At 47.1% G+C, this 281,226-nt stretch overlaps 2 protein-coding genes across 9 annotated transcripts; both read right to left on the reverse strand.

Annotated features, from left to right (window-relative positions):
• Positions 1 to 94,282: 94,282 nt before the first annotated feature.
• Rgs3 (regulator of G protein signaling 3) lies at positions 94,283 to 215,199 on the reverse strand. Of its 8 annotated transcripts, none has more exons than XM_038333010.2 (18): positions 215,097 to 215,199; positions 194,701 to 194,751; positions 192,036 to 192,094; positions 191,003 to 191,097; positions 190,015 to 190,083; positions 182,909 to 182,969; positions 181,435 to 181,525; positions 180,895 to 180,950; positions 173,461 to 173,542; positions 172,277 to 172,382; positions 171,380 to 171,731; positions 171,016 to 171,055; positions 165,992 to 166,188; positions 163,059 to 163,142; positions 154,874 to 154,985; positions 149,744 to 149,787; positions 143,933 to 144,055; positions 139,107 to 139,729 (listed from the first exon to the last, which is right to left on the reverse strand). In XM_038333010.2, the coding sequence occupies exons 1-18, from the start codon at positions 215,197 to 215,199 to the stop codon at positions 139,622 to 139,624; spliced, it is 1,833 nt and encodes a 610-aa protein (XP_038188938.1). In that variant the 3' UTR covers positions 139,107 to 139,621. The 8 variants fall into 8 exon arrangements, with proteins under 8 accessions (XP_038188935.1, XP_038188936.1, XP_038188937.1 ...); XM_038333011.2 differs by lacking the exon at positions 215,097 to 215,199 and adding an exon at positions 213,345 to 213,423; XM_038333007.1 differs by lacking the exons at positions 139,107 to 139,729; positions 180,895 to 180,950; positions 181,435 to 181,525; ... (4 more) ...; positions 194,701 to 194,751; positions 215,097 to 215,199 and adding exons at positions 94,283 to 95,230; positions 96,069 to 96,235; positions 96,856 to 96,917; ... (2 more) ...; positions 107,252 to 108,169; positions 177,863 to 178,020.
• A 34,729-nt stretch (positions 215,200 to 249,928) lies between these two features.
• C6H9orf43 (chromosome 6 C9orf43 homolog) lies at positions 249,929 to 275,238 on the reverse strand. Its single transcript, XM_042055311.1, has 17 exons — positions 275,049 to 275,238; positions 274,787 to 274,937; positions 271,009 to 271,067; positions 266,114 to 266,137; positions 262,857 to 262,932; positions 260,998 to 261,061; positions 256,401 to 256,576; positions 255,632 to 255,779; positions 255,191 to 255,263; positions 254,893 to 254,951; positions 254,611 to 254,653; positions 252,769 to 252,807; positions 252,416 to 252,511; positions 251,633 to 251,702; positions 251,331 to 251,481; positions 250,908 to 250,977; positions 249,929 to 250,696 (listed from the first exon to the last, which is right to left on the reverse strand). The coding sequence occupies exons 1-17, from the start codon at positions 275,197 to 275,199 to the stop codon at positions 250,299 to 250,301; spliced, it is 1,848 nt and encodes a 615-aa protein (XP_041911245.1). The 5' UTR covers positions 275,200 to 275,238; the 3' UTR covers positions 249,929 to 250,298.
• Between the last annotated feature and the right edge of the window lie 5,988 nt (positions 275,239 to 281,226).

Genomic DNA, 281,226 nt, shown 5'->3' on the forward strand with positions numbered 1-281,226 from the left:
TCTTAGCTAAGGTTATCCTTGTGAATTCATAGGGATTTCTCTAGTGCCATGTTTCTTGCTAGCACTATAATGGCTCCCTCAATCAAAATATCTCTATCCTTGCTCACATCTCTGTCCTTCCTTCATCTAAACTATCGTTCTCTCAAGTTCTCCTCTCCTCCTCCCCTTTTCCCTCCATCCTCATACTTTCAATTTTGTCAGGTGATCTTATCTAGTTCCCCTTTCCAGGTGGATCTATGTATGTCTTTCTTAGGGTTCTCCTTGTCACTTAGCTTCTCTAGGATCCTGAACTATAGGCTCAATATCCTTTGCTTTATGGCTAGTATCCACTTATGAGTGAATACATACTATGTTCATCTTTCTGGGTCTGAGTTACTTCACTTAGGATGTTTATTTTCTCTAGTTTCATCCATTTGCATGCAAATTTGAGATGTCATTTTTTTTACAGCTGAGTAGTATTCCATTGTGTAAATGTACCACATTTTTTTTATTCATTCTTCAATTGAGGGGCATCTAGGTTGTTTTCAGGTTCTGGCTATTACAAATAATGCTTCTATGAACATAGTTGAACAAATGTCCTTGTACTATGATTGAGCATCTTTTGGGTAAGAGTGGTATTGCTGATCCAAACTAGTCAAAAGGTAGAGATAGAGCATTCAAATTAACAAAATCAGAAATGAAAGGGGGAACATAACAACAGTCACTAAGGAAATCCAGAGAATCATTAGTTCATACTACCAAACCTGTACTCCACAAAATTGCAAAATGTAAAAGAAAAGGACAATTTTGTGAAGAGGTACCACACACCAAAATTAAATCAAGTTAAATTGAATTAAACCAGGTGAACAATTTAAATAGACCTATGACCTGCAGGGAAATAGAAGTAGTCATCAAAAGCATCCCAACCAAAAGGAGCCCAGGGCCAGATAGTTTCAGTGCAGAATTCTACCCAAACTTCAAAGAAGAGCTAATATCTATACTCCTCAAAGTGTTCCACATAATAGAAACAGAAGAAACATTGCCAAACTCCTTTTATGAGGCTACAGTTACCCTGATACGGAAACCACACAAAGACTCAACCAAGAAAGAGAATTACAGACCAATCTCACTCATGAAAATAGATGCAAAAATACTCAATAAAATACTAGCAAACTGAATCCAAGAACACATCAAAAAAAATTATCCACCATGATCAAGTTGGCTTCATCCCAGAGATGCAGGGCGGGTTCAACATACGAAAATCTATCAGTGTAATCCATCATTAAATAAACTGAAAGAAAACATCATATGATCATCTCATTAGATGCTGAAAAAGCATTCAACAAAATCCAACACCCCTTCATGATAAAGGTCTTAGAGAGATCAAGGATACAAGGAACACATCTAAACATAATAAAAAATAATAACAACAAGCCGACAGCCAACATCTAAATGGAGAGAAACTCAAAGCAATTCCACTAAAATCAGAAACATGACAAGGCTGTCCACTCTCTCCTTACCTATTCAACATAGTTCCTGAAGTTCTGACTAGAGCAATAAGACAACAAAAGGAAATCAAAGGGATTCAAATTGGAAAGGAAGACGTCAAACTTTCACTATTTGCAGATGTTATGTTAGTGTACATAAGTGACCCCAAAAACTCTACTAAGGAACTCTTTTAGCTGATAAATACCTTCAGTGATGTGGCAGGATACAAGATCAGCTCAAAAAAAAATCAGTAGCCCTCCTATATACAAATGATAAAGAAGCTGAGAAAGAAATCAGAGAAACATCACCCTTCACAATAGCCACAAATAACATAAAATATCTTGGGGTAACACTAACCAAAGAAGTGACAGACCTTTTTGGCATGATGTCTTTTAAAGTGACAGGTAGCCATCATTTTGAGATGTGATATTACCAAACAGCTACTTCAGCATTTCCCAAAGCATTAAATGAAGACATAGTCTTGTAAATGGTCCTTCCTCTAAATATAACACTGTGAAAAGGAAGAAAAGTACAAGCAAGATAGTTTGAGAATATGGGTTGTTCTTCCAAGACCTGAGTTCAATTCCCAGATCCCACATCAGGGCACTCACAACTGCCTGGAACCCTGGCTCCATGGGATATAACACCTCTGGCCTCCTCAGGCATCCACCCACACAGATACACATGCTTCAAATAAATATTTAAAAAGAAAGATTTACAAGCTAGCAGTGGCCCTCTACATTCAGTCAGCAAGAGAAGGGGATAGGGTTACAGTTCTCTTGGCCCACAAGATACTGGTTTAGAAGGAATAGCAGGTTTTCTGCAAAGCACTTGGATCAATTGGAGTTTGCTCTGGGACAACGATCTTGCACCCTGTAAAGATTTATCAGTTGTATTTTAATAAAACACTGATTGACCAATAGCCAAGCAGGAAGTATAGTATACATAGGCGGAACAATCAGACAGGAAGTAGAGGCAGGGTAATGAGAACAGGAGAATTCTGGGAAGAGGAAAGCTCAGTCTGTAGTCATCACCCAGACACAGAGGACACAAGATGAGAATGCCTTGCTGATAAAAGGTACCAAGCCACATGGCTAACATAGACAAGAATTTGGGCTAATTTAAGATGTAAGAATTAGTTAATAAAAAGCCTGAGCTAATAGGCCAGCCAGTTTATGATTAATGTAGACCTCTGTGTTTTTCTTTGGGACTGAACAACTGCAGGACTGGGGGTGGCGGGGAAGGGACAGAAACCTTTGTAAACAGGAGTTCAGTTCTGAGTAGGTGATCCAGGCCAGGCAGCCATGAGCAACCGACTGGCTTAGCTTCAGTTCTTAATCCTGAAACCCCAGGTACTTCGCCCAGCCCATCTCTCCATATCTGGCTTCCCTTTCAGTCAAAGTCCACATGCAGTTAGCACCAGGGCATGGGGTATGTTCTACCATAGTTAACTCAGCCATTCATGCCGCAGCAACTATTTGGGCCACACCCTGGCTCCTGTGGACTCAGAAAAAAGCAGGTTACTGTCCTTGACCTAGCTCATGAGCTGCACTAGTCGTGGTTAGACAGCTAACTCCACACGCTTTGATGGGAAAGGACCCTCTGGGCTTACCATGACTCCACCACTCCGTATAGCCTCCGTGTCCTCAGCTGTGAAATGGGGGTGGGGGTAATGGGACTGTCTTCACCAAAAGGAGATGAGGGATGTGTGTGTGACACAGGGCAGCAACTTGTCTCTCCAGCCATGTTAGATTCTCTTCAGATCTTGGCTGATCGCGACCATGACTCTGTAAGGGTCTGGCTGCCTGCTGGGCCTTCAAGAAGATCACATTTTACAAGCAGTTCATGGTGGAAGGGCTTTAGAAACCATCCACCCAAACACCTTATTTTAAAGGAGGAAAAGGAAAGGACTGACCCACGGTCACCACCGGGTTTAAAGGGGCTCCAGACAGACCTCCTGCACTTGAACCAAGGTTTCAGCACTGAAATGAACTCAACAATTCATGGCTCTGGATCTTTGTTTGTGAAATGGGCACAGTTACACTTCCTTCCTGCCATGACTCCCAGTCCAGTGCACAATCTAGTTTAGATGAGATTTACGTATCTCAGACTCGTTAGAAAGACAATCCATTAGGAAGCTGTGTTGTACCTGTCTCCCGGGTTCATCCCTGGGTGTACAGATACCTCAGTAAAAACTTTGGAAGCAGGCTCCTACTCTAGGTGGCAAAAGAGTAAATATTGTTCTTTCTTTCTTTGTTAAAAAAAAAAGAAAACAAAAGAAGATGCTAAAAGCAGGCTTAGCCTTCTCTCCCCAGGTGATCCTTGGCCTTCATTAGTTAGATGAGCAGAGTGGCCATGTTTTAAAGAAACAGGTAATTTCCCCTTCCTCAAATGTAGTTCACTGATTCTCTGATTATCCAAGACAAATGGTACTAGTCTAAGGTCAAACACAAAATGCCAACAATTGCATCAAAACATCAGATTAAATAAAAATAAAAATAAGCAGTCAGAGTAAGTTAGCTGCAACTGGGGGAGGCCACGGTCCACATTTCCTCTTTTCTTTCAAAAATAGCTGGATGCTTGGAGCCTTTCTGGGGTCACCAAATAGAAAGAAGTCCCTGAGGAGCCATTACAAAGTCCTAGCTTCTCTGTTTCTCTTTTGATATCACATGGAAAATCACCGAGGAGAATAATGATTTTCTGTGCATGTGTGTAAGCAAAACAACACACAATTTGCCCTTCCTCCCCAGGAGAGCATTTTTACTTCTTCTATTTTTCCAGTTTAGGGAAATACTAAGATCACTTAGGGCGCTGCGGAAATGTCATGAAACCAAAGACACGATACTGAGAAAATATAAAGAAATCTCTAGAAGACAGAGGCCAGTGTGTGGGCACACGGTGAGCTAGTCAGATTTCAGTTAGAAGGTTTCAGTCTTAGGAAGCAAATTCAAATAGGAAGGGGAAGTGGAAAATTCCAGAAAGGGAAGTATACCAGACCCTTGCAGAGGCCAGAAGTGCCCATTTTGGGCTGGTAACATGAACCATATTCTGTGGTGATTGATTACTAGACTGTCTTAAAGTATAGTATTTGCTCATAGCTTGATAATGGAACTGAGGGACACCCATGGGAACAGATGTAATAAAGACTGCCTGAAGATCTGAGAGTGAAACAGACCCACTGGTCAGCCTTACAGACCAGGTTATGGTAACACACACCTTTAATCTCAGTAGTCATAATGGCAGACACCTTTAATCCCAACAGTCCCACTGGTCAGCCTTACAGACCAGGTTATGGTAACACACACCTTTAATCTCAGTATGACACATATCTTTAATCCCAACAGTCCCACTGGTCAGCCTTACAGACCAGGTTATGGTAACACACACCTTTAATCTCAGTAGCCATAATGACACATACCTACACATACACATACAGTAGCCACACTAGTTGCCATAGAAACTGGATGGTGGATGCCTTTAATGATGGTGGTGCAAATCTTTAATCCTAGCTCTAGAGATGGAGAAGACAGCTCCCAGATGCAGGCTCATTCTGAGATTTCTGGAGCAAGATCACCATTTCAGACTGAGGTCGAGGTAAGATCCAGTGCCTGGTTGTTTTGCTTTTTGGATCTTCAGGTTGAACCCCAATTTCTGACCCTGTTTTCATTAATCGTACATCATTTGTCACCCAACTACTGGGGCACAAATTTACGAAAAAACATTTGTCTGAGGCTTTCTAGCCCCAGCCCAGGTCAGAGTTAGAATGGGAACTCCAGCTCTAGGAATTGGAACCCAAACCTAACTACCTAGGTTTGGGAGAAAAACTAGCGCTCCCAGCTCCCATCTGCCCCTGTTTAGCTTTCATGTGAAGATGAAAATACACAGAGAATCTGGATACTGTATATTATTGTGTTGTCAAATTGTTTGAGTGTTGAGGAATGAACTGATAAAAGACATTTGATTGTTAATACTGCTGGATTAAAATTAATTAAATTAATTTTTAAAATGCCTTGACTTCAAAATTTAAATCAAAACATATGTTACTTTGGAAAAGAGGTTTTGCTTTTCTTTCCACCAGAAGTAAGAGGCTGTGGATTAATTCTGGATTAAGAAAAATAAAGTTTGATCAAAGAAAAATCTCCAGTGGGAACAGATGACCCAGATGATCCAATGTTTCAGAGAACATTTGTTGCAGTTTTCTCTGAGTTCTACGACCAGAACAGACTCAAGACTACTAGCTGAGGTGATCCAGCCTCACAGAATACTCCAGTAAGGACTTGACCATAATCCTAAACTTTTCTTTGAGTTCCCATAAGATTATCAGCACCCCCAATAAGCAGGTAGTAGCCTAGAAAACTACACCCACATTTCCAAAAAATGGATTATGGATGTTTGCTTTTGTTTAATGTGTTGGTTACAAGTTGTTATGGATAATGGTAAGAAAACAATGCTAAACAAAGGAAATTAGATTCAAAGATCTTGTTTTGGAAAAAAAAAAGACCAGGCAGTGGTGGCACATGCCTTTGATCCCAGCACTTCAGAGGCAGAAGCAGGTAGATCTTTGTGAGTTCAAGGTCAGCCTGGTCTACAGAATGAGTTTCAGGATAGACTTCATAGCTACTGAGAAATTCTGTCTCAAAAAACTGAAAAAGAAATAAGGGAAGGAAGGAACAGAGAGAGATGGTGAAAGGAAGGAAAAGGGGGATATAAATATGATAAGATAGAAATGCAGATTATTGAATCTACTCTGAAAAGGAAAAGGGAGGATATAGACATGATAAGATAAAAAGGTAGATTATTGAATCTACTTTTTAAAAGCACCTATTAGTTTAAAATGTTTTACATTGGTTTTACTTTTGTATACTGTATGCAAATTTTATATATTGATACAAATTTGAGATTAATTTTGTTAAAACATACTGTACAAGCATTTCTAATCTTGTTCAATGTATTGTACTTATACAGCTCATTTAACAATGTAATGCAAATTTCTTGTCCTTGAAAATTATTATTACCAACTGTTTAGGATAATAAAGAAATATAGGTTAGCAGCTAATCACCTAATATAATCGAACTTATAGTTACATTAGGTATGTTTTCAAAGTCAAACTAAGATATAATTTAGATAGACAGGTCATCTTCAAACACTTCAGCGATTTACCGAATATGGAATTTAAGATGTTTTAGCAACCTAAGTGTATTAGGAGGCTGTTTGTTTGTTTCCCGACCGCCCAGACTCCCGAAATAATCACATAGAAACCATACTATTTGCCATATTGTTTGGCCAATAGCTTAAGCTGTTGGACCCTAGAGTCCAAACACCAAGGAGGAGTCACCCCCAGAGACCACCTCTCACACCACAGCTGATGCAAAAGCATGAGGATTTTATTAATTCTGTCATGACAGGGTCCCTCAGCATTTGGGAAGCCAAGAGACCCCAAATAGCTGGTACAGGCTACTTTTAAAGGAAAAAGTGATAGAAGCAGGGGGGGTGTCTGGGAGTTGTTCTTTGACTATTATGATTGGCTTATTCAAAAGGGCTATTACCAATAATTGGCTGGAGAGTGGTTGCCAGATCAGATGAGGTAAGAGGTCACTTTTACCCCATTTCCCAGGGACTGAGTCAAAACCTACGTTTGTGGGTAGTTGTTCAGGAACGGAGTCAACATCTTAAAGGTTATCTTGTTCCAATTTCTGGAGAACATACATGCATGTGTAGCTGTTAGGTCCTTGGTTCCCAGGGGGAAAGAGAGGAGCATTACTGCTGAGACTGAGAGGGCTCAGAATTGTCAGAAATGGCTTCAGAATCATCTTAAAGTTCTACAAAGCCTATTTCTGGATAACTCATATACTAAACTAGCTCATCTTATTAATCTTTGTATTGCCATGTGGCTATGACTTACTGGGTAAAGTTTCATTTGTTGTCTGTCTCCAGTGGGGGCTACAGGGCTTCTCCCAATTCTGCCCTCTTTCTCCCAGCATTCAGTTTAGTTTTCCCCACCTAACTCTACTCTACCCTATCACAGGTCCAAAACAGCTTCTTTATTAGCCAGTGGTATCCACAGAATACAGAAGGGAACCCCACATCATCTAGGTTCTCCTTTTTTATGACAATGAGACATGTCTGCTCCTGGCAGCACCAGTCTACTTCGAAGAAGATAATGGGCATCAAGGAAACTCCAAATGGAGTTTACTTTCTTTGTGGCAAAAGTAAGCCACTGGGAAAGACTGCTGACATTATGCTGTCCTAATTAGACAAGCAGGACACCAAATATCCTGCTTCACAGAAAAGTCTGTCAAATATGCTAGGCCTGTAGGCCAAAAAGAGATTCCCCAATGGTGCAGAGGGACTTTGGATGACTGTCCAGGCAGCCAACTGTTTCTGTTATTACTCATATTTTTTGAAAATCACTTGCTTGCCCTTCCTGCTTACTCAGTTAATATTATTTCCTTCTTGGCCGGGCGGTGGTGGCGCACGCCTTTAATCCCAGCCCTCGGGAGGCAGAGGCAGGCGGATCTCTGAGATCGAAGCCAGCCTGGTCTACAAGAGCTAGCTCCAGGACAGGCTCTAGAAACTACAGGGAAACCCTGTCTCGAAAAACCAAAAAAAAAAAAAAGAATATTATTTCCTTCTTGGGTCTCTGAGGGAGTTGAAGATTAGATAGCTATAGTTATAGTTTATCAGACACAGAAAGCAAGTTATGATAGAAAGTAAATTAGGTATAAGACCTTGGACTTAACCACAATAGGATAGATATAAAATATTTTCTCTGAATTTGTCAAATGTAAATGGACTAGACATTGTTGATGTATTTATTGCCTGTATATATTGTAGATAGTCATTGTGCTTACTGTATAGTTTTCTTATATTAGTTATAGCCTTCTTTTTAAGTTTTTTTTAGACAAAAAGGGGAAATGTAGTGACATTTCAACTGTATTTTAATAAAGACTGTCTGATGATATGAGAGTAAAATAGTCCCACTGGTTAGCCTTATAGACCAGGCTATGGTAACACGCACCTTTAGTCTCAGTAGCCATAACAACACAAACCTTTAATCCCAGTAGCCACACTAGTTGTCATAGAAACTTGGAGGTGCATGCCTTTAATGATGGCGGTGCGTGCCTTTAATCCCAGCCCTAGAGAGGAATATAAGATGGGGGAAGACAGCTCTCAGACGCAGTCTCCTTCTGAGATTCCCGGAGGCAGGATCGCCATTTCAGACTAAGGTCGAGGTAAGATCCAGTGCCTGGTTGTTTTGCTTTTTGGATCTTCAGGTTGAACCCCAGTTTCTGACCCTGAGTTTTTATTAATTGTGTTTCAGACAGAGGTAAGAACTTAGCTCTCAGCTCAATGCAGACACATTCAGCTTCAACATGACTTCCAGTGAGCTCTGTTGCCTCCCTGAGCCTGGTTCTCTTTTTCAGAAAGATGTGATGTTCCTTGTGGAGTTGATGGTGGAAGCCTGGAACCCCTCACCTGAACCTGTCTGTGAAAGTCAGGGTTTCTGTTGTTGTGTTCAAACAGCACGACCAAAAGCAACTTGGACAGGACAGAATTTCTTTTGTTTACAAGTTCAAGTAACAGTCCATCACTGAGAGAAGTTATACACAAACAAGATGAGGCATATGGATGACAGTGAAATCCATATTCCAGGCCCACCCCCCACCAACTGATGTCACCAGCTAATGGACCCAGGCCAATGCTGCTCTGTCTCTCTGCTTCAGTCTCCATTTTGCATGCCAGAGCCTCACCCCTGCACACTGGAGCTCTTCTCACAGCCACCCTGCTGGGAGAAGGCAAGATCTTCAGAGTGCCCATGGAGGCCCAGGGGAGAGCGGACCCCACAGAGTGGCTAACCAAGTTAATGGGCGGCTTTCCCTAAACCAGGATGCGAGATGCACACCCATAAATGACCATTCCCCTTGAAATTTCACATCTCTTCCCACATTCCAGTTTGTGTTTCCCCCCCAAGGGACAGGTACTACTCCTAGCAATGGGGAGGAAGGGTCATGGAACATAAGCCAAGTGGCCAAGGGTGTGAGTCTCAGCAGCCAGCAGAGATCATGGGAGTTTGCAGTTGTTTACCAAATGCATCTGGGTTCATGACAGCCTAAGAGAGAATGGGGACAGCGTCTGTGCTGTGTGGTGACTGGTGGCTTTAAAAATGGCCTCAAAGCCGGGCGGTGGTGGCGCATGCCTTTAATCCCAGCACTCGGGAGGCAGAGGCAGGCGGATCTCTGTGAGTTTGAGGCCAGCCTGGTCTACAAGAGCTAGTTCCAGGACAGGCTCTAAAAAAGCTTCAGAGAAACCCTGTCTCGAAAAACCAAAAAAAAAAAAAAAAAAAATGGCCTCAAGTGCCTCAGTAAACTAGTCCATGTCAAAGCCTATTTCCTACAGGTGTTCCTCACAGCAAGAAGTCCTGGGATCTGGTAAGTGTCAGCAACACGCTCAGCCTTGCTAGTCTTCGCTGATGCCCAGTGCTATGTAAGTGCTTGAGAAGTCCTTCAGAAGAGAGAACACTTCAACCTTCCTACACCGAGGTCAAAGCTGGGAATACTGTCCTACATTCACTCCTGTGCTCACAGCAGAGCTCAGGACCCAGTTCACCCAAGAGGGACCTGGCCACCTCCTCCTGACCTGGTAGCTGCTTCGGGTACAGCATTTCCACAGTTACACCAATCATTAACACAGCAATAGTCAGTCAAGGGTATAGGACTCCTCATGAGGGATGAAGAAGGTTGTCATCCACAAGCTGGCAGGGCTGAGAGGTCACAGAGGGTCTGTCCTGGCAGTTACCCTCCTACTGAGCCACTGCAGAATCCGTCTAAAGCCTCACTATGAGGAGGGTGCTGCCACTTTAGGGTGCTCTGGAGATCCTGGGCCTGGTCTAAGAGAATAGATACATATTTGTGCGCGCGCATACACACACACACTCCTAACCCTGATACTGGGGCTTCACAGAAAAAAGCAACATTATTTATTACATGATGTAGGATTCTCCTCTGTATGCTGTGAATATGTTTTATTGCCATTGGTTAATAAAGAAACAGCTTTGGCCTATGACATGGCAGAATAAATCTAGGCAGGGAAAACTAAACAATGCAGGAGAAAAGTAGGCAGAATCAGGCAGATGCCATGTAGCTGCCGAAGGAGAAAGATGCCAGAACCTTACCAATAGGCCACAGCCTTGTAGTGATACATAGATTAATAGAAATGGATTAATTTAAGATGAAAGAGCTAGCTAAGAATATGCTTAAGTCATTGGCCAAACAGAGCTGAAATTAATAAAGTTTTTGTGTGACTATTTGGGTCTGGGTGTCTGGGAAACCAAAGTGCAATCTCCAATTATAATTATATACACTGTGATTTGAACCCACATGAAAGGGCCTCTACTGCTGTGATCAAACACCATGACCAAAAACAACCTGGGGAGAAAGGGGTTTATTTTATTCACACTTCCAGATAAAGTTCATTACTGAAGGAAGTCAGGGCAGAAGCTGAAGCAGAGGTCATGGAACAGTGTTGCATACTGATTTGTTCCCTGTGACTTTCTCAGCATGCTTTATTAGACCAGTCAGGACCATCTACCCAAGAGTGGTACCACACACAATTCACTGGGCCCTCCTACATCCATCATTAAATCAAGAAAGCACCCTCAGAGACTTGCCTATAGACCAATCTGATGGAGACGTTTGCTTAATTAAAATTCCCTCTTCCTAGATGTGTCTAGGTTTGTGTCAGGTTGGCAAAAACCACCTAGCACAGGGCCTCTCTGGGCATTATGGGAAAGAGACAGAGGCTCCCATCATGGGAGCGCTCATCTGTCCTGCTGTCTAACAAATCAAGAGTCACATTTAGCTACCCTGAACTTTCTCAGAGGAAACAATATTGCCATAGCAATGGACTGGCAAGGCCAGAAGTATCTCCCCAGCCTTCATCCTGGGACATATGAAGGAAGAAACAAAACTCCAGTGCCGTGGTGAGCCGTGAACCTTGGCTTCAAATTCACTTTGTCATTACCAAGTCACCAGGGGACCCAAGACACCCAAAGTAGGACATAATGTCTATTCCTTGAAAAGGCATAGTGCCTTCCCAGAGACCCAATGTCACCCCAGAGTGACACAGGATGTGTGACCCCCTCCAAGGGTGCAGTTTCGCTCAGTCACTTGCTCATCTCCCATTCTTCAACAATCACTACCAACTGGGCAGGGTCAGAGGATCCAGAGAGAAGGGAGGCATGTGTGATCCTTCCCTCTGGGTACTACGGGGACCATGGAAAGACATGAGTTGAAGTTGCAACTGAGATGAATGTCTTGAAGGTTAAACATGTCTACCCAGGCTGGACAGGGTGCTCAGAGTGACCGGACCCCTTCATGGAAGTCTGGGTCCAAAGATGGGAAGGCCAGGATGGAAGCACATTCTGGGTTGAGCAAATGACCTGGGTAAAGCCCTGGATGTTGAGGAGAGCTGCTTTCTCAGCTGAATCCTGAGCTAGAACAGACTTCATGGAGATGCCCAGCATTTGACTGGCTTCTTTTGGATTCTGAGCTGCTGTTCCAAGTGCCCCTTAGACACTTTCTGTTGCCTGAAACTAGAACTTCACAACCACTCATCACAGGGGCTGGAGTTCAGGATGACTGAGAGTCTGGAGGAACAAGAAGAACCTTTGAAGAGAAATGAAGCCTATCTCCCCCAATAAGAAGGTCCCAGTGGGAAGCTGAGGCCTGGAAAGGAAAAATCATTGGCCTAGACCACATAGCTACTTGACCAAAAGAGGCCATTCTTCCAACACTTGCTTTCTTGGGTCTCGTTATTGTTCCCTTTCTGGCAGTTGCTGATGGGGTCACACTACTGTCATTAACCAGTTACTATGCTTAGAGCCTGGACCATGACAACCCATTCTGAATAGACTGATGACCCCCACATCCATCTTCAGGGTTCCAATATGAGATTCAAGTTGAAACAGAGGGTAAGAGATATGCATTAGTAAGCGGACATGGTCAAGTATGACCCCACCATCCTTGAGCCACCATTGTCCTAGCTCCAGTCTCTCTTGTAAGGTGGTCTAACAATATGTCCGAACTATGTAAAATACATTTCCAGAAGTCACACTTCTCTGGCCGGTATGAGCTTTTCGCCTTTCCTTTCTCCCAGTATGAGATGCTTAAGGACGTCCCAATTCCTTGGGGATCAATGTTTCCAAAGTGACGGTCAAAGGAAGAGGGCCAGGCATCTCACAGATGTCTTCCCTTCCACTTGCTCAGTTACACATGTGGAGAAAAATAGAAAATCGGTTATTAAGTGTGAGAAAAGCAGGTGGCAGCACATGATGTCTGTACAGCTGCCCCCACCCCATTTTCCAGGCAGAGAGAGAGGCATTGCCAAAGCTCTGAGGAGTAGGCAGTGAACTGAGCCTCTGTACCTTACCTTTGCGTCACAGGACTATAAAAACCTGGCAGAAACACCGGAAGGAGCACAGATTGATTGGCCATGCTTTCAGGCCTTCATGACATGGAGGGTGTGGCAGAGTAGTCCAGGCTGCAGGAGGCAGTGGTAGATGCTCTTCACATCATGGTGGACCCAGAAGCAGAGAGGCAGAGACCAGAGGTTGGGTATAAACATAAAGGCCCACCCTAAAGGATCTCCTGCAGCAGTCAGGCCCCACTTCCCAAAATGCCATCATCAAGTGGGGGCCTAGTGTTTAAAAGGTGACCCTAGGATGGGGGGCACATTTCAGATTTGAACCAGAGTGGCCTCCAAGGTTGGATAAGATTTTTCTTTATCTTGGCTTTGTTGTTTTTTCTGTCAGACTGAGGCAAAGCAGGGTTCTCATCTCCTCACAGTCTCCTGCCCTCACACTGCGCAAAAACCGCTCCACAGGTGTACTTCCCTCTTTCCTAATGTTTTCTTCTTTACACCTTGCCCTCACCGTATTCCCCTGACCACAATCATCCCCAGGACAGCAGTGGTATGTCACAGCCTCTCTATTATATTGACAGGACAGCAGTGGTACGTCACAGCTGCCTCTATTATATTGACAGGACAGGAGTGGTATGTCACACCTGCCTCTATTATATTGACAGGACAGGAGTGGTATGTCACACCTGCCTCTATTATATTGACAGGACAGTAGTGGTACGTCACACCTGCCTCTATTATATTGACAGGACAGGAGTGGTACGTCACAGCTGCCTCCACCTGTATGAAGTTCACCAGTGTAGCACCCTTGCTCATCTGTTTCCCCAGTGAAGGACTTCTAAGTGGCCTCCAAAATCGCTCTGGCAGTGTCTTTGTCATCGTGTGAGGTGGCTTTGGGATGGGTGCCCAGGAGGGGCCTCGTTGGGTCACTGTTAATCTTCACGGTCCTTGGCACACTAGAGGAGATCTCAGTTGAAGAACTGCTTCCACTCTGCTGGTCTGCAGGGCGTTGTTTGACTGCTAATTGAGGCCTACTGTGGGCAGCCTCGTTCTTAAGCAAATGAGTCTCGGCTTTGCAAGAAAGGTAGCTAAACTTGAGCACAGGAGCAAGCCAGAGAGCAGCATTCTTCCATGATTTCTGCTTGAGTTCCTGCCCCAACTTCCTTCAAGGATGGACTGTAAACTGCGAGGCAAACCCTTTCCTCCCCAAGCTGTTTTTGGTCATGATGTATATTACAGCAGTAGAATTAGAACAGTTGTGAGGAAATGCTAAATTCCTTTCTCAAACTTTTGAAAGGCCAGGACCCTACAGTCAGTCAAGATTGCTCCCTCTAGGTGGATGCTGTCCTACCAACTCCAGCTTGTACCATAGGTGATAGGTATTTGGCAAGAGTTTGAAGAGAGACCCTTCCTTTGACTTGCCTGGGCCTATGCCAAAGCCATAGCTTGAGGCTGTGGTGCCCACACTCAACATTCTAGAGGGAGGCTCCGGATTACAGGGCATGGCCAGAACTGCCTTGTCTCTGCTTCCTTGGGTTCCTTTGTCTTTCTAGTTGCTGCCATCCAGGCTGGGAAGGAGTAGCAGGGTTTCTTTTGTATGCCTTGGTTTGCCAGCGTATGTGACTCGTGTGTGTGTGTGTGTGTGTGTGTGTGTGTGTGTATTACATGTGGGGTGCATCTACACACACATGGAGAAGCCAGAGTTTGAGGTCAGACGTCTTCCTCTATGGCTTTCCATCTTATTTTTCAGACAATCTCACCATTTAGGATAGACCGACTGGTCAGCAATGTCTGAGCACACCACCCCCCAGTCTCTGCCCCACTGCACAGGTTACAGACACACACCAGCACACCCTGCTTTCACATGGGTGTCAGGGATCCGAATTCAGGGCTTCACACTTTGTCCAGTGAGCCTCCCCTGGCCCCACGACTGCTTTTTAACACGCCTGCACATCTCCTCATGTGCTTCTCGGTTCTTGGACTTCTTCCTCCACTGATTTGCATAGAGCTGTAACAATGAGAGGCCAGGCCTGCTTGTTTGGGTTTCTGTCCCACCCGGTACCCCACAGCCGGCAAGCCCCAAAGAAATAACACAGAGATCTCTATAAGTTACAAAGTTGATTGGCCCATTAGCTCTAACCTCTCATTGGCTCTTACTTCTTAATTAACCCATTTTTTTGATCTATGTTAGCCATATGTGGCTCAGTACCTTTTTCAGTGGTTGCAGATCACATCCTGCTGCTTCGGTGGTCTGGGCAGGAGTGGGAGGAATCAACTTCCTCCTTCCCAGAGTCCTCCTGTTCTCATTACATCATTTCTACTTCCTGTCTGGTTTTCCCACCTTTACCTCCTGCCTGGCCAATTATTTAAAACATGATTAACAGATTACAGACAATTCTCCCTCACCACTTCCCCCTCTTTAAAAAAAAAAAAGGAAAATATCCATAGTCCATTTTTTTGGGAATGTGGGCATAGTATTCCAGGCTACTTCCAGCTGATTGGGGGCGCTGATAATCTTATGGGGACCTGTTCTGGATGAAGAACTCAGACATCTGGGCCATCTATTCCTGTTGGAGATTTCTCAGGTGGTCATCCTTGATCAAATTGGATTTTTCTTCAAATTGGATTTTTCTTAACTCTGAATAAATCCATAGCCTCTCATTTTCTGTGGAAACAAAAGCAAAATCTCTTCTCCAAAGTAACATACCTTTTTTTTTTATTTTTTTGGTTTTTCGAGACAGGGTTTCCCTGTAGTTTCTAGAGCCTGTCCTGGAACTAGCTCTTGTAGACCAGGCTGGCCTCGAACTCAGAGATCCGCCTGCCTCTGCCTCCCGAGTGCTGGGATTAAAGGCGTGCGCCACCACTGTCCGGCTAGTAACATACCTTTTGACTTCAATTTTGAAGCCAAGGTATTTTCAAAATACCTATCTTGGATTAATTCTGCAGCATTTATAAGCAAATATCTTTTAGCAGCTGTTGCTCCTTCCTCAGCATTCAAACAATTTAAAGAGAACATAATAACATACAGTATCAAGATTCTCTGTGTATTTTCCATCTTTACGTGGCTTTATTTTAACCTCTATTTTTTCAACTTTTGGCTTTTTGAGACAGGTTCTCTGTATATCTTTGTCCTGGAATTTCCTCTGTAAACCAGGCTATCTTTGAACTCACAGAGATCCATCTGTCTCTGCCTCCCAGGCTTCTCTCTCTCTCTCTCTCTCTCTCTCTCTCTCTCTCTCTCTAACTATAATCTTTAGCCTGTATGTATTTTAACCATTTAGAGGTTTTATTATTTTTTGAATCTCTCTTTATTGTATATCTCTCTTTTTTGTGAAAAAATGGGTCTTTAATTTGATAAGGAATATGGAGAAGTTTTCTTGCCAGGAAGCAAGCTGCAACAATGTATCCATAGCTCCATAGTCCGGAGGCATGCTTGAAAGAGTCAGAGTTTTCCCTGGCAGGAAGGCCCAGAAAGCCAGCATTTTAAAACAGCCCAGATTTTTTTGGTATGGCTGAAAACCCAAATGTTTTACTCTAGTCTTTTTTTTTAAGCTTTGTCAGGCTTTATGTGGATGTAGTTATCCACGTGGGCGCCATTCTGTAACATGAGGGAGGCCAGGCCTGCTTGTTTGAGTTTTCTGTCCTGCCAGGTACCCCACAGCCGGCAAGCCCCAAAGAAATAACACAGAGATCTTTTTAAGTTATAAAGCTGATTGGCCCATTAGCTCTAGCCTCTTACTGGCTAACTCTCACATTTTGATTAACCCATTTTTCTGATCTATGTTAGCCATGTGGCTCAGTACGTTTTTTCAGTGGGTCAGATCACATCCTGCTGCTTCAGTGATCTGGGCAGGAGTCGGGGGGAGGGGGAATCAACTTCCTCCTTCCCAGAGTTCTCCTGTTCTCATTACATCATTTCTACTTCCTGTCTGGTTTTCCCACCTTTACCTCCTGCCTGGCCAAATCAGCGTTTTATTTAAAACATGATTGACAGATTACAGACAATTCTCCCACATAGAGCATTTGTGGGAGTTCTGTGCAGAGTGTGCACACTAACCCTTTGCTGCCCTCTTCTTCGCTTTACCCCTGCTCTCCTGCTTTCTGTTTCCTCTGCTGAAGAGCAGGTGATCCCCCCACTCTCCCCCACCCCTGCTTCCCTTGGTTCTCTGTAGAGTTCTGGTGGAGAGTTCTGAGGAGCAAGTGATTCCCCCAACCCCTGCTTCCCTTGGTTGTCTGTGGAGCTCTGGTGCTGTGTGCTGAAGAACAGGTGATCCCTCTACTCTCCCCCCACCCCACTTCCCTTGGTTCTCTGTATAGCTCTGGTATGGAGTTCTGAGTTGATCTGGCTGGTAAGAGGGATGCAGAACTGAGATTCCATCCCTCCCCTAGTCCTCCTTGGCTGGGGTCCCTGACCCCCACTCTTCCCTGTGGTTCGCTCACTCAACTCCAGAGACTCCATGGACTTGCTTCTGAGGTTCCCCTCCAGTTCCCTTCTGTGTATCCACCATATGTTTAGTGTGTGGGCTCTGGGGGGAGGTATCTTTTTTATTATTGATTTTTATTGAGCTCTACATTTTTTCTGTTTCCCTCCCTGCCTCTCCCCTCCCCTTTAACCTTCTCCCCAAATCCCCATGTTCCAAATTTACTTAGGAGATCTTGTCTTTTTCTACTTCCCATGTAGATTAGACCCATGTATGTCTCTCTTAGGGTCCTCATTGTTGTCTAAGTTGTCTGAAATTGTGATTTGTCGGCTGGTTTTCTTTGCTTTATGTTTAAAAGCCACTTATGAGTGAGTACATATGATAATTGTCTTTCTGGGTCTGGGTTACCTCACTCAAAATGATGTTTTCTAGCTCCATCCATTTGCCTTCAAATTTCAAGATGCTGTTATTTTTTTCTGCTGCGTAGTACTCCATTGTGTAAATGTACCACATTTTCCTTTTTCATTCTTTGGTCAAGGGGAATTTAGGTTGCTTTCAGGTTCTGGCTATGACAAACAATGTTGTTATGAACATAATTGAGCACATGCCCTTGTGGCACGATTGAGCATGCTTTGGATATATACCAAAAAGTAGTATTGCTGGATCTTAAGGAAGGTTGTTTCCTAATTTCTGAGAAATCACCACACTGACCCAAAGAGACTGTACCAGCTTGAGCTCCCACCAGCAATGCAGGAGTGTTCCCTTTACCCCCGTCAACTCCAAAATAAGTTGTCATCAGTGTGTTTGATCTTGGCCATTCTTGCAGGTATAAGATGAAATCTCAGAGTCGTTTTGACTTGCATTTCTCTGATAACTAAGGATGTTGAGCATTTCCTTAAGTGTCTTTCAGCTATTTTAGATTCCTCTGTTGAGAGTTCTCTGTTTAAGTCTGTATTCCATTTTTATTGGATTATTTGTTCTTTTGATGACCAATTTCTTGAGTTCTTTGCATATTTTGGAGATCAGACCTCTGTCTGATGTGGGGTTAGTGAAGATCTTTTCCCATTCTGTAGGCTGTGTTTTTGTCTTGTTGACCATGTCCTTTGCTTCACAGAAGGTTTTCAGTTTCAGGAGGTCCCATTTATTAATTGTTTCTCTCAGTGTCTGTGCTACTAAGGTTATATTTAGGAAGTGGTTCCCTGTGCCAATGTGTTCAAGTGTACTTACCACTTTCTCTTCGATGAGGTTCAGTGTTGCCGGCTTTATGTTGAGGTCTTTGATCCATTTGGACTTGAGTATTGTGCATTGTAATAGATATGGATCTATTTTCATTCTTCTACATGTTGCTATCTTTATGCCAGCACCATTTGTTAAATATGCTTTCTTTTTTCCATTTGATATCTTTTGCTTCTTTGTCAAAAATCAGGTGTTCAAAAGTGTGTGGGCTAATATTCAGGTCTTTAATTTGGTTCCATTGGTCCTCCTGTCTGTTTTTATGCCAATACCAGGCTGTCATCTATAGTAGAGTTTGAAGTCGGGGATTGTGATGCCTCCAGAAACTCTTTTATTGTACAGAATTGTTTTGGCTATCCTGGGTTTTTTGCTTTTCCATATGAAATTGAGTACCATTCTTTCGAGGTCTGTGAAGAATTTTACTGGAATTTTGATGGGTATTGTGTTGAATCTGTAGATTGCTTTTGGTAAGATTACCATTTTTACTATGTTAATTCCACCTCCCAAGAGCATGAGAGATCTTTCCACTTTCTGGTGTCTTCTTCAATTTCTTTCTTCAAAGATCTAAAGTTCTTGTCATACAAGTCTTCCACTTGTTTGGTTAGAGTTACTTCGAGATATTTTATGCTATTTGTGGCTATTGTGAAGGGTGTTTTTTCTCTGATTTCTTTCTCAGCCCATTTTTCTTCTGTGTACAGGAGGGCTACTGATTTTTTTAATTAATCTTTTATCCTGCTACATCACTGAAAGTGTTTATTAGCTGTAGAAGTTCCTTTGTAGAATTTTTGGGGTTGCTTATGTAAACTCATAGCATCAGCAAATAGTGAGAGTTTGAGTTTTTCTTTTCTGATTTGTATCCCCTTGATCTCTTTTTGGTGTCTTATTGCTCTAGCTAGGACCTCAATAGATATGGAGAGAGTGGACAGCCTTGTCTTGCTCCTGATTTCAGTGGGATAGCTGGGAATTTCTCTCCATTTAGTTTGATGTTGGCTGTTGGCTTGCTGTATATTGCCTTTATAATGTTTAGGTATGTTCCTTGTATCTCTGCTCTCTCCAAGACTTTTATCATGAAGTGATGTATTTTGTCGGAAGCTTTTTTGGCATTTAATGAGATTGATCATATAGTTTTTATTTCAGTTTGTTTTTATAGTGGATTACTTTGACAGATTTTCATATGTTGAACCATCCCTGCATCTCTAGGATGAAGCCAACTTGATCATGGTGGATGATGGTTCTGATGTGTTCTTGGATTCGATTTGCTAGTATTTTATTTAGTATTTTTGCATCAGTGTTCATGAGTGAGATTGGTCTGTAATTCTCTTTCTTAGTAATGTCTTTATGTGGTTTGGCTTTCAGGGTAATTGTAGCCTCATAAAAAGAGTTTGGCAATATTCCTTCTGTTTCTGTTGTGGAGTCTCTATTTGAGAAGTATTAGTATTAGTTATTTTTTGAAAATCTTGTAGAATTCTGAGTTGAAACCATCTGGTTCTGGGGTTTTTTTTGTTTGGGTGTAACATGAGGGAGCCAGGCCTGTTTGTTTGTTGGGGTTTCTGTCCTACCCGGTACCCCACAGCCGGGAAGCTCCAAAGAAATAACACAGAGAACTCTATAAGTTATAAAGCTGATTGGCCCATTAGCTCTAGCCTCTCACTGGCTAACTCTCACATCTTGATTAACCCATTTTTCTGATCTATGTTAGCCATGTGGCTCAGTACCTTTTTCTGTGGTTGCAGATCACATCCTGCTGCTTCGGTGATCTGGGCAGGAGTGGGAGGAATCAACTTCCTCCTTCCCTGAATTCTCCTGTTCTCATTGTATCATTTCTATTTCCTGTCTGGTTTTCCCACCTTTACTTCCTGCCTGGCCAATCAGCATTTTATTTAAAACATGATTGACAAATTACAGACAATTCTCCCACACCAGTTGGGAGACTTTTGATGACTGTTTCTATTTCTTCAGCAGTTACAGGTCTGTCTAATTTGCTTTTCTGGTCTTGATTTAATTTTGGTAAGTGGTTTTTATCCAGAAAGTTGTCCATTTCCTTTAAGTTTTCCAATTTTGTGTAGTACAAGTTTTTGAAATATGACCTGATGATTCTCTGGATTTCTTCCATGTCTGTTGTTATGTCCCCCTTTTCATTTCTGATTTTGTTAATTTGAATATTCTCTCTCTGCCTTTTGGTTAGTTTGGATAAAGGTTTGTCTATTTTGTTGATTTTCTTGAGGAACCAACTCTTTGTCTCATTGATTCTTTGTACTATTTTTTTTATTTCTATTTTGTTGATACCAGATCTCAACTTGATTATTTCCTGCCATCTAGTTCTCTTGGATGAGTTTGCTTCTTTTTGTTCTAAAGTTTTCAAATGTTCTGTTAACTCACTAGTGTGGGATTTTTCCAGCTTCTTTATGTAGGTATTTAGTGCTATGTACTTTCCTCTTAACACTGCTTTCATCTTGTTCCATAAATTTGGGTATGCTGTGTGGTCATTTTCATTGAATTTTATGAAGTCTTTAATTTATCCCTTTATTTCTTCCTTGACCCATTGATGATTTAGGTGAGCATTGTTTAATTTCCATGTGTTTGTGGGCTTTCTGGAATTAATATTGCTGTTGAATTCTAGTTTTAAGCCATGGTGATCTGATAAGATACATGGGGTAATTCCAATTATTTTCTATCTGTTGAGGTTTGCTTTGTTCCCTAGTATGTGGTCAGTTTGAGAAGAAGGTATATTCTATTATTGTTTGAATGGGATATTTTATAGATGTCTGTTAAGTCCATTTGAGTCATAACATCTCTTAATTCCTTTATTTCTCTTTTAATTGTTTGTCTGGCTGACCTGTCCAGTAGTGAGAGTGAAGTGTTGAAGTCTCCCATTATTAGTGTGTGGGGTTTAATGTATGATTTAAGCTTTAGAAGTGTTTCTTTTACATATGAAGGTGTCCTTGTATTTGGGGCATGGAAGTTCATTATTGAGATTTCCTCTTGATGGATTTTCCCTGTGACTAATATGAAATATCCTTCTTTGTCTCTTTTGACTGATTTTAGTTTGAAGTCTATTTTGTTAGATATTAGGATAGCTATACCAGCTTGTTTTTTAGATCCATTTGATTGGAAATTTTTCCCAACCCTTCACTCTGAGACGATGTCTGTATTTAAGGTTGAGGTGTGTTTCTTGTATGCAGCAGAACAATGGATTCTGTTTTCATATCCAATCTGTTAGCCTATGTCTTTTTACAGGTGAGTTGAGTCCATTTATATTAAGGGATATTAATGACCAGTGATTGTTATCTCCTATTAATTTAGTTTTCATGGTTGGTGATGTTAATTTGTGTGTATTTCCCTTCTATGAGATTTGCTGCTGTGAGATCATCAATTGTCTGTACTTTTGTTGATGCAGCCAACTTCTTTCGGTTGGAGTTTTCTTTGTAGTACTTTGTGTAGGGCTGGGTTTATGGTTAGGTATTGGTTAAATCTGGTTTTGTCATGGAATATCTTGTTTTGTCCTTCTATGGTGATGGAAAGTTTTGCTGGGTATAGTAGTCTGGGCTGACAGTCATGGTCTCTTAATGTCTGCATAACACTTGACCAAGAGCTTTCATTGTCTCCAATGAGAAGTCAGGCATAATTTTGATAGGTCTGCCTTTATATGTTAGTTGGCCTTTTTCCTTTGCAGCTCTTAATATTCTTTCTTTATTCTGTATGTTTAATGTTTTGATTATTATGTGGCAAGGGAATTGGTTTTTTGATCCAGTGTATTTGGTGTTCTGTAAGCTTCTTGTATCTCCATAGGCATATCTTTCTTTAGGTTGGAAAAGTTTTCTTCTATGATTTTGTTAAATATATTCTCTGTGCTTTTGAGCTGAACTTCTTCTCCTTCTATACCTATTATTCTTAGGTTTGGTCTTTTCATGGTGTCCCATATTTCCTGAATATTTTAGGTTAAGCTTTTGTTAGATTTAATGTTTTCTTTGACTGATGAGTCTATTTCCTCTATTGTATCTTAGCATTTGTGATTCTCTCTTCTATCTCCTGTATTCTGCTGTTTATGTTTGCATTTGTGGTTCCTAATCATTTTCTCATGATTTCTGTTTCTATAATTCCCTCAGCTTGTGCTCTCTTTATTGTCTCTATTTCAGTTTTCAAGTCTTAAATAGTTTCTTTCATATGTTTGATTGCTTTTTTTTGTTTTCTTTAAGGAATTTGCTGATGTCTTCCAATTTTTTGTTTGTTTTTTCCTCCATTTCTTTGAGGGAATTTCTCATTTCCTCTTTAAGAGTCTCAAACATTCTCCTGAAGTTATATTTTAGGTCATTTTCTTCTGTTTCATCTATATTTGGTTGTTCAAGTCTTGCTGTTGTAGGGTCTCTAGATTTAACTGGTGTCGTGTTGCTCTTTGTGGTGTTGCATGTGTTCTTACCTTGTATACTCATCTTTTCCTCTAATTGATGTGGCTGGAGCTGTCTGGGACTCTGGCGATTAATCTTCTAGGTGCCAGTGGATCCAAGGCTCAGGTGGTTGTTCCTCGTAGTACAGTCAGTGCCACGGTTCTAGTTACCCTATTGGTCATTCCGTGTTCTTGGAGGTCACTCAGCACTCCCAGGGTTTGCTCTGCTCCCGTGGAGTTTGCTGTCTCGGGTCTGCTCTGGTCTGGTTGCCAGCCCAGATATGTTTCTGTAAATGTCCCTGTTCTGGATCTGCTCCTGCAGAGGTCCCTGGCTTGGGGTTGGTCCTGCAGAGCTCTCTGGCTCTGATCTTCTCCCTTGGAGGTCCCAGACTCAGGTGTGCCCAGACCAGCAGAGGTCCTGGCTCAGGCCTACTCCCTCAGAGGTCCCAGACTCTACTCCTGCAGAGGTCCTGGTTCAGGTCTACTCCCTTGAAGGTCTCTGGGAGTATCTTAACTTCTGGTCCTTCCTTTAGAAAGTCAAAGCAGGGCTTAAAGAGGCAGCTTCATTGGTAACATGCTTGCAGTCTCAGAATTCATGTTTCAGAAAAGAAAAAAAGATAGATAGCGTCCTTCCGCAGACTCCTAGTTCTGCATCCCTGAAGCTCACTGACTGACCAGCCTGGGCTAATCAGGTCCCACTGAGAGGTCCTGCCTCCAAAACCAAAGTGAATAGACCCCAGGAACAACACTACAGCTGGCTTCCGGCCTCCACATTCACGCACACACATACATGTGCAAAGGCTGTCCCAACAGAATATATAGCACTGAGCCAGATTCTGAAAACTTCTGCAACCAACTTGTCACCTAACCCGCTCCTGTGAATCTTTCCATCTGGCCCAAAGCTGCCTGACCTATTCCCAAGGACAGCGCTGCAGGCTGGTCATGAGTGGCACAGACGGTTTGTGGCACTGACTATGCTTGCTTCCCTGCTGTCTGCCTCATGCTAGTCAGCAGCTCTTTCCAGGACAGAAACTTGGTCTGTCTTAGGTAACATCCACACAGCACCCAGCACAGCTAAGGGTAGCATCTGCTGAGTGGTCAGACACCATGTTGAGCATGTCAAAGGTGTTGTAGTCACCCTCTGTATGAAACCTACCAGATAGGGTATGATTATTGCCAGTCAGAAAACTGGGGCACAGAAAGGTTAAAGAACTTGCTTAATGCCACACAGACAGAAGGAAGGTAAACTTGATTTGAATCTAAGTAATTATTGAAGCACTTAGAGCCCATGTTTCTGTGTGTTGCTCACCATTCATCTCTCCAGGCTATGAGATGAGTGAGCGAATGGATGGATGGATGGGTGGATGGACGGACGGACGGACAGACGGATGGATGGATGGATGGATAGATGGATGGATGGATGGATGGGTGGATGGGTAGATGGACGGATGGGTGGAAGGGTGGATGGATGGATGGATGGACAGACGGATGGACAGACGGACAGATGGATGAATGAATGCAAGGGAAATTAGGAAAGTGAGCAGATAATTTAAAACAGCTTAAATGACACTTGGCCATAGCTCTTTTTTTCTGAGCAATTATGCTCCTAATACCAGCTCTTTTTCCTGCAAGATACTAGTATTCATAAATTATGGAAAATTCTTTGGCTATTGCTTGTTATGTTATGGCCTGGGGTGGAGCACAGAGGTGATGGATGACTTTTTAAATTCCTTCCCACCGGCTTAGAGAATTCTCTAGGCCACAGTTGCGTGCAGAATCTATAATTAATTATTATTCACACTTAATACAGTTAGATACTGTGAACACATACTTTCCATTAATTTATGTGGCTGGCTCCTCATCATTTTCCCACAGGTATAGTCACTGATTTCTCAAGTTATTAAAAATTAAAATGTATATTAGAGCGCATGAGAAGCTTGGTGTCCTTGTACCTATTTTTAGTCTAAAGTCACAAACTGAGTGGAGAACTCAATTGCTTTTGGGGGGGTCAGTTCTGACTGAGAGTGGGACATTCATTCTCACTTGTTTATTCTTAACTAGGGACAGTTGAACCATGAGGGTTAAGTGTGACAAACCTGGGGGGAACATGAAGAAGACAGGTCTCATTCACTGGGGGTGAGGATATCCTCTTCCTGCAGGAGGCAGCTGTGGGGTGTGGTCAGGAAGGTACAGAATGGAGGAAGCCCCAGCTGGGCTGAGTGGGTGAACATAGAATTGACGCTTGAGAAAAGATAAGAGGTCAGAGAACGAGAGGGGTCAGAGCAGGAGGAGGGATGGGTAGGCATTCCAACTTGTGGGAATAGCAGATACACATCACAGAAGGCAGGAAAGGGCATGGCAGGTTCTAGACGGCCAGAAACCTCCCTGGGGAGCCAACATGGAGTGCCAGTGGTGTGACCGTGGGAGAAGCGTGGGGACACAGGCCACTGAAAGAGCCAGTCCAGTGCAGGGGCGCGCAGACGCAGTCCCAGCCACTGGGACAGCAGCCAGGCTGCCTGCACTAATGTATGAGCTTGAAGACTGCCTTAGCAACACAGTGAGCTCAAGAAAACAAGCAAAACCACAAAACAAGCAGTGGAGAAACAAGAGAGCAGTATTTTCCAGAAGTCTCCATACAAGAATCTGAACACTGTGATTACTACAGGAACTTAAAACCCGTGAGACCAGCTCACCTACTTTTCGTGTGAGAGTAGGAAAACTAAGGTTCATTTTCCTGAGAATCAAAACCAAGATACCCAAACAAATAGATCTGTGCATGTCCAGGCATCGGAAGAGGTCAGGCTTCTGCATTTCCCAGGAGCCTTTGTGTTCCGGCTCTGTCTGGAGCTCAGTTCTCACAAGCGACAGGATAGGAAAGCAACACCTCACCCTTCCCCACACTGCCCAGGCCACCCGGAAGCTTTACCCCTCAGATCAGACTCACTGTGGCCCCACTGGTGACAGCCAACCAGAGCCTCCGCTGATTTACATATTCTGCATAACTTTGCATAAAGCACTGACAAGTCTCAGAGCCTGTACAAAAAAACTGATTAGAGGAATGCCTGTCCTAGGAGGGAGGGCATTGCATTCTCAGCTGCTGGCTCACACGTCTGTGGGGGCTGGGCCAGCAGTGGGGTCTGACTGGACTCTGTTTGGTTTTTGAGACAGGGTCTCAAGTAGCCCCAGCTGGCCTTGGACTTGAGCTTCTGGTCCTCCTACCGCTACCATCCAAGCGCTGGGACCACTGATGTGTGCTATCACCAGCTAGGTGTGTGTGGTGCTGGGGATCAAACCCCGAGCCTCCTGCTACTAATATCCTGAGGCCCAGGGTGAAGGCTCATCCAAGTCTGCTGCTATATGTATAACTTTGGTCCAAGGTGCCTTCTGAGCCTCACCAACAAGGACAATTAAGGAATGATTGACAGCTTCTCAGTGGTGCGTACTAAAATTTCAGCACAGGGGAGACAGAGGCAGAATGGGCACAAATTCAAACTCAACCTGGCAGCATAGTGAGACCCTTTCTCTCAAAAATAAATAAAGGAAGGAAGCGGGGAGGACAAGCCAAGTCATATGGGCCCATCTGCCCAACTGCTGGGTACAACAGCCAATGCACAACTTAGTAAATGTGTAGGCATTGAGTGGGGGTCTGATCCATCGATAGCAAAATTTTCCTTCTTTTTTTTTCCATTCTGTTTATTGGTTTTGCATACGTGTGTAAGTATGTCTGTGGTATGGGGTCTCCCATGCCATAGTGAGGTCAGAGGACGCTGTTTCGGGAATTGGTCCTCCCCTTCCACCGTGATGGTCAAGGGAATCCATCTCTGGTTATTAACCTTGGCAGTAAGCACCTGTGCCCACTGCGCCATCCCACCAGCTGCCTGACATTAATGCCAGAAGTTTTCTCTCACCCCTCATCTGATTCTTCCACGGGAAATGACCTCTATCCCTGTATCACAAGGGAACCCCTGAGTCCCAAAACATCATCCTCCACTGAGGGGCTCAGGAGTCAGAATTTACATGCAAACTGAAGACAGAGCCCAGGGAGACACTGAGGCAGATGGGGAACAGGATCCTGTGGAGGGAGTATTCCCTAGTTCCTCCTAGACTTCTTAACTGCCTCTCCACACTTGCACTTGTGACATTTCCCTGGTTCTGTTGTTGCTCTGAGCCAGGCCTGCGTGGAGGAAGGGGGCCTGAGGTTCTGAAGATCGAGTCTGCTCCAGTGCTCTCCCCCTGCGGCAAACTCCCGACATATCTTTTCCACAGTAATAATTAGCGACAGAAATATCTGACCTACTTAAGACTCCACAAATACACACATTTGGTGGCTTCCACATCAACTCAGGGGCCGCCAGAGGAGGCGGCTGAGAACAGTTTTGTGTTTTGCTTTGTTTGTCACCTGACGCTGCTCATTCCTGCCCACCATTGCTCCTGCCCACCATTGCTCCTGCCCACCATTGCTCCTGCGCACCTCCATCCCTCATGGGCCCTGACCAGGTAACTTTCGGCACTAGAGTCGGTGGTTATTTTTATGTCCAGTTTCTCTGAGCAGAGGGGTCTGGGTTCTCCAGAGATAGCTGCGAATTTCTAAAGCGTCATCCAACGGAAAACGACAGCCCATGAAATGACCAGTTGTGTCCTGTGAGCTCATCATTTCACATTGTCACAGGTATCCCAGGCTGACCTCAAACTCACTATGTGGTCTAGGATGAGCTGGAACTCCTATCTCCTGCCTGCACCTCCCATCCACTCCCCCAAGTGCTGGGATTACAGGCAAGTGCACCATCACGCAGGTTCTATGGCTCACTGGGAAGCTAGGCAAGTACTCTACCAACTGAGATGCAGCCTGCCCCTGCATTTCTAAGCCCATCCTCCCAAGGTCAGATCACCCACATACATCACCCCTGTCACCAGAAGTATCCTGAGGCTTAATGACAATGAAAATTGTCCCCAAGCATAGATTGTGCGCCTACTGCTGAGTGATGAAGTCACCCCACCAAACCTGTCCCTCACAAAGGACTATCAGGAAGGCAATCGGACCTTAAAGGAAGTAACAAATGAGTGGGAAGATGAACACGGCAGGAGCGGGCAGTGGAGGGGGGCAGGTGACTTCCATCCAGCTAGGGGACATCAGAGAAGGTTCACAGAAGCTGTGTGCCGGAGCCCTGCATCATTAGTCTCCCCAGAGGAAGGAAAAGCCACTGTCACCAGGGAGCAGCTGTAGCAAAGGCCTAGAGGTCAGTGTCAATTACTAGATGCTTAGGAAACTACACAAAGTTCCAGGGCAGGGCAGTGGCTCAAGCTGGAGACGAGGGCATGATGTGATGGGGAGGGCATTGAGGGCAGAGGGGAGTTGGCATATTGCTCCAGGATTTGACTTGGACTTTATTGGTTCCTTTTACAGAGTCTATCTGGAAGACACTCCCACTGTCTGTGCCCCACCAGGGCCTCTGCCAACCAGAATATGCGGGCTCCTGTCCATCTGACCAAGTCACACAAAGTCACAGTCCACTCTGCTCAGAAGCCTGCATGTCTGACCAGAGAAGACTCACAGCACCGACACTAGTGTGGACAGCTTGGTGACCAGTGGCCTTCAACCAGCATCCATACACTTTTACTGCATCTCCAGCTCTGAGCCTAGAGGAGTAAGGAGCAACCAGCCCTGTGTAGATTCGTGATAGGCCTTGGCCAAGGATGAGCCAGGGGGTGAGGCTTCGGTGCCAAGAGTTCAGCAATGGTACCACCTAGGAAAGGGACTGCATAGGAAAAGTGAGCAAAGATCTCAAGGCTACCTGCCCCAGGCCCTCACAGGCATCTTCAGCAGAGCACAGGAGCCAGGGAGCCACCAGAAAGTGACCCATTAGGGCTATAAAGAAAGACTATAAAGGGAGCGGGCCAGGCAGGGGTGCTATCTGCTGGGTCAGCCTAGACGTTTTCTGGCCCGTGATTTTAATGTCACATCCAAGCTGAGGGCCACCCTGTGTTAGTTACTTTCCTCATCTCTGTGACCAAACACTAACAGCAACTAATTAAGGGAGGGATTATTCGTTTGGGCTCATGGTCTCAGGGGTTCAGTACCTCACAGTAAGGAAGGTGTAAAACAGGGTAACTCACATCATGGCTACCAGGACGCCGAGAGTGTGGGGGATCCCAGAAGGGACCAGCTAGAGCAGCCCCAAGGATGCCACCCATGGTGGGAGCCTCCTAAGCCTCATCTCCTACTTTCCACCCTCCCCAATAACACACTCTATAACAACACTGCAGGTGGGTTGAGCCACTGATCTGGTCTAAGCATCTCTGGAAACGCCTGCGATACCCCAGGTTTGTATTTCATTATGTTCTCTGGGCATCTCTAAGTAATAATGGTGGCACTCACGATTAGCAGCACAACTGTGCATGGGGTCTTGAGGCTTCAGGCAGCTGGCATTACGGAAAAGGAGCCTTTGCCCAGCTTTGAGTGAAGCCTGCACGGTGCCTAGCCTTTCTCTCCCCCTCAGGCCAGGCAAGTCCATCCAGTTGGCAGCATCCTCAGCTGTTGCCACACACACAAGACCTTAGTTGCCATCTCCTCCAGCCCATATTATAGGATCCCTATAATATGTTCTTGGTGTCACTGAATCCTTTGGTGTCCCTTCCCCAGTATACAAGATTCTCAGGCCCAAAGGGCTTCCTAAGACAAGAAAACCCATTCTCTCTGTCCCTCACCTGTCCCATCTCCACATTCTCAGGGCACCCATCTACGCCAAAGGCCAGGGACGGTCCAGACACCCAGAAGAGCCCAGTCTCTGCCACGTGTTGCTCTGGGCAGCAGAGTACAGCAGCGACCTGGTGGTGGATCCATACGAGGGAAAGGTGAGAGGGTGTAGGGTATGGACCTTGCTCCAGGCCCAGGGAACACCCATGGCGTCATCTGTCCCAGGACGGAGCAGGTTCGCAGAACCCTATAGCCTTCCCGAGAGCTCCTTTAAAGATACTGAGAGCAAATGGAATCTACTCTGAGGCAGACTAATGCCATCTGCAGCATCGCCACTAGGTGTCAGCAGAGGCTCAAAGGTATTCCCTATGCAGCTCTACCTCCAGAGGCATTCTGGAAAGACAGCGCTGTCCACAGCCACAGACTAGCCAATCCCTTGAGCAGGCCCTGAGCATCTGGGTCGTCAGCCCAGCAACAGAGGGGTTGGGAGTTATGTGTCAAAAGTACATTATACACACACACACACACACACACACACACACACACATCACTCTACAAACTGAGCTACAGTCCCGGCCTGCATATCAGGCCGGGACTGTAGCTCAGTTTGTAGAGTGATTGCCCAGCAAGCATGAGGCCCTGGGTTTCATCCCCAGAACTGTATAAACCAAGTGTGGTGGTACATGTCTTAATTCCAGCACACAGGAGGTGAAATCAGGAGAACCAGAAGTTCATGACCATCCTCAACTACATAGCAACCCTGATGTCAGCTTAGGTTATAATGAAGCATGACTCAAAAATACATGTGTGTGTGTGTGTGTGTATGTGTGTGTGTGTGTGTGTGTGTGTGCGTGCATGTATGTGTTAGTATGCTTGCAAATGTGTAGGCGGAAGCTGCTTGTTTGTTTCCCAGCTTCCCAGACCTGAAATAATCACACATAAACTGCATTAATTAAAACACTGCTTGGCCTATTAGCTTATGCATATATCTAGCTAGCTCTTACATCTTAAATAAGCCCATTTCTATGAATCTATGTATCACCACATGGTTGTAGCTTACCAGTAAGGTTCCATCCAGTGTCCAGAATCTGTCCCCTGCAGCAGCTACATGGCTTCTCTCTGACTTCACCTACTCACTCTCTACATCTATCTGCTTGGAATTCCTGCCTTGCTCTATGCTAAGAAGCCAGTGGCTGAAACAGCTTTATTCATTAACCAATAAAAACAACACATGCAAAAGGACTTCCCACACCACACACGAGTATATGTATGCACTCTCTCTGTGTGTACATGTGTATATGGGGGTCATGGACGTATATAAATGTACATCATTTGCTCAGGTGCACTTCACGCATGTCTATCAGTGTGTATGTATGCACATATGTGTTGTGCTTATGAGTCTGTATGCTCATGCATTCATCCGTGTGTTTACAGGTGTGTGTGCACATAATGTGTATACAGGTATGTGTGCACACTGCTGTCTCCTCCCAGCCACTCTGCCTTCTTGAGATTCGTCTCAGGAGCTGTCACTCAAAAGTGGGTGGACTATGGTCTAGCAGCTGTTCACTCTGTCCCTGTCCTGCTCATAGGACCTCAGTCTTGAGCGCTGAGTCCTGAGCCATACACAAGGAGGCACACAGAGGGCTGGGTTTGCTGCCTATTTCATGCTGCAATCAGGGACTATCCAGACCTTCTGGGGACCTCTGAGCAGGAGCAAGAGGAAGATGAGGGACTGGAGAGCCACCAGGCTGCACCTGTGCGTTCTGCTCAGCCTCCTACGCCCACTTCAGGCTCCCCTCATCTGAACACTTTCCTCCTCACAGAACCCACTGCCTCATCACAGCCAGCCCATCGGGCTCTCTGAGGGCAGGGCCCTGCACAGCACCTTCTCCCTTGTTCTCCCTAATCCAAGTCTCTTGGAGAGTTTAGAAAGAGGAGACTGACCAAAATGGCATGGTGGTTAGAGTTAGCGATCATGCTGGGAGAGGGCCTCTGAGTGCTGCTGAGGTGGGAAGGCGCCATTCCCTGACTGGGATCAAAGGGAGCCAGGCAGGGTGCACCGCCTCTGTTCCTGGCTGTGGATAGGGTGTGAGCAGCTGCTTTGAGCCCCTTCTGCCTTGACCTCCCCTGGCACGATGGACTCTAACCTGGAGCTCTGAGCCAGAGTTAGCCCTCCCTCCTTTAAGTTGTTTTAATCAGAGCGTTTCCTCACAGGAACAGGAAAAGAAACCAGCATGAATAGCTCTTCCAAGCCTTCCTGTTGGGACAGGAGGAGACAGGGACACTGGGTTTGTGGCCACCATGCCTGCTGCTGTGGGGGTCCAAACTTAGCATCTCCAGAAGTCAGTCCATGTTGCTGAGTGATCTTAAAAGAGTGTCCTGGCCTCTCTGAGTTTGCTTTCTGTCTGAGAACTCTAAGAACGGTGAGGCTGTAGTGAGGATGAAAATGGTGTCTGTCTGAAGTAGGTCACCAGTGGGCCCAAGTCAGGCCACATATCTATGGCCACAGAGATGCAATTAATAACTGTAAACCAAAGAACCAGCTGGTGTCACCCTGGCATCGTGTGACTGTGGTGTGCACTCACAAGCGGTCTATTCGTGTGCTTGCCTTCTTACCCCCCTCCCGCCCCCCCCCCCCAGGGCAGCCTGAATGTTAGTTCCATGAGTACTGTTTACTAAGAAAGTCCCAGATCCTTTCAGAGTGTTTCAAAATTATGGCACTTGCTAATGATTCACCAAGATAAGTTAACAAATTTAACTTTATTTGTCAAGTCTATGAGCATCCTCTTAGGAACGTGACACTATCACACATTATTTCAGAAATGGACACCAGGGGGCAGCACAGGGCCAAGTCAGGGCTGCTTAACCCTACTGAGGAGCCTAACCCCTCAGAAGAAAGAGAGGGGCCCTCTGCACCTCCAGGAGGGAGTGGACTGGACATAGCCGCTCTCCCTCGGAGACAGGGAGCTGGACTCTCTACAAGCTGATTGCACAGGTTCCCTACCCATTCCCTCACCAAGCCAGCCAAATTCCCTCACAGCACTCTGAACCCCACAGTATGTAAATAAGGAAGGCGTTGGTTCCAAGGGAGGCACACAGTGCATTGAACATGATGATTCTATGTTTAGACTGAGGTGTCATGGCTGTGGAAGAGGCACCCTCAGGCAGGGGAATGCAAATCTGTTAGCTCTTCAGCCCAGGAGCACCTGAGAAGCAACACTGGGGCTGCGGACTCAGCTTTCTGGCTCTGGCCTGGACTCCGTCCTTCAGTCCTAGCTTCTTTTCCAACAAACTGCCTTACAGATGTCCCAGCAGCTGGGGCTGGAGGCAGAGGAATGTTGGCTGGATAAAGTCAGACCCAACTTCCCCAGTATAGGGATCCAATAAGATAGTTTCATTTGAATGTCATTGCTAAGACAATGAGCAAGCATCCTGGAGCAGATGAGGCTGACAAGACCTCTGTTTGGAGAAATGAGACAGCATTTCAGTAGCCTTTGGAGTTCCTGAAGAGTAGAGGGTATCCATTGGCTGGAGGCCAGAGACACTTAGAAGGTACTCATCCTCATGCAAACATTCCGGGGGGGGGGGCATTTTCTGGGACGGGACAGCCCTGTCTTACCTATGTGAACACTGGAAACACGCCAGCTCCTGTGTCACAAGGTTGTCCATGGCAGAGGTCAAACTTGGGTATAGATAGAGCCTGCATGCTACCCTACAGACCAGGGTTGGCAGAGCCTGAGGCACTGAGCCCCTGCAGCTACACACTGAGCCTGGCAGCCTCAGCCAGGTGTGTGGCCATGCCACACCCAAGTTCTATTCATGCACCAGAGATGGAGAGTTGGGAGAAGGAAGTAACAGTGGTGGCTGTCCACCTCCATGGCGTGGCCTTTCAGAGATGCCTCAGAAGCTACAGTCGGGCTGGCTCTTGTACAGCTGAGTGTCCCAAAGTGACTAACAAGACAGGCGGTCAGCCTTATTAAACACTTAATCTCTGCCCAGACTGTCTACAGTTCATTCCATCCTCAAGACAGTACTGGTAAGTGTGGTCCTCATCCCATGAGAATCACATCTCAGAAAGAACAACATTGGTGCCGAAGAAACCCGACGGCTGCGTCCTCCGGATTTCGGGACTGGGGCTCCGGGCTAGGCGCCAGCCTGGTTCCCCCAGACTGTGCCAGGACCGGCTGAGAACCTAGAGATCTAAGACCTGAGGACCAGAGACCCTACAGACTAAGGCCACATGCTCAACATCTCAACATCTGCCTGTACGTGGCTCTGCGACCAACATTGGCTTCAATCGTGAGTTTATCCCCTTCCAGCTAGCCAAGCGACCTTGGCCTACCCACTAGTCGTCGCTGAGTGCTCGGCGGCCTGTTGGTTGTTTCTAGGGTGGGGGGGGACTTCTCTGGTCCCCTTTGCCAGTGTTCAATCTGGCTTGCGTTCCAAGCTTTGCCCGTACCTGAGATGGCAAAAGCCTCTCACTTCACCCGTGCCCGAGGGCCCAGGGTCCCCGGCTTTTTTTCTCTCTTTTCCTCCTTCCCTGCTTCTGACTCTCCACGTGATCACTACAGTGTGATCTCCTGTCCAGGACGGAAGCTTGGCCTTGCTTCACCCCTCCTGTCTGAGGAACGGTCCTCGTAGTAGGCTTGAGGGTTCAGCCAGCCAAGCATAACATTCCGCGCATGGCGCTGGTTCCATCTTCATGCATTTCGCCTAACAGGTACGGTCCTTGTAAGGTTTGAAGTGCCACGGGTTTTTTTGCGGGCGTGTTCACGGTCTAGCTATGAGAACCAAGCCGTCCAAACGGATTCCTTCCTCATCCCCACTGGGGCAGCTTTTAGAAACACTCAAGCCCCATGCTCTAATGCCAAGCGTTTGCCAAACAAAGCTAATACGTCTATGCTCAAAGAAATGGCCCACGTATTCCTTAGAGGGAAATTACAAATGGCCGCCTAACGGCACCTGTGACCCCGATATTTTACAGGAGTTAGCCAACCACTGCTACCGTACAGGCAAATGTAAGGAGCTAATATACGTCTGTGCTTTCTTTTACCTAGCTCTCAAGACAGATCCTTCTGCTCTTTCTCATTGTTCGTCTGTCCACATGTTTCTAGCTATGCCACCTGCTGCTAATTCAAAACCAGCTACTCCTGCAATGGATCCGGCCGATGAACCTCCCCCTCCCAGGCCCAGGAGAACAGCCTCCCTTCGTTCCGCCCAAGCGGACGACACTCCACCTAAACTTCCTCCTAAGGTCTCTTTCAGGTCTAGGGAATGACCGCCCGAGGCTAAAAAAAACTTCACCTAACCTTCCTTTCTCCAGGTCCAAAACCCCACCTAAACATTCTTCTCCCCGCCTCTCTCCTCCCAGCAGGTCCTCATCCGGCTTTGCCAGCTCCGCCTCCTCCTCCCCCTCCCCTCCCCCTTTTCGCAGAAGGTCCCAGTCTTGGTCTCGGCCAAGGTCTCCCGGGACTTCAGATGCATCATCCTCCCCATCATCCCCGCCATTGCCCGCCCGCCCAACTCTGCCTCCTGGGTCTTCTAGGGCCCTGCGGTGCTCTCCCCATTCCCGCTCTCTAGCACCTTCCTTCACCCCTCCCCTCACACGCTCGCGGGCGGTCACGGGGCCAGATCTTGATCCGGATCAAATTAAGCCTGTGGCCATCCTGCCGCTGCTAGAGGTGGCTGGTGTAAACGGTTTGGTAAAAGTACACGTCTCGTTTTCATTGTCTGAGCTTTCTCACGTGGCTAATTTACTCGGTTCCTATACATCTAACCCTACCACTTTTATTAAGGAGTTCCAGTATATTACGCAGTCATATAACCTGACATTCCACGACGTCTACACAATATTAGCCAATAATCTACTGCCCGAGGAACGCAGGCGAGTTTGGGAGCAGGCAAGACAATATGCAGACGAGGTTCACCAAACGCTGGCATCCCATCCCCTTGGAGCAGAGGCAGTTCCAGAACAGGACCCCCACTGGGATTATAACAGCCCAGGGGGTATCCTGGCCAGAAACCAATTTGTGACATGTCTCCTGGCAGGCCTACGTAAGGCTGCCCTAAAACCAGTAAATTATTCTAAACTCTCAGAGGTCATTCAGGATACGAAGGAAAATCCTTCTACATTTCTGGACCGTCTCACAAAGGCCCTGTTACAGTTCACAAACCTAGACCCAGAAAGTACTGAAGGCAGAAACATACTAATGACTCATTTTTTTAAATCAGTGCTATCTGGATATCAAAGCCAAACTCAAGCATTTGGAGAATGGCCCTTTAACCCCGCAGGCAAAAGTTCTGGAGGTAGCCTTTAAGGTATATCACTTGAGAAATGACAAGGCCCACAATCACTGCCACATGGTAACCGCAGCTGCTCAACCGACCGACATGATGGGCTATTCATCCCGCCCCAACTGGGCACCACCCCCGCCTCCCGGAAGGTATGATCCACCGGGTCCGTGCTTCAAATGTGGTAAGACAGGCCACTGGGCCCGAACATGCCCCAATCCCCAACGCAGTCCCAAGGGACCTTGCCCAAGGTGTCACAGGGAAGGTCACTGGTCTGTAGATTGTCCTCGTGTGCTCAGTGATGCAGACATGGAGAACGCCCAAGTGGACCTCTTGGGTTTGGCCTTGGATGACTGAAGGTGCCCGAGCTCTGCCCCAACTGCCACGGTCATCTGCAGCCAGGAGCCACGGGTACTTCTCACTGTATCAGGAAGGCTCATCTCATTCCTCTTGGATACTGGAGCTACGTATTCGGTTCTGAGGGAATTCTGGGGGCCAACCTCTCCTTCAAATTCCCCTATTGTCGGGGTAGGGGGACAGCCCTATTTGCCCCAGCGGACTCTGCCACTCAATTGCGTGTTTAGAGGTATTTTTCTCACTCATTCATTTTTAGTCATGCCAACCTGCCCTGTGCCCTTAATGGGAAGAGATCTTTTAGCTAAACTGGGAGCCTCCATTTCTTTCACTCCCTCCACCCGCTTTGTTCCAGATTCGTCGACGACACAGTTACTGCTCCTCCTGGCCCCCCAGCCTTCTGACACTAACACCTCTCTTCCTCTTCCAGCCTCCCTGGTGGATCCTCTGGTATGGGACACTCAAAATCCTGCTGTTGCTAAACACCATTCCCCTGTGGTCATTCAGTTACAGGGCCCCACCAGATACATTACTCAAGCTCAGTACCCTCTCTCTTCCCAGAGCCATAGAGGACTTAAACCTATTATCTCTGACCTTTTGAGGAAAAGACTGCTCCGTACCACCTCCTCCCCTTTCAACACCCCTATACTGGCTGTTAAAAAGCCTAATGGGACTTATCGCTTCTTCCAGGATCTCCGGCTTATTAACTCAGCTGTTGTTCCTCTTCACCCAGTGGTTGCTAATCCCTTTACACTTTTATCCAATATTCCTCCAGGAACCTCCCACTTTTCAGTTCTAGACCTTAAGGATGCCTTTTTCTCCATTCCCCTTAGCCCTCAATCTCAAAACATCTTTGCCTTCACCTGGACTGACCCGGACACTAATTTCTCCACCCAGCTCACCTGGACCATCCTTCCCCAGGGATTCTGGAACAGCCCACACCTCTTTGGCCAGGCTTTGGCCTCTGATCTGCTTTCACTGTCCCTCCATAAATCAAAAATAATCCAATATGTAGATGACATTCTCCTATGCAGCCCATCTTTGGAGATCAGCAAGACGGACACCGCCACCCTATTAAATTTCCTATCCAAAAGGGGCTATAGAGTCTCATCCTCTAAGGCCCAGCTGTCCACTACTGAGGTAATGTATCTGGGTTTAACCATAACCCCAACCCAAAAAGGCTATTACTCTAGACAGAAAAAAACTAATTCAATCTCTTACAGTTCCTTCGACCAAAAAGGAAGTCTTATCATTCCTGGGAGTGGCCAGTTTTCTGCGTTCCTGGATCTCTTCCTTTTCCCTTTTAGCTCGTCCCCTATACAAAGCAGCTCTGGGCTCCCTGCATGAGCCCTTACTACATTCAATCATAAAGCCCTTCCAGAGACTCCAACGGGCTCTCATTCAAGCCCCAGCACTTCATCTTCCAGATTTAACTCATCCCTTTTCTCTTTATGTAGCAGAGAAGGAGGGATACACCCTCGGGGTCTTAGGACATCAATTAGGACCTTCTTTTGTGCCTGTAGCATACCTATCAAAGAAGATGGACCTCACCACTCGGGGCTGGGCACCCTGCATATGTGCGCTGGTGGCCGCTGAACTTCTGATTCGTGAGTCAAAAAAATTGACCTTTGGAGCGCCCACCACAGTCTTCTCTCACCATAACTTGTCCAATCTCCTAACTTACAAAGGCTTACAAACCCTACCCCCTTCTCGAGTTCTTTCCCTACAGGTGGCGCTGGTGGAAGATGCCAGTCTCACGTTTCAATGCTGCCCGCCTCTTAATATCTCAAACCTTCTACCTCGACCTAAGGTTGATGACTCCCCATCCCACTCCTGCATTGAAATCCCAGAGGACCTACTACCTCACCCCTCACATATACAGGAGGGCAAACTGTCCCAGGCCACTTACACCTGGTACACAGATGGCAGCTCCTTTTTATGTGATGGGACTCGAAAAGCAGGTTATGCTATAGTATCAGATACAGAGATAATTGAGGCAAAGGCACTCCCTGCTCATACTACCAACTAACAGGCTGAACTAATAGCTCTCACCTGTGCCTTTCAGCTAGCGGAAGGACGAGTTTTAAATGTTTACACAGACTCTAAATATGCATTTCATATCCTCTTATCCCATGCAGCTATCTGGAAGGAGCACGGGCTTCTTACGACAAAAGGTGGATCCATAACTAATTCAGATCATATCATAGACTTATTAAAAGCCTCTCATCTCCCTAAAGCTATTGGAATTATTCACTGCCGGTCTCATCAGTCCAACAGTTCTACTGTTTCCAAGGGAAACAATCGGGCTGACAGGGCAGCTAAGACAGCAGCACTCCAGAGCCCAGATCTACCTCAGTCTCCCCAGAGAGTCCTTACAGTACAGCCCACACTCCCACAGACATCCGACACCCAACAGATCCTGTCCTACCTACACCGGCTCTTTCACCCTAATAATAAAGCCCTACTCCATTTTGTTAAGGCTCATCTCCAACCTACTCCTGAGGATATAAGGTTTCTAAAGGCCATTACTACCTCCTGTCAGATCTGTCAAAAGTCAGATCCTAAGACTAAATACCGTAGCTTCCCTTTTCCTACCCATCAGGCTAGGGGCTCTCTTCCAGGAACTGACTAGCAGCTGGACTTTACTCATATGCCTACAGTCAAAAGAGTTAAATATCTTCTGGTTTTGGTGGATACAATGTCCAGGTGGGTTGAAGCCTTCCCCACTACTAACAAGAGAGCCCAGACAGTCTCCGATATTCTTCTCCGAGAAATCATTCCCCGGTTTGGGATTCCAACCTCTCTCCAATCAGACAACAGTCCTGAATTCACCTCCCAGATTTCTCAAAACCTGTCCAAGGCTCTCGACATTCCTTGGCATTTTCATATCCCGTACCATCCTCAGTCTTCAGGTAAGGTAGAGGGCGCCAACCGCTCTTTAAAGGACACCCTTCTTAAGTTGTCACAGGAAGTGACATCTTAAGTTAAGTTGTCATCTCGACTGGGTAAAGCTCTTATCTTTGGCCCTTCTTAGACTCAGGGCCCTACCAAAGAGCCCGCTGTTTATTTCACCCTTTGAACTCATGTATGGACGGCCGGTTCTAACCCCTGGCCTTCCACCTAAAACCTCCCCCCTACCTGATCACCTGCTCACGCCATTACTAACCCACTTACGCTCGCTACTGTGGGATTTCACTGATCACTCATTACCTCGACCATGTGCTAATCCATGTCCACCACCAATTAAGATTGGAGAACAGGTACTATTTTCTCCCCCAGGTCAATGCCCCTCACCCCTTTCCCCTAAATGGCAGGGTCCCCTCAGAGTAATTTTTCTAACTCCCACAGCTGCCAAGCTCGAAGGACTTCCTCACTGGATTCACCTGTCACACCTTAAACCGTTTACTCTTCCAGCTCAAGAAGATTCCTCGTTCACAGTAACTCAGACAGGACCTTGCTCTCTCAAGTTCCAGAGGACACCAACTTCAGTCCAAGGAAAATAACGGTCCAATCTACACTTAACTCTTTCTTACACTAACACACCCTCTCCCTTCCCCTTTTCCTATATATGACCTCTAAATTCTAAATAACTACTTAGTTGTCGTTACAGGAATCATCATCGCCCACGGAGACAAGGGATTCAGGTGGTAAATGCAGTCAAAAAACTTATTTCTCTTTTAAGGCATTTTCTTTAAGTTCTAGGAAGCCAGCTTGACACACCTGAACGGACTGGACACGAACAAAATAAGTATTCAAACGGAATAAGTATCATTTAATTTTTTATCACTCTTGGCCTCAAAAATCCCTAAAGCCCCCCACTACCTCATACCCTTAAGCCCCCACCTCATATTTCCCCCCCTTAATTTTTCCTTTCCTAATGCGATTCTTGTTTTCCAGCACCTAACGACAACCCAGTTCCTCAAGACACCAATGGATGAGGTTTCAATCAGCCATTCCCGGGACACAGACCACCAGGACGTCAGTAAACAGGACATCATTACCAGGACACACCGGAGCCATCCCAGGATGCCAGCAAATGGGACCAGGACACCAGGACATCAAACACCCCCCTAAAAAATCCCTCGACGCCCACAAAGTCAGCAGGAAGCAGCTATGAGACCGGGCTACGCCCCCATTCCCTACCCACTAAGACTCCCCCCCCCAAAATTTTTTTTAATAAACCAAAAAGGATGGAGATGTGATTCTCATGGGATGAGGACCACACCTCCCAGAAGGATCAGTTTCACCCCCGCAGGACCGGAAGACTACATTTCCCAGGAACACCGCAACAGACAACCACGCCTGCGTGAACCCCCTTTCACGTTATCAGTGTTAATCCACCCCCTTTCCCTTTTTCCTTCCTCCCTCCGCCCACCCCTCCCGCACTGTGGAACACTCCCTTCCCTTAATAAACAACTCTCCCAAGCACGTGGTCGCGGGTCCCGGGCCTCCTTCCTCCGACTCCGCTGTACACACACCAGCCAGAAAGAACAACAGTAGTGCATACTGATGCTTTCCTACTGTACAGTTCAGGAAACTGAGGCATAGAAAGGTTTAAGCAACTCTGACATGCTACCTAAATGCTAATGATATGTCACGCTGGGACCTAACCTGCAAACCTGTCTCCACTAGCAAAGTGTGATGAAGGAGATTAGCCACTGTCCAATACAGAGAAGCCCGCATAGAGGCAGTAAGCCAGGCATGGGCGGGGTGTGAGAGCTGCGATTCTGGGCCAGGCATGGGGTGGGGTCAGGGTATCACAATTACCAAGACTTGGAGATGAAGGTGGGGAGGAGGTTGCTGAAAACACTCATTCTTGCCACAAAGTTAATGTCAATTGTCAGTTTGACAGAATCTGGACTTACCCAAGAGCCGAGGCACGCCCCTAAGGAATTACCTCAATTTGTTTAGCCTCCGAACAGGACGGTGTCAGATCATCTCAAATAGGCTAAGTGAGATGGGAAGACATCCTCAAGGTGGGCAGCACCGTTCCGTGTGCCTGGGTGCCTGGCTGGAGGAAAGGAAGCAAGCAAGCTGAGCACCAGTACCTGCCACTCTGACCAGCTGCTCAGGCTCCTGCCGCGTTGCCTTCTACACCGCGGTGAATCAAATCCTCAGCCCAGACGCTCAAGCTCATGTATCCCTGGAGTGGGGACGCTCTCCTGTCCAACCCACAGTACTGTGCTGCAAACCACAGAAGATCCACGTTCATATCCCCACCTGATGCTGCAAGCACTGTACCTGTCCACCGTTTTCCCACAGCCTGCATGTTGTATCTCTCCTGCTGTGCTCTTGGGGGAATCAAATCCCTTGAAGAATGCAGGCAGGCAGCCTACAGAATATCCCTTGGGTCAGCTTTTAGCCGTCCTTTCCAGCAAGGGCAGCATAGGTTGTCAGCCTGTCCTTCCAACAACAAGACCCAGTCTGAGGCACGGGAAAATGCTAGCTGCCCAGGCTCCCCAGACTATGTGGCCCTTGCAGGGAGAAATCCTTGTGGTTATTTCCAAATCAGCAAATACCCTGTTCACCAACACTGGCCTCCCTGCAGTCCTTGCAGACATGATCCTTCCTGAATATAGCAAGCTACAAAGACGAATGTTAGAATTCACCAGGCAGAGCAGGAAGAAGCCTGCTTTTGTTAACTGTGTCCCTAAAGAATAGTCTCGGGTTGCCTGCTGCCTTCCAAGCCATGGTGGTCACAGGGGGAAGCAGGTGGTACCAGTCATGCTTCACTATCTGTGGGATGCAAGTGTGACCTCAGAGTCTACCTGCTGAGAACTCAAGCAACTAAGCAACTAGTCCCCTCCCCCTTGGGGTCCAGGTGCCTGGGGCTACCTGCTCAGGGCTTTCTTGAGAGCTTCCCAACCCTACGGAGTGTGAGCTTTGCTGCCTGAGTGTGAGTCAAACAGGCTCCATCTGCGTTCTTCACAGGAGTAGATTCTGATACTTGCCTGTGTGAGATGTGAGGGCCATGGTAATGACACCAACAGTGGCCATGTCTGGGGCAGCAGAGTAAACTTTCTCAATAGGGAGTTAGAGATCAATGGGAAGGGTGCCGTGTGATACAAAAGGCCTGGGCTTCACTGGAAGTTTGTTTGGTTGGCTTGGTTTGTCCACCACAGGGCCACACAATTGTTTCCCTCATTTCCTGAACAGCAGAGGGAGAACTCAGCTAACAGGGGGTGGTCCTGAAGCTAGAGAGAATAAGAACGGACTGGGGACAAAGCTGGAGGAGAATGGAGCCTGCCATTTTATCCTTGACAATTTACCCTTTTGTCTTAGAGTTCATTTTTTGGGTGGCTATATGTCTTTGTTGTGATGAAATACCCTAACAAAAGCAGCTTGAGGGAAAAGGATTTGTCTCAGCATACAGTTCCAAGGTACAGTTCATCCCTGTGGGAAAATCAGCAAGGACTCAAGGAAGTCAGCGACATCACCTTCCAAGGACAAGCAGGGAACAAAAGCATTTATGCCTGTGCTCACTCTCTACACGTAGACAGCCCGAGATGCTCTGCCTAGGGAATGGTCCCACCCACAGTGGGCTGGCTCTTCCAACTTCAGTCAGCAATGAAAACAATCCCCCATAGACATGTCCACAGGCCAACATGATCCAGAAAAATCCCTGCAGACTCCCTTCTCAGAGACTGTAGGTTGTGCTGAGTTGACAGGGAGACTTGCCATCACAGTGTTGCAAACCTCATCCCTCCCTGGAAAAGACTCAGGACCCTGTGGACTATGATATCTGTGACACAGGCACTTTGAGATTTCTGTCACATCTGCCCAAAGTCTTCTAGAGCTGAGAGAGACCTGGCCACTGCTGCCAGCAACTTTAAAAGTGAAGAGGAGTCCTGTGTGCAGGATTCTGGGAAGACTCGGTTCTCCCAAGGGCCTCTCCTGGTTGAGAGACTGTTGCTAAGCTATCCTTACCCATGTCCCCTGCACTCACCCACATGGAGTTCACTTCCAGAGCTGCCCATTGAATTTTTATACCAGCCCACAGATGGTACTGAGCAGAGATATTCACCCATTCTGAAGATGACAAAACTGAGCCCAGAGACACAAAGGACTCTTCTTTCTTAAGGTTTCTGCTGCTGTGAAGAGACACCATGACCACAGCAGTTCTTATGGAGGAAAACATTGTTTGGGAGGCTTACCATTTCAGAAGTTTAGTCCATTGTCATCATGGTAGGATATGGAGGTATGCAGGCAGACATGGTGCTGGAGCTGAGATGCCTACCACTTGACCTGTAGACAGACCTGTAGAAGTGGTCTGTCTTACTGGGCATGGCTTGAGCATATACGAGACCTCAAAGCCCACCTCCAAAGTGAAACACTTCCTCCAACAAAATGACAGCTACTCCAGCATGGCCATATCTCCTAATCATGCCACTCCCTTTGGGATTTTTTTCCAAAACACCACATCATCTGAGATACATTCCCAGGGACAGAGAGGAAGGGCTGCCTGCTGCAAGTACATCACAGCCTCTGGTGACAACACTCTTGTTCCGCCCCTCCAGCTGAGGAGTAGCTTGGGCACAGCCTGGGATGTGGAGGGGCCTTGACCAGGAGTCAGAGCCCCACCTGAATAGGAGCGTGCTCTCAGGGTGAACGCTGAATGGGGTGGGCCGTGCTGAAGATGCAATGAGCTTCTCACCAGGGAAGCATCCAGACAGAGGCCAGCAGACTGCGATCTCCGGATCACCAATGAGGTCTGTGATGTCAAGCCTCAACAGCCGCTCCTTGTTGATGGAGACCTCTTGTTTGTTTTCCCGGCTGTCCAGACCCAAAAAAACCATGCAGAAACTGTATTAATTGCAATACTGTTTGGCCAATAGCTTAAGCATATTTCTAGCTAGCTCTTACATCTTGAATTAGCCCATTTCTATGAATCTGTGCATCGCCATGTGGTTGTGGCCTACCAGCAAGGTTCCATCCATCTCCTGCAATGGCTACATGGCTCCCCTTACTCTGCCTACTCTCTCTCTCTCATATATATATATATATATATATATATATATATATATATATATATATTCAGCCTGGCTATCTTCTGTTAAGTCACTGGCCAATAGCAGCTTCTTTATTAACCAATCGTATTCATAGCATACAGAGGGGAATCCCACATCACCTTCTAACAGAAAGCCAAGGCAAACTGCAAAGCTTTGGCCCTTGCCTCTCCTTCTAGTTCTCCCAAGAGGCATGGGAGAGGACCAGGGATTGGAGGCCATGCCCACAATCCCCATGTGACTTGGCAGGCGCAGTGTGTGTCCCAAGGAGGAGATGGCCACTGAACTAAGGACTAGGAAACTGCAGTGTCACTATATGGCTTCATAGATTCCGTGCTTCCTTAAGCAAGTCACTTCACATCTCTCAGCTTTTTGTTCCCTTCAGCCGAAGAGAGAATATCATCCTTCCTACTTAGAGGGCTGGCTTTACACACTGTTTACAGGAAATGGATGGCGGGAGGAGACGTGCAGAAGAGAGAACTCAGGAAAGTACGTGCACAGATGCAAGCTCAAGAACCTGAGTTCCACACTCAACAGGCACTGAAGTGCACACTTTGAATCCTAGTGTGGGGGAGGAGAAGAAGGGAAGATCCCTGGGGCTTGTTGGCCAGCCAGTCTAGCCAATCAGTGAACTTCAGATCCAGTGAGAGACTTTCTCAAAGAATAATGTGGGGAGGTATTGAAAAAGAAACTTGCTGGAGGGTGTTGGCACATGCCTTTAATCCCAGCACTCGAGAGGCAGAGGCAGGCGGATCTCTGTGAGTTTGAGGCTAGCCTGATCTACAAGAGCTAGTTCCAGGACAGGCACCAAAGCTACACAGAAATCCTGTCTCAAAAAAACAAAAGAAGAAGAAGAAGAAGAAGAAGAAGAAGAAGAAGAAGAAGAAGAAGAAGAAGAAGAAGAAGAAGAGGAGGAGGAGGAGGAGGAGGAGGAGGAGGAGGAGGAGGAGGAGGAGGAGGAGGAGGAGGAGGAGGAGGAGGAGGAGGAGGAAGACACTTGTTGAGCTCTCGCCTCTATATGCAAACATATACATGCATGCACACATGTGCACACATACACAGAGGGAAAGGGAGAGGGAGAGAGGAGAGAGAGAGAGAGAGAGAGAGAGAGAGAGAGAGAGAGAGAGAGAGAGAGAGAGAGAGAGCATGCACAAGAAAGATGGACCCGAGTACATGATGTCCAGCCTGTCCAGCACATAGAACAGAAGGGTGTCTTAGGCAATAGTAAGACTGAAGGACCCTCAGGACACCCTAGTGGGACAAAGCTTCCATTTGAAGCTGAACAAAAATGAACAGCAGTCAAATGAGATGTCTCTCAACCCTCTCTAGAACTAAAGCCATGAACCTGTCAGCCTCAGCTGAGAAAAGTCCAGGCATCCAGCTCACTCCCCTGACACCTGGGGTTCCAGATGTGGTTCAGGGTCACCTGACGATGGAAAGTGGTGACTAGAACCAAGATGGCCATAGTCTTGCAAAGCATGTCCTCATCCTTGCTCCTACCTAGGCCTCAGTTTCCCCATATGAAAATGTAGAAGAGGCCGGATGTTGCTCTCCAACTACTCCTGGCTTAGAACCAGTTTCAGGGTGCACGGGAGAGAAATGAAGCTGTTTCTTTCTGAGGCCAAGCACACTAACACATCGTGATCTGAGTGAGGGAGCACCAGCTGAGCATCCCCCACTCCAAGCCCCAGGACGCCAGATGTGGAGTGACTCTGGGCCCACAGCCAGACATGCCCACACATCTGCCTCCACTCAGCATCCTCTGTTGGCCATCTGCTGAGGACTTGGCCCACAGCCTTGAAAGCTTTCAGGGGCCTGGATGGGGCTGCAGGGTGCCACTTACCAAGAGACAGAGCCCTCTCGGCGGGGGGGGGGGGAAGCACTTGGTCCTTGCATGTGGTTTTTGCCTAGCACCCCAGAAGCGAGGTTTCCTCTCAGCCCAGATCGTGACAGGCCACCAGCTACTCTGACCCTGTGAACCCATGGGGGTGAGAAGGTATGAACAAAAGCCCAGTAATAGATGATAGGAACCCAGAGGTGTGGCAGACCCTGGGCTGCCAGTGGTGTCTAGAGGCAGGAAAGACGTTCAAATGTTACTTTACTGCCTCCTAGTGGCATAACTGAGACACAGTCCTTCTGTATCCTGGATCCTCACTTGCAGCGAGTATTTGGCAAGTCTCAAATGTCAGGAGAATTAGGAGGCAGTGTAAGCCAAATTCCTTATGCACTGTTACATTCCAGCACACAGTAGGTGCTGTTATTACTCCTCTTGTGACCATTGGGGTTGGAGAGAGTAAAAGCAGTCCCTGCTACTCTCACTCAAAGGTCTTCCCGTGTCCCAGCAGCCACAACACAGAGTGAACTGGAAGCCCCACGGGAACTGAGCAGGTAGAGACAAACCTGGAGACAGGTGGCGGATGGTAGCCCGCTCTGCCAGCTCTACCTATGAACCTTAGTTCCTTGATTGCAAGGGCTCAGGACCCCCACAAGCTGGGGCGTGTGTTCTGAGACGCTAGCAGCCATTTCTCTAGGGGGCCATCTGGATGTCTATTTAAGTAGAAAAGGACAGTGGAGGGAGGTCAGGGTGGCCCAGCCTCTCTAGCAGGGCGACATGACTACCCAGCTGTGGCCACTAGCTTATCAGTCCTCAGCCAGCCTTGTGAACCGCATTCTAACAGTGAGGGTGGCTGAGGGTGATAGGCTATGCTAGCTAATCTGGAGTTTTTTTCTTTGTGTCGTTTGTTTTTTGTCAACTTGACACAAATAGTATTATCTGGCGAAAAGAAACCTAAAGTATTGCCTCCATCATCAGATTGGCTTGTGGGCAAGTCTGTGGTGGCATTTTCTTCATTGATAATGGATGTGGGAAGGCCCAGATCACTGTGGATGATGCCACCCCTGGGAAGGTGATACAAGAAAACAAACTGAGTGAGCCAGCGGGAAGCTTTCCTCTGAAGTTCCTGCCTCTGTTCTTGCTTGAGTCCCTGCCCTGGCTTCCTTTGATGATCGACTGTGGATTGAGACCTACAAGCAAATGAGCACACTCCTCCCCCGGTTGCTGTTGGTCATGGTCTCTATCACTGTAACAGAAAGCAAGCCAGGATGCAGTTTAGTGTAGGAACTATTCTTTACAACGCAGCAACCCAAAGAGAGAATACTGGTCATAGATCTCGACCCAGCCCATCCTTCTCCACAGCTATGACATAACCATCTGTCACACAGCATCTGCCCACTGCATGCAGTTCTTGAGCTGGACATGGGGCTCCACATGCATTCAGATCTGCTCCCAGGAAGCAAACAAGGACTGTGACAGAGAACACCCAATGGTAACCAGGTGTCCCAGGGTTCAAGGAAACTGTTCTCTGTTGGATGACCAAGGATGCCCAAAGAGAGGGAGAAGGGAAATGGCCCCTTCTTTCTCCTCATCCTGTAACCTTTGGCCCAGTGACCTTGCAGAGTCTTCTTCAACTTGAATTTTCCCTTGGGGTATGACTCCCTGGAGAAGAGGGAAAGGCACGCAGAGGAAGCAGAGCAGAGGAAATGGCTGAGATTCAGGCCCCAGTCTGCAGACTATGGGATAAAGGGCAGCTAGTCTACCCTCTCTGAACCTCCACTCGATGCTTACTGACATCAGTGGCGTAAGAGGACCCACCTCAACCAACTGGTGACAACCGATGGGCTTGCCGAGCCAGGCCCTGGCATGGAAGCCTCAGTGAGTAGTTCCTGTCCCCATGGGCTGTGTCCCTGTGCAGAGGAGAAAGTGGTGAGAATTCTCCACCCCATGGGTCAGCAGTCTCCTGTTCTGTGCCCAGGATCCTCATCATTCCCCTGAGGAATTGCTGGGCCCTTTTAGTATCATGTCTGCTACTGTAGTTTTGAACACCATAGGGACAGTGAAGGACAGGAATTCCTCCCTAGAAGACAGGAAGCCCAGACTTCCCAGGTTCATGAGTCATGCAGTTAGTAATTTATGGGGTCACATGCGGTGGCCTACATCTAGTGAGGATGTGACTGTTCACCCATCCTGTCTCAAGGCTCCAAGAGCACCTGCACAGGTGCCTTTCCATTGGGGAGGAGGGTGTCATTTTACTCCACTGGCCGCCTGGTTCTTGGTGCTTAGAACCTCCTTTGCCCTCTGCAGTGGAGGCAGGTGCCCTGGCTGACAATGAATCCTTGGGACAGTCTCCTCTGCAGGCTGGACAGCATGGAAGAGACTTCTGCTTACAGCCTTAGGCTCTGAGAGCTCTGAGAGTGGCTTCTGATGAGCAGCCTGATAACACAGGCCAAGGTGTCTGCTACCTACTGACACCATGCCCTTCAGAACAGTGGCTCTCACGTCTCTTGATTTAAAGAATGAGAAAAGGAGGAGAAAGAGGATGAAGAGGATGGTGACAAAGACAAAGAGGAGGAGAAGGTCTGCAATGGAAGCCCTCAGGAGGATGAGGCATGACGATCAGACTACACAGATAGAACAAAAGGGTCAGGGAAGGGAGGCACTGTACTGTAGAATTCCAGTCCCCAGGAGGCAGAGGAAGAAGGAGCCATAGTCCTCATTGGCCAGACAATCTCAGCAACCAGGCAGCTCTAGGTGCAGTGAGAGACCTTGCCTGAAAACAGGGGGTGGGAAGCAATTGAGGAAGACGCCTATTGTAGGCGGAGGCTGCTTGTTCGTTCCCTGCCACCTAGACCCGAAATAGCCATGCAGAAACTGTATTATTGCAACACTGCTTTGCCTATTAGCTCATGCTTCTCATTGGCTAGCTCTTCAATTATTTTATATTTTTATATTTTACCAAGAGGCTCATGGTTTACAGGCAACAATCTGCAGCTGCTACATGGCTTCTTTCTTTAACTCCACCTAACTTCTTTATATATCTTTTCCAGCCTGGCTATATTCTGTTAAGCCATTGGTCAAAAGCAGCTTCTTTATTAACCAATCGTATTCACCGTATTCACAGCATACAGAATGGGATTACCACATCACCTTCCCTTTTCTATAAAAATAAAAAGGAAGATTTTAACTTTAACATAGTAAAATTATATATAACAAAACAGTTATCTAGCAAGAATAACAGTTATAATATCTATACCTACTTTAACTTTCATCATAACTAAGGAAAACTATAATTATAACTATCTATTCTTCAACTCCATCAAAGATTCCAAAAGGATATAATATTACCTAAGTAAACAGGAAATACGTTGTAAGCAACTTCCAAAACTCTAGAATTGACAGAGACATCTCGCTGCCTGGACAGTCACTCAGAAGTTCTTCTGTACTGTTGGGGCACCCATATTCAGCCTACAGGCCCATAGTTTATGGCAGACTTTCCCATGAAGCAGGAAATCTGAAGATCTCTTATGCCTTGTACGGGCAAAGTTCATTAGTTACTTTTTTCTGTGTCCTGCAGAATGTCTGGCAGACTCTTTTATGAAGCAAGAACCCCGAAGGACTGTCTCACCTTTAAGCAAGTTCAGCAGGCATTTTTCTGTGGATCCTGCATGTCCAGTTCATATAGCATGACATAAAGCAGTTCAGCCAAGAGCAGTTTCTGCCCAAATGGCTTTGAAAGGTTTGAAGAATAGCTATCCATCTGAAAGACATCTCTGTACATCTAGAAAACCTAACTAACATGACTACAAGCTTGGCTATTATATATGACTATCTATTAACCCATGTTTCTTAATTATACATTACATTTTTAAATAAGCTACACGAACACAAGACCTTAATCAAGAACAGAAATATACATATAACAAAATTGACCTTAAATTTGCGTCAATAGAGCGAGATCCATACCAATGCAAAGTATTCATCTCTATAGCATATCCCCCTTTAAATGTAAACAAACATTTATAAACAATATTTGGGAATTTGGGTGAATTTCTCTCCAAACTGCTTCCTGCTTTTTGTTAAGTGAAGTAATTTTTGGGGGGTGTTCATGGCAACCTTTCAACCTTGGCCCATCAAACCACATTAGTTTAGAAGGCATCCACAGGTTCTCATCCTCTGTGGAAACAAAAGTAGAACCTCTTTTCCAAAGCAACATATCCTCAGACCCAAATTTTGAAGTCAAGATACCTTTAAAATATATATGTTGAGCCAGGCAGTGGTGGTAAATGCCTTTAATCACAGAACTCGGGAGACAGAGGCAGGTGGATCTCTGTGAGTTCGAGGCCAACCTGGTCTACAAGAGCTAGTTCCAGGATAGGCTCCAAAGCTACAGAGATACCCTCTCTCAAAAAACAAAAACAAAACAAATAAAATATATATGTTGGTTTAGCTTAGCAGCCCATACAATGAAATGTCTATCTGTACTTAGCTCATTCACAGTCAAAAAATTAAAAAAAAGCACAATCCTATACATAATTCAGACTCTCTGTGTATATTCCATGGTTTATTTTTCTTTACTCCTTTAATCTATGACCATCTGTACTCTGTTTCTTTAAAGACTTTGTTTTACTTTTTAAAATTATTTACTTATTTTTTATAACTCTCTGTACTCTTTTCCCCTCTCTCTTAAGCCTATATACATTTATCCAACACTATGACCAAGTTTTTTTCCATCTGAATTTGTCTTTATTGCATGCATATCTGTAATTACTTTTTGACCAGGAGTGCCTTTTTTTTTAAATGCTAAGCAGGCGTGACTAGGACCAACTTGACCCTGCTGCTTGCTTTACCCAGTCCAACATGGTGGAGGTCAGGTCACTGCCTCTGAGACTGCCAGGTGGGAACTGTCCTCGCCACATCAACTCTGGGAAGCACTGTCCAGCATAAAAACCCCTTTCTATCTGAGTAAAAGCTAAATCTGCCATGCAGCACACTGGGCGGCCTGGAAATGTCTCTGTATAAGGTGGTGGGAGTTGGCCATGCTCTCTTGCCTGTGCATTCCAAGCAGATCTGATCCAGCCACTTGCCCAGGCCGGGGTGCTGAGCGGCAGGCACGCTCTCAGCTACTTTCCTCCTAACCCCAAGCAGGCATACAAGCACCTGGACCCTTTTTAAGCAAAGAGAATCTACTAAGATGTAAGTAAAATCCCTTATTCTGATCCCAGGGATGTAAAATGGGCCCAGTACCCAAAAGTTAATATCATTTACAATATTGAAAGAATAATGGAGAAAAGTGACTATTGTAACTAACTGAGAAAAGAATTGATCAAATTTATCATTTAGGCATGTTTAAATCTCTCGACAAACAAACAAAAAATCAATAGAAATTTTTTTAAATCTTAAAAAGCCCTACATGGTGGCATATACCTTTAATCTCAGCACTCAGGAGGCAGAGTCAGGAGGATCTCAGTGAGCTGGAGGCCAGCTTGATCTACATAGAGTGTTCCAGAACAGCCAGAGCTACATAGTGAGACCCTGTCTCAAAAAAGAAAAAAAAAAAAGAAAGAAAAAAGCAATAGAAAATAGAAATTCATGAGTTTGATTTTAAAAGATCTGTGATACCCTTCATATTTAATGGTAAATATTGACCGCCTTCTCACTGGGCCTGGAACAAATTGCTTGCCATCCCTTCTGTGATGCAGGACTGTATGGGAGGCACAGGCTGCAGCAATAAGGCAGGAAAGGGAAATAAATAGTTGGATGATGTGGGAGAGTCTTCTGTTTGTGTTGATTTCATTCGTTAATAAAGAAACTGCCTTGGCCCATTTAATAAGCCAGCCCTTAGGTGGGTGGAGTAGTCAGAACAGGAAGAAGGCTCAGGCAATCGTCATGCCTCTCCGCTCTGGGCAGTCGCCATGATGCTCCGACCTGAGACAGTTGCCATGAAGCCAGCAACCAGGTCAGACATGCTGAATCTTTCCCGGTAAGCAACCACCTTGTGGTGCTACACAGATTATTAGATATGGGCTAGTCAAGATGTGAGAGCCAGTAAGAGGCTAGAGCTAATAGGCCAGGCAGTGTTTAAAGAATACAGTTTCCATGTAATTATTTCAGGGCATAAACTAGCCAGGAGGCCAGCAACGGGGTGGCGGGAATGCGGCCCGCTGCTCCACACTACAGTTGGACAACAAAAAGTAAAATGATCTTGATTTGTTAAAAATTCTCACAAAATAATAATCACAAACATAGAAAGCACAATGTATCAATAAGGAGCTTTTAAGACTAAGGTGGGTTCATCAGGATTGTATGATCCAAGATAAATATTTTTAAATGAATTGTGTTTCTGTGTATTGGCAACAAACATTTGGGGATGGAATTGATGCAAAAGCACACAGCATCAGAACACTGGGGAATATATTTAACACACACATGTGATACTGATGTGAGAAAAAGCTGGAAAACATGACTAAGACACATCAAAGACATCCCAAAGAAATGGAGAGGCTTAACGTGTTCTGTGATCAAACGTCTCAGTATCACTAGAATTTCTCTGCCTACCCAATGTTGTTCTGGCCAAAACAAAAACAGGATTTAAAAAAAAAAATAGGCCAGGTGATTATAAAAACACATTTGGATAGAAAAGATCGTGCTAATTAAAGTTACCTCAATAATGATAACAAATTTTCAGGATTTCAACTACCTGATTTCTAGGCAACACTAAAGCTATAATTCAGATGTGTTTCTGGCAAATGGATAAGGAGGAGGATGAAAAGAACAAGCTAGAATTCTGAGATCTACCCAGGCAGATGATCTCAACTGATGTTGGGCCGTACATGCTCCTGTCTGAAAGTACCAAGAGAATCCAGTGAGGGACGGACAGACTTCCGGCAATGGCGCCAGAACACTTGATGTCTGTGTGATATGAAGAGCCTGCCACTCACTCTGTTCATATGCAAAAATTAAAGCTAGGAGATCATAGACTTAGATGCAAAATTGAACCTACAGAAGGCACATGCTTGTCATTCTCGCAATCAGGAAGTAGAGGCAGAAAGACCAGGATTCAAAGTCAGCCTGGGCTACACAGTGAGTTTGAGGCCAGCCTGGGCTACACAGTGAGTTTGCAGTCAACCTGGGCTAAATGAGACTCTGTTTCAAAGAAAGAAAAAAAATGCTAAAATTATAAATCTTTTAGAAGAAAACACAGGAAAGAAAAAAATCTTTTTTAGTTTTGATTAAGCAATACCTGTTATAGACCAGCTTTGAAAAAACACCACTTACCAAGGTAGGGGCATGGGGATTAAAGAGTTAGTACAAGGACGAGAGTGAAAATAATAAAACAGAAACATAGGAGGGAGTTTCTGAGAAAACTGAAATTGCCTGCGTTTAATTTTCCTATACTTTTATACCCCAATACAACATGGGGGAGAAGGCCAAAGACTGCTTTAACATGATACAAGGACAACTAGAACAGGTACTTGCTTCAATACTTTGAGACATCAAGACTTTAATCCATGAGAAAAGCATTCTGTTGTTTAGGCAGTGAACCTACCCTAGACCAAATATCCTGAAGCAGCCCCTCCCTAGTTCAGACCTCTTAATTCAAAAGAAGGAGCAAGTGTTCTTGAATTATCTGACCTTGGTCTAGGTGGAGTAGAGCTACCTATATGCACCATCTTAATGTCAAAAAGACCAAGTAACCACACCCTAGATCAGTGTATGTAGCCAGACTTGTTATCAACAACTTTGAACAAGCTAAAACTCTCTGACCTTCAGACAAGATAGAAATAGGCTCACATTTTTGGGCCTCCACAAACAACACCTATCCCCACCCACTGTGTGTGTGTGTGTGTGTATATGTGTGTGTGTGTGTGTGTGTGTGTGCATGATGTGGGATTCTCCTCTGTGTGATGTGAATGTTTTACTATCATTGGTTAATGAATAAAACTGTTTCAACCAATGGCTTAACAGAGCAAAGCCAGACAGGAAATCTGAAAAGAGATATAAAGAGAAAGTAGGTGGAGTCAAAGAGATGCCATGTAGCTGCTGAAAGACACCAACCTACAGCCAGAACCTTACTGGTAGGCCACAGCCTCATGGTGATACACAGATTAACAGAAATGGGTTAATTTAAGATGTAGGAGTTAGCTTGAAATATGCCTAAACTATTGGCCAAACAGTGTTGTAATTAATATAGTTTCTGTGTGATTATTTGGGTCTGGGCAGGCGGGAAACAAATGAGCAGTCTCCTCCAACAAAATGGCCTCCAAACATTTGGGGCTGATGCCCACCACCCACCTCAGATCCAGGTACTTGTGTACCCACTCAGGGTTGGAAAGAAAGTAGTCGAGACCATGCCCATGGCTCAGTGCCCTCCAGCTGGGCAGGCAGCAGGATTGGGTCAGTGCACAGGCAGGAGAGCATGGAGACATTTCCAGGCCACACAACATGCTGCATGGCAGATTTAGCCTTTCCTCAGACAGGAAGACGGTGGAGCCTTGAGTATGACAATAACACGGACACCTAGAACTGCCTAGGACAGGAGCAACTGAAGAACTGCCATGAATAGGCGTAAGCACTACCGGTAGTTCCCAAAATGCATAAAACAAAGAACTCAGATCCAGAACCCACCCAAAGAACTCATAAGGAGAAAGGAGACAAATGTTTCCCCACAATAGGAAAATCAGATGGCTACTGTAAGCTGAAAAGGTGCTTGCGGGTAGCAGCCACAGGAACTCAGAGCAAAATCGCAATGAAAGAAACAATAGCTCTGCAAGACCAACAGAGACAGGACTCTGGGCGCCGGTGCAAGCTGTGGGCGCCACCTGGAAGTCTCTGCTTTGTTTTATTTTACTCTGTGGTGCAGGACAAAGAGCAAGTTTGTTACCCTTGTCATCAGGATATTGAGAGTCACTCTTAGAAAGCACTGTCCTGTTCCCTGGAATGGCATTTGTCCCCAAGCCCCAATGTCCTCTGTTCAGTGTTGACTATGGAGCAGTGAGAACTCTCCCTGGAGGGGAGAGGGTAAAAACCAGTACAAACACTTCACAGAATGAGTTGGCCTTAGTTACTCAGAGTGATGAAATACGTATCCCATGACCAAGGACATTCAGTAGGCCTAGAGATTGAAAGGCCCCAGGAGAACAGAGGGTACCGCGTGTGGGCAGTAGGTTAGATGACAGAAGACATTGTTTGCCAGGGTGACATGGGAGGAGGGTGGATGGCAGAGCTGAGTGAAGGCATCAAGCTGCCCCTCAAGACATCAAATGCATGGAAGCTGTGAGGTCTAACAGCCTGCAGAGCACGCAATCCTGCATTTTCAGAGGCCACTTGGCGGGCAGTGCTACTTGGTAAACAAGATGAGCAGAAATCAAGGTCCTGCCTCCTTACAGAGAGGAGAAGGCAGGCTGGGGTTCCAGCTGCTGGTATCACTCACTCTAGTAATTAAGGACCACTGAATTTACATCTGTTAAACAATGAGCATATTGGACTATTTTCTCTCCACATAAACATTTTAAAAATCAATGTTACAGGCATTGCAAAAGAAGACAGAGGCTGCTGGGAGGCGTACAGGTGAGAAAGAGCAAATAAGCCACGGGAAACTGAGGCAGAGTGCAGAAGAGGCGCGCTTGCTTAACAGAGGTCGGCTAGTCCAGATAGGCACGCTAGTTTTCTGGGCCCACCAGACTCCCAAGGTTCCCACAGAATTTACATTCCAGGAGGGAAGACCAGCAGGCATCAAATAAACACCAATTAAAGTCTGCAGTCCCGGCCCTGGGGTGCTCTGCCTGTGGGAAGAGCCCACCTGAATCTGGTTCTCAAAGGTGTAAGATGCCTGGAACAGAGACAGCACAACTGAAGCCCCACCTCCATGTCCACCCCCACCATACCCCTTCATCCCCTACTGCTGAGAGAACATTTGGCTCTGTGTGAGAAAGCTTGAGGTCGTGGCCTGAGACAAGCCACAAAGAGGGGAGAAAGGGTATTGGAGCTAAGTTTTAGAGGGTTGCTAAGAGCTCACCAGGCAAAAATTATAAACTCGTTAAGGATTTAGAATCCCACGTCTTGCTCATCTGTGCTGAAAACGCAATTGTGCCCAATAAATGCAGACTGATTTGCTCCAGAAAGTAAAAACAAAAAGTAGAAGAATGTAGACATTATAAAGTGGAGGTAGCTGGCCTTGACAGTAGAGAGTTGAGATGCACACGAGTAGGGGTGTCCTTAGCGTCCCGGGTCCATGCCACGAGTTCAATGACATCACCACCAGAGGAGCAAGACAGCTGGGCAGGGCAACTCCAGAAGGCGAGGCTTTTGCCTGGGAAACAGCTGCCAAGGTTAGCTCCACCTTCCCACACACACCCTAGCCCAGGCCTCCTGGTCCCAGGAGGGTGGCAGCAGCAGTCCAGGGACACTGGAGCCAGGCACAATCACAGTGGGCAGCCGCGGCTGCGTGGCTTCGGAATCTGGTAGTTAGTGGGCGACCTAAGGAGCCGCGCTGTCTCTCCTTTGTTTATCTGGCTCCATGGAATAGCTGGGAACTTTTTCTCCGTGGGGACCTGGCCTGGGTCACCATAACCAAGGAAGTCCTGATCCCCTAGAGTTATCTGGGGGAACCAAGACCAGGAGCACATAGAAAAGGTGTGTTCAGGACCCACAGCTCCCTCTAAGAATATGTCTGCTGCTCTGACCATGGGGCCAAAGGCTTCACATGTGAAGAAAAGTGGTATCACCCTTCTTGAACGGTTGGGGAAACTGAGGCTCAGAGATGGCAAGTAATTTGCTCAAAGTCACAGAGAGCCAGAGCATCTGACTGGTTGCAAAACCAGTGTCCCCATCTCGTTGTCCTGAGTCTGAGGGCCCTCCAGCCCCTGTGAACCGCCCTGTGACTGGAGCTGAGGCAGATGACTTCTTTAGTCCAGCCATCTTCCCATAGAGAGTTGCAGCTGACATTCCCATCAGTCTTGCCTCCAGCCTCTGCAGCACCATGGGACAGTCAAGGTCCTGTCCCTGGACCGTCAAGGTCCTGTCCCTGGACCGGGTTTCTCGGCATTGAGCTCCTAGACGGGTCTCCTTCAGAACAGCCATAGGGAAACTGTGAAAACAGGATCTCCCCTCTTGTCCCAGGCCCACCACCCAGGCTCAGCACCTGGCACAGAGGAAGAATGAGAATCACCTCCAACTTGGGCAACCTGCCTCAGCCTCCAGACCACAAGAATGATCGCTGTGTGGTTCTGGGCAAGTGACGTAACCTCTCTGATCTCACAGCCCATGCCACACAACCATATACTGGGTCATTTTTCCTTCAGTGTCTCCCATGATCACACACACATACACACACGTTCAGTAGTAATTGATGGATTTGAACTTTGGCTTTTTTTTTTTTTACTTCGACTGTAGTGTTCAGATTCTTTCTTCCACTACGTACCATAAAACAGAAAACAGAAACCTCTCACCCACTGCCAAGGCACAAGAACAGTACCAGGAACTCAGGAGGCTCAGGATGCCAGTGTTGATCTGAAACTTTACCCTTCCCTCACTCAGAGGTTTCTGGAAGCTTCCTCAAACCTGTTTACAACAACAGATTAAATCCTCCCGAGTGAGCCAGGCGCAATGGATTCCTAACCCTGCCACGCCAGCTGTTTTCCCACGATGGAGCTCCTTGGGACTGGCTGCTCATTCTCCTCTGAGCCACCTCACAGCCAAGAATGTCGTTGGTACCTTCCACCAGGAAGCGCTGGCCAGATTGCTTCCGTCCTTCCTCTTTGATGTAATCTGGACTCTGAGCCCAGCTGTCCCTGCCAGGCCTTTTAGGGGAATGATCAAGGCCTTCCTGGCCTGGGGAATTCCAAGGAACCTGGTGGTCAGCGTCTCCTGACCTCCAACCTTTCTGTAGAGACGTAAGGGCAGGTGGAGAGAGGGAAGGTCATGGAGACCTAGTCAGGACACTCCTGTGGCCCCCGCCCTGGGAACTCTCACATCTCCTTAGGCAGGTTCCTACCCCGCACCCACCCTCCCCCAGCCAGCCCTACAGGACAGAAGGACCAGGCCCTCCCCACCCAGCAGCTTTCTCCTGGAATTTTGTGCCTCTGTTCTGTGTCATAGTCTATGACCTCCAGGGCACAGTGCCCCTTGTGGGTAGCCTCACCAGGAGAGCCTTGAGGGAATGAAAGCTTTGTGAGCTAGGGCACATACACATGTGCCTCTCTCCACAACCGATAAACACAGTGCAAGGCCACACAGATCTGCTGGCTTCCTTAGCAAGACTTGACCCAGGCCTGAAAGCAAAGCAGCAATTCGCTCAGGTATCCCCACAAGGCCCACACTGAGTTCCAGAGCTGAGCTAGAGCAGGGACCTGTCTGTTCTTCCTTAGGGCAGTTCTTTTATTTGCCTGGTGATGGGACCTCACTACATATCCCTCATCTCCAGTGCTGTCAGAGGAACCAGAAGATATGACAGGACACAGAAAGATGGTCAGAGCCCACTGATCTCTGGGATCTGTGTGTCTCTGTCTGCAGTATGACTGGGTGCAAAGTCTGACTTAGTAGTAGAGAAGGGACTGTGACACCCCAGTGTCACCTGCTGAGCCCAGGCTCAGTGGGACATGGCCCAGCAAAACCACCATGAGGCAGTGCTTGGCCAGGGACCTCCTCCATCACTGCTCTTCCCTGGTTGATTACTGTAGCCAAAGATCACCCAGGCACCCCTGCAGCACCATCTTGAATCCTTGATGCATCTTCCTAAGTCGCCAAGACTGTCCCCTGGAAGGTATCGGGTTCCTCAGACTTCAGGTTGAACATGGAGAAGGGGTATCTATTGCCTGATAAGGTGTCTATCTGGGTCCCACTATTATGGCCACCCTTCAGTCCTTACCTCTGTCGCATGAATCTCTTACACCATGAATACCACCCCACATAGATCTAGACCCTCCCAGAAGATTCTCTTGGTGTGTATTGGCAGGACTGCAGGATCGCACTAGGAAACACACTGTGGGCTGAGGAAGATGGTCCTCCCAGAACTCAGCCAGCATCCCCTGTCCTCCCTTCTCCAGAACACTTGAGCTGACCCAGCTTCAACCCCAGAGAACAGGCTGCATCTCCTCCAGGGAAAGGGGACCCCAGTTCCCTAAGCCTCTCTTTGAGGGGTTTCCCAGCAACCTTCTACCTCCCAACAGTTTCCTGGTTACAGGCCCAAGACATTCTCTGCCATTTCCTCTGCAAAGCCTGGGCCCCTTAGCTAGCCTTCCACTGGGGACTGAGACCCATTGTCCACAGCCCCCATTGTCTAGACAGGCAGCTGATTACCTTAGTCTGCCTCCTGTCCACTGTGGCTACAGAGACCCGATGGGACTGAACCTTGGGCCTCATTGAAAGGAAAGCAAAAACACAGGTAGCAAGAGATGGGGGTTTAAATGTTATTTTTTAATTAAAAATGCTTACTGCGCTATATTATGAACATGTTTTTTCTCTTCCCCCAACTCCGCCCAGATCCTCCTTGCCTCCCTCTGCACACCACTTCATCTTCCCTTTTTCTTTTTGTGTCTGTCTGTCTGTCTGTCTCTTTCTGCCTCCTCTTCCATTTAGATTCCTGAGCCCTTGGGATTTAATGAAGTCATCCACTAAGGACTCATTGTCCAGTGTGGCCTTTGTGTTTATCATCATCTTTTGCAGTAGGAAGCTTCTCTGACAAGTACTGAGCCAGGCACTAATCTATAACTACAGCAGTATGCCATTAAGAGTCATTTTATTGCTGTTCCTTTAGCAGAATAGAAATAGGTTTAAAAGCTATCTTTATTTCTTCAATTTATTCAGAAGACTAGGGGATTAACCAAGGGCTTTAAGCATGCTAAGCACACACTTTGCCACTGAGATAGATCCCCAACCCCTATATCCAATTTTGATCTATTTATTACTGATAGATTGATTGATGTTTTTGAGGCAGAATCTAGCTATGTTGCCCTACTTAGATTAGTTCTCACTATGTAGCCCAGGCTGGCCTCAAACTCATAGCAATCTTCCTGTCTCAGCTTTCAGAATGCTGGGATTACGGGTATATTTCTATCCTCACCTTCTGTAGTGGTTTGGAGAATGGCCCTCATAGGTTCACATATATTTGAGTGCTTGGAACTGTTGGGAAGGATTAGGAGGTGTGGCCTTGTTAGAGGAGGTGTGGCCTTATTGGAGGAGATGTGTCTCTGGGAGTGGGCTTTGGGGTTTCAAAAACCCATGCAGGACCAGTCTCTGTCTCTCTCTGTGTCTCTGTCTCTGTCTCTCTCTCTCTCTTTCTCTCTCTCTTTCTCTCTGTCTCTCTCTGCCTTCTGCCTGTGCATCAGGGTGCAAAGCTCTCAGCTACTACTCCAGCCTGTCTGCTTCCTGCTATGATGAAAACAAGTGATTAGCAAGCCCCCTATTGAATGCTTTCTTTTGTAAGAGTTGCCTTTGTCATGGATTCTGTTCACAGCAATAGAAAGTAGCTTAGGATAGTTTCTGAATCATCTTTTTATGAATAAAGGAGTAGGCATTCATTGTAAAAAAAAAAAAATCTCAAAACAGCATGAAGGTAAAATAAAGGAAATAACATATAATCCCACCCAGAGACAAATCTGTAAGTGTTTACCATCTTGATTTCTGTTTCAAGCACATGGTAGAATGAATTATAAAGATTGCCTCGCCCCTTCCCCAAAGCAGGACAGAGATGTGACCCCCAAGACATGAAAGTCGCCCTCTGAAAGTGCACTGTCCAGGAGCCTTCAGTGTACTCATTGTGGGAGACTGCAGCTGCTTCCTGGTCCCAGCCCACTGCCGTTCTCCAAGGAAGCATTGCTGAATACCAACCATCCCGGTCCTGGAGTCCCCCCCTCCCCCTCCCCCGTGTCCTAGCAAACCAAAACCTGGTTGTGTATTTGCCTTTCTGGGTAAGCCACGTAAATGGACTCATCCCCAGCAGCCTGTGGCTTTCACAGAGTGTAGTGTGTCAGGGTTCATCATATTCCTGATGGCTGAGTAATGTTCCATGACACAGGTGTTCACTCATCGCTTGACTGACACCCGAGCCAACTGCACACTTCACAAATGGCAGGTGATCCTCTCAGTCATGTGGAAGGTTTGTGTGGTGGTTTCTTTTCTTTAATACATAGCTAGCAGTGGAATCGCTGGATTGTGGTCATTTTGTTTGGCTTTCGGAGAGGCGGCCAGTTTCTTTGCCACAGTGGCTGCACAGCTTGGCATCCCACCAGCCTTGTTAGGACCCCGACTTCACCACATCCTCACCAACACTACTCATTTTCTTTTCTTCCTGGAAAAAAAAAAAAAAACACATCGCCATCCCAGGGAGTGTGAAGGGTTCCTCTCTGTGGTCTTTACTTCTGCTTCCCAGCTGACTGACTCAGTTGTTGGACTCCTGCGGGCTTTCAGATTGACTTAAGGGCCAGGAAACTTCATTCTAGATTACAACTATGTATTTTTAATTGGTCATTGCTAAATATTCAAATTATTGCTGTATTTATAATCTTCCCTCCTTTACCTTTCTTGCCTCTTTTGTCTTCTTCTCTTTCTCTGTCTATCTCTGTCTCCTTCTCTCTCACTAAGGTCTTTTATGTTGCCCAGGCTGGCCCAAACTCCTAGCTCAGGCACTCCTCCAGCCTCAGTCACATGATACCTAGGCTACAGATATGAGCCACCACACCTGGCTTAACTCTCTGCCCTTGTGCGGCATGACCACCCGTGATCCCAGAGCACCACATCACCACACTGGGTAACTGTCAGTCTGGTCAGGCCTGCACAGAGCTAAGCAAAGGAAGTGGACAGGAGCCCACCCCAGGAGTGTGTGGCCTGCCCCTGAGTCAGATAACTGCAGGTTAAGGTTAAGTGTGTCCTCAGAAAGACAGGTGTAAGAACACAGGCTGTAGACAAGGGGCCTGTGGGAACCATAGGCTCCAGTCACTCTCTGGGGTGTATAGGGGACCCTGCCTTGTGCTGGATGCAGAGGGCACAGCCCCATGGAACTCAGCCACCAACCCGTGGGGTCTGAGCTAACTCCAGGGGACAGCATCAGCCCTAAGTAGGACTGTGGGGTCTCAGACTGGTGTTGCAAAATTAGGGTTCATTAGGATGACAGCACATTTAACTCAGACTCTGTTTTGGTGAGAGCTCCCAGCCATCCAAATCCTGCTTTTAAGGGACATGGAGTGTGTTAACCAGCTATGACAGAGAGGCTGACATTCTGGAAGGGAAGCAGAGAGATGGGTTGCAGAAGCTATGAGCTCACAGGAAACACAGGCTAGGCCATGGGAAGCTGGAGACAGAGGAGGTAGGGACAGCAGCCAAGGACTGGGAGCACCCACAGGGAGCACAGAAGAGGGGCTATGGAGAACATCACCCTCTGGATGGCAGCCCTCGCAAGGCAAGAGGAGGCTTCAGACCCTTATTTACCCCCTGGCTGGAAGGGACTTGGCAGCACTCCAGCCCCTCAACCATGTAGCAGCTTGGGGCATGTGGCCAGCCTGACTCGAGAACCCGCTTCCCCACTGCGAAGGGCCAGGGCCTGGACATGAGCTGGGAGGAGGCTGTAGGAATGCACTCAGGTGCAGGGGCGAGAAGCCTAGATCCAACTCTGCTCCATCTCGCTCTAAGTCAAGGAAAACCCTCCCTGTGCCTCAGTTTCCCCACCTGCGAAAGTAGGCAATTTCCGTGTCCTGCGCTCAAGTGAATCTGTCATATAAGAAATGAAAATCAAGCTTTAAAAAGTTGAGGACCAACAAGTTGGTTCACTGGGCTTTAAAAACAAAACAAACAAACTACAACAAAAACACCACTCCCTGCCAAAGCTGACAACATGCGCCCATCTCCAGGATTCCCTCAAGTTGTTCTCTGACCTTCTCTGACCTCCACATACACAGCATGGAATGAACACAAATAATAGTTTTATATGTATATATAATATATAAATTTAAGTTTGAGAAAGAAGTTCCATAGGCCAATAAATATTGTCACCTGAGAGTGACAATATTTGACTTGACACTAAGCAATAGGACTTTATTTATTTATTAAATCAAAAATAAAAACTTCTTAAAATCCTGCAGTCATGTGTTCTGACAAATGCCCACCTGGGGGACACACATCACTCTCAGACTAAGGAGTCCCAAGCTTAAATCCCCCAATACTCTAAAATGTCAAAGGAGTCTAAGACCCTGTGAGTTTCCTAGGCTGGAAGACACCGGGGGTTCCTAAATTTCCAGGACATCTAGGTTTCCAGAGCTCTGATATTCCCGGATTCTCCCACCACCACAGGCTTCAGCCTCCCAGATCCTAACAGTCCCCTGCGAGCCTTGGGGGCAGTCATTCCCAACTTCAGTAGTCTCTGAGGGAGTCAGCTGTATCTCACCCTTTTCTCTGGGCCCTCAACCCCCACTGCTCTTTATACCCCCGGAACCCCCAAATCTTTTTCTATCTCAATTCCTGACCCCTCCTGTTTATCTGTTCTCATTCCTCAGAACTCTGTCCTCAGACAGCCTAAGGTCTAATGGGCAAACCTTCCAGGATAGGAACCCTGGGACAGACCATAGCTACCAATGCCTAATTGTGTTGAACCTCCTTTGAGATGGTGGCCTTCCCCGGTGTCTGCTGTCACATCTCAAGTCGTTAGCCCCACCACCACCACCACCACCACTAGAGGAATAACCCAAAAGTTTGTGACTCGCAGTGATTGGAAGAGTTTCCCCAAGATTATTCCCACCCCAGGCCTGGTCCATCACCTAGTGACCCTTGGATGTCCCCAGTTGGGTTTCAGCTCTGCATCTGTTGCTCTGGGAGCTTGGCCTACACTTCCCATCTCTGAAGTGGTCACAGCTTATTCCCAAGGAGAGAGGAAAGATGTCTGAGGCTCATCATCCCACCAACCCGAAGCCCCCTCTGATGGGATGGACTTGATGGAAAAACTAAAGCCTCAAGTTCCCTTCTCTCCCCTGGCTGAGAACTCTGCAAACAGGTGTGTTTCTACCATTGAGGGGGATTTAATCCATTCGTATTCATCCTCATCGCCCTCCTCTCTCTCCATAAGAGGAAACTCCTTACCTCTACTTCTTCTGAGCCTCCTCCAGCTTCCAACCCAGGGCAGCTGAGCAGAATGGCCCAGGTGGACCGAGCACCCTATGGGGAGCAGAGAATGAGTTTATGCTTGAGGCTAAGTGTGGGATCAGGACATTCTCCCTGGCTCCATTCATGAAGTGGGTATTTTTAGCGCAGGGCCTGGCTGCCTGCGGTCAGTGGGAGAGGCCAGGCAGTGTATCGTGTCTCAGAGCTCATGGACTCCCTCTGCCCAGGAACACGAGCCCACAGGGGCCAGCTGCTAAATCCCAGAGAGGAAGACAGTCAGCTGGACAGGAGGCTCTGGCCACTCACCAGCCCTGGGGAGCCGCAGGGTGCGGGGTCGGTGGGTGGCAGTTCTTAACTCATCAATGCACAGGGCACTGGTGCCTGCTGACTTTACAGGATTCGTTAATATTTACATGGAGAAGCATCTAAAACTGCCCCCCCCCCCCTGCTTCACAGATGTGGAAACCAAAGATGTTGTGTAGTTTATATGGCTTGAGCCAAGCTGGGGGCTCTGAACTAGTGAATAACACTGCCCAGGCCTCTGAACTCGGAGCCCTCTCAGCCCAAGAGTGCTTAGGGTCACAGAAGGCACCAGGTCACATTAGGAGGTAAGAGAGGTGCGACCCAGACAGGACTTGACATGACAGAGCCTTCAGCTCTGACCCTCAAGGCCTTCTCATTGTGTGGTTCCCTGTAACACACATATCTTGCTGCCTATCCTTCTCCTCCCCGTTGATCTCATTTTAAAGACGCCGTCCCAGACTCTGGTCAATTGCTGTCTCACCTATCCTCCTCTGAGCCCATTTTCTCCTCTCTGAAAGAGACGTGGTTAAGCTGCACCACAAGCGGTGTGGTGGTTAAAAATCGCCAAGAGAGTTCATAAATATGGTTTCTTTGTCTTCCATAAATATGGTTCTTGCACTCATTAGTTACCCCTGCTGAGAACACAGTGTGTGCCCCACCCCCCAGAGTTGCCAATAAAGAAGAGCCCTGAGGAGGAACAGCAGAGGAAGGAGACAGGCTTGCCATCTTCATCCTTGTTACAGCTGCCAAAGAAACAGAACAGGCGTGCAGAGTTGAGGCTAATTTAGCCCTGTCCCTAGTGTGACCTTGGGTCAGTCTCAGCCACATCCCATGGTGGGCCTCAGTCTCTGTGTCTGGACTGCAGTGTCGCACCAATGCGGACTCTGTGCACTAGGCCTCAGAGGTCACGTGGCCCAGGACGACAGCTCCTGTGAGGCCTCAGCCCCAGACTCACCTGGCCTGCAGCTCAGCTCCCCACAGGTGGTTCTCCCCTGTTCTAAATCCCTGTTACAAGTCTCCTGACCAGAACACCTGACTGGCTCAGGCGGCCTAAGGAAGCCAGTGGTAGGTCACATATCACATGCCATGGTCTGGGATCGGAGCAGTTTCTCCAAACCAGAATATGGATGAAGAGGACATAAAGGCCTCACTACATCAGAAACAAAACAGTCCTCCAAGAGCATCATTAATTACAAGGGGAAAATGTGTCTACATTAGTTCTTCATTTGCTCAGGGAACTTCCAGGAGGTTTCTGGAGTGGGAGGAAATTTCACAAGAAGAATCACTGTTTTCTCTTAGCACAGCGGCTGTTTCTGAATCGACTGCTATTTCAGCAGCAGCTGCAACGCCACAGTCTCTGGCAGCGGCCTGACCACTCAGGTTACAGCCTGGCAGGAACCCTGTTACTGCTAAAGGTAGCTTTATCTAAGCCTCAATCATTCTATTTATAAATAGGACTCAAGGACTGGGGTGAAAACCTGCCAGCTCAGAGAGGTTGCACAGCAGCTAGCTTTCTCTCCTTGCTGGCATCTCCCTAAAGCCTGTCCTTCCACTCTGTCAAAACAAAACAAAAAAGCCATGCCACTCAAAATCCCTCCAGGGCATCTCTCTATCTTTTCCAGATGCCCTCCAATATTCTATGATTACTTTCTGTCAACTAGGTGCTAACTCAGCCTCCTGACCCAGGGATAATTTTATTTAATTAACATAAACTAACATGGCTCACAGTGTGGTTAAATACCCCCAACATTTCCCCCTTTTTGTCTAAATAAAAAAGGGAAAGTTTTAACTCTAACACAGTAAAATTATATACAATAAGGATAATTATTAAGTAAGGATTACATTCACAATGTTCAATCCTTTCTATTTGGCAAATTCAGAGAAACTACTCTATTATATATCCTAACTTGGTAAGTCCAGAGTTTGTTACCTAATTCACTTTCTATTTTAACTTGATATACCAACCCCAAACTCTCTTTTTAGACCTTCAAAACATTTTCTTAGATAAACAATTTAAGCTTTTATGTCTTTCAACCTTATATACCTTATACCTCTTTTGTGAGTTTCTTTTCTGAGTTTGATAAGAAGATAAAGAAAACTATAGCTATAATATCTTATATTTAATCTATTAGAGATCCAAGAAGGATATAATGTTAACTGAGTAAAGAGGAAGTTCAGAGCAAACATCATTAGCTAGATGCCTGGACAGCTACCCAAGGTTCCTCTGCAATGTTGGGACATCCATCTTTGGCCTACAGGCCTAGAGTATCTGATAGACTTTTCTGTGAAGCAGGAATTTTGAAAGACTGTCCTACCTTGTCTTGGCAAAGTTGGGCAGTTGCCTTATTTTATATCCTGCTTGCCCAATTTGGACAGCATTCTGCCACCATCGAAACAAGGGTAGTTTCTTGCCCAAATGGCTAGCTTTGACACATTTTAAAAAAAGCTCCATATGGGAGTTTTTCAATGCCCATCATCTATTTTTGAAGTAAATTGGTGTTACCAGGGGCAAATATGTCTCACTGTCATGAAAAGTCTATGTTATTAAAACATCTTAAATGGCATATTCTGTAGATCTCTGAAGTGTTTGAAGACCATTCATCTATCTAAAATATATCTCTGTTGAGGTATATGTTGAACATATACCTAACATGACTACAAGTTTGATTATTATAGATGACTACTAACCTTCTAGCGCTTAGCCATATACCACATTTTTTTTCGAGATAGGGTTTCTCTGTGGCTTTGGAGCCTGTCCTGGAACTAGCTCTTGTAGACCAGGCTGGCCTCAAACTCACAGAGATCCGTCTGCCTCTGCCTCTGCCTCCCGAGTGCTGGGATTAAAGGCGTGCGCCACCACGGCCCAGCCATATACCATATTTTTAAATGAGTTGCATAGGTTCAATACCTTAAACAAGAGTATAAAAATATATAAGTTATAACAAAAATAACCTTAAATTTGTATATCGATGTACAAGAGTAGAACCATATAAAGCATATTCTAACAAAAATAATCTTAAATTTGTATCAATATACAAAAATACCTAAAACAAGAGTAGGAACATGGAGTATGTTCTAATGAAAACATCCTTAAATTTGTATCAATATATAAAATCTCATGCAAACATAAAATATTTGAGATTAATAGTTTTAAAAAAAGATTCAATAATCTACCCTTTTATCCTATCATTTCTATATCCCCTTTTTTCTTTTCAGAAAGAGATCCTTGAATACAACCTTCCTTGCTTAGTTTCCTCCCTTTCCATTACCAGCAACAATTTACAGTCAATCCTCCTAAATAATGACAAACATTCATAACCCACCAAATGGCCAAAAACAACCCACCCCACCTCTTGGGAATGTAGGAGTTGTATTCTTTTTATTTCATTTTTTTATTAAAAAATTTTACTTTTTTGCTGAGCAGTGGTGGTTCATGCCTTTAACCTCAGCACTTGGGAGGCAGAAGCAGGCAGGTCTCTGTGATTTCAAGTCCAGCCTGGTCTACAGAGAAAGTTAAAGTTCCAGGACAGGCTCCAAAGCTACACAGAGAAATCCCGTCTCAAAAAAACGAAAAAAATTATTTTTCATACCAACCCCAGTTTCCCCTCTTCTCTCCCTTTTCCCATCCCCCTCCCTCATCTTCCCATCCCCCATACACTCCTCAGAGGGGGTTTGCAGTCGACAATATCTGGCATACCAACTTGAGGTAGGACCAACCCTCCCCCTGCTCTTATCAAGGCTGAACAAAGTATCCCACCATAGGAAATGGGCTCCAAAAAGCCAGTTCATGCAACTGGGATAGGTCCTGGTGCCACTTAGTTCCCTGCAACAGATCAAGCCCCATAACTGTCACCCACATTCAGAGGGTCTAGTTCAGCCCCATGCAGGTTCTCCAGCTGTTAGTCCATAGTCTGTGATCTCCCACTAGCTTAGGTCAGATCTCTCTGTGGTTTTCCCCATCATGCTCTTGATCCCCCTTGTTCATATGATCCCTCCTCCCTCTCTTCAACTGAACCCCAAGAGCCTAGCCCAGTGCTTGGCTATGGGTCACTGTGTCTGGTTCCATCAGTTAGTGGATGTAGGTTCTATGATGACAATTAGGGTAGTCACTAATCTGATTAAAAGGGAAGACCCTTTCAGGCACCCTCTCTACTATTGTTTGGAGTCTTAGCTGGGGTCATCCTTGTGGATTCCTGGGAATTTCTCCAACACTAGGTTTCTCTCTAACTCCATAATGGTTCCCTCTTTCAAAATATGTCTTTCATTGCTCTCTCCCTCCATCTCTCCCCCAACTCAGTCTTCTTGATCCCTCATGTTCCCATCCCCTCCCTTCTACCACTCTCCCAGCTTACACAGGTGATCTTAGCTGTTTTCCTTCCTGGAGCTGCCATGTGTGTTCCTCTTAGGGTTCTCCTTTTTACCTAACTTCTCTGGAGCTGTGGAGCTTAGTTACCCTTTGCTTTACATTTAACATCCACTTATGAGTGCGTACAGACTGTGTTTGTCTTTCTGGATATGAGTTATCTCACTTAGGGTGTTTTTTTCAGTTCTATCCACTTGTCTGCAAATTTCAAGATGTCATTGATTTTTACAGCTAGAAATACTCCATTGTGTAAATGTATCATGTTTTCATTATCCATTCTTTGGTTCATGGGCATTTAGGTTGTTTCCAGGTTCTGGATATTACAAATAATGCTGTTATGAACATAGTTGAGCAAATGTCCTTTGTGATATGATTGTGCATCTTTTGGGTATATGTCCAAGAGTGATATTGCTGGGTCTTGGGGTAGATTGTTCCCATTTTTCTGAGAAATTGGCATCGTATTCTTAAAAATTACTTCATGTTGTCTGAGGGTGATGACATCTTTGGAGATCCTGAGATAACTGAGATAATGATCAAGTCCTGGTTGGACCATCTTGGCAAACCATCTTGAAATTGTTCTGAGCATGTTGTAGTACAACACTGATATTCAGGTGGTGTTTGTCAGTTTAATAATGTTACCAAAATCCAGGTAGAATCAATATTGTGAGGCCCTATTTTCCTTTGGGAGTCTTCAAAGGTTAGGAAACTTGTTGCCAAGTGGTAGAAGAGTCTTTCCACAAACCTTTGCTGTTAGCATTGTGTTTCTTATGAAATTCTGAGACTTCTATCACATCTCCTACCAATAGATGATCAATTTCATCATTACCTTGTGCTAGAGTGTAGTGGGAGGCTGCTTGTTGGTTCCCAGCCACCTAGCTAGCTCAGACCAGAAATAATCATACAGAACCTGTATTAATTAAATCACTACTTGGCCCATTAGCTCTAGCTTCTTATTGGCTAACTCTTGCATTAATTTAACCAATTCCTAGTAATCTGTGTATTGCCATGTGGCTGTGGCTTACCGGCTAAAGTTCCCAGTGTCTGTCTTCAGCAGGCTACATGGCTTCTCTCTGACTCTGACTTCTTCCTCCCAGAATTCCATTTAGTTTTCCCCACCTAGCTCTGTTCCCTGTGCAGGCCCAAGACAGTTTCCTTATTAACCAATGGTAATCACAGCACACAGAGGGAAATCCCACATCACTAGAGGGCCTGGTAGACCCATAAAGAATCTGATATGTGTCATATACAAGGGATGATTTCTATTTCTGATTATTTCTTGTAACTGAATAAGAAACAAAGTTAATTCTGAATCATCTGGAGTAAGTTCAGTGGTTTCAATATCTAAAACAACCCTTTCTGCATATTGAGAGTCCATAACTATATTAAGATGTTCTGGAAAATCCAGTAACTTTGAGAATAGCATATTATGACTTCTGAACTGAATCACAAGGGCTTTAAGCCACTTTACTTAAATTTCCTGACTTTATTTATAACCAGCCTCTTATAATTAATTATACCTGCTTTTTCTGATTTATTTGCATCAGTATTGAATGTAGGGGCTTCAGAAATTGGTGTCCCATTTTTATATAAGGGAGATCCAATTAGTTCTTTTTATAAACTGAAGTCTCTTGCTTTTAGGATATTTGTTGCTAATCTCTCCCAAGAAATTATTGCAAGCTCTTTGCCAATGTTCATTTTCTGCCCATAATGAGGCAATTCCAGCATTAGTAAAAGGTACCACAGTTTCTGCTAAGTCTATTTGTACTAATTGGTTTCAATTTTCCTTTCAGAATCAATTCAGAAACCTTTTCTACATAGAACTTTAATTTTTTACTCTGTTTGTGTGGTAAAAAAGAAACATTCTAAGATGCTACCTTTTCTCGGAACAAGAATCTCTATAGGAGGATGTATAGAAGGTAAAATAACCAGAATACAATCAGGCTCTGAATCTAAGCAATCCATATGTGCATCCTGCAATTTCTTTTCTGCAAGAGGCTCTTGAGTAGTTAATCTAATTGTTGGCTGTAGCTGGTTAATATCTCCTAGCAAATTTTGAAAATCATTGTTTGTAATTGGTATCTCCTGATTTATACTTTCTGTGATTGAATTTTCTTTAAACCTATCTTATATCCTTCATAATTAATAAAAATCTCCTATTTGTGTTTTTTCAAGAGCAATTTGTAATCCCCAACAAGTTAAAATTCTCTTTACTTTATCAAAAATTTTTTCTAAAATATCTGTGTCTGAATCAACCAATAAGATATCACCAATATAATGATAAATTATACATTGTGGAAGCTGTTTACAATTTAGTTCTAATGACTGTTGTACAGAATATTGATATGAGGTAGAGCTGTTTAGCATTCCTATGGAAGAACTTTCCAGTGGCACCTTTTAGCAGGCTTGGAATTATAATAAATAAACACTGTGAAGGCAAAATTTTCCCTATCCTGTTCTTTTTTAATATTTATTTATTTATTTATTATGTATACAATATTCTGTATGTATGTCTGCAGGCCAGAAGAGGGCACCAGACCTCTTTATAGATGGTTGTGAGCCACCATGTGGTTGCTGGGAATTGAACTCAGGACCTCTGGAAGAGCAGGCAATGCTCTTAACCACTGAGCCATCTCTCCAGCCCCTCCCTATCCTGTTCTTATAAAGTTATTTTTTTTAAAAAATGCAGCCTTTTAAATCAATCACTATAATAGACTATGCCTTAGGTATAAGAAGGAAAGGGAATTTCAAGCTGTAAAGAGCCCATTAACTGAATCACCTTATTTCTGGTTCTTAAATCTGTTAAAATTTTTCATTTTCCAGATCTTTTTAATAACAAATATAGGAGAATTCCAAGGACTGGTCAAATCTTTAATATGTTGAGCATTTAATTGCTCCCATACCAGCTGTTCTAATGCCTGTAATCTTTTTATGTCAAAGGCCATTGCTCCACCTACATATTTTAAAGGTAGGGCTATTGGTATCTTTGAAAGGTCAGCAACTGTTATGCCTTGCTTGTGCACAACCTGAACAGTTTTTTGGTTTTTTGTTTGTTTGTTTGTTTTGTTGTTGTTGTTGTTGTTGTTGTTTTGAGACAGGGTTTCTATGTCTAACAGCCATAGTTGTCCTGGAACTAGCTCTTGTAGACCAGGCTGGCCTCAACTCACAGAGATCTGCCTGGCTCTGCCTCCTAAGTGCTGGGATTAAAGGTATGTGCCACCACTGCCCATCTTGGTGACTGTTCTTGATAATACCTTTTAATATTTGTCTCAGAAACATACATTAGTTTATGGTTTATTCCTGAGATTGGAAGAATGTTAACCTTACTTTTCCATTGCTGTAATAAATCACATCCTCCATAAATTCATTGATATGTTAGCTTTGTGTCGCTCTATTTTCTCTCTCTGTCCTTCTGTCCCTATACACTTGACCCATCTTGTACTTAGTTTTACCTGAGATAAAAGTCCAATTCCTAAAAACTGAACATTTACCGCCTGAAGAGGCCAATTTGGATGACAAGATTTTGATGAAATTATTGTTAACATCTGCACCCGTGTCTACCAAAACCTCAACTTCAATGTCATTTATTTGATTTTTTATCTTTTGTCTTTGATCATTTATAGAAGTTTACCAAACTACTTGTTTTAAGGTCTTTCCTGAAAGTTTTGTTTCATCTATGGATGCTGTTCTGTCATCCAGAGCAGTGTGGTTTTTAACAACAGGCATTAAGTTCGTGACCGTGATGGCAGCCTCCTCCTCAACTGTGGCTGAGGTTTGATTAGCCCTGTCCTTCTTCACAAATGGCGTGGTGATTCTGTTCTCAAAGTCCCAGAAGAAAAAGGTCACTCTGCTCTGTAGGCAGACATTTCTTTCCTGCCTACCAGTTCCAAAATAACTAACACAGAGGCTTAATATTAATTATGAATGTTCAGCCAATAGCTCAGGCTTATTACTAGATAACTCCTACATTTTAAATTAACTTATTTTTATTAGCTATGCTTTGCCACATGGTTTGGTACCTTTTCTCAGTATGGCATACCTATCTTGCTTCTCTCTGCATCTTCTTGCAACTCCTGACTTTGCCATTCTTCCAGAATTCTCAGTTTGGCTCTCCAGCCTAACCTTATCCTGTTTAGCTATTGATCAGCCAACTTCTTTGTTAAACCAATCAGAGTAATACATATTCACAATGTCCAGAAGGATTATTCCATAGCACTGCTGCCCTTTCTGTCCCAAGGACTATAACTGCCTCTTCCTATTTTCTGCTTGCAGGGTTTCTCTGAGCTACAGCAGAAAGGTGCCCCTCCTCCAGACCTCAGAGAACACTAGAACCCAAGTGCCAGTCCTTCCAGGCTCCCTCTGTTCATTGGTTCTGATATTAAATTTTTTGCATTTACTTTTTAGTACATGTGCACAACACAGGTATGCAGACATGCACACATATGTACACATCAGAGGACCTCTTGCAGGATTCAGTCCTTTCCTTCCTTTATGTGGTCCCTGGAGATCAAACTTAGCTCATCAGACATGGTGGCAAGTGTCTTTTCCCACTGGACCATCTCAGCAGCCTGAGCTGCTTTACATGGGTTGGTAAGTTGAGATGTGGGCATCATCATAGGCTCCCCCCCCCTCTCTCTCTCACACACACACACACACACACACACACACTTCAGCAGGTACTGTGATGCTTATATGCCATCACTGCACAGGGTAGGATACTCTCCCCAACTCTAGACCAAGAAGGTTCTGGGCTGGTGGGTGAGCCACATGACAAACCTCCAGGGGCAGTCATGGTGTCCAGTGTCCTCTGTGTCAGTCAGAGTGATCCCTTTCCTCTTTCCTCAGTTCCCACCTGTGGCTGTCAGGGCCTGGGGAACCTCCCATGGTGGACCTGGAGCCCAAAGGCCTCTGAAATTCCACATACAGAGCCACAAGGCTCAGGCATGCCTCTTATGGAGTAGGGAGGACCCACGCTCAGAGAAGATGTGAACTTCCCAAGGCCTGGGGTCTTTCTGAGAGTGGTGAGGTTCTGGAGCCTTGTTAGCAGCTGGGAGCTTTTCCTTCAGTGACTTCCCTGGGGTGAAGCTTGGCCCTCCCCCTGCAGTTTTCCAGAGTGAGGTCATTGGCAGACACCGGGTTTTTCCACTCCTGGTAGAGCAGGAGTTAGGGTACTGTGCTTGGGGGAGGAACCCAGAGGAGCTGACTATTCAGTCTCTCTCCTGTGACAGCCACTTTAAGGCATAGGCTTGTCTGAGGCCTCCTGGACTTGCCTCCTCCTGTTTCCTCTTAGTACAGATGGTGGGAGAGGCTGGGAATGGAGGCTTGTGCTGAAGCTCACACTGCATTTTAGAGACAAAATCCTGATTCACATGTGGACTTCTAACATCCTGGACAATGTGCCACAGTTCAACACTCAGGACGTTTGGGGAGAGAGGTTTGGTGCTGTGCATTGTAGGTAGATGCAGAAGTTAAAAGAGAGAGGGGTGATGACAGCCAGCCCTGGAGGGGATTTTGAGGGGCATGGGGGTGTACATCTAGGGTCTCTGAGCACTTTACTCAGAACAAATCTGCTGACTTAAGTCTTGGGAAATAAAAGTAAATGCTGGTTTTGGTAATCTGGTCCCATCCTGGTCTGGAAAAAGTAGGCTCATGGAGTTTGGCTGCCAGCGAGCGAGCGAGGGTTGTGTGGTGAGCAGGGCCTGCTGACACTTCCTTTCCCGTAGCAGGGGGCCTTGGAATGCCCAAGGGCAGCAGGCAGAATGCAAGGGGAAGGAGGCCAGTGAGCTAGAGGCCAGTTCAACTTCTGGCTTGCCTGGTGACTTTGAGTCATTTCTCTGCTCCTCTTCAGGCCTTGGTTTCCCCACCTGTGGAGTGGGGGTGGGGATGGAGAGGGGGTGGACAGGCATCTGTAGGCTCCAAGTACATCCTAGAGCCATGTACTTAGGTGCTCTTCCGGACCTCTTGATGTTTCACGAGTGATTTAGTTGGGTCTGACTTTGGGGACATGAGTTGTCAGGACTTCAATGCATTGCCCACAGTGTCAGACCAGAGCACTCTGCAGCCCTGCAGTACCCCCTTTCCCTTCAGAGCCTCCCATGAGAAAGTCTCTGCCAAGGCAAGAGAGCAAGATGTGGTTGGATTTGGGACTGAGCACTGCACTAAGAATTATCTGCTTTCAAGCCCTTGGCTGGGTCCCCAGGTTCCTTGCTCCAGCTGAATCTGCTAAAGCACTTCATTCCTCCACTGATGACATTCTAGCTGCATGGTGCAGGTTGCCTCATGGCTGGAGCCCTGGGCTGGCAGCCCCTAAGTCAGAGCCCCTTCTTAGCCCAACCGGCACTTGTAAGCGGGCAATGTATCTTATTGTTGACAAGACAACCGGGTGAGCTTTGTCAGAGATTCAGGGTGCTCAACTCAGGTACAGTTAGGTTCTTGAAAAGAATTTCAGAACAAGACAGAGGGAAGCAAACTCATGAGTTTATTGATAAAACAGAAAGGTCAGCCACATTTGAAGAGAACCCGGGAGGTGTCAAGAGTAGAGCAACATAGACGCGCATACATACATAATTGTGGGCTTTAATCTGCAGGTAAGTCTAGGGATCGGGAAGAATGGATTGGTGGACTTTTCTTATCAACAGAATTCTGTCCGTGAGGAGACTTTGTAGAGGTTAGCCGTGCCAGATAGCCACCCGGAGAGGATGCTGGGAGAAGGGAGACATTCCTCAGTGGATTCTGACTTGGTCACAGGACAGTGGAGCAGAAGGCATCTCTAATAGTCTTATTTTTTGAGGCAGAGTCTCTTGTGAAACCTGGAACTTCCCACCTTGGGTAGGTCCTCCTGGTGCTGCCACCACCTCTCTGTGCAGCCAGTCTGTTCATCTGTAACAAATGCTTGAGAGTATCTGCCACTGAGGGACGGAAGGCAGGACCTTCTCCTTCTCACACCCCTTTATTTTCTGCCATACAGTCACCATCCTGCAGAGTCAAGCTTCACTCTCCATTTCCTGCTGGCATGGGGTCAGGGAGAAGGCTTGGTGGACATAGCGCTCATTGCACCAGCTGGAGGCCCGAGTCTGAGTACCCAGCACACATGTGAAGAGCCGAGGGTAGGGGCATGCATCTGCTGAACTAATGCTAGGAAGCAGAGGTGGGAGGATTTAGGCCAAACTGGCAACCTTCAAATTCAGTGAGAGACCTTGTCTCAAAATAACAAGGCAGAGAGTGATTGAGGAAGATACCCAGTATCAACACTTGACTTGCAGGCAGTTCAGCACACACACACACATACACACAGCAAGTGACACAGCTCTCTGTTGAGTGTTCTGCAGTTGTCCCTCTCTGCCCCCACATTCACCCCTACCCTCTGCCCAGCTGATCTCACCCAGCAGGAGACCAGAGGGTCCAATGTCCTAGAGTCTTGCCTTGTTCCTTCAGGTCTGATGGGGACACAGCTTGCTGCTGTTGGAAGTCTGTGCTTCACCCTATAAAAGTCTTGAGCCACAAGGCTGCACCTAGATAAAAAATCCCTTCACTTCTCCCAAGAAATAGCATGCACAAGGAAAGATACTAAACAATGCCAATCATTAGAGAGATGCAAATCAAAATCATAGAGGTAGCTCTTCACTCTTATTGGGAGGGCTACAGCCCCCCAAAACAGAAAGCTCAGACTGTTGACGAAGAACTAGGGCAGCTGTACTGCTGACGAGCTGTGGTGGGCCTGGGCAATGCCACCCACCCTTAGGAAAAGCAGTAGCCACTTCTTCAGAAAGCCAAGAGGATCATTTCCAATGCTCCAGCCATCTACTTCCAGACCCCTGAAAGAGAGGCACAGGGTCTGGTGTGCTTCTGAGCAAAAGGTAACCCAGGTGGAATCAGGCAATGTCTACAGTGACACAGGAAAGGGCAGAGAGAGTGTGATCACCCACACAAAAGTTTATTCAGCCTTCAAGGGGAACGAAATCCTGGGACAAACATGATGGCGCATGCCGAACCCATTTTACCTGAAGAAGTACACAGCATATTCAGTCATGGAAAAGAACACTTAGGAGGCAGAGGCAGGCAGATCTCTGGGAGTTTGAGGCTACCCTGGTCTACATAAGGAGTTCCAGGACAGTGAGACCCTATTCAAAAGGGAGAGAGAGAGAGAGAGAGAGAGAGAGAGAGAGAGAGAGAGAGAGAGAGAGAGAATGCAAGAAAAGAAGAAAAAGTGCAGGCTCTGTCAATATCAGCTTGTCATCTCAGCTGCTCAAGGGGCTGAGGTAGAGAGCAGACTCAATTGCAGACTCAAGGCCAGCTTGGACAACAGTGGACTTTTAGTTAAGGGACCTCTCCAACACTGTGAGATCCTGTCCCAAAAACGAAATGTAGGATTGGGATCTAGCTCAGTGGACTTAATCTCTAGTACTGCAAACTCGGAAACCATCATGGGAAGAAGAGGAGAGCTTGGGCATTACTGAGGGACTAGAGGCTCAGTGTTGCAAGATGAGAAAGTTCTAGAAACTAGTTGCACAACACTGTAGCTATACTTAGAGCTACTGAAACTCAATATTAAAATGGTTAAGGTGACTTTTTACAAATTTATCAAATTTTATCTTTTGAGTATGTGCAATTTATGGTGTGTCAATTCAAGCTCAATAAAATCTTTTGTTTGGGTTTTGGAAGTCCTTTAAAAAATTCTTCAGCAAACCGGTGGTTCCCAAACTTGAATTTTCTGGGAATCTTATTTTTAAAAATTCCCCAAACCCAAACCACACCCATTAAACCACTAAGTGGAGGCAGGACACAGGCCAGGGGAGGTGATCCAGGGCACATGTGTGAATCCGGTCCCCATGCAATGAAAGCCTCATCTGGTTCTGCCATTTCTTGTCGAGTCAGTGTAGCCAGGCGATGGTGGCGCACGCCTTTAATCCCAGCACTCGGGAGGCAGAGGCAGGCGGATCTCTGTGAGTTCGAGACCAGCCTGGTCTACAAGAGCTAGTTCCAGGACAGGCTCCAAAGCCACAGAGAAACCCTGTCTCGAAAAACCAAAAAAAAAAAAAAAAAAAAAAAAAAAGAGTCAGTGTAGATGGTACTCAATGAAAACGTGCTGAGGGTGTTAATATAACAGCATTATTGCTGTCAATATTATTGCTTGGAGACCCCAGGCTGTCCTGGGACCTAGAGAGGAAGCAGAGGGTGGTAGGAGGAGGCATTTAGGCCAAAGGCAGATGAGACAGGGGAGGGCCAGGGCTGAAGCAGGGCAAGATCTTGACCTGGGGACTGCGAGTTGACCAAGGGACGATAGCAGGCCACTACGATGACCAGGGGCTGCCATGGGGCAGCTGGCATACTCAGAGCTTCTAGCAAGCCTTGGAGTGACCCTTAGTCCTGTGAAGGAACTGTGAAGCCACATGGAAGTGGGCAAGTATGTGAATTTCATGTGAAGACTCCGGGCTGGCTTGCTACGGGGCTGGGTCATTTAAGTTTTCCAGAGTTCTTCAGTCATCCCTGAAAGCCCCAACAGCATCACCTCCTCTGGGCTCCCTGGACTGAGGTCACTGTTACCTGCATTTACCTCCAACCTCCAAGTCTCACCCTGATGCTCTTTCCTTATGAAGGAAGTCAGGTTAATAAGAAGACCCTATTGAGAGCACACCAAAGCCTTTGGAGACGGCCTGGCCCCTTTAAGGGGCTCATCATTCAAGCCTGGGCCCCTGATGAAGCAAGCGTCTTTCTCCAAGGGATTGATTTCTACACAAATTACTCTACTTCTCAAGTGCTGTCCATGGCTTCCCATCACCCACCTAGCGAACATCTCACCCAGTATGCAGGGTCTCGCTCTATCTCCTCAGATGAGCTCTATGTTCCCTGACTTGCAGTACTTTCCGTCCCCATTTCCGGGCCTCATCCAAAAGTCACCTACTCCAGGAAGCCCTCCAGCTGCCCACATCAGACACAACCTCTCCCTTCTCCTGGCCACCAGAGGACGCTGCTCTCAGGCTGGCTCTAGGTACAGCTGGGAAGCAGAGTTCACGTCACACCTACTTCATCCTCAATAAGAGTTAAGAGAGGAAGGAATGAGTAGCTTCTGTGCCCAGTGTCCATACTAGGACAAGCAAACAAGGACAATTTGGTGTCCCTGGGGAGCCACTCCAGGCCAGAGGCACCTCGGTTGAGCCAGCACTGGGACACGCGCCGATCTGCCTTCGGAGCGTGTTTTTGTTTTCAGTCTCCCCAGGCGAAGGCTGCGGGGGTGTTTGGAGCCACAGCTGTTTTTTATTGCTTCGAGTCTCAAAAAAGCCCTGAGCATATTTTTAGAGAGAAGGGGAAAAAGGAATATTTTCTTTCCTGACCCAAGAGAAGGACTTGCTCCAATTTACCATCTGCGTGCCCTGCTAGGCGGAGCTGGCAGGGAAGTCTCTAAAGGGGACTCCTCCAGGAGATGACCAAGTGGATGAGCTCATGGGCAGGCTGAGCAGGAATTTGGACACCACGCCTGCCTCCCTCCATACACACATGCACGGTGGAGGCAAGGGGTCCCACGTGCTGGATTAAAGGTGGAGGAGCTAGATGGATTTGGGGCCACTGGGGTCCCAAGTGCCACCAGAAAGTGCCTGAATAGGGGTGTTCTGGCTTCTTCCCTGTTGTGTGGTAAAACACTCTGACAAAAGCAACTTAAGGGACAAATGTTTGTTTACTTGTTTGTTTGTCTTAGCTCACAGCCCATGGCAGGGAAGTCAAGGCAGGGCAACATGAATGAGCTGACCGCATTCTTCAGAGAGCAGAGAAAGCTGAGCACACACTCACACTCAGCTCACTTTCTGCGTGTTACATGGTCCAGGATCCCTGGCCTCCACCCTCCATCCACATTGAGGTGGATCTTTCCTTTTTAAGACTTCTTTTTATTATTTTAAAGAATATGTAGGGTCTTGTGTGCATGTGAGCAGAAGAGCCTGTAGAAGCCAGAAGGTGTCAGATCTCCTGGACCTGGAGTCACAGACAGTTATGAACCACCAGACATGGGTGAGTGCTGTGAGCCCAGCTTGGGTTCTCTGCAAGAACAGTGTGCCCTCTAAACCACTGAGTCATTCCTCCAGCCCCCAAATAGATCTTCACATATCATTTAACACAAACAAGATAATCCTCCCACAATAGACCCAGAGTTCTAAGTGACGGTTAACTTCAGCCATCACAGGAGCCCCCACTCCAGATCCTATGTCATGCTCCTACTGGGTGCCTGGATTCATCAGATCTACACAAGGTGGGGTGGAAATAAAAGATGAATGCACAGCTGGCTCACCATCATCCCAAGAGTGCACAGCTGGCTCACCATCATCCCAAGAGTGCACAGCTGGTTCTCCGTTATCCAAAGATGCTGCTGGGGTGAATTACATCCCAGCTCCTTACAAGCTTCACTGAACTCTGTAGAGTTTTTGTTGAAATGTAATTGCTCAATTGAAAGGAGCTAATTGCATTGATGGTCTGCAAGTATGTGCATGTGTGCATGCATGTGCAGTGGCTTCTTTCTGTTACAGATAGATGATGTTTGTGCAATGCCATGTCTGCAGTGTGATCATGTGGATCTGATGCCCATGTTCCACATGGATGATGCAACCAGGGTCCATTCTGGGAACCAACCAGAGCTCAGTTGGAACTGAAGCCATAATCCTCACCTCTCCCCAGCCCATTTTCTCCATGTCTTTCTTAGCTGAGCAGCATGACAGGTAGAAGCTGTTGAAAGGTGAGTGGCATTTCAAAAATCTGCTCCCACCTGCCCTGTCAAAGTCAGAAGGCTCTTGGCCTCTGGTGACACCCCACACCAAAATCCATCAGTCCAGCAGCAGGCAACCCATCTAATGCTCAGAAAAGTCCAGGGTCTCCACAAGAAGAACCCAGTGTTATCGTCTCCCTGTGGTTAGATTGGCCTACAAAGCACTTGAGTGCCTAAGAGCCAGACAACAAGAAAAGTTATGACAGCAAGGAGTCAGGCAAGTCCAGCAGCCCCCGCTGCAGCCCGGAAGTCTCCAGGGCTGCCTTTGGAGGTCTCTCTACAAAGGTAGCCTAACTCCCTCTCCCACGAAAGGAGTCCATCCGGGGTACGAAAGCTCTGCTTTGTTGGAGGAGAAAGGAGGCTTAGAAGGGAGAACGGAAGGCAGACCCCGGAAAGGCACCAGGACAACCTGAAGTTATGAGAGCTGTGTCTTATTTTTAAGACATTTAAGATCCAGTCAAAGAAGTCTGGATCTGGGCAGTCTGCAGGGGTGTAAGGGTGTGGCTCGCCTGATGGACACTGGCTTTCTTTGCAGTATAAGGTGAGGAGGAAGTGGGAAGTGACTTTGCACCAGCTGGGGTGTTTCTTCATCTTCTCAGACAGCTGGCAGGCCAGACACCTGCTTCCCACGCTCTTCCTTCTCCTTCCAGAGATTCACCTCCAGCTTCTTGGGAACTGATGCAGCCCAGTGGAGACCACCAGAGCTTCTCGAGAGCTGGGCTTTGAGGGTGAAAAGGAAGATCCAGATTTGAGGCTTCTTCAGCCTTTCTCCCACCCAGAGGCTCAGTTTCCTTCTCTGTAAAGTGAACTGTCAGTTGCCCCCTAGAGATGGATAGAGGATTTTGAGTGAGCATGCAGAGTATCTGCCACACGGGCCTGGCACGAGAAAGAACTCTGATTGATATGTGTCCTGTTCCTGTCCCCAGCTGCCCTGGGTAGCCATGAGTTATAAGCAAGGCGTAACTGATCCAAAGGTTAAGCTTCTCTGGGTCCCAGTAGAAGTTTAGAGACAAACAGTGGTTCTGGGAAAGTCACTCTCCAATGTTTGCACATATAGGAGGCCACTCATGGCATCAGACCCGACCAGGACTGTGGCGACCTTCCCTACCCTCTCATGGCACCCTCGGAACCTTGATCCAACCCACAGTAGCATGTAAAACCCTGCCCTCCATCCTGAGGAATCACCAAAGACCAGGCTACTTGACCACCCTCCCAGGAACCTCTTCTCTCAAGCCTCCAGGCTCCTCTCAGAGGAGTAAAGGCCTTGATCTTCAGTTGGATGTTCCAATCCTCTCTCCGCATGGCCAGTGTTGGCTTCCTATGTACACAAGTCTTCCCCATGCCACCTGCCTTCACACGCCTCCTACAACCTGCAGGAAGAGCTTTATTAGTATCTGGCACCCGTGGGAGGGAAGCACTCGGCATAATGTCACCTGAGTCTGCAGACACGCCAGGTTTCTGCTCTCACAGGGGCCCTGGAATGCTGTCCCCCACCCCACCACTGGCAATCTGATCACCGTTCAAGTCCTCCCTAGGTGGCATCTCCTCCAGAACACCTTCCCTGATGCTTCGCACTCCAGGACAGTATGGACACCTTCTGCCATAGTAATTGCCCAGTGTCTCCTGGCATGGTCTCCCCTTCACCCCAGTTTCTGCTCTCTTGAGTGCCCATGCTTCAGCCCGTCTTACTCACAGTGCCAACTTCTATTCTCTGGAGGCACCCCACATTCCTCCCCAAAGGCCTTAGCACAGGCTTAATTTGGGTGGCAAAGTTTCCTGAGGTTTGAGAGATAGTGCTGAGTGCCCCAAGCCTGAGCACAAGGTACCAACATCCCAAGGTCAGGCATGGCCACTCTGAGCAAATTGCAGCTTTCTCTAAGCACAGACCCTCTCAGCAGCTGAGGAGGAGAACCTGGCCTCCAGGAAAGTTCTGGAAGTTTCCCCATCCCACCCCATCTCAGTACCCTCTCATGCTCAGTTCCCAGTGCTGCTGAGGCTATGGCTGGTGAGTCAGGGTCTGGGTGTCTGATCTGTGCACCGTCCAGCAGGAGAGTTATGTGTTTCTGCTGCTCTCCTGTGCAGTAAGCTGAAAGGAAAGACGCAGGCAGAGGCACAATGACAGGCATGGCTCCCCTTCATTGCCTCTCTCTAGCTGGTGAGCACCACCCCACCTAACCTGCAATTATGCATAGCCTTACCAGAAAGCTCTGCCCATTTCACAGAACAGTAAACTGCAGCCAAAGGAAAAGCAGGCAACTTGTCTGAGGCCATTTACTGAGAGAAACCATTATGGAGAAACTGGTCCATGGGTCCCAGGGAAGCCCGAGAGGGGAGGCTCTACAGGTGTTCAGAGAAGTAGGGAAGGTGTGGGTTCAAATCCCAAATCCTCCTCTTGTTTGAGCATGTTGCTAATCTTTCTGCCCTAGGGCCTCAGTGTTCACATTTGTGCCAGGTTGACAGACTCGTGAAGCTTGTAGGCTTAGCCCAGACCCTGGAAAGGACTCTGGGGGCGGTAGCAGGATTGCTGCTTTTGCTGCAGCAGCAGCAGCAGCAGCAGCAGCCAGGCCTGCTTGCAGCACTCAGTGGCCAGCACCTGACCCTGCAGGAAGCCTGACAGGAGATGGAGTAGAGGCTTTTCCTGTGGGCAGGAACTGGGGCTTCTGCCCAGCCTGTCCGGCACTAGCACTGCTCTCTCACACAATTGCAGCCTTCCTCTCAGGCCTCACTAGGCCCAGCTAGGCCGCAAAGGCTCACTATTCTCCCCAGAGACCCTAATCAGGCCATTCCTGCCTTGCTGGGAACCAGTGAACTAAAAATAGCCCAGGAGTGTTTTGTTTGGGTTCAGCAGTTTATCTGGCTTCTGGGGTCAAGAGGTGTCTGTGCTCTTCCTGTCTGCCACCCTGGTGAAGCCCAGCTTGGCCAGCTTCCAGGTCAGCCTGACCTGGGAGCCCAAAAGCACATCGTAGAGTGCTCAACGGAAAATCCAAAGTTAGCTCTGGTTCTTGAGGAATAAAGTTTGGTGGAGTTCAGAGTTAAGAGGTGAGTTAGGTCAACTTGCCAAGGGTTGGGAGGAAGGGCCTGCAAAAATAGACTAATATGGCTAGGGGAAGAAAGCATCTCAAGGGGCAGCATGGCAGAAGCCATGGAATGAGAAGTGGGGCTAACTGCAGCACTGAGGGGTAGAAGGGAATTAGGAAGCAACTCAGGCTCTTTTAGGGGGCCCTGAATACCAAGCAAGGCTCTTCTGGACTTGTAGACACCACCATGGGCACCTTCCCAGACAGTGCTCTCAATCCTTGGAGGATGGAGAAGGCCCACAGCGTGTCATCCCAGGTCTCAGGAGGGGGTTAAAGTCCACTTGTGGGGGTGGGAATGCCAAAGGCAGCAGCATAAGAAAAAATACACTTCAGACGTACACGCACATACATACACACAGAGACATACACGCACAGACATACACGCACAGACATACACACACACAGACATACATGCAAGCAAATACCATACATCATCAGTTATTTGAATGAGAATGGTCTCAATCGGCTCATATATTTGAACACTTGGTCCCCAGTTAGTGGAACTGTTTGGGAAGGATTAGGAAGTACGACCCTGTTGGAAAAGGTATGCTTTAAGATTTCAAAAGCCCACACCATTCCCAGCTATCTCTCAGCTTCATGCCTATGAATCGGGATGTATGCGCTCTCAGCTGTTGCTCCCATGAATTTGCCTGCCTGCTGCCACACTCCTCACCGTGATGATCATGGACGCTCATGATGCTTTGGAACCATGAGCTCCAATCAATAAACATCATCTTTTATAGGTTCCCTTGGTCATGGTGTCTCTTCACAGCAATAGAAACCTAAGTAGACACATCTAAAATAAAGTTAAGAAAAAAAAATTTTAGCATTCAAGGAGATTTCTCAGAGGACAGAGCACCTGCTACATAGTACAGTGTGAGGACCCAAGTTTGAAACCCCAGAATTCAAGTAAAGGCCAGATACAGTGTTGTTCATCTAACAGCTCAGTGCTTCTACATTGAGACAGGAGGTAGAGACAGAAAATCCATCAAAATAAATCAAGACCAGCTAGCCTGGTCTTGTAACAAACAAGAGACCTTGCTGTACAATCCCGCCTGTCTACCACAGGATGGTTCACAAGTCAGGCAAGGAGCTGGAGACTGAAACATACACACACAGAGACAGAGACACAGGTTATCCTTGAAAAAATGCCCTTTTATTGTGTTCCAGGGCAGAATATACAGTGCTTCCCTTGACGGCCATACCGTCGCTCTTGGGATTTTTCAGCTGCAAGCCCACCAGAAACCATTTCCCTGCCATCAGGAACTCGTGAGGGTCTCCAGAGCAGCTGTAAGCACAGCAAAACAAGTTGTTTACTCTGACAAGCAAAGGGGGGTCACAGAAAATTCAGGATCCGAGGGGCTGCAGTCCCCAACAGCTTTCCTCAAACAAGGCGGAAGGGCAGGACAGCCCTTTGACTTCCATGTGATCCTGCACTCACACTCACACACATGCACATACATTGAACACACGCAGGCTCTCTCACACACACATACTCCTACACACAGGTATGCACACACGCACATACTTATGCACTTGTATACACACAGAGGCATACTCACAAACACAGACTTGTATACTCATACAGGTGTGCATGCATACATGTACTTATACACACACACTTTGTCCATGACTTTCCTAGCACAAGATAATCTCCTTTATAAGTAAAGATCATCTACAAAAAGCTACAGCTGTACTATTTAATAGTGAAAGACTAAATAGAGTCTGTGTTAACAAAGACAGCCATAGCAGAAAGGAACAACTTAAATTGTCGCTATTTCATGAATATTTAGAAGAACTCAAAACATCTGGAGGTTGGGGACTTCTAAGATATTTTTGTGAGTTTTTTCCTTAGGGGTAGGGTGTATCTTGGTTAGTTTCATCTGAACTTGGAATGGTCCAAAGTTATCTGTGGGAGTCTAGATGGGGGGTTGCCTTGATCAGATTGGCCAGAGGCTGTGTCTGTGGAGTATTTTATCCACCGCTGACTAATAAGTGAGGGCACTATGAACGGGGCATCCCCAGGCAGGTGATCGAGGGTGAGGGGGCCCAGTCCACTATGAACGGGGCATCCCCAGGCAGGTGATCGAGGGTTGTATAAGAAAAATAGCTGAAGGTGAGCTATAAAGCAAGCTAGTAAACAACACTCTTCCTTCCATGGTCTTTTCTTCAGTTCCTGCTTCCAGCTTTCTGCCCTGAATCCACACTGACTTCTCTGGACGATGAACTGCAAGCTGTAGGATGAAGTAAACTCTTTCCTCCCTGAGTCATGGTGCTTACTCACAGCAACAGGGAAAAAACTGGGAAGGGTGCAGACGTGACGGCATATATACAGTATTTGCATGCAGAAAAGTCCCCAAAGCTGACAGAGAGACGAACCACGCTCACAGACCGGGAGGTCCACTGCAGCACGCCGACTGAAATGAGTTCTGAAATAATTACTATCACGATCTCAAGAGTGTTTTGTTTATTGGACAAGAATATCACCCCCCCCCCGCCCAGTTAACAGACTGCTAAGGCAACCAGAATAGCTAAAATCATTTTACAAAAGCAAGGAATAATTACCTAGCATGCACAAAGTCCTAGACTTGATCCCCAGTACAGCATAAACTCTGCATAAATACACTCCTGTAATCCCAGCACTTAGGAGACAGAGGCACCAAGGCCAGAAGTTCAAGGTTATCCTCAATTACTTAGTGAGTTCTAGGACAGCCTGAGCTACGTGAGACCTTGCCTCTAAATAAATAAATAGTTAAGGAAATGACTCAGTCCAATAAAGTGCTTGCCACACAAGCCCAACACTTGAGTGTGTTCACCAGCACCCATATAATAAAGCAGGCATAGCAGCATGTACCTGTAGTCTCAGTGTTGGGTGAGGTGGAGACATGAGAATCCCTGAGACTTACTAGCCAGTCGGTCTAGCTGAATTAGTGAGCTCCAGGTTTGATGAAAATTTCTGCCTCAAAAAATAAGGTGGAGGCGAACACTGAGCCGTGGCTTCCACGTGCAGCTGTTCACCTACACCCAGGAAGACACACACACACACACACACACACACACACACACACAGGCTGTCGAGGCTGTTTGGGGTTGGTAGAAGGGTGGAAACCCAGATCCACAGAAAAGCTGTGAATTCCTGCCAGAGTACAGAGACAGTCCAACGGCCTGCTGCACACTCTTGAGAACGGTAGCCACAAGAGTGATGTTAGAACAAGTGCATGTGAGGACGGAGAGAATCTGAAAGCCCACATGATGCTGGGGTTTGACGGTGCCCCGGGAGCTTAACTACACAGTTCACTCAGCCATTCTACGGCTAAGCATGTCCTTAAAAGAATGGAAAACACAACCATGCAAGGCAGTTGCACACGAATATTTATCATTGCATTTTTCTCAACTGCAAAAATGAGTACAAAAATAAATAAAATACAGACAGCCCAGGCAGGCATCCATGAAAGAGCATAGAAATCCAGCCAATGTGGTGTGTAAAGTGTTAGGTAAACAAAGGAAACCCGGGGCTGAAACGTCACGACCATCAGGGTATGTGGAATAGGCCACAGGGTGGGTGATCTCATCCACATGAAATGTCCAGCATAGGCAAACTGCAGAGACAGAACAGATTAGGGGGTAGACGCAGGGAAGGAAGTGGCTTCTAATGGGTAGGAAATGATGGAGCTGTTCTAAAGTTGATGGTGACGATGCCTGTACAGCTCTGGAAACACTAAAACAAAAGCAATCCCCCCAAATTATTGAATTGTTTGTTGTAGGTGAATATCCCATAAGGCTGGGTTTGTTTCCTTAAGCCGCTCAATGGGATGGAATCTTTTAGCCAATAGTACTGGAGAGATTGCATTAAAAAATTAAGTTCAATTTAATATAGAGCATCTGAGGCTTAGCTCAAAATGGGTCATAGATTTCAATTCAAAACTATGAAACTTGCAGGGGGCTGGAAGGATGGCTCAGTGGTTACGATCCCTTGCTGCTCTCCCAGGGGGCCAGAGCTTGGCTCCCAGCACAGACAGTAACTGGTGTCTCACAACCACCTGCAACCCCAACACCAGGGATCGAATGCCTTCTTCTGACCTCTGCAGGCACCTGCATAAACGTGCACATATGCACCCACATACTCACACACACACACATTCACACACAAACTCCCACACATAAGCACACACACACACTCACACACATTCACACACACATACACACACACACATACTCATATTTCAAAAATAATTTTTAAACTATAAAACTTTTAGAAGAAAACATTAGAGAACATTTTGGAGCTGTGCATTCAGAGAAAAGTTCTTAGATCTAACACTAGGATCACAATCCATTTTTAAAAAATGATACATTGGGCCCTGTGAAAACTAACAGCTTTTACAAAGGCCAGGGTTAGGAGAATGAAGCAGGCAGCTGTGAACTGAGATTACTTGCCAGTGCCATATTAAAAAAGAACATGCAGAGCACATGCAAAGCACATGCAAAGTACATGCATAGCACATGCAAAGTGCTCTCACAGAAGGGGGTACAAAAGAAGGGGGTGGAATATGAACAAAATGCAATGATACATACTCATGAAGATGCCATAATTAAATTTATTATTTGTACTCTGCCTTTAAAATATAAGACTAAAATAATAAAATACAGTCAAAACTCAACATTCCAAAGTAAGCAATCTAATTAAAAAAAGGGCAAAGGCATCTCAGCAATGAGGGTATGAAAATGGCAGGTGAGTGTTTGAACCCATGCACAGAGCCGCTACTTAGTCCTTAGGAAAATGTGCACTGAGACTCATGTGGTGCTGCGACAAGAAGATCCAATTAATTGCTACATGCAACAGGTTAGATACATCTCAAAGATATTATACTGGATGGGGAAAAAGGACCTTAAATGTTACACACTGTAATGTGTACAAGATTCCATTTATGTAACCTTCTTGAAATGACAGAATTATACAGAGATGGGGGAGTGCATGCTGTAGGCGGTACTGAGGGAGCTCTTTGTGGTAACAGAAGCTTCTTGTCATTGTGCCATTGTGTCTTCATTGTGGTAGTGGTTACACAAATCTACTCTGGTGCAAACTGGCATCAAACTGCACACACATACTATACAATGTCAGTTTCCATTTTCGATACTGGTCTATAATCATGAAAGATGTAGTTATGGGGATCGCAGGGGAAGGGTACATGTGACTTCTCTGTACTATTTTTGTAAGTTTCTATAAATATATAATTATTTCAGAACCTTAAAATTTGAAGTAAAACCTTGCTTTCACTGCAGTAGGAACTGTCCCGGGACAACGGATCGGAGCAGCAGACCTACGCCCAGCCACCCAGCTCCTCCGGGATCAGTCAGCACAGCTACCCGCGGAGCACATGGAGAAGAAATGGTGTTGAACACAGAGCTCAGGCAGCTCTGTTGTTCGGTAGCTGACTGTTAAACATCCACGTGTTTCCAGTCTGAAATGAATGGGCGGCTGCCACTGGCAGGTGACAAAGGGCTGCTTGTCCCTCAATATCTGTTCTACCCTCAGGTTACTTCAGAGTCCCAGAGTAATAAAATGTCTGTGTTTTATGTGTTTGTTTGTTGTTGTTGTTGTTGTTGTTGTTTTAAACTGGCCGTATTGCTTTCTAAACTAAGTCCACATTTCCAGACCCCCTTCTAACTCAGTGTGGCCATGTGACAATCTGGGGCACCTTTTGCCCATGTTCCTGAGACCCTCACTTCTCCCCGATGGCTGGAGCCCTAGCCGGCATTTTGACTGTGGGCAGAAGCTGTGTTTTTAGGAGCTACAGCAGCAAACAGAAGGTCTTCAGGATCACCATGCCAGTCCTGGCCTATGGGTCTTTGTGTCTATGTTTCTGTAACTCACAGTAGAACTGCAGAGTGTGGGCAAGTGGAGGCCATGGTTAACCCCAGGTGACATTCCCTAAGTGTGGATGGCCTGTTTTCTGAGAAACTGGCCAGTGAGTCCCTGGGATCTGCCTACCTCCACCTCCCCAGTGCTGGGGTGACAAGCATGCATGCCACACTCGACTTTTTACATAACTTCTAAACTCGGGCTCCTATGTTTCAAGACAAACTGTCTCCGTGGTGGCTTCTTAGTTTGACCCTGTCCTCAGTCCACATACTGAGCCCTGTGCCCAGACATTAAACAGGCACCAGCTAAGCACTGGTCACATGGCAGACCCTGTGATAAGGCTGGGGATGCAATGAGGAGTGAGACAGAGGGGGACCCCATCCCCAAAGATTTTACTGTTGAAAGGGAGAGGCAGTGACAAAAGGAACCCATAGGGACAGGCAGTTACAACCTGTGACAGGTGAGGAAGGAGACACCAGGCATTCTTTGAGCAGACACAAGGTCTCTCGTGGATATTATTTCCCAGGAAATCTTCATGAAAAGAAGTAGGGTCTGAAGGATGGAGGACAGCCTTGAACTCAAAAGCACAGGTCCTGGAGCCATCATGCCCAGCTCCTCTTTCCTGTATCCCCAAGGGCAAGATAGACTCTGTGCCTCAGGTTTTGTTTGGTTTGTTTGGTTTGGGGGTTTGGTTTTGGTTGCTTGTTTTTGACAAGGTTTCATGTAGTCCAGTCTAACCTGGAAATTGCTACATAGCATAGCCAAGACTGGCCTTGAACCCCTGACCCTCCCTGCCTCTACTTCCTGAGTCCTTTTCCTACTGAGAAGTTAGAGATTTTGTTCATAGTTGCCAGCACTTCCCCAGTGCCTTGTTGTGATGCCGGGTCAGCACCATCCCCACGTACTAAAGGGTAAACTGAGGCCAGGAGAGGGAAGCGACTTGCCCAAGTCTATACCACTAAGTGGGTGAGCTGCCACGGCCAGGCTCTGGGTTTGGCTCCAGGACACTTGCAGCTGACAGAAAAGCCCGGCAAGCTAAGCCTCCAGCCACATCAGCTGTGCAATCATGAGTGTCGCACCAAGGAGCAGGGGGAGGCACATCCAGGCAGGGAAGCCATGTATCCAAAGGCCCTGAGCAGAAATTCACCCCGATCCTGTGGGATGGAAGGTAGGCAGCCAGTGTGCATGGAAGCCCACACTTGCTCTCGTGCTGCTAAGACGGGGGAGCAGAGGCTCAGAGAGGTAATGTGACTTATCCAAGGTCACACAGCACAGTAGTACAGGAGCCTGGTTCAACCAAAGGTTCTTTTCTTAGCCACTTCGGTCCTGGCCTGGAATGTACCAAACTCTAGGGAAGAAAAGCAAACACTCGGCCCAGACCAAGCCCAGAGTCTTGGTGCCTCTGTGGCCCTGCTCCATTTTCTCCATGTCTTTCAGAGGACTGCAGACTGAGCTGCCTCACCAAGGTCTTTTCTGTCCCCCACCCCACCCCGCTCTGTGTGAAGTGGTATTTGGGGATTAGGGACTAAGGTCCTAGTACTGCCCCCACCCCGCTCTGTGTGAGGTGGGGTTTGGGGATTAGGGACTAAGGTCCCAGTACTGCCAGCAGCAAGATGCTCACCCGCATTCCCAAGAACCTTCACTTCCTTAGTTCCTGCCTCAGGCTGCTGTGAGGATGGGTGGGAACGGTAGGGATGGGGCATGGACCACACCATGTCCAACGCACATCTTGAGTAGAGGGAACGATTCTTCTCCTCTGCAACCTGGCCTTCCATCCCTCACTGACTATATCCTCTCTTTGAACTGGCCTGAAACAGCCCCACAGCTTTTCTTCACAAGTCCCTAACCCCAGGGTACTGATGTGGCAGGAGGTCTGGGAACCTCTTCTTCCTGCCTAGCTCAATCAAGGAGAGGACAGGCAAAGCCAGATGTTCTGCAGATGTTACCAACTGTACGCAAAATACAGCAAACAAGGTGTGTCTCTGAGCTCAGAGTCTGTGGCTTAAGAAAGGGTCCAGAATTCTAGGCAGAAACAGGCCTGAGGCCATGGTGTTGGAGCCTGAGAGCTGGGTGGGGATAAGGGACAGAGAGATATTTCAGAAAGGCTTAAAGCCAGAGAGTTTCTGAGTAGAGTCCCTCACAGGCTACCAATGATGTGCTTCAGGATCCTGACATCAGATGGACAGAACCCCACACCCCCTCAGGAAATAACAAAGTTCCTGTCAGGGAAGAAATGCAAGTAGAAACCCAGGAAATGCCCCAACACTGGCTGGCAGCTTGGGCCGGCTGGTTTCTTGCAGGTTGGAGGAGCTTAGGGACACTGGACGTCCCAGGAAAGGATAGGACAGGAAAAAATATGTTGCTTACATACCAGTTTGAGCAAGAGGGCTTTGACTCAGCCACTGAGGGGCAAAGGCACCCAGTAGAGTGGCAACTGCTGTGCCCTCCCCACTCACCCTTTGAGCTGAGGTCAAGGCTGGGCAGCCACGCAAGGGACAAGTTGTCTCTGAATGACTCCTGGGGACATGATGGCTGTGTCTTCCAGCTACACAAGGAGCAGGAGCCTGAGAAGAAAAGCTCTTCATTCTCTCAGGTCTAATTAGAGCCTAAATACTATTGCCAATAACAGCTTATATTTAAGGACACATACCCATGCCACGACCACCCATCAGTGACCCCACGTATAGCCTTGGGACACAACCAAAGGATTCCCAGGACAGGACTAGGAGGAAGCAGAGCTAGGGACGGAGAGAGGCTGACTCCATGCCATCACTGAGCGAGGGCCTTGGCTTGCCTGTCTTCTGGCTGAGTGAGAGGATGTGTAAAAACGATCTTCCCAGAATGAGATCCAAATTGCCCAGCCCAGACTGCTGAACAAAGAACTGGTCCTAAACAGGAGAGGGCTATACAGGTGAGGGCGATAAAGCTGAACAAGGTAGGAGGGTCTGCCCAGACACCCACAGATACCTGCTGGGAAGTCCCCGTGGGGCCAGGACAGGAGAACCTAGCAGCCTCCAGCTGCTCCCACACTGCCAAAGGCACCAGGGCACGCATGAGTCATGGAAAGTAGGCAATTGGCCTTCTGAAATGGGAATTCCATCTGCCTGACTTTGTTCTCCTGGACTTTGGTTTCCATGGCAACTTGAGTTTGGAAGGTGAAGGGTCTGGCTTGTGGCTGTATCCCTTGAATCCCACAAAAGAAGATGGTGAATCTCTGTGTATAGCCAGGGGTTTTTCCAAGCACAAAATACCATGGAGGAGCCAGGCCAAGGGGGGATATCGGGGTCCTAAGCTCTGACCTAGCTCTGCTTTGAATCATTTGGAGGAACAAGAAGTGGCTTTGGAGTCCTCAGGTGTCAGGTCCTCCAACTCAGGCTGGAGGAAGCCTGAGAAATATCCCTGCTGTCAGCTAAAACTTCTCAAGTAGTCAGCCATAGTGAGGCTCCATGGTGGGAAAGGCTTTCACAGTCTCCTTGGCTAGGCCCACTGCCGGGGCCTGGGAAAGAAGACCCAGCACTCTGCAGGAGGGGCCACACATCTACTAGCAGGTATGGGGTTCCTGTTCCACGCATGCTCCGAGGCCCCGCAGTGATGGGCCAGCATCACAGACTGAGACAATACCAACAGCAGGCTTCAAACCTGGGACTGTATCATCCACCACCCACGCAGCCTTCGGAGACAGCCTCTAAAGAGTAAGACTACCTCAGTGTCCCAAAGATCTTCCCAAGACAGGCCCGAGGTGTAGCCTTTGCAGAGGCGTCCACGTCAGGAGCCCGGCTCACATACTCCTGCCAATGGGAGGAGGACCATGGGCCCTCTGAAACACATGCCTGCCCAGGCATCCCAAACTTCCTGATAGAGATTACCAGCTCTGATCCCCTCCCATAGCACCGCAGAGAAGAGAATGACAGCCAAGCCCATGTCCTGTGCCTCTCCAGCTCCTGCTGGACAGACCTGAGCCCAGGACTCCAGGCACGAAAAGGAGCTAGGGGATTTTGTCCAGACTTTCATATGCCAGTTCTATCGAGATTCATCTGCATCTCCCACAGAGTTAGTCTCACGCCTCAGGAAGTTATATGTGTAGGCTTCAGGGCCTGCCTGGGTATCACCTTTGCTCCAGTGCCGGGCCCTCTGCTGCCCTGTCTAGGAAAGAGTATTCCTTTCTAGCAGGCTTTTTCTACGTTTGTATCTTTTTACACAAGATACAAAGGAAGAGACCCACCCAAGCCCTCAGAGGAACTCTGGAGTCCTTCTTCCTATACCTCTTCTGCTCTTCCTTCTGTTAGAGATGCCTGTGAGCCTGGTGCCACCCCACCTGAGACTCTGGCCCTATTCACCTCTCTCTAATCCATCCCAGGGCACCTGAACGTTCCATTAATATTGCAGGGTGTGGGTGTGGCAGGGCAAGATGAATGGACTAGGCTGCATAGGCAGCTAGGCACCCTGCTGAGCTGCCATCCCAGGGCCCATCAGGCTTCACTCGCTTAGACTGCCTGTTACCTGATGCCTACGGACCTTACCCCAGTCACTGTTTCACTGTCCTCATCTGAACAAAGCAAGGCAAGATGCCAAGATCCCCAGAAGCATGTGGCCCTCCAGAGGAAGCAGCCCCGCCCAGTGAAGTAGTCTCTGTCCTCATGGTCAACAGGTGGTATAGCAAGAAAGGAGCTGTTGGGATAACAGGCCTCCCAGCCCAGCCACCATGAAGTCTCCAGACCAGGAACACACAGAGAAGACCAAGAATGAGAATAACACAGGCCGTTTATTTGTTCCAGCACTCGTTACTCTGTGGCCAGAGGGCACTATGCCTCCCCAGATCTCTTGAGGGACCCACCTAGGGGGTGCCAGATTTCTGCAGCACCCCCCCCCCAAGGCCTTATCAATCTAGAAGGCCCAGCTGCCACCACTGGTTCCTGGGACCAGCAGATGCCCTGAAACTGTAGGATGAAGGCCACCCCTACAGGTGGCACTAACAAGGCATTGGTTAAGATATTGCACTTGTAAGTTAAGGAAACCGACAGGGAGAAGGTCTCCTATGACAGTTCATGTGCCAAGCATCCAACTACGGTTTAAATAAATAAAATTCATTTGGGGAGGATCTGAGCTGTGAGCCCCAACAGCCCCCAGGATGACCCCAGAGCCCAGGCCTGGGCCCCCTGTCCCCCTCCCGCACAGCCAGTTCTCTTAGGAACTTGGTCAGTGTGAAGTCTCCAGATCTCCAAAGCATGGAGCCACAGCTCCTGATCTGGTTCCGCCAGGGCCCCTGACTTGCCAGGGCCCTTGGTCCCCTCGTACCGAGGCATTAAGGACCTGATGTCCTATCCTCCTACTCCTGTAGGGGCCTGGGTCTCTCTCAGTCCAGGCCTCGAATCCAAATGTCCATCTGTCTGTCTCGAGACACAGCCTCTGGGGGCTTGCTTGCCCCCTCCGTCACAGGGGAGGGACGCTGGCGGGCAGGGAGCCCGCTCCACTTGGTGTGAACACTGAGCTGGATACTAGTGGTCCTTAGAGTGGGGGACTCATCTTCTTCTGGTTAATGAGATCCAGGTAGAGGTCAGAGCGGAGGAAGCGAGGGTATGAGTCCTTTTCCATGAGCCCAAAGATGCGTTTTTGCGCCAGGTCAAAGCAACCTCGGGTGACACTCTGCAAGTTGTCCTTGGTGTGTTCCCGTGTGTATGAGTCCAGGTTTACCTGAGGAGCCACAGAGGAACATGGTCAGGGCTGCTCGTCTGGAGGCCAAGAACTAGGGAAACAGTGGGGCCACTGCAGCCTCTTCTATACCACGTGACATTACAAAGGGACCCAAGACCTGGTTCAGTCTGGGTGGCAGAATTTATGAGCCCTAAAAACCCCATGCCTAGAGTCAGGCTGCTGAGATTCACGGGCTAGCAGCCTTGAGGTAAGCACTCAGGGATGTTGTTCCTCAGTTTTTCTATATGCAGGCTAGATGGTGCTTTCCTCAGACCTGTGAGGACCACACCTGAGTGCCTACGCACAGCAGGCTCTTGGTGGGAACGACGTCTCGGCAGGCTCTCTAAGACCCTCTTTACTTTGTGTGTGACTCTGGGTGTTCATGTGCATGCTTGCATGTGGTGGTTCCTCAGATGTCATCCACCTTTCCTTGGGGGAGACAGATCTCTCATTGAACTGGTGTTCACTGTTAGCCAGCAAGCCATCCTGTCTGGTCCTGACAATCTGGTTGTTTGTCGTATGGGTTCTGCGGGTCCCATTTGGGTCTTTAAGCTTTCAAGGCAAGCACTTGACCAACTGAGCTGTTACCCCAGCCCAGACTCTGCTTTTTTAAAATGAGGATAACATTCAGAGTTGCTTGAAAGGCCATCATAAAACTAAACACAGGCATTCATACATAAAGAGCCCAGCATATGCCTGGTACACAGCTACCATCCTGTTCTCTAGTCCACCTGCAGACTAGACCCTAAAGGTCCCTCCGGCCTCCTCCCTTCCTGAGCTGCTGGCTGCCTCCTTGGGCATGGGACTGAAGACCCAAGGTCACAGCCTAAAGTCTTACCTCCTTGCAAGCCTGGATTGCAATGAATTCGGCAAAGATCTTCTTGGCTTTGGCTGCCATCTTGGACTGTGATTTGACCTTCTTGAAGTCCTCGCACGCTAGCCAGAACTCCAGGTTCTCCTCACTGAACTCAGTGCGAAGGAAGGCCTGGAACACTTCTAAGCCATCTGTGAGGAGAAGACCAGGCCAGGGTGAGAGACACAGCCAGCCTTGCCTGCCCTTAGCGCCTCCCCACACTGTGTCCCCTCCAAGAACCTTGAGAGTGGACATGCTGGGAACTTAGCAAGAGTCCCCACCCCTGGAGAACAACAGAGCCCTTGAACGTGGTCCTAGCCCTGGGAATGTCTTGTTTGGAGCCTTGGCTGATTTACCCCTATCTATGCCTCAGGGTCTGCCTCTGTAAAATAAGGATAGCCAAACCATCTCCTGAAGTCATGAGAGCTGCAGAGGGATCCTTCCCCAGAGGTGGCAGGCACGCTTGGCCAGTGTGAGCCCTCAGCACATGAAAATGTTTGCCCCTATTCTGAGAAAACAGTCTGAGCACACAGGCCCAATAGCCTCTGGCAGGCAGGGCAGTTCCCACGGGCAGGGAGAGGCTGGCAGGAGCCAACCAAAGGCCAAACTAAGGCCCTAGTGTGTGCCCTGCTGCTGTCTAACAAGAGTGACACCTGACTGAGACCAGGAGACAGTAAAGGCACTTCTGGGGGGCACTCTCTAGACTGAGTTATGGGAAGAGGGCTGGGTGATATGAAGGCAAGAGGGAGGCAGAGTGGCTGGCCCTACTCACATTTGTGAAGCAGCAGTTTCTCCAGGGACTCGCTCCATTTGAGGGCTTCCTCCGAGGTAGGCCTGAGGGGTGAGGGTAGGAATGCGTAAGGAACTCTGGCTGGGAAGCTAACTCTACTTCCAGCTCCTACAACCTCTGCTTGGCCTTCTTCCCAGAACAGCAATTTCTAGAAGGGGTTGTTTGCTGGGTACCAGGCTCCCCAAAACACGTTTCCCTCAGCTTATAGTAGGATCCAGTGAACAAAGCCTCTTCCCCAAACCCACTGTCCAATCCTTTTCTTTAAAAGTCAGTGATCACCAGAGTCCCAGGATGGCAGAGGGTACCTACTTGAAGGACTTCGTTGTCTTGTCTGTCTTGCCGGCTGGCTGGGCCCCCGGAGATTCATTCCGCCTCCTGAAGATAGCCAGCTTATTCTTCATGTCCTTGGCTCTGGGGGCAGAAACAGAGAAGAGGGCTGATCAGTTTGACACACATAATCTCTGCAAACTTGGGGTGCAGTAGGCTGCAAAACTGGAGTGAGGGGCACCTACTCCTTCATGGTATGCCGCCTCTGTAGGTTCCCATTGCGCGTGAGGTACATGCCTCGGAGCATCTCTGAAGAGTCCCCCACCTTGAGATTCAGGATGATGTGAACTGCGCCCCCTCAGGCTCCTGCCTCCCACGGGGTTCCTAGGCTTCCAGGCAAATGTGCAGACTGCTGAGGGCTGGATCTCTCTCTCTCTCTCTCTCTCTGGATCTCTCTCTCTCTCTGGATCTCTCTCTCTCTCTCTCTCTCTCTCTCTCTCCTCTCTCTCTCTCTCTCTCTCTCTGTCTCTCTCTCTCTCTCTCTCTCTCTCTCTGTCTCTCTCTCTGTCTGTCTCTGGAATCCTGGCAGGGATGACTGGACTCCAGGCACAAGTCCGGCTGGGACTCAGGCAGAGCCAGGAAATGGGAGGGACCAGAGGGAAAGCAGAGAAAAACAGCCCTCCTGGCCAACCCTGAGAGGCAGCGTGAAAGGGGCATGTGTTTGCAAAGGACAGCCCCTGGGGCCAGCCCCAGGCAGAAAGCCAGACCCAGTTATTTGTGACCCACCTCCCTGTTACCATGGCAACGGGGGAAGGAGGGAGTCAGCAAATTGCTGGGCAGGAAAGAAGGAGGGAAGGAGACTCTGCCCACCAGGGTGGCAGGACTGACTATTTTTAGCCAGGCTGCTCCTCCCAAAGGCAGATTTTAGCCTTCAGGAAGCTGTTGGTAAAAAAAGGGGTTAAAAACCCATTGTTCAATTTCACACCCCTAGTTTGTGATTCCCTGCCAGCTCCTGCAAGCTTCTTGCGGGCATCAGAGAGCGGCATCCGTTAACATACAAGAGGTCCCAAAACTCTCAGTAGTTCTAAGCTTGAATAACCTAAAGTGTAAATACTATAAAATTGGGGAAAGAAGAGATGAAGAATATTTGATGGTTTACTTAATTTGTATGTATATTTAGTTCTGTGACCACGCCTACTTTTACAGGAGGCTGGAGGAGTGTGTCTGGGGAGTTCCCCACTCCAGCACCACCTAATGCTCTCCAAGATACCCCCACAGCAGCTCTGGCCCCCTCCACCCTCACCCCCACACACTACAGCTAAGTGGGGTGTGTCCGTGCAGACAACTGCTGCTCATACATTCTGCTGTCTCGGGCTGCAGACTGAGAGAAGCCCACTGCTGGTACTAAAAACAGGAGAGGGCATGGAAGCTGGAGAAAATGGGTTCACAGACCAGTGGGGGCTCCAGCCAAAGTCTGTGTGCTAGGGAAGACTCCTGTCCTCTTCCCCCAGTTCCAGTTCCTTCTGATCTGTGGATGCTAGTGAACCTGGAGGGAAGGTGGCCTCCCTCTGGGGTTCATGACCCCAGAGTTCACTCCCTGCAACTCTGCTCCTCCAGGGTCTGAGAAACCTAGTGAGCGCATGCATATGTACACACACACACACACACACACACACACACACACACACACACCATCCCTCAACAACCCAGAGACCTTGTTAACTGGCACCAGAAATAGAGCCTGGGCAGGCCTGGCCAGAAAGCTTAGAGGATGGTATAGCGTAGCTGGACCGACAGTGTCCCCTGCTGGCCATGCACTGTTAACATTCAGGAACTGTAGGTTCAGCTCTTCGTGTGCCAAGGACTTTTCTTCGTCATTTTTTGGCTCAGAGGCCAGGTCAGGCCAAGGCTACTTAGTTCCTGCCTATCTCTGAGAAAATAAATGCTCACTGTCCTGATGTTTCGCCCTGGACATTCAGTATCTCACTGCTTCTTAGTATCTGTCAGGGGGAGGGGGTGGGGCTGGGGTGCAATCTGCCTCCCCCCCATCCAGGAGAGTAGTATGGGGTGGATGAGAGAGATGCCAGGAGACTTCCTAGGTAGGGGATAATGATCAGGATCTTTCCAACCTACATGTTCTTGCTCTTTCTCTTCCGGGAGGCTTCATCATCATCCCCAAGGTCAGTCCCACTCATCTGCAGAGAAAACAGAGATACGATGCTGTGTGGGGATCCAGGGGCTGCTGCTCAGACCCAGGGCACAGGACTCCAGCAGCGTAGAAGCAGCCTGTTGAGTCCCAATGTTCCATCCCTGGCAGAGCTCCCAGATCATGTTGTCAGCTTCTTCCTGGCTTGCTGGGGAGAAGCACAGCATCGCTCAGGCATCCTGGCTGGCAGGTGAGCATTTCCACAACCAAGACCCTCAAGGACACTCAAGGAGACTGAGAGCATCCCCTTCACCTCAAAGTGCTCTAGGGCTCCCTAGCACTCTTGGGATAGCATCCAAATCCTATCGCTCAGCTGAGTCTTCATCACGGCACAAGTTTCATGTTGACATCAGATGCCACACTGTCAGCTAGTCTGGCACTTGTCGTAGAGGCCTCCTCCTCTGCCCATGCTCAGGAGAGTTGGTTTGACATCCCCATTCTTTGGTGACTCTCCTGTCCCTCCTTTCTCTGAGATCCAGCTTAGGGTAATACCTAGATTGAGAGACCTTATCCAGCTAAGAGGCCACTGTCACCAGGAAGTCTTTTGTGGCCTCTCTATCTTTTTAATGTCCCCATCATACCCAATATAACTTGTCTGAACCCTCCTCAGCTTGGATCCTAGTTTCCCAGAGGAAGCCTCAGTCAGACTGGTCGCCTTCACATGGCCAGCGTGGTAGGAGCACACAAATACATCCGAGAAGGAGGATGCAGACTGGGGAAAACACACCTAGGCATCCTCACTGCTGCTGGATCCAGGGCAGCAAATTTCCTCCCTATGTCTATTGCATCCTGCAGAGTCTACAGTCCCAGCTCCCTGCATTTGCAGGGACTATGCCTCCTGCATGAGAGGGCCTCATTCCTTGTGTTCTCCATTTCCTCCTCGCCTCATACCCTTCCTCTAGCTTCCTCTCATTAAGCCTCCTAGTAAGTCCATGGGTAATCAGAGGCTCTCTGTCCCTTGTCTAAAGAACACAGAGCATTTAAGAATAAGTGAGGTAACCCAGACCCAAAAAGATGAACATGGGATGTACTCACTCATAATCGGTTTCTAGCCATAATTAAAGGAAATCGAGCCTATAATTTGGGATCCTTGAGAAGATAATAAGAAGGTGAACTCCCAAAAGAAGATACAGTAATCCTCCTGGATACTGGAAGTAGACACGATCGCCAGGCAAAAATTGGGAACTTGAGGGTTGGGCGAGACGCGGCCAAGGGAAGATGGGGAGAGAAAAGCGTGAAGGGGAGAATGGGGGGAGCTCGGAGGAATGGGATGCTTGGGATACAGGAAGGGTGGATATGGGAGCAGGGAAGCATATATCTTAATTTAGGGAGCCACCTGAGGGTTGTCAAGAGACTTGACCCTAGAGGGGTTCCCAGGTTTCCAGGGAGATGCCCCCAGTTAGTTCCTTGGGCAGCTGAGGAGAGGGAGCCTGAAAAGGCCAGTTCCTATAGCCATACTCATGAATTTCTTGCATATCACCATAGAACCTCCACCTGGCGATAGATGAAGAAAACGACAGAGCCCCACATTGGAGCACCGGACTGAGCTCCCAAGGTCCTGATGAGGAGCAGAAGGAGAGAGAACATGAAAAAGAAAGTCAGGACCGTGAGGGAACCTCCACCTGGCGATAGATGAAGAAAATGACTGAGCCCCACATTGGAGCACTGGACTGAGCTCCCAAGGTCCTGATGAGGAGCAGAAGGAGAGAGAACATGAGAAAGAAAGTCAGGAACGTGAGGGGTGCGTTCACTCATGGAGACAGTGGGACAGAACTAATGGGAGATCACCAACTCCAGTTGCAATAGGACTGATGGATCATGCGACCAAACCCGTCTCTCTGAATGTGGCCAACAGTGGGGGCTGACTGAGAAGCAAAGGACAGTGGCGCTGGGCTCTGATTCTTCTGCATGGACGGGCTCTATAGGAGCCTTCTCAGCTTGGTCGATCACCTTCCTGGACCTGGGGGGAGTTGGGAGGACCTTGGTCTTAGCATAGCGTAGGGAACCCTGATGGCTCCTTGGCCTTGAGAGGGAGGGAGGGGAGGTATGGGTGGAGGGGAGGGGAGGGAAGGGGAAGAAGGGGGGAGGAAAGGGGGAGGAGGAGGGGAGGGAAGGGGGAGGAGGAGGGGAGGAGATGGAAATTTTTAAATATAAAAAAAAAACCATGAAAAAAAAAGAAAAAAAAAAGAATAAGCCTCTATAAGTCCAGGCCTGTCCACCAGAGGGCGCAGACACTCACGTTCCAAGATGAAGGTTTTCAAGGAAAGGCTCAGGCAAGGCCACCTCCTTCCTGGGTCAGTTGCCACACCAGAGCGGTAAACTCATGTATGTGTGTGTATGTATGTGTGTTTGTGTGTTTGTGTGTGTGTAGCGGGGACACACACCCATGTGGTGTGGAGCCAGCCCCGAGCACATATGCTGCTTCTACCAACTTGGAAAAAGTTCTTTAGTTGTTTTGATGCCATCAGAGGCGAGTGTCAGCTACCCGCCAAAACGGAGAAGATTCACCAGGATGAAGTCTGAGTCACCATGGCCAGTTTTAGCGCCCATGGTGCCCGCAACGGCTCAGCGGCCTGATGTCACTTCTGCTGTCCCACAGAGGCGGGCTGCCCTTGCACTAGCCTAGCTCAGCGGTGCTTGGAGCCCCCACCCGTGGGAAAGGGCCCAGGGAGCTGGGTTTCCTTCCATTCTGACCTCGGCTTCCGCACTTTATCAGCCCCACACAATGGGCCTGGGGACCACTCCCACCAGTCACCACCCCCAGTCTCTGTACTGCTGGGAAATGGGCTCTTTCCTTCCACTACTGGAGGTGGGGTGGGGTCACCTTCAGTAGGGACCAGTGGGCTGAGAAGCTCTGACCCTGGCAGTCAGCTTTCAGGCAACTAGAAACCTGGGCACAAAAGGGGGAATGGGGCTGGAGGGTGGTGGTGCTAAGGCAGGAACTCCCCCTGCCCTAGTGGTTCTTAAATATGCCCAGCAGCCTTGGGTCTTTGGAGGTGCCAACATGAGCCCCAGCTGCAGCAGGACCGTCCAAGGGAAAGCTTTCAAAAGGGCAGCTCCTTCCACCTGTTCCTACCTTCCTCCATGACCCTGCCCTGCCAAAAGGTAACAGAAGTGAGCCCAGAGTCACTGTCCCTTCCATCCCCAAGGCCTGCCTGGCCTCACCCTGCCACCACTGGGACCAGGCGCTCCACAGTCTCTTGGAATAATAACTATAATTCCTACTGTCATTACCACTGTAATTATAGTCATGATTAAGAGTGTAGCTTCTAAACAGCCTGGATTTGACTCTTAGTTCAATCACATATTAGCTAATTGACCTTAACTGTGTTCCATCTGTTTGCTGCGTCTGTTTCCTTTATTGGTAAAATGAGGGTCACAACTGGACCCCCCTCCATTGGGCTGTTGTGAGTCAACAGTGGCGAGGGGTGGGGACACGGAGTGGCCGATGCTCATTAGACCTAGCAAGTGCTATGGACTAGGCACTGTGCTGTCTTTAGACACACAGGATCAGGTGTAATCCTCACAATTCCAAGCACCACTTACTACATTTTTCCAAGCTTGCAGCTGGGGAAACTGGGGCCCAGAACAACATTACTTGCCTGGGCTCTTTAAGCTGGCAAGATGCAGAGAATTTGGGGCCTGGCATCAAAGCCCAGTGGAGTTTGAGGCTCGTTTATGAGCAAAGCCCCATATGATTTCCTCTCTTGGTCCTGGCCTGACTCCTGGGGTTGTGTGGCTGACGAGCTGGGTCCTGTGTGACCATGTGACAAGACTAGTCTATACACGAGACTTATTTAGACATAGGGAGCATCTTTAGGCTTTTTGAAAACAGAAGCCTAGAAAGTGTTATCCTACCCTGGAGATGAAGGGCATTTTAGAGTTCTTTTGTCTGACCTTAGCCAGAGCCATAACAGCCCCTGCAAGGGGGCAGGAAGGAAGCGTAGCCAGGGAAGGGCCATTACCTGTGTTTTCCTCAATGTCAAATAATGGCCAGACAAGGCTGAAGTCAGTGATAACTCCTGGGCTCACACACAGAATTGCCCAGAGAGAAGCTCCTCTGCATCACTGTGCTGGGCCTCCAGGGGTCCGGCAGCAGGGGGGGCACCATAAGACAACATGGAATGGTCCACCAGAGAGTTCACGGTTTCCCCACTCTCTGGACCTCAGTGGACACCCATGAAGCCGCCAGTTCAAGCATGCAGCCTGTAAGAAGTTCTAAGGCATGAATTCACAGCAGAATTCACTCAGGACACACAGGCAGGATAGCAGAAGTGGACAGAGACCAGAATGTGACTGCTACCCTGTAGCAGGTGGCTATGCTCAGAGTCACACAGCTTGGTCACACAGCAGCATGTGTGACCAGCCTAGGATCACAGCAGGTCTGCCTGGCCTGCCATGCCCTCACATCATCACAAGATCAGATCACTGTGCTGTGCTTGGGGCTTTCACACTCTCTGACCTACGACTGTCAACATCCTGGGAAGCATTCCCAGACCCATTTGACAACGGGAAACGGGTGCTCCAAGAAGAGACTTGTTCAAGGTTTCAGAGTCAGGGAGGAGACAGACCTGAGATTGGAACGGGTTTACCTGTCTCCACAAGGGACGACTTCACTCTAGGGAGCCAGACCCAAGCTGGGAGGGTAGAAATCAAAAGAGAACAGGCTGCCTCTCCCTTGGTCAACCTCCTATCAGCAGGAGGCTACCAGACCCAGGGGCAGAGTCACAGGACTCACCACGTGGCTTGGGACAAAAGAGTTTCTGCTCCTCCCACAAAGAAGAACACTAGTGTAGGCCACTAGGTATACTAGGTGTGGTAGCTCAGGCCTGTAATCCTTGCACCTAAGAGGGTGAGGCAGAAGTGTCACAAGTACGAGGTCAGCTTGATTTACACCTCAGAAAAAGAATAAGCAAGGCTGTGGAGTTATGAAGGTCAGAAAGGCTGGTGTGGGGAAAACTGCTGAGCCTAGTGGTGGTGGCAGCGACGGTGCACATCTGTAATCCCAGCACTCACAAAGCTCAAGGCCAGCCTGGTCTACAGAGTCACAAAGCTCAAGGCCAGCCTGGTCTACAGAGTGAGTTTCAGTACAGCCTGGGCTACACGGAGAAACCCTGTCTCGAAAAACAAAACAAAACAACAACAAAAAGCTGGTTGCCATGCTTTAAGCACCTCAGCAAAGGACAACTATTCACAGAGGACCCATTGGGAGCAGAGCGCCAGATCCAAGCTTGAGCTCCCAGCCCAGTTACGGAAGCCTCCCAGAAACCCTCTGCAGTATTAGCCCCATAACAACTCCAGCGAGGAAGCAGGCTCAGAGACGGCAAGGACTAGCCCAAGGCTAGTCCTTGGGCTACAAAGGCTGTTCTACCAGGGACTTATTTAGTCCGGGCTTCACATCTATCTCCCTGCCCTGGATGGGTTTCTGACTGAAGCTGGAAGGGGCAGGAAGGATGAATGGCTCAGAACCTAGAGAGTGGAAGCCACATGGTAGAGTGGCCCCCACAGACTAGAAATAGCCTCTGAGGGCCCTGGCAGTTCTGTCACTCAGGCCTGAGAAAGGAAGTGGCAGGAAGGAAGTGACAGGGGCGGGTAGGTGGGGGTGGAGATAGGGAGATGCCAGTGGGAACCTTGGGCAACACTAAGTTGAGGCTGGAGGGAGCTGGTACAGAGAGACCCACTAGACTCCCAGGTAGGGGCATTTGTCCCCGGAGAACTGAGGTCACCCAGACTGAGGGGCAAGTTGGGATGCAGGCATGAATGTGTATGAACTTCTCTGTATATAAATGTTTGTGTTGGAGCAAGGATGGTGGAAGAAGGGAGGGGTTAGTGGGAGGCAGGAGGCTAGGGAGGCCTTTGGTCCTCAGATCTCTAGAGAAGGGTAGCCAGTACCTGCCTGGGCCTGAGATCTTATCTCTTGCCTGTAGCAGCTGCCTCAAGGACTGGCCTGAGAGGGTAGTGGTGGCCACCAAGCTTTGGCAAGTATCACAATCCCCGGAGCATTCAGCCTTGGAAGTTCTGATTCCAGAGAGCTGAACTGAGAAGTCTCAAGGTGACACCCTCTCTGGGATCCAGGCCCAAAGCTCACAGTCCTGACGGCCTGACCACCCTCCTGCAAATCCCACATCTATAGTATTGCTGGTGCTTACACAGCTGAGAACGCTTTGGTTTGGTTTTGGTTTTTTTGTTTGGTGTTGGTTGCTTTTGTTTTGTTTTGTTTTGTTTTGTTTTGTTTGTTTTTTGAGACAGGGTTTCTCTGTGTAACAGCCCCAGCTGTCCTAGAACTTGCTCTGTAGACCAGGCTGGCCTCAAACTCACAGAGGTCCACCTGCCTCTGCCTCCCTGGTGCTGGGATTAAAGGCGTGCGCCACCAAGCCTGGCTAAGAAGGCTTTAGAGGCCATATCCCAACTTGGTGTCACAGTAAGTTGGAACTCATTAGTAATGTCTGCCATGGCTGGGAACTGGCAGTAGGTATGCCCGCCATGTGTCTGTCTGTGCTTCAGGGATACCTTGTTCTAACCTTATCCTCAGTTTATCCTAAATGTATTTGACCTTCCAGGCCCTAATGGGGTCAACTTTTTCTAGGTTTTCTCAATGGTCCCAGGCCCTGGGGTCTCTCCTAAACTTTCAGATCTCTGAGTGTCAGCGGTGCTCCCTCCCAGCCTCATACGGTTGTCATGGCAACACTTTATTTAGCATTGCAGATGCACTTCAAGTAAAGAAGCAGAAGCAGGGCTCCCTGAGGGCTTCTTCCAAAGTGTGATATCAGTAATGTCCTCAGCCCAGGCTTCAGTTCATCCTCACCACTCAGAGACACAAAGATACCAAGTCCTACTTCTCAGGGAAGAAGAGCAGGTCTCAGAGGAGCTGGTGACTCACTCAAGGCCACACTACAGGGAAGGAATAGAACTTGGGCTCACACTGGCTGCTGGACATAAAGACTACAGTGTGGTTTGTTCCATTAGGCCAAGTACCCAGCCCATGCAGAAAGCTTGTTCCTTCTCTTCCCCAGCTGACATCACCCCTGCCCTCCCCCCACCCCACACACACACCACTTCTGCAGCCTCTGCTGTGGCACTGAGCAGAGGGTAGAGCAGAAAACTATAAACACTGATTAGCCTGTTTATAAACATTTGCACAAGGCAAAGAGCAGAGTTCTTAAGAGTTCTGGTCTTGGAATCAGGTTCTGATTCTGGTTCAGACACTTGTAAGCTATGTGATCTGGGTCAAGTTATAGAACCTCTCTGGGACTCAGATTTTTCATCTGTGAAATGGGCACAAAATACTTTAGTGCACAGAGCTATTGAGCAGATTAATGTATTGGTGTGAATTGCTTAGAATAAACATGGGCCATCTATGTTGTTAGCTAATAAATCTAGTCTGGCTAGGCCTGTACCAGATCAAAATCAAAATATTTCTTTGGAGGTGGGGGTGGCGGGGTATGTGTGGAGGTTAGGCGATAACCCTGGGCATCGGTCCTTGCCAGGGTCTTTTTCATTGTTTGCTGCTGGTACCAGTCTAGATGACCTGTGAGTGTCCAGGGATCCTCTCGGCCACTTCCCATCATGCCTTAGGAGCACTGGGATTGCAGAGGTGCATTACCTTATCTAGCTTAATATGGGTTCTGTGGAACCAATTAAGAGTTTCACCTACAGCCATCTTCTGAGCCCTGCAATACTTTATTTTTCCAGATACTATCTCGGACCTTTAAATCCAAATGCACAATGCTCTGGGCCAAACCACACCTTCTCAGTCTTCAGTGGGGACCACCGGACTACGGATCTGGGAAACAGAACATCTGAACATATGGCTTCTCCTTTTTGGTACCTTGAGGCCTTCCCACAGCTGCCGGAATAGCCCTCCCCATCCCCATCGCCTGCCCTCCTCCCAGCTCCTCTTCTTACCTTCCTGTGCCCAGTGAAGAACAGGGAGAGGTGGTGCATGGAGCCTCCATTACGACCCAGTTCTTTTTTGAGGGTGCGGGGTGAAGGGATGGCCCAGGTGGAGGTGGTGCCCTCACCGTCAGAGCAGTGTAAGGTGGTGTCAGAGGAGAAGCAGGGCCCACGGGTCTCCTGCAGCAGGCTGCCCTCGCTGTGCGTCCGGCGCCGCAGCGAGTTCTGCACACGCAATGAGAGGCCGCCCTCAGCACCTTGGCCAGTCTCAATCAGGCTGCTGCGTTTGGCCTCGCCAAGGTCCCCATAGTTGTCATCGCTGGTGTCCTCTTCCTCGTCTTCCTCCACTTCTTCTGCCTCCTCATCCTCACCAGAGCTGCCCCCATGGGCCCCATCCTGTCGGCTGTAGGCACTATCCAGCCGGACCTCGGGGATCACAAAGTTAGGCCTGGAGGCTGAGGATACAGCTGCAGTGGTTGCTGGTTGCTCCCCGGAGCTGGTGGTCTGTTCATCAAGGACCTTCTCTGGCGGGGAGCCCTGGCTGTGAGGAGACCCCTGAGATGGTGGAAAGTTCTGGACTGAAGCAGAGGGTTCTAGGATGACAGGCAGCTCTTGGCAGAGCAGAGGGTCCTGGCAAGATGGGAGTTCTGTGGTTGGAGGAGATCCCTGGCATGGTGGGAAGTCCTTGCTTTCTGAGGTTTCTGAGTTTTGAGGGGGTTCTTGGCAGGTAGCTGTGTCTTTACTGGGTGGTGACTCTGGGCCAGGAGCTGCTTCTTGCCCTGTAGAAGGGTCCTTGCTGGGTGGGAGGTCTTGCCCCACAGGAAGCTCCTGGCTGGGAGGGACGTCTTTGGTGGGTGTAGGCTCCTCGGCACCTAGCCCCTTCCCCTCGTCCAGGGGCATCTCCTTCTCATCTGCCTCTGTCTCAAACATCTGCAGCACAGAAAGAAGAAGACAGGGGCTCAGAGGAGGGGCTCAGAGGAGGGGGCTCAGAGGAGGGGGCTCAGAGATGCCAGAGTCTATGTCTGAGCCAGTACCACAGAGGCTGATGGTACCAATACCAGAACCCCACAGTCAGTCTGAGAGTCAGACAGAAGCCCAAGACTCCCAGGACTGGGCTGTAGGATCTTCTGCCTAGTTTGCTCTGTGTACAGCGTACTGGCTACCCGGGTGGGAGTCACACCAGCCCAGACTCTCTCTCTTCTGCATGGGAAGCATCACTGTCCTTATTTGCCTCTGTGTGTAAAGGGGACAGCAGACAGTCTCTGCCACCATGAAGCAGAACCAAACCCAAGCCTCTCAGCATGGGGAACAATCTTGAATCTCACCAGAGGGTCACTACACCAGAAACAACAACTAAAAAACAAGAATCTAAGTGAATCATTCAAACAAGAATTTGCTCTAAATGTTATGTATATATTTGAAACCTGTCAACTAGATGAAAATCAGCTTTCAAATTCTGTCCAACACCTGGAATGATCAGATGCCACAGGCACACAGAACCTCACTGAAGGCTTATCCACCTGATAACCTCAGAAATTTAAAGGGAGGGAGGGAGGGAAGAAGGAACGAAGGAACGGAGGAAGGCAGGAAGGGAGGGAAGGAGGGAGGGAGGGAGGAAGGAAGGAAGGAAGGAAGGAAGGAAGGAAGGAAGAAAGGAAGGAAGGAAGGAAGGAAGGAGAGAGTGGAAAAGACATAAAAGGCATCATTTCCTGCCTCACACACATGGAAGGGGCCCTGTGAACTCTTATAGGCTTCTGACAGTAGGATACATTTGCAAAGAAAGACACTGCCCCCTAATACGACTGTAAGATGTTTCTATCTCAGAGGAAGCAGTGTCCAAAGAACTTAGAGAATGCCATGTCTCACTGTCCCCAGTGCTGCAGGCACACGGCGGGAAGCAGGCCTCAGGCCTGGGTGAGGCCTGGCTGTACTCCAGAGCTTGGAATGCAGCAGCTAGACCTACTTAGAGCCTAGTTTTCATTCTTTAAACAACCACATCTACACAAAACTAATGAAAGAAGAAACAACAACACACACACACACACCCTAGGAAGCTTTAGCACATGGGAATGTATGTTCAGAACACATTGGTACAGAGCCGCAACAGAAGGTACTCCAGCATATGAGTTCTGACCTTTTGCTACAGAGATCATGCAGGCCATCAGATGGACAAGGAATCTAAGCCCCCAGAGCAATGCCCTAACCACTATTGCCCAGCTTCCCAGAGACAAAAAGGCCATGCCTGAAGATGGTAAGCTCAGTGAAGTTTCAGCTAGGCCTCTCTGATTCTGGAGAGCTTCAGCGTGCTGTACACTCAGGACTGGGGTCACACTGACACCAGGGAGCATCAGAGCGGATGTGAAGGTGCACCGTGGCAGGAACCCACACCTAGATGCATGAAAATGACAATGTGCTGCCAGGGAGAGGAAGCGGAAGTCTCACGGGACTATGGGGTGACCTGGCCCGGGTCAGGGAGGACACCCCAAGGCTGTGGTTTCTAGGCTTAAGACAGGCACCAGTGACTCTATGGGGGTTCCTTCCCTGGAGAAACATGGAGCCAGCCAGGAGGTGACCCCCCTCACCCCCCAGGGACCCCTCAGAATCTAAAGCATTAGTCATCCTAAAGTCACATAGCTTTGACCAGAGGCTCTCAACCTGTGGGGCATGACCCCTTTGGGGTCGCAGGGTTTACCTAAGGCCATTGGAAAACACATATTTCCGATACACTTAGGAACGCTGCCCCTCTATTCATCTCCAGGAGGGTCTGCCCACACCCGAAACTGTACTAAAAGACACAGCAGTGGGAAAGTTGAGAACCAGGGGCTCAGTTCACAGAGGGTGGGCCAGGTAGAGCCAGTCACTGGGCTGCCAAGTATCCACTTTTGAAATGGAATGTCCACCACACTTACGTCGCACACTGGAGAGAGCTATAGATTAGGTGCTAGGTGCATGCTGATGGTGGATACTGTGTTAACCATGATCCAGAGGGAAATTCTGAATTCAAAGCATGTCTTCCCTACAAAACTGCAGAAACAACCAAACATCCGGAATCAAGGTTTGTCTTTGTTGGGTACCAAGCCTCCTACTCCAGAATGAAAAAAAAAAAAAAAAAATCCTCAGGCTGAGCTTCAGCCTCTCCAGGCTGTTCCCAAGTAGAAAGAGAGACATCCAGGGATAGACAGGATCTCTGAGGGTCCCTGCCTCAATGACTGACCCAAAGTGACCATGTACAATTTTGAGGCAAGGCTGGGGCCAGCGCCCAAATCTGGCTTTACTCTGCATACATGCTTCTGACTGCAGCATGATCCCAAACCCATCGCCCATCACCAGGCAGGAGCTGCATCAAAAAAAGGAAATTCTCCTGCAACAAGCTCATGGTACCCCCCCCCCCACACACACACACCCATCGCTGCCTCACTTCCGCCATTACCCAACCTCCACCTGCCTCTTACAGTCCTGGAGAGAGGTGAAGGAAGCAGCTGCTGGGTGCCCTCCAGGCCTAGTACAGAATGCCACTAACAGTGGAGTCAGGTGAATTTCCCCTTTCCTGGGGGCCTAAGGGGAGGGCCTGGGCTTGTCCCGCAGTGCCAGTGAGCAGAGAACGCCCTATCCCCTTAGGGGAAGTGCAGCGACAAGTCCTAAACCAGAAATGCAAGTCAGCCGGCCTCTGTCAACTCAGCCCTAGTCTGGGGCCAAACCAAACAAAACCAGGAGGGGAACTGCTGTTGCAGCGGGGTGCCTGTCCCCAGAGGGCCCTACCCTGAGGGATGGGAGGGCTTTCAGGAGCCTGTTGGTTCTGTGCTACACAGTCTAGACCAGGAGACGCACTGACAGAATGGTCTCATGTAAGAGGTGGGGAGCAGAGGCCCCAAGGCAGGACTAAAACTCCTGTCTCCTGTCCAAGGCCTCTCACACACAAGGTGGGGTCTAGAGAGAGAGGGAGCAGGCTGTGAGCGTGCCCAAGGCCCATCCACACAGTCAGTGCTTTGCATACAGGGCCCAGAACTACTCCTTCTGTGCCAAGCTTCCAGGCACGATCTGTGTGTACAGTGACCACCGCGGGCAGGTTGTGGTCTCAGGAGAGCTAGCTGGAGTTACAGCATCTTGAGGGCATACTCTAGAGAAGCTTACAGGAGACCTGAAAAACCCAGAAGTGTTAAATGGCAGGAGGGGATACAAGGAGCAAAAGAGCCGGGTCTCAGGATAAATTGCAGGTGTGGGTTGTCCTGTCACATGTATACATGATACATCCATGCATACATGTGACATGGGCAGAGCAGTGCCGGGAGGGCACGGGGCAGGACACAGGCAGGGGAGGGCAGCAGGGAACAAGGAAGAAATCAAATAAAGGCTGGACGAGGGTGTGCTGAGGGCTCCAGTACAAGGAACTGCACGTAGTTGGGGGACACTCAATTTGGAAGCTGCTGCAGCAGGCTGGGGTGACAAGAATCCAGAGAGTGCACAGGGAGACTTGCCTGGTGTCAGGGCACGAGGTCCCAAGCACCACAGGCTGCTGCTGCCCATTCCCACCCCCACCCCAGAGTGTCCCTCTCCCTTCTGGTCTCTATCCCTCCATCCATCATTGCTTTGGCTAGGCTGGAGCAGGGTTAATTCTGTCTTTGTCTCGCCTGCTAGCAGCCACAGGAAATGAGCCAGGATCTCTAAATGGAGCCATTGCCCAGGGCCTAATCAAATCCTCTCCCAAATGTAATCCAGAGCTTATAGCAGGCTGAGGAAGGGTGGCATCGATAGTGCCCAAAAGCTCCTGCTCATACCAGCTGTGGCTGCTGACCTCAGAACCCCACCAGCGACTAGGTTTCAGGGGTAGCTGTGGGCTGCTGGAGATGATCTGCCCAGTACCACACAACCTCTGACTTTGGAGCCATCCCCGTTGACCCCACAGGTGACCTGGGGTTCTCACGCTGATGATTCATTGCCTCCACCGTGTGCCAGGCATAGCAGATGCCCTCAAAAACCACTTCCTGCTCTGGGAGTGGGGCTGCTGGTGTTTGCCTCTGTCTCAGGGTGGCCCTCACAAGTCAGAAGGGTTCAAAACGAGCTCTGGTTGGAAAGCAAGGAAACTGGGGTCCTCTCCCCCTCATTTGTTAACTGTGGGATCTCTGGCTACCTGTTTTTCTCTGCCATGGTGCAAAGAGGCCACAGAAAGTATTCTTGGAGCCAAGAAGCTCTCCAAAACTTGGGGAGGCCCTCAGAACTCCTGCCAGGCTACAGACTTTTGTGCTGGGTTGTCTCTTCAAGGACTTTGTGTCCATGAGCCTCCAGTTTCTGGGTCTCTGGCTTCATATCGACTTCCACAAACCTTAGACACTTGACCCATACCCAGATCCCTCTATCCAGCCTCAGCCAGCCCTCTAGGACTGGTTTCTAGACACAGAACCTGGAGCCCAGCAGTCCCTTTGCCCTTCACATCATTGTCTTCCAGCCCCCAATTCATTAGCATAGTCAAAGTCTGGGAGGACAATGGCAAGCCCTCACACTGGTAACAGCTTTGGATACTGAACCTGCTTCATTCTTTTTGGTTTAGAGACCCTAGGCTTAGGGTTTCTGCGTCTTTATTTCCTCAGCTATAATAAAGGATTAAGAACAACTTTATCGCTGGGCAGTGGTGGTACACACCTTTAATCCCAACACTCAGGAGGCAGAGGCAAGCTGATCTCTGTGAGTTTGAGGTCAGCCTAGTCTACAAGACCTAGTTCCAGGACAGGCTCCAAAGCTACAGAAAAAAACAAAAGAAGAAGAAGGAGGAGGAGGAGGTGGAGGAGGAGGAGGAAGAAGAGGGAAAAGGAGAAGGAGGAGGAGGAGGAAGAAGAAGAAGGAGGAGGAGGAGGAGGAGGAGGAGGAGGAAGGAGAAGGAGGAGGAGGAAGAGGAGGAGGAGGAAGAAGAGGAGGAGGAGGAGGAGGAGGAAGAGGAAGAAGAAGAAGAAGAAGAAGAAGAAGAAGAAGAAGAAGAAGAAGAAGAAGAAGAACAACAACAACAACAACAACAACAACAACAACAACAACAAGAACTACTTAAATATTAACCATGGTGCTGCTAAGAAAAATGAGCTATCATGTGTCCAGAGTTCAACACTGTGAACTCTGTGAACCCACCTGAGTAGCCAGTAAACGGTAGCCATGACCTCTAACACTGCTTGCCTTGGAACTTGCCTGTAGATTCCCTCTGACTGGTCCACTGAGCCCTGCTCTGCCTGTTCCAGGTCCCTCATCTTAGCCCCACACCTCCGTCATGTACCACCCCGTCGAGAACACCCTCCTCTCCTTAGGCTAGAGTCCACAGGTGGCTTTCACCCACATCCCAAGAGGAACTCACAGCCAAACGCTGTCCCAGGCTCCATGGCTCCAAAGTGCCTTCAGGCTGGAGGGAAGGACAGTCATCAACCATGCTGTCACTCAACAAAGCCCAAGACCAATACCAGCCACAGCCTGCAAACATAAAGAAGAGCTCCGTCCTGTGTGAGGAGGGCTGGGGCACTGGGAGGCCCTTGCTAGTGGCACAAAGGGCAGGGAAGGCTCACTCGGAGGAGGCATGCCACACAGCTTACTGGAGAAGAGTGGTGGTGGGGGGTGCACTGCATGCAGCTCAGGGATGGAGCTGGACAACACTTTCTGGAAATCAGTCAGCTTCATTAGCTTCATATGCCCCTGACTGGATGCATTCTGAGTTCATTCCTCCCCTGGGGCCCCCGTGTGATGCCACCACCAGTGGCACAGAGTCCTGCATGTCATTCTCTTGTCTGGATCTTCCGCCACCACCTCACCCCAAACCTGGGCCCAGGCACCAAATCCTCAGGATGGTCCCTCATCAAACCTCAGGCAACCCTCAAACAAGCTGAACCCAGGGGACAAACAGCAAAGCAAGACATGATATGCTCTCTGCTTAATTCCTCAAACTGCTAGGGGGAAAAGTGCTTATTGATTTTTTTTTTTAAAGAATCTTTCCATTTTTTCCACATCGTTAACCCCATCCAAATTGTGTGGCACTCCCAAAGGTAGTGCAGATTCCTCAGGCCATACTTTGTGCTGTGCTGGAAAAAAAAATTGTCTTTTGGAAGTCTGAACTTAACCACTTCGTTGTTTAGAACTCTCATGTGACTCCCCCAGTGCCTCTCCAAGTCCAAACTCTGTAGCCCTGAAAGACGTTATGAGCCTCCGTCAGATCTCTACCTCCATGACAAGACCAGGTTGTACTTCCCTAGTGGTCAGGACCAGGCCCTGGCTCATTCCTTCTCCCCCATCCTCTGGAGTAACTCAGAAAATGCTTACAAAGCCCAGTCATGTGCCAAGGCTTGTGCCAGGCACTGGAGCCAAACAGCAGAAAAGACATGTCTGCCTTAGAGGTGCCAGGTCTGTGGAGGAGAGACTGGAATGAAGAGCCAGGCCAACCTTGCGCCACCCCAGCCTTGCCCCAGGGGCTGTGGGAGCTGAGGTAGCAAGAACGGCAGGTGAGGCTCATGGAGGAGGAAATGGGGGCAGGCAGAGGATGGGGACTCCAGCACAGACTGCTGGAGAAGGTCCTGATCTTTGCCCCAGGGCTTTGGGTGTGCTTGGGAGTACCAACCTTACTGTGAAAGCAGCACTCGGCTCTTGGGACCATGCCCTACCCTTCTCACCCCTCTTCCCTCAGAGTTTCTTCTACTAATTTGCTTTCTGATCTTGGACAAGTCACTTGGCCTCTGACTCTGTTTATTTTCCGAGTGCGGCCAATGGACCTGACCCCCTAGGGTTGCAGGAAGTGAGCAAGCACAAGCAGAGGTAGGCCATGGAGGTGGGTGAGCAGCAGCGCTCAGTGAACAACTCCCAGTCCCACCGTCATCATTGCTATCCATTTCCACTATTTCTAGGCCCGCCTTCCTTACCCCTCCAGAGCCAAGCAGACAGTTTTCAGAGTAAGGTTCTGTTTCCTACACACACCTAGACCTTGCCCTGCAGAACCACAGTCAGATCTCTAAGTCACGTCCAGGGGTAGCACAGAGTCTCCTCCCATCCCTTTTTCATCCCCTCCCCTGAAAGCACTGCCCACCCCTCTCCCCTGAGGCAGGGCCCTGGTCCTTCCCCCACGTCTCTCCCCCTAGAGACCTGGCACCTTCAGGGCAGAGGTAGATCTTGTTGGTCTTTGGCTCCAGTGCCTAACGCAGGCCTTGGCATGTGCTGGGCTCTGAAGGCATCTGCTGAGCAACTCTGAGGAGTGAGGGTAGGAAGTGAGCCAGGGCTTCAATCCTCATGAGCCAAAGCAGGGCCTGCCTGGACCATAAAGCCAGCACAGGGGAAGCTGGCAAGGGAGCCTAGAGTTACCACCTAGAGCCCTTCAGCCAGGGCATCTGAGGAACAATTAGCCGGGGCTCACAAGAACACACAGGAAGAGGATCTGAGGCAGTAGAGCTATTAGCATGTACTCACATGTACACACACACACACACACACACACACACGCCCTTCAAAGCCTTCTCTTTCTGATATTCCATCATGGTCTTTTCCTGACTGCTTTTGCTTCCTTTCTTCCTCCCTTCCTTCCAAGGATTCCTCCGGCATGCCCATGGGGTAGAAACTGTGCTGGGCAATAGCAAGCAGTGTCACGGGTAGGGCCTGCCCTTGCTCCAAGTGACTGGGCACAGGAGGGCAGGAATCTGAGTCAAGTATGTATGACGTCGGAGTGTGGTTTACAATGCCACATACCTAGAGACCCTCGCAAACCAGCTCCTTCCCATATCCACTGCAAATAAGGCTTTCCTACACCATCCTGTTCTAGGTTCATCAACCGGGAACCAAAAGGCTCTGCCGTGCCAAGAAGACCCAGGGAAGGGCACAAATACAACTGTGGTCCTGAGGCTGGCAACCGAGACTAGGTAGGGAAGCTGGGGTTGACGCCCATCTCCTAGCCATGTGCTAGTGTGCCACGGTGGGGTAGGAGGATGGAGGGCTGGTGCACAGCAGTGTGCAGCACATGGTGGTATCCTCTGCTTACAGGTGGGCACCATGGGCCAAGCCCTCACTACACTTCACTAAGCAGTAACTTAGTGAACTTAGTGAACGGAAGCTAGAAATGATGGGACAGAAGTCATTGTGGTGAAGAAGTGGGACAAACTGGGGTTGGGATCCCATCTCCAGCACCTCTGAGATCATGTGCAGCCTGCTTTAAAGGCGGGGCTGCTTTAAGTGAAGCATAGTGACTCAAACGCCAAGTCCCCACATCCCAGCACATGGGTGCTCAGGGAGCACCTACAAACACCGCATTCATATTCCTAGGCCTATGGGGATCACCATCACAGACACTTCAGCTCACACCCCTGCCTTTAGTTCTGGGACAGAACACTTAACACACTTTGTTCCTTAAAACAGCCTAGGAGTATTACAGCTGCTTAGCTCAAGGCAGGAAACTGAGGCCTGCACTAAAGGCCTCAGAATCACAGGACGGGGCCGGCCTATACCCCTAGCCTTCTCTTGAGTTCAGTCATTTGGGCTCCCTTTGAGACCTTAGCCAAGCCACTCCTCCCCTGGGCATTACTCTTCTAGGATCTGCCCACTCAGAGGGGTAAGATCTTGACCTGATGCATAGCTGGGCCTCAGTGAAGACCAAAAAGGAGGAGAGGCAGATCCATCCTCCGCCTTCAGAGTCTGTGGTGCTGGGGGCCCTGGTGACTAATATTGGAAGTGATGGAAGGCCTGGGATTCACAACTGTACATTAGACTCAGCTGCAGGCCTGCAGCTCAAGGTCACCTTGACAGGCCCTCAGGCGGGCCACTGAGTCCCAACAGATGCACCCTCTCTGGGAGGGGTGATGCTGGGCTGGGTTTGGTTGGGTCTGCTCCAAACCCATCTTCCGGCTATCCAGTCATAGGACTTTTACCCCCTCAGTCTCACACAGACCTGAGCAAATCCTTCTCCTGTTCCTAACCCTCTCACCCCTAGAGACGGCTAAATCTGCTGATGCTCTTGTGTGCTCTCTCTTCCCACATCGCCACTAAGACATCTCCTCTTCCCCAGCTCCACAGCGCCTGCAGCCGCATGCTCTCTCAGGCACTCTGCACCTGCTCTGGAGCTGTCACTCACACCAGAATGCCTCCCCATCATCCTTCCAAAGTGCAGTTCACCTGGCCACAGGTCTGCATCTGGCTCTCTTGATTACTCCTGGGGTGACAATATCCCACAGAGAGGAAGGACTGTCTTTTTGGTAAGTTGAGCATCTCCTCTGGGAAGATGAACTTGGATCTCTGCATCACGCTGTGCAGAAAAATCTGTTCCAGACGGGTTTCGGGTCTAAATATGTAACATAAAATGGTTTAAAACTATCTGCAGGTTTTATGTCTGTAGAATCAGCCAACCACAGGTTGAAAATTTTTAAAAAAGTTTCATCTATAGTAAAAATGTATAGACTTTTATTCTTCATCATTATCTGTAGCAGAATTCCTGCCAGCTTGGCAGGAGAGTTAGAAACTAACCCGGCCTAGCTCCAGAGTTAGCACCCTGCCCTAATCCATACTTGGTTTAGCAGATACCTTTTGTCATCTTTTTGAATCTCGTCTGATAATTTCCCAAGGATGCAAAGCCTATGCAAAACTTGGTTTAAGGGAACCTGGAAAACTGTGGTACCTAATGAATGGAGAATTTGCACTTGGCTGTACTTTTGGAAGCTTCATTCAGGTTGTGTTGAGCATATGGAAATCAACTGGCTTAACTGTAAATATGGAAAAAATAAAAATGTCCTGGGCAAAGGGAAAGGGCTTCAGTCCATCGAGGCTGGACAACCCTCTAGTTGCAAAAGGCTAAGTTCATTCTCCAGGTATCCCTGAGACATCTTTCCACAGACTTGTGTGAACCCACACCCACGCCACGACATCTGAGACAATTATCCTCAAAACAATATTGTATAACAATAACTCTGACAACTAAACCTACTGATGTGTACACAGATGGAGGTAACCGCCGCCACCTAGAATTCATATTGTATTGGGTTTTACTTATTAATATTTTTTGTTATTTTGAATGTGTACGTGTGTGATGTAAGTGTGTGCGTGTGTGTGGACATACATGACTTTGGGTGAGCACTCATGTGTGGGTGTGTGGACAATCAAAGCTGACATTATTATTGTCTCCTCAGTTGTTCCCCCACTTTATTTATCAGGGCAGGGTCTCTTTCTGAACTTGGAGCCCATTTTTTAAAAAAAGCAACAGATTAAACTGTATTAAAATTGAGACCCTCTTTTCTTCAAATATTCCCTGACAAGAATAAGAAGGTAAGCCCCAGACTAGGACACATATTCTCAGTGTGTTTAGCCAATAAGGAACACACATCTAGAATATTTTTTTAAGCTCTCACAAACCTGTGGGGAAAGTGGAAGACATGATCCAATAGGAAAGTGAGGAAAAGGCTTGAACAGGTACTTTGCCAGCGATTATCCAAATGAGCAATTAGCATATGTAAAGACCCACGACCTAATGAGTCATCAAGGAAATGTAAATTAAGAACACAATTAGATATCACCATATCTGATATCAATAGTGTTGCTGAGACAAGGGGTAACAGGTGCTGTCATATATGGCTTGAACATCAGTGCACTGGCACCAAGCAGAGGGGAATTGTGATGGCATCTGCCCAGCTAATTATATACAGCTCTGTGAGTCAGCTATTGTACAGTATAGGTATGTCTAAGAAAGATGGACGAGTTTCAAAAGACATGTTCAAGGAGGCCCTTGCAACACTTTTCATTGCAGCCTGGAATTAAAAATACTCAAAACATTGTTAAATATATAAATATATATGTAAATATATATTTATATAAATACATACATTTATATAAATAGATAAGGGGTAAACTGAGGTACACATCTAGGGAAAGACAGTAAATAGTAATAGAATGAACAAAATAAAACTTGAGACATGTTGCTGAGTCGCCATGAAAGTGCTAGGGAAAGAAGTCCGCATGAAAGAGCATGGACTCAAGGCCTCGTTTATCCAAAGCGCAAGGTAGGAAGCAGTCAGAGACAGACCAGGACCACAGTGACGGAGGGACCACAGTGACGGAGGGCACGCTGGAACATTCCCAGTGTACTGGATGGGATGTTTTCTGTCTGACCAGAATGGTGTGCTCATTTGGTGAAAACTCATTGGCTGTGTTCTCGTCTGCCTTCTCTAGTACACTAGGCTTAGAGTTACAAAGCCATCAACAGTGTCTTCTCTGCTGGAGACAGCAGATCCTTCCCCGTGAGCTCCTTACCTTTACTACACCTCTCTAACACATTTCAACTACCCCTCCAAAAAGCCGCTGCCTGCACCCCCATCACCTTCTGTGTCAGTGCCCCCATCCTAGGCACCTCATCTACATGGCTGTATTTAGCAACAACCACCTGTGAGACAAGACATCCATAGGCAGGATTCCTCCTCATCTCATTCGGTCGGTGAGGTTGACAACTGCCAGAGGAACCACAGGCAGGAGCGATACATACTGTGAAGTGAAGCCACTGCCTTGAAGTCCCTATAAGTCACATGAGACCGCCTCTATAGATAAGGAGCATGTGGCTGGGCTGGAAGGTAGTCTGTACATAGAGGCAAAAATCGTATCCCTGTAGAAATGAGGTGGGGGAACTAGGGTGGGCAGGAATGCATGTGCATGATCAGACAGCCTCACTGCTGTCCAGGTGACACCTGAAGCTTCGCCAGGACATGGACAGCAGATCACCAACACGCCCATCTCACTACTCCTTACCTACCCAGGCTTCCAAGACCCAGAAAGGGTGTTACACAGAGAAATTAACAGGACTGACAGAAAAGGAGAGTAGAATGAGAGAAAAAGAGAGGGGCTTGGTAGAGGGGGAAGAAGAGGGGATTGGTAGAGAGGGGGACAGAAGGAGAGAGGCAAAAATAACAGAACCAAGTTGCTATCTGGACCAACTGGGAACTCTATCAATTACAGTCTCTTCAGGGAAGCATTCGTGTCCAGGCTGGACACCAGTTACAATCCATGGCAGCTTCTACTCTATGGCTCCTTCCCTAACCTCCTCTAGTTTTGTTTCAAGGTTCCAGCCAGATATTCGGCTCTCCGAGGCTCCACCCAGCCTTTTCTCTGTCCCTCTTCATGTCCGCTCACCCTCTGCCACCTATTTCTAGGTTCTGTTATCAGACCAAGGCTAACATGCCAACAAACAACAGGGCAGATGGTGAGTGCTCCTCCCTCTAATCCGGGTAACTCACCACACAGCACAGATGGTGAGTGCTCCTCCCTCTGATCTGTGTAACTCACCACACAGCACAGATGGTGAGTGCTCCTCCCTCTAATCCGGGTAACTCACCACACAGCACAGATGGTGAGTGCTCCTCCCTCTGATCTGTGTAACTCACCACACAGCACAGATGGTGAGTGCTCCTCCCTCTGATCTGTGTAACTCACCACACAGCACAGATGGTGAGTGCTCCTCCCTCCAATCCGGGTAACTCACCACACAGCCCATTTCCCTAAGTTGGAAGCCTGGGTGGCAGCAGCTTGGGCCTTCTTGCCCAGAAGGGAGACACTTGGGCAGTCTGGGGTAGAGGATACACCTGGCAGCTCTCCACACATCCATTCCTCAGTGCCCAGACCTTCTGATTTCCCAAGTGGCTGATGGTGCATTCCCCCTCCACCCCATTCTGCTCACTAGTGGTTCTGTAAAGTGGGAAGGGGTGGGGTGGGGGTAGACAGGCATCAGCTCCCTGGGCCTGTTGTGAGTGGCTCCAACCTCCCTGGACTTAGGGGATGAGCCATAGAAGCCTTGTTTATCCCTGGGAGGAATGATGGTTTTCCCCGAGCAATGACATCTTGGAAACGGACAGGCTCCACAAACAACAACAAACCTCCTAGCCGGGGCCTGGTTGCAGCTTGCATGAGAAGGCTTCTACCCAGAGGCGCCTGAGTAAGGCACAATGAGGTCAGAGGCTGCTTCTAAACTGAGCCTTGTCTTGACCCTGACTCTTGAACCTAGATCTGCAGGGAACCAGAGAATCCAGTGGCGGAAACGTGCCTAGCAATATCTGATCCAGTCCCTGGCTGCTCCAAAAGGGGAACTAAGCTAGAAACATAAGCTAGAAACAGTGAATCCCTAAGGTGCACTGAGCAGGTATGAGACACAGCTGGGTCTCCTGGACTTCCTCTACCACATACATTGATTTTCCAGAGATCAGCAAGCTCAATCAGTAAGCCCAAGGGTCCAAAAGGAGTGTGTCTCTGGGGAGTCTAAAAGAGAGAGAGAGTGCGCGCTCCAATATGAAGCACATATACCCCGAGATACAATGCAATGGGAGCGACATGGACTGAGCAACCAGATCCTGGGTCCCATGTAGCCTCAGGTGAGCGTTTCCTTTCTGTCTCAATTTCTTCTCCATTCAGAAGGTAAACAGACTCCAGCAGCTCCAGAGACTCAGAGACCAAATAGGAAGCAGCATTTAAGCTCCCCAGGGATCTGTCTGGGCATGGGCTTACCCTCTCTAGCCATGCCTCTTCTGAGAGCCAGGCAGACCCCTGGCAGATCTAGCCCAAGCAATGACCATTCCAAAGTGGTCCAAGAAGCTGAGCCCCAAGCCCCTGTAGTCTGTGCAAAGGACAATGCATGACTGTTACAATGGGTATATTCAGGGCTGGACCTTCTACCATCGACGACTGGGCTGCAGTATGGTCACCATCCAGCACAGTAAGACCCCTGAATAGGCTCTTTCTATGGCATTAGGCAGGCTTAAGTAAAAATTCTCCCTGCCTCACTTCCCACCAAACCCAACCTTCAACTCCTTGGCCCTCCATATCTGCACATGTGTAGAGACTAAGGCTCCTCCTAAGAAGCCAGGTCCTTTCCTGGCTGTGTCCACTCTCTTGTCAGTCACAGAGACTGGATGAACAGTCTGAGTTGACCTGGACATCGGAGCATGGCCTTCAGGGGAAACAAAACACCCTAGCTCACCAGAGCATCTCAACACCCTTCTCCAACCACGCCCTGGGAGAAAGCTGGGTTCATGGGTGACTAAGAGATGAATAAAATCCACATAATGCATAAATAGGACACAAGCAGCCACTGGAGATGCTACCACCAGTAGACAGCTGTGTTCACTCCAGGTATGGAAGTTAGGTGAAATTAAGATCTAGAGAGAACAGAAAAGAGGGGCTTTCTTGGCCAATGAAACAGCATGCACGAAAACCGGGAAGGCAGGTACGCAAGCCGAGAAGCACGGTACTTTCATTGATACTAATACCTTTAATCAGGAGCCTAATGGACCATCCTGGCTTAAAGCCCCAGAGAATTCCCGACAGGGTGTCACTGTCTCCATGGCCTCCATCCTCACTATGTTCCTGTTTCTCAGATGCCAGGCTGGGCCCGAGTTGCCCCTACTCTGCAACTTGGCTCCCTAGAGGCTCTCCACCCTGGGCTAAACCATGCCACATGCTAGAGCTGAGGAAGAGGGGAGGTGGCCCTTGGCTGGACACAGAGGACTCCGAAGGCCTGGGTGGAAACTTTGACTCTGGCTGAGATCATGCCAGCATCAGAGGAGCAAGCCGCTGCAGCTCTTGGTGGTGTGCAACCACTCCAGTCACCTGAACAAGGAGCAAAGTGCCCACAGTGTAAGCCAGAGACCGTCTGGATGGGAAATACTTTTCTAGAGTTGCTGAGGGGCCTGGCGGCTAAGTCAGGAGTCTTGAGCAAATAATGCCAGACTCAAGTAGGATCCTGTAGCTCGGGGCTAGGTAATGGCTTCTCATGTGTCCTGTCCTGCCCTCACTGTTCTGGGAGGCAGAGGTCCTCCTTCCTGATTTGGTTCAGTCATAGACCTGCTGCTTGAACTTAGTCAAGTCTTCTCCTCTCTCTGGACTCAGGATCCCATTCTAGCCCAAGACTTGGGGTTCCTTTGGGACAAGAGTAAAGACATGAACCCTCCAAGTTGAGAGCAGATCTAGTCTCTGACTACTCACAGGGGCTAGCTCTGAGAATGACTGGGTCTCAGCTGGAGCCATGGGAGCAGGTGCAGGCTCTTCTCTTGGCAGGATAGGGTGGTGGCTTTGAGCTCATGGGGCACTGCTTGTGATTTCAAAGGCAGATCTCAGAGACTAGCATTAACTCCCCCAAGACAGGCTTAGGAGTCCACCTCTTCCCCACCTGCCATCCCCAGTGATTCTTGGTGTATGGCCAGCAACCCCGACACAATAACCAACCTCCTGCCCCATGCAGTGTCCCAACTGGTCACCAAACATTCCTGGTCTCTCCTAGAAAGAAAAGCTTGCTGGCTAGCTTGGAAACAGAAACAGCACACAGTGGAAGCCTGTTCCCTACCCCTGAGGGGCTACCGCTCCCTGAGACAGATACACACGCACACACACGCACACACACACACACACACACACACACACACACACACACACACACACACACACACACCAGAACAGAATTGAGCCGGTTTGGTTGCAAAATGTCTCTCAATGGCTGCCCTGGGGAAGAAACAATAGAAACCAGGATCGGGGCATCCAGAAGAAGACGACCCTCCCGCTGCCCACCACCACTGCAGATACACATTTGTCATGAAGGCACCTACCCAGCACAGTTCAGCAAGAACCCAGGCGACTCCTAGCTGCAGCTCCTGCCGGCCACCCGCCCAGGTCTCCACCCCGCTCCTCCCGAGGGCGGGCGGGCAGGCAGCCGGCCGGCGAGTCAAGCGGCTGCCTTCCCCAGACAGAGCTCCTTTGTGTCAGTAGGAGCTATTTATGGACTTACCCAAGTTCCCCAGGGGAGCGGTACCTGCTGGGAAAAGCAGGACCAAATGACCAGGTTCCACCTCCCACATGGAGGTAGGTTTTATTTTTTATTTTTTTCAAAATCCTTGCATCACCCATCCCTCCTCTTCCTCCTCCTACTTGTCCTCCTTCTCTTCCTTCTCTTGTAAGCCAGTGCCCTTCCCAAACACATACCCAGTTCAGCTGGCCACTGCCGCTCAGAAGAGAGACTTGACTCTCTTGCTTTCATCAAAGAGAAAAGTCTGTGATTTTCCTAAACCACTTTCCCCCAAGGATGTCTCAAGAGGAGAGTCCTCGGCTAGCCAATCCTTTAGCAGAAAGTGTGCACTAGTTGGAGACTGGCTTGTATTCAACTAAAACTGCCATTCCTGGGTCCCTTGCTATCCATTCCCCAGGTCCCCAGCTGGTCCCCAAAAGTACTACTCTGGAGGGAGGGGTGCCCATCCTTCCTCAGTGGATTTCACCCTGAGACCCACACACATCCTGAGGTCTCCCAGTGCTGGGGCAGGGCAGAGCTAAGGCTGCCCCTCCCTATTGAGACCCAGCCAATCATCAAGTCAGCCCTGTCACACCCCCACCCCCCATGCTGCTCTGTCCCAGGAGATGGCTGCCCTCAGGGTCGGGGAGTGGTGGCCTCAGTCTTTCTCACATCACTGTTCAGCACAGCTGGAAACACATGTTTTTATTGGACAGGTTGTGTACCAAACCCTGAAGAATCTGAGATAGACAGAGAACTTAATATTCCTCCCCACAGCATAATTGCCAAGAAGTGCCCATTACAGCAACCAAGAGAGAGGGGACAGTGTGAACTCAGCAAGAGACAAAGCCCAGGATGGTGAGGTTTCCTTGTGTAAGTCCCTGCCTCTGTCTGAGCCTCGGTTTCCTCATCTGTAGAATGGGGCACCTTCAGAATCTAGAGTGCTCCGAGAGCTGACTCTAGGCCCCCCTTCTGAACACAGACTCTGTGCCCAAGCCCCAAGCTTGGAGCTTTGCCTGTATTAGTTCATTTAATCTCCATCTGCATCGTGAATAGTGGGATCTCTTCCCCTCCTCACATGTGAAGAACTGGAGGGATCAGGGTTGCCCGCTTTTCACCACAGGGCTTCCCCGCTCCTGCAAGCAGCACTTGCGCCCTCCCCCAGCTGGACCCTGCAGCCTGGCTGTGTTCCTATGTGGGTGGTGCGCCCAGAGTAAGGCTCCCAATTGGGCAGAAAGAGCCCCATACTCCTGTCTTCCCAGAACCCCAGAACAGAGCTCAGTATGGTCCCTTGGCCTCTCCCTCATGAAGGTATCTCTGGCTGTGATCCTGCCTGCCCATCTGTGTCTCTCACACTCACAAGCACACATAAGCCCGTGGCTATAAGAGGGTCCTCAGCCGGGTCAATGATGCGAAACACTCCTTGTGGGACTGGTTACTTAAAAACTGTACTCAGTGCTCATCTTATGGGGAATAAAAGGAGCCAAGGCCATTCTTACAGACAGCATGGGTTGGGCTCTGCACTTGCAAAGCTAACATCCAATCTGTTGAGATGGACGGCAGCCATCAGATGAATGAGGCCATAATTAGACATCATACTCTGAGGGGCAACACAGCTCTGCCAACCCAGGGCATTAGGGTTCATTAATGTGCTGAACTGTGGCATGCAGAGGAAGGGCTGGAACCCTGAGGAGCCAGCCAAGACAGACTGGGAAGAATCTAGCATCCAGGGAGCCCAGGGAAGCCACTACCTCTTGCCTCTCCACTGCCCTAACACCAACAGCAAAGTCAATGCCCTCCTCAAAGTACAGCCTACTATAGGACCAGTGCATCAATCACCACAGTCAAGCTGCTTCTTCTGGAGAGCCATCTCTTCCCACTTATAGCAGTGAAAAGAGGCACAGAGATGGTGACTTTGCCAAGGAAACAGAGCAACTGCGTGGCTAGGCTTGGTGCGGGAATTTCTGAGTGTCTCGGGCTCCATCCATGGCAGCCTAGTGCTTATTGGTCTAACATCAATGATGGCACTGCTCCTAGTGGGAGGAATGGGGACAGAGGGAGCAGTGACATTTTGGTGCCCCATGGCTGCTTAGGACCCAGTCCCCTTTGCTAATCCATATTTGTGTAACAGATATTTGTTTGTCATCCTGTGTCAGCACTGCAAGTGGCGTGAGCCCTTCCAAATGATTCATTAAATCCTTAGAGCCTTATCAGATATGATGTCTGATATCTAAATTTCACAGGTGAATAGGCAGAAATTAAGAAGTCCACGGAGGGGGCATGATAGCAGAACAGAGCGACGATCAAGCCCCACTCACTTTCCCACCATGTTCCACAAGCACATTCTCCAAGAATGTGAGAACAGCCACACTCACAAGTATAGTGAGACGCAAGGACAGCTCCTAGAGCTAGAACCAAGACTCAGCAAGGACCCACCTCCCATTTATGAAAGGCGGGGCCTCTAGGCTCCAGACACAGGCTGCCCCCTGCTCCACTTGCTGCCACAGGCTCTGCATACCTTCCCTTCCAGCCCCCAGTTTGTCCCAAGACCCTGTCAAGAGTCATGTGAAGCCGGACAATGGTGGCGCATACCTTTAATCCCAGCACTCGGGAGGCAGAGGTAGGCAGATCTCTGAGTTAAAGGCCAGCCTGGTCTACAAGAGCTAGATCCAGGACAGGCTCTAGAAACTACAGGGAAACCCTGTCTCGAAAAACAAAAAAAAAAAAAAAAAAAAAAAAAGAGCCATGTGAAAATGGAAGCCCTTATCCCTGAAGATTCCACCTGGGGGAACAATAGTTTTGACAATGACATTTGAACATGCTCAATGTGTATGCTGGCCCATTTAGGGGGTTCTGGGCTGTGACTCACTGGGGGCTCGTGATTGAGGGGTCTACTGATTCTCTGCAGAAAGGTTCTCTCTACCATGGGGTCAGTCAAGAAACTTCAGTGTATGGTTTCAGATCCAGCGGAGTCTCTGCTCTATCCCAGAGCCTCCACCAAGGGCCCAAGCATGCATTCTTTGCCTCCGTCCACCCTGTTGTCATGTGACCTCCATACAATGTAATGCTGCTACCCAGAAGAGCAGTGCATGGCTTTGGAAGCAGAGCAGAGGATGTGTGTGACCTGCCATTAGTTAGGGCCCTGGAGGCGAGTACATGGCAGGCCAGCCCCACCTGCAGTATCAGTGCCCACGTGTGTCACACCCACTGCTCAGGACTACAGGGAGCAGGTTGTTTCTGTGCCTACTCCTCCGGAGGGCAGGTGTCAACAGGAAGCTCGTTGTGATATATCTGTTGAGGGGTAATGGACGTGCCTAATAATTGCCCGAGTAGGCTGACAGCTGGCATTTATGGACAGCAGGCTGTGAATAGCTTGCTCTTCTGATGAGTCCAGACAGTAAGACATAAAAAGGGACATGGTATAAATGGAAAAAAGAAAGAGAGAGAGAGAGAGAGAGAGAGAGAGAGAGAGAGAGAGAGAGAGAGAGGGAGGGAGGGAGGGAGGGAGGGAGGGAGGGAGGGAGGGAGGGAGGGAGGGAGGGAGGGAGAGAGAGGGAGGGAGGGAGGGAGAGAGAGAAATTTTTCCTTATATTGAAGAGTCTACAAGGCTGATGACTGATGGGAACTCCCGTCAGCATGGAGATTTGCAAAGCTTAGGGTCTTGATTTTCTCTGTTCTTTTACTGGAGAAAAACAAAACAAAAAAACCTCACTATACTATATTTGGGGCAATCTAAATCTGTTTTCCTAGATGCTGATGATTCATATTTGACTCCAGAATCAACTATCTCGTACTCCTTTGGACAAGAATGCTGGTTTTGTGTTGAGTCTGGGAGGAGTGGTTCTAAGACCCTGGCTCCTAACTAAATACGCTGCCTCCACCTGACACTTCTGAAATGTCTGCTTTGCCGTCCTTCATCTCAGCAGCCTTGAGCAGCATACCAGACTCTGTCCTGCTCACAATGACAATGCTCCCAGCCACAGACAAGAAGCCCTGCAAGTAGGAAGCCAAAGGCTACCCCCTGGAGCTATCCCAGAGACCTGCCAGCAGCCCCAGCAAGCTCCTCTATCCTGCCTGGAACACGCTTTACTGTCACATGCACAGTACTGGCCTGACCTTGTGTAGCTGTCATGGCACAGTGTGGCCAGGCACCATGCCATCCCCCTCCCTGGGTCCATCCAAATTGTCCACATGCTGGCCTAAGAGTTCAAAGTTTGGGGAGCAATCCTTGACCCACTGTGCTTCTTCCTGCTCCAGGGCCAGGTTGTGTCTTGACAGTCAGAGTCCCTGGGAAGTGTTCAGCTGCAGGCTGAACAGCGGGGAGCCCCGGACCTGAGGCTTTAGCTGCTAGGAGTAGTTTATTACTACACTCCCCCAGGGGCCTGCCCTCTGCTCTGACAGCTGGGCTGGAGCTCAGACCATCAAAGCAGAAGGTCAGCAGAGGAGACTATAGTGCCACAATAACTTTGCTGCCACCTTCAGAAATGAAGACAACCCCCTGTCTGAGCCTCAGTGGTTCCATCTCCAAGATGAGTACTGGTCCCCTCAAAACTTAAGTCTATAGAATGACGCAGGGGCCTCACTTACCACAGGTGTGCAATGTGGTAAAACTGAGAGCGTTTGGAAGGACAGCTTCTCATTGCCACATCTGAGCATGGCTCAAAGGACATGTCCCACTGAATGAAGTACAGGCCAGGCCAGGTGTAACAGATCACGCCCAGTGAGCATCCTGTCTCACATGATTAGAGGCTCTGACTTAAACCAGCCTTGTTCTGTGAGAACTCACTACCTGGGGTCCACACTACCTCCCACAGTGAGCCTTGGAAGCTAGGTACTGAAGCTCTCCCTTCTCCACTGTGCCCGGGGCTCGGTCTCTGGAGCGTTAGCCCTCTCACCAGCCCCTCCACCCACCAGTCACCAACTCATGTAGGTCTCACCTCCTATCCATCTGAGACAGTGCCTCTGCTCTGATCTAAGCCACCATCGTCTCTCCTTGGCAGTGTGGAAGAGCAATAGCTCCAATAGGCTCTCTGTTCCCTCCTGAGGAGGCCACTATGAGCTCTTTACCAGACAAACCCAGCCCCAGCAGCTACCACTGCCCTTGGAACCAAGTTCAAAGTTCTTGTCACGGGGCTGTGGGGTGGCACCGTGGCCCCACCCAACCCTCCTCCAGCCTTATCTCATGCTCCCTTCGTCTTCCTCACTCTTGCACTGACACTGGCCTGTTCTCAGGTCACCATCTGAAAAAAGCTTTCTCGTACCTCGAGCTCCTGGCCCACTGTGAAGCCTGCTACTCAGAACTGGCTGCCGTCTGTGCCTCTCCCAGCTGTCCCTGCAGCCATGAGGGCCCTGCTGGAGGGTGGCTGAGAGTCGGCCTAACCAGCTTCCATTCACCATTCTTTGCCATTAGAAGACCTCCACGTCCTTCCTTCGGACTCAACTCTGGGGATTCACATGACTCTAGAGATGGCTGTGTGACCCAGGCCTCAGCCAGTCTGTTCACGCATTCTACATTCTTCAGTGACTGGGATGAGTGTATGATCCCTACATGGGCCAGTGGGACTCAGGCCCAGCACTGTTGCTGAAATGAGGGAGTCAAACCATTAGGCTAGAACTTGGCTCTTCTGGAATCTACCACCATCACTGAGGTAGTGAGTCAACACATAAATAGGCAGAGCAGTGTAGGGGTGAAACTGGTTATGGGTGACATTGGTCAAGGTCCTCAGTCCAACCAGTCATACACAAAAGCTGCCCTCCATAACCCACTGGAGTCCATCTGTGGGCTGTAGCTTACTGGAGTGGGTGAATTCCTGACTAACAGATCACTGGCCCTTAGCACACCAGGCTCTCTGAAAGTGTTTGCTCATTCGTGCAGTCACTCAACAAACATTCGGCAGCAAGACAGTGAGCAGATTTGTTCACCAGAAAGAGTCAGCTTGGCTGCTGTTTAAGGAGATGTCAGAAGCAGCAGGGGTGCCCAGAGGGAGATCTGCTAAAAGACCACCCAGATACCTGAGAAGAGAACCCGAGACAAAGAGAATGGACGATTCCTAGCCCTTAATTCACTGGAGAACCTCTGACAGCTGTCTCTCTCTCTTCGGCCTCGGAACCCTCGGTAGCTCAAGTCCGTCACTCTCAGCTCCCAAGAGTGTCACTATTGGTTGCACAGTCGGCACTGCCAGGGTCAATCTTGGTTCTGGAGTTGACAGGCAGGGAGCAGAGTGCAGTCACCTCCTTTTACTTTGTTTCTTCCACCTCTTCTGTTCCCCTCCCTCTCTCACTCCGCCTTTCTCTCTGTCATACCGTCCCCTCTACAACGGACTGAACCCCTTAAAAATGTGAGCAAAGCAAATCTTTGCTCCCTTACATTGTTTCTCTCAGGTCTCTAAACAGCAACAGCAATCCTATCCCGGTGTGTTCTGTGGGTGCAGCACAGTGACTTTAACCTTTCCCTGAAGGACATCTGCTGGTCCCAAGTTACTAACAATAAAACTTCTTTGAATGAAAAAAATATGCAATAAAGAGGAAATAAAAACAACTGTGTTGGACAGATTACACATTATGGCAGAAGGAAGGCACACTATGTACTTAGCATCATTATTATTAATTATTATTTGCAATAGAGATTTCAGGAAGATTTAAAACAACACAATTCCAAAGATATTTAATGAAAATGTCTTTGAGCCGAGGGAACGATGGTGTCTAGACTGACATGGCTCAGGGAGTTACTGTGGAGAACCATTGCCCAGAGAGAACAACCAGGCAGCTCTGGGGACATTCCTCAGTTCCAAAGATGGGAAGAGAAAGCCTGGTTGTTTCCACAAAGGGATCTGAGAAAGCAGTGTCAACAGTGCTCTTTGTATAACGGTAAAAACAGGAGAGCAAGGGGCCTCTTAGAAGAAAGGACCTAGAGGCCTTTACTTAAGCAAGTTCTAACTCTCTGGCGCAGAGCCAAACATTTCCAGACTTAGGGGAACCAAGAAAGTGGAATAGGGAATACCCACAGATGTTTCTGAGAAAATGCTTCAAGAAAGGTGACTGGAAACCCAGATTCAAGGATAAGCCACTGTGACATTAGAAAGTGACAAGCAAGAATGTTTGGAGATTTCCTGACTGATGGCATAAGCAGGAGTTAAAGGATTTCAACTGCGACTAGGAGCTACAGAGAAAGTCAAAGAGAGTCATGGGCCAGCTGAGAGGTTTAGGGTGGGCTGTAGCAGCGGAACACAGATGCTTACAGGACTGGTGTGGTGTCTAACACAGAAATATGGGAAGGGAGGCAGTGAGGAAAAACATCAGCCAACTACAGTCAAGGTGCAGCGCTTCAGAGGAAAGGCTAGTGCACAAACGGACGAACAATTCAACTATGAACAACTCAACGGGAAAAAAATACGGACAAAAGAAGAGACCACTGCCCAAAGAGGTGATTAAGTGACCAACCAAAGAGCATGTGAACACAGGTCCGGGTCTCCCGTAATCAAAGGGAGCCCTTTTATTCGTGTTTTCTAATGGAATGGCAGGGGCCGAAGAGCTGGCTCAGAAGTTAAGTGTACGTGTAGCTGTGACAGAGGACTTGGTTTGCTTCCCAGCACCCACATGGAAGCACACAACCATCTGTAACTCTAGTTCCAGAAGATCCAACACCCTCTTCTGCACCCTGCAAGCATGGGGAAGGCATGTATGTGCACATTCATACACACAAGCAACACACGCACATAAAATAAATCTAAAAACAAATTTTTAATGTAATAATATATAGTGCCACCAAGGGCACTGGGAAATAGTAACTCTTTTCCTAAGAGGTCTGTTTCCTGGGAAATAGAACTTCCAGTATTAAAGTGGGAAATCTCACACTGGAATGGGCCTAGTGTGCACAAGGCCCTGAGTTTGATCCCTAGCCCTGGGGAAAAAGAGATAGAGACAGAGACAGTTCCAGTTAAGATGGCATTAGAAATTAGCACAGCCATGCTGAAAAGCCAATCAGCTACCGGAACAAGAATCTGCTTACAGATGCCCACCCACTGACCCGAAATCCTACAGCTCCAAATTAATTCCAACAAAAATCTTTGCCAATAAATATTTATTGAGAGTCAGACAAAATACTAAGGAACAAACTGGATGCTGGGGGATTACAAGACATGTTCCTAAAGACTTTTATCTCAGGGTTTTGTAGCCAATACAGACTCAAAATGACTGGAGCACCTAACTCTTAAAGATGATTCAAATATTGCAGGTTTCACCTATGAAATGAATGTTCTAGAAGTGGTGTTGTAGAGCATCATCTATTAGCGGGAAATGTGGCTACACTATACTGTTAAATGAAAAAAAAATCAGATTTTTAAAAACCATACCCAGAAGTAACCCTAACTTACAAACAAGAAATATGTGTGGGAAACAAATTTCTGACAGAATACACCCCAAAATGTTAATAATAGTTAACAGTGGGCACTGCAAAGGGTAACCTTGTTTCTTCCTGGTTCATCGATATTATATGTCTTCTCCAGGAAAAACATCAATCACATGAATAATTATTCATAACATCAACTGCACTAAAGAATGACTTCGCTATGCCAATGTGGTGGAGGGTCATGAAGAGTCCATCATGGATCACTACTAATTTCCTTCATGTTTGCTTTCCTGCCTGGGAACCTTCGTCTCGTCACGCGTTGTAAAAGATGTCCTGTGCACATCACAGGACGGAGTGGATACAGGCTGCGTAAGACCTTGCCTCAGTGTACCGCCCTACAGGTCCCTCGGAAGGGCAGAGAAAAGTGCCAGGCTGGCTCTCTGCAAGCAGTGCAGGAAGTGACAAGGGGGACAGCGAGGACATCAGTACAGGGAAGGTGCGGTGCTAAAAGTCAGCTGGCTGAGGGCAGGGAACAGGGCAGCGAGCCAGGGGGCTCCTCGCCTGGCATGGGGAGCTCAGGAAGAAAGACCACATCCGGTTCCAGAAGTTCCTAGGTCCTGAGCAACCAAGGCTGCAAGAGAAGCCTTATGAGACCCAGGGTGGCCCTCTGAAAGAGCAGGAAGGAGGAAAAGGATCCACCTTTTGGAACCTTGACCCCAGGCTGGGTGACTGTAAAATAGTCCTGCTAGTGTGGACGAAGAGAGAGGTGAAGACAGAGGCTCCAGGACCTTCCCAGATCTAAATTCAGTGAACCTGTAACTTCCTCACAGAGGGCCTGACAGGAAGAGGAAGGGGCGAGGCATCCCCACCCATCTCCCAAGGAGCCCCCTCCTCTTCCCCTCAGCAATGTTCCCACTGCTATTTTTAGAATAGACCACAGGAAGCAGAGTGTTGCTGCCAGCCCCTACCACACTCCACACACAGCCCAGCTCCAGGTAAAACACAGCAGCCCATTCATCCCCCTCAAGTCAGGATGTGCCGGAATTTGTAGCCATGCCTGCTGAGCAGGTAACGCCAGTGCTGTCAGCCCATCGTGGCCCAGGTTGGGGACTTTCTAATGGCATAGCTGCTAAGTGAAAAGAACACTGCTCTCTAAGATCATCTGCATCCCCTCTGGCAGACCTTCAAGTCACCAACTATGTGCCCTTGGCCAAGTTCTGGCTTCTATCCTGGTCTTGTTCTCTACAAATTGGCTTGTTAAGCTGTTGATCTCCTGGGGGACAAGGGAGGCTTTAGTTCCACATTTGATTCTATGGTTTGACCAAAATTCCAGTTACTCGGCATACACACTATGTCCTCCACTTTAAGATACATATGGTGGCTATGTTCCCAAAGACTCCTGAGAGTTGAATGTGAGTCCCAGAATGCATTTTCCCATAGAAGACTGCCATAAGTGGTGATCCGCCTCCTCGCTAGCCTACATAACCCTTGATGTTCCAGCCAGGCAGACCACTGAATACGGCTTTCTTGCAATGATGGCATTAAGAACCCTCTATAGAAAATGTATCTCGAGTTGCTTTGTCTGAGCAATGAATGACAGATATTAGCTGCAATGGAAAGATGCTTCTAAGAAGGTCTGCAGAAGACACTGGAAACGGAAAGAAGGGAGACAGAAAGTTAGCCTGAGGCTCAGTGGGCAGGAGGGCTGGTTGAAGAATACATGTGCACACAACATACATGAAGTCAAACAAGAGTCCAGGGCATGCTGAGCACAGGGAAGGGGGGAGGCCTGAGAGGAAACCGGTTGGCAGATGAATGGAGATGCTTCCCAGGACAGGAACCTTGGGATGGAGAAGAAGTAGGACAGGGTTTCTCACACAGGTGTCTGTAGTTAGGACCACTTCTGGTATGAGCTGACTATGGCGCTTGCCATCATCCATGTGATGCGGGAATGAGGAATGCTAACCACGTTCATTGCTCACACATAACCACACGCATGCTCTCCTGTTTCAGGGTGAAGCCATGTTCCCGGAGTCCCGAGGCGCTGACTACCGCCCATCCTCTGGATCTCAGAGTCAAGTGTCCAGATAGAGTAACTATGATAGGGACCTGAGCTGGAAGGGCATAACCACTCTACAACAATCATTCTGGTTAGTCGCATTCTGCTGGGCCCCGGAGACCACCTGGGTTCCGCTTCCTCACTGGTTTTTTTTAATATTTATTTATTATGCATACAGTATCTGTCTGTGTGTATGTCTGCAGGCCAGAAGAGGGCACCAGACCTCATTACAGATGGTTGTGAGCCACCATGTGGTTGCCGGGAATTGAACTCAGGACCTTTGGAAGGGCAGGCAATGCTCTTAACCACTGAGCCATCTCTCCAGCTCCCTCCTCACTGTTTTTGAGGAAGGAAACAGATGATCAGAGACGTGAAGTGATTTGTCCGGGGTCACATAGTGAGTACTAGATAAGTCAGTATTCAAGTCCAGGGCTTCTGCATCCTGCTCTGTTTTCTTCTGGAAGCAGGAGGGTTATAGAGAGGGGAGCCCTCTGACTTAGAGAACCAAAGAGCAGTTCTGATCAGGCTTTCTTTCCTCCAGGGATGCCTGTGTGAGCATGGGGACAGGGCTTAACCCTCAGTCCTGATGCAAACCTGGCCACGCTGCCTCTTAGATCAAGCGGAGGTATAGGCCTGCTGATATCTGCGAAGCTGTGAAGTCTCAGCTCTGACTCCAGGGCTCTAACACCAGTTTGCTTGTGACCCTGGTCACAAATGTCACTTCCCCCTTTTGATCTTGTTTCCTCATCTCCACTCTAAACTAGAAGGAGGGTCCCACTGAACAGCTGAATTCAGTTCTACGCCATCGACTGAGCACCTCCTCTGGACCAGCCAACAAGAGAACAGAAAATGAATTAAGCTATGGACCTCCACTTGCTCCTAAGGAATTTACAGGCTTGCAAGTGAGATAGAACTAGCTGCCTGGTACGGGGTGCTAAGGATGAACACACTCCTGGCAAGCAGTGTGGGTTGGGGCATGCCTCAGAACATGTCTTAAAAGAGGTGCTAAGTCATGATGGTCTCCTTGGGGGCTGCAGCCATCAGGGCCATTGAAGGTGGACAACAGGGTCCAGGAACAGCCTGCCCATAGAAAGGCACAAGAACTTCTGGGAGGAAGGGACATTTCTACCCGTGTAGCCAGGAGAGCCTTGGAGACTCGGGCTGGGACCCAGGCTTTATGCTCAAGACCATGGGGGTGCCCAGCCCTGCCAGGACTTCCCAACTGGAATGGTCTGGTTGCAAGAAAACAGTAGAATCAAACAGTTGGGACAGGTCCTCTGGGCAGGACTGCCCCGCCCAGACATTAGCTGTGTGATCTCAGGCAAGTTTAACTTTTCTAAGACCCAGTATCTTCATCTGTAAACTGAGTAGAGCGGGAGTCAGTTCTCAAGAGGAGAGCATCCCACATCAGGCTCTAGTGAGGATCAAAAGAGACAAGGCAGGATTGGCCTGGCTCCCAGTGAGTGCTTGCCAGATCATCTAGCATGACCATGCGCTCTACACCGGAACCAAAGACTTAGGAATGGCTGGGGGCACTGCTGGAGACCCTCTTCAGAGACTAGATGGGAAGAAAAGGAAAAGTAAGAGAGGGCATAGAGGCAGTTGTTCCCTGTTCCTTAAGAGCTGAAGAGGAAAAGAATGGCTGTCTCCGAGAGCAAAGCAGTGAAAGAGGCAGTCTGCCTCAGCCAGACCAGCAGTCAGGAGCTGGAAAGAAAAAGAATGCTCTCCGAGGAGAGGGGTAGGGGAGAGGAGCAGGGAGGCTGAAATTTGATCCCTTTGATTCCCAGCTACTTAGGGCTGACATCTTAAACCAGTGGATTAGCAAAACCCAGGCCCAGATTCTGGCAGAGGCAGGTCCTCTCCTGCCATCCACCGGGCCTGGTTTAAAGGTTCCTCTCTTCTGCACTGATGCTCAGACTAGCAGGCTGGAGCCTCAGCCAGGTCCCACGATGGTGACCCATGATCCTGTTGAAAGCCAGACTTTGAAGGAGAAGATGCACAACCCAGCGCTTCAGAGCCTCTTTAAGGGCTTATTTTAGGAGCTTAGTTCTGCCTTTCATATCAGTCTTTTATTAAATCCTGTGAAAATAGATTTGTTTTTCAGCCTGGGCCACCGTATAGTTAAGTAATGATCTACTGTGTGGCAAATACTGTGTCTCATTTTAATTGGTCCCCAAAGTATTCTTCCTCAGAGAAATGGGCCAAGATGTCTGAAACGCCCATAAATGCCTCCTGCCTCTACCGAAAGCTCATGAATGACCTTTCTTACTTCTGTCCCTCAAAACACCTTTGCCTCCACAAAGGACAATGGTCTAGGTCTCTTACCAGCTGCCTGACATAGTCTAAGATATTTAACATCTCAGAACCTTTCACTGTTCCATTCATAAAATGGGAGACAAAGCTAGGCACCCTACTGCTATCCCCAAAGTGCATGCTTACTGTGGGGTCACTGTAGTTATGCATCCACAGGGCAAAACTGTCTATGCCTCTACTTTGGAGAACCTACTTAGTGCCTTGGAACTGGTTATGATTAGTAAGGCTTTGATGGCAAAAGTTAGAGGAGAAATTAATATCTCACCACTCCCAGAAGGTCCATGTGGTTACAGCTCCTAAAGGGCTAACAGACTCAGACAGCTTATATGGAAGATGAGCTTCAGAGGACTCAGAACCCAAGACACAGAAAGGGGATCCAAGAACACACAGGAGAATAAAAGGGGCACTTTGTATTTAAATCCCACAAATGGCCTTCCAACAATAAAGCGGTTGTGCTCCCATCCTCCCAGTTCTGGGTCCAAAGACACCACCCAAGACAATTGGCCCATCAGGAAAGAGGTCATTGTGTGCTTCTTAGTGTGATTTATGTGGCAGGGAGGAGCCCAGCTATGTTTCTGTGATTATGACTCTCAGAGGCAATGTTGAGAGCTTGTTCATTCTCTTGAACAGTTGGGATGGACTCGAGAGCAGAGGCCGCTAGGTCATATTTCATCTTCTCGGGGTCCATGACACCAAATTAATTGTCGCATTGATTCACGAGGCAGGACAGTCGTGGTGCTGTAGCTCACCAAAACCACTGAGCAAGCTAGCCCAGGGCCCGCCAGGAGGGCCTGTCTTCTTCCCCATGAGCCCCAGGCCTGAGATCTTGATGGGAGAATCTGTCCTACGCAGGAGCTTATCAGGGAGAATGGCCCTTCCCTGGGATCCTCTGTTTTCCTGAGCCAAGAGCTCAGACACAAGACTTCTGTACTTATCTGCTGGACACAGGTCCCCAGACCCAGGAGAGACAAGATTGTTGATTTCCTGGACTGGCAATTCTCCTGTGCCTCACGGTCCCCTTAAGGTCCTTATGAAAGAAAATCAAATGAAATCAAAGTGTAGTGTGCTGTGTGCACAGACCCTGCGAGCTGATCCTTGGCTGGCAGCAGGGTGCTACATATCCCCTGGACCAGGCCAAGCAGCCTGACACCTGCAGGTTCAGCCCACTTCCCATTAGCCTGGTGACTCAACATGGCCTCATTCTCTCTACGTTAGAAGGAAGAGAAACAGAAATAAGGGAAATACTCTCTTCTAGGCCACTGTTTAGAGGTTCAGGTGGCCCTGGCAACCTCAGAAGAGCACAAGAATCTTCCCTAAGGTCTTTCATGACTAATTTGGGGGGCTTCTCTGGCCTTGGCCATCACTGCAGCTTTCTGTCTCGGAGCCCCCAGGAGACCTAGACCTACAAATACTCTCTGGAGTGTAGCCTATGTCCCTTGAATCTACAGCCTTGAGATTCTGTCCTGCTGGATCTCTGCAGTTAGGGAAGGCTGTGCGAGCTGCCCAGTCCAGAGTCCCAGCTAGGTGGACAGGGAGTGGACAAGGTCAGCTCCCATCACTGGCCCTGGGCAGGTTAACTTTTGCCTTGTCTCTGTAAAGGTTGCTGAGCTACATCTGGCCCTGGACCCTGGACTCTGGCCACAGAATTCCAGGGGGGAAAAAAAGCAGTTCTCTGAGTATAAGGCCCTGACTTCCTTCAAGACCCCTTGGCGTGAGAGGCAGTGCTAATATAGGTGATCTCTATGGAGCCTGGGGGCAGGACAACTATGAACTTTCCCATCTTGGGAAAACTAAGCTTTTCTGTTACAGGAGCCACAGACAGTCCCTCAGCACTGGCCCTAGGTCTGGACTGACCAGAAGAGTATTTATGAGGGAGTCCTCAAACTTCACATCACTGCAGCAGCAAGACCCAGTGGAGTATGGGGGCAGGCCGGGCTGAGCAAATCTTGTCCCAGAGCCTAGCATCCAAAACCTACCATCCCAGCACTGTAGAACAAGTCACTATTTTCCTCGCCTGAAGGCCTGAAGGGGAGGCCTAACCAGGCTCACAGGCCCTATTAGCTGCAATCTGATGATGTAGATATACACTTGAGGGGTCTGTGACACCGTTCCTCAAAAGCCTTCCATGGCTCCCTACGATCACCAAATATGTGCTCCTCGGAGGGAGGCCACACTATCCTCCCTCTAGTCCTCAACACACCATGCCCCCTCCTTCCCATCTCTTCCTGTGCTGTTTCCACCGCCTGGAATGCTCTCTCCAAAGTCTTTGGCTGGTGGGTTCCTTTCCAGTCCATAGGCCTTGGCTTACAAACTATGTCTTTCCCCGCCATACCCCACACATAGCAGCTAGACACAATGCCCTCTCTGAAGACATCTGTGATGGTTCTGTATAGACTCTCCCAGTGTGTAATCATGAATTGGTGTTGATTTATTTAATGTTATCTCCCTATCAGGACTAGGAGGCCTGGGATCTTGATGGGAGCACAGGTTCCCCTAGCATAAAGGAGATGTCCCCCCATTTTCCACTGAATGAAGAAGTAAACATGTCCAGATGAAACAGTAGTGGGAAGATATCTTCTGGCAGGAATGGGTCACAGGCATTTCTCCGTTAGAGTGACCCCTCCCTCTTTCCTGCTGTGCCCGGGTGCCATTCAGCCTCCTCCTGCTTGAAGGGAGCTTGCTTCAGAATCTTCTCCATCCGGGACTTTGGGTACCACTCTGCACAAGCCCACAGTGTCTCTCACACCACTGTTCTTCCTGTTTCCAGTCCACACACACCCTCGGGACCACTCCCTCCAGATGACCCTAGGCCCACCATCTTGGTCTTCAGTTTTGGGTCCAGTTGAGATGAGGTTACTGTGTGATAGGAAAAGCCCCCATAGGGTTAAGTTGCCAGAAGCACAGTCCCGCCCTTGGGCTTGTTCAGCCAGTCAGAGTCTGTCCTGATGAGGTAAAGCTTCTATCTTGGGTGGCTTTGAAGGAGGTGACTGGCCCCATCTCCTGCTGGAGAGAGCCGTAAGGGTGAAGTTTCTGTGGAACCAGACAGAACTGGAATTAGCTCGCTGTCCACTCTGATCAGGACAGCCTGACTCCACGACCTGCCTGGGCTTCTTTCTACGGCACTCAGTCCCTGGCGTCTCCGAGACCCACCTCTGGCTGTCCCAGAGAGATGACAAGGTGGCACGTGTCTCAGTGTCACATTGGAAGTCATGCAGTCAGAGAGAGCCCAGCTGGCCTCAGTTGTCACATGAGCTTGAGGACCGGTGCCAACCTCAGTAAACATGGATAACAATAAATTATTCTACATAGTCACCCTGACAGACAGTGATGAGCATCACAGTGGGTAATTTACTGGGAACTTCCTGCAGGCCACAACACCCTATACAATCCCCAGCAGATCCTTACGATAACCCTGGCTACCCCTTCTACTTTGCTGATGAAAAATGTCCTCAGGGAGGCTAAGCAGTTCACCCAAGCTGACACGTCTATGCAGTCATTTGAACTATCTGTTGTCTATGACTGCGAAGGAGAGAACGTGATAAATTCCTCCATAGAGCCCAGGATCCACCTGACAACAGGATTGGTACATGTACCCGTCTCATCCTCAGACCCCTGAAGACTGAACAAGCCTACTCTGTTCTGAAGGTTCTGGAGTCCAGTCGCAGAAGCACCCGCATACCAATGGGGGTTCACTGCTGACCACGAGTGGACAGTCAGGACCAAGCCCCGTGCACAAGTCTCAGATCTACAGCCATAGCCTCAATGCTGGGATCACCACTCTAGTGCTCACACCATCCCTTTCTGATTAGAAGCCCATAAGGCCCCAGATGAGGTGCCATTCATCTCTGTGACCCCAGAGAATCTAAAGCAATGCCAGACACAGGGGGGCACATTCATCATGTGTGTTTGATCAAATAATCAAAACTGTATAGGTCAGTCAGTCCCTGGCAGCTTTAAGCCTCACTGGCCACAGCATGGACCAGCTCTGAGCGGATCTAATGAGAAGCATCACGGTAGTGCTAAGAGTACAACAGAGGGAGCTTGGGCCCTGTTATCAGAGGCAGAAGGATGAGGATGCCCTCCAGGGACGTGTAAGGAAGCAAGAGGGCGCAGAGTTCTAAAGACAAGTATGGGTGCTGAGCGAAAAAAGAAGCTGGGATGGGACAGGAGGCAGAACATCCTGAAGGCTGAGGATGGAACTCAGCTGAGAAGAGGACGTCCTTGTCACACACAAAGTCCTGGGTTCAATTCCCAAAACTGTAGGAGCTGGGTATAGTGGTATATGTGTGCAATTTTAGCACTTGGGAAGTTGAGGCAGGAGGGATTCAAAGTTTAAGGTCGTCCTCAGCTACACATGGAGTTTGAGGCCAGCCCAGGCTATATGTGGCCCTGTCTCAGAAGGATGAAGGTAGCGGCTGGAAAAGATGGTTCTGTAGACAATGTGCTTGCTGCACAAGCATGAGGATTTGAATCTGGAAACCCAGCAGCCACATAAAGCCAAGTATGGCAGAGCACTCTGGAATCCCAGTGCTGGGTAGGCTGGAACAGGCGGATCCTAGGAGCTCTCGGACAGACAGCCTCGCATAATCAGTGAACTGCATTTTCCATGAGAGATGCTATCTCTACAACTAAGGTGAAAAGCAAGTGAAGAAGACACCCAACATAGACCTCTGACCAATACACAAAGACACAGACGGACAGGCAGACATGCCACAGACCTTCTCCTCCCCTTCCCACATATGTCACAGAAAGTTATGAAAGAGAAAGAACTCTCCAGAGTGTATTTTCCTAAGGGAGGTGGCTAGCTCCAGTCCCTGGCCTCTAAGGATCACAAAGCAGAAGGGACCTGGCAGGAGGCTTCCAACTGCCGTAGAGTGGTTGCCACAGGTTGTGCTGCAGATAACTGCCATACTTGCCTGCTGTTCTTTACACTGCCTTCTCCATTCCCTGTGTCCTCGCAGTCCTTCTCAGGATGAATTGTACCTATCACTGCTTGTGAATGGAGAAGGGCAAGCAGCATGACAGGGAGGAACAGGGGCTGGGGTAGGAAAGGGTAGCGGGGTGTCTGACGGCTGCTCTGTGAGAGAGGCCTTGGAATGGGGCAGGTTGCCTAGACACAGTATCCTCAGTTCCACAGGAGGCAGGAGGGAAAGGCGTCCGCCGCAGTATTGGTCCCAGCAGAACCTCCATGCCTGGAAGCAAGAGCCAACTTCCCAGAACTGCTTGGCTTTCTTGCTCCTCCCAGGCGGGGGAAGGCCGACCTTTGGGAAGGATGCTTGCAGTAACCCTGAGGCTGAGCACAGGTGGCCAAGAGGTGTGCGGGGTCATTAGAATTGCTGAAGCCTGCCTGGGCTGCTAGAGAGCTGGAGAGGATCAGACTTACCAGAGCTTCTTTCTAGAAGCACTCTGTAAGTGACTCATGGAATTCATTGTTAAAATTCCTTAAGTAGGTATGGTGGAGGTGTGGCTGGGTAGGGTTGAGCAGCAAAACACAGGCCCCCTGGGAAGGGGGGGTTGCCTCACAAAGCCAAATGGTGCAATAACTGACTTCCTGGGAGAGTGGAGCTGTATAGATCTTGGCAGGCCCAGGTCTCAGCCACACAAAACATCTCCAAAGCTGTTCTAGCTGCCAGCCTCTTCTCCACCCTCTTTTGTACCCCTTCTGGCTGCTCCTCTAACAATACACTTGTAAGTGTATTGTTAGAGGAGCCTGCCCAGGATACCCACATGTTAGGGGTGGGTCAAGGGCTGGAACCCCTTTCAGGGTCAGCCAACAAAGCCCATTGCTGTGCAGGGTCCAGAGCCTCTCTGAAACAGCCTGCCTTTAGGTTCCCGTATTCCCGTGTGAGGCTGCGCTAAGTGTCTCCAAGGTATCTAGAGGCTGTAGCTCTCCAGAGTCAGCAAGTTCTGGAGTTGAAAGCACATCGCACTCTTCCCCCAGGTGAGAGGAAGAAAGCCCATGGAAAAGGAAACAGTAGCGGGAGTGCTGACCTTGGGTGACCTGTGCTCAGGCAGCGGAGATCCATGGGGGTAAGACAGCCTACTTCTAGTCATGGTGATGGAGGATTGTGATGAGGGGACCAGCCAGTGCAACCTGAAGTGGGGCTGGGAGAATGGTGTGCTCCACTCAGAGTTTGCTGAATGAACACCTGCTACATACTTGGTGCTACACCGTGAACTGCATCTGCTCTCCCAGTTAATGCCCACAGCAGTCCTTAAGGGAGGAACCACTGCCCCTCTGATGGAGCCACCAAAGCATGGGGCAACAAGGGGACTCGCCCATAGTTACACTGGCCACCAGCGACAGTGTTTGACTCAGTATCTCCCATTAAAACACCTTTCAAAGTCTAGGATGATGCAGTGCCCTGATCCTCACCTCCCTTGCCAGTTTGCTGGAGAGCAGCCGTCTACCACTGAAAGGAGGGGTTGCCAGCACCTCTTCCATGTGCCCCCTCTGACAGCCAGGGCACATGGCTTGGTAGCCCAAATATATCAAATAGCGACAAGGCCCACAGGTGGGCAAGCTTCAGGCCTCCTCATCCCCTCTTCCCTGAGAGCTGACAGAGCTACCACCTCAGCAGCTTTTGCAGCCACCACCCCAAACTCCAAATGGCCAGCACTTGTGGTAAGAAGACACACCTAAATGACTCACGGTGCGGAAAGGCCTGTGCCGAGTGGCAGGCATCTGAGTATCAGAGGAGGAGACTGTTACCCGGCTCCCATCTCATCTGCGCCCCCGCACAGAGCTGTGCTAGCCCAGCTCAGCCTTCAATGGTCATCTGTAATCGCCCTGATGTTCCGGCTGGCCAGCCCCAGCTCAGCAATCCAAAGTCAGTTTCACCCGGCTCTGGTGAGCTTCAAACTATAGTGTTCTACCACAAACATCCCCTCAGTTACGTCTGTCTTGGGCTACTGTTAACAGCAGTGTGTTGCCCTGGACACCACCCACCCAACAGCAGAAGGACAGTTAAACCTTGCCATCAGCAAACCGAAGAGTGGAACTAAAAACTGATGGCCTATGCCCAGTTTGACTGTTGTTCCTTCGGCAAACAATGCCGAACCCATTCCACAGACCCATAGAAAACCCTGAGGAGAGATATTCAAACACAGATCTTTTGCCAAGCCCACTGCCCTAGTCCAGGGGCTAAGATCAGGATGGCCCCCAGCTCAGATCCAAGGCTAGCTGAGGGGAAAGGTAGCAGCCAGGGCTGCAGCCACTGGCACAGTCCTTACCTTCCTCTCCGGGGGTGATGCAGCCAGCTGCTGCTGCTTAGCAATGTTCTCTGACAGGCACCAGCACACCCTCTTCTTCTGCTCCTGCGAGTGAGCCTCCAAAGTGAACAAGCACTCTGCCTTCTGACGTCAGGGACAAGAGAGAGGAATGGGTGGTCAGGGCTGCTCCCTGACCCAAGGGGTTCCAGGGCCCAAGCCCATCCCCTAGGCTCCAGAGGGAGAGGCTACATCAGGGAAGGGAGCATCAGCTAAGAACAACAAACACACAGCAATCCCTGGTGACACTGAGGTGGGCAGATGAGCAGGGAAGTAGGGCCATTTGGGAGGCACAAGGCCACAGTCTGTGTAGGGGAGGGAGGCAATGGTTCTCTCTACAGTGGAAGCCTGTGGAGAGCTGCAGGCCGGAGGGTGAGGTCACCCTTGGAACAGACAGCACAAGGCAGCAGCTGGGGATCATGTGGAGAAGCCCAAGGACCAAGCTCTTGAGCTTGTGCTCTGTGGACACGGAACTACCCCCACCCCAAAGACCACAGAACCCCCTTCTCTCATGGCACCCTTCTTCAGATCACAGGCCGAGGTTAGCTGGGTTGGATGAGCACAGCCACAGAACTGGAGTCCCTTGGGGAAGGGTAGGACGGGCAGTCACAGGGCCCGCTAACACCACCCGCACCTGAGCTGGGGCTCTCGTCAGCTGCTGTGTAATGTTAGTTTGAATCTTGCTGACGACATACACCTAGAAGGCTCTCTTCATCTGGACCTAGCACAATGTCGGGTAAGCACTGGCCTTGGTAAGCTCTGGCTGCCTGGAAGAACTTCCATGATGACAGCAGACCCTGGGCAACTTTGATACAGCATCAGTCAGTCAGTCCCTGAAGCAGTCAGGGCATTCGGGGGGCAAGGTAGGGTAGGTCCTAAAGTGCAGGGTCTTCAGAGACCTGCCGCTGCTCTCCCCATCCCCCATGAGACACTAGGATCAGAAGATGACAAGGTCTTTTTCACCCCGCTGCGATAATACTCAACCAAGGAGTCAAGAGCATGAGCTGGGAGAGAAAGACCACGTATCAACCCAGTCTCTCCATTTTGCAGACTTGGTTTCCTAGATCCCAACCCCTAGAAAGTCAGAAGTGTTCTGTAAAATAGTGGCATTGCCCCCACCCCAGATCTATAAAGCAGGAAGGACTTCCATGGACCATGGCACACAGCAGTGCAGCTACTTCTCACATCCAGCCTCCAGGGCAGGGATGCCTCCCATCCTGTGTTCCTGGGGCGCTTGTCGTCCTCTTGTGCTGCAAAATACCGAGAAGCTTTTTTCCTAAAAGCACGAGGGAGAGGGAGCTGAGAGGAAGAGCTGTGGCAGGCTCATGCTTCACTTAGTCAGGTCCTCCACTTCCCAGACCACACTCCTACCTGCTGCAGAGCAAACAAGCCTCAGCTTCCCCAGGGGGAGCCCAGTGAGCAGTGGGCCCTCTGCTTCCTGCCTGATGGCGGTCCCCTGAGTGGGAGGGACCAAGAAGGTCCTGTCCAGCCTGGAAAGGCCACCACTCTACAAACACAGCCCAGCTTGAGCCTCCTAGCCCTGTTCTTACCTCACCACGTGGGCTTCTGACTATTCTCCACCTAATTTATCGACTGTGTTATAATGTGGTCTGTTATCTATGATCTCATTTTGATCTGGACTATTTCAAGAAGCAGAGAAGGTGCGGATTCTCTATTCTTTTATATTTTATTTTATTTTATTTTATTTCGGTGCTAAGGATCACATCCACTTTTGTACGCATGCTAAGCAAGCACTCTACTCCCAGCCCTTGATTATTTTTGAGCTCATGATCTTTTAGCTCAGCCTGGCCTGGAACTCATTGCGAGTCCAGGCTGCACAGAAACATGTGATCCTTCTGCTACCTCTGGACCATGGACATGTACTACCATGCCTCGCCGGGTTGTGGATTGTTATTCCCCTTTATGGAAGGGGAAGACCAAGGTTCAGAATGGCCAAGGGGTTCTCTGAATCTTGAATCCAATGAATCAATCAGAGGGAAATACTGAGCCGGGAGGGCCACCTGCTGCAATTTCATCTCCAAGCTCTGGAAGATGTCACCTCCCGATGAAGCTTTTACACCCCTTGCTGGTAGGATTGCTCTGTCTTACAGCCTGGAGCCAACAGGAGTATCATGCCATCAGAAGAAACTTTATGTAGGTCAGGGGGCTCTCTAGTTGTTGTGGTCACAAGAAGCTTTTTGTACAGCTGCTTACTATTCTGGCATGGCGAGTCTCTCCCTAAAAAGGCCCAGGAAAGCTTCTTGGGTGCAGCCAGCATCCCTGACCCTAATCCTGAATTGACTTCCACAGCACCAAGCTCTTCACCAGCAGGCCTTGATATTTCTTCCAACAGCCTTTCGAGGGAGCAGCGGTGGCTGTTCTATACTACTGACACCCTCGAGAAACACTTCTTAGGAAGGCCCTTGGGGTTCTTACCACCAGGCCATTTGTAACTATTACATAGGATTCAGTAAGTCACGCAGCCAGAAACTGAGCCAAGAGCCTCCTCCAGAATCTCCTTCTAAGAATGACATCCCGTATCAGAGATGGCAGCTTTGCTGTTGGTCTGCCCAGCAAAGGACGGGACCACACCCGACAGCTTGAAGCTAGCACCTGCTACAATGCTTGAGAACGTAGAAGGCTTCCTCGGCACCCAGGACCTAGCCCCGGGTGGGACTGTCTTACATGGAGCCTGGGTTTCAAAGAGTGGTCTAGCCAAGAGAGAGAGCCAGCTCCCTGAAGAGAGGCTAACTCCCTACCTGCCCAAATCTGTCCAAACTGTGAGTCCTCACTGCCTACCAGCTGGCCCCACATGTAAGCCATCTGTCATAATTCTGTGTGCTCCAAATGACCCAATCAGTCAGATTCAATTCTGACTTGCTCAATGGCTTCAATAGCAGATTCCAGGGTCAAGGCTGTAAGCCACCCTAAAGGTACCCTGTCCACTCAGAGGTACTGTCTTCTGACTGTGGGATGCGTGACCAAACACAGGCTTCGCAGTTGCATAAACCTGGTCCCACAGCACTATGTGGGGGACCCCTGCACTTGACTGTGACCTCAAATCCAACCTGACTCCCAGTTCTTCTTGGCCTCTTTAAAAAAAAAAAAATCTTTCCTAACATCCTTGTTTTAAACTGATTTTATCTTTGTAAAAACCTAAACAGCTTCAGCAGTAACTGAAGCCTGTTCATGTGCCATGATAAGCTTATTCCATCTCATTCTCTCCTGATGGACAGAGGAGGCAGGTAGACAAGAAAGATACTGCTGCCACCATTTGGGGAGGAGGTATAAGATAACTAAGACTCTGAGGGGCCAAACCTTAAGAAGATCCTAACTGACTCCAGAACCTGGGATCTTGCCAGGCCTGTATAACCACGTAGGTGTTACCTGGGAAGTGAGATAGTCCACCAAGCTGTCCTTCTAAAAGATCAGTGAGTCATTTGTGAGACCTCTAATGGAGAATAAACAAACATGAAAAGTCCTTCCTCCTGTGTTGATCTAATTACTTCTTGGCTGCTACTGGCTGAGCATGCTGAGGGCTGGGCTCTGGGCTAAGTGTTTTAGATGCATTGTCTTACTGAATCTCATTTTAACATTACAACCCTGCAAGAAATGTTACAGACTCCCTGATCCAGGTCACTCAAGAAATGGCAGAGCCAATATGCAAATCTAGGTCCTCCTCATTCCCAAAACTAGCTTCTTCAATGAATAGAGTCAGCCCCAAACTATAAAGGAGAGAGAAAATGGTTCCCAGACAATATGCCCCATGCTCTGAAGCCAGCTGTGGGTTGCATATATCCCAGATTCAAAAGGACTGAGGGACACCTGTCCTTGGAATTATGACTGCTTAGAGCAGGCCAGGAGTGATGACACACACCTTTAATCCCAGGGCTCAGGAGACAGAGGCAGGTGGATCTCTAAATTTGAAGCCACCCTGGTCTACAAAGTGAGTTCTAGGACTGCCATGGCTGCACAGAGAAACCCTGTCTCAAAAAAAGAGAGAAGGAAGGAAGGAAGGAAGGAAGGAAGGAAGGAAGGAAGGAAGGAAGGAGAAAGACAGACAGACAGACAGACAGACAGACAGAGAACAAGAACAAAAGACTGCTCAGGATAACCCTATCCAGGACCAAGATGTTGTCCCCAGGACAGTTGTGACTTTTCTGAATGCAAAGAAGAAAAATACCTCTTAAAACCTCAAATCCTCCCAGTTTCTTCTTGGGTGTCACTAGCATATCAGGCAATGGAGACTAAACTATTCCATAGAAATTCTAACTAAGATTTGTTTAGGGATCTCCAGGAGGCTCAACACCACCTATGTCAAGAATGTTCAGGGCTTCGAGCAAGCAAGCAGTGTGGTTCTCCTCATTAGTAGCAGCCCATTAAGGTGAGAGGCTCCCAGCTCCCAGATGCCTGAGAAATGCACTCTCCTGGTCCCTCAGGGTCAGATCACCTGGTACATTCCGGAAACTCAAGACCTCAGATCAATTTGCCAATCTTTAGAGAACTAAAAAGGAGGTCTCAGATGCAATGGGCAGACATGTTTTTCTCTAGGAAAACAAAACATCAGTCTGGCAGGAAGCACTCTAGCGGTTAGAGAACCTCAGCCTCATTCCAGAAGCTGGGGAGCACATGGGAAGCCAGAGGGGCAGTGGGTGCATCCCTGCCACCATTCCTCCTGTCTATACTTGGCCCGAACGCCTTCCAGTGATGAAGGGATTTTACCAGCCACTCCTGTGCCTGGGCTGTGGTTGACACGGGGGAGAATCTCCACTGCCCGCAGGTCTACTTTCAGACCTGAGTCCCCAGTTCTACTATGAAACCTTCTACAGCTTCTTGGCAACTCTCAAGTTCTTGGTAAACTTTCTTGTTCCTGGGTTCTGTTCAAAGATGTCTACTTCTTAGCCAGAAACTGAAGGAATGCTTTTCAATCCCAAATGATGCAAATCCCTTCTTGGAAAGGTATATTCCTCTTGGCCAGCCCATTAGGCCATCCCTATCATACAGACAGGTTCCCAGGACAGTTAGCAGACACAAGACAGCAGAGGGCAGAGATGGGCCTTGCTTGGACAGATGCCACATGTCATCACAACAAGGCTGGGAACAGAAAATTACACAGGAAACTGAAGAGAATTTTGATGACTTGGTGGCTCTCAGATTTTTCATCACCAAGGGCCTCTCTGGTTAAAGCCCTGCTTTATCTACCAAACACATGGAGCAAAAAGCTGTTTGCTTGGTTTTGCTCCTGAAAGGTACACGAGCCTACACAGGCTTCTAATCAGAGATCATCAAAAGTGTCGGTCCCTCTTGTGGGCATCACTCTGAGCCAAACACGGACACGTGGTGACTGCTTTAGTCTGCGCTGTCTGGCCCAGGTGAAGGTACCTTGTGGTCTTTGAAAAACTGACAAGCCTTTGTAGGAGGGGTAGTGGGTGGTACTTCCTGGAAAAAAAGGGTGAAAGAAGCAGGCGTGGGAGCTGGGCAGTAAATAAATAAACAGGGCCATGTGCAGCTGTCGGGCCACACCCTCAGGATGCCTGCAGGTAAAGGGACAGCAGAGGGCCCAAGCAGGGACTCTCAGGGCCCATCCCGAGGGCCACCTGTTTAGCTGCCCTATGCAGAAGTAAACAGGGTCGGCTGTGTTCTACACAGCAACAAACTGTCTCTGACTTTGTCTTCGGTTGTTGCACGATCATATGGAGGCCAACCTCAAGCCTGGTCCCACCTCTTTCCTCAAGTACCAGGTCACACTCCTCCAAATCAGACAGAGGGACTCACCTCTGCCAGGTACAGCACACAGAATTTCAAGTCTTCTGAAGAGCCTTTGAAGAGAACAGAAAAGAAGACTCACATTAGAATTGGCTACCCAGCCAAAGCCTCACTGGGTACAGTCAGTATCTCACCCAGGAGGCTGCATGTGGTGCCTCCCCTATCAAGAGAAAGGAGAGGGCGGGTGTGGGGAGCAGAGCAGTCGCTAGGACAAAGTTCACTAACTCACCCATCCAAGTGATGCACAGTTGAAAGGCTTTTGCCTACCTGACCCAGGGAATGCCGGGACCCCATTCTCAGGAGACCCTCTGACCTCTAATCCATGTACAGGGAGTTACCTGTATCCCACAAGGACTCCTTCCTCCCAGAATTCTGCCATAGAGGTAGCACACTTCTGCGGTCCTAAACCTGTGGCTCTCAACCTTCCTAATGCTGCAATCCCTTGTGTTGTGGTGACCCTCAACCATAAATTTTCATTGCCACTTCATAACTGTAATTTTGCTACTGTTAGGAATCATAATGCGAATATCTGATATGTAGGATACCTGATATGTGATTCCTGCCAAAGGGTTATTCGACCCCAAGGGGATCGCTACCCACAGGTTAAGTACCTACACCTTAAACTCTACCGCCTTTTCTGTTTTGAAATTCAACAGGGAGCCATTTAATACTTGAGTGGACCTTGTTCCTCACTCAGGGAAGCATGGGTCAGTGAGGGGCAGTCTTCAGTCCCATCTCTATGCATCCTGGCAGACAGCTCTTCAACATGGCCACGCTCTCTAAGCGTGTCACTGCTGGTCAAATATGGCAAACTCAACCCATTACAAAACTGGAAAAGATTAGGGAGGGCGGTGGGCTGCTCCCTTCCCTTCTTGGGAAGACTCTTAGTTCAGGAGAACTCCAGATGGAAAGGAAGGGAACACTAGGAAGTGGGAGCAGTATAGCCACGAACGTGGAGATGGAACTCTGCCAGTAAGCACAGAAGAGCACAAGCCCCGCCAGGACACCTGCCCTGCTCCCTTTACCCTCTCCACCTCGAGATTTGGCTGCACTGTCTCTGACACATTATCTGGACACAGGCCTGGGAGGGCTGGGAACTCCCTGCACTTCCAGCTGTTGGCCTTACCAAGCAGGGTGTCAATTTTTGAGGAAAGCAACTATCCAACACAAGTAACAGCAAGCACTTGAAGTGTCAGGAACCCTGGAGTACCACAGTGATCTGGGCCAAGTGCTGCCCCAAATGCTTCCACCAGTCAGCTCAGGGGCTGAGAGTACTTGCTTCTGTATTCATTCCTGTCAACCAGGAGGCAGGGCTCCTAGCATCCTTGGCTCATGCGAGAACAGAGGACCCATCGGGTAAAGTTACTCGGCCGGATAGTAGGACCTGTAGCCCAGTTCTATGGCTCACATTCAACCACTGCACAGCATGCCCCTCAAATGTCAAGCTCCAGGGGACCCCTTCAGTGCATACTCAAGGCCAAGGAACAAGCAAACCAAACAGGGTCTGTCACGAGGAGAAGCATGGAGGTAGGAGCAGACTGCACATCAAGCCAAGCTCTAAAAACGCAGGGAGTAGAGGGGAGTAGAGATCTAACCAAGGGAAGCCAGGCCTCCTCGAGCAAGAGAGTGGACATATCCCAATGGGCAGGAGCTACCGGACAGAGCTAGAACAAAATGTCCCATAAGTAAATGGAGGTCCACTCTGGACTTGGACTCAGTCTTTCTACTTTTCCCCACATGGAAACAGGCCCTGCCTCAGAAATCTGTAGTGTTTAAGAAAATGGATCCCAATGCCTCTGTAGATTCTGTGGATTCTGTGTGTTGGTGAGATGGAGACAAGGGGAGGAGTTTCCTTTGCTTAAGAAAACATACTGAAATATTTCCTAACAGACCCTAGTCTAAGGCAGAGAGAGCCACTACAATCCATGTAAGAAAGTAATAGGGGACAGAAGGCCCTAGAAGTACAGAACAAGACTGAGAGATGAGAGAATCATGGAGATGGGAGCTGAGGCTGGAGAAACACACTGTCAGACAGTCCCCGTGTCTCTGCGCTCTGACACCAGCCCTGCCCCCTCCCTGGCATCTGTGCTGGCAGCAGTGGGTAGCATGATTCAGAGCTGAGGGTGCCAGGGAGGGAGTGTTTGCCTCGCTGGACAGAACTGCAGAGAACTTCTGCCTTGCTGGAAGATCCGAACACCAAGGCTTCAGATATGGGGGTTTTCCTTGAACCACACTTCCTGCCTCTGCCATTTTGGAATTCATCAGGGAGTCTGTAGTTCCAGAGTGGGCTAACTTTCCCCATGTAAGGCATAGACCATGCAGGAAGTTCCCTAATCATGCGCTAGGTGGAGGCCAGAGAAGGCTTCCCGGCCTGTATCTGCTTATCTATCATTTACCCAGAGAACAATTTATTGGTGGTTGAGAGTCACCAAACCTTCTCCACTAGTGGAGGCAGGCCAAGAGAGCTCTTGTCTATATTCTCAAGGGCAGGGTCAGGGAGGGACAGCAAACTCTGTAGACAGTAAGTGGCACGGCTAACATCTGAATACAGGACAGAGAGCTCCCTGCAATGTGCCTGGAGAGCCCATGAGTCAGACAGACATTTCCAGGTCATATCTAAGAACAGACAAGGCCAGAAAGACACACCGTGGGTGTGACGCTGGCTGCCAGGGGTGCAGAAACACAAAGAGTAGCAAAACCAGCGGGCAGCAGTGGCAGGAAGAGACCACAATGGGCCCCAGCTGACCGGAGATGTCCCAATTGTTAGCACCAGCTCTCCTCCTATTCCCATCACATAGCCACTCAGTCCTGATGAACCCTGGGAGAAGCTGACAGGAGGAATGACCTGACTCTGGAACTCCGGTGGAGGAGCCACTAAGCGGCACTCTGGTCTCCTCTTAGCCATCCATTGTTTACAGAAACAAGTGTCCATTGGTCACCTGATGTATGCCATGCTCCCTATTGAGTCCTAGGAACAGGGTTGAGTAGCAGAGCCAGGCCACAGCAAACAAGTCACAAGGGAGTCCTTGGTCCCAGGGATAGAGTGGATTCTGCCCTGCACTTGCCAGCCCCAGCGGGCCAAGCTGGAGACCTTCTTTGTTGAACAACTTTTGGCCCCCTAAACTGATTTGAAATTGAGTCTCATGCCATGGTTAGTTAGAGACCATTCTGCCACCAGACACTCCTCTTTGGGGGCATGTGGGAGGGGCTACGAAATGGCACCAGCCTCAGGACACTGGCTGCTGCAGCAGGGGGCATGGAACTTCAGTAGAACACGGAGCCTATCTGAAGAGAGCTGAATGGTGAGCTCCTTTTGGTGTCTGCAAGTAAATCTAGGTCCTGAATCGTGTACCTTGAGTGTTCCTTCCAACTAGCCTTTTACATCCATCCCAGAATTCACTTTTAAACCCTCTCAGACCTGTGATCTACCCAGGAAATCTCCCATGCCAACCCGACAAGCTGTGTCCATGATCATCTTGCCTGAAATTCACTGCTGGGGTCACTCTTAGCTTTGACCTTAGCTTTCACGTGACTGTCCCATCATTCACAGGCAGACACGGGCTCAGCCCCAGACCATTTCTGCATGCAACTGAGTCTCTGGAGAACCTCTCTGCACCCCTTAGCTCTTACCACCCACCATGAACATCACTGCCTGGCACAGGAGAATGTGTCTAAATTCCTCAAACTCCAAAGCCAGGCCCTGGGCCTCCAGGAGGGGAAGCCCAGTCAGCCCCCAGCCTGTATACCCCAATCTGGAAGCGGGGTGATATAAGTAGTGACCAGCTTCTCCCAGCAGCCAGCGTGGTGTCAGAGACAGGAGGGAAACTGTGAAGGAGCAAAAGGAAAAGGCCCACAGAGGTTACAAGCATACTGTTCTAACAGTGAAGCTGTGTTTGGGCCCCCAGTCCTATGGCTGCTGCTCTCTCTACGATCCACCCAAAAAGCAGTCAGCAGGAAGCTGGGCCAGTAAGGGTTTGGGGCTTGTGGCCCTGGACCTTCAGAGTGTGCAGTGGTCAGGGTTCAGGTCCTGGTGCACCTAGTGCGTGGTACTGAGCACTGCTCTGCTGGGTACACCTTCAGTTCAACCAGGCCCCAGGTCAGCTGAGGAGGGCACGGCAGGGAAGCCAGGCTGATAATAGTAAGGGTTGTGTGTGAGTGAGTGAACACAGGGGAAGGTGTGAGAGTAACTGGAGGGCAGAAAGGAGCCATGTGGAATACCAGAGCCATTACCCAAGAAGCTGAGAGGCCTGCTCTTCGCACTGCCCCATGGGCTGGCCCTGTGGGCCCTGTCTCCCTTACTCTCCTGTCAGTAACCATCCTGGTCCCCCACAGGAGTCCATTTCCCAAGGAGGCCAGGGCACCAAGCACACGGGATGGCTTTGCAAGCAGTCAGGAAGTTCTGGAGCAAAACCCGCCAAAACAGAATTCTTTCGTGGCTAATATTTTCCTCCTGTGCCCCCGCTGCCCTGACATCACACAGGTCTGTTGTTGTTTGCATAATCTGGGAGAGGAAACCGAGCCCCTTTCAGCTGAGACCTCAGGCGCCAAAGCCTGTAGCTGGACAGATACTCCCAGCTGGCTTTCCGTTCCCTGGTCCCCTGTGGGCCAGGACACCATGGAAAGTTTTGGGTTAGAAATTCCCAGCTTGCTGCTGATGTTCGGGCATACTCCAGCTTCCTAAGGCTCTGACCAGGCCCCACACAGCCGGCTAAAAACGGAGTGTCCACAGATCATGGTCAAGAAGCCTCCACTGGGAACCTGATTGGAGCAAGGCACTTCACATAAATGACCTAACTTGACCCAGCAACCTTCTGAAGTGCCATTATCTTCCTGCTTTGCAGAGAGGAAATGGGCTCAGATACGCTGAGAAACTCCCCCGGCAAGCCTGCCACTGCACCTTCATCCCCGCGGAAGACGCGCTTCCAAGGAAAAGAGCAGAGAGAGTTTTGGACTCTGAGACCCGTGTTCAAGGCCCTCGATTCTGGTCTCCCCAGCCTAGGGTGCGACATTTGGTAATCTGCCAGCCCCAGGCAGCCATGACAGCACATTCTCAAGTGCTCCACTGAAACTGACAGCCAAATTTCTACAAAGTCCCTAGCAGGCCACCATGCTGCCCCAGGGTGCCCAGGCCTTTCTTACCCTCCTGTAGCTTCACGCTCTGGAGGTAGAGGGGATTTCTCAGGACGTCACAGCGGCCTGGCTCGTCCTCCTTCGTGAAGAGCAGCAGGTCTGAGTAGGCAAACAGTGTCACCTGTTAAGGGAAAGGACAAATACAACACTCGGCCCTGCTGTCTTCCGGGACGCAGGGAGCCACAAGGTCCACTGGAGGTCCAAGAAACACACCCATACCGTGTCCGGCTGAACCAGAAAGAACTCCAGGGGTGACTCGGCCAGTCTGCCAGGGACAGAGGCCCGCCTTGCAGTGGGCAGCTGTTTGTCCCTTAGTTTTCTATACTTCCCCCACTCAAAGTAGGAAGAAGAAGGAGAGGACGAGGAGGACGATGACAAGGAGGAGGAGGATGAGGAGGAGGAAGAGGAGGAGGAGGATGAGGAGGAGGAAGAGGAGGAGGAAGAGGAGGAGGAGGAGGAGGAGGAAGAGGAGGAGGAAGAGGAGGAGGAAGAAGAGGAGGAAGAGGAGGAGGAGGAGGAGAAGGAGGAGGAGGAGGGAGAAGGACAACAATGGTTCTTGCCTTCACCTCACTGGGAAGAGCCTTATTCAGTTCAGGTTCTGGGGTATTCCCAGACCGCACCCCACACTTGACTCCTTCAAGCTTCTTCTACAAGCCCTTTGTAGTGTGAAGGGGAGTAGCACAAAGTAATATTACAAAATCTCTTGCAGATATTTTTGAAGTGTACCAATGAGAAACTGGTTCAAGAAAAGAGCAGTTACTTATATATGATACAGGCTTCTACATAACCGCTAATCTCCTTTATGCTCCAAAAACAAAGGAAAGGCTATTTTTAGACATTATAGATAAACTGACAGATGTGTTTTATGCTAAAAGGAGCCCACTTGGTTCTCTATATCCACTAAAGTTTACACTGTTCTTTCCTTTATCTGCCCTACAGTAGCCTTTCCTTAAAGCCATAAATTCCTATTTTAGATTCTATAATAATAATAGCAGGCAATCTTACCAAAAGCAATCTACAGATTCAGTGTAATGCCCATCAAAATCCCAGCAAATTTCTTCACAGACCTTGAAAGAACAGTACTCAACTTCATATGGAAAAGCAAAAATAATCCTGTACAACAAAAGAATTTCTCTGGAGGCATCACAATCCCTGACTTCAAACTCTACTACAGAGCTACAGTAATGAAAACAGCCTGGTACTGGCATAAAAACAGACAGGAGGACCAATGGAACCAAACAGAAGACCCGGATATTAATCCACACACCTTCAAACACCTGATTTCTGACAAAGAAGTGAAAAATATCAAATAGAAAAAGAAAGCATATTTAACAAGTGGTGCTGGCATAACTGGATATCAACATGTAGAAGAATGAAAACAGACCAATATTTATCACCATGCACAAAACTCAAGTCCAAATGGATCAAAGAACTCAACATAAAGCCGGCCACACTGAACCTTATAGAAGAGAAAGTGGTAAGTACACTTGAACGCATTGGCACAGGGAACCACTTCCTAAATATAACCCCAGTAGCACAGACACTGAGAGAAACTATTAATAGATGGGACCTCCTGAAACTGAAAAGCTTCTGTAAAGCAAAGGACATGGTCAACAAGACAAAACGACAGCCTACAGAATGGGAAAGATCTTCACTAACCCCACATCAGAGGGCTGATCTACAAAATATACAAAGAACTCAAGAAATTGGACACCAAAAGTACACATAATCCAATTTAAAAAAATGGAGTACAGACCTAAACAGAGAACACTCAACAGAGGAATCTAAAATGGCTGAAAGACACTTAAGGAAATGCTCAACATCCTTAGTCATCAGAGAAATGCAAATCAAAACAACTCTGAGATTCCATCTTACCCCTGTAAGAATGGCCAAGATCAAAAACACTGATGACAACTTATGCTGGAGAGGTTATAGGGTAAAGGGAACACTTCTGCATTGCTGGTGGGCATGCAAGCTGGTACAGCCCCTTTGGATGTCAGTGTGGTGATTTCTCAGAAAATTAGGAAACAACCTTCCTCTAGACCCAGTAATACCACTCTTGGGTATACATCCAAAGGATGCTCAATCGTGCCACAAGGACATGTGCTCAACTACGGTCATAGCAGCTTTGTCATAGCCAGAACCTGGAACCAACCTAATGCCCCTCGACTGAAGAACGAATAAGGAAAATGTGGTACATTTATGTAGGCCCATATTTCATACAAAATATTTGCATCCAGGTTCTCTGGCCATGCTTAATTTCCAAGGCAGCTGCAATCCTGCCAGACCTCCTGTAGCCACCTGACAAAGGCTCAGGATGTGCTGTTCCTTCCCTTTTGTTGATATGTAGATTACCTGGGGAGAGGTGTGGGTTCCAAGCTGGTGACTTAAGGTGCAGGTGTTTAGGTTTTCCCCGTGTCCCAGGGAAAGAGAATATTAATGAGATTCCACCTTGGTTTACCTGGGGGATAAAAGGTGTTTGAATAATAAACGCGGGTAGATCTTCGGGAAAGAGTGAAGCCTGAGATGCCCATCCAATATTGCTGTGTGAACTGTGTCTCATTATTTCCCGTGCCTCCGTACTGGTCGAATTAGGGAAAAGTAGCTTTTATGTTGGGGCCACGGACCCCGACACATTTACACAGCAGAAAAAAAAAAAATAGCGACATCTTGAATCTTGCAGGAAAATGGATGGAGCTAGAAAACACTATTTTGAGTGAGGTAACCCAGACTCAGAAAGACAATTATCACATGTACTCACTCATAGGTGGTTTTTAAACATAAAGCAAAGAAAGCCAGCCTACAAACCACAATCCCAGAGCACTTCGACAACAATGAGGACACAAAGAAAGACTTACATAGATTACATGGGAAGTAGAAAAAGACAAGATCTCCTGAGTAAATTGGGAGCATGGAGACCGTGGGGGAGGGTTGAATCGGGGAGGGGAGAGACAGAGAGGGGAGCAGAGAAAAATGTAGAGCTCAATAAATATCAAAATAAAGAATTATTAATTATAGGAACTGCTCTTTGAGTGACCAAATCTGACATGCCATTTCTTCTGAAGAAAGAAGAACCAGCCAGAAAGGCTTGGCACATCCTGAAGAGTGCAGTGAGTGATTTGCTAACCATGCTTAAAAGCCAGCATGCTGACACTGAGCTAGCAAGCTTTTAAGATGACCCTACAGTTCCACCTCTGAGGCTCTCCTACAGAAATACGAGAATATATAAACATGAACATGTAAGGATATTCTCAGCAGCACTTCTGTAACTGAAAAGAAATAAAAGTCGGCCATGATCGTATAAAGAACAATCTCGGCAGTCTGGTAGCTGAGCCAGAGAACTGAGAGTTACAGGCTATCCCAGGGTACACAACGAGCTCTACGCTAACCTAGGCTGTGTGGTGAGAACTTGTCTCAAAAATGTATGTTAAAACATATATACATACATGAGTGTGCATATATATACACATATACATATGTAGGCAACATCAAAGGCCCACCAGCCATCTCAAGTGTCATGCAAACAGAAGCTGGAAGTAATTAGGACCACAGAGACAATTCAGGGATGTCCTTAAGACTGCTATCTCTGGGCTATGTCCCCTTCCAAGAGGTCCCAGAAGCTCTAGAATTTTTGGCTAGAAGGGGTCTTCATAGTAACTCTGCCCAGCCGTTTCCACACAGCATCCCAGCTGCTGGCACCTACTCTTGCCTTACTAAGTCTTCTGTAAACAATGCCATTGCTCTTCACAGCTCGGGCAGGTCAAGTGACTTCCCAGAGCCACGCCGCTAGGAATCGCTCCTCAGGTCTGCCTGATCCCAATGTCCACAGTAGACAGAGAAAGAGGTGGTACTGTATGGTGCCTGAGGCAGAGGAGACAACAAATTCAGCAAGCGTGGAAAGGAAGACGATGGAGTGCTCAGGAGAATTTCAGTAAGGGATTGTCTGAGGCGCAGTCTGCAAAGTCAAGGAACTGTGTTCTAGGCAAATCCTCATGTTCCCAATCAGGGAAGGTCTGGCTGTTACCTCCAGACCCATAGGGAAGCTGGCAGAAGAAAGTTTGGAAGAGAAAGTCTCTGAGCCTAGAAAATAAAACAACAACAACAAAAAAATAAGGCCACAGCAAGGTGAGAAAACTCTAAGCCTCTGTCCCAGCCTGGTTCCCACAGCTGAGAATACAGTCTAGACAGGAAGTGATTAAAGCACGAAAGAAAATTCCCCCCAAAGGTCGGTCAGGCAAGGGCAGTGCTGGCACAGGGCTGGAGGCAAGGCAGATGGCAGGCATACCAGAGCATCCTATGGGCAAGAGCCTCACCGCCCATAAAGTAGTGGCCCCATCTCCACACTCCAGTTGCCTGTGTCTCCCACCATGGGCCTTTCTTCTAGGACACATGTATTTCCTGGAGCTTAAAGATTTAGTCACAGAATTCTTTCAGCTCGGACAGAGGGTGACTTCTTCCAAGTGGCCCTAACCAAAGCCTTCTCCTGGGAACCCGGCCATAAGCTAGGTCTACAGACAACAGCTTGGTGCTTTAGTTAATGGTAAACCTGATGAGTCACTGTGAAAGTGAAGGTGTATGTCTTGGGCCTCATAGTGTTCTTGGAACCTATTAAAGGCCTGACTGAATCCCTAGTGAGCAGGGCTGTTGTCAGGATATGTGTATAGGAGGCTGCCATGAACACAAGTCTTTAATTCCAGCACTCGGGAGGGAGGCAGAGGCGGGCAATTCTCTGAGTTCGTGGCCAGCCTGGTCTACAAAGCAAGTCCTGGGACAGTCAGGGCTACACAGAGAAAGCTTGTCTTGTAAAAATATAAACAATGAACAAACAAAAAAGGCCACCACAAAATGCCAGTTTGATCTGGATGTGCAAGCAGCAAGTTTGTGACTTCTAGATGGGAGGGGTAGAGCAGTTTGTGCTGCAGCACTAGAGCTGCTCCCAAACATCAGCATGCTCAGAGAAGAGATGTTGGGGTGGGAGGTGCTTCAAGGAATGCAGAACTCCGGACTGCTTACCACTTTCCAGCTAATGACTCCACTGAAGGAGAGGCTGCCATGCTCCCTGGAGAGTGACACAGAAGTGACTAGACTGTGACTCCCGCAGCTCAAGGGTGCTCGACCTCTCAGAAGCTACCACCGGTGACAGCGCTTTCCATTTACAATTTGAGGAACATGAGATGATACCAAAGCCCTCCTATGTGGCTACTCTCCTACTTCAAGGAAAAGGGATGTACTTAATTTTCCTGTCCTCAAACCACCTCTTTCAGTCTTAAGATGGAGTCTCTTTTAGTTCTCAGTCTCTGAAGATGCAGGAGGCAAGGATGTGTATGAGTGTGTGTGTGTGTGTGTGTGTGTGTGTGTGTGTGTGTGTGTGTGTTGGGGGGTGGTGGAGTGCTACTATAGTTTTGTTTTCCTTCCTTTGTCTTTTATAAACATACCAAAAGCACCACGGATCATGGAAAGCGTTACCCAGCCAGAGAACCAAGTACTAATTCTGGCTCCATTCCCCACCAGGCTTGGGATTCTTAGACCCTGGTTAATGTCATGCAGCCTCTGATTGTGCTTCTCCTTTCCTGGGGTGAGGACACTACAGGGCTAACTATGATCATACCTGTAGCATGCATGAGCCGTAAGGAGCAGTAAGTGCCTGTTGTTTGTGGAGTTAATGGTGATCGAGACAAGAAGGAGTATACCAGACATATGAGCATATTCCAGGTGGCTGCTATCCCTAACTGGCTTCTTCTGGTTACACTAAATTTAACTAAAGTTAAACAACTCTGCAGTTCTGACCCTGCACACCTTACCTGCACTACACACATAATGCATGAAACCCAGCCCCAGGAGATTTCTCGCTCTTAACACCTAGATCACCCCTCCCGTTGAAATTTCTCTCCCATGGGAGCAAGTTGGTGGTAGACTGGACGAACTCCCTAACACAGCGGTCCAGAAGTGATGTCAGCAATCCAGGGGGTGAAAGCAGCTAAGCTCCAGGCAGGCAGTAAGGGGAGAGGGCTGTGGTGAAGGCTGCAAGGTGAGCGCAGAGCCTGCGGCTGCAAGGAAGGTTAAGAGTTAAATCAGAGGTCAGGGCTTATAGTTGGGGGGTAAGATTAAAAAGCTGGCCAGGTAAGAGGAAAGACAGGGCTCTGGGCCAGTATGGCAGGCCACTGGCTCGGGGAGCCCCTGAGAACACACATCAGACGCCGTTGTCCTTTTCTAACGCAGCTGATTGTGATGGACTAAATCGTCAGTCTGGATGGCATTAACAGAAGCTTCCTCCTAGGAGACACTCTGGGCTACCATATAGACAAGGAGGGAACCAAACAAACTGTAACTTGGTGGCTGGGGAGTTAACTCCCTCTACCATGGTAAAGCCACAAGCTGATCCTGTAAATGAGAGGAGCTTAGCATAGTTAACAGCCTTTGAGATGCCTGCAAGGTTGGAGGGTAGCTGGCCAAGTCAAGTGACAGAGAACTCAAAGAGCAAAGGTCAAAGCTAAAGTCAGGTGAACAGAGCAGGGCTTCGACCACAGGGTGGGCAGCACAGGAGCAGCGCACAGCCCATCTCCCTGGTCAAACCAGAGGAAGGCACAGCGTGTGTGGTCTCTCCATTGCCTTGTCCCATGGCAGCCCGGAGAATGAACCAACCTCAGCAGAGATACATCAGCTTTTGTTGAGTTTCTGCCGCTGCTTCATGAAACCTAAGCGAAGGAACGTCAATGGGCTCCTCCTCCCTGGGACACACATACACTCACACACACACACACACACACACACACACTCTTGGGCACGCGTGCGTGCGCGTGCACACACACACACACACACACACACACGCTCTCTCGGGCACGCGCATGCGCGCGCGCACTCAGACACACACACACACACGCTCTCTCGGACACGCGCATGCGCGCACGCACTCAGACACACACACACACACACACGCTCTCTCGGACACGCGCATGCGCGCGCGCACTCAGACACACACACACACACACACGCACGCACGCACGCACGCACGCACGCGCGCGCGCGCGCGCGCGTGCACTCTCGGGAGCATGCCCTCAGTTTCTCGCTGTTCTATAATCTTTCTCTCAGTCAAGCTTGCGTTCATCCACTGACCTTCTTTGGCCTAACACAGTTACCGTCCCAGGTCAGTCTTTGATGATTGACTGCTCTGGCATCTTATGCCCTTGGGTCATGCACAACAGGACTGTGAAAGGCCCCATCACACTGAAAAATCAGAAATCATCAGAAAGGGAGGAGTAGGACTGCAGTGTCCCCAGGCAGCGGCCATAAAAGAGGCTGTGCTCATCTGGAACATAGCAGCTCTGATCTGCTTTGCTTACAACTAAACAAAGCCAAGCCAGCTTCATGTGTTAGTTCCAGCCACACAGAGTGACCAGGACAAAGGGGCTGCAAGGGGCCAACCTCAGACCCTACCTTTTGCCTCAGGCATGTACAAACCCATTACTCAGATGGAAAGACTGATGAGGAAGGCAGCAGTCACCAGAAGCCAGAAACAAAGCTGGAGCTAGATCTAGGCTTCCTGTGTCTGAGCTTCCTGATCTTTCCACAGAGCCAGCTCTGCATTAGAGCCCGAGCTGCAGCAAGCACTCTGCCCTCACCCAGGACCTCCTGGTAGCACGGTCAGATCCCATGGCTCCAGCGTCTCTTACACTGTTTCCATCCCAGCTCTGAGCTGGGACCTGGCCAACTGTGTGGGTGAGGGAGGTTGTCCCAGCTAGAGATAGGCTAGATGCGGAAGATGGTGATGACACAGGCCTTACCCCTGACCCTGCCTGAGGGGGCTAGAGGTGGGGGGAGGGATGGGGGTAGAGAGGGTTGCCAGTAGCCTGAGCTCTCAGGAGGGGGTCTGGGGTTGGACTTATACAGAAAGACTCCAAAGTTCCTCTAGCAAGTCTCTTTGGCTTGTAACTTTAAACTTCTCGGATACTTCTCTCAGCTGGATTAAAGGTTCATCTTTCTCCTCCTTAGAGGAACTCAGGATAAACAATGAAATGCCTTTATGGCCTAGAGGTATGTTTTGACCATATCAATGACCGAATCTTAGAGGCAGTGAAATTGCCACTTTAACTAGTCGGCAAGCAAAAAGCTGGGTAACCACTTGGTGAGGCCTTTGGTCTCTGCCCTGAGGTTGCCGAGACCAAGCAGGAAAGCCAGCCGGCTGGGCGCGCCTTACCTGGGAAGCTGTGTTCCTCCCCTCATACAGCAGCAGCTCCTCCGACAGCAGGAGAGTCCGGGCAGGGTTACAGAGATCTAGGGGCTGAAAACCAATCACGCTGAGCGGGAGCGCAAAGGGCAGCTTGCCAAAGCCGGATCAGAGGGAGAAGACAAGACTGCCAGCCCTCCTCCTAACCCTGACCCCAGGCGCCCCTCACACCCACAACGGAAACAGAAAGAGTGCTCCAGTCCTGCACAGCCAGGCCTGACCAAAGGAGCTGCTCTCGCTACAGGAAGTTCAGCCACATGCTCAGCGCCTTTGCGGTCCTCCCCGTGCCCGCCCCCACACAAGACTCCTAGGCCCTCCCAGCCATCCTCTGTCCCGCCTAAGCCACACAGGAAGGTCTCCTCGATCCCAGCAGGCATCTTGAGGGCCCAGTGCCAAGAGACTTGGCCACTCGTGTCTCTTCAAGGCCAACTGGGTCCCTGCCCTGCTCAGGTCCCAAGCTGAGCAAACTGCCTCCTTCACCTCATCCGTTTCCCCAGCAACCAATTCCTACTCAGAGTCCTCTTCCCGCCACCCTGTCCAGTCCGGCTCAGACTGACCACCCAGAAGCTTATCCCATGCCCCACAAGTCCCTGACCTCAAGCAGGGGACTGCAGAAAGATAAAGAAACAGCACGGACTATGCATTCCAGCAGGGATGGAGCTTCAGAAGGAGGCTAGGGGAAACCTCTTAGGGAAACCAATGGAGAGCAAAGCCGGTCTGCTCATCAAGCCAGGTTGGTGGGACAGGGTGGTAGGGGCATCTGGTAGGGAGAGAGGCACCACAGTAAGAAAGGGGTGAGGCAGCTTCTGTGTGGACAGCTGCTGGATGCTCCTTTATCTTGGTAGGTGCTCACTCTCTAATTCTTTGTTTTGTACATGTGTTACACCATTTTTAATCTTGATTATTTCTTTTTTTCTTTCTTTTTTTGAGACAGGGTCTCTCTGTGTAGTTCCGGCTGTCTTAGAATTCACTCTGCAGACCAGGCCGGCCTCTACTCAGAGCTCTGCCTGCCTCTGCCTCACAAATGCTGGGACTAAAGAGATCCTCCACCACTGCCCAACTTGAATATCTCACAATTTAAAATTTTTCAGTTTTTAGAAGTCTAAAAACTAATTTAAACTGGGCATGGTGGCACATGCCTTTAATCCCAGTGCTCAGGAGGCAGAGACAAGTAGATACTTAGGAATTCAAGTCCAGCCTGATTTACATAGTGAGGTCCAGAACAGCCAGGGCTATATAGAAAGCCTCTCAAAAAAAAAAAAAAAACTAAAAAAAACTAAACCTAGTTTAATTTTAAAAAATTGTGTTCTTTTTATTTATGTGTGTGCACACATATACATATATGTTTATGTGGATGGAGCAGGTATGCACACATACATGTCTATGTGGATGGAGCATGTATGCACACATATGCACATGTGTGGTGCAATCAGGGCACATGTATGAAAGAGGCAGGAAAGTTTGCAGAAGTCAGGCTCTCCTTTCACCTTGTGGGTCCCAGGGACCAAACTCAGGTTGTCAGGCATGGCAGCAGGCACTTTACCCTACTGGGCCAGCTTGTTAGCCTTAATTTGTAATAAAAATTAAAAGACAAAACCAAATATAACCAGGCAGGTAATATGCATCTATAATTCCAGTGTTTGGGATGCTGTGGAAGAATGCTGTGGAAGGATGGTGAGTTGGGGCACCCAGTCTAAAAAGTCAAGCGCTGTGGGTATGGCTTGGTCATACCCACAGCGCTCGAGTTTGGTCTCCAGCCCTACAGAGACGGGGGAAGTGGTGGGGAGCAGTGGTAGAAAATAAGAGCTTTTATATTTACGAATGTGTAAACAACCTAAACATTCATGTATGTGATATCTGAATGACAGAACTAATAAAGATTTGAGAGGAAAGAAACGTAGTTCGTTTTTAATATTCACCATTTGATAGCTGTCTAAGCTGTTTCCAATTCCTAGGAATTATGACTACACCAGCAATAAATATATGTGCAAGGATCTTTGTGTAAGAAATAGAGTTCTTTGGATATACATTCAGAAGTGGTAAGGGTAGGTCATATGGTAATTATATATTGATTTTAAAAGGCCCACACATTGAAAATGTGGTAACCATATGCAATGAATTTTATTCAGACAGAAAAAAAGTTAAATTAGGGCATTTGCAGAAAAATGGATAGACCTAGAAAATATATTAAGTTAGGTAACCCAAACTGAGGAATACAAATATAGTCTGTGCTTTCTCATATGCAGAATCTAACTTTAAATGCTTTCATTGTATATACACGTGTGACTGCAGGTATGGGTGGGTCCTATAACCAGAAAAGAAACCTCAAGAGGGGGGGACAGAACATACATGACATGAAGGTGGGAAAGGGGGGACAGAACATACAGGACATGAAGGTGGAAAGAGGTTATGATGGCAGAAAAGTATTGGGGACAGGGGTGTGGGAGAAGAGGATTGGAAAAGGATAGAAAAAAAACAAATTATATTTGAAACAAATTATATTTGAAAATGGCATAACAGAACCTAAGATTTATGTGCTGATTAAATCATTGACGGGAAGCAGAAAGAAGGAAGAAGAGAAACAAAGACGTGAGAAAAGGGAAGAGGTATGTGACTCCTGCAGGGTGACTGCTGGCCAGATGTGTGCGCCTGAGCACCGGCAGGCTTGGTGTCACACCTTTCCCACCCCAGAGGAGGAGGGGTCCGGTAAGGAAAGAGAGGACCCTCTGCACTTTTTCTGGAGGCTTCTGCTTCCCTGATAATCTCCACAATATGAAGTCATTTTCCTGCCCCCAGAGGGGGCCCTGGATCTTGGATGAGGCTCCACCTTTAGTCCTGGAACCAAGGTGGCTGCCTGTGCTCACTTCCTCCTGAGGAAACCCTGGGGCATGCCACATGCTCACCTGAACAAAAACAGGGAACACCAGGACTTTGGGGGCCAGGGTGACATAGGTGCCGTAGCTTGAATGCGGGACATGTGGTCTCAGGGCTGAGCAATCTTGGTAGTTGTTGTAGCCCTTCATGGTCTGCACTGTCTTCATCAGTCGGGACTTCTTGCCCAGGCCGGTGTACGATTTCCCTTTAGTGGTAGTCCCTGGTTCTGTAGAGCAGAGGTGGGGGACAGTGAGTCACTTCCATCATCCCGCATAAGAACAAGGAACAAGACCCAGTCAGTGAACCCTGTGCCAGCTGGTCTCAGCCTCAGCCTTAAGGGATCCAGAGCTAGGCAGGAGCCTCCAGCCCACAACTGTGACGGACGGGGGAGTTACCCCACTCCACCCCCAGTGACCCAGGCATCCAAACAAACCTAACTATTTATCAGCTTAGCACTTTTGGAAACGAAGAAATTGTCTAGGCATGCTGGCACATGCCAGGAACCCCAGAATCCAGGAACCTGAAGCAGAAGACCCCCAAAATCAAGCAGCCTAGGCTGTATGACAAGACTGCATCTCAAAATAAGAGCAAAACCAATGTGCAATGAGTATTAACAAACTGCCCAGATCTGACATCACTGAGGGTTGGAGAGATGCTCAGCAGTTAAGAACATGGCCTGTTCTTCCAAAGGTCCTGAGTTCAATTCCCAGCAACCATACGGTGGCTCACAACCATCTGAAATGAGATCCTGTGTCCTCTTGGGAAGAGACCTGATCAGTCGTCCTCATCAACTCAGACCATGAAACCCAAGATGGACAAGTCCAATAGAACCGCCATATACGGGATGCTCATGCATGTTTCAGCATTGCCAGGGCAGGAATTCCATTCATTTCTGACCTCACTGAGCCTCACGTCCCACATGGAACATGAGTCGGAGCCTCACAAGGGGTAGGGCATGTGATTATCCTCCTGTTCCATCCTAACCCGGATCTCCTGCCCATCACCTCCCAGGCCCTATGGACACAGGTCTGTCCCCCGCAGTAGTGACAGAGACAGGATGCAGAGTCCACTTGTCCACCACCATCAATCTGTCTAGAATAAGAAGTAGCATTTGTGTGCTCTGGAGGCAAGCAGTGGGAACACGCCCCAGTGATGGGACTCACATACACACCTAGGCTCCTCCCTAGTGTGCTGTTGCCAGGGGAAATCAGCCAGGTTCTCCCTGACTAAGGTGCCCAGCCTGGGTCTCAGAGCCCAGGCTTCCCTAGCATTCTGCAACCAGTGAACAGGTGGCCTGACCCAGCAACATCTCAGGGAAGCTCCCCACCAACGCAAGGCCACAGGCCATAGGTGGAGGAAACAGCCCAGAGGGTTTGGTTTCACACTTGCTGCCTTCCCCCACCCCCAAGGCCCCTTCTCACAGAGAGGTGAGAAAAACATGTCAATGCTCCCCAACTCCCCCACAAGTGACCAGCCATCACACACTGGTGGCAGCAGTCAAAGCACTTCCTGTCTATTCAGGGGGTGGCTTAGATGGTAACAAAGAAGAGGCACCCAGATGGGGACAAGAGGCACAGAGGCAGGGAAGAAGTCTCCCAGCTTCTTCTCTGACATGGCCCTAGAGCTTGAAAAGTTGCTTGTGCAGCAGCCTGGCCTTCCTCTGGAAAAATCCAACCTGTGTCTCAAGGTCTATACTAGATGTGAGCTGGACGAGGCGTGCTGAATGTAAGCGATGGATGACTTCTGAGTCAGAAGCTAAACTGTGCAGACTGCGCCACACGGAGCAGGCTCCTTCCCTATCTGTGCTGAAGCAGAGACCAAATACCTGCCTGTCTTGCCTGCTCCAGGCAGCCAGCTAGACACCATAAGGTTCCACAAGAAATGGGGCTTGAAGGTCTAGGCTGGTATGTGATGGCAGGATGGGCGACCTCCAACACTAAACCAGCCACCAGTGGTAGCATGGCAGAGAAGACCTCGGGGCCTGGAAACATGCCATGAGTGAGGTTTGGAAGTAGACAGACTGAGTTGGCATGGTGCAGTCTGGAGCAGAGAAGTAGGGTCTGAGGCTAACCAGACCAGAATGAAGGAAGGACACAGTGTGCAGTGGAGAAATCTAGGCACTGGGCTCTAAGTTGAGACTTACAAGAGATTCCTTTTCTTTCTAGGCCCAGATGCCCAGCCCTGTTAGAGAACTTGACGCGCCTCTCTGCTTCCAGAAAGGAGGGGACAGCTCAGTCCCATTATCCAGATAAGGAAATGGAGACCTGGAGCCAGGCAAGCTGCCCAAGGACATTCAGCTAGTAAAGGACACCAGGCAGCACCAGCCCAATCTAGGTGGCAGCCACTCCCTAAAGCTACAGTGCCACTCCCTTCTGGAGATATGGCGCAAGGGGTGTGGCTCTCCGGAACTGATTTTCAAACTTATCCGTTTTTAGAACAATCCAGACTGCAGTCCGGTTGCTGAGCCCCACAAAGGCAAACTTCCACCTGTCACCTCTTGTGATGCTATCTGGCCTAAACCCCAATCATCTCCACTCCCTCTAGCACCTGCTCCACTGACCAAACAGTAATTACACGGCTTTGCTTCTGCTTCCCCGGCGAGCCCTGGCAGTCCTCTGGCTCTGGCAGCAGTGAATCTGAGGTCATCCTGCCTTCACAGGACCGCGGTTCTGGGGCACAGGACAACCATAACCAAACAAGCACTCTAGGCTCCTGTTAAATGCAAGATGGCAACATTGTCCCTGTCCCTGCTATTCAAGGCAAAATGAATAAACTCTCCTTCCTGAAAGGCCACCTCCTGGCAGGCTAGAGGAATGCTGTCCCCAGGGTGACAGCCCTAACCTCTGAACTCAGGACTTAGTGCTGAAATGAAGCAAAGTCAAGATCTTGAAAACAGCCTGGAGAGATGACTCAATGGTAAAGTACTTGGTGTGCTAACCAGGTAGACCTGAGCCTAATTCTTGGTACCCAGGTAAAAAGTCAGGCATGGTGGTAATGCTTGTTGTAATCTCAGCACTGAGGAGGCTGAGGATCCCTAGGGCTCACTGGCTGGCCAGCACAGCTTAATCAGCAGTCTTGGACCCTTTTGACTGCCAGTGGCTCCTGGTTTGACCTCTGGCCTCCACCTGCATGACACCCACATGATGGAGGATTCTCATTGGCTAATAAACAAACTGCCTGGCTCATTTAATGGGCCAGCCCTTAGGTGGGTGGAGTAGACAGAACAGGAAGAAGGAAGTGAGGTAGATGGCTCAGTCAGATGACACACCTCTCCTAAGTTAGACTGCCATGCCTCTCCTCAGGGAGACAGATGCGATGAAGCCAGCCTCCAGGTCAGACATGCTTAATATTTTCCGGTAAGACACCACTCATGGTGTTACACAGATAATTAGATATGGGTTAGTCAAGATGTGAGTAAGAGGCTGAAAATAATGGGCCAGACAGTGTTTAAAAGAAAACAATTTGTGTGTTGTTATTTCGGGTTTTAAGCTAGCCGATGGCCAAGAGCAGGGCAGTGGGAAGCTGCCCGCAGCTCCTCACTACACCCACACCCACACAAACAGGCACATAAGATCTTGACAGAAGGAGTTCAAAACACTGACACTGTTATTAATGCCATCGCCTCTTCCTTTCTTGTTCCTTCCCCTGAGGTTTGGATAACTGTGTCCTTCTTGACTCTGTATTTTCAGAGAGGAATAAAAGCACAGGCACAGTTTGGCAATGATCACACAAACATCGCTAGAGCTCTGTGGAAAAGATCGAAGAGCCCCGGCCCATGTGCATATGCCCACACAGGTGACTCATCTCTCCAGGTCCCTTCCTCACTTGCTTTCAAAACCATACAAAAAACTGGAGTCATTCTCCTAGCCACTCTGACAAAGTTCCATCAAGTTTCTGTTGCCTGACAGGTCCTGGATCTGATGCTGGGCCCACAGAAAGAGACCAGGTCCAGCCCTGCCCCTAATAAAGTCACCATTTAGCAGTGACATATTCCCTCTACCCTAATGTGCCCACTAAAAGCTTTTAGACACTTACTGTTGAATCACTATCAGCATTCTCCCCAGGAGAACCAGCTGCTCACAGGCCCCAGGAGGGAGAGGAAGGGGTGCCTTCCATCAGCAGTCCTCTGATGAAGGAGCCCCTCTTCCCAAAGGCCTGAGTACTCACTTTAAGAATCACCTTCTTCTCACTAATGGAGGGAAGCAGCACAGAAAGAAACCTGAGAGAAGATGGGAAAGGCCACTCTCAAGGAAGCTCATGGGTATTCTGTAGGCACAGAAGAAGGGTTCAGTCACACTTGAGGTGAGCCTTACAGGCCACGTGGTGAGGCTGCCTTCAACCTTCCAGACCAGCTGGACCTTTGGGTCAGAGCTTTGTGGCAGGTATGTGAGGGCCTAAAGGTATCCCCCACCGGCTCCTGTACAGAGAGATTCATCTCCCAGGCTTCCCGGAGAAGTACTTGCTTTATGCCAGCTTCCATTTCTAGCCCAGAGTGTGTAGGCCAACTGAGAAGAATGGATTAAACAACAGAGACCTCTATGTGGTTCAGAGATGGAATCTTGCACTATCTTTCAGCATGCAGGTAACTACACACAACTGTTTCTCCAGAGAGTCCTCCAGACCAGCCCCTGAGCAGGGAGCACTGTTCCTGTTTTCTAGGGAAAGAAAGGATGCTCAGGTTCCACGGTGAAGATTCCAACCTGTGGGCCCACAGCTCAACATCCCAGGGCTGCTTTCCATGCAGGTTCAAGCATGGTGTCTCTGGCCCCTGATAGATACGGTTGCTCAGCAACACTGGCTAACAGCCAAATAAATGCTAAGCACTCGACTCTTGGATGGCTCTCATGGATTCCCCCTCTACCACTTCAGTTCTGACTTTCAGGAAATATATACTCATTCAGTGAGAGGAAGAGGGTACCAGGAGGATAAGGGGTCTATGTCAATTTGCTTGATAACCCTAACTCCATCAGAGAGGCCTCTGAACTCAGAGCAGGAAGTTGTGCCCGACCTCAGCTGACCTCAGCTGCCTCCCCAGGCACAGTGGACAGCTCACCTTCGGGGATGGCATCCTCCTGATACACAGGCCGCAGCAACTGCAAGGGAAAGACAAGAAACCCAGCTTCAGTCCCAAGAATGGGGCAGAACAGCCCAGCAGGCAGCTGCACACAGGCCTGGGCACAAGAGAAACTCTTAAGGGGCGAGGTGGAATAGAGCTGAAAGAGACGTCATGCACTGTGAAACTGTGGCCCTTTGAGATACCTCAACTTCCTTCACAGCAGCTTGCTCCAAAGTGCATTCCATGGACCACAGGAATGGAGGGGCTGCCATAGCAGAGGTCTCCTCGCAATCCAGTTTCCAGCTGGAGACTTTCTTAGCCCACCACAAAGACCCGTCCACATTCAGCTAGCTGTCCATACCTGGCTTCCGGGATTCAGCGGGGCCAGGATGATGTAGTTGGGGTCGGTAGGGGTGGTGGCCCGTGACAGCGCAGGCAGGGTGTGTTGGCCGCTGCGCTTGCCCACTTCGGTGTAGCGCTCCCAGCCGCCAAGCAGGAGCCCATCAGAGCTGTCACACACCAGGTGGCAGCTGTGGCGGTGCTCAGGACGGGATGGGGCCCCATGGGTACAGTTCTTCTCCCTCTTGTTAGGGGGTGACAGGAGGTCATGTGTGGACTTGCAGGAAGCCCGCCGCAAAACTCCACCATCCGGCCCTGGCTTGATCTGGGGGACCACGCGCCACACAAGCAGGATGATCTCACCAGGACAGCTCCTGAAAATCCCACAGAGGAGTTCAGGGGGGATACCAGAGTCAGTGAGTGTAGGAAGCCTGCAGGACAGAGAACAAGTGAAGGAAGCCAAGCAGAAGCAAGCAAATGCAATTTTCATGGAATCTTCATTCTAGAAGCAGGCAAAAACAGACCAATAGGGTGCTATCCCACAGAGGCAAGGAGTGCAAATATTTTACAGAATCAACCTTAAAATGTGCAGTTGAAACATCTTCACTATCTACACAGCTTTAAACAAAGGGTTTAGCCATTCAGTAGCATAATTAGCTGAAGTAGAACCAGCCTCCTAGAACCATGGCAGGAGCCACGGAGTCTGTTCAGAGAGTCTTTCCTGCTGTTTGCTGTGGGATCAACACTCATCTGAGCCTTAACCTTCCATTTCCAGGCCAAGAAACGGATTCCCCGAGGAGTGATGTAAATTGCTCACAGGACCAAGCAGAGCAGAGCAAGGCAGTGTGCCCAGGGCTGGGTGGGGAAGATATGCCATCTGCCGCCCACTGCCGCCCACTGCCGCCCACTGCCCCGTCACCGGATCTCGTGTGCCAGCTCCACACATTTCCAGTGCTCCACAGGCCTCTCATTCAGTTGTAGCAGTGTGTCCAGCTGCTGCAGTCCTGCCCTCTCTGCTGGGCCCCCTGCATCAATAAAGAAAAGCCACTCAGTCCTTTGCTTCCCTAGTGGCAATGGGCAAGGATGCTCTTCTCTCAATGGCTCTGTCTGAGAAAAGAGGTGCTATACCAGGTGCCATCAAAGGCAGCACCTGCCCCTTTCTCCTCTCACCCTAGCTGCAGCACCCCACCCCACTGTCCTTCTCCAAGGGTCTCCTGCAACAGTAAAGAAGTGAGATCTTTTTTGGTGCTGGTGGCGGGGGTTGCAAGAATGTGGGAGAGAATGGAAGGGAGAAAGAATATATGTGCACATGCTTCCAGAAGAACATATGTTCACATGCTTCCAGAAGACAGAGGACAACCTCTATACCATGTGCTTCCTCAGGCACTGCCTCTCACTGGCCTGGGATTCATCATGTAGGTTACTCCAGTGAGTCTCAACCATCCTTCTCTTTCTGCCTCCCCAGTAGTATAATTAAGAACATAAGAACATATAATTAAGAACATATTTTTTTAATTTTTATTTTGTTTTATTTTTTGTGTGGATTCCAGAGACCATACTCAAGTTCTCAGTCTTACAAGTTGAGTTCTCTACCCATGGAGTTACCTTTCCTCTGCTTATTTTGTTGTTTCTTTTTGTTTGTTTTGCATGAAGGTTGTTTTGTTTTTGTGAGGAACAGAGTCTCGTGATATAGGCCAGCCTAGCTTTGAACTTTGAGTATCTGATTCCAGAATCCTCCTGTGTGCAGGGGCTACAGGTAGGAGACACCACACCCAGCTAGGAATATCCAGCTAAGTGGATTGCGGAGAAGATGAAAGCTCATACAAGGCTTTCATTGGCTCTCACAAGCCAAGCTTAGTTCTTCAGAAACTACGAGGAATCAAAATACAACACCTATCTTCATTTTGTTAAAACAAACAAACAAAAAATGGGTCTATTTTCATAAACCTCAGATTCATCTGTGGGTCATTTAAAGATACTACTCTTTTCCTTTCAAAAGCCCAGTCCCTGATCCAGTGTGAGGACCCCTCCAGCTCCAAATCGTTTGCAAAGTCCAGCTGCCTAGTGGGAGGGTAGGGCTGGCATCCCGTGCCATTCACTTACCAGAATCCACGGCTTGAACTCGAACTGGAGAATCACAACAGATGGTGAAGCCGAAGCCATCTTTGCCCCTCGGGATAGTGATCTAGAACACAGCCCTGACTAGTTACTCCAGAGTTCTCAAGTTGGGAAGCCTCCATGCCCCACCCAGAGCCACCTTCCTCTCCACAGGAACCAGGTCTGAGGAGGAGCCAGCCAGCCTTTCTCTGCTCCTGTCTGAGAGCCAGCATCTTAACACTGACTTGTGGGCCAAACAAGCTGCCAAGAGCTCGAGCAGAGGGCAGAATGGATGGCAACTAGGAAAGGATAAACCTTGCCCCTGGGTCCTAACTCAAGAGCCGTCTGGAGCTGTACCTCCCCTCCCCTCCCCACGGAAGACCAGCTGCCCGCCTCCCTCTCAGCTTCCTTTCCCATGGAGGTCTTGGGATCTTGGCCCAGGGTTTTCCCGGAGCGCCAGGGAGGGAAGACTAGGACATATTCTCTCTGTCATGGTCAAGGGTCCGGGGAAGAGTGCTGGGGTTCACAGGCACAGGCAGAGCCAAGGCCTCCTGGATAAACCGGCACTAACCACGGGCTTCATTCTGCCTGCAAAGAGCTATGTGTATGGGAGTGTCTCAGCTCGAGCTTTCAGAACTTCCGCTGAAGGACCCTGTCATCCAGATGCTCTTTTTTAAAAATTATTTATTTATTTATAATGTATATAATATTCTGTCTGTGTATGCCTGCAGGCCAGTAGAGGGCACCAGACCTCATTACAGATGGTTGTGAGCCACCATGCGGTTACTGGGAACTGACCTCAGGACCTTTGTAAGAGCAAGCAGTGCTCTTAACCTCTGAGCCATCTCTCCAACCCTCCGGATGCTCTTTGCAGATCAAAACTGCTGAGGTACATGGGACAGGAGCCCCCAGGGGGGTGGTACTTGCTCTCTGGCTACTGGAGAGGACAAGCCCATACAAATCTCTCCAAAGAAAAATAGGCCATGACAAGCACCAGAGGAGAAAATAGAACTGTATAACAATCAGGCCTATGTGACACCCCAGACGCCACGCCTGTGTGACCCCAGACGCCACGCCGGTGTGACCCCCCAGACGCCACTCTTGTGTGACCCCAGACGCCACGCCTGTGTGTGACCCCAGACGCCACGCCTGTGTGTGACCCCAGACGCCACGCCTGTGTGTGACCCCAGACGCCACGCCTGTGTGTGACCCCAGACGCCACGCCTGTGTGACCCCAGACGCCACGCCTGTGTGACCCCAGACGCCATGCCTGTGTGTGACCCCAGACGCCACGCCTGTGAGTGGCAGGTGTTCAGCAAAGGCTTTGCCTGTTAGGGCAGCAACAGCATCTCACCTATAGAATGTTTATAGCTGGGGTTGTAGAAATGGCTTAATGCAGTGGCTCTCAGCCATCTGAGAGCTACAACTCCTTGACACAGCTCCTCGTGCCGTGGCGACCCCCATCAGAAAATTATTTCATTGCTACTCCACAACTGCAATTTTGCTACTGTTACAAGGTGTAATGTAAATATCTGGTATGTGACCCCTGTGAGAGGGCTATTTCGCTCCCTAAAGCAGTCACAACCCCCAAGTTGAGAACAGCTGAGTGAGCAGTTAAGAGCACAGCCACTATTCTTGCTAGTGCTAGCACTGGAGTTCTATGCCCAGCAACCATGTCAGGTGGCTCCAGGGGGGTCCAACACCTCTGGCCTTCATATACACATACCCATGCACATATAAAAAGATAATTTAAAAAAACTTTTAAAATAAAATCTTCAAAAAACAAAAAGGATGGTTCTGTGTGCAGCACGGCCCACCAGCTCATTGAGATGATTAAATCAGAAAATGGCTTCCCAGGGAGTCCTAAGATACCCCCTGGAGAGGGGAAGGGCAGGGTGGCTCCCAACAAGACACAAGAAGAGGAAGAAACAGTTCAACAAGCCTGGACTGGGTCGAGGGCAGCAGCCGCGTGCATTGCCTGCTGGCTCTTAGGGCTCGGTGCCTGTGTCCGCCTGATGGCACCCCAAGGCCAGGGTCAGCAAAGGGGAGCAGGCAGGAGCCCAGAGTGACCAAAGGTCCCCGAGGCTCTGCTTCCCACCAGTCCTGGGCCTGGATTCAAAGCAAGTTTGTAAAACAGGAAATCTGACAGACAAGGGGGAGGGAGAGGAAGCAGGAAAATACCCTGTTCCCATAAGAATTCTGGGAAAACACACAGCTAAGACAGGAAGAGAAGGAAAAAGTGGGGAAAAAAAGCTAAACAAAGCTAGGCGTGAATGGAATGATGGAAGAACGAGAGCCCTCACTGCCAGGCCAGCAGAGGCCCAGAGAAGACAGCAGGAGCCACTATGTGGGACTGACAGGGGATTTGTCACACACCCTCCATGCCACACAGACCCCCTTCCAGCCTTTCCCTAGCCTACAGCACAGGGTGCTAAAGATGACTGGGGGTGAGCCCCAGCTCCCTGGTCTCAAGATGAATGTGTGTCCGTATTCTGGTACTCTGGTCCAGACCGGTACAGGAGCCTCTCTACCTCCCCAGAACAATCCCACCCCGTAGGAAAGCAAAGGAGTGGCAGGAGAGGAGCGGACTGTAATGGAGGCAACACTATGTTCTGGCCACCATGACCTCTGAGCATGCAGAGGGTGGTATCCAATATCCAAAGAGTCTGTCCCCCAAGGGAGAGAACTTCAGCAAGCCCATTTTACAGAGAAGGTAATCAAGGCCCAAAGTGAGGGCCCCTCTCCCTCCTCTCTGACCTCTTCTAACTCTGGGACCTCAGCAGCTCCTGACAGGTGTCCTTCCCAGGGTGGTTCTTCCTCTTGCCCGCCATTGCTCCCGTGTCTCAGCCATGCCACACCCAGACTCCTGTCCCTAGCTGCCGGCATTACTGACCATTCTCTAGAGATGGGCAGCATGCACAAGCCAAGCACTTCATAGGGGTCATCCTCTTGCTCATACAGGCTTGTGTCTATTCCACTACTCCTATTTTAGGGACAAGGGACTATGAATGGCTCAAGAGAGGAAGCGAAAGGGGACCAAGCTAGACTAGAACTCTGGTCCCATAGAAAATTTAGTGCAGTCAGCTCTGCCCCGGCTTCTGATGCAGAGGCCATCTTACTCCGAGCCCAGAGCTGTGGGTCCAGCCCATGTGTGCATCAGGTCCTACTCGGACCACTGGCCCCGCCCAGTCTTCTGGCCCCCTAACCCAAAGATACCTAGGATTTCATTACCTTCCACCTGGTGCCCATCCTGCCCCCACCACCTAAATGCTCTTGCCATGGGGACAGCTCTGTCCAACTGCAGGAAAGTAGGGAGCATAGATTGGGAAGAGCAGGGCAAAGCCTGAGAGCAGGGGAAGGTTGGGAAAGACATTTGGATACCTGAGTGACAGAGGCAGAGGTACAGGGGACCCTGTGGGCATCTCCTTGTGACCGATACTCTAAGTTTAGGACCTAGAGTCTATAATGAGGGACTTCTCTGTGTTTTAAAAGTAAGAAAATTTGTGTGCTCCCTCCAGCTTGGACATTACCCAAATCTGGGTATCTTTTACCTTTATACTCAACCCATTTCTATTTTATAAGAAAGAAAATCCTAGCTGGGTGGTGGTGGCCCATGCCTTTAAACCCAGCACTCAGGAGGCAGAGGCAAGCAAATCTCTGAGTTCAAGGACAACCAGGGCTACACAGAGAAGCCCTATCTCAAAAAAAAAAAAAAATAGGAAAGGAAGGAAGGAAGGAAGGAAGGAAGGAAGAAAGAAAGAAAGAAAGAAAGAAAGAAAGAAAGAAAGAAAGAAAGAGAAAAGCCTAGTTTTAAAAGAGTCTTAGGGTGATTGTTACTATCAGTCTGACTCTGCCCAGCCTCCCAGCCCAGGAACTAAGAGGCAGACTTTGTGAAGTGGACTCTAAAGCCACAGGAATGTGGAGTCACTTCAAGACAGCAGAGAGGAAAACTTATGCATACACAGAATATCCTATCTCACATAGAAGCACCCACAACACACATGGAACAAATGGGTGCGACTGGCCACCAGAAACAGGAAGGTCAGCAATACTGTAGCTCTCTGGAGTTACTCAACTCCCCAGCCCAAAACCATTGGCAATCTCAGACCTGAGATGCTTAAAAAAAAAATCACCACTTCCCCGGATGATAAAAGCAAAAAAATCAGCTAAATCACCTCATCAAGGACACCAGCCAGTGGTAAGGATACATACAACTAGCCTTAGCTGCCCATGACATGAGGCATTAGGTAGCAAGCAAGGCCATGGGTCCAGTCCCTGCCTCTAACTTCTCTCCACATCAAAATGAGCTTGCAGGGGACAGGAGGAAGCAATGAAGACCTTATGGGGAGAGAGATCCTATATGGATGATCCTCCCATCCCTGACTCCCCTGTGGAACCAAGCACCCACCTGCCGGTAGCGGCGTTCTGAGCACACCTTGCAGAGCCCATGGAAGCGGTTCATGGCTGCGGGTCCTGTCTCAGCTGCCTCCCCATGAAAACCCAGCTCTCCCCCCAGCAGCGGGAGCCTGCACTGCGCCCCGTAAGCCTGGCATGACCGCCCTGGGAAGCCCGCCCTACAGAAGAATGGCAGGAAATCACCTCTCACCTCCCCGAACCCTGTCTGCGCTGTGTGCCTCTGCAGATAAGCCCGAAGGCTTCCTGAAACCTCAGAATGACAAGGAAGAGGGAGAGTTTTATATTAAAATTCCTGTCAACTAGTTAGTATTCCTCAGGCCTGGCGGGGAGAGGGCGCCTTTGTTCTGGCTGCATTCTCTGTCCTGGGCCACTCTGTGAGTCCAGTGTTCTCACATACACCCCCTCACTGCCTGCTGGAGGGAAACTCAAGCAGAAAAAGAAAAAAACACGCTGTTCTGTAACAGCACACCTCCCTGCAAATCCCAGGGTCCCCGGGAGAAAATCCAGTGGACTAACCCTGGGGGCGGGGGGCCCTAAGCACTGTACCCAAGTCAGGGAACACAAAACATCTGGAGACTGATGGACACTCGGGAGCTACTTTTCATTCATAAAAGTGTGCTATGTAGAGAGACTGACAGCACACACAGATGTGCAGTGTGCTATATAGAGACTGACAGCACACACAGATGTGTAGTGTGCTAAGTAGAGACTAACGGCACACACAGATGTGCAGTGTGCTATGTAGAGACTGACGGCACACAGATCTGCAGTGTGCAATGTAGAGAGACTGACGGCACACACATGTGCAGTGTGCTATGTAGAGAGACTGACGGCACACACATGTGCAGTGTGCTATGTAGAGAGACTGACAGCACACAGATGTGCAGTGTGCTATGTAGAGAGACTGACGGCACACAGATCTGCAGTGTGCAATGTAGAGAGACTGACGGCACACACATGTGCAGTGTGCTATGTAGAGAGACTGACGGCACACACATGTGCAGTGTGCTATGTAGAGAGACTGACAGCACACAGATGTGCAGTGTGCTATGTAGAGAGACTGACGGCACACAGATCTGCAGTGTGCTAAGTAGAAAGACTGACGGCACACACATGTGCAGTGTGCTATGTAGAGAGACTGACGGCACACACATGTGCAGTGTGCTATGTAGAGAGACTGACAGCACACAGATGTGCAGTGTGCTATGTAGAGAGACTGACGGCACACAGATCTGCAGTGTGCAATGTAGAGAGACTGACGGCACACACATGTGCAGTGTGCTATGTAGAGAGACTGACGGCACACACATGTGCAGTGTGCTATGTAGAGAGACTGACAGCACACAGATGTGCAGTGTGCTATGTAGAGAGACTGACGGCACACAGATCTGCAGTGTGCTAAGTAGAAAGACTGACGGCACACAGATGTGCAGTGGGTTCCCAGTCGTGGGGGCACCAGCCTCCACATCTTAACAACAAAAAAATGGAGGCTGAGAGAAGTTACAGTTGAATCCCAGGCCCTGCAGTCAAGTACTTTGTCGTTCTAGGATCAGTGGCACAGAATGAGCCCAGCCCCCTCTGCCCTCCTAGGAGCCCTGGAAAAGCCTCCCTGCTCACTCATATTGTTAGAACAAAGGTGGTCCCTTGGTTTGGTTGCTAGGTGATCATGGGCAGGTACCTTACATCTCTAAGGTCTTTCAAGTGGATTTGAATAAGTGACCTCCTATTTTCCCAAACCTCTGTCAATCAATGTACCTGCTGAGCACTATGGGCATCTTCAGGTATACAAGTCCCCAGATCCAATGAATGCCCTTGAGAACAGTATCCTTCAGGACATGGGGCAGTATGCAGAATCTAGGACCAAGTAGGTCTTTCATAAGCCACCTAGAGACCTGCAATGTTGATGTCCAAGTAATTCCTACATAGTCACTATCCTATCACAGAGAGTGAGGAGATCTTTGGAAATCTATCCCTAAAGCTAGGGGAAGCTTTTAAATTCCTAGTGAGGCCCTAGAAAACACATCTAGAAAGTTACCCTAGAGCTATAACGGGAGCTCGATATCTGTACAAAACAAAATGAAATGACCTCAGGTTAAGCAATAAATGTGGTTCAGATCCTCAGGCCCCTTGTTCCAGCCAAGTGCTCAGAAGCCATGGGTAGCAAGCTGCTACCATCTCTACAGAATGTCCCACAAGGGCTGAACCTAGGCTCTTTCCCATGCAGGTGTAACCACCCCAGAGTGTATGAGAGAAAGGGATGGGCGCAGCCAATGACAAGGTCTCCTAGACTGCAAGAGCACACTTCTCCACATGCTAGAGACAGCATGGCAGGGCACACCCTTTCCGGAGGCTCTGTTTACCTCTTGCTGGCTGCGCGGCCACAGTGACATAACGCCTGTGGATCTATATGTCCCCTTGTCTGTAAGGTGGGGTGGTGACAGCCACCTCACAGGAGATAGTGAGAGTTAGAACACAACAGTACCCAAGGAGATAACTATCCCTGGGAGCTGGATTTGCCTTCTCCCCGGGTCACCTAACAGCTTCTCCAAAGAGACTAAAAAAACTTTGGACAGTTCTTCCAAATCCCTATATAATGGTCCTCTCCAGATTCAAAGTTGGCAGGAAGCCAGAAACCCATAACTTTCAGGTTCAGAGTCATGGCTACTCCCCAGCCCCAGCAGGAGTACCCTGTGAAGATGACACAGCCATGATTCTAGGAGAAACACAGGTTCTGGGGACCTGGGGGAAGGGAGAATTCTGTTACCAGAGGTCAAAAACTCCTAAAGATCCAGTCACCTGTGTTTCCTGGCTCTCTCCCACCCTTGCCAAGGTCATGGATAACTACACACAGGGCAACGGCACACCTTAGGAAAGTCAAGAATCCTCCTTTACAAAGCATGACTTGCTGAGTTCCAAACACCAAATGTTGCCTTCTTCCACAGCCACTTCCTGGGCTGACAAAAAGGGGACCAGAGAACCATGCTCAGGTTCCACCAGCCCCAGCCAGGAGTGTCCCCCACCTACCTGGAGTTTCTCCCCACTCTCAGGGTCCCCATTTCCTGGCATTCTCAACAGCACATCTGAAAGGTGATAAAAGCTGAGTCAGAAAGTTCCCGCTGGCACGAGGGCCCACGCACAAACCAGTCAGGGGTGAGAGTGACAGGGACATTCCTGAACTCCAGGACAGAAGGATGCCAAGGCTCAGAGCAAGCAGAGGCTCAGGAGCCAAGGCTGGGAAGGAAAGAACAGGACTGAGGGCATATAAAATCCAAGCCTCAGACCTAGCCTCACGCAGGCTTGAAAGCCACGCCTGTAGAGGTGGAATCCCCAAGGTCAGCAAGACGTCACCGACGAGATAAAGCCTGGGACAGAGACACTTGGGAAGTAATGAAGTTCTTGTGGGTGAGGCAGGGGACTGATCTGTGTGAAGGCAGGTGGCACAAACTCTGAGGAAAGCCTATCATATAATAATGACTTCTTAGGCAGGGGTAGTCTGGGGTCCTACAGGCACCAGCAAGAAGTCCCAGACTCATGTTTCATTCATTAAGGGGCTTGAACACACACCTCTCAAGGGCCGGAGCCGCCGCCTAGTGACCTTGAGGTGCTTGGTCCGGCCCAGGTCCTCCCCTAGCAGATAATACCAGCCACTGATCTCCTGTCGTGAAGAGAAGGAATGATTAGACCAAAGAAGCACAGGAAACAGTCCAAAGTACCACTAACCCCTCAAAAACAGCAAAACAAACAGACTGTAGGTGTGTCTTCTATCTGTCTGATGATTTCATTGGTTAATTAATAAAGAAACTGCTTGGCCTGATAGGTCAGAACATAGGTGGGTGGAGTAGACAGAACAGGAAGAAGGAAGTGAGGCAGATGCCTCGGGCAATCGCCATGCCTCTGCTTCTGGGTCAGATACCATGAAGCCAGCCACCAGGTCAGATATGCTGAATCTTTCCCGGTAAGCGACCACCTTGTGGTGCTACACAGATTACTAAATATGGGTTAAAGCAAGAGAGAGTTAGCCAGTAAGAGGCTGAAACTAATGGGCCAGGCAGTGTTTAAATGAATACAGTTTGTGTGTTGTTATTTTAGGGCATAAGCTAGCCAGGTGGCTGGGACCCGGGTGGGACGAAAAGCAGGCCTGCCCGCAGCCCCTCACTACAACAGACAAACAAAAATACCTGCAGCTGGACATCATCCCTCCACCACCCACAGCAAGAAGCCTTTTCGAGGCTCTGGACAGAAGTGGTCCTCCCTTAGCCTCTTAACCCTAGAGAACAACTAGGGACTTGCCTGCCTCCTGCCTCCAGCCAGGCTCTTGGACATACCTAATATTGACCCTGGTAAACAATATGTGCTCATGAAATGTTTGTTTACAAGACAAAAAGGAAGGAGTAAAGAGCAGCGTGGAGGTCACCAAAGTAGACACTCGAGACCTCTGTGCAGTCTCCATGAGAAGCACCTTCTCTCCATTCCCACAGGAGACGGAAGTCAAGGCTGCAGCCAGGTGGTCCAAAGGACCTCCACACAGCCATCTTGTGACTTCATTCCAGGACATAAAGCTAAGTGGCAGGGACACAAAACAGGCAACAAGGACATTTTCAAGGCGTGGAGAAGACGAGCACCCACGCCTACTCTGAGCTTCCAGACTGGGGCTCACTGCAGTGCCTAGTATGGTCAGGTGAGGGACAATGACCCAAAGGAAGGTTCCTATGAGCCCACCTTAAGAAGGATGCCATCAGTGCCCAGGCTTCCCCTTCCTGCACCCAGAAGACACATCAAGAGAACCTTTGTGGAGGGGTACCAGAGGTGCCCGTTCCCCTCACCCAGAGCAGGTTAGGAGTACTATATCCCATTTTGGGACTCAAACCCCTAGCCAGCCCAGTGACAACAGCAGCCTATAATTTAAGATACCAATGCCTGCCTCAGTGGGATACCATGTCACAGAAAGCAGCTCAACCCAAGCATTTCCAGGGCCAGCATGACTGCAGCAGTCAGGGCCTAAGTGGACTATGGCTCCAGAAGTTTCCTGTGAACTCACCTTATCTGGAGTCAAAAGGGACCTCACCCCGAAGCTCATGCAGCCGATGAGTGCGCGCTGCCTAGGAGAAGAGCAGAGAATGAGTCTCCTGCTGTCTGTTAAAGGAAGTCTTCTGTAAATGTTCCACAGTGTGCATGCGGCTTCTGAGGGCATCTCCACCGGCTTCTGTTCCTTTTTTTCCCACTTTGTGAGGTCCCCAGGAAAACAGCGAGCTTGGTTGGTCCCCTGCTCAAGGTCACAGAGTAGTTAGTAGTTGGTTCTGAGGGAACCTGAGCATCCTAGGCCTGGGCAGATGGCTCAGTCTCCAGGACCACAGAAGCTCAGGACTGCCTTGAGTGTTTTAGCTGTTCTGGTGCTGGGTGGGTGCAGAGGGTTGTTCCCATCAGAGACTCAGCCACCACCTCGGCTGGGGGCATGCAGTAAGAGAAAAGTTGGGTTCTCATAGCCTTGCTTCACATCCAAAAAGGACATACGCAGTTCTCAGGAGGCTGGAGACCAAGTTCCACACATACCCAACACACAAAAGTTACAATGACTCACAATGACCCTGCTGTGAATGGGAAAGAAAGGCATGAACTAAGTTCAGGCTTCATACATTGTCAGACTGGGATTCCGGGTAAAGTTTAAGCTGGGTTTCTTGGGCAACAGGAATTAAAGGTGCCTAGAGAATGTCCAACTATCAGGAACTTATTAACAGCTTTTAATAATGATGGCATTATTCAACGCTAATGAAATGCCAAAGCTAGCTATTATCTGAGAAAAAGACCCGTACAAAGCTGCAGTTTTATGGGAGCAGAACCACAAAAGACAAACAACAACCGTGTCTGGTAGGTGGAATCGTTAGCAATTTTCTTTTCAGGTCTTCACAGGAACAGTTGCTGCTTTTGTGATGGGGTATAAACGCATTTTCAGTACCTCTGTTGTACAGCGATTCCATTTGACGCTGATACTTGAGCCTTTTGTGGGTTTTGTTTTTGTTTTGTTTTTCTTCCCCTCTTCTCTTTCTACAGCTCCCAACTCAGATTGGTTTCTTTACTACCCAGGACACCACACATGTTTAGGCTGGAGCACAACACTGGCTGCCTGGTTTTCACTATCTGTCGTGCCTCCCAGGATGCTGGTGTACAGGGCCAGGCAGAGATGCCTGAGACTTGAGCTACAGAGTTCATGCCTAGATCCAAACCCAGTTGGTTCAAGGCAGCATCTGGGCACTGGAGCCTGGAGAAAGCTCTACAGGGATTCTGCCAAGCACTCACCTATGGCCAAGCAGAGGTCAAGAATAAATACATATTGTTTGGATTCTCCAGAAAGGGTGGCAGCTTGCCACCTGATAGTTGTAAGCATAACAAAACTAGCTTCTCCCAGGCGGCCATGTCAAGCGAGGGACATGACGCAGCACTCAGGACTGGTCCTCGGTACGGCCACCTCAGGACTGGGGCCATCTCTCCTCCTCCAACTGGGGCTCATGGGCTCCTCCTCCTCCTGTGCCCTCCTATCATGAATAATCTGCTCAAGGAGAGTAATGCAGTCACCCTAATAAAACATCCCTTCACGCTCCTACCCCCAGTGTTCTGGAAAGGGGCCAGAGTCATACTAGCAGGCTAGCCTGCCACAAGCAGCAATCACCCAGATGGCTGTCACTGGTGGACAGCCTTTGCAGGCTCTACCAACGTGATCCTAGCAAGTTTGTTTTTTTCATCAGCATGTTTGGGAGAACCTTCCTTGGCTGGTAGTGAGGTGAGCACACTCTGCACTCATGTTGGCTACCGCTGCAGATTTCCCCATTTCCTGGATGGGTCTTAGCTGTAATAAACACTGCCTCTCCCTTCTCTGCTGTAAGTGGAATTTTTATTCCCTGGTGCTTAGAGAATGCTAAATGGTTAATAGCCTCCCTTGAGCTTTGCTTCCTGCTAAGGGGCCTCCAGTGATTTCATGATCATCCAGGCAGAGTAAATTGTCACAATTAATGTCCACAAGCAGAAACCTCTCTCTGAGTGTTCTTCAATTAGCTACTTCTGAAAGGCTGCTTTTGAAACCCTTTGGAGAAAGAACTGCTTATATAAGCAGCCTGGGTATTCGGCAAGGTACCAGTCAGTTTACCAACTTGAGCCCATGCTGGAGAAGCTGGCAAATTCCCTCTGTGAAGAGGCTCTGGAACCACGCCTCGGTCACTGCTGACTGCCAAGGAAGGCTTCAGCTCCAGGCTTCTGCATTCAGCAAAGGCTTGACAAATGGGGGAATCCATCATGCCCACAGTTGGCAGGCACTGTGCAAGGAGCCTCGTTATTAAGGAAACAAGACAAATAGGCAGGAATTTAAATAGCAGTTCAAGACAGCCATACAGGGCCTGGTACAAGGCGGAGTGAGATTGACAGATGAACAGTGCAGGCTACAAACTGTAAAGGTGCAAGAGGCAGTTGGGGCTGGAAGGCTTGTAGGAGACCTAATGAGCAGAGCTAGAAAGAATGAGAGGAAGGGCTTTTCAGAGAGGGGGCCGATCTCTGCGGAGGCTCAGAGTGACTTTATGGAGCACATGGCAGGCAGTGCTCAGCTTACTGCACGACGAGACACATTATGGTTTTTGGGAAGACACATTAATCTGCTCACTTATGAACCTTGAACTGTTTTGTATCACAGGGTTATATAATTTAATCTTTATTTCTAGTTTGATGCCTTAAATCGAGTATATGTTTTTCTACTCAGTTTTTCCTTTGGGCTACGTAGCCATCACTAGCCAGAAGTTTTCTGATGTCAGGCCATTATACTTGGCTAAGAGATCCTGTTTGCAAAAGGGCTACTCCAGGGTGGTGCCTGGAACACAGCAAAACAGACCTTCCATACATGCAGCTACTGTTATCATAGAAAACTGCATTCTTTAATTATATATATATGTCTTTAAAAATTTATTAATATCCTTCTACAACAGTCTTTCACATTGATGAGTCAAATGTCTGTCTTTCAGAGGAACAATTACATTTTTCTCCAAGACTGTTCTCTGGCTACAAGTTAGAAAAGTGCTTTAATCGATATTAGAAGCTTTGGTTTTCCCTTCTGCTTATTAACCACCGGGACTTCGAGTTCTCTGTGTGCACACTGCCTGAAGAATTGAAGGGTTACTATTACCTGAGCGTGAATACGTCTTCATGGCTCTGCTTCTTTGTAAATTGTTATATATACATATTATGTTTTATATATATTACTGATAAGACATGAAATTGTGTGGAATTTGCTTGAAAACCATCCATTGGAGGAGGGGCAAGTGGGTGGGGCAGAAAGAAAGGTAATCAGCCACACGTTGATACGTTGATAACAGAAGAAATGGGGTTCTGCATCTTGGGGGGTTGATATCTGCCTTCTAGCCTTGCATATCTTTGAAAAGGTCTATAGTTTTGCTTTGTTTTAATTTAACAAGCTATTTTATGAAAGTAGCTATAATTTTTAATACTCACAGAACTTTGAAATTGGACAAAAAAGCCTTAGCAATGACTGTATTTTACAAACGAATAAACTGAGGCACAGAGCTGGGGAAAGGCTGGCCCACAGTGTCACAGCCAGTGAGAGCGGTTCTCCTTCACAGGCCCACTGGTTCTCCTCAGCTCCTGCCAGGATGCTGACATGCCCTGAACTCAACAGCTCCTGTGATCAGTGGTGTATGTGCACGGGTGCATATATGTACATAGGCCACCATGTCAAGTGTCCTGCTCTGCCAGTTCCACCTTATTCCGAAGTTGGAGCTAGGCAGGCAACTAGAAAATCTCAACTACCTTTGAGTCTTTGACGGTCACTGTGCTGGGGCTTGCATGTTGCCATGCTTGGCCTCGGTGCTGGGGATTCAAACTCAGGTTCTCCTGACTGCACAGCAAGTGTTCTCACCCCCAAGCCATCTCCCCAGCCCCACCAGGACTTTTCTGTGCAGCCTGTCTCTAGTAGGCATCAACAGCCGACACTGGGAGGATCTTTCCTTGTTGCCTACAGGTTCACTATGTGCCCTCTACACGTCTGATTGGGTGGTTTATACAAAGCTACACCACCTGTGCTGAAATATCTCAAGGTTGGAGGAACAAGACCCTGACAGGGAAGGAGAGTGGCTTTGGAGTCATTTGTCACTTGAGGGAGGCAGGCCAGCGCACTGGGATGTGGCTATAAGCACAGACTTGCTTTCTGACTGCCTGGATCTGCAGCTGATTTTTTTCTGCATTCCAGGTGTGTTACTTTGGACAAGTTACATAAACTTTCTGTGACTGTTTCCTCTCCCATAAAAGAAGAGAGTGGGGATTAAATTAGATAAGGCATACCATGGGCTTAATGTTCACATAGAATAAATGCTTGTTATATAACCTCAAGGTCTCACGCTTTCATAAGTCTCTGAAGAGAAAGACAACCCTAATTCTCACCTGTCCAAACCTGTGTTAAATGAGATACTGTATGGAAAATGCTTTGTAACAGAGAACAGTCCAGTAAGCTTGCCTCCCACCTTCTATGGTGGCCTTTGACATTGATAAACTGTAAGTCTGTCTTTCAGAGAAACACAATTTAATTTGGGAGCGTTTGGCAGTGCCTGTGTTTCCTGTACTTGCTGTCTGTCTGCTCGGCTCAGAGACCTCTTCTGGTTGATAAAGAAGAGCCGGCTGAGAAAAACAGCAACATGGTGCTGACAACCTCCGTGGAGCCATTTGCTCCGCAGGCAGGCCTGCCTGGGCCTGCCCCCAGCCCTCTTGAGCTTAGGACTGTGACTCTGATCATGAGGCTGGCTGTGATTTATTTAATAAAGAATCTCACTTTCCCAAAATAGGCAACTAGTAGAGACAGTGCCCTGATCAGGCGGTCTCGCTAGGGCTGACTCACTTTCCCCAGCCTCACTTTCTCTTCCAAAATGTGACCCGCATTGCTGGCTTCTCTGGCAGCTCTGCCTGCCTGCTTCCCATGAAGGCTCGGCTCCAGCCCTCACCTCCACCAGGAGCTTGCTGACTATGTCCCTCTGCTTCTCTGACACTCCTCTGGGCTCTTTTAGGGCATCTGATCCAGTTTACTGACCCTTCAAAGATAGGGCCTGACACTCAGGGTGTCCTGGGTGGTGCATCCCATCCATCCCATACATGAACCACCAGCAGACAGCAGCGTCTCCCCTTGTCCTTCACACGCTGTTGGTGACACCCCTTCCTCCTGCCTTCACGCTGAGTATTATGATCAAATACTGTTCCCATCAATTCTCTTTCACCTTGTCCTACCCAAAACCTTCCCAAATCTTAAATCTACGGCATATACCTGTAACTCTCTCGTCAGTGTCCCAAACACCTAGCTGGCTTCATCAGCTTACCACGGGGCCTTGTCTAAGTGTAGACCTCCAGGTTCTGCTCGTGGAAATGTGGGTCAGCCATCTGGTGTAGTGCCTGGGAACCTGTATTCTATACAGGTACCCTGGGAGACTCTGATGTCCAGCCAGGACCAGAGCCACCAGCACTAAAGAGGAACACCATTCTCTAGAGGACCTATGGATCCACCTGGCTGGATCTACACCAACTCCATCTCAGCTCTGTTGAAGAACTACTTTACCCTGACCCTCCCCAAACACCGGTGAGTCCTTAGACATGGCCTCGCTCCACAAACCCACCCTCTCCACTCTGTCCTTTTGGGCTAGGAGGCAACATGCTAACAAGGACGGAATCAGATCCAACTGCCCGTCATCTCTTCCCAGCTCTACTGTTCACTGTTTGGGTAACCCCGGGCAAGGTCTGATCCCCTGAGCCTTGGTCACCTCTTCTGGAAACTTAGCACAAACTACACAAATGAGGTAATGCATTCTTAGCCAGACTCAGCTCAGCACCCCACAAGTGAGGTGCCTGTTATCGGTGTGACTCCCCTTCCTCAGCCACCTCCTCAGTCTCTGTCACTGCACCTCTAGAGAGCAGCATGAAACGTGGCAGCTGGAACGAGGCAGCTGGACAGGCAGATGACAAAATGGGTGGACCAAGTGGGTACCACCGTGAGCGTGGCTCTGTGATGCAAACACTCTTCATTCTCAAGGTTAAATGGGATCCCTAAAAGAGCACAGCAGTGCTGGGTGGTGGTGGCGCCTGCACCTTCAACCCCAGCCCGTGGGAGGCAGAGGCAGGCAGATCTCTGTGAGTTTGAGGCCAGCCTGGTCTGTAGAACAAGACTGGCTCCATAGCTACTGAGAAATAAATCCTGTCTCAAAAAACAAAACCAAAACAAAAGTGGGCATAGTAGCTAATGGAATTTATATTACCAAGAAGAATTCAGGAGTTAGGGTCATAGTTCAATGGGAGAACATTTGCCTGGTATGTGCAAGGCCCTGGGTTCACTCTCCAACAGGGTACATACACAAACAATATTTCCAGGTCTAGGCTGGAGAGCTGAGCTGATTTTTATTCACCCGGGCCCCTTTTCAGTTTAGTTCTATTCATGGCTTGCTGAACAAGTAAGTGTTCCTGGCGAGCAGGTCTCCCAGCTTCAAATATTGCCTTTGTGAAGTGAGCCCCATGCTGCTCTGGCCCAGCTGGCCTTGGCAGGCAAATGCTAGCGCTGGCTTTCCTTAGCAGCCAACACTCACGCCTGCCTACGGCACCCCACCCCACGTTGTAACATCACTTTCTGCTTCCTCACACCTGCCTGGCCCAGAATGCCCCTTCCTTTTCTCCTTGTCTTACTCTCTGCCTGGCTTTTCCCATGAAGCCCTCCCAGTCACCTTCCCACACGTACTCTCGCTTTCCTCCATCCTATTCTGTGTTCAGGGAGCATGTATGCACTGGACAGTGGTGACTCAGAGCAAAGTAAGCCCAATGCAACTGGGTTATGGATATGCTGTCATTGTGATTTACCTCCAGACAGTGCCTAATGTCCCTTCCTTCAGAGCAGAGTCAAGGTGATGGTAGTTGGCATCCCTGGGGATTTAAACTCTGCCTTCTTGACACCAAGAGCTCAGCAAATGTTCTTTGACAATGTGTCCTGGCCTCCCCTTCATCATCACTTCCATGTGATAGGGCGGGGGGGGGGGTGCAGCCTCTGCAACTCTACTTATTTAACCTGAAGGCATTTATACCCTCCTGCACGCTGCCACCCAAGTCCAGCTCAGCAGGTCTCCTTACCTGGTCTCACTGGCCCTGTTCCACACTGTCACCAGAAGACGTTTCTGATCACCCTCCTCTGGGACAGGCCTAGGAAGCAAAGCAGACGGTCAGAGCATTAGGAGGGCCCAGCTCCAGGCCAGTCTCACAGGGCCATGACTGCAACAGCTGAGAAGAAATCTACAACTGGCTAAATATAGTGTGGGAGAGGGGGCCTCACGCATGTACTAGGATGGCTACTACATGGTTAAGAACAAAAGGAAGGCTGGGACATGCCATTATAAAGCAATCCTGTGTTGTAAACACACGCAGAGATGCATGCCCACATGAACAAAGGGATCCTATAGGAAATGCTGCAAGGCGTATCTGTGGGAGTAGGGGGTCTGACTAGTTTCTCTTTTCTTCTTTTTGTTCACCCATATAGTCTAAGTTTGCATAATATGCAAAATTATGTCATGAAGTGAGGAGAAAACCAAAATATTATGATTCATTCTCACTAACAGGAAAAGACTAAATGTCCATGACCTTCCCATTGGCCCCTGAGTGCCCAGAGATGGGGGAAAGAAATAATAGTGATAACAACAACAGCAGCTCCCCCTCCGATGGGAGTCCCCAGCTCCCCGGGCAGGAACTATTATTAACTCCATTCTACAAACGAGGAAGCCAGGGCTCAGGAAGGTTAATGAGTTTAAATAAAAAGGCGGGGCAGGATGAGCAGGTAATGCCACTCCCTTCTGTTGAAGGTGAAACCTTGGCGAGAGGCACAGTAGGAAACTGGCTACTCTTGGGGAAGGAGGGCCAGCCCTGGTGACTGTTGTCAGGAGAACCAGCCAAGTGATGTTATTGCTGCTCCTCGCTGCTGGGCCCAGGCCAGGGATGCAAGGACACCGGGATGAGAAGACAAAGGCAGCCTTCAGAAGCTGCTGTTTTTCTGCTTAGACTGCCCCAGACAAAACCTCCCCACCTGCCTCTCCCCTCGGGGACTGGCCCAGCCGCCCCCAACTCTTACAAGAAGAAGTGCTCATGGAAAGCCGGGTCTCTGCAGTCCGGGATGGTCTGCGTCTTCCGACAGCACTGCTGGGTGTCTTCGGGGATCAAGGAGATCTTGAATAGAGAAAGTAAAAACATTAGGCCACATCATCACCTAAGCCTTGCAGCTAGCTCTGCATGACTCCAAACTAAAAGCTTCCCAAGGCTCTTCTAAGCAGCCTGTGAAGAGGACAGAGCAGAGTGTCCATCACAAACAAGGAACCTGGGGCCAGTGGGATGGTCACCACGACAGGGAGTCATGGTGTGGTTCCAAGAAGGCAGTGACAGGTCCCTGGAATAGAATACAGCTGTTATCGTCTCTATTCTTGCTCCAACCAGGAAGCTTTCCCCAAAAGCCTCCTCCCTTCTAAGTCCCCAGGAGCCCCTGGACAATCTGTTCCCTCCCTAGGAAGCTCCAAGGCCATGCGTTCACTACTGGAGTCTTCTTCCCCTGCCTTGGGTGTCCAGCCTATGCCTGTCAAGTCTTTCTCCAGTTCTAGGCAGAAAAGGCTTCAGAAAGTAAAGGGGAGGCCTGCACCTGGCTTCTTGGCTGCTGCACTCTGGGATGTCCCTGGCCTTTGACTTCCTATAACCTTCACCCCTGTGGTCCTCTGCAGTCACTGCAAGGCTCTAACCCAGAAAGATCTTGCAGCCCTCAGAGATACCCCTTCCACCCTCCTTCCCAATCCTGACTGTTTTGCCTCAGTTTGGTGGGGAAGGGAATGAAGAGGCTGCTGTCCACAAAAAAAGCTTGTGTGTCAGTCAGCAGCATGGTCATAGTGCACACTATGTAAATCACCAAGATCACTCTTAAGAGTCTAACACTTGCCCAAAGCCCTAGGAAACAAGTCAGTCAAAAGGCAAGGGTCTAGGCCAGCACAGCCTCATAAATGACCAGAGGCCCAGTGAATGAGGTGGTAGCCACTACCTTAGGCCCCAAACCCACAGGTGTGACTCCACTCAGGGCCATGGTTCCTCAGTACCCCACACCAGCCTCCAGTCCCAGCAGATACCTTCACATAAGGATCACAAATGCCAGGCTCGTGGCTCATCAGGCCTTTGCCTTCTATAACTAAAAGAAAATTGAAAGGTTAGGGTAAGTGAGTAAGGACCTATACACAGCACAGGCACATACTCACTAATGGAAGGATATGAAAATGCACGGCATATCTGTGGGCAGCAGAACTCTGACCCCTAATCCAGGTCTCTTGGTTGACATGCTAACTAATGGTTGTTACACTCTTTGCCTGGTGCATTGCCACTCTCCCACCTTATGCTCTGGCAGCACCCTCATGATGCTACAGCACGGAGTGCATTCCATTCCCCAAGTCTTACAGCCAGAGAGGAACCTACAATGTATTCAGTCCAAGCCATCATTGAGTTGGGGAAATGTGGCAGCCAGGAGGACCCAAAGATGTAAGAATTATGTAATCCTGTGCAGAATCACAAAGTAATGAAAATGGCAGTCAGATTAGAATCTGTGTCTCTTGGCTCCCAGTCCAGTGCTCTCTTTACCTTCTAAGACAGTCTTCAGGGATGGAGCCCAAGCTTCCTGGGCACTGTGTATGCATTGGGCAGTGTCACAAATGATTACAAGCTCATAGTCCAAAGGCAGGCGAGCAGTACACGAAGCCAAGTGTACCATTCTCTCACCATGTGTACTAGAGTAAGCAACTTCGCCTTCCTCAAACTGCGTGCTCCGTTTCTCTAAGAGCTGGTGATGATATTCACTCACATGACACTTGTACTTTTAAAATAAAAGAAGATTTCTAAAGTGCCCAGTAGACTGCCTGGTCAATAAGAAACCATTCTACAAAACGTTTGCTACATGAAAGAATGAATAAGTGCGGGGGGTGACGCAGTAGATTGTCTGCTTAGTATGCATGGGGCACCTGATTCAATCCTCAGCACTGTCAACAAAACAGAAATAATAACAAAGACAGACAGACAGACAGATAGATGATAGATAGGAAGAACGGGTTAAAAGGCCACCCCAAAGGTCAGAATGGCTCTCTTGCCTGAATTCCACAGCAATGGGTCTAGCAGAACCTTTATCTCTCGTTTTCTTTTGTGTTTGGTTTGGTCAGGCCCTGGGTTTGGCTCACATAAAGCCCCAGTAGTCTGGGGCATGAGGCCTGGGAAGCCAGGCTGGAAGGGATGAAGAGCTGAGGCTGGGGGAAAGCCAAAGCAAACTACACAGTACAAATGGGATGGCAGGGGCCAAGATGCATTTTGCAAAAATTGTTTGCACAGCTGGAAAAAAGACCCTAGCAGTCCCGGAACACCCCTCTTTTGGTCCTTGGGAACTTCACATTGGGCCCCTTAAGGCCAGGAGCAAAGGACCTCAGGCGCCTTCTGTTCTCTGTTCTGTATCCTAGCTACTGTTACTTGAAAGTATATTCCTCCCCTCTAGGGTGTGGCTTTCCTGGTAACCTCCTGGGTCTTTCTGACTACCAATGGCAGTAGGTAGCCCTGACCACACCCTTACTGTACTCCTATCATGGAAGAGAGACCAAACTCACGGTGGCACAGTATGGCCAGGCTATGATGAGGACCCAAAACAGGAGGAAAAAAAAAGCCCCTGGACATGGGTAAGGACAAGGGGTCACTCCTGGGGACCAGGGGACAAATATAGCTTTCCTTCCTGAGGCTCACTGATATCCTTGGTAGGCATAGTTCTTGCAAACTCAGTGGAAGGAAAGGTTCGTTTTAGGAGGGAGTTCAACAAAAGAGAAAGGTTATTGTAGACACAGGAACCGTAGCTCACATGCCAAGACAGAGAACACTGACAAACAGGGTACATTCCAGAGGAGTGGGGTGCGCTGCACACAGAATGGGGATGCAGAGTATCTTGCACAGCCAGAGACAGAAAGCCTAGAGAGACAGGTACAATCTTCCAAGTAAGCTGAAGAGTTCAGACATCAAGGGCCACAACAGGAGCTTGGCAATCCTCAGATCCTGGGTAGAAGGAAGGATAACTGGATTAAGTGGGCAAGCCAAGTGCTCCCTGGCAACCACAGCACCACTGAGACACAGGGAAGGACTTCTGTTTGGTGTCCACGCACCAAGCACAATACTCAGTGCAATACTCAGACACTAATTCAGAAGATGATAGCTTTCCATTGTATCTTTATCAGTCACCTCTACTGTGTGACTGCTTTACCATATAACTCATTTAATCCCTGGAACAACCCATGAGTGACATGGTTGCTATTGCCAGCACTGTGTGAGGGAAACCTGAGTTTGCTCGAGCTGACTTAGGGAGCAAAACATCAGAGCCAGTGGCGTGGCTCCAGAGGCTATGACCTTAACCATAACACTGTGCTGTCCATCATTGTAGTGATAAACAAAATAATGAAGATTTAAAAAGAAAGACAGCAGGGAAGCTAGGACAAATTTTTCACTGCTGCGTCTGGCCCAAGCATAACTCTGAGATGTCTAGAGACAGTTGCGGCCTGCTGAGGATGCAGGCCTAGTCAAAACTCCAGACTTTAGAGTGAGGACAGGCACTGGGGTCTAGAGAAAGTGTCCCAAGTGAGCACCCACTTTGTCAGGGGACAAATGGCAGAATGCTATAAGAAAAGAAAAGATACCATAGTGACACCACACCCTGTCCAGCTCCAGGTAGGAAGGAACCACGCCTCTCCTCCCTTGGTGAGCCTGCATAGTCATACTCACTGTGCAGCAGCAGAACCCGGTCCTGGGCATCAATGGACAGCTTCAGCTGACCTAAGAAACAAGAAAAGAAACATCTTTCCCTCGGCTCCTTCAACAATGATCGTAAAGGAGCTCCTCTGCTCATGTGAGGCCGTCTAAAGACGTGCAGAATCTCTGCTTGGCAGCGGCCTTCTTTCCCCATCAGGAGTGGCTTCTGTAGTGGCTCCAGTCCGACGGATGACATTCTGATGATGGGAAACTCACCCTTGCACAGGGAGGCAGCCCAGGAAGAGAGTGGACAGTGTTTATATTGGCAAATGGGTAGGATACAAGACACTGTTATACTCTCTGCCACATGGAAGGCCAATTGTCAGTGCAGGTTATATACACTGGAGTTTTATATGTGTATCCTTCAGCAGCCTGTGTGCATATATGGGTAGTTTGTCTCTGATAGGCAGGCATCTGAAGAAAAGGAAGCATGGAAACTTGAGTACAGCTGTCCTGGGAGTGGTATGGACTGCTTCTCTGTGGCCTGGCATGGAGTATTATTGACGAGGGGTTTTGTTCTAATTTTTTAGATTACGTGCATTGAATATTTTGCCTGCATGCATATCTGTGCTTCTTGTGCATGTCTTGTGGCCTAAAGGTCAGAAAAGGACATCTGATCTCCTGGAACTGGAGTTAGGGATGGTTGTGAGACACCATATGTGTGCTGGGAACTGAACCCAGGTCCTCCGAGCAGCAAGTGCTCTTGACCAATGAACTATCACTCCAGCCCAATAAGTTTTCGAAGGGGAGACACTGCAGAGCAAAGCACGGGGTATGTGTGCATGCTAAAAATGGACAGCAAACTAAACACAGAATCGCCTGGAGGACTTGAAGGAAAGTTAAGGATTCCAATTTATGTTGCTTTCTGACTCTTATTTTTTTTAACAATATAAATGTATCCACGAACAACATTTTTAAAATTATTTTTATTGAGCTATATATTTCTCCACTCCTCTCCCTTCCTCTTCCCTCCCCTTCAACCCTCTCCCATGGTCCCCATGCTCCCAATTTACTCTTGTCTTTTTCTACTTCCCATGTAGATTAGATCCATGTATGTCTCTCTTAGGGTCCTTGTTGTCATCTAGATTCTCTGAGATTGTGATTTGTAGGCTGGTTTTCTTTGCTTTATGTCTAACGGCCACTTATGAGTGAGTACATGTGATATTTGTTTTTTTGGGTCTGGGTTGCCTCCCTCAATATGATGCTTTCTAGATCCATCCATTTGCCTGCAAATTTCAAGATGTCATTATTTTCTCAGCTGTGTAGTACTCCATTGTGTAAATATACCACATCTTCCTTATCCATTCTTTGGTTGAGGGGCATTTAGGTTGTTTCCAGGTTCTGGCTATGACAAACAATGCTGCTATGAACATAGCTGAGCACATGTCCTTGTGGCATGATTGAGCATCCTTTGGATATATACCCAAAAGTGGTATTACTGGGTCATGAGGAAGGTTGTTTCCTAATTTTCTAAGAAATCGCCAACCTGACATCCAAAACGGCTGTAGCAGCTTGCATTCCCACCAGCAATGGAGGAGTGGAACAACAACATTTTTATAACTAAAATTACAACACTCAGGAGGTAAAGGCAGGAGGATCTCTAGTTCAAGGCAAGCCCTGGTTACATAGCAAGATCCCCCCGTCCCTCTCTCTCTTTCTCTCTCTCTCACACACACAAAGGCCCACATAGCTCAGTGCTAGAGTGTTCACCTAGCATACATGCAAGGTCCTGGGTTCAATTTTCAGCACCACAAAGATAGATAGATGAATATCAAAGAGGGGAGGAAAGATGGAAAGATGATAGGGGGTGGGTAAAGAATGGAGACTCTAGTGGGGTGGTTGTTTGTGTCTGGCTTCTCCCATTTCTATTTAAGTAAAAGAAAAATAAAATGATGTTTCAGGTTAATATGAAGAAATAGCTCATTGGGTAAAGCACTGATGTCCAAGTGTGAGAACTTGAGTTCAGATCCCCAACCCAGAACCCACATAATAAAGCCACAGGAGTGTGTCAGTAACCACCATGTTCCTACAGGAGACAGGAGGTAGAGATGAAATTCCCAGAAGCCTGAGGGCCAACAAATGTCTTGGTTAGGGTTGCCATTGCTGTGACGAGACACCATGGCTGAAAGCAACTTCTTGGGGAAAGGGTTTATCTGGCTTACACCTCCACAGAGTACTCCATCACTGAAGGTTTCAGAGCAGGACTCTGGAGGCAGTCGCTGATATGGAGGGGTGCTGCTTGCTTGGTTCCCATGGCTTGCTCAGCCTTGCTTTCTTATAGAACTCAGGACAACCAGGCCAGGGGTGGCCCCACCCACAATGGGCTGTCCCTTCCCTATCAATCATTAATTACGAAGGCATTTTCTCACCTGAGGCCCCTCCTCTCAGATGACTACAGCTGTGTCAAGCTGACCTGAAACTAGCCAACACAACAGAGACCACGTTTCAAGCAAAGTGCAATCAAGGACCAACATCCAAGGTTGTCTTTGGACCTCTATAGGTGTGTCTTGGCACATTTACTCCCAGAGTCCTTCAGCCACTCCTCGGGCTGTCACTATCCCAGCTGTTCATCTCTGTGTGTATCCTCTGTGTGGGCTGGTGCCTGAGGCCTGGGCTTCATTACTGACTAGCAGACAAGCAAGTAGTCTTTAGATAACAAAAAGAAGCAAGTTCTGTGTTTCGAAATTCTCCTTGAGGCCCCCAGCCACAGTAACCCGGAACGCCTTGATCCTCACATGGTACAACCCACAAGCTAATCAGACTCTAGCTTTCTTCCCATCAGAATTCTTACTTCTCGCCTGACCAGGATGCAGGCCTCAGAAGCCCAGGAGGTCCATTCTAGTTCCAGGCCCAACTGCCCACTTCTCTCCCAGGACTACAGTGTCTGTGGCTAATGACGGAGTTAAAATGCACTGCAGGCTGTGATCATATGATACTGGAGCGTGATAAGGTCCTGCGATCAAAGGATGCCTGGGAACCTGCAGGACAATTATCTCAAGGTCTCTGAAATTGCTCCTCTCAGGCTCCCTAGTGCCTAGAAATCTGCTGCAGCCCCAGTGCCTGTTCCAGGGTAGGGTAGGAGAGGAAAGTTTGAAACAGATGTGGCCAGCAGGCATGGGTCAGGTCTCACCAGTCCAGTAGCAACTAGGTTTAGCATGAAATGTTGTTTGTTTGTTTCTGAAACCACTGCCAGGGCAAAGTTATCTCTAGCCCAAATATGTTCCAATTTGCAAAGCCCTTAGAATTGCTACACTATACAAAACCTACCAATAGCCCTTCCCAGAAATGAAGACATATCCCCATACACAAATAGGCCATTGATTCTATTGGGCAAACATGGTAGAGGGCAGATCTGAACACACAGTAGATTGGACAGGTGTACAGGTCAGGCCAAAGCTGGACCTGAAGAAGAAAATGGTCCTAAGTGAGTTGTTCTCAACCTTCCTAAGCTGTTATCCTTTAATACGGTTTCTCATGTTGTGGTGACCCAAATCATAAAAATATTTTCGTTGCTACTTCATAACTATTTTTGCTACTGTTACGAACTGTGAATATTTTTGGAGATAGAGGTTTGCTGTGTGTGTGTGTGGGGGGGGGGGGAGTAGAGACCCAAATGTTGAAAACCACTGTCTAGGTCAAAGATTGGCTCAGAGTTCTGATGAGTCTATAAGATCAGCCAAGGGTGTGTACTCAAAGAGGGCCTAAGGGCCTTTTCCATTGTAGTGGCAAAGATCAAGGCAAAGAGCCAGCTTCCAGACTCCTGATCAGGCCACCTAGACCCATAGATGAGGATTAGATCAAGAATGGGCCATACTTGCCTCCCCCACCTTCCCCATCAGCCTCCTCTATCAAATGTCCAGCCCTCAGGGATCCTGAAGTCACATTGTTAGTGTAGCTGGTGTAAACAGTAACTTGGACCAAGAAGATCCAGGGTAACCCCAGAGCCCAACTCAGCATCCTTCCTGTGCAGCAGTTTGTTAGAACCCATAGCCCCCAGCGACACCTCCTCCACCATCTCAGGATAAAGTGCCACAGCTTCACTCAAGAAGCCAATGGAAGGGGAACAGGCGGTGGTGGCACAACCTTTAATCCTAGCACTTGGGAGGCAGGAGCAGTGGATCTCTGAGTTCCAAGACAGCTGATCTACATGGTGAGTTCAAGGACAGACATGGGTACATATAGAGACCCTGTCTTAAAAAAAAAAAAAAAGCAAGGGAATGCAGGCTAGATGGGTGAGCAGGCAGAAGCACCTGAGTCTGATACCCAGGGCAGTAGAAGCATGCCCTGCCACCCACACCCACACTCACATGCACACAACAATACATAAAAATTAATTTAAAATGAAGGAAGCCAAAAGACCACCAAGGAGCTGGGAGAGTAAAAAAAAAAAAATCTAAAAAAAAAAATGAACCACTGGGGAAATAGAAGACAGGATGAACCCTGAGTCTTTGGCTGATCTGAATTAAAAAACAAGCAAGATATGGCCCCTCCTTCATTTTTGTACTTTGCAATCGTCCTGCTTCCCCCTCTGCACTCAGAGCGTGGCTGGGGGCCTGAAGTCAGCCTCAGGGCTGTGTAAGGACATGGGGTAGGCTCACATTGGAAAGGGCGGTTACCCAGGACTACAGATGTCCATCTCTTCCTCCTGGTAATGGGTGCTCAAGGAGCCTGTTAGGATGTACCCAGGACCCGGGACCCAGACCCAAAGCAAGAACAGACAGGACCCCGGTAGGCCAGGGATGATGCTAAAGGAGTAAACTTAAAGTGTGGAGAGGGCAGCAACCTCCAATTCTAGCACAGGCCTGAGGGCACAGGCGCACTGTGCACTATGCAATGAAAGCGGCCAAAGAAATTCTGTCCTGCAAGCTTTGCTCCCTGGAGAACACAGGAAGACAAACTCAGCACAGAGCTCAGAGACGGACTCAGAATATAGCAAGATCTGGGCTACACCCCCTTCCTGGACTCCAGGGTCAGCAGACACATGTCCTCAACAGAGTCCCTGCCACTCTGGGGTATGTCAAGAATACATCTAGAAAGTTCACATAAAGTAACAGTCACCCTAAAACAATTTACCCCCCCTAAACCACTGCTCACCTAAGAACTGTTATACAGAGCTGGAAAGATAGGTCACGTAAGCATGAGGACCTCAGTTTAGATCCCAAGCCCTCCCATTCAAAGGTGGGGGGATTTAACTCAGTAGGAAGAGTATTTACTTAGGAGATAACAGGTCCTGGGTTCAGTCCTCAGCTCCTGGGGTGGAAAGGTAAGGATTTAGAGGGTGCATGACATGTGGGCATGTGAGCATGCATCTGTAATCACAGTACTAGAGAGACAGGTGGATCTCTGGTAATTTGTCTGGCCAGCCTAGACAAATCATCAAGCTTCAGGTTTAGTGGAAGACCCGGGGTCAAAGTAACAAGTGCAGTTATAATAATAGCAATAATGTAGAAAGCAATAGAGGACGATGCCTGTGGAGGACTTCTGGTCTCGCCACATCCACGCACTCATGTACACAAGTGCGTAGACAACGGCAGATACACAATACATACATATACACACAGAGAGAGGGAGAGAGAGAATGAGCACAGGTTCTATCACACGATGTCAGTGTACACAGAACCCGACCAACGACTGACATCCACAGAGTCACCCTCCAGTTTTAAGGACTGTCTCAAGAGGATGGTTGGAAGGAGCCCTGCCAGTCCTAGTTCCCTGCCTATGTCAGCCATCTGATCTACACAGGAGCCCTGGTTCAAACTCAGAGGGAATGAGCATGTTAACCAGCTCTGCTTTCAGTCCTCTGATAAACAGCAGGCAGTTTATCAGACACAGCTCCCGGTCACTAACCCTGGAGAATTCTCGTGTCTGCTGGACTGAGCTTCATTCTCAGTTGCCCTCTTGCCCCAGACCCTGCCAAATAATTATTTCTTTCTACTTCAGTGGATTTGCCTGTTCTGACAGCTCATATAAATGGAATCTTACACTGTGCTCTGGGTCTGGTTTCCTTTCTCTTGCCATAATGGTCCCAAGATTTAAATATGTTGTAATAGGCATCAATACTTTATTCCTTTTTATGTCCGAATAATATTCCACTGCATAGATAAACCACATTTTCTTTATCCTTTCAGTTTACAATAAGTATTTGGGTTAGTTCCATTTTGAAGTTACTATAAGTATTGTTACCAGGAGCATTAATATACTAGTTTTTTAGTGTCCAACATACAAGTTCACACACACATTCATAAGCACTTTTCCATTCCTCTTAGACATACAGCTTGGGGTGAATTTGCTAGGTCAAATGTTAACTCCATCTTTAACTTTTTGAAAACTGCCAGAGTCTCTTTTCAAGTGGCTGAGTTGTTTACATTACTACTAACCACATACAGACATTCAAATGTCCCCTCATCATCTCAACATTTATTGTTTCTCTGTTTAATTACAGCTGTTTTGCCTCAGTGTGGGGCTGTTCATGGGTTCCTTGTTTCATTGTCCCATTGTTTTCTGTTTGCTCATTTTGACTTGTTCGGCTTTAAGGTTTGGGAAATTTAGTTTACTTATCTCTTGGTATTAGACATCAAAGCCTGAGACTCACTACATACCAGGCAATCACTTACCACTGGGCTACATCCCAAGTCCTTTTACTTTGTATTGGAGAACAAGGTCTCATTAAATTGCCCTTGCTAGGTTTGAATGCATTCTATAGCTCAGTCGGGTTTTGAGCTTGCAATCCTCCCAACTTAGCCTTCCAAGTAGCTGGACTGTACCAGCAGATCCAGCTCTCATTGGGTCTGATTGGCACTTCTCTAGCAGCTAACACCATTGAGCAATTTTTCTCACGCTGTTCACTGTTAGTATATCAGCTTTGGAAAAAATGCTTATCCAAATCCTTTTTTCATGATTATAAATATCAAGAATATACAAAGAATTGAAAAAATAAATACCAAAAAAATCCTGCCAGTCAATAAATGAGATAATGAAATGAACTGAGAGGTCTCTAAAGAAGAAACACAAATGACCCATAAATATTTTTCAAGTTTACAACATCCATAGCTATCACAGAAAGGCAAATTAAAATTATTTTAGTATTCCAATTCACCACAGGCACAATGATTATCAAGAAAACAAAGGACCAGCCTTGAACAAGACCATTTCTAAGGCTGACAGAATATTGCAGAGAAGAAGGCAGAAAGAAAGAGCCAGAAGACAGGGAGGATGACTATGAGATGTCAGCCTCTGGGACATACACCAGCATCTGGTCCTGAACTCACAGCAGCTGTGGATGCCTGCACCAGAGCTACACAGAGCAAGCCACTCAACAGTCAAGCATGAGACACACAGGAGAAGACATGGTCTCCTGCTCCGAAAGTGAACGCACTATGAACTGTCCTGGCCAGAACTGGTGATGGAACAGTGTCTATTTTTATATTGTATACAACAAATCATGCTCTTCTGCTTCCCTGTTTCATTGAGAGCAACAATTACCTAAATAGTTAGTTTGATATTGTGTGTTGGATACTTTTCTGAAAGAACTTTTTTAAAAAGCTTTTTAGAATCTTTGGAGATCTGTAGATTTATTTCATATGAACTGGTTATTTTGCATAAAGTACACTGTTAAATTAGAAAGGCTTTGATGTGTGTGGGGAAAGAAACAGTCGGGCATGAATGGAAGCGGGGCTCAGGAGACCCTACTCTTCACTGAAGAACTATTTGTACTGATAGATTCAGGGAGAGGGGAGGCCATTGCCTTCAGTTGTGCTCACTCATGACCCCACCAGACTCCAATGGAGGCTTCCAATCCACACAAGTGGCCCTGGTTAAACTAGATAAGTCACTGAACCAAAAGTTATGAACCTGGGAGGAGAACAGGGATGGCAGAGTGGGATTGTTAGGTGGGAGATTTAAAAAAAAATACTGGGTGGTAGTGGTGCACACCTTCAATCCCAGCACTCCAGAGGCAGAGACAGGTGGATCTGTGAGTTCAGGGCCAGTCTAATCTACAAAGGGAGATCCAGGACAGCCAGGGCTGTTACACTGAGAAATACTGTCTTAAAAAAACAGAAAAAGGTGGGGGGTGGAAGAGAGAGTAATTAGAATCCATTATATACATGTACAAAATTGGCCAATATTAATAAAAAAGAGAGAAACTAAGAAAACAAAGGACAGCAAATGCTGGCAGAGATGTGGGGAAAGAGGAACACTGACCACTGCTGGTGAGGGTGGAAAGCAGTGCATCCATGCTGGAGACCACCGAGATTTCTGACATTAGAAACAGACCATCAGATGACCAGTGTACCACTCCTAGGCATACACCCAAAGACTCTACTTCCTACTACAGAGACACTTACGGATCTCTTTGTTGCTCAATTCACAACAGTAAGGAAATGAAATCAGCCTAGATGTCCACCAAGAGAGGAATAGATAATGAAAACATGGTATGTGTACACAATACAATTGTACTCAACCAGAAAGAAAAGGGAAATTATGAAAACTGCAAGAAAATGAATGGAGTGGGAAATCATTTTACAGAGTGCTGTAACTAAGACTCAGAGGCGCTTGCTCCTTCTCACACACAGATCAGGGCTTTCAGTGGAGGAAGGGGGAGGTACATGCATGGGTGTGCATGCACACACACGTGTATATATGAAATATGTGTGAGCATGTGTGTAGTATAGGTCATGAAACTAGAACAAGAACTATGAGAAAGGAAAAATAGATGAGGGGTGGGCAGATAAGAAAATACGTGTGACTTGGGACAGAAGGACAGGTGGGGAAGAGGGGAAGCAGGGAGATGGGAAGAAGGGAGGAGGATCAACAAAATAAAATTGTGTTCAAAAGTGTCCACAATGAAACTTAGCACTTTACACAGAATTTTAAAAATAAAAACACTTTAGAAAAAAACAAATAAGTAAATAAATAATAAATATGCCTATCATAATAAATATGGCTGTCAGCATGGCTCAGTAAATAAAAGTACTTGCCAAGGAGACTGATGATCTGAGAGGAGAGAACCAACCCCTGAATATCGCTGAATATCGTTCTCTGACTTCTGTACATGCATTGTGGCACACACAGAGTCTCTCTCTCTCTCTCTCTCTCTCTCTCTCTCTCTCTCTCACACACACACACACACACACACACTCTTCATACATGCACACATAACAATAAGAAGAAGAAGAACAATAGTAGTTTTAAATGTTTAAACCATCAAACAATCCCGTGTCCATTTTAAAATTGGCTCTCTGTCCTCCTGGTGTTTTTCTCGCTCTCACATCTGCATGGCTCGTTCAGGAAAAAGCCAGCTGCCAGTGTCCTGTGCAAGGCCAACAGCCCACGAAGAGGACAAAGTGAGGAAAGACAGAAGTCTCCTAACAATGGGCAGCAGGGAATGGAGGCCTCTCTCCAAGAAGGACCTCTAGCTGCTTCATACCTTCAGATAACAGAGGCCCTGGCTAATGTCTTGGCTTCTGCCCTGTGAGGAACTCTGAAAAAAACCATTCCTCTTAGCTACTTCCAAATTCCAGACTCACACAAACAGTGAGATAGAAGTTGTTCAGTTTGGATAATAAACACTGGGATGAATTGCCCCCACAATAAGGGCAATTAAGTCTGATCTCAATTCTGAGGTAATTTTTCAGTTTTAAGAATTGAAGAAAGAAAAAAAAATACAGTGTTAAAAAATACTTATTATAACTAAGAATGGAAGACTTTTTGTATTTTCAGTTCTTTCATTTTCTTAATAAAAAGTGCTGATAGAGGGCCTGAGGAGATGGCTCTGTGGATACAGCTCCAAGTTGCCCAAGCATGAAAACCAGAGATTGGATTGGAGAAGGAGCGAAGATGGCGGAGTGAGGCGTTTCCCGGGCAGCTGGCCTCCGGGCCCGGGGCGGGCCTCCCGCTTGAGATGGAGTACTTGTGCTGGACCGCGTGAGAAACCTTAGCACATAGGATGAATATTTTCGTGACCATAGGTGCTTTTATATTCAGCTCAGAATTCTGAACTCAGGATATAGCAAGAGTTTCTATGTTGTCTTCTCAGTGGGCATCCTGGTTTTTTCATCCAGCCACTTCCCTAGTGGAGTGCGGATGCTTTCTACAGATACCTCCGTGGTTTGGAATGGAGACTGCACCGAGAAGTCCAAGGGTGCAGCTGTCCTGCTGACTTCAGGAGGACACCGACCGGGCTTGGCTATTCTGCTGCACTTGGCTTCAGTAGAAGGATACCGTTTGCAAGTGGAAGGAAGATGGTTAATTTGAAAAGGTGAATAGGTTATGCATCGTGGATTCTTCCTTTTAAAGCTCCAAACAACAAATCAAATACCAAATGTGGGTGACTTCAGGTTTTGGGGTTTTTTTAAGTCTGCCAGTTTTAACACTATTATAAGCACAGTAGAGACTAATAGTAAATTCCAAATATCATTATAATTTGAGGTGAAAGAAACATCTAAATCAGATTTACCCTTTGACAGATTTCCTGGACAAAAACAAGTCTCCAGTATGATAAAAGCAAAAGGCAAGAATGATACTAGGGTTGATTTCATATGGGAGTGAAACCATTGCAGTTTGTGTGCAGATTCACATTTTTATGTTTAAATCCACATTTTTTAAATAAGACTTTTCTCCTGGAGAAGAACGCTGTCATTTATGAAAAGGCTTTGGACAGTTTGATGGTCTTTAGTGTTTGGATTTTGTCTGTTTTGCTTTTTCATCCTTCTCAGGAAGGACCAGGGCCTGCAGCTAGTCCAGATGGGCAGAGAATGAGTTCAGGTGATGCCTGCCTCAGGCTGTCTGTGCTTGTGTGGCTGAGGCAGCAAGATCAGAAGTCCAGGTCCAGCTTGGGCCACATGGAGAGACTCCATCTCAAAAAAAAGCTGAAAAGAAAAAGAAAACACCACTCTTTTGTTTCTCAAGGTTTTGTTCTTTCTTATGGGATCACATGTAGCAATGAGACTTTGGTTTTCCATGTGACTGTGACTGGAAAGAAAATGGCGTATGTGTTATGTGATAGACCTGATAGTGTGACTTGCCTTCAGCTTTGGGTATTCAGGAGTGGAGGAAAATAACTCGGTGTATAAATCCTTTCTTCTAAGAAAAAAAAAAAAAAAGAAAACCAGAGATTGGATCCTAAGAGTTTACATAAAAAGCCCGGCAGGCATGGTTACTGCCCATGATCCCAGAGCTAGCTAACTAGCTAGAATAGCCAAGTCTGTGAGCCTTCAGCTCAGCCAAAGGTCTCGCTTAATAAAGTGGAGAGCAACTGAGGAAGACAACCAGTGTCAAACCTGGGCCTACACACATACACACACATGCACACCCACTCACACACATGTGCACACACACATATGTGCACACACGTACACACCCACACTACACACATGCAAACAAAGAGCTGCTCAACTGTAACTACTTCTGCTTAAACTCAAATGCAGAACTGTCCACTCCAACCCCAGGACAAGACACACATTTGCTCAGTGCTTCATCCTCACAACGAATGGCTTCCCACCACGCTCATCTGTACACACTGCTGTTGTGTGCAGAGAATTCATCCACCACGTTCACTTGTACACACTGCTGTTGTGTGCAGAGAATTCATGTTATTCTGCCTTTTGCGATTTTCCCTTTCATTTTACTATAACTATTTCTTAATCATACATAAAAGTCATACAATCTCAGTACGCAAATGTCCTCTTTCTAGCACTCTGTACACTCTGCAGCACCTGTGTCTGTCTCACACGGCAACTGCTTTGTCTGTAGTTCCATGTGACAATGGGCAGCTCTTATACACATACTGGCAGCTTTATGACACACAAAGGAATTCACAGTTTATTTTCTTTTTTAAATATTTATTTATTTATTATGTATACAATATTCTGTCTGTGTCTATGCCTGCAGGCCAGAAGAGGGCACTAGACCTCATCACAGATGGTTGTGAGCCACCATGTGGTTGCTGGGAATTGAACTCAGGACCATTGGAAGAGCAGGCAATGCTCTTAACCACTGAGCCATCTCTCCAGCCCCACAATTTATTTTCATTAAGTTTACCCTTGCATTATTTTTTAAGTGATCAAATAGAATTTTCCAGAAGAACACATTTAGGGCAGAAAATGCAAGACAGGAAGCACGGAGCTATGAACAAAGCATGGGTTTGGAGTCTGTGAGAGCTGCAGTGACTCCTAGCTCCCCCAGTCCACAGTGGGAATTATCATAGTGCCCGGGACACAAGGAAGGCCACTGCAATGGCAAGGGCGAGGTGGGGGAGAAAAGACAGAAAACATCTGGGGAGGGGACTGGGGGGCAGCTCAGTAACTAAGAACACTGTCTGCCCCTGCAGAGGCCCCAAGGCTCAGTTCCCAGTCCCTGTCAGGGAACTCACAGCTTCCTGCAACTCTAGTTCTAAGGATCCCACACCATCTTCTGGCCTCCACAAGCACATGCATGCACATGGAACACATGAACACATGCAGGCTCACACACACATAAAATAAATAAACACTTTTTAAAAAATCTCTGAAGCCCAGTGGGTTTGGCATTTGCTGCCAAGCTGAGGACCCGAGTCTGACATGTGAGAGCCACAGGGTGGGAGAGAACTGACCATTGCAGGTCACTCTGCGACTCCACCAGCTGCAGTGCACAGCATGGGGTGGCTCTCAGTCCTGGTGATGAGGAGCTGAACAGGGTTGCCTGACCAATAGGGCTCAAGAAACAGGGTTGGAGACCAGAAGTCACGGGATAAAAGATGATGTTCTTTTGAACCCTGCTTTTTGCACTGGGACCCTAAAGTGCTGCTCCTTTGAAACAGAGTAAACTGGAACCAGACCCGGATCCTCAAAGAAAAGCAGCTCAATTTCAAACAGTCTCAGTCCCTAACACTGAATCAAATTAATCCCAAGAGCCAGGCATAGGACATGTTCCTGTCATAAGTTCAAGCTCAGCCTGGGCTGTGTAGCAAGTTGGAACCCAACTTGGGCAACATAGCAAGATGCTGTCTATAAAAAGAAAGACTGTGCTGAGCCGCTAGTGACTCTAGCACCCGACAAGCAAAAGAAGAGACATTTCTGTGACCTCTGAATGATGAGGAGAGAAAAGTCCTCCACGCCAACCTTTTGCAGTAGACACTGAACACCTAAAGAATGAAGACACAGGATGGAAGGTCGAAGGACGGAAAAAAAAAAAAAAAAAACAGGCCAGGCAACGGCTGGGCCTGGGCAGCTATGTCAGTGCCAGGAAATGTGGACTGTGAAATAATGAGAAGCCGCATCACAATCAAAGGCTTCATAATAAGTTTCTACTCCCCAGAAAAGGAATAATTGTAAATCTGTATGTGTATGCTCTTAACATAACTTCGAAATGTACAAAGGAAGGGCTGACAATGACGCTGGCAAGGGACTGCCAAATTATCAACTGGCAAGTTGATAACTACAGCTGGAGCAACAACAGCCTTCTCTTGATACCTGTCGGAACTACAGCTGGAGCAGCAACAGCTGGAACAGCAACAGCCTTCTCTTGATACCTGTCAGGATAAACAGAGAGAAGAATACAGATGCCCAACGCTGGGCCAAGACAGCGAGCTGACCTGAGCTGACACGCGAGGAGAGCATGCGCCCGACTGCAGGGTTCTCTGCAAGGACATACAAGGCTCCTATAATACATGATGGTTTGCTGGCCAGCAAGCAAATCTCAATAAGTTGCAAAGAACTGAAGGATTGAGAAGATAGTCTCTAACCAAAACACAAAATAAATAATGAAAACATTGCCAAAGCTGAACTCAGTGGCACTTGCCTGTAATTCCAGCACCCAGGAAGCAGAGGCAGGAGGCCTGCCTGAGATATATAATGCAGCAATAGCTTATCTCAAAAACAGGACCTGGGATATGTCTCAAGACAGTAAAAGTGCTAGCCATATGTGAGGACCAAAGTTTGAATCCCTGGCACCCATGTGAAAGCCAGGTGCTTGTCTAAGCTAGTTTGTGTGTGTGTGTGTGTGTGTGTGTGTGTGTGTGTGTGTGTGTGTGTGTGTCTGCGTCCATACAGAGATGCTGTTTGCATAAGTGACATACACCATAGTAAAAAAGACTGGAAAAGAACATACATGGAAGAACTGCAGAAGAACAAGGAGCTAGAAACAGTCAGCAACATTGAGGAATTTCTCGACACTCCCAAGCAGATGGACTACAAATGACAGAAAACAAATCTACGCTGAGGACTCTGCCCAGCAAATCACAAACTCCAGAGAAATGGATGGGTTTCCTGAGCCAAGCGTAGTGAATCTGCCAGACTGGGGGCAATGGGGCTAGAAACAAGGGCTGATGGCAGTTGGCACGAACATGTCAATGGCCTCCAGTTCAGAGCGCTGACCTTGCTCTGCCCAACACGGGGAGCAGCTGACAGGCATCTGTCCTGAGTTTCATTCTCAGTACAAAACCAGATTAGTTTTCTCTGTGGCTTCAAAGAGAGGCAGAACACAGGAAGGCAGGGCCCTAGTTAAAACCACTACCACGACAATCATGGAAGAAGAAAGAACAGTTAGCAAATGTGTGTCATCCCTCAGGCTTCTCTGCCTTCAGAAGCTTCCCTCTGATGAGCCAGCCTACCTTGGGACTGCTCTCGCAGCTGTTACCTTTCTGGTTGAGTGGCAGTGGCATTCCTAAAGAGAGATGGATGGTGTCATCCATGCCCATCACTGCCCTCAGCCTTCAGAACACATCCACTGGTTGTCCACCATCTCCCAGCCCAGATACCCTGGAGCAAAGGTACCCTGTGCACTCTTCCCACCGCTTGCCATTTCCAGGATGCTAGAGACTCCAGGGAGGGCAATGATGAGGCTTATTGGGCAAGCTAAAAGGTTGGTATCCTTCCAAGAAGATTTTCTGCAAGTATCCAACAGTTTTATGAATTGGATTTTTCTATATCAAATAATTGTACCTAAATTCATACAGAAATTCCATGAACCGAGAACAACCAAATAACATTGAAGAAGAAGAAAATTAAAGGATTTGTGCTTTGGGGATTCAAAACTTACTACAAAGCAAAGTAGCCAAGTCTGTGTGGTATGTGGGTGGTGTCAAAGTAGCAGATTCATGAAATTAATCAGAAGGTCCAAAAATAAAAGCATATAGCTATGGTACTTGCTTTTTTTTAAAAAAAAAAAAAGCTTGCTTTAAAAACATATTTTTAAATGTTTGATTGTTTATTGAGTATGCGTGTGGTGTATACACGTGTATGCACCTATGTGTGTACATGCAGAGGTCAAAGAAGGATGTAAGCTGCTCTCCTTTATTGCTCCCTGTCTTGTTTCCTTTGAGACACTCTCTTGCTGAACCTGAATCTTATTGTTTTTGTTGTGTTGTGTTTGTTTAAGACAGAGTCTCTCCATGGAGGAAATACAGAGAATCATTAGGTCATATTTCAAAAACCTGTACTCTACAAAATTGAAAAACTTAATGGAAATGGACAACTTTCTGGATAAATATCATATACCAAAATTAAATCAAGACCAGATAAGCAAATTAAACAGACCTATAACTGCTGAAAAAAATAGAAGCAGTCATCAAAAGTCTCCCAACCAAAAAAAGCCCAGGACCTGATGGTTTCAGCTCAGAATTCTACAAGACTTTCAAAGAAGAGCTAATACCAATACTCCTCAAATTATTCCACACAATAGAAACAGAAGGAACATTACCAAACTCTTTTTATGAGGCTACAAATACCCTGATACCCAAACCACAGAAAGACTTCACTAAGAAAGAGAATTACAGACCAATTCTTACTCATGAGCATTGATGCTAAAATACTGGCAAATCGAATCCAAGAACACATCAGAACCATCATCTACCATGATCAAGTTGGCTTCATGCCAGAGACGGTTCAACATACAAAAATCTGTCAACATAATCCACCAAATAAACAAGCTGAAAATAAAAACCACATGATCATCTCATTAGATGCCAAAAAAAGTTTTTGATATAAAATACAACATCCCTTCATGATAAAGGTCTTGGAGAAAGCAGGGTATAAGGAACATACCTAAACATAATTAAGGCATTAACATCAAACTAAATGGAGAGAAACTCCCAGCGATTCCACTGAAATCAGGAACAAGACAAGGCTGTCCACTCTCTCCAAATCTATTCAATATAGTTCTTGAGGTCCTAGCTAGAGCAATAAGACACCAAAAGGAGATCAAGGGGATACAAAATGGGAAAAAAAGTCACACTCTCACTCTTTGCTGATGATATGATAGTTGACATAAGCGATCCAAAAAGTTCTACCAAGGAACTTTTACAACTCATAAACACTTTCAGTAATGTAGTAGGATACAAGATTAATTCAAAAAAAAAAAATCAGTAGCCCTCACGTACACAGATGATAAAAGGGCTGGGGGAGAAATCAGAAAATCAACACCCTTCACAATAGCCACAAATAGCATAAAATATATCAGAGTAACTCTAACCAAACAAGTGGAAGACTTATATGACAAGAACTTTAAATCTTTGAAGAAAGAAAGTAAAGAAGACACAGAAAGTGGAACAATCTCCCATGCTCTTGGGTAGGCAGAATTAACATAGTAAAAATGGCAATCTTACCAAAAGCAATCTACAGATTCAATGCAATGCCCATCAAAATCCCAGCAAAATTCTTCAAAGACCTCAAAAAAAAAAAAAAGTATTCAATTTCATATGGAAAAGCAAAAAATCCAGGATAGCCAACAAGTCCTGTACAATAAAAGAACTTCTGGAGGCATCACAATCCCTGACTTCAAACTCTACTACAGAGCTACAGTACTGAAAACACCCTGGTACTGGCATAAGAAGAGGACCCTGGGAACCTGCGTGCTAGGGTGGGGCATAACCCAATGGGGTAGAACATTTGCCTAGTGTTGAGCCCTGGGTTCAGTCTCCACCACCACAACTAAAAGTCCAAAAGTGCTTCTGGGCTTGTTTGGTAACCACTAACAAGAATCACCATGAAGCATAAGGAAAGATCATTCAGTGCCCAGTAACATTTAGCAGCCCAATAATAAGGTCACCATGGCAAATGGCGCCCAGGAAACAGACCTGGAAATATTTTCAAGCATTCAGATTATTGTCAAAAAGATCCAAGAAGAAACTCCTTAAAACAAGCAGGGGGCTCCCCTTTCTCCTCAGTTCCTACCTGCCTCCTGCACACTCAGGTAACAGCCACGGGTCCAAGAAGCTATCCACTTGATAGCCATCGTTCCTAACCCGGAAACGATGGCCAGCCTGGAACACGCCCTGCTGGGACTGGACCCTCCCCTGCCCTAGTTGAACAAAGGAACACAGCGTGGATGTTTCACATCACCAGCTGTGGAAAGAACTGTGTTTCAAAACTGTGCACGCAGAATGATGTCAATTTTGATAAAATTAGGAATGAACAGGTGGAGCTACCCGGTGAATGTAAACTAAAGTAGCTTTATTAACTTTCAGATGGAGGCCTGGAAAAGCTTATAGCTCCCTGACCCTCTCAGCTGGAAATCTCCCTAGTCTCCGAGAGCCCTGTGTCTCACTGGGATTAATAAGATTGGCTTGTAGGGTTTGGGAACATTAAATGAGGCAACTCAGGTGGCATACTGGGGACAAGTCATGCACCTAGTGGGCGCTCAACAAACGCAGGGATAGTAAATTCCTCCTTTTCCTCCTCCAGCACCAGGACCAGTGGAGGCCTGCTAGGGCAGGAGGGCAGCAAACTGACGAACCTAATGTGCTGTACTGGGATAAGCTAGAAAGCAGGGAAGCCAAGAACCCCATTGAGGACCCAATTCCTTGTGTGCTCTGCCTTTGAAATCGGGATAAAGTCTGCTTCGGTTGCAGTAACCACTCCATAAAGAAATTGTGCACAAGTTAAAACGGCATGGTTGGGAAGGCTTGCACTCAGGGACCCAGCCCACCGCCAGCTAGAGAAAGACACTCCTCTCAGGAGTTCTCACTTTGCTGAGGGCCGAGTCCCTCCTGGCAGGGAGAAAAAGAAGAGCTGCGCCAGGCTTACTATGTTTCCTTGGAAGACCAGGTTTGCACAGGCCTTTTGGACAGCTGCTGTCTTACTGGGATTTGGAGGAGCAAAGAATCTGCAACTTTGGGACTTTTAGGGCCTACTGTCCCTTTCTGTTCACTTCAGCACGGATGCTCTCCTAAGGTCAGTCTTGGAGAAGAGACAGCTCCCGTCTCCACTGACCATGAGTTAGATATCTAGTGGGGGAAATTAGATTACAGCCTCCAAAGTGGACCCACAAGACAGCAGCCTGGACTTGACCCTTCCCATGAATTCACTGCACCAAAGGAAGCAGGTGACTGAGCTGTCAAGACACAGTAACTAGATCCTGATTTAACCTGAGAGCTGGCTAATGGGGAGATCCGAGGTTACAAGGCAGGCCTCTGAAAGATGAACTGCAGCATGATTATCCCAGCCAAGTGAGGCAGAACCAACTGCAGCTGGCAGCTGCGGCCAGGCAGCAGGTGGTGTCCATTGACTTGCTGAGCCTGGAGGAAGAGGCCAGAAAACGTTCCGAACGGAAGAACACATGCTCAAAATCTCCCTGCCATGGTGGGTGCTTGCCTTTCTGGCAAGAAAGCAGTCCACTTGGCAGCCTGACCCAGAGGCACTTACCAAAGGTGGTGAGATAGAAGGACAAGTGCGGGTGGGCGCGCCGGCTCCCGAGGGAGACGCGGTGCAGGGAGCGCTCCATGGCGTCCCCGTTGTTACAGGGCAGGAGGGTCTGTCCCCAGGCGGTGGCTGTGCGGCTGCAGAGACCCCAGACAGCAGACTAAACCGTCTCCCCACCTCCTCCCGCCAGGATCCCGGGCCGGCTGCGCCGCGCGTTGGAACGGCCGGGCGCGCCAGTCCCTGATTGGCCCGCGCTGGTTTGAATGGGGAGATTTCCACCTGACCCAGCTGACGCGGGCCAGATCCGGGAGGGGAGGCGTGGGCTCCTGGAGCAGGGAGGACTACCGGGTGATCCCGCAGAAACCCTAGCTCCAACATCCGCACTTCAAGTTGCAGGTGACAACGCAGCTACAGCCCCACCGCCCGGCTTGCCCACTTGAGCAAGCTTGGCCTGCTCGCCCAGCTCCCCCAGGCTGCAATTAGTTAGGTTTGTAACCGGCTTTGAAGCTCAGACCTGTAATCGCCAGACCAACCTAGAGCAAAGGTGTGCCTGCCCTCCGGAGTGGCCCATGAGGGCATGGGATCGGGGAACATGAAACTACATACAGACAGGCCGCCCATACCAGGTTGCAGCCTGGATGGCTCTCTTGAGCCTCCTTTTACATGAGAACAAAGTTGCACAGGTCCAGAGAGGAGCAGCTTGCTCCTTCTAGCCTCGGGGCTTTCCATTTGCAGCCTGGTGCCTTCAGATAGAAGAGCGAGCAAGCCTCGCCATCTGCAGACACAGTGCAGGGTAGGGCCTCGCAATCTTCCCAACCTGGCGCAGGAAGGCAGATAGAAGGAAGGTCAACCCTTGACTGGATTTGTCGGCAAACATTCATGAGACACCTCGAGGGAGCAGTTTCACACCAAGACATCTGCTCTGCAAATCTCTGCTGCCACTGTGGGAAAGAAAGCTGTTGGTCTCCTATAAACCTAAAAATGGGAAGTGTTAAGAGTTTGTTGCTGGTACCGACTTCATTGCCAGTGGATATTTGTGGTTCTGTGAGCTGCTCAAGATAAGATTAAGGGGATTCAAGAATACATACATACATACACATATATATATATATATACACATATATATATGTGTGTGTGTGTGTGAATATGTATGTATATATGTGATATATATATATATATGAATATATATATATGAATTGCTCAACTTGGCACTATAGTGCCAGGAGCCAAGTTGAGCAATTCACACACATGTCATTTAGACTTCACAGTAAGTCTAAAAAGTATTAGCTCCAATTTGCCAGGGAGAAATCAGGTGGAAAGGGAAAGCAGCTTGCCCAAGATTTGCAGAGCTATAAACAGGCAGAGCCAAAATTTGAACTCAAGCCTGTCTGTCCCCAAAGACCATTCATTACCCTTTGTTTTCCCTCAAGGCCTGTCCCATTGCCAAAAGCAGTTATGGACAACAGACCTGCCTTTTGAGGACAAGAAATTGGATGTCATAAATTGAGCTGGACATGGGGGCTGGGTGGAGTGGAGACAGTGGAGCAGAAACTGGAGAAGTCTACCTGAGATTAGCAAACACATGGTCAGATGCAAATGAGCCACATACCATAAAGGTCAGTGGGTTATTTAAACCCTGGTGTTTTCTGAAGCCTGTCCTGCTCTTCATCTCCACTCCATCCCTGAGTCATGAGTGCTACCCTTAGCGGGAGCAGCCCAACCTCCTAAACCTAGCCCACAGGCAGACAGGCTTACCTGCACCCTGGACCTGGGCACACCGGATCCTCCTCCTAGGTGGGTACGTCTGGGTCCAGGCATCTTTTCTGGACAAGGAGATATCTTGCTGTGGCCACTCCATCCAGCCAGGGGAAATGGGCAGCTCTAGCTTCAAACGGTGGACGCAAACAAGGGACTGGGTTCTAAGGTACTGCAGACCTGCAGGGGTGAGAGCAGAGCAGAGGTTAGACATGCCCCTGCAAGCAGTGTTCGGTCCCCGTGAGAGCCATACACGTCATGCAAATGCATATGCCACATGTGTGAACACACGTGCACACATATATACACATACACTATACATGCTCCTAATGCAGACACAAGAACACATATATGTACCATACAAGTACATACAAAACACACTTCAGTATATCACCTACATAGACCTTATTCATAGGAACAGATTGATTATAGCCTAGACTCATAAGAATCAGAAATATCTGAGTTTAGAAAAGAGGGGTTAAAAAGATTGATTTGGGAACATTTTCACTCTGACTAACACAGAGTAACATATCTTCTTGACCAATAACCATAACTATTTTTTAAAAAAATAATAGGACAAGATGCGTGGACCGCCATTATAGTTAATTTTAGTTGTAAACTTGGCCAGATTGGGATCACCTGGGACAGGAGTCTCCATGAGGCCTGTCTAGACTAGATTGACCTATGAAGGATTTTATCAGTAGGGTTCACTGAGATGCTGAACCCATCCTAACAGTGGGCAGCACTGTTCTGTTGGCCTGGCCCTGGATTGAGCGAGAGGAGCAGGGACCAAGCTCTCTGCTTCCTGACTGTGGGAGCCATGTGACCCACTGTCTCCCCTCCAGCCCCCAGGGTGACTTCCTGCGATGATGTACCTGTCACCTGGAGCTGTGAGTAAAGAAAAAGCCCTTCTCCCCTATCGTGACCTTGTCAGGGTATCTCAATCACTGCACTGGGAGGAAAAGCAAAGACCAAACGTCAGGTAGTGTTCTAATAATGCCCTGCCGGGAAGAGAAAACATATCGCCAATAGGTACCAAAGTCTCAAAAACAAGTACTTTACTTAGAAAACAACAGAACAGATTCATTCAAACAATGAGAAGGGTTAACTCTAAATTTAAAAGGAAGTAACAGATAAAGTTCAAAGAAAAAAAATAGACTCAAACAATAAAACCAAAGTCTGGTTTTTGAAAAGAAACCATCTGCAATACCACAAATAAATAAGAAAAAGATTCTAAGATATGATGGTAACTTCTTAATTATTATATTAAAAAAACTGTCGGTTTAGGGATGTAGCTCAGTTAGTACAGTGCTCCCTTAGCGTGCACAAAGCCCTAGGCTCAGCCCTCAGCGCTACAGAACCTGGCTGGATGCTATGTTGACCACCTGTACTCCCAGCATCTGGAAGACAGAAGTCAGATAGTGAAAAGTTCAAAGCTATCCCCTAGCTACAGTCATTTCAAGGCCATTTTTATTTTATGTGGATATGTGTTTGTCTGCATGTGTATATGTGCACCATGTGTCTGCCTCACGCCCACAGAAGCTGGAAGAAGGCACTGAACCCCCTAGAACTAGCCAGCGTCACTGACAACTGTGATCCACCCAAACCCAGGTCCTCTGTATGAACAGCAAGAGTTCTTAACTGTGGAGCCATCATTTCTGTCCCGAGTATAACCTCTGTGTATAAATTTAAAAGTTCAAAAGTCTGGGTACTTTTAGGAAAGAAAACTGCAGGAAAAGTCCAGGTGTCTACCTACATCCCTGAAAGAGGCTGTTCCTGCCCACATTCAAGTCTGTAGTGTTTACTAGGTCACCAGTCAGAAAGAAATAGGAAACAAAAGCAAAATTCTAGGAAGCCTAAAAACTTTTAGAGGCCCATTTTATATGACCTTCAAGAAATGGAAGACACAGCTCAGAGGTGGTGGCACACGCCTTTAATCCCAGCACTAGGGAGGCAAATTCGAGGCCAGCCTGGTCTACAAGAGCTAATTCCAGGACAGGCTCCAAAGCTACAGAGACACCCTGTCTCGGAAAAAAAAAAAAAAGAAAAAGAAAAGGAAAGAAAGAAATGGAAGATGCTAATGCAATTTAAACTGTTTCAGAATCAAAAAACAAAAACCACAAACAAAAAGCTGGAAGTTTCATCAGTGCCAAGAAAGAGGCTAGACAAAGACAAAAGACAAATAATATTAGCAACAGAAAGCTATCAACCAAAGGTAAAGATAAAATCAAGGCCTGGAAAGATGGCTCAGTGGTTAAGCGCACCATCTGCTCCTCCAGAGAATCTGTGTTCAGTTCCCACCACACACATGGTGGCTCACAACTGGCTGTAATTCCAATCTCTGGGGATCTGATGTTCTCTTCTTGACCTCCATATGCACCAGGCAAGCACATGATACACTTACATACATACTGTGAAAACATCCCATATAACATAAATAATTCTAAAAAATAAAAGATAGAAGTTAATGAAATAGAAAACACAACATATAGAAAAGCCATAAATGGAGGTGAAGCAGAACCAAAATGCTCCCAGTACTCATGGATTTCTTAGAAAGAAAGTCCATTTTAATGTACGATTCCCCACTTTCTTAATATTGGCAACTCATTTAAAGACGCTACAGGCCAAATAGAATACATCTGTAACACACCACTGGTTCAAAATCTCTGCACAGACCAACCTGACTTACAAATATGTAAATGCAAAAATCCTAAATATGCACAAACTAAAGCCAACAGTTTATTCATGGTCAAGTGGTATTTCTTCCAGGAATCCAAAGATGGTTCAAATTTAGTGAATGTATTATTCAGGGTTTAGCAAACAATAGCAAGCCAGATCTGGCTAGTAGCCAGTCTGTGTACAACAAGTGAACTAAGAGTGGACTGCACACTTGCAAATGGTTGGGTAAGAATAAAAGCAAATGAATAGATTTTCTGGGTACAGTGGTGCAAGCCTGGGATAGGAGGACTATGTGTTTGAGACCAGCCTGGGGTTACATAGTGTGACATGCGATCTCGAGCAGATAAATAAATACTTTTCTCCTGCCACTGAAAAAGGTATAAACATTTCTAACTGAAAAATCAAATGAGTTAAAAACTAGGGATGCAGCTCAGTGGCAGAACACTTGCCTGGCATGTGTAGAGCCAGGGATCGATCCTAGATGAAAAGGAAAAAAGTTACAAAGATATTTATGAAATATATGGCAAATATTAACAACAACAAAAACTTACAAACCAATAAAGACAAATGAGACAAGGGCACCAAAGAATGTAAAATACCATTTTATAAGAAATATTATTAATAAACTGGGCATTGGTGGTACACACCTTTAATCCCAGCACTCAGGAGGCAGAGGCAGGTGGATCTCTGTGAGTTCAAGGCCAGACTGGTCTACAAGAGCTAGTTCCAGGACAGGCTCCAAAGTTACAGAGAAATCCTGTCTCAAAAAACCAAAAAGAAAGAAAGAAAGAAAGAAAGAAAGAAAGAAAGAAAGAAAGAAAGAAAGAAAGAAAGAAAGAAAGAAAGGAAGGAAGAAAGAAAGGAAGGAAGGAAGAAAGAAAGAGAAATATTATTACTACATAAAATACTAGGTTCTAAAACAATGAAAGAAATAATCTGACCCTAATATTTGCCTTTAGAAAGCCCAGGCATTTGTACTGATACATGAAGTAACTAAGTCACTGAACCAGTGCAGGAACTGCAGAAATAAGAAGCCAGCTGCCAGCAAAAGAACCACACCAAAAGCCCACCTTTTACACCAAGCTCCATTACTCAAGCAGAATAGACTACTGTGTCTGCAACCTCCACGACTGCTAACACAGAGAAATTCAGTTCCAGGAGCCACAAAGATTAAGAATTCAAAGTCCTCTTCAGCCACATGGTTTAAGGCCTGACAGGGCTACAGAAGACTGTCTCAACAATTTTCAATGCAACAGTTGGGTGTGGTAGCTGTAACCCCTGTGATTCCAGTGCTCTGTGGCTAAGGCAGGAAGATTGATCACAAGTTCAAAGGCAGCCTGGCCTATGTAGTAAAAAACATATCTAAAAAAACAAACAAGCGGTCCCTTCCCAGCTTGCACCCAGAACCACCCCCCCCTTCATCCTCCCGTCTTTGGGGCCACAAAATCCCACAGCCCAGCCTGTTTGGGCGCCGGGACCGGGAATTGAGTGCACCAGGCGGGAGGTCCCCTGTTTCAATAGTCTGCCTGCAGCAAGGTAGGCCCTTTGTCAGCAAGCTGCTTGGCCAGCAAGGAAACCTGACTGTCTACCAGAAGATCCATCATTCATTGGGGTGGATGAGTGTCTGAACCGCAGCAGCCGCCCAGAGAGGAACCACCAACATTCCCCAATCCCCCCCAACACACACACTTCCTGCTCTTCCTGCAGGGGTTATTCTCTGTAGTATGGGGCTGATGGACCGCGTTCCCGCTGCCCAGCTCCCAGTCACCAGCTAGCTTATACCCCGAAATAACAACACACAAATTGTATTCTTTTAAATACTGCCTGGCCTATTATTTTCAGCCTCTTACTCACATCTTGACTAACCCATATCTAATAATCTTTGTAACACCACGAGTGGTGTCTTACCGGGGAAGATTCTAGCATACGTCCATCTTGGGCTGGAGCTTCATTGCATCTCGCATCTCTCCGAGGAGAGGCACGGCAGTCTGACTAACTTAGGAGAGGCGTGGCATCTAACTGATCCTTCTACCTCACTTCCTCTTCCTGTTCTGTCTACTCCACCCACCTAAGGGGCGGTCTATCAAATGGGCCAGGCAGTTTCTTTATTAGCCAATGAAATCAACTCAAACAGAAGACTCTCCCACATCATTTCCCCTTTTTCTGTTTAAACAATAAAAGAAAGGCTTTAACTTTAACATAGTAAAATTACATATAACAAAATAGTTATCAAGTAAGAATTAGTTACAATACTTATATCCATTTTATCTTTTATCATAACAAAGGAAAACTTTAACTATCTATCTATTCTTCAACTCCATCAAAGACTCCAGAAGGATATAATATTACCTAAGTAAATAAGAAGTAAGCAACTTACAAAACTCTAGAAATGACAGAGACATCTCACTGCCTGGACAGTCACCCAAAGTTCCTCTGTACCGTTGGGGCATCCATCTTCGGCCTTCAGGCCCATAGTTTCCAGCAGACATTTCCATAAAGCAAGACATTTCAAAGACAGTTCAGTCACTTTCTGCTGTGTCCTGCAGAATGTCTTGCAGACTCTTTCATGAATCAGGAATCCCGAAAGATCATCTCACTTTTAGGCAAGTTCAGCAGTCCTCTCTCTGAGGGTTCTCTATGTCCAGTTTATGCAATAGTCCAGGCAAGAGCAGTTTCTTGCCCAAATGGCTATCAAACTCCATAAGGATCCTCTTCGATGCCCATCATCTTTTTGAAGTAGCTGGTGCTGCCAGAGGCAGACGTGTCTCATTGTCATGAAAAACCCTAAGTTATTAAAACATTTAAGTGGAATATTCTGTAGTCTTTGAAAGATATAGGAATGCCTATCTAACTGAAATATCTCTATATATCTAGAAAATTTAACTAACATGACTACAAGCTTTACTATTATTGATGACTATCCATTAACAACCTATATTTCTTAATTATACATTATATTTTTAAAATGAACTGCACAATCATAATACCTTAATCAGTATCAGAAATACATATACATATAACAAAATTGACCTTAAATTTAAATCACTGAAGCAAAATCCATATCAATGCAAATTATCCATATCTATATCATATCCCCCTTTAAATGTAAAAGAACATTTATAAGCAATATTTGGGAACATGGGCGCAGTTATTTCTCTCCAAACTGCTTCCTGCTGAATGGGGACGCTGTTAATCAGATCTTTCTTGGTGTAACCTGTGTGCCAGGTTCATCTCAGTCATCAGTTGGCTGAAGCAATTTTCTGAAGGTGTTCACAGCAACCTTTCAGGAGGTCGTGGTTTATCATACCATATTGGGATAGAAGCAATCCATATGGTCTCATTTTCTGTAAAAACAAAAGAAGAATCTCTTTTCCAAAGTATCATATCCTTAGATCCAAATTCTGAAGTCAAGGTATTTTCAAAATATCTATGTTGGATTAGTTCAGCAGCATTTATAAACAAATATCTTTTAGCAGCTGTTGCTCCTTCCTCAGCATTTAAACAATTCAAAGAGAGCATAATAGTATACAGCATCAAGATTCTTTGTGTATTTTCCATCTTTGTATGGCTTTATTTTAACCTCTATTTCATTTATTTTTACTTTTATTTTTTTTATTTTTTGACAAGTTCTCTGTATATCTTTGTCCTGGAATAACTCTGCAGACCAGGCTGTCCTTGAACTCTCAGAGATCCATTTTAATCCCAGTGCTGGGATTAAAGGTGTGTGCTACAACACCTTGAACTCACAGAGATCTTTCTATCTCTGCCTCCCAGGCATTCGGATTAAAGGTGTGTCCTGCCACACCTTGAAGTCACAGAGGTCAATCTACCTCTGCCTCCCAAGTGTTGGGATTAAAGGTGTGTAACACCACAACAAACTACTTCCTTTTTCTTTCTTTCTTTCTTTCTCTTTTTTTAACTGTAAAAACTTTAACTTTTAGCCTGCATGTATTTTTAACTCACTGTAAACCATTTAGAGGTTTTCTTTTTCTTTGAATCTCTCTTTACTGTATATCTCTCTTTTCTGACCACACGAGTCTTTAATTTACCAAGCAATATAGGTAGGATTAAAGCCATGACTTTGGCAGCTGGATCCAGCCCATTCCTTAGCTTTCCAGCCTCTGGCAGAGGTACTGGCTGTAGCCATGTATATCACCACAACTCTGTGGCAGTTCAAGGTACCTGCCAGCAAGCAAGCTGCAACAGTGTCAAACAACAATCAAAAGCTCCATAGTCAGGACCGCCTGCTTGAAAGAGTCAGAGTTTGCCCTGGCAGGACGGCCCAGAAAGCCGGCATTTTAAAACAGCACAACTTTTTTCCTGCTGTGGCTGAAAACCGAAAAGCACACGTTCAGCTTTTCATCAACACCGTTTAAGTGTTTCGTGGCAGGACCTCTTAAAATGGCTGCAGGGTTTTGCAGCTAAAGCTGAGTCAGGAAGCCTCTCTCAGATGAGAGTGTTTGCTTGCCTCTTGCAAACAGAGCCAGACAGCTTTCTCAAGCTTTCTGTGGATTCAGTTATCCACGTTGGGTGCCATTCTGTAGTGTGGCACTGTGGGCAGGCCTGCTTTTCATCCCGCCCGGATCCCACTCAGCTAACTTTACACGCGAAATGTCATCACACAAATTGTATTCTTTTAAACACAGCCTGGCCTATTATTTTCAGCCTCTTGCTCACATCTTGATTAACCCATATCTAATAATCTTTGTAACACCACGAGTGGTGTCTTACCGGGGAAGATTCTAGCATACGTCCATCTTGGGCTGGAGCTTCATTGCATCTCGCATCTCTCCGAGGAGAGGCACGGCAGTCTGACTAACTTAGGAGAGGCGTGGCATCTAACTGATCCTTCTACCTCACTTCCTCTTCCTGTTCTGTCTACTCCACCCACCTAAGGGGCGGTCTATCAAATGGGCCAGGCAGTTTCTTTATTAGCCAATGAAATCAACTCAAACAGAAGACTCTCCCACATCAATTCTCCCTGGATACTGCCTCTCTCTTCCTGTCCCTTCCCAGCTTGCACCCAGAACTCTCCCACCCTCTACCCCTCACCCCATCCCCCCCTTCATCCTCCCGTCTTTGGGGCCACAAAATCCCACAGCCCAGCCTGTTTGGGTGCCGGGACCGGGAATTGAGTGCACCCAGGCCGGTGGGAGGTCCCCTGTTTCAACAGCCTGCCTGCAGCAAGGGAGGCCCTTTGTCAGTGAGCTGCTTGGCCAGCAAGGAGACCTGACTGTCTACCAGAAGATCCATCATTCATAGGGGTGAGTGAATTGAATTCATTGGGGTGAATTGAACTTCTAAAAGAAGACCCAAAGGGTATTATTCAGAGGAAGAAATGGGCAGGCGCCAATGCAAGAATTCCTCCAACAATTTGAAAAACAACATGAAAGCACCAGAACCCAGCGAACTTATAACAGGAGGACTTGAACACACTAATCAAGAAGAAGTAGAAAAAAATTGACTTTATGAAAGTAATAGAGTTCCTTAAACAGGAGGTGAAAAACTCCCTTAAGGAGATGGACGAGAAGAATAACAAAAAGTTTGAAGAATTGAGTAAATCTGTAAACGATATCCTAGGAAACCAAGAAAAAAACAATCAAACAGATAATGGAAACAGTGCAAGACTTGAAAACTGAAATGGAGGCAAGGAAGAAAACACAAACCGAGGGCCAGCTGGATATGGAAAATCTATGTAAATGAACAGAGACTACAGAAACAAGCATAACCAACAGAATACAAGAGATAGAAGAAAGAATCTCAGACTCTGAAGATACCATAGAGAAAATAAACGCACTGATCAAAGAAAACAGCAAATCCAACAAATTCTCATCACAAAACATTCAGGAAATCTGGGACACAATAAAAAGACCAAACCTAAGAATAATAGGCATAGAAGAAGTAGAAGAATTACAGCTCAATGGTCCAGAAAATATATTTAATAAAATTATAGAAGGAAACTTCCCAAACCTAAAGAAAGATATTCCTATTAAGGTTCAAGAAGCTTACAGAACACCAAATAGACTGGATCAAAAAAAAATCATCCCCTCACCATATTATAATCAAAACACAAAACATACAGAATAAAGAAAGAATATTAAGAGCTGCAAAGGGAAAAGGTCAAGTAACTTATAAAGGTAAACTTATCAGACTAACACCTGACTTCTCTATGGAAACCATGAAAGCCAGAAGGTCCTGGATAGATGTACTGCAGAAACTAAGAGACCATGGATGCAAGCCCAGATTACTATACCCAGCCAAGCTTTCGTTCACTATAAATAAGGAAAACAAAATATTCCAAGATTAAAACAAATTTAAACAATACATAGCCACAAATCCAGCCTTACAGAAAGTAATAGAAGGAAATTCACAAACAAAGGAGTCCAGCATTGCCCAAAATAACTCAGACATCTAGCGACCCTTCACCAGCACATCTCAAAGAAGGGAAACACACAATCTCTACTACCAAATAAAAAATGACAACCGGAGTTAACAAGCACTGGTCATTAATATCACTTAATATCAATGGACTCAATTCACCTATAAAAAGGCACAGGCTAAGAGATTGGATACGAAAACAGGATCCAACATTCTGCTGTTTACAAGAAACACACCTCAACCACAAAGACAGACATCTACTCAGAGTAAAGGGTTGGGAAAAGGTTTATCAAGCAAATGGACCTAAGAAACAAGCGGGTGTGGCCATACTAATTTCTAACAAAGTTGACTTCAAACTAAAATCAATCAGAAGAGATGGAAAGGAACACTTTATACTCATTACAGGAAAAATCCATCAGAATGAAGTCTCAATCCTGAATATCTATGCCCCTAATACAAAAGCACCCACTTATGTAAAAGAAACATTACTAGAACTCAAGGCAGCAATCAAACCAAACACACTGATAGTGGGAGACTTCAACACTCCTCTCTCACCAATGGACAGGTCAATCCGACAGAAACCTAACAGAGAATTAAGAGACTTAATAGAGGTAATGAACCAAATGGACTTAACAGACATCTATAGAACATTCCACCCAAACAGGAAAGAATATACCTTCTTCTCTGCGGCTCATGGAACCTTTTCGAAAATTGACCACATACTCGGTAACAAAGCAAACTTCCACAGTTACAAAAACATATTAATAACCACCTGCATCTTATCAGATCACCATGGATTAAAATTAGAATTCAACAACAATGCTACCCCCAGAAAGCCTACAAACTCATGGAACTGAACCACACCTGGGTCAAGGAAGAAATAAAGAAAGAAATTAAAGACTTTCTTGAATTTAATGAAAATAAAGACACAACATACTCAAACCTATGGGACGCTATGAAAGCAGTGCTAAGAGGAAAATTCATAGCACTAAGTGCCCACTTAAAGAAAACGGAGAAAGCACACATTGGAGACTTAACAGCACAACTGAAAGCTCTAGAAAAGAAAGAAGCAGACTCACCTAGGAGGAGTAGAAGACTGGAAATTATCAAACTGAGGGCTGAAATCAACAAAATAGAAACACAGAAAACAATCCAAAGAATCAATGAAACAAAAAGCTGGTTCTTGGAGAAAATCAACAAGATTGACAAACCCCTAGCCAAACTAATCAAACGGCAGAGAGAGAACACACAAATTAATAAGATTAGAAATGAAAAGGGGGACATAACCACAGACACAGAGGAAATTCAGAGAATCATTAGATCTTACTACAAAAGCCTGTATGCCACAAAATTGGAAAATGTAAAAGAAATGGACATTTTTTTTTAGATAAGTACCATATACCAAAGTTAAACCAGAACCAGGTGAACAATCTAAATAGTCCTGTTAGTCACGAAGAATTAGAAACTGTTATCAGAAACCTCCCTACCAAAAAAAGCCCAGGACCAGATGATTTCAATGCAGAATTCTCCCAGAACTTCCAAGAAGACCTAATACCTATACTCCTTAAGGTATTTCATAATATAGAAACAGAAGAGTCATTGCCAAATTCCTTTTATGAAGCTACAATTACCCTGATACCTAAACCACACAAAGACTCAACCAAGAAAGAGAATTACAGGCCAATCTCACTCATGAACATCAATGCAAAATTCTCAATAAAATACTGGCAAACAGAATCCAAGAACACATTAGAAAAATTATCCACTATGATCAAGTAGGCTTCATCCCAGAGATGCAGGGCTGGTTCAACATACGAAAATCTATCAATGTAATCCATCATATAAATAAACTGAAGGATAAAAACCATATGATCATCTCATTAGATGCTGAAAAAGCACTTGACAAAATTCAACACCCCTTTATGATAAAGGTCTTGGAGCGATTAGGGATACAAGGGTCATTCCTAAATATAATAAAGGCTATTTACAGCAAGCTGACAGCTAACATCAAATTAAATGGAGAGAAACTCAAGGCCATCCCACTAAATTCAGGAACACGACAAGGCTGTCCACTCTCTCCTTATCTCTTCAATATAGTGCTTGAAGTTCTAGCAATAGCAATAAGACAATATAAGGGGATCAAGGGAATTCGAATTGGAAAGGAAGAAGTTAAACTTTCGTTATTTGCAGATGATATGATAGTGTACATAAGCGACCCGAAAAACTCCACCAAAGAACTCCTACAGCTGATAAACACCTTTAGTAACGTGGCCGGATACAAGATCAACTCCAAAAAATCAGTTGCCCTCCTATATACAAAGGATAAGGAAGCAGAGAGGGAAATCAGAGAAGCATCACCTTTCACGATAGCCACAAATAGCATAAAATATCTTGGGGTAACTCTAACCAAGGATGTGAAAGACCTATTTGACAAGAACTTTAAGTCTTTTAAGAAAGAAATTGAAGAGTATACCAGAAAATGGAAGGATCTCCCTTGCTCTTGGATTGGGAGGATCAACATAGTAAAAATGGCAATACTACCAAAGGCAATCTATAGATTTAATGCAATCCCCTTAAAGATTCCATCAAAATTCTTCACAGATCTTGAGAGGACAATAATCAACTTTATATGGAAGAACAAGAAACCCAGGATAGCCAAAACAATCTTATACAATAAAGGAACTTCTGGAGGCATTACCATCCCTGACTTCAAACTCTATTACAGAGCTACAGTATTGAAAACAGCTTGGTACTGGCATAAAAATAGAGAAGTCAACTAATGGAATCGAATAGAAGATCCGGATCTTAACCCACAAACCTATGAACACCTGATTTTCGATAAAGGAGCTAAAAGTACACAATGGAAGAAAGAAAGCATCTTCAACAAATGGTGCTGGCATAACTGGATGTCAACCTGTAGAAGAATGAAAGTAGATCCGTATCTATCACCATGCACAAAACTCAAGTCCAAATGGATTAAAGACCTCAATATCAATCTGAACACACTGAACCAGTTAGAGGAGAAAGTGGGAAGTAGTCTACAACATTTGGGCACAGGAGACCGCTTCCTACGTATAGCCCCAGCAGCACAGACATTAAGGGCAACATTGAATAAATGGGACCTCCTGAAGCTGAGCAGCTTCTGTAAAGCAAAGGACACTGTCACTAAGACAAAAAGGCAGCCTACTGACTGGGAAAAGATCTTCGCCAACCCTGCAACAAAGGTCTGATCTCCAAAATATATAAGGAACTCAAGAGACTAGACTTTAAAATGCTAATTAACCCAATTAAAAATGGGGCACTGAACTGAACAGAGAATTCTCAACAGAAGAAGTTCGAATGGCCAAAAGACACTTAAGGGCATGCTCAACCTCCTTAGCAATAAGGGAAATGCAAATCAAAACAACGTTGAGATACCATCTTACACCTGTCAGATTGACTAAAATCAAAAACACCAATGATAGCCTATGCTGGAGAGGTTGTGGAATAAGGGGTACACTCATCCATTGCTGGTGGGAATGCAAACTTGTGCGACCGCTTTGGAAAGCAGTGTGGAGGTTTCTCAGGAAATTTGGGATCGACCTACCCCAGGACCCAGCAATCCCACTGTTGGGAATTTACCCAAGAGATGCCCTAACATATTACAAAAGCATTTGTTCAACTATGTTCATAGCAGCATTATTTGTAATAGCCAGAACCTGGAAACAACCTAGATGCCCTTCAGTGGAAGAATGGATGAAGAAAGTGTGGAATATATACATATTAGAGTACTACTCAGCGATAAAAAAACAATGACATCTTGAATTTTGCATGCAAATGAATGGAAATAGAAAACACCATCCTGAGTGAGGTAACCCAGGCCCAAAAAGATGAACATGGGATGTACTCACTCATAATTGGTTTCTAGCCATAAATAAAGGACATCGAGCCTATAATTCATAAAAAATCCTAGAGAAGCTAAATAAGAAGGTGAATCCAAAGAAAAACATATAGTTATCCTCCTGGATATTGGAAGTAGACAAGATTGCTGGACAAAAAATGGGAACTTGGGAGTGGGGTGGGATGGGGGGATGGGAAGAGAAAAGTGTGAAGTGGAGGATGGGAAGAGCTTGGGGGAAGAGGATGGTTGGGATATAGGAAAGGTGGATATGGGAACAAGGAATTATATATCTCAATTAAGGGAGCCATTCTAGGGTTGGCAAGAGACTTGACTCTAGAGGGGTTCCCAGGTGTCCAGGAAGATGCCCCCAGCTAGTTCCTTGGGCAGCTGAGGAGAGGGTGCCAGAAATGTCCAGATCCTATTGCCATACTCATGAATATCTTGCATATCACCATAGAACCTTCACCTGGCGCTGGATGGAGAAAATGACAGAGCCCCACATAGGAGCACCGGACTGAGCTCCCAAGGTCCTGATGAGGAGCAAAAGGAGGGAGATCATGAGCAAGGAAGTCAGGACCGTGAGGAGTGCATTTATCCATTGAGACGGTGGGACAGATGTAATGGGAGACCACCAAGTCCAGTTGGAATGGGACTGATGGAACAGGGGACCAAACCGGACTCTCTGAATGTGGTTGATGGTGGAGGAGGACTGAGAAACCAAGGACAATGGCAATGAACATGAACTCTACAGCATGGACGGGCTCACTGTGAGCCTTGTGAGTTTGGTTGCTCACCTTCTTGGACTTAGGGGGAGTTGGGAGGACCTTGGACTTAACATAGTGAAGGGAACCCTGATGGCTCTTTGGCTTGGAGAGGGGCGGAGTGGGCATATGGGTGGAAGGGAGGGGAGGTAAGGGGGAGGAGGAGGGGAGGAGATGGAAATGTTTAATAAAAAAATGAGAGAAAAAAACAAGCAAACAATTATGTACAGATTTAATGTAACCAATGTTTGCTGCTCATCTACGGGATTGGGCTTTACACTGGACACTGGGAATATAGAAATTATAGGGTATCAAATGGGTGTTGCCATAGAGGAAACGAGAGTGATATTTGGAAACACAGACTAATACCTCACTTATTCTTTCTTTTTTTTAAGATTTATTTATTATGTATACAGTTTTCTGCCTGAATTTATGCCTGGATACCAGAAGAGGGCACCAGATCTCATTATATATGACTGTGAACCACCATACAGGTGCTAGGAATTGAACCCAGGACCTCTGGAAGAGCAGTTAACCTCTGAGCCACCTCTCCAGCCTGAATACCCTGCTTATTCTTGGCAGACCACATTGATAAAGAAATCAGAGAAGAATCCCAAAGGAAGTGACCTGAAAGGTGACTAATTTAAGCAAAAGTTAAAAAGGCCAGAAAATAACAGAAGCACCATAGATTGAGGAAGTGAACAATGGGAAGCATGGACAGAATTTAGAATGGGGGGGAGGAGTGATATGTAACAGGCTCAACAGGGACAGGATCATATGGGTGCTCACACTTTACTATGACGACCACAGGGCTGGGGCTGTAGCTCAGGGGCAGGACACTTACCTAGCACCCATGCAGCCCTGGTTTGATCTCCAGCTCCATGAAATGAAACAAAAGGAATATGAGCTTTAGACCATAGGAGTCTAGTGTGGTCACTGAAAGATTTGAACAGGACCTTCAAGCTTTCATTTGTCTTTTATAAAGTCCTTTCTGACTAGAGTTGGCAGAAGAGAGCCATGAGAGTGGTGTGGGAGTCCCCTCTGTATTCTGTGAATACCAGTGGTTAAGAAAGAAACTGTCTTCGGCCTGCACAGGGCAGAATAGAGGTAGGTGGGAAAAACTAAACTGAATGCTGGGAGAAAGGAGGCAGAGTCAGGAGAAGCCATGTAGCTCCGCCTGAGACAGATGCCAGAACTTTACCCAGTAAGCCACAGCCTCTTGGTGATACACAGATTAAGAGAAATGAGTTAAATTAAGATGTAAGAGTTAGCCAATAAGAAAACAGAGCTAATGGACCAAGCAATGATTTCATTAATACAGTTTCTGTAGGGTTATTTCAGGGCTGAGCAGCCGGGAACCAACAAGCGGCCTTCCACAGCAGTGAGAAGAGATGGGATGAGGGCTAGAAACAGAAGTTTCTCTGGGTGCTCTAAGAAGGCCTCTACCAGACTAGCCAGCAGCGCTCCCAAAAGAATGGAAGGAATATCATTGTCAGTGCTTGGTAACCAAAAGGAAGGCTGAATAAAAGGAATTCTGGCTTTAGAAACAAAATGGGCAGGTGTAGCCTTCACAGAGATGTAGTACCTGAGAAGGAGTCCTGACCAAGGGGAGTGGGCTCCCATGAGGCTTGTCCTAGTTAGTTAGGGTCCTGACCAAGGAGGGTGGGCTTCCACGAGCTTGTCCTAGTTAGGGTCCTGACCAAGGAGGGTGGCCTTCCATGAGCTTGTCCTAGTTAGGGTCCTGACCAAGGGGAATGGCCTTCCATGAGGCTTGTCCTAGTTAGGGTCCTGACCAAGGGGAGTGCCCTTCCATGAGCTTGTTCTAGTTAGGATTTATTTAGCTGTCATAATCACAAATGACCAAAGCAACTTGGGGAAGAAAGGGTTAATTTGACCTACACTTCCACATTGTAGTCCATCACTGCAGAACCTGGAGAGAGGAGCTGATGCTGAGACCATGGAGGGGAGCTGCTTACTGGCCTGCTCATCATGGCTTGCTCAGCCTGCTTTCTTAAGAACCCAGGACCACCAGCCTAGGGATGGCACCACCCATATTCGGCTGGGTCCTCCCCCATCAATCAGTAACTAAGAAAATGCCCTATGGGATCTTATAGAAGCGTTTTCTCAGTTCAGGTTCCTTCTTTCATGACTCTAGTTTATGCCAAGTTGACATAAAACTATCCGGGCCAAGGCTGCTAAGGGTGAGTTAGCTCTGTAAGACCTAAGCGAAGATGGCAAGTGACCAACTGGACATTCCGGGGTGGCTCTCAGAAGAAATATTTGGGCTAGAAATGTTGGTTTAGGAGTTCCCAGGAAAGCCACAGGCATGGATAAGAAAGCCCAAAGATAATGTTCCACGTGAGAGGAAGGCTCAAGATCTAACCATGCAATGTACCAACTGAAAGGACGAAAATAGAAAGATCAGGGAAGGGAGGGGAAAAGTCAGGGAATGTGCTAAAGAGAGCTGTCCACATTGAATGCTGCTGAGGGGTCAAGCAGGTTAATAACTGAGAAGTGCTTGCTGGATTTAGCCACAGAGCTGTCATTGTTGACCTCCCATCCCAAGCTATACAGCAGCGAGGCAACAGGTCCACATGAAGGAAGATCGCCGAGCTGCTCTAAAAGGACACCAGGCTCAATGCCAGAGAATACTCTGGACCCATTTTGTTTTATTGTTTTTTGTTTTCCCTCATCCTAAATTTAACCAGTCGGAATGCTTGGTTAAGTAGTGTTTTGTTCGTCCTTGAAATAGAGGACTTGCCTTTGAAGAGTGTGTCTGCACTCATCTTCACAATGGAGCACAGTGTCTTTGGGGTAGGGGCTCTCTAAGGAGCAAATGCTAGTACTGCAAGTGCAATGGAGGAACTTTTCATTTGCCTCCAGTAAAGACGTTTTTGTTGACCTAAATACTCAAAGAGCATCTAAGTAGAAACTGAGGCCACATGAAAAAGACTAACCGTCTACCAATGGGAAGTGAAATAGTTAAATTGAGGTCAAAGTCTTAATATGATCCATGATGAAAGCATGGTCCCTATAGCTCCTCAAACTACTGTACCCTTGTACTTGAGTTGAAGCCCTTGCGGTCCTTGGAGAAGTACCCTTTTCCTGGCCTTATTAAAGAGCACTTGGCTTGCCATGGTTTTGCATTCCTGAGTGTTCCAAACTTAAAGAACAGTGCAGATGTCTGCTTCTAGCCAAAGTGGAATATCAGGGACACAAGGCTTTATGAGCCCTGAGAAACAGAAGATCATCAGACCATTTTATTCTTAAAGACTTTAGTAGCTGGGCAGCTGCGCGTAGCTGCGCGGAGACCTGCGAAACACGTGTGACCAGGGCGGCGGGTGAACAGGCGGTGCAGCGGCGGGTTAACGGCACAGACACAGAAAATAGACATAAAGCTTTATTAAAGGAGAGAGGGAGAGAGGGGGAGAGGGAGAGAGAGACAGAGAAAGAGAGAGAGGGGGGCGCGTGTGCACACGCAAAAGAGGGACAGTGAGAAGAGAGAGAGGGAAAAGATTCAGGATGACTCCAAGAGACCAGAGGTCGCTGGGAGTGGGCGTGGAAAGGGGCGGGGACCAAAAGAATAACAGACCAGACTGCTACCACAGCAGGTTTTCCAAATGGGAGACAGGGCTAAGGGAGACTCTGAGCCCTGAGTTAAGACATTAGGGAGGCCGAGGTAGCTAGAGTTCATGAGACAAAGTAACAGAGAGGAGATGGCCACACAAGGAGGAGAACACCAGAGATCTGCCCAGGTGCCCCAACCTCTGCTACACCAATACTCCTGGGTACAAGGAAAATACCCCAGGGATGACAGAGAACTACTTTGAGCTGGGCATGGTGGCGCACACCTTTAATCCCAGCACTTAGGAGGCAGAGGAAGGCAGATGTTTGTGAGTTCGAGTCCAGCCTGGTCTACAGAGTGAGTTCCAGGATAGTCAGAGTTATTACACAGAGAAACCCTGTCTCGAAAACAAAAAACAAACCAAAAAGAACTACCTAAAAGTATTAGAGAAAGAACAGTCTTTGAAGCTTTCACAGAGCCAAGAACAGCCTTTCCTTTCCTCAGCCACAACGGGAAGACTTCCCGCCCCCAGTTCACAAGGCATTGGGCAGCATACCCAGAAGGGTCTTGCTGCATTTGTGCCCTAAGAGTCAAAAAAAAAGCCCCATCTAAAAAAGCTCAACAATGAGACCCAAAAGATCAAACTGTTTCTTTGTAACCTAACAGCATCCCAGAACAAGCTCAAGATTATTTATAGGAATACAAAAATATCCAGCACCCAGCAAGGTACAAGTCATGACTAAAGTTCAATAAAAAAGCCTCCAGGCATGCAAAAAAGAGGCAAATATGACCCACAGTGAGGGGCACTATCAATCAATAGAAATGAGCCCGAGGAAGAACACAGCTGATAGACTTCGCAGACAAAGAATTAAAAATAGTCCATGTAACTGCGTTTTGTATGCTAGAGAAGCCCTTTAACAGTGTTACTGTTTGGATATAAAATGGCCCCAAAGGCTTATGTGTTGAAGGCATGGTACCCAGACCCAGCTAGTGGTACTTTAGGAGGTGACTCGATTATGAAGGCTCTAACTCCATCAGCGAGCTGATCCACTGATGATTGCAGGTGGAGCCTGGTTAGAGGAAGTAGGCCATTGAGGTCATGGCTTTAAAGGGAATGTCTTATTTTTGGCTACCTCCCATCTCTCTCTCTCTCCCTCTCCCTCTTTCTCTGAGCTGTGGAATAACCACCTTTCTTCTGCCACTCCCTTCCACCATGACACACATTACCTCACCACACAAGCCCAGAAACACAGACCAAGCAAACACAGAAACTCTAAATCTATGAGCCAAATAAATCTTTATTCCTTACAAGTTATTTTCTCAGGTATTTTGGGTTATCAACAGAAAACACAATTAAGTAAAATATTAACTATCTAAAGAAGGAAATGTTTGTTGTGTTATACCTTGACTAAATTCTAACAATAAAGTTTGTTTTGAATCAGAGAGTGGAGCAAGCTACTAGCTGACCAAAATTAACCACAGAGATTTTGGAGGACTGAAGATAGAGAGACAGGAAGTAGTAGGGTGGGGCTTACAAAGGGTCTTGGCCCCTTTTGGTTGGAGGAATAGAAGAGATAAGAGGTCCCTGGTCACTTCTCCACTGCTTTTCTGATCATTCAGGTTTTTATCCTGATAGTTGACTCCCCAGTTTTATTGATAGAGAATAATTAGATAAACACTTCAGGAAAACATGCCTGAGATGAAAGAAAATTGCAAAAGATGGGGTTTTTTTTTTAGTGTATTGGGCACTGTAGATTACTGAACTTGAAGTTTACAACATAAATTCAAGGGCTGGGAAAATGGCTCAGTCAGTAATGTGCTTGCTATAAGCATGAGGACTGAGTTCGATCCCAGAACCCCATATAAAACTGGACACGGTACTATGCACTTGTAATGACGGAGACTGGTGGATTCCAGAGTTCCTAGGTGTCAGCCACTATAGCCTTTTGGGTGAATTCCAGGCCAACTGAGAAACCTGCCTTGAAATCCAAGGTGTCAGCCCCTGAGAAACTACACTTAAGGTTGACCTCTGGCCTCCATATGAAGACGCACAAATGTGCAGTTGCGGCGCGCATACACACACACACACACACACACACACACACACACACACACGGAGGGAGGGAGGGAGGGAGGGAGGGAGGGAGGGAGGGAGGGAGGGAGGGAGGGAGAGACTTAAAATGAAAAGGATGGATCAGGAAGCTTCAGGACCGGTTCAAACAACCTAACATCTGTCCCTGGAACCCTGAAGGAAGGAGGAGACGGTGGATCTTAATGTTCCAAATTTAAAGAAACTGTAAAACACCACAAAGCCAAGAATCTCAGTGGACCCTAAACAAAGAAATATAAAGAGGCTTATGCCAGAGCATCAGGATGAGATTGCCTAAAGCCAGTGAGATGGGGACATCTCAGAGAAGTCCTTACAAGAGAATGGCGTCAGACTTCTCACCAGAAGTATGTGCCAACAAAGGGGGGTAGGAACCTCCAAGTTTTGTTATTGTTCTTTGGGGTTTGTTTGTTTGTTTGTTTGTTACTTTGTTTTGTTTTGAGACAAATCTCACTATATAGCCCTGGCTGACCTAGAACTCACTGTGTAGACCAGGCTGACCTTGAACTCACAGATGTCTACCTGCCTCCCAGAGCTGGGATTAAAGGTCTGGGCACTGGAGAGAACTTCTTAAGTCCCGAGAGAAACAAAATGTAAATCAGAATTCTCCACTCAGCAAAAATACCTTTCAAAGAAATGAAGATGAAGCATTGTCTCAGATTTGAAAAAGCTGAGTGGACACAATGTCTACATACGCACTAAGGGTCTTTCAGGCCAAGAGAAAATGACATACTGCCATCTGCACCTGCTCAAAAGAATGGAGAAAACACCAGAAATGCTAAGTGGGCATTATAAGAGTGGGTTTTCTTATTATTTAAATCTTTTTTGAAAAGAACAGTGTAACCAGGATAAGGAACCCTTAGCTGAAAACGCTCAGGACCCCTGCATCCTGGAACAAGCTGCTGTCTGCTGCCTTGTCTAGATTCTGATGAGGTCACCACAAGAGGCAAACTCCCCGGAAGCTCTTAGCAGGTTAGTGTTTATAGTCATGTGGGAATCTGGCTGTACGTATGCAAGGAAATAATACAGATTCGATTAGGAGAGTGCACAAGCAACACTACTTACATCCGTGGCTCGGCTGGACCCCACGCAGGCTGGACTGTAAGACTCAAGTAGATCAGGGCCTCCTTCTGTATCAGTGTAAGACGTCGGTGGCAGCCAGTCACAAGAGGAGGAGGCCATGACACCAATGAAGCCAATTCTTCAACACTGCCAGTTTTTCTGGTGCTGTAACAGAGAGGTGACATGTATTCTCTTTGCTCACAGATTTTCATCAGCCACTTCTGCCACCACCGCAGCTGAAGCTGTCGAGTGGTTTGTCGGTCACCACTGATTTCCTTATGAGAGCTGCTTTTCTGTTCTTGAGTGTCTCCACCTTGCCTGAGGTCCCACTTCTCTACACCTGCCTTCTGTTATGACTGACTCTCTACCTTTCCAGGGAAAATGTGCTGCGTCCCCTCCCCCTTCACAGTTTCCTCTCCCTCTGACATGCCAAACAGTCTTGTTATTTTACTCTTCTGATGACTCCACAACCTCTCTCCTATTCCAGGACCCCCAGGCCATCTTGGCCTTGACATGCCTGTCTCCAGTCTTCCTCTGTGTGCTCAGCTTTCCAACTGTTCACCTACACTGCAGCCCTAATTGTCTGCTACCCCCCTTTCCACTCAGAGTGAATGACAACACCACAGTGTGAGGGTCTTCATAGCTGCCTACTGCCCACTTAGCACCTGCCAGGAACTGGATGGCAGGGAGGGAGGCGGGGGAGTCTACATCATGCCAGGAATTTCAGTTCTATAATCAACATAGGTTAGGAATAGCCACAGTTGCCCTCAAATAATCCCTTATGCTACTCATAAAATCGTGCGGCTTTACAAATGAAAGAGGGAACAGCGAATTTCCCTTCTCCATCTTGCCCCCTCCTTTGGAAGTACCGCGTGGAGTGGGAGAGCTGGAACAACTCCATTAGCTACATTATCTCTGTTGCTTCCTCTTCCACTTTTTTTACACTCCACGCATTGATTGGATTTCCACAAGAGAAATGCAGTCTTCACGCCACCACATAAGGGTTTGATGAATGAATTCTTTCCCTCAACTGGCTTTTCCCCTTGACTTCTACTTTCTGCCGCAACTGAACAGTGACCCTGCCTGCTCCTTCCTCATTTCTCCCCGTGTTCACTGGTCACTCCCCACAGTCCTACTGGCACCCACCACTCCAGGCCCTCACCGCACCCCATCTTAACTTCAAGGAAAGCCTCCAGGGCAGTCTCACTGGGCTGCAGCAGTTCGTGTTTTACATGGCCACGGGAGCAACATTTTCTGAAGCAGTAATTTACTCAGCCATCAATGGTTCTCCACTGGCTAGCTACTAACGTCCAGGTTCTATACAATCTAGTCCAAGCCATCTTCAGCCTCCCAGAAGAATTCTATCCCTTGCCTATTGCCCGAGTTTGTCCCATTTATATCACTGTGTTCTACCTCAAAGCCACCCACAAAATTGGAAACCCAGCTTCAAATGCTGACCCTTTCTTCTCACCACTGCAGCTCCACTCTTTTAGACAGGGATTCTCTGTGTAGCCCTGGCCGCCCTGGACCTAGTTCTTGTAGACCAGGCTGGCCTCGAACTCACAGAGATCCACCTGCCTCTGCCTCCTGAGTGCTAGGCGGCTCCACTTTTGAATGGTGTATCTCACACTGCTCGATCATGAGTATACTAAAGAAAAGAACATGTTGGGGGCTGGAAAGATGGCTCAGTGGCTAAGAGGAAAATTGCTCCTCTTTCAGAGTCCCATCATCCACATGGTGATTCAGAATTGTTTGTCACTCCAGTTCCAGTGCCTTCTCTGGCCTCCGTGAGCACCAGGAATGCATGTGGTGCACAGATATACATGTGGCAAAGCACCCAAATATATTAGATTTTTGTTTAGTTTTTAAAAAGGAAGAAATGCTGGACATGGTGGTGCACGCCTTTAATCCCAGCACTCAGGAAGCAGAGGCAGGCAGATCTCTGTGAGTTCCAGGATACAAAGTGAGACTCTGTGTTTCAAAAAAAACAGTAATAATATTAATATTAATATTAATAGGAAGGATGGAAGAAAGGAAGGAAAGAAGGGGGAGTGGGAGGGAGGAAGGGAGGGAGAGGACATATTAGACACGCATTTCATCATTCACTGTCTCAGCATGCATTACTGGGCACTTACAATGTGGCAGGCACTCAAGCAGACATGGAAACACACAGTGGCACCATCAGAACCATAGTCTGACAGCAAGGGTGGCAATAGACAAGCTGTAACACACACCCCACGGAGATCATGAAAAGAGAGATAAAGGGAGACTCTCATCTTTACAGCACTCAGGTGGGGAAAGGGCTTGTTTCCAAGTTGAGGAACACGTAAGTTGAGACCCAAAGAATGAATAGAAAATAACCAAACAAGAAGGAAAAAAAAAGTGTTTCAGGTTGAATGGAAAGTACCAAAAAAGTTTAAGAGTGAAAATAGCATAGGACATGTCTCATTAGAAGAATTCAAAATAAAAAACAATCGTGATTAGAGCATACAGAACAAAGTGGCAGCCGTGAATAGGGTGAGGCCAAGCCAGGTTACAGGCCTGCTCCGTGAGGCTTGTAACCAGGTGAGAGAGACTGCATTAGCCTCCCTTCCAGGGAGGGCTTAGGGAAAGGTGTGAGAGTTAGAGAATTGCGGTGTTAGCACAGAGCAGGGCTAAGACGGGAAAAGATAGTGAGACAGAAATGATCACATAGCTTAGATCACTGCTTTAGCCATAGCAGTTGCTCAACTAATAATTGTGCCGTGGGGGCTGGGGAGAGCACTTACTGCACAATTGTGAGGACTGGAGTTCAGATCCCGGCACCCACAGAACAAGTCAAGCTTCTTGCAGATGCCTGAAACTCTAGCTCTGAGGGATCCTACACTCTCTTCCACCTTCCACATAGCACACACATGTGCATACATTCATCCAGGCAGACACACACAAGTTAATCATTAAAAGAATATTCTGTCCTGAATGACTTTACAACAAATCAGTGGACAAGAGGCAATGCCCTCAAGATTATAGATATGTACCACCACACTACACTCTACATTTCTTTGTTTGTTTGTTTTCAAGACAGGGTTTCTCTGTAGCTTTGGAGCCTGTCCTAGACCTGTCCTAGACCATCTCTGTAGACCAGGCTGGCCTCGAACTCACAGAGATCTGTCTACGGAGGGCTGGGATTAAAGGCGTGTGCCACCACTGACTGGCTACACTCTGTGTTTCTATTTTAGATTTATTTTATTTTATCTGTATGGATGTTTTGCCTGCATGTGTGTATACACATGCAACACGTGGAGTCCCAAAGAGAGTGTCAGATCACCTGAGACTGGAGTTATAGACAGTTGTGAGGACCGTGTAGGTGCCAGGTCCTCTGGAAGAGCGGCCAGTGCTCTTCCCTTCTGTGTCATCTCTCCAGCAGCCACTCTCTGTATTTCTCTTTTGTCTCTGTGTGGGTACACACTTGTGAGTGTTTGTGTGTGTGTGTGTGTGTGTGTGTGTGTGTGTGTTTCCATCATGTGGATGCTGGAGATCAAATTCCAGTTATCAAGCTTGGTGCCAAGTGCCTTTACACAGCTGGGTCTCCTCACCAGCCCGTTCTCTGACATGGTCCCTGAGAGTACTACGCACCTATAATCTAGGCCCTCAGAAGCAGAGGCAAGAAGGATCTCAAATTAAAGACTGGGTTTGGCTAAGTTTCAAAAGTTTCACATATACACGTGGACTTGGTTCTTTTTTTTCCCTTTCTTCCTTGTGGTGCTAGGACTTAACCCTGGGCTTCATAATTTTTAGGCAAAAAAAAAAAAAAACCGCAGACCATACAGAGTTACACCTGGGGACAAGGGAGAAAGCAAACCAGTGCTGGCGCCTTAGGTTACTTTTGGTATTTTCAGCTTCCTGAGTCTGCCCAGCCGACGATATCAGGTCATCAATAGCTCCCAACTTTCCCAAGTCCAAGGCTTCTGGATTCCAGAATTCCGCACATTCTTGATCATCTAAATTATTAAGATGGATGTCCATCCATTTGTCAGCTAGTTATCCAGGCTCCCATTTGTCATTTGTTACCTGGGGTTGTAACCATGACAGCAGGCACAGCCTCAGTGAGCTACCAGTCCCTCAAGCATTTAAGTCAGACCCCATATGTAAATTAGAAAACATCTTTTTCTTCATTTACTCCTGAAGAAATGCCTTTGTTGTAGAGACACTGCCACAAGGCTCGTTTCCACAATGTAATGCTGCCACCTAGTGGGCCCAACCAGGGAGACAGTGATCAGGAGATTCTCCCTGCAGAAATCTATTTTCAGGAAATAACTTTCTACCACTTGAACCCTTCCTTTCTTTTTCTAGGCATTAAGATAGCTGGGTCAATTGTGTTGGTTGGTTTTTTTGTCAACCTGACCTAAGCTAAAGTTAGTTGGAAAGAGGCATCTCAATTGAGAAAATGCCTGTAGGCAAGCTTGTAGGGCATTTTCTTGACTAACGATTGAGGTGGATGGGCCCAACCACAGAGAAATGGTTCTGAGTTGTATAAGAAAGTCAGATGAGCAAGCCAGGAGGAGCGAGACAGCACACACACTCCAGCACAAGCTCTGCTTCAGTTCCAAACTCCAGGCTCACTACCTCAGTGACTGACTACTACCTGCAAGTGTCTGGAATCCCAGCACCTGAGAGGCTGAGGCGGGAGGACTGTCATGATTATGAAGCCATCCAGGGCTACAGAGAGAGCCCCTGCTTCAAAACAACAAAAAGTAACCTAGGAGTTAATTCTCTAACACAGTAATCCTCACCCTTCCTGATGCTATGACACCTTAATACAGTTCCTCATGTTGTGGTGACTGCCAACCATAGAATCATTTTCATTGCTACTTCATAACTGTAATTGCTAGTTATGAATCATAATATAAATATCTGTTTTCCAATGGCCTTAGGCAACACCTGTGAAAGGGCCATTTGACACCCCCCCCCGGGGGGACAGGGGTCATGACCCACAGGTTGAGAACCACTGCTCTAGCACATAACAGGTAAATCAGCATTTGTTAATGTATAATAGAAGAACACAATAGTTTCATAATCTGGCACTTTATGGCAACAGAAAGAAAAAATAAATTCTTTCAGATTCCTCTGGGCTCCAAAGGGCCTCTAATCACTTCCATCTACAGGCCAGGGATATTTCTGTCCCTAATCTAGCAAGAAATTCTTTCAGGCATACTTGAATAAATTAACTTTTTAAGGGTCACTGGTGAAACCCTGACCCCTTCCCACCAAACTCAGGGACTTTCTATAATCCAAAAATGGAGAACAGATTCTGTGGTCCCTGAGGCCAGGACAACACCCAAACTGGACTCTGGCTCCAGAGACAGTGTGTGGACCCAGGATTTTGAGGATTCTCACAATGACTGCTTCTACACACAGATAGGCCTATGATGCTCAAAAAACCAAGTGAATTAAATCAAGTTGCCTGTTTCTAACAGGCATAAGGTGACAAAGAGCAGAAGACCGATGACTCTTTTCTTGGAAATATTAGCCTCCCAGGACAATATTTCAACACACTAAACTGCAAGTTCCCCTGTCAAATTATGGAAAGTTAAACTGCAAGCCCAAGCCTTACTTGTTTCCCGAGGCCCCAGTGATGGGAAGTGGCAGTTAGCAACAGTTACCTGGGTCCTCCTTAGAACACTGCCAAGCTGAGGCAGAGGACTTAAGAGGTCCCCTGTCATTTCTTGTTTATACGGTCTTATCCTCTTTTCTGCTTTAGAGTGTCTCTATCTCAGCTTACATTAAAGGGCCAGAGAGATGTCACAGGCACTATGTGTGTGTGTTGGGGGGGAGGATCTACTACTGATGTTTTGAAGAATAGACATTCATTAATTGCCTTCTACATACAAATGTTTATATCCATAGACTAGTGAATTCTCAGCCTTGGTCAGAGAAGCCTCTTTTTGCAGTGGGTGATGGTCAAAGTATGGACTCATAACTAGTCAAAACTCTGAGAATAAGAGACTGTTGATGCTTGTCTCAAATGGGACGTCTCCGGCACTCCCTCCAAGGCCTAGGGAACATCATAGAAGAGGAAGTGAACAGACTATGGGCACCAAAGACTAGGAAACCGAAGAGTGAGGGGCCACCACCTTTTTGATAAGATGTGGTCACTGCAATCATGAACGCACAGCAGTGTGACATTATCACTGTCGATGGGAGAATGGGAGGTAGCAGGTTTGGCTTTCTACTTTGGTCCATTTCGAGACCGTGTTTAATCAAACTATCCTTAGGATAATGAATAATTGATGAGGGAAAGTTTCTCTTCCAAGATCTTAGACTCAGCTTCATTGTTCTCCAGTCAAGAGAGCACTCAGACTCGGATCTACAGGAATACTCACAAAGGTATACAACCAAACAATACTTATCCAACAGGCTAGAGAGATGACTCAACAGTTAAGAGTGCTTGTTTCTCTTGTTTAACAAAAAAACAACTCGGGTTTGGTACCCATGTGGTCGTTTCTTTTACACGGGATTGATTCCCTGTTCTGACCTCAGTGGGCACCATGCACGAACATGGCACTACACACTTGTAGGGAAAAAAATCATGGAAATGAAATAAACTAAATAAATCTCTTAGAAAAAGAGGAAGAAAAATGTTTTTTCAAGAAAATATACAAAAAACAGGCAGGCAAGATAGTTCAGTACGTAGAGGCAAGTCTAACACCCAAGTATGATCCCAGGGACCCTTGTTGTGAAGGAGAGAACCAAATCCCACAAAATGTCCTCTGACCTATACATGAGTACCGTGACATGTACATACACACCCACACCCACCCCTACCCCCACACACACACCATATTTCTAAAAGTTATTTTTTAAAACTAAATTGCTTTTATTTTATATGCATTAGTGTTTTGCCTGCATGTATGTCTGTAAGAGGGTGTTGGATCCCCTGGAACTAGAGTTACAGACAGTAACCAAGTAGGTGCTGGGAATTGAGCCCAGGTCCTCTGGAAAATTAACCTATCCATGCTCTTAAGCACTGAGCCATCTCTCCAACCCTGTGAAAGAAAGGAAGAAAGGAAGGGAGGGAGACAGGGAGAAAAATACAGTTTACAAAATTTTCTTGAAACTCTCAGGTTTTACGGTATGTGACCAAGAATATGAACTTTCTGAGAGACAGAAAGTATACTCTGGTCTACTGCAGACAAAAATGCATGGCTGCCTCATCTCCAGCAACAAATCAGGGCACTATTTTCCAGGAGGGACCAGTTATCAACTCCCTACTACCTGTTTCCAAGCCTAAGTTCCAGGTCAGTACACTGGCTTATTTGAGTGAGGACTCCCTTCTTCTATCCAGGGGGCTCTACTCTGGGCATGGTCCCACTGAGAATACTGGGACCCTGGGTGTCCTTGTCATCGCTATGGAGCAGGGTTTCATACCAACAGAGGTAGGCAAGGTCTCAAGACCCACATCTACCAATCGCTCCGCTCTTAACACAGAGAGCACAGCACTGTCCCCGTCCTACCACCAAAGCTTGAGCTCAGAAACGTCCCCAAATACATGTATACATAGGTGAGAAAGTGAGAATCTGTGAAGTCACAAATATGTGGAAATCAAATAACATGTACCCTTAAATAACTGAGAAATAAAAGAAATTATCAGAAAGATAAGCAATATGCTTGAGATCAACTAAAATTACGATATATAGTAATGTATAGGTTATTGTCAAAATAGTACTTAGAAACTTAGAGCCCTGTACCTATATTTAAAAAGAAGTCCACCAGGCCAGGTGGCTATAATCCCAGCTATTCAGGATTGCAGTTTCAACACCAACCTTGGCTACAATACGAGTTCTAGGCCAACATTGAAAAGGTTTTTGTTTGATTGATTGGTTTTGCTGTTGCTTGGGGTTTGTTGTTGTTGTTTTGGTTTTTCATTTTTTGGTAAGTTTTGTTTTTGGTTGTTTTTGTTTTTGCTTTTGTTTTTTGAGACAGGGTTTCTCTGTGTATCCCTGGCTGTCCTGAAACTCACTCAGTAGACCAGGCTGGCCTTGAACTCAGAGATCTCCCATCTACGCCTCCCAAGTGCTGGAATTAAAGGTGTGTGCCACCACCACCCAGCTCCAACGTGGGAAACTTAATAAGACCCAGCCCCTCCCCTCGCCAGTCTGACAAGAGGCTTGGGATGACCATCTCAGTCACCACCCAGGCTCAGATCCAGGGCTTTGACTTGGTCCACCACAAACAACATTACTCCACATGTGAACTGCTGGAGCACCAGGAGAATCTCCATGACTCAGGGCAATGATATCTGAGGAGGCTCAGCGAGGATCCAGCATTGATGGTGTGGCAGAAGTCGGAGACCTTGAAGCAGTGCAATGCCTCGTCGCAATGAACACCTGCCTGTGAAGCCTGTGGGCAGAAGGTCCACTGCACGACACACTGCAGCTTCTACCACCACCACAAACAAGTATATGATGGAGAGGTGGGGAAAATGGAGCAGAGCAGGGCATGCAAGTTGGAACTGGAGGCAGCTGTGACAGGGTGAGAGAGGGCTGCAGTTGATGGAGGACCAGGTTGTTTCCCAGTAGGGTCAGCAGGGGTGGGTGCAGCAGCCTGGAGCTTGGGCAGACTCAGCCCCACAATCACCCTGGCTCTGAACAGTAACAGGATGCTCAAGGTGAAGGATGGCCCATTTACTGGATTGGACCTCCATGGTTCGTACTTCTCCCTGAGTTCATGCTGGTCAGTGGCCCGTGTTTTGGCAGAGAGCCATGTTGATGTCTCAAGCTGTACTACTACCACTGGAGACCAAGCAGAGGCCCTTGGCAAGTGCTAATTCTGGAGACCATGTGGATGATCATGGTCCATGCTTTTGCCGGAAACCACGTTCTAGAAGTCCAGGATCTGTGTCCCCACTGACCTCAAAGGGCAAGGAATTTCCTCTTGCCGATGTACTGATGACTGCAGATGTACAGTTGAGAAAGAGAAGCATAGAAAGCTTCTGTAACAACCCCGCCCCACCAACCACCCCATCAAAGAAAACTCTTAAAAATTGTCATAAGGATGCTGAAGTGTAGCTCTCCACAGCTGATGGCTTCTGGTGGGGGTGCAGGTGAAGGACTCAACTTTCCTTAGGGACCACCGGGAGTTTGCACATGCTCCATTGAGTAGATGGACAACACAAGTGGATTTTTTCCCCTTTCTTCTTTTTCTTTGTGTGCGGGGGGGGTGTTACAAGGAAAGGGAAAGAGACATGAGAGAACTGGGAGCTGAGCATGGTTGAGGTGCATGATGTGAAATTCCCCCCAAAAAAATATCAATAAAAATATTATGCTTTTAAAAAGAAATAGAATCTAGGATGAAAATCATTAGAAATAGTTAAGAGAACTATAACCAAATAAAATTGATTTTTTTAAGATGGAAAAAAATAAGACCCACATTCAAAAGGTAAAAGTGGAGATATATAGGTCAGGGGTAGAACAAACCTAGTACGTGTAGCTCTAAATCCAATCCCTGCTACTACTAAACCAAACAAACAAATAAATACTAAAAATCAACAACCTGTCTTCTACCTTAAGACACTGGGGAAAGAACAAACAGCCAAAGCAAACAGAAAGAAGGAAATAGGAACAAGAAAGCTGGAAACTCATTTTTTAATGGGAAAAAAAAAAACAAGGAAAACCAAACTATGCTCTTTGAAAATAAAAATCATGCTGACAAATAATTAGCTAATCAACAAAGCAAAACAAAACAAAAAACGAAGACTCAGCTCTGATCCTACTAATCAGGAATGATAGGGGGATTTGAGCCCGGAAGCAAGCCATGATGATATGCTGGGCACGCAGGAGGGAGAGGTGGAGGATGGAGACTTCAAGGTCATCTTCAGCTCACAGTAAATTATGGGTCAGGCTAGGCTATAGGAGAACCTGTCTTAACAGAGAGAGAGAGGCAAGCGTAGGAAGAACACAGAGACATTACTGCCAACCTTACCGAGATAAAAGATAAGAGATAACATATATATACATCCAGGCAGTGGTGGCACATGCCTTTAATCCCAGCACTTGAGAGGCAGAGGCAGAGGATTTCTGTGAATTCAGACCAGTCTTTTCTACAGAGTGAGTTCCAGAACAGCTGAAACCACATAGAGAAACCCTGTCTCAAAACACTTTCCCCCAAAAAAAAGTGGTTACAAAAATAACATATATAATTGTATGCTAAGAAATGACAACTTAGATGAAATCGACAAGTATTTAGAAACTACAGAAACAGACTAAAGAAGAAACAGGGCTGGAAAGATAGCTCGGTAGTTAAGAGCACTGGCTGCTCTTTCAGAAGACCTGGGTTCAGTTCCCAGCACCAACATAACAGCTCACAACCATCTGGAACTCTAGTCCCAGAGCCTCCAAAGGCACCAGGCAAGCAGATGATGCACAGACACACATGCAGATACAACTCCCAAACACATAAAATAAAAATAAATAAATATTCTAATGACTTAAAGCAATGGGTTGAGTTCATAATTAATAAACAATCAAATAAATAAATAAAAAACTACCCCAAAAGAAAAGTCCAAACCCATATTGCTTCATTGGCACATTCTACCAAAAGTTAAAGAATTGAATGTCTTCACCAACTTTCCCAAAAAACAAAGAATACCAACAAATAAAAACATAAACTTCCCAACTTATTCTTTTCTTTTTTCTTTTTTTTTTTTTTGGTTTTTCGAGACAGGGTTTCTCTGCAGCTTTTTTTTTTTTTTTTAAGAGCCTGTCCTGGAACTAGCTCTTGTAGACCAGGCTGGCCTCGAACTCACAGAGATCCGCCTGCCTCTGCCTCCCGAGTGCTGGGATTAAAGGCGTGCGCCACCACCACCCGGCTTTCCCAACTTATTATAATGAGTCTTTGATATCAAAACTAGGGACACCACAAGAAAGGTACATACAACAGGGCTATAGAGCATGGCAGCTCAAGCCTATAATCCAGCTGCTCAGGAGGCTGATGCAGGAGGATTGTAAGTCTGAGGTCAGCCTCTGCTACATAATAACTGATACACCAGCCCAAGGTACAAACTAAGATCCTGTCTTAAAAAAAAAAAAAAAGCTAGCAAATTGAATCCAAAGACTTAAAAATAGCCATATGCCACAATCAAGTAAAATTTATCTCAGGAATGCAGGTTGGCTTAATAGCCAAAGAAAAAAATCAATGTGATATATTAATAGAATAAACAACCAAAAATATATACTCATTACAACAGAAAAAATTTACAAACACCAATGTCTTTTCACAGTTAAGGAACAAAATTCTCAACAAGCGAAGGACAGAATTTCTAATCTAATAAAGACTCCTATGAAAAGACCTATAGCTAACAACAACCTTGTGGCAAAAGAGTGCATCTTTTCTCCTAAGGTCAAGAACAAGACAAGGATGTCTGCTTTACCACTTCTGCTAACACTGTACTAGATGATACGGTTAGACAAAGAAAACCAACGGGTTGCTGAGATAATTCAGTGGTTGAGGGTGCACACTGCTCTTGTGGAAGACCCGAGTCAGACAGCTCATTACTTCACAGCAGTTGAGGGTGTCTGCACAGGACATGCACAATCTCACCCCAACTTTTCCTTAAATTTTTTTTTTAATTTATTATGTTATCTGTGGTTTGTAGGTATGAGTGCAGGCAGATATGAGCCATGTCATACACAGATGTTGGAACGCCTCCCACTGTGGGATCGGAGGACCGAGCTTGGGGTCTTCAGTCCCACACAGCAAGTGCTTTCTTTCACATACTGAGCTGTCTCACCTGCCCCCTGTCCTAACTATGACAGGATCCAGGAGAAGAGTATAAAACCAGTTCTACTGAGTATGTTTGTGCATGTAAGAATTACAAGTCAAGATACCACACACTTTCCTACTTGATCAGTTGTGGTGTTATGAATAAGAATGGCTCCCATAGGACCATACGTTTGAATATTCGGCCCCCAATTGGTGGAACTGTTTGAGAATGATTGGGAAGTATGGCCTTGATGGAGGAGGTGTGACACTGGGGTCCAGGCTCCAAAGAACTCGCACAATCCCCAGTGCTCTCTCCTCTCTCCTCACACTCTCAGATCAAGACGTGAGCTCTCAGTGGGTTTTGCTGCCATGACTTTGCTCCCATCATGGACTTAAAGTCACCAAAACTGTGAGAACAAATTAAACATTTTGTTTTATAAACTGTCTTGGTCACTGTGGCTTATCACAGTAATAGAAAAGTAACTAAGCCACCAGTTCATACTCATTAACTAGAAGCCCATCACCATCCAAGCCTCACAGCTTCGGGAGACACCACACCTGACAGCCTAAGTACACGGCCATTCCTCATGTCTCGGGCTCCTATTCTCATCAGTCACACCTGCAGATGCTCCAGCCCTCATGCCCTCTAACCAGACCTCTTTTAAGTACCTCAAACCCAGCAGCACACATATAGAAGGCAGGCTCAGGAAAGAGCCTTGCAGAGGCCATGGAAGCAAGTGTGTGGCCATTTAGTTAGGGAATTCTAGGGTTCCAGACACCAGGGGCCAAATACAAAAGAAATGAGACTTCAAGAAGGTATGCTTGGGAGACACAGGGGTCAATATGATCAAAATACATGGTATTTTGAATTATGAAGTTCTCGAAGAACTTTAAAAGTTATATTTTATAGGGACAGTTCAGGCGCCCTCTCCTCAGCTGCTCAAGGAGCAAGCTGGGGACATCTCCTTGGACACCTGGGAACCCCTCTAGAGTCAAGTCTCTTGCCAACCCTCAAATGGCTCCCTTAATTAAGATATATACTTCCCTGCTCCCATATCCACTCTTCCTCCATCCCAACTGTCCCATTCCCCCAAGCTCTCCCCATCCTTCCCTTCTCACTTCTCTCTCCCCATCTCCCCTTACCCCCATCCTACCCCCACCCCCAAGCTCTCAATTTTTGCCTGGCAATCTTGTCTACTTCCAATATCCAGGAGGATAACTACATGTTTTTCTTTGGGTTCACCTTCCTATTTAGCTTCTCCAGGAACTGCCCCCATACTATAGCCATACTGATGAATATCTCGCATATCACCATAGAACCTTCATCTGGCGTTGGATGGAGATAGGGACAGAGACCCACATTGGATCACTGGACTGAGCTCCCAAGGTCCAAATGAGGAGCAGAAGGAGAAAGCAAGGAAGTCAGGGCCGTGAGGGGTGCGCGCACCCACTGTGATGGTGGGGCTGATCTAATGGGAACTCACCAAGGCCAGCTGGACTGGGACTGATGGAGCATGTGATCAAACCGGACTCTCTGAACATGGCTGACAAGGAGGGCTGACTGAGAAGCCAAGGACAATGGCACTGAGTTTTGATCTACTGCATGTACTGGCTTTGTGGGACCCTAGTCTGTTTGGATCTTCACCTTCCTAGACCTGTATGGAGGGGGGAGGACCTTGGACTTCCCACAGGGCAGGGAACCCTGACTGCTCTTAGGACTGGAGAGGGAGGAGGAGGGGAAATGGGGGGAGGGGGATGGAAAGGGGAGGAGGGGAGGAAGTGAAAATTTGTAATAATAATAATAAATAAAATAAAAAAGTTATATTTTAAAAAGAAGGTAAGCTTGTCATTGGTCTTATAGACTTCTCTGTCCATGAAAAACAACATCAGTTAGAAAAACAAACAAAGCAACAGTAGGTCTTTCTAAAGTATGTGGTCCAACCCAAACAAAGGCCTTTAAAAAAAATTTACCAATGCCCCAGGTAGAGTTTTGCTATATTATATTATATTCCCTTTACTTTTTATGCCATTTTGAAATTTTACAGGTTAAAAGATTTCAGTTTTTAATAGTAAAGGTTTTTTATGGGCTAAACACAATGGAAAAAAATTTTATCCAAAAACCAAGATAGAAGGCTCCTGAGACTCTGGAATTCTGGTTCTTTGTCTTTATGGACATTGAAATTTCCCTGAAGACTAGATTGATTGATTGATTAATTGATTGATTGATTTTTGTTTTTGTTTTTTTTTGTTGTTGTTGTTGTTTTTCGAGACAGGGTTTCTCTGTAGCTTTAGAGCCTGTCCTGGAACTAGCTCTTGTAGACCAGGCTGGCCTTGAACTCACAGAGATCCACCTGCCTCTGCCTCCCGAGTGCTGGGATTAAAGGAGTGTGCCCACCACCGCCCGGCATGACTAGATTTCTTAGAAACCAGACTTTTGTTAAGTCTTCAGAGTTGGAATGAATTCTAGGAAAAAAAGAAGAAAAAGGGGGGGATGTACAATTAAAAGAGATTAGAGCATACTGAGAAAATGTAACTTATAATCTTGTTTGAATTCTAATATGAATATGTCAACTGTAAAAAAAACTTAATAAGACAGGAACATTTGAATGTGCTTGGATATGTGAAATCAAGCGATCAGTATTAGTTCTGTGTAATGAAATAATTTTTGGATTTTTAGTGCTTTTTTCGATATTGAATTATTGTAGCTAAGATTGAACTCTAAGGTGGGAGGAGCCCACAATGATTACCACTCGATAATGGTGCAGGCCCCGTTACCAAGAGAAGGCATCTCCAGGGAATGAGCGGAGTATGTAGGGATATTATAGAGGTTCCCATAGCTGAGTCCAGCTTCCTACCACTACAAAGATTCAGAGCAATAAAGGGGACCCAGAAAACAGACACAAGGAAGCACACCTACCTCCTCTCTTCCTGGAAACAGAGAACAAGTCCTTTGATAAGGGATTGGGTTTAATCGTGGAAATAATCCGCCCTGGAAAAGTTTCCTATATTTAGCGGTACTGGGGCTTTTTTCTCACTCATGTTGGAGTTGTAAAGCAAGTGAAAAAAGCAAGGTCTCTAAGCCCTCATCCCGTTGGAGGAATCCAGAGAACAAAAGTCCCTTTTCTATCCAATGTCCAAGATCATTGTCCTCAAATACCAAGAACTGTTCTGGGTAGGCCTGCCCATATGACATCCCCAGCCTAAGCATCCAGAGATGCCTCGCTCTGTGTCCTAGAAGATGGGTCTCCTCATCTTCGTCAACACTGGCCTGAAGAATCCTCAGCAGTTTGAGATCAGGGTTCCAGCCGGTTCTGTCCATACTTCCAGACAAACTCCTGGGACTGCTCTCATGGCTGGAAGGAAGCAGTCCCAGCATAGTCTCGCCCACATCACTCAGGTCCTTGTAAACTGAATCATATAGTTCCGGACCTGAAAGAAGACCCAACCATTAATAGCATGGGTTATTTCTCCCAAATAACTGTAACAAGAGGCATTTTAGAACAGACTGGCTCTCTTTAGGACCCCTCCAAAGCATAAGGATTGTGCTCATCCCCCCCCCCCAATCCCCTGCTCCTCCTCTCCAGAAAGTCAGCCATCCTAGCCAGCACAGGGTCAGCTCTCCCAGTTCTCAGGCACTTACTCTCTGGACTGCTGTAGTAGTCTGTGTAGTTGGTGTCCAAGTCATACGCCACTGAGTCATCTATGGAAACCTACACTCATGGGGGTGAGCAGAAGAAATTGCTCTTTGCAGTGTTGTTCATGTCCGCAGCATCCATGTCAGGAAGCAATAAACTACCCACAATTCCAATTCCAGTTCCCAGTGATCAGATGTCCCTCTTGTGGCCTCTGCAGGCACTGCACATACATAATACCCCCCCTCTCTCTTTCTCTCTGTCTGTCTCTGTCTCTCTCTCAATAACATAGACATTAAAATTAATGTATTTTAAAATATAGAAAAGTGACTAGTCTTTTCAATAAGCACTAATAAATTACGTAGAGAGAATCATAGGCAACAATACAGGCAACTTGGCTAATAGCCCCCCCCCCCTCCAGGGGCACTGACTGATCTCAAATGAGAGAAGAATGACTGGACTGTCCAGTCAACCCCAGACTTATTGCGAAACCACACATCATGGCTAGGCATGGGTGGCATGAGCTTGTGACCATAATCCTCTGGAGGCTGAAGCAGGAAGATCATCAAGTATGAAGTCATCCTGGGCTTACATAGCAAGATCCCATCTCAAGAAAAAAAGTAACTGGAATAGATCATCTCTGCTTGTACTTTGATGTTTGCTGCCACAGCAGGAGAGGATCGAAACTGAGCCGCAGAGGGCTCTGGGGCATACTCACACGTTTCACGCTGACTTTCTTCCCCTCCTCTTCCTGCCTCCCTTCTGCTTCAGCTCACTTTCCTGTCTTGATGGGATTCTTGGGCCTAGTAACAACAAAGTAGGTTCAATCCTCTTTTTACTGGCATTTCATGCCCACTGCTGACTTCTGGTTGACCCCTAAAGTAGCTCCCTAGTCAGGACAAAATGAGGCCTTCCTTCCTGGTAGATAAAAGGGAGTTAGACCCTTCTAAATTCCATTTTCGTCAAGGAGCATCTTTTTTTATAACTGATGTATAAAAACTATTGTACCTATTATGAGTTTCCATGTGATGTTTCAAAATATGCATACCCCATGTAAGCCTTCTGAGCTCTTTGTGGTCCTGTCTACCTATGTTGTAACTACGTCTGCTAGAGATTAAAGTGAGACTAAAGCATATGCCAAGAGACTCAGTGCCAGCGGTGGTGAGGCACACAGCACCCAGGAGGCAAAGGCAGATGAGTTCCAGCCCAGCCTGATCTACATATCAAGCTCCAAGCTAGCTGGGACTATACCATGAGAACTTGTCTAAAAAAAAAAGTAGGAAGAGGACTGGAGAGACGGCTCAGTGGTTAAGAGGACTAGTTGCTTTTCCAGAGGACCCAAGTTCACATCTCAGAATACACAATGAAGTTCATAAGCATTAGAAACTCTAGTCCCAGAGCATCCGATGTCTTCTTCTGGCTTCCTTGGGCACCACATCCACAGGGTCCACAGGTACACATGCAAAACACCCATAAACATAAAATAAAATTTAAATTTAAAGAGAGAGACACACACCTCTTTGAGGCCATTGCTGAAGAGGCAGGCACCAAATAAAGTCCAATCTCTTTATAACTTCTGACTGAAGCAAGAACCATAGAACTGTCCAAAGAACTAAGACAGAAGTATAATGTTCAATCTATGCCCATTAAAGGATAAGAAAGCTCATGTTGTACAAGAACATCTCAAAAGTCATCAAAGTGATGAAGCAGTCCAGGATTTCAGAAAGAAATGTGTCATCTGCACTGAACAAGTAGAGCAGACAAAGCTGATGACACAATTGTCCATGTGGGCACTTGCCCCAGTAAGGTGTTAGCACCAGCTGATCAAAGATGGCAAAAAAAAATTTGACATGCAAAGTCAAGTCTTACCTTGTAGGGGAAGGAAAGAGCAAATACAACAGAGGAAAACTGGAAAATACAAGAAGAAAGCAATATGTAACTTGCATTCAACAAAGGTGACAGACAGACAAGAGACCCAGAATTTCTCAAAGAGGTGCAAAGTGGATCCCTGCAATTATCAGCAGCAAAGAAACTGGATCTCTAAGGCAGGCATGGCAGTGCACACCCATCATCCCAGCACTTAGAAGCAACAGAAGAAGGATCAAGAGTCTGAGGTCAACCTGATCTACTAGTGAGTTCCAGGCCGGCTTGGGCTACACAGTGAGAACTTGTCTCAAAAAGAAATCAAGAGGCTGCTATCTCTGTTTCCATCCATTACTATCCCTTGTTTGAGAATGTGACTGCCCTCCTCTGGTGATACCCGAACAGGCCCAAATTAGTTTCTGAATATAGGCCCTAGGGTGTTTCTTTCATGAACACTGTTTTCACAACCACACCCTGAATGCACCCATCCTCTCTTTCTCAACCTTCTCTAGATGAACAGCTTCCAAATATTCTGCTAAAACAGAACACTAATCATATGCTCCCATGAGCACTGGATCTCAGCTAAGCTTCACACTAGCAGCACTGGGAAGCTTTAACATACCTGGGTCCCCAATTCCAGAAATTCTAATGCAGGGTTCAGGCTGGGTGTTAAGTTTAAAAGTTTCTCAGTTGGCGTCGGTGTGTAGTCAGGATGGACATACTGACCTGAGACCTAAAGGGCACATGCAGGTGCAGAGAGTCTATGTAGGACCCCCTCTCCACACTCTCCCTTAAACCCTCATAGCCACTCTAAGCAGTTACACTAAGCAAGATGTGTCTTCACAGGCCACTCTCAATTTCGGGAATCCTTTCTCCACACCAGGATCCAATTCACACATCGTCTTCTCTGTAAAGTCCATCTCAGCTCAGGGAGGACAGCCACTGCTCTGAGACTCAGAGAGGCATACCAGTCACCCAAGCAAAACAGCTCTTGTTGGGAGCATCAGGAAGAAGCACAAAGGTACCAGAAGAGAACTGTGGGAGTGATCATCATGGATATGAACTCACCAGGCTAACGAACAGAGAGATACAGAGAACGTAGGACGAGAAGCAAAGCAAGAGGACGGCATCTTTCTCAGGGACATCTCACCTGAGCCCTCTCAGGACCCCAGACTCCACAACCAATTCTGAGAACTTGGTTGTTTGCAAAGTAAAGCCAGCAATATACAGTCTGAGCAAGGCAGAACAATCTTACAAGATTCTAGAAGAGTCTTCCTTGGCCTTTCCTACTCTGAATTCAAGCTGAGAAATGTCAGCCAGACAGTGTTCCATGTACCCTTTAGTCCTATGAGATCAGAGTTCCATAAACAGAGGTACTATTCTGGGTTTCAACATCAACACCGGTTTTAAAAGACTGCCTATTAAGTACTGGCTACTGCTGATACAATCTGTTGACTACCCGGTGAGTCCCAGAACTCTCCAGCTTTTGGTAGAGAAACCAGAGGGCTCTTAAGAGACAGGATCTGTCTATGTAACCCTCAAACTTCCAACCCTCCCATCTCAGCCTGTGATGTACTGATAGAAGCATATATCACTACACCTGATTCTCGCACTGAAGAAAATACAACTATGAGTCAGCCATCTTTCGGATGCCCTTGTGAAGCAGACATATAGCTAACCTGCTTGTTCAGTTACTATTTAGTTCAAGGATGACTCGGGACAGACCAACCTGACAAAGGCAAGTTTTACAATGACAAAAGCATGCTTGACTGCTGCCTTAACCTCAGCTCAGGATGCCAGCACTTAGACTGAGCAAAGGGAGGGTTATAAATATCAACCTGTACATACTAGGCTCACTCTCCACATCACTCTTGACTGTCTTCTCAGCCTCCTGAAACCAACATAAGGAACTGAATTAGGACTTTTGGAAACAAAACTTTTGCAAAAAGAAAGATATCTGGGTAGTAATGTCATATCCACACCCGACAGACAGGGGAGAAAGAACTTAAATGACAGCCAGATAGTAATGTCACATCTACACCAAACAGATAGGGGAGAACCCCTCCTCTCAGTTACCCCTTCCCAGTCCTTGCTGTACCCCCACCCAAGAGAGTTCCCTCACTACTATACCTGACTTTTAGTAGAGGTTTTCACCTTCCTCTGCTGCTCCTTCTGCTGCTTCTTGTAACCTGGTAACCAGAGAGGCCAGCTCAGTCCTTTCCCCAACTGAGAGCCCACACCTTCTGCTAGGCTACCTACTGTGACCTGCTCCACTATGGTACTCTGCTTCCCTGGCCAGGACCAAGCAAGCAGCTGCTCTGAAACTGGAGTCTCCTGAGTTCTCCACATGACCCTGTGTGACCTGAACATGGACCACGTGACATGAGGGAACACAGTGGCAGTGCAGTGGCCGACGGGAGGACAATACCTGAAGATCCTTCGGCTCTCTTCAGGTTGTACTGCAGCTTCCTCAGATGCCCAGGGTACCTCAACGATGGTCTCTGCCAGAAAAAAAAAAAAATGCACGAAAAGCTCCTGTGTGGGTCTCTCTCTGCCCCGAGCATGCGTTTACCTAGTCTATAAGCATGTTTTGAGAAATAGGTGTTTGGTAGCAGCTTTCTACCAAGGTCCGAGGAAGAAAGTAAAGGAGTTGAAAATGGGGTCCAGAAGACCCAGAGACATTGCTTGCCCCTTGCCCCTCCCCCCATACTGGCTTTCACTCCCATATAATCCAGCCCTCAGCTCTGCAAGGCCTGGTCCAGAGTTGCAGGGCAGAAGAAGACAGCAGACAGCCACATCTTCCTGTCCTGAAGACAGGTGGGCATGACTTCCTTGTGGGCCTTCTCCTCTGAGACACCATGGCTCTTACTTGCAGGGTCAGGCGGTGCACAGTTAGATACATCTTAGAAGAGATAGCGCTGTCAGGGCGGGTCTTTTCCAGAGGAAGAGTCTTTTTCATCTTGGCCAACTCTATCTTTACCTCAGGACAAGTCATGGTTTTCTCATGTGCCAAAATGCTAAAGGGGACAGAGACATCTAGACAGTCAGCAACTTCCCGGTTGGCTCTTCTCAGAGAGTGGAGCTTGAGAGAAGGAAAAGGGGCTTTAAAGAAAGTTCCACTTGGGCTCTAGAAAGGTTTGCATGGGTCTCTTTCAGTAATATGTCTTTCACTCAATTAAAGGCTAACTATACCAGACTCCTATGCTTTATACCACTAACCCCTTACAGCACCCTAAGGAGAGAGATATTATCATCCTCCTCATTTTGCAGATGAGCAAAGCTATGCAGAAATGAGCTAAAGCCAGTTAAGTTTCAATATGCAATTCAAAGGCTGTCATACTCCAAATTACACACACCATTATACCTCCCAAATGGACAAATGTCCATAATTAATCAATGGGGGGAAAAGGAGAACAGGAATTCAAATGAGAGTCCACCTAATAGGCTTAGCCTGGAGCCCAGTAGATTGTCAGTGCTTGATGAATGGTGGCAGTAATGGCCGTCACCGTGCATGTCAGTAATCCAAACAAGTAGGGTCAAGCTTGCTCCCTGTTCTCCTCAAAGCACATGGTTCTGCCCTTTTCAACTTCAATAAAGAGCAGGGCTCTGGCTCTCCTCACTGACTACATGATACTCACCATTCCTTCAGGAGATCCCGGGGAAGCATGTCGACTTGGGCCAACAGAGGTATGGCTTCGGAACCTAATTTGTCAAATAAGTGCACTGGGGAGGGAGGAGGCACAATCACCCCCGGACTTCTCGAGTATGTTGACATATACTGCCTTCCAGAGAAATACAGAGGTGGCTTGCTTTTCTGGAAGAAACCATATGTAAGTCACTCTCTGAAGCATTCTCCTCCCAACATTCCACCCTGATGAATGAAACTCCTCATTTCCAGACTATGTCAATTTGATTGAATTAAAACAGACAAACAGACAAACAGACAAACAAACAAACAAACAAACAAAAAACTACTGAGGTGAGGCCAAAGAGATGATGGCTCAGGGGTTAAGAGCAGTGGCAGCTCTTCCAGAGCTCCTGAGTTCAATTCCAGCAACCACATGGTGGCTCATGACAATAGGATCTGATGCCCTCTTCTGGCATGCAGGTGTACATGCAGAGCCCTCATATATAAAATATAAACAAAATAAAATACTGAGAGCAGCAGGTGACAGGGTTCAGTGGGTAAAACACTTGCTGCACAATCTGGAAGCCATGATGGAAAGAGGGAATCAACTCTGAAGAGTTGTCCTCTGATCAAACACACACACACACACACACACACACACACACACACACACTAATAACAACTAATAAAAATGTTAAAAAGATTAACAAAGTACCCTCTGGGTGTGTCTGAAAGGACTCCAGAAATGATTAGACCACGAGGCCACTGATGTCTTGAGTGGGTTCATAATACAATGGCACAATTGGGATGCAGTAAAGGGGAGGTGGAACCTAGCTGGCAGCAGTGGGCAACTGGAGACGTGGCCCTAGAGGCCTCTTACTCACTCACTCTCTTTGCACCCAGTCTGCCAATCATCGAACAGCCTCTGCCACATGCTCCTACTAGCCCAATATTCTGCCCAGGCACCTGAGGTCAAGCAACCATTTGCTATGAGCCCCCTGAAACTGGAGCCAGCAGAAGGTTTTCCACCTGTGAAGTTGTTCTCTTGGGAATTTTGGTGATAGCAACAACAAAATAACACACAGACCTACTTCAACTTTTCCCACCTTCTCTCCTCCATGAAGGACACCCAGTTTCTCCCTTGTTGGGCTTCTAACATGCTGTTCCAATGACATAAAGCCAGGATCAATTTGTTTTTCTGAAGAGGCCATTCACTTATCCACTGAACAAACTAACAATAATAATCCAACTGGGTGCCAGACAGAAAGTAGGAGTTGGTCAAGAAAGGACATGGAGCAGGAACTACTTCCAGGGACATAAGATCATATTTACCAGAAAGGCAGGCTTGGGGTTGGAAGCCCAGGCCATAATAACTTCTGATCCTTTCATTAGATGCTGAGAAAGCACTTGACAAAATTCAACACCCCTTTATGATAAAGGTCTTAGAGATATTAGGGATACAAGGTTCATACCTAAATATAATAAAAGCTATATACAGCAAGCTGACAGCTAACATCAAATTAAATGGAGAGAAACTCAAATCCATTCCACTAAAATCAGGAACACAACAAGGCTGTCCACTCTCTCCATACCTCTTCAATATAGTGCTTGAAGTTCTAGCAATAGCAATAAGACAGCAGAAGGAGATCAAGGGGATTCGAATTGGAAAGGAAGAAGTTAAACTTTCGTTATTTGCAGATGGTATGATAGTGTACATAAGTGACCCCAAAAACTCTACCAAAGAACTCCTACAGCTGATAAACACCTTTAGTAACGTGGCAGGATCCAAGATCAACTCCAAAAAATCAGTTGCCCTCCTATACACAAAGGATAAAGAAGCAGAGAGGGAAGTCAGAGAAGCATCCCCTTTCACGATAGCACAAATAGCATAAAATATCTTGGGGTAACTCTAACCAAGGAAGTGAAAGATCTATTTGACCAGAACTTTAAGGCATTGAAGAAAGAAATTGAAGAGGACACCAGAAAATGGAAAGACCTCCCATTCTCTTGGATGGGTAGGATCAACATAGTAAAAATGGCAATTCTACCAAAAGTAATCTATAGATTCAATGCAATCCCCAACAAAAATTCACAGATCTTGAGAGAACAATAATCAACTTTATTATGGAAAAACAAAAACCCAGGATACCCAAAACTATCCTATACAATAAAAGTACTTCCAGAGGCATTACCATCCCTGACTTCAAACTCTATTACAGAGCTACAGTAATGAAAACAGCTTGGTACTGGCATAAAAACAGAGAAGTCAACCAATGGAATCAAATAGAAGACCTGGATCTTAACCCACAAACCTATGAACACCTGATTTTCGACAAAGGAACTAAAATTATACAATGGATGAAAGAAAGCATCTTCAACAAATGGTGCTGGCATAACTGGATGTCAACCTGTAGAAGAATGGAAGTAGATCCATATCTATCACCATGCACAAAACTCAAGTCCAAATGGATTAAAGACCTCAATATAAATCTGACCACACTGAACCTGATAGAAGAACAAGTGGGAAGTAGTCTGCAACACATGGACACAGGAGACCAATTCCTATGTATAACCCCAGTAGCACAGACAATAAGAGCAACAATGAATAAATGAGACCTCCTGAAACTCAGAAGCTTCTATAATTCAAAGGACACTGTCATTAAAACAAAAAGGCGACCTAGTGAATGGGAGAAGATCTTCACCAACCCTGCTTCAGAGAAAGGTCTAATCTCCAAAATATATAAAGAACTCAAGAAACTAGACATTAAAACTTCTAATTAACCCAATTAAAATGGGGGGGTACTGAACTGAACATAGAATTCTCAACAGAAGAAGTTCAAATGGTCAAAAGACAGTTAAGGTCATGCTCAACCTCCTTAGCGATCAGGGAAATGCAAATCAAAACAACTTTGAGATACCATCTTACACCTGTTAGAATGGCTAAAATCAAAAACACCAATGATAGCCTATGCTGAAGAGGTTGTGGAGTAAGGGGTACACTTATCCATTATTGGTAGGAATGCAAACTTGTGCAACCACTTTGGAAATCAGTGTGGTGGTTTCTCAGGAAATTCGGGATCAACCTACTCCAGGACCCAGCAATTCCACTCTTGGGAATATACCCAAGAGATGCATTTGTTCAACTATGTTCATAGCAGCACTATTTGTAATAGCTAGAACCTGGAAACAACCTAGGTGCCCCTCAATGGAAGAATGGATATAGAAAGTGTGGCACATATATACTTTAGAGTTCTACTCAGCGGTAAAAAAAACAATGACATCCTGGACTTTGCATGCAAATGGATGGAAATAGAAAACACTTTACTGAGTGAGATAACCCAGACCCAAAAAGAGGAATATGGTATGTACTCACTCATAAGCGAATTCTACCCATAAACAAAGGGCATTGAGCCTATAGTTCGTGATCCTAGAAAAGCTAAATAAGAAGGTGAACCCAAAGAAAAACATATAGTTATCCTCCTTGATAATGGAAGTTGACAAGATCGTCGGACAAAAGTTGGGAGCAGAGGAGTGGGGGTGGACTGGGGGAAGGGGAGATGGGGAGATGGGAGAAGGGGAGAATTGGGGGAATGGGATAATTGAGATGGAGGAAGGGTGGATATGGGAGTAGGGAAGAAGTTATCCTAACCAAAGGAGCCACTTTAGTGTTGGCTAGAGTCTTGGCTCTAGAGGGGTTCCCAGGTGTCCAAGGGGATTTCCCCAACTAGTTCCATGGGCAGCAGAGGAGAGGGTGCCTGAACTGGCCTTATCCTATAGCCACACTGAGGAATATTTTGCATATCACCATAGAACCTTCATCTGGTGATGGATGGAGATAGTGACAGAGAAGTACATTGGAGCACTGGACTGAGCTCCCAAGGTCCAAATGAGAAGCAGAAGGAGGGAGAACATGAGCAAGGAAGTCAGGACCACGAGGGGTGTGCCCACCCACGGAGATGATAGTGGGGCTGATCTAATGGGAGCTCACCAAGGCCGGCTGGACTGGGACTGATGGAGCATGTGATCAAACCAGGACTCTCCTGAATGTGGCTGACAATGAGGGCTAACTGAGAAGCCAAGGACAATAGCACTGAGTTTTGATCCTACTGCATGGACTGGCCTTGTGGGAGCCTAGTCTGTTTGGATGCTCACCTTCCTAGACCTGGATGGAGCGAGGAGGACCTTGGACTTCCCACAGGGCAGTTCTTTGGACTGTAGAGGTAGGGGGTGTGGGAGGAGGGGGAGTGGGAGGGGAATGGGTGGAGGGGAGGAGGTGGAAATTTTTAATAAATAAAAAAAATTAAAATTAAAAAAATAACTCCTGATCCACCAGAATACTATCCCACCACACTGGGAATTTGCTTCTGACTGGCAGAAGTCCCCCTTGACAGCCACTGCTTCCTTCTGTCCTCTCTTCAAATATTTCTTACCTTCCCACAGAGAATAGCTAGGGAGGGGTCTGAAGATGTCTGTAGCTATTCCTAAAGAAAGGGTTTCATTTACAGATTTTGTTCATTCAGATAAAGGGGGTGAGATGGGTGGGGAAAATCTAAAGAACACCTGTCAATTCTACAGCATCACTTCATAGGGGCAAACATGAAACTCACCTCTCCCAGCTTCTTTCTCCTCTTCTCAAGCCAGCTGGAAAAAGCAGAAGTCTTTCCAACTGAGCTTGAAATAAAAAAAACCAGAACTCATTCCCAGACATTTTAAATAGAAGCGCTACAGACATTTGTGAATGACAAGCGTGGGGATGGCGGGAAGCTACGCCATGTTTTCAGTTTCTTTCATACGACCACCATTCTATCCCAGGCCCACCCACCCCCACGATTTCTTTACATGAAAGAAAAGGAACTTTTATGGCTCTTGTTGGTGACAGCACACATACATGCTCACACTCTCTCTCTCACACACACACTGTCACACACTGTCACACACACACACACACACACACACACACGATGCATATATAAAGAAGGATAATTTGGTCACAAAGCGAAAGTGAAAAAGAAATTCTTAAGATTGATATAAATGAGAAATCTATTGTTTTGTTTTTGTTTTTTGTTTTTGTTTTTCTTGAGACAGGGTTTCTTCGTGTATTTCTGGCTGTCCTATAGACAAGGTTGGCCGCAAACTCACAGAGATCCACCTGCCTTTGCCTCCATGAGTTCTGGGATTGTTGTTGTTGTTTTAATTCAGTCACTGAATAAGAACTGAAAACCTCAGTGATTGTCAAAGAAAAGCCAGACACCTTTCCTACAGTTGTCAATGCTAGCAAGCCTTTGGGCCTTCTCTCTGCTTATGCACAAGGCTTGTATGCTGCTCATTCTGTATTGATGCCATAGGTCTCAAGGTTGAGATCAAAATTTCATATGTTTCACTGAGGGTTCTTCAGCTCATTTTTGAGGGAAAAAAAAACAAACAAAAACCTGAATGTATTTCTTTTTAGTGAAAGGTTTTTTGTTGTTGGTTTTTGTTTTTTTTGTTTTGTTTTTTACATGTTCTTATTTCAGAGGTTGGGGCTACACATGCCACAGTGTTCTTGTGTAAGGACAACTTGTAGGAGTCAGTTTTCTCCTTCTACCCATGTGCGTTCCAGGGATCAAACTCTGGTCACCAGGCTTGGTGGAGAGTGTCCTTACCTGCTAAGTCATCTCATGGGCCCAGCACTTATTTCTTTTTTTAATATTTATTTATTCATTATGTATACAATATTCTGTGTGTATGCCTGCAGGCCAGAAGAGGGCACCAGACCCCATTACAGATGGCTGTGAGCCACCATGTGGTTGCTGGGAATTGAACTCAGGACCTTTGGAAGAGCAGGCAATGCTCTTAACCTCTGAGCCATCTCTCCAGCCCCCCAGCACTTATTTCTTAAACCTTACAAATGAATTTAACTTTGGGAGAATGGACAGCAAGATGGCTCAGCAGACAGAGATGGTTCAGCAGGTAAAGATGCCTGTCACCAAGACTGATGACCTGAGTTTGATCCCTGGAACTCACATGGTGAAAGGGAAGGAGAGACCCAACTACTGCAAAATAGCCTCTGATTTCTCCAAGAGTACCTTGACATGCTCCCTCCCCCAATTAATATTTTTTAAAAAGTGGAAAGTCATGCCCCCAAGCCCAGCTACTTCAACAAGTTGTCTTCTAACTACTAAACCTGCGCCGTGGTGCACACATACAAAACTAAATGTAAATAAACTGGACTCTGTCTTATGTCTTGCTTTACTGCCATGCAGAATTTGAAGTAGAGAATGCCCTCCGCAGGCATCTCACAGTGACATTGTAGCAGAATCCCAGTGTAAGAAGAGTCAGAGCAAGCCTGGGCCACCTTCTGTGTTTGGCCTGCAGCTGCTTAGAGTGAGGTAACTAACAAGGAGATCAAAATGGGGTCTGCAGAAGACCACAGGGAACTTAAAGAGTATGGGTACCAAGGCCTCTAAGTTTTAGACAGGATGCTCACCTCATGTTCTTCTCCATTTCTTCTGGAACCCAGGTTACCACCCATGTTTCTGACATCTTCAGAGAAGGAAGTTTGCCTCGTTCAAATTCACACTGAAAGCTAGGAAAAGGTGTGCAGTGGTCTGGGACTGAGCACCAGCAGGAGGTTGGGGCCACAGACCAAATGCTATATTGTTATATTCACCAAAACATTTCATGATTCAGAAAATTATTTTTTAAAAACTGTTCCTACATCTGATATCAATATAAGTACTTCTCAAGGGGTAGAAGTTTTAAACAATAACATTCCCTGTTTCTGCATGACATTAGTGTAGAATTTAGAGAAACCTGTTTCAAATGAAGCTATCTGGAGGCAACCCTATAGGGACTCTACTTATTCTGCCACTCTACTGCAAAGACTGGGATTCCCTGTAGGTAAGGCAGCTCACATTTTGGAACCAGGGATATACTGAGTACAGGTAATCAAGGTTTCTTCCTTTAGTTTAACCCTGTCTATAATTACAGAAATCCATATAAGTTAGCATGTTAATTTCTCCCATCCCTGAGATCGATCACACAACACTAGGATTCAAGGAAATCCTATGAATCATCTAGTCCATATTCTGTTTAAGTCTTGCCTTCTGATCAGAAATGACTGTCTTTGGGAGATAGAGGCAAGGGTATCTCTGTGAGTTCCAGGCCAGCCTAATATATATAACAAGTTTCAAGTCATCTGGGGATACATAATAAGACTCTGTCTCAAAAAAGAAAAAAAATCAAGAAAGAGAGAGGAGTAAGGAGAGAGAAAAAGAGAGAGAACAAGACAGGAAATATCAGAATATTCACCCTATGGGAAGGTAAAGATTATCTGATGCTCTTTTTGACTGCAAAATCTAGCATTATCTTTAGTTGGCATATAAAATAAAGGGTTTTGTTATGACATTTTCATACATGTATCTAAAATCCGTGTCTAACCATGGATCACAGTTTTTAAGTTGCAGGCATCAGACTAGACGACTTTAAGGCCCATTTTAAGCATGACATTTCGGCAACCTAAGTTCTCTGGATATGAAATAAGAATGTTTACTTAAAAGCTGAAAATGGCTTTTTTTTTTGTTGTTTCAATAGCCTGCCTGCAGCAAGGTAGGCCCTTTGTCTGCGAACTCCCTGGCCAAGGACACCTGATCTTAGTACCAGAAGATACATCAGGGAGTTGAGTGAGTTCCTGACCCTGCGGCAGCAGCCCAGGTGACAGAGCACAGACACTCCTCAACCCCCATCCTTCCTGGTCTTTCGGCTGGGGCTATTCTCCCCGGCTACTGCCTCTCTCTTCCTACCCCACCCAGATTGCATCCAGAAAATCCCTCCCTTCTTCCTCCCCTCTTGAGGCTCATAGAATCCCCAGCTCAGCCTGATGGGGCACTGGGACGGGATGGTGAGTGCAACTGGGCAGTAGGGAGTTTATTTGTTTCAATAGCCCGCTTGCAGCAAGGTAGGCCCTTTGTCTGCAAGCTCCCTGGCCAGCAAGGACACCTGATCCTGTAAAAGAAAATCCATAGAGGAGAATTCAGAAAGAAGAGATGGGCAGGCGCCAATGCAAGAATTCCTCCAACAATCTGAAAAACAACATGAAGTCACCAGAACCCGGCAATCTTACAACAGGAGGATTTGAACACCTCAATCAAGAAGTAGAAAAAACTGACTTTATGAAAGTGATAGAGGCCCTTAAACAGGAGGTGAAAAATTCCCTTAAAGAAATGGATGAGAAGAATAACAAAAAGTTTGAAGAATTGAGTAAATTCGTAAATGATATCCTAGGAAACCAAAGAAAAACAATCAAACAGGTAATGGAAACAGTCCATGACTTGAAAATTAAAATGGGGCAAGAAAAAAAAACACAAACCGAGGGCCAGCTGGATATGGAAAATCTAGGTAAACAAATAGAGACTACAGTAACAAGCATAACCAACAGAATACAAGAGATAAAAGAAAGAATCTCAGATTCTGAAGATACCATAGAGAAAATAAACGCACTGATCAAAGAAAACAGCAAATCCAACAAATTCTCATCACAAAACATTCAGGAAATCTAGGACACAATAAAAAGACCAAACCTAAGAATAATAGGGGTAGAAGAAGGAGAAGAAGTACAGCTCAACAGTCCAGAAAATATATTTACTAAAATTATAGAAGAAAACATTCCCAATCTAAAGAAAGATATTCCTATGAAGGTTCAAGAAGCATACAGAACACCGAATAGACTGAATCAAAAAAAAAAATGCCCTCGCCATATAATAATCAAAACACAAAACATACAGAATAAAGAAAGAATATTAAGAGCTGCAAAGGGAAAAGGTCAAGTAACTTATAAAGGTAAACCTATCAGACTTACACCTGACTTCTCTATGGAAACCATGAAAGCCAGAAGGTCCTGGATAGATGTACTGCAGAAACTAAGAGACCATGGACTACTATACCCAGCCAAGCTTTCGTTCACTATCAATGGAGAAAACAAAATATTTCAGGATAAAAACTAATTTAAACAATAGTAGCCACAAATCCAGCCTTACAGAAAGTAATAGAAGGAAAATCACAAACCAAGAAGTCCAACAATGCCCACAATAACTCAGACATCTAGCGACCCTTCACCAGCACATCTCAAAGAAGGGAAACACACAATCTCTACTACCAAAAAAAAAAAATGATGACCGGAGTTAACAACCATTGGTCATTAATATCACTTAATATCAATGGACTCAATTCACCTATAAAAAGGCACAGGCTAAGAGATTGGATACGAAAACAGGATCCAACATTCTGCTGTTTACAAGAAACACACCTCAAACACAAAGACAGACATCTACTCAGAGTAAAGGATAGGGAAAAGGTTTATCAAGCAAATGGACCTAAGAAACAAGTGGGTGTGGCCATACTAATTTCTAACAAAGTTGACTTAAAACTAAAATCAATCAGAAGAGATGGAAAGGAACACTTTGTACTCATTACAGGAAAAATCCATCAGAATGAAGTCTCAATCCTGAATATCTATGCCCCTAATATAAAAGCACCCACTTATGTAAAAGAAACATTACTAGAACTCAAGGCAGCCATCAAACCACACACACTAATAGTAGGAGACTTCAACACTCCTCTCTCACCAATGGACAGGTCAATCAGACAGACACCTAACAGAGAATTAAGAGACTTAATGGAGGTAATGAAACAAATGGACTTAACAGACATCTATAGAACATTCCACCCAAATAGGAAAGAATATACCTTCTTCTCTGAGGTTCATGGAACCTTTCGAAAATTGACCACATACTCGGTAACAAAGCAAACTTCCACAGTTACAAAAAAATATTAGTAACCATCTGTGTCTTATCAGATCACCATGGATTAAAATTAGAATTCAACAACAATGCTACCCCCAGAAAGCCTACAAACTCATGGAACTAAACCACACCTGGGTCAAGGAAGAAATAAAGAAAGAAATTAAAGACTTTCTTGAATTTAATGAAAATAAAGACACAACATACTCAAACCTATGGGACACTATGAAAGCAATGCTAAGAGGAAAGTTCATAGCACTAAGTGCCCACTTAAAGAAAACGGAGAAAGCACACATTGGAGACTTAACAGCACACCTGAAAGCTCTAGAAAAAATAAAGAAGCAGACTCACCTAGGAGGAGTAGAAGACTGGAAATAATCAAACTGAGGGCAGAAATCAACAAAATAGAAACACAGAAAACAATCCAAAGAATCAATGAAACAAAAAGCTGGTTCTTGGAGAAAATCAACAAAATTGACAAACCCCTAGCCAAACTAATCAAATGGCAGAGAGAGAACAAGCAAATTAATAAGATCAGAATGAAAAGGGGGACATAACCACAGACACAGAGGAAATTCAGAGAATCATTAGATCTTACTACAAAAGCCTGTATGCCACAAAATTGGAAAATGTAAAAAAAATGGACATTTTTTAGATAAGTACCATATACCAAAGTTAAACCAGGACCAGGTGAACAATCTAAATAGTCCTGTTAGTCACGAAGAATTAGAAACTGTTATCAAAAACCTCTCTATCAAAAAAAGCCCAGGACCAGATGATTTCAATGAAGAATTCTACCAAAACTTCCAAGAAGACCTAATACCTATTCTCCTTAATGTATTTCACAATATAGAAACAGAAGAGTCATTGCCAAATTCCTTTTATGAAGCTACAATTACCCTGATACCTAAACCACACAAAGACTCAACCAAGAAAGAGAATTACAGGCCCATCTCACTCATGAACATTGACGCAAAAATTCTCAATAAAATACTGGCAAACAGAATCCAAGAACACATTAGAAAAATTATCCACTACGATCAAGTAGGCTTCATCCCAGAGATGCAGGGCTGGTTCAACATATGAAAATCTATCAATGTAATCCACCATATAAATAAACTGCAAGAAAAAGCCATATGATCATCTCATTAGATGCTGAAAAAGCACTTGACAAAATTCAACACCCCTTTATGATAAAGGTCTTAGAGATATTAGGGATACAAGGATCATTCCTAAATATAATAAAGGCTATTTACAGCAAGCTGACAGCTAACATCAAATTAAACGGAGAGAAACTCAAGGCCATCCCACTAAATTCAGGAACACAACAAGGCTGTCCACTCTCTCCATACCTCTTCAATATAGTGCTTGAAGTTCTAGCAATAGCAATAAGACAATATAAGGGGATCAAGGGGATTCGAATTGGAAAGGAAGAAGTTAAACTTTCGTTATTTTCAGATGATATGATAGTGTACATAAGTGACCCCAAGAACTCCACCAAAGAACTCCTACAGCTGATAAACTCCTTTAGTAACGTGGCAGGATACAAGATCAACTCCAAAAAATCAGTTGCCCTCCTATACACAAAGGATAAGGAAGCAGAGAGGGAAATCAGAGAAGTATCACTTTTCATGATAGCCACAAATAGCATAAAATATCTTGGGGTAACTCTAACCAAGGAAGTGAAAGATCTATTTGACCAGAACTTTAAGTCTTTTAAGAAAGAAATTGAAGAGGATACCAGAAAATGGAAGGATCTCCCTTGCTCTTGGATTGGGAGGATCAACATAGTAAAAATGGCAATTCTACCAAAGGCAATCTATAGATTCAATGCAATCCCCATCAAGGTCCCATCTAAATTCTTCACAGATCTTGAGAGGACAATAATCAGCTTTATATGGAAAAACAAAAAAACCCAGGATAGCCGAAATAGTCTTATACAATAAAGGAACTTCTGGAGGAATTACCATCCCTGACTTCAAACTCTATTACAGAGCTACAGTAATGAAAACAGCTTGGTATTGACATAAAAATAGAGAAGTCAACCAATGGAATCGAATAGAAGACCTGGATCTTAACCCACAAACCTATGAGCACCTGATTTTCGATAAAGGAGCTAAAAGTACACAATGGATGAAAGAAAGCATCTTCAACAAATGGTGCTGGCATAACTGGATGTCAACCTGTAGAAGAATGAAAGTAGATCCGTATCTATCACCATGCACAAAACTCAAGTCCAAATGGATTAAAGACCTCAATATCTGAACACACTGAACCTGATACAGGAGAAAGTGGGAAGTACTTTACAACATATGGGCACAGGAGACTGTTTCCTACATATAACCCCAGCAGCACAGACATTAAGGGCAACATTGAATAAATGGGACCTCCTGAAGCTGAGCAGCTTCTGTAAAGCAAAGGACACTGTCACTAAGACAAAAAGGCAGCCTACTGACTGGGAAAAGATCTTCACCAACCCCGCAACAGACAAAGGTCTGATCTCCAAAATATATAAGGAACTCAAGAGACTAGACTTTAAAATGCTAATTAACCCAATTAAAAATGGGGCACTGAACTGAACAGAAAATTCTCAACAGAAGAAGTTCAAATGACCAAAAGACACTTAAGGTTATGCTCACCGTCATTAGTGATCAGGGAAATGCAAATCAAAACAACTCTGAGATACCATCTTACACCTGTCAGAATGGCTAAAATCAAAAACACCAATGATAGCCTTTGCTAGAGAGGATGTGGAGTAAGGGGTACACTCATCCATTGCTGGTGGGAATGCAAACTTGTGCAATCACTTTGGAAAGCAGTGTGGCGGTTTCTCAGGAAATTCGGGATCAACCTACCCCAGGACCCAGCAATTCCACTCTTGGGAATATACCCAAGAGATGCCCTAACATATTACAAAAGCATTTGTTCAACTATGTTCATAGCATCATTATTTGTAATAGCCAGAACCTGGAAACAACCTAGATGCCCTTCAGTGGAAGAATGGATGAAGAAAGTGTGGAATATATACATATTAGAGTACTACTCAGCGATAAAAAACAATGACATCTTGAATTTGCATGCAAATGGATGGAAATAGAAAACACTATCCTGAGTGAGGTAACCATGACCCAAAAAGATGAACATGGGATGTACTCACTCATAATTGGTTTCTAGCCATAAATAAAGGACATTGAGCCTATAATTTGTGATCCTAGAGAAGCTAAATAAGAAGGTGAACCCAAAGAAAAACATATAGTTATCCTCCTGGATATTGGAAGGAGACAAGATTGCCGGGCAAAAATTGGGAACTTGGGGTGGGGTGGGATGGGGGTAAGGGGAGATGGGGAGAGAAAAGTGTGAAGTGGAGGATGGGGAGAGCTTGGGGGAATGGGATGGTTGGGATATAGGAAGGGTGGATATGGGAGCAGGGAAGTATATATCTTAATTAAGGGAGCCATTCTAGGGTTGGCAAGAGTCTTGACTCTAGAGGGGTTCCCAGGTGTCCAGGGAGATGCCCCCAGCTAGTTACTTGGGCAGCTGAGGAGAGGGAGCCGGAAAAGGCCAGATCCTATAGCCATACTCATGAATATCTTGCATATCACCATAGAACCTTCATCTGGCAATAGATGGAGATAGAGACAGGACCCCACAATGGAGCACCGGACTGAGCTCCCAAGGTCCAAATGAGGAGCAGAAGGAGGGAGAACATGAGCAAGGAAGTCAGGACCGCAAGGGGTGTGCCCACCCACCGAGATGGTGGGGCTGATCTAATCGGAGCTCACCAAGGCCAGCTGAACTGGGACTGAAAAAGCACGGGATAAAACCAGACTCCCTGAACATGGCGGACAATGAGGACTGCTGAGAAGCCAAAGACAATGGCACTGGATTTTGATCCTACTACATATACTGGCTTCGGGAGGGGGGGAGGCTAGCCTGTTTGGATGCTCACCTTCTTAGACCTGGATGGAGTGGGAAGGAACTTGGACTTCCCACAGGGCAGAGAACCCTTACTGATCTTCAGACAGGAGAAAGAGGGGGAGTGGAGGGGGGAGGGGGAGGTAAATGAGAGGCGGGGAGGAGGCAGAAATTTTTAATTAAAAAAAAAAAGCCATGTAGAGCCCGGCAGTGGTGGCACACTACTTTTCATACTGGTCCGCCTTGCCCCCTAGCCTTAATACAAGGGGAGGTGCTTAGTCTTCTTGTAACACGAAAAGCCATGTTTTGTTGATACATGTGAGAGACCTGCCCTTTCCTAAACAGAAAGGAAGGAGAAGAGGACTGGTGGGTGGAAACAGAGGTTGGACTGAGGGGACTTGGAGGAGAGGAGGGAGGGGAAACTGTGTCCAGAATGTAAAATAAGTAAATAAATAAAACTGTTTTTTAAAAAGCCACATAGAAAAAAAAAGCTGAAAATGTTCTATATAAGGACAGAGAGAAATCCTCACCTATTCCAAATATTCGCAGATCACTCCCATGCGTCTGAGGTTTCTAAAGACAATGTAGTGTGTGGAGCTGTTAGCATAGAGCCTAGCATACGCTCAAGACAGCTCTTATCCTCCTCATTCCATGATGCTGGGGCTGGAGAGATGACTCAGAGAATAAGACCCAGGTCCAATTCCTAGCACCCAGATGGTGGCTCACAACTATCTGTAACTCCAGCTCCAGGGGATCCAAATGCCTTCTTCTGGCTTTGGTAGGCACTGGGCATATATGTGGTGCACAGATATATAGGGACATACACATACAACCATACACAGAGAATAAACATTTTTAAGAAAGAACAATGTCAAGGGCAAAATATTCCCATTAATAAAGAAAAAATGTTGAGGAACCAACTGTGACTTACTTTAGGAGGTCTAGAGCAACTGGTTACACCTTTGTCATGGAAAGCCTTCTGAGACCTGGAAGACATGAGTTCCAAGCATGAAAGAGAGTAAAAAATAAAATAAAGCCGGGGCTGATCTTTCAAAGGTCATAAATTAAATTCCCAACAACCAAATGGTGGCTCACAACCATCTCTAGTGGGATCTGATGCCACCTTCTGGCTTTAAGGTGTACATATAGATATAACTCATGCATAAAATAAATCTTAAAAGAAAGAAAAAGGCAATGGAATAGCAAAGTTTATGCTCTGAATAAAACCCATCCACTTATTATGAAGGCCCAAGATTTACTATTAATCAAATAAACACAGGTACTCCTATACAGATATTGTAGACTGCACTTTACAACTAGATAGCTCACCAAACTCAATCCATAACCTATGTCTGTCCTTCTACCCATAGAGAAATAGGTACAGCACCTTAAACGACAGTGTGGTAAGAGCCAGCGAGATGCTCATGGAGAGAAGCACTCACTGTGCAAGCCTGACAACCTAACCTTGGTTCCTGACTTCCACACATGCAGTGCCATACACACATGCTTGTACACACACACACACACCCACACACACACACACACACAAAACAGGCACACAAGCCGGGTGGTGGTGGCGCACGCCTTTAATCCCAGCACTCGGGAGGCAGAGGCAGGCGGATCTTTGTGAGTTCGAGGCCAGCCTGGTCTACAAGAGCTAGTTCCAGGACAAGCTTTAGAAACTACAGGGAAAAAACAAAAAAAAAAAAAACAGTCTCGAAAAAACAAAAACAAAAACAAAAAAAAACAGGCACACAAAAGAGAGACAACCTGTAATGTTTTCATATCATTTGTTCCTTATTTCTTAAGACACCTTAAGTTTATGAATGAAAGAGTAATATGGAAGTATGCAAACAAAGATTCCACTCATCCTGGTTTATGAGGTCTCGTGTGATAGAGACCTTAATTCCCAGTGGCATTTCTACAGCTCAGCCTTAACTCTGAGCCCACATCATTCCTACTCTATGTTCCAAACTCTGGAAGAATGTCCTCCCCCTTGTAGGCCCCTGTATGTGTTAGTCCTGTAGTTTAGATTTTCTCTCTGCCAGCTTCCCACATACAAGCCTCCCCTTCAATACACTGCTCTAACTTGAGGGCTGGGGATCGATGCTCTCTGTGCAGATAACAGTGCCCTAGGACAGAAACTCTTTCCTGGGCTTCCATAGCAATACGCAGCAGTCCTTTCAGGACTCCACTGGATCCCCTGACCTCTGGTGTCTTTGCCTCCCCAGCTAGGATGAGATAAACAAAATGCTGTTGTATCCCCAGCAGCAGCCTGATGAGCCCCTCTGGAAACACATCTGTCAGCTGCACGTGTGACTACTGCTTAAGGGGGCTTAAAACCCAGGTGTGCCAAGAGGATGGCGCTCTGGAACACATCCACAAACACGGCAGGAACAATCACTATGGAAGAATTCGGAAGAATCAGTACTCAGCCTTGATGGTGGAGCAGGCCATATTCGCTTATTCATCAGAAACCTGAGCTTCCACTCTGTGCCATGTACTGTTGGAGACACAGGAACGAATAGAACTCTGGCAAGGAATCCATCCTGGGCCCCCTGGATGGGCGGCCAGTGCTCTTAACCATTAAGTCATCTCTCCAGCCTCCAACACTGACATTTTAATGAAGGGAGACTGTGGACTGATGTCCCCAAAGTCATATCTATATTTTAAAAGTCTATAAATCCTCTGAAGGAATGTGGAGATTCCTGGGATTGTGGAGAGTTGGGATGTTACAGATCCAGAACCACATTTTCTTGGCTATCCTTTCATATTCATATTCCTTTTATAACCATTTTTTGTCCAGCTCTGTGTCTGACCTAACATGCTGTAGCCATCAGGTGAAACCTTTTGAGGTTTAGTAACAGATCATTACCACCCCAGAGCTAAGTAAGAATGTCATCGTGTAGCACCTGAGACCCGTAACAGAGAGCTCTCCTGCTTTGTTGTGACCTCTGTGTTTCAGGCCATGGTCACTCATATTTGACTCAAGAATGAACAATGTTATGTTCCTTTTTGTTGTTGTTATTTGAGACAGGGTTTCTCTGTGTAGCCCTAGCTGTCCTGGAACTCACTCTGTAGACCAGGCTGGCTTCAAACTCACAGAGATCCACCTACCTCTGCCTCCCGAGTGCTGGGATTAAGTGATCCACCACAACCAGCTTGCATTCCCTTTAAAGTGAGAACTGTGTTTTGTGGCACAAGGCAAGCAAATCAATAAAAGGCTTCTCAGAGCAGGATGCGAGGCAAAAGAGGCCAAATCAAGTGATGGTCATTTGTGTTCACGGGAAATTTTAAAAAGGTGCTCACCTCTTTGAAAAAGCAATTCTTACATTCAAACTAGATGACAAGGAGGCATTGCTGTAGGAGGATGTGGGGCAGTTTTCTCATGGGCAACTCTGCCCCCAAGGGACATCTGGCAATGTACTTAGGGTTGTCAAAGCTGCAGGAGAGGTAGTACTGGCCTGCAGAGAGCAGAGACAGGAATGAAGCTCAATGACAAAGAGCACAGACCTAGTAATAGCTATCTGACCCAAAGTGTCAGTAATGGTGGCTTGCAAAACCCCAGTCTAGGAAGCAAACTGTAGGTGGATGAGCTGTGGGGTGGGAAGTGTAGAGTATGTGATAGACAGAAAGGACAACATGGCTGGAACCTACTAAACAAGGAAGAGAGACACATAGGAAGAGGTCCATCAGGAAGGCAGATCAGAGGGAACGGATTGACTCTTTAAGGTTGAGAAGACTGCATGGTCAAAGTGTTAGAAACAGAAGTCACCATCAGAAAAGCCAGTGTGACTCTGAGAAAAAGCTGACATCAGAGAGTGAGGACCATGAGTAGAGAGGATTCCAGCAATACAGAGGCTACAATGCTAGAAGGACCAGATTTGAAGGAAGGAGTTGAGTGAGGAGATGGGCAAAGCATTTATCTGTAGTCACAATGTGAAAGTGTTAGAGAAGAGGAGGAGAGCAGATGCCCACACTCAAGGCCATGCAGGAACAGTCTAGGACAGAGGCTGGGGCAGACAGCAAGAACACAGAAGGACCAGGTGGAACAGGAGCTGGCTGGTGGGAGTTCTCTACAGCACCGGACATGTGACATGCCAGGAGCAGCTAAATTGTGCCCCAACACCTAGAATTCATTTGCTGAGTTCCAAGGCCCAGTACTTCAGAGTGTGACTATATTTAGAGACAGAACTCTTTAAAGAGAACTAAAATAAGATAAGGTCCTGTGGTAGGGTCATTATCCAATAGGACTAATATGTTTATAAAATGAAAATAGGGTTAAGACACACCAAGAAGACTGAAGGACAAGATGTCATCTCCTAAGGGAGGGACCTAGGAAAAAAATAATTAACTCCTTGATCTCGGACTTCTTGCCTCCAGAATTCTGTGACAAAGAATTTCGTTAGTCCTACCATTCAGGCAATGGTATTTGGCATGGGCACCAATACAGCCCGGAACTACCCTGCTCCTGGAACACACATGGGACTGTTTCCTTTGGGTTCTCCTCCCCTGTTTTCTACTTACTTAGTTTGGGTATGTTTCATTTTGCTATTTTGTGTTTTGTAACACTGAGGATCAAACTCAAAGCCTTGTATGTGTTGAACAAAGGGGTTTTATTACTGCGCTAGATCTCCAGCCCTTAGTATTTCCTGTTAAACCCATCATTCCCAGAGTCCTCTGTGTGGATAAGAGAAACACTCACCTGCTGTGACGCCTGGAAGCTGGTTTCAACAATAAAGACCGCTCTCGCTCCTTAGGGAAGGTAAATTTTGGTGACTGTCGCTGAGCCACCCTCTTCTTGGTCCACAGGCAGGTATCCGTGATATTGACAATCGTGAGTGTCGGGAGTTTATCTAAGAAAGCAGACCAGAACAAAACATGTAACCTACTGCCTGGGGAAAGGGAAGCAAACAGAAATAGTGTAAGGACTTTGTGAAGAAGACGACAAAGGCTAGCCAACGCACCATCAGTCTCCCGGGAAGATTTGCCGGGTGAGTCCAGGATCCTAGGATGGCCCTTCTCAATCCGTCGGAGAGATGCCCAGCATTGTGGATGCTGACAAGCTTCTGAGCTGCAGTTGGTCTCGTCCCACAGGTCCTCATCTGGTAAGTTCATAGCTACAAATGGTTTAAGAGAGAATCCAATCCTGCAATATTTTAGCCCTCTGGAGAATTAGCAGCCACCCACTTAGGTGTTATTTTTATACATTGGACAGCCATGCAATCCAGATCCTTTAGAGATGAAATCATAAACTATCTATTGAATCCATATAAGTGAATACTGGTCACACAAAAACAATAGAGAATTGAAAAACAAGCAAGTATAAAGATAGGTCAAAAGGCAAGTCTGAGAGATTGTCTTCAAGAGCCCTTCTAATTGGCCATTCACAGCTGCGTGACATGAGACTTTCCTACTCTGTCTTCTCATCTGTAAAATGACAACTATTAGTTTACAGACATTCAAAAACTTGCTTAAGGCTGGCCGTGGTGGTGCACACCTTAAATCCCAGCACTCAGGAGGCAAATGGTGGTGGATTTCTGTGAGTTCAGGGCCAACCTGGTCTACATGGTGAGACTGTCATCTCAAAGAACAAAAATACAAAAAAATTGTTCAAATAAATCAAAAAATAAATATCAGAGCCAAATGCTTATACATGTAATCTCGGCAGCTCAGGAGGCTGAGATAGGATTAATAGGAATTTGAAGGCAGCCTCGGCTATAGTGTAGGATCTTTGCCTTAAGAAACAAAAGTAGGGGCAGGGAAATGGCTCAATGAGTGAAAGCATTTACCAGCAAGCCTAACAATAAATAAGAGTTCAATGATCGCCAAACCTCACATGGTGGAAGGAGAGAACCAACTCCTGCAAGCCGTCCTCTGGCCTCCATACATATGTACACACATTAAGCAAGCAGACAGAAAAAATACTAAGTATAAAAAATGAGGAAATCCAGGCCTGGGGAGCTGACTCAGTGCTCTGGAAGTGCAAGCCTGAGAAGCTGAGTTCAGCTCCGCAGCACCACATAACAGTCAGGCACAGCACTGTACACCTGTAACCTCAGGCTGGAGAGGCACAGACAGCTGGATCAGGGCTTGTTAGTCAGCTGTTCTAACTGCACCTGCACTGGCCATCTCCGAGTTCAGTGAGACATCCCGTTCCAAGAAATAAGGTGGAGAAGCAATTAGGGAAGACACTAGGTGTTGACTTTTGGCTTCTATATACATCTGAATGGTCAAACATATATGCACGTACACATGCAACACACACACAATGAAAAAATAAACTATTATCAGCATCCTTTCCTTTTCCCCTTCTTTTATCATTACAAAAATGCCATCTTTGAAAGTTACGATCAGTAGAGACAGGCATACAACTTTAATCCCAGCATTCTAGGAAGAGGCAGGTAGATCTCCATGAATAAAAGGCCAGTATGATCTACACAGCAAGTCTCAGGCCAGTCAAGGTGTAGTAAGATGTAGTAAGACCCCATCTCAAAAAGAAACCAACAATAAAAACTTAAAAGCAATGAAATCACAGAAGTGCTTTTTAGCTGGCTCAAGCCGTTAGGAGGCATTTTTCACTTTTCTAAATGCTATAATCATCACAAAATATCCCCTACCTGTGAATGGCTTTGCTCAGACTGTAAATCAGATGGCCCGTTGTTGCTTCAGAGACCACTAACTTTTCATCTACTTCATACTTCTCAGGTCATTTCCTCATAAAAGAGAGTCGAGGGTCCTGGAGACCTGGCTCAATAGTTAAGAGAACTAACTGCTCCTCCAGAGAACCTGGGTTTAATTCCCAGCATCCATGTGATGGCTCACAACCTTCTGTAAAGACAGTTTCAAAGGATTACCTACCTCTCTTCTGACCTCCACAAGTACTGTATGCATATGGCATATACATTCAGTCCAATACCACTACACATAAAATAAATTTTAAAGATTTCATTGTAGGGACATACACACACACACACACACACACACACCAACAGTTAAAGAAAAGGAGAGGGGATGAGCATGGCACAAGTGATCTGAGAAAAGAAATGGTGAAAATAAGGACTTCTGACTAGAAGGTGGGGGAATAAATATAGAAGTGGGGAGTGTGACAAAATAACAGTAGAATGTCTGAAAAAATCATAAGGAATCATCCTTTTCTGGTTTTTGAGACAAGGTTTCTCTGTGTATTTCTGGCTGTCCTGGATCTCATTCTGTAGACCAGGCTGGCCTCAAACTGACAGAGATACACCTGCCTCTGCCTCCCCAGTGCTGAGATTAAAGATGTGCACCACTATGTCCAGCAGGAATCATACTTTTAACTATCTACCTAAAAATACCTATAATACACGTAAGTCAGTATATAAATAGACATATAGCGTTTAAGTGAAATTTTCCCATCTGAGCTGAGAGTGCTCCCTCCAACATAACACTGGGTATGAGAAACCCTCTTTTTAGTTGTTGGTCAGGGTTGTCCAAAAGACTCCCAAAACATTGCAGTCTATTGCTACTGTCCTTGGTTGCCCCCCAAAGGTGGAAGGAAAGTCTCTATTACTGAAGACATAATACACTTCAGACACAGGGCTCAAACTAACTTGAAAGCCTCCTCCACAAAGACTAGCTTTCATGTTACCAGAGATGCCAAGGAAGAATTTCTTCCAAAGGAGAGAAGCAATCAATGATGCCTATGAGTCACATCAATGAACAACATGGCATCATAACTGTAGCAGTAAAATAGAGGCATGCATACCTTGGTGGTAACCAACAGCTTTTTCATAGGACTTAAGAACCACTTAACAAGTGGGAGATCATGCCTGGTCCTGGAAACCTTGTCAGCTACCTAGAGCTAGGGAAGAACCTACAACCACCAATTTACTAAACTACGCCGTATATATTTGTCCTTATACCCATAGATAAGCCTAGTCCTCACTCCCTCAATAAGGAAACTGCTCTTTGCAACAGAGACCATTACTGAAAACCACATCCAATCAAAATGCAGAGTTAGAGAGCCCAGTCCCAGCTGGCACAGCTACAACACAATTCTTATACCTAAGCCTCAGGGACCATTGTGGTAGATGGAAACAGAGGAGCAGGGGTTTTACTGTGAGACTGGGTCTCCTAGAAATGTCAGAATCTGGGCAGGATGGTGGTGGGACACACCTTTAATCCCAACTCTCGGGAGGCAGAGGCAGGCAGATCTCTGTGAATTCAAAGCCAACCTGATCTACAAAAATGAGTTCTAGGACAGCCAAAAAAGTCACACAGAGAAACCTGTCTCCAAAACAAACAAATGTCAGAAGTGTTTTGGGATATTATTTTAACTGGGCAAAGATGTGTCAGATTTGCTTATGCTGTGGAATATTATTTTGATTACATAAAGATGTGTTGCATCTGTTTGTGCTGCATTTGTTTAACATGTAAAGATGTGTTGCACCTGTTTGTGCTGCATTTGTTTAACATGTAAGTATGTGTTACACCTGTCTGTGCTGCATTTAACATGTAAGGATGTGTTGCACCTGTTTTGCTGCATTTGTTTAACATGTAAAGATGTGTTGCACTTGTTTCACCTGGCATGCCTAAGGAACCTGATTGGTCTAATAAAAAACCGAATGGCCAATAGTCAGGCAAGAGAGAGACTGGCAGGACTGACAGGCAGAGAGAATAAATAGGAGGAGGAATCTAAAGAACAGAAAAGGAGGAGAATCTAAACGAGGGAAAATGTGAGGGAAATAAGATATACAGAAGGAAGAACAAAAGGTAGATAAAGAGAAACAGATCAAGTTAAAAGAGCTAGCTGGAAATGAGTCTAGGCTAGGCTGAGCATTCATAACTAATATTTAAGTCTCCATGTCATGATTTGGGAGCTGGTTGGTGGCCCACAAAAGTCTGGTACACAGAAGCTACACCCATGAAGTCCCATCAACATGACTGCCTAAACATGAGCTGAACAAGGACAGCACCAATAGACATGCTAACAGAAAAGAGGGAACGCTCATGACAAGGACAGCACCAACAGACATGCTAACAGAAAAGAGGGAACGCTCATGACAAGGACAGCACCAACAGACATGCTAACAGAAAAGAGGGAACGCTCATGAGGCCACTAAGGAATGCTGAGATCTGGAGAAATAGTCTACCCAGGGAAGGCCATAACAATTCGATAATACCAAATGGTCAGTACTGAAAACATACAAATAACATTATTCAGACTGAGAAGACTATATTTATGTGCATATATAAGGGTGTGTGTGTGTATGTGTGTGTGTGTCTCACACACACACACACATATGTAACAACAAAGAAAAAGAGGTCATGAATTTGAAAAAGAGAAGGGGGCTTACATGGAAGAGTATGGAAGAAGGAAAAGGAAGGGGGAAATGTTGTAATTATATTATGATCTCAAAAAATAAAATAATTTTTTTACATTGTAAGAGCGTACATATACATATATGTATATAGATAAAACAAGGAAAAAGGGTCATGAATTTAAAAGATAACAGGGCTACATGGGAGGTTTGGAGAGAGGAGAGGGAAGGGGAAATGATATAATTATATTATGATCTCAAAAAATTTTGAATTATTTTTGTAAAAATTGTAGAAGCATTGCTGGGTATGGTGGCCCCACACCTTTAGTCCCAGAGCTGGGGAAGCAGAGGTAGGTGGATCTCTGTGAGTTCAAGGCCAGCATGATCTACAGAGTGAGTCCCAGGACAGCCAAAGATACACAGAGAAATCCTATCTCCCAAAACAAAACAAAACAAAACAAAAAAACAAAACAAAAATTGTAAAAGCATTGAATAAGATATAAATTCCTAAATAGGACCATATAGCAAGTACTCAATAAATATCATCAGGCTAGGGAGATGCCTCCATAGCCAGAGCACTGACAGGGCAAAACATGCGGGCCTGAGTTCAACGCCCAAATCCACATGAGGTAAGGCACAGTGCATGTCTGTAACCCCACTTCTCCTACTATAAAACAGAAAGCAGAGGTCTGAGACTCCGCGAAGGTTATGGGCTAACTAGCCTGTCATATGATGGTGTCTTAAGGTAGAAGGCAAGACCAACACTCAGGGAAGTCCTCTGACCTCCATACCAGCATGGCACAGGAATATCCATACTAACACACATTTAAGGACATTACATTAAATACACACAAATAAAATTATACTAAAAATAAGTATTATCCCCTTTTTTTAAAATGTCATGTAGTTCCTACAATTACCTTATTCCTTTTAAGATATAAATGCATTTTATTCATCTATTTGTGGGTTCAGGTGCTACAGTACACATGTGAGCAGGAGCCCATTCTTTCATGAGTCCAGAGACTGCTCAGGTCCTCAGCCTTGGTACAAAGTTTCTTTAACCTCTGAGCCATCTCACTAGTCTCCTTATTCACTTTTTAAGGACACTGTCCATTTCTTCTTCTATTCAACATTTATTGACTACCAAATATGTGAGAGAACCTGTTTGGGGCATGGAGAACAGCAATAAACAAACTCTCTGTTCTAAACAGCTTGTAATTTAAATCAGAAGTAGGAAACTATTGGACTGAGTTGCACCTGGCCTATGACTTATTTATCTTGGCAGGCATTTTGAGCCAGTATCGTGAAACTGAAGTGGTTCATTATGTGCAGATTTCTGGCTTCTCTCCTAGATCAGCTAAACAGTGGCTGGAACTAAGGCCGATGAAGTCTTTAAAGCAGGCCTCTTCTAAGAGCAGAGCTTTTTTTTCCATAACAATCCCTCAGTGCCATTCATCATCCTCTTTACCTTGTTGTGGGTTTCTTTTTCTCCCAATAGGAAAATATTTCTTTTTAAATTTTTTTTTTGCTTTTGCAATTTTTTTTTTCAAGACAGGGTTTCCCTGTGTAACAGTCCTAGCTGTCCTAGAACTAGCTCTTGTAGACCAGGCTGGCCTCAAATTCATAGGGATTCACCTGCCTCTGCCTCCCGAGTGCTGGAAAATATTTCTTTGTAATTATATCTTCATGAAAAGTGGAAAAACAAGTCTTGGACCATGTTTTAAGAAAAGAAATAAACAAAGAAAGAAAGCAACAAAGAAAGAGGGAGAGAGAGAAAAAAACCAACAGTAGTTCTCAGTAAGAATTTTTCCTGTACTTAATACAAAAAATTTATAACTTAAAA

Source organism: Arvicola amphibius, chromosome 6 (assembly GCF_903992535.2).
Source record: "Arvicola amphibius chromosome 6, mArvAmp1.2, whole genome shotgun sequence".
Lineage (NCBI taxonomy): Eukaryota > Metazoa > Chordata > Mammalia > Rodentia > Cricetidae > Arvicola > Arvicola amphibius.

What these genes read in the sequence shown, in the direction of transcription:
- Rgs3 (XM_038333007.1), bottom strand. Translation starts at nt 177,916, where the DNA reads ATGAACCGCTTCCATGGGCTCTGCAAGGTGTGCTCAGAACGCCGCTAC. An exon ending in GGAGGAACACAGCTTCCCAG is followed by an intron (nt 154,986 to 163,058) that starts GTAAGGCGCGCC and finishes TTCCCTTAACAG; the next exon opens with GTGACACTGTTTGCCTACTC. An exon ending in AAGACAACGAAGTCCTTCAA is followed by an intron (nt 96,918 to 97,182) that starts GTAGGTACCCTC and finishes CTCACCCCTCAG; the next exon opens with GCCTACCTCGGAGGAAGCCC.
- C6H9orf43 (XM_042055311.1), bottom strand. Translation starts at nt 275,199, where the DNA reads ATGAACTTACCAGATGAGGACCTGTGGGACGAGACCAACTGCAGCTCA. An exon ending in AAACCTCTACTAAAAGTCAG is followed by an intron (nt 254,654 to 254,892) that starts GTATAGTAGTGA and finishes TGTTGGTTTCAG; the next exon opens with GAGGCTGAGAAGACAGTCAA. An exon ending in CTCTTTCCTTCCCCTACAAG is followed by an intron (nt 252,512 to 252,768) that starts GTAAGACTTGAC and finishes CTTCTGTCTTAG; the next exon opens with TTCTTTGGACAGTTCTATGG.